The sequence below is a fragment of the Delphinapterus leucas genome, chromosome 19 (assembly GCF_059928025.1).
Source record: "Delphinapterus leucas isolate spDelLeu-1000000601 "Yukka" chromosome 19, BTC_Dleu_Yukka2, whole genome shotgun sequence".
NCBI lineage: Eukaryota > Metazoa > Chordata > Mammalia > Artiodactyla > Monodontidae > Delphinapterus > Delphinapterus leucas.
The window spans coordinates 52,507,558-52,784,483 of NC_143147.1; the positions used below are offsets into that span (position 1 = coordinate 52,507,558).

Genomic DNA, 276,926 nt, shown 5'->3' on the forward strand with positions numbered 1-276,926 from the left:
TGTGCTGGTGCCGTGCCCAGCGCTTCACATGCATCATCTCTCTGAGCTCTGCAAGCCCCTCTGAGGGAGGTGCTGTTTACTATTCTTTCCCTCTTACAGGTGAGAAAGCTGAGGGTGGAGAGGTAGGTGACTCCCCTCAGCTGGTGCCCTGTCTGAGGCCAAGCCCTGGGCTCCCTCCTGCCACCCTTGGCCTTCATGCCAGTCAGGAGCAGAGTGGCCGTGGCGAGGGGGGATGGGGATGCCTCCTCTGCTCCGCCTTGGTGTTCAGTCTCCCAGCTGGTGGCCTCTGTTCCAGGCCCTGGTCCAGACTGGACTGTTTTCTGCAGGTCGCGGCAGCGAGTACCAGATGCAGGCCCTGCCTTCCCACCACAGCCCGGAGGTCCCAGGCACCTTGCCCTCTGCCTGTCCCAGTTGCCGAGGGGCAGCTGAGTGCAGGAGACTGCAACACAGCACCTCTCCCAGGGCCCAGAAGGGACTGGCAGCCAGCTAGGTGAGAGGTGGGGAGAAGGCGGGATGACAAATGGGAACGTCTGGCTTAGAAGGAGAATGCACCCAGCTGTTCGGCTGTCCTGCGGGGACCAGCCCACCAGTCACCCAAGCAGCAGCAGAGTGGACTGGCCTCTGGTCCTTCTACTCACACCACGTGCTCTTGGTCACTCTTGTCACCTTGACTGGGCGTGGCTGTTTCCCCAAATCCACCTGACGTCGCACTTGGCTTGTTAATGATTCTCCAAGAAGAAGTGATGGCTCCTTTCACTCATTTGATTCCAATTTGGACTTGGGTCAGTTCAATTTATTTGAAGGCTCCAGTGCCTCGCACTGCGCTGGGCTCTGGGGAAATCAGACGAGAGAGGCCTGCCTCCCCCTAGCCATGCCCCTGGGCTGGATGGAGATGGTCAGAAAGCCTGGGCTTTGGGGGAACTGAGCAGGGCCCCAGGATGCCCTGAGAGGGTATCCTGATTGGTCCTCCAGGGCCACCCCCCCACCCCCTCATCCTCTTCACTTAGAGCCCCTCTTGACATCCAGATCCCGCCATTTCCTAGAGCACTAGGGAGGCACCTACCTGGTCCCCTCTCCAAGGTCCACGGATGCCCCTGTCCAAGTTCATGCTTGTAGAAGTTTGGGTGCCAAGTTCAAATGTCGGCAGGAACAAGGTGAGCCGAGGGTGGAGCCCCGAGCTGGGCCTGCGGAAGCCCACCCTGAACTGGGATTTGATTGCACCCCCATCTGATATTATTCCACACCACACGGCCCAGATCATGGGTTGGGACTGGTTGTCCCCGAGGGAGACCCTGTGGGCAGGGTGTGAAGTTCTTCTGAAGGGAGGAGACGTTCGTATTTTCAGTCAGGCTGGGACTCGGTCAGTCCTCGATGAGAAGTGAGGATTTGGCAGTAGACCTTGAAAGGGAAGAGGCTGCCTTCCTTCGCTTGGCCTGAGGGAGCTGAGGGGGGTGGGGTCATGGTGAGTTGCCCCTTGCAATGGGCTTGACAGTGAAGTGTTAGGTGGGCTGGTGACCACTGAAGGTAGACCCATCTGGTAATCTCACACCTACTCTTTGGTGCCCAGTGGGTGAGCCTCTGCTGCTCTCCCCAGACCCCTAGCAAAGCCTTGCTGGACAGTTCCCTTGTGGGAACGGAAGGGAGGGTCTGGGCCCAAGCTCAGGGCATAGTGTGCAGGGGCAGCTAAGGTGAGTGGAGGTCCAGATAGCACGGGATGACCCATCGAAGGGAGCCAGGAGGCTGGCAGACGGGACAGGGTCTGGCCAGGTCTGGAGAGACCCATGGGTATCCCTTGTGAAGATGTGGCTTCCTGTGCCCTCTTGGATTGGGGACTCAAACCACTGGGATTTTGCACTAAAGGCACGTGCGCCACAGCTGGGGCATTTAGGTTCAGTGTGAACTGCTGGGGCAGGTGGCTCTCCCCTTCGCTAGGTGATCTTGAGCTGGCCACATCCTCTCTCCGGTGTTGATTTTCCTCTCTGGGCCGATGTACGCACCAAATGGGATGACAGATGGAAAGGAGTTTGAGAATATAATCTGCTCTGGACGCAGGTAAGGGACTGAGTCGTGAATGGGGACATAGACCATGGAGACTGAAGGTCACCTGTGTCTCAGGTGACGAGGGCCACCCAGCATCCATCCTCAAGGAATTCATGTCCAATGGAGATAGCAGGTGTCAGCACATAATAACCAGAGTGTGATGACAGCAAGGGGTGTGAACAAAGAATGGGGAGACCGAGGGATGAGTAATTTGGGAAGTGAAGATGTCTCCAGGGAGTCCTCTGAGCCAAGTCTTAGAAAAGTCCATCAGGAGAAGTGGGAGCAAGGCCCCCCAGGTGGAGGCACCAGAGGTGTAAGGTACAGCATGGGCTGGGGACAGAGCAGAGTTGGGGTGAATGGAATTGGGGCAGTAATTCATCTACATTGTGAATGGACCAGTCATCCTTATGGCAGGGGGGAGGGGGGAGGGGTGGGAGAACAGGGAAGCAGGGCGAGGGATTGGAACTGGAAGGGCATTCAGGGATGAGCCCGTCCAGCCCTCCTCTCCTGGAATCCTGTACCCCTTGACTCGCATCCCCGCACCTTTGGCTGGTCCCAGGCGGCATCCCGAGAGCAAGGAGGCTTCTGCCTGTCTGGGGGCAGCAAGGTCAGATCTTGCAAAGATAAGTCACTCCGAGATACAAACCGGGAGTCGGCAGGATCCCCTGAGAACTGGGTGCTCACAGAAGAGGGGGAGAGGAGCATTCCAGGGTTTCTCCAGAAGGGGAGGAGGGAGGTCAAAAGGCAGCCTTGGAGAGCTGTGAGGTCAGCCTGGCTCTCCAGGGAGGGCAGGGAGGTGGGGTGCCCTGGTAGGTAGGATCTGCTCAAGGGGCCTCAAGGCAAGGCTGAGAGCTCTCCCAGAGGGTTGTTTTTTTTAATTAATTAATTAATTTATTTATTTATTTTTGGCTGCGTTGGGTCTTCGTTGCTGTGCGCTGTGCTCAGGCTTTCTCTAGTTGCGGGGAGCAGGGGCCACTTTTCGTTGTGGTGCACGGGCTTCTCATTGCGGTGGCTTCTCTTGTTGCAGAGCACAGGCTCTAGGCGTGCGGCCTCAGTAGTTGTGGCAGGTGGGCTCAGTAGTTGTGGCTCGCGGGCTCTAGAGCGCAGGCTCAGTAGTTGTGGCGCACAGGCTTTGTTGCTCCACGGCACATGGGACCTTCCCGGACCAGGGCTCGAACCCGTGTCCCCTGCATTGGCAGGCAGATTCCCAACCACTGTGCCACCAGGGGAGCCCTTTTTTTTTTTTAATATTTATTTGTTTGGCTGCGCAGGGTCTTAGCTGCTGCTCGTGGGATCTTTAGTTGCGGCTCTAGTTACCTGATCAGGGATAGAACCTGGGCCCCCTGCATTGGGAGCATGGAGTCCTTAACCACTGGACCACCAGGGAAGTCCCTCTCTCAGAGTTTTGACACTTGCTCTCCTCTGAAGGTTCTGTATTCTCTGGGCTTCTGGTTTGTTTGTTTGTTTTTTGGCTGCGCTGTCCTGCTTGCAGGATCTCAGCTCCCTGACCAGGGATTGAACCCGGGTCATGGCAGTGAAAGCCCGCAACCCTAACCACTAGGCCACCAGGGAACTCCCTGGGCTTCTGAGTTTTTAGACATGCTGTTCCCTTGTCCTGAGACACCCTTCCTTTCTATATCTGCTGAAATGAAGCTTCAGGGTTCAGCTCTTGCATCCCCAACTCTGTGAAGTCTCCCTTCCCTCATGCTCCCCCACCCCTGGAGGACTGAAACGGCTCAGCCCAAGCCCACCTGTGTCATCGCCCGTCTGTGCTGTACTGGGATGGTCCATGGCCCTTTCTCCTCCACAGACCACGAACCTCAAGGACAGGGACCATTGTTCAGTCCCTTAAACCTGGCCCAGAGCTCTGTCCATAGTTGATAGTTCATACGTGTTTGTTGACTGTGAATGCCGTCAATGCAAAAATCGGTTCCCTAGCCCACTGCTGAAAGCATGCATGAGGCAATTACTATTTGAGAAAGGCAATACGGGTGACACAGGTTAACAGTCTTGTTTAATTCTGACCTTTCCCCCTAAACACAAATAAGCAAAGGAACAAACTCTGGGCCTCCTCCAGTCTTCACCCATTGGTTCCTCATGCCCCCAGTCGAATTGCTGGCTTGATTCCTCTCTTCCCCTAGCTCCACATCCAGCCACGGCTCATTCTATTGTCTCCACCTCCACTTTTCCAACCTCTTCTCTCCCTCTCTACTGTTTCTCCCCAGGCCCACCGTCCTGCTCCTCCGTCACCCCAGGAGCCTCCCACCTGGCCTCCTGACTTCACAATACAGGGGCCACCCAGCACTCAGACTCACCTTTGAGAAACAGAAAACAGAAGACATTACTCCCCTGTGTAAAATCCTTCATGACTTCCCCACACCCATTCCCTACTCTGGGCTACTCCTGCCCTCTGCTCACCCCCCTTTTTCTGCTCTGCCAAGGCCCCAGCGCCATTCCTGCCTGTGTCTCCCCATCCTGCCTAGGTGCTCCTCCCCAATCTCCCCCTGGCTGGTTCTTTCTCACCGTTCAGGTTTCAGATCAAATGTTACCCCTGCATCTTTGATCACCCATTTACAGATAACCCCATCGACTCTACCATCACGTCCAGGAAAATCAGGGTGGGCTGTGTATGAGAGAAACCCCGAATCGTATTGGCTTAAGCAAGACAGAAGTTTATTTCTCTTTGATGTGAAAGTCTGGAGGTAGGAAGTCTCAGGCTGGTCCTCCATGGTGTCAGGGACCCCACCCACATACCTTCTTCTTTTTTTAAATTAATTAATTAATTAATTAATTTTTGGCTGAGTTGGGTCTCTGTTGCTGCGCACGGGCTTTCTCTAGTTGCGGCGAGTGGGGCTACTCTTCATCGTGGTGCGCGGGCTTCTCATTGCTGTGGCTTCCCTTGTTGCGGAGCACAACTTCTAGGCACGCAGGCTCAGTAGTTGTGGCGCACGGGCTTAGTTGCTCTGCAGCATGTGGGATCTTCCTGGACCAGGGCTTGAACACGTGTCCCCTGTGTTGGCAGGCGGATTCTTAACCACTGCGCCACCAGGGAAGCCCCCACATACCTTCTATCTGTGGCATCTTCAGCGGGTGCTTTCTCCTCTTGGTCAAATATGGCTGCTTGAGCTTCAGCCATCACCTCTGTATTCCAGCAGGTAGGAAAGAGGAAGGGGTAAAGAAAGATGTGCCCCTTTCTCTAAGGACATTTCCCAGAGGTGGCTTCTGCTTATATCCCTTTAGTCAGGACTTAGTCACATGGCTACGCTGAGCTTCAAGGGAGCCTGGGAAGCCATGTGTCCAGAGTTACACAAGAAGAAAAGGAGGGGAATTCCCAGGTGGTCCAGTGGTTAGGACTCCACACTTTCACTGCCAAGGGCTCAGGTTCAATCCCTGGTTGGGGAACTAAGATCTTACAGCCCCCCCGCAAAAAAAAAAAGAGAGAATGAAAATGAGAGGACACCCAGTAATCTCAGTCAGGATCACCTGCTTTTTCCTATCAGCTGATAATTTCCTGTTTTATTTATTGTTTATTGTTATCTCTCTCCACTAGACCATAAACTCCATGAAGACAAGTTCTTTTTATTTTTATATTAAAAAAAATTTTTTTATTGAGGTATAGTTGACTTACAATAAGATATAAGTTTCAGGTGTACAACATATTGATTCATAATTTTTAAAGATTATACTCCATTTATAGTTATCATAAAATATTGGCTATATCCTCTGTGCTGTACAATATATCCTTGTGGCCTATTTATTTTATACATAGTAGTTCGTTGAAGACCCGTTCTTTACTAGGCTTGTCCATCACTGTGCCTGGCACAGGGTAGGCTGTGAATTTTTACTGAATGAATGATTGAATGATTCTCCACAATAACTGTATGAGAGATGCATTCTCATTCCCATTTTACTGATGGTGAAAATGAGTCTCAGAGAGATTAAGTAACCCGCCTAAGGTCACACAGTAGGCAATAGGGCCAGAATTTGAACCTTGCTCTCAGCAGCTCCAGTGTTCTTTCAACTTTCACCTCACACGCTGGCTTCTCTGATCTCTCAGCTCCACCCTGGATTAGTTAGAAGTCAGGACACAATCACCTGGATTCTGTAAATGCCATTTCCCTGTGAAATTCTCAAGTTCTCACTTATATTGGGCTCTAATGGGATTAACATCAGAAATGGTTGGGACAAGTTTGTGTAACCTTTCTAGGTGAGGATGTTACTGGAATCCATGAGATAAATTCCTCCTGGAAGTAAGCACATTTCATCCTTCCCTCCCAGGGCTATTAGGAGGATTAAATGAGCTAATACATGGGAAAGCTCTTTTTTAAAAAAAATATTTATTTATTTGGTTGTGTTGGGTCTTATTTGCAGCAGCTGGGCTCCTTAGTTGCGGCTTACGGGCTCCTTAGTTGTGGTTTGCAAACTCTTAGTTGCAGCGTGCAACTGGTTCCCGTACCGGGAATCAAACGCGGGCCCCCTACATTGGGAGCGTGGAGTCTTAACCACTGCGCGCCACCAGGGAAGTCCTGGCAAAACTCTTTACAAAAGACTCGGTGATGGGGCTTCCCTGGTGGCGCAGTGGTTGAGAGTGTGCCTGCCGATGCAGGGGACGCGGGTTCGTGCCCCGGTCCGGGAAGATCCCACATGCCGCGGAGCGGCTGGGCCCGTGAGCCATGGCTGCTGGGCCTGTGCATCCGGAGCCTGTGCTCCGCAACGGGAGAGGCCACAACAGTGAGAGGCCCGCGTACCACAAAAAAAAAAAAAAAAAAAAAAAAAGACTCGGTGATGAATAAATGGTGGGCCCCTATCACATGCAGTAACAGGGAACACTTAGTTAGCCAAGGCTAAGCTGCAGCTTCTCAGGCCCCAGGAATTCTCCAGTAAGAGAATGAAGTGGTCAGAGAAGGCTTCAAGGAGGAGGCAGGAGGCATCTTTTTTGGGGGCTGTGCTGCGCAGCTTGTGGGCTCTCAGTTCCCCCACCAGGGATTGAACCTGGGCCCTCATCATTGAAAGTGTGGAGTCTTAACCACTGGACCACCAGGGAATTCCCAAGGAGGAGGCACCTTGAAAGCCGGAGGCGGGGCGGTGGGGTGGGGGCGGTGGGGAATCCTCTGGTGTAGAACATTTGACAGTATTATCTCTGTCCCCTGCTGTGTTGATCCCTGAGGTCCCTGCCATTTTCCAACCTGGTCTGCACTAGCCTGCATCTTCCCACCCTTTCCCGGTACTATCTCATCCATCACTAATCCCACCATCTAGCCTCTGTCCTCAGGGGGTGAAAACACAGCCCACAGGTGGAGACAGTAGCTCTAGGATGGCTCACAAGTCCCCAGAGACCACAGGGCTTCAAAATGAGGAATAGTCTTGGAACAAGCCTCAGCCCACAGTGGGATGCTGAAATCTAGGCCCCCTCCACCTCATCTCTTCCCCATTAAGTAGCAACCCCTGACCCTCTGCTTCCTCATCTAGACAAAAAGACTTGATCACATGGCACAAAGACCACCCTCCGTAAGGTAAGCTGTCTTTACTCACAGCCTGTTCTCGGTTAATCCTCACAATACTTGAAGGAAGTGGGGCACAGAGAGGTGATGTAGCTTCCCAGGGGTCACCCAGCTCATAGTCAGCCAGCTGGAGCAGGGTGTGCTCAGAGACAGCCAGGGTCTAAAGCTTGGGATGGGGTCAGGGAGGGAAAACCCTCAAGGAAATGGCTCTTCTGGGTCAGTGAGAGTTCAAGGTCACACCGACCAGGCCCAGGGAGCAGCGCTGGGGCGGGGCTGCAGCAGACCGGAAACCACTGCCCACTAGACTGACTCAGGCCTGGAGGGCGGGCTGGCCAGTGGGGGACAGTCACTCGATTCCTGTCCTGGATCCACTATGCGGGAGAGGCTCAAGACCCCTGCTCTGCCCACTTAGGGCCCAGGCGGCCTGGACGCAGGCCTGCTTGGGGAGCTCTACACCTGAAGGACCTGCAGGGAGCGGCAGAGAACCTGAGGGTGGGGGAGAACCTGCGGGGGGGGGGGGGGGAGGGGACTGTGTTCGAAGAGGACCCACCCCTGGGGGCCTCTGTGTGTGGGAGGGGGGATCCAGGCCTGGGGAGCCCCGAGCGGGCGGAGAAAACCCATGGAAAGCAGTTCCCTCTTCCTTCCCAAAGCGGGTAGGGCACGTAGGGAGTCTGCATGTGCTCCAGGGGCCCACTGATCCTGCCCACCTAACCCGCTCCTGCCCTTCTAACCACTCCTGCTGCCAGCTGCTCCTGGCTTCCCAGGATAAAGTCCAAATTCTTCCTTCTGACCCGATTTTTGCTCACCTGCCGGCCTGGCCTTCCTGTCTGTGAACTTGCTCTTGATCCCAGGTCCTGCCCTACTGGTCCTAGCTTCCGTGCTCTCCTCTGAACTGGTTAAGTGTTAAAATTGAGCTCTGTCCCTTCTCCAGTCCAGCCACACCCGCCTCTGTTGACTAGCTGCCCAGTACGCATGACCACTAGTCCTCCTGCCGGGACCTCCTCCCCTTCCTGAGGGGCCCCTTGCGAGTGTCACCCTCTGCTTTCAGGGCAGGCCTGCACCCAGGAGGGAGCTCAGAACTAGGTGTGGCAGGGGCTGACCGTGGAACCCACTGGGAAGCTGCCTCTGTCCTCCCTCCCTTCCTGACCCTTTGAAATACTCAGAGCTGTGGAGGGGCCGCTTTGCTGGGGGCGCGGTGGTATTTGTGCCTGCCATGTCAGTGTTCACTAGTGAGTTCTGTGTGGCAAGACAGCTGTTGGTGGACCCGAGGGGTGGGGGAAATCCCCTTCCACCCTCCCTCTGTCTTGTCCCTGGCTTGTCTCTCACTGCATCCCCTGGGATCTCTCTCCATGGCTGACCCACCCCTCCCGGGGTAGGTGGGTCTCTCTGTGAGTCTGGCCCTCCCCCGCCTCTCAGCCCAAGCGAGCCTCTTCTCTCTCCATCCCTGCTGGAGGAGGGGTCAGATGGCTCCTCCAAAAAAGAGCCCAGCCTGACTTGAGGGACTGCCCCTCCCTCGGGGAGCAGCTCCATCCCTTCTTGGTCCTCCCTATCTGCTGAGCCAGATGTGTGGGGCCTCTGCCTGACAGCTGGTGGCAGAGTCTGTCTCAGGGCCTGGGCCTATGGGTGTGTCCCCCGCTGTGTGTGGGGCGGGGGCGGGGGCGGGGGCGGGGGCGGGGGCGGGCCTATGGGTGTGTCCCCCGCTGTGTGTGTGGGGCGGGGGCGGGGGCGGGGGCGGGGGCGGGGGTGGGCCTATGGGTGTGTCCCCCGCTGTGTGTGGGGCGGGGACGGGGGCGGGGGCGGGGGCGGGGGCGGGGGCGGGGTTGGGGGGAGGAGTTGTGGTTAAACCAGTGGCTTTGGAGTCAAACCAACTGGGTCTGGCCTCTTACTAGCTGTGTGACCTTGAGTAAGTTTCCAGATGTCTTCAAAGTCTCAGATCCTTCACCCATAACATCCAGCCTCCCAGAGAGGTTGTGCAGGTAGAATGAGATACTGTCCAGGAAGCCCTTAGCACAGCTGCAGGCACGTAGTAAAGTTTGATAAATAGTAGGTTTTGCCATGGTTAGGAGAAAACCCCAGTCAGCCCGAGGGTCCCTCCACATGTTGGACCCTGAGGTCTGATGATCCTGGCAGGTGAGGGTACGTACCCAAAGACCTGGCTGATGGGGAAGGGGAAAAGCAAGGCCTCTGGGTCCCAAAGCCCCTGACCCTAGCTTCTCCTCCTTCGTGAACTGTCCCTATCAGGAGACATTGAGATGCCCACCCCGACTCCCAGCAGGAAGGTTGAGCTCTGGGAAGACCTCCTGAGGGAAACCTCAGAAACCTCTATTCCTCTCAGGAGCCTCTGTCTTCCTCGGGGGGAAGCCAACCAGGCTCCAGAAGACTCAGCTTAATAACTGTCTCTCCAGGAGCCTGGAGGAGGGCAGGGAGCCCCAAAGTCCAAATTGCTTCTTGTTTCTTTTTGTTTTCAAGTAGCACATTTTTATTTTATTTCAATTTAATTTATTTTTGACCACACCGCAGGGCATGTGGGATCTTAGCTCCCCCACCAGGGATGGAACCTGCGCCCCCTGCATTGGAGGCGAGGAGTCTTAACCACTGAACTGCCAGGGAAGTCCCTTTATTTTTTATTTTTATTTTATATTAGGGTATCGTTGATTTATGATGTTGTGTTGATTTCAGGTGTACAGCATAGTGATTCAGTTATACATATACATATATCCATTCTTTTTCAGATTCTTTTCCCATATAGGTTATTACAGAATATTGAGTAGAGTTCCCTGTGCTATACAGTAGGTCCTTATTAGTTACCTATTTTATATACAGTAGTGTGTATATGTTAATCCCAAACTCCTAGTTTATCCGCCCCTCCTTGTTCCTTTTTGAATAGACCCGGAGCAGCCAATCAGGACCCAGAGCATCAGCTCTACCCTTACACTGGTTAATTTCAAATGGGGCTTGACCAGTGGTGCTAAAGGGGCTTGGGTGGGACAGGGTGGGGAGTAGAGAGCGGTGTCTCAGCACCCAGGCCCCTATCTCAGGATCCAGCGCTGTCAGCTGGCAGATTTGGGAGGCGACTACATTAACCCATCTTGTCTGGGAGAAAAAAATACTGGGTCTCATATCCGAGGGGAGGGGAGGATGGGGGAAGGGTTTCCAGTCTGTCCCTCAGTTTACCTTCGGATAACTGGAGGAAATGGGGTTTTCTAAGCCTCAACTTTGAGAAGATGGGGAAGTTAGTTCATTTATTCACCCAAGAATAGGTCCACAACATTTATTTTGCATCTATTAATGTGTCAGGCACCCTGCTAGGTGCTTGGGGATGCAGAAACCCAGGCGGACGGGCCCGGGAGCCTCAGAGTCTGAGGGAAAGTAAACACTGCAGTCCTGGGACTGTGCAGAGAGAGGCAGCAGCCCAGAACCAATGGGAGCCTCCTGTACACCAAGTTACACATCAGTTTGGCCGGTAAACACCAGGAGGGAGCAGGGATTTCCTCTTGTGGTTTAGCAGAGAGGTAAACAGATGCGCTCAAAGCAGTGTAGCAAGTGTGTCCGTGAAGGAATGAGCCAACAGCTTGGTGGATCTGCCATCTCTTCTCCATCTCAGATGGGAAGCCTTGGAAGGCGGACGCTAAGATGGACTGCCAGGGCTTCCCTGGTGGCGCAGTGGTTAAGAATCCGCCTGCCAGTTCAGGGGACACGGGTTCAAGCCCTGGCCTGGGAAAATCCCACATGCCACGGAGCAACTAAGCCCATGCGCCACAACTACTGAGCCTGAGCTCTAGAGCCCGCGAGCCACAACTACTGAGCCCACGTGCCACAACTACTGAAGCCTGCACGCCTAGAGCCCGTGCTCCACAACAAGAGAAGCCACGGCAATGAGAAGGCTGCGCACTGCAACGAAGAGTAAGCCCACGCACAGCAACAAAGACCCAACGCAGCCAAAAATAAATAAATAAAATAATTAAATAAATTTATTAAAAAAAAAAAAAAGACGGACTGCCAGTATCTGCAATGTATAGACACCCTCATCCTTCTGCCTCATCTGCCCAGCAGATCCGAAACCTTGCCTGACCAGGGGGCGTCCTCTCACACCCCGGATTCTGCTGCTGGAGGACATTGCTCAAACCAAACATGGCCTGACTCCCGTATTTACCTCTCGAATCAGTTCTTCCACCAAAGGAAATACAATTCCCAGGATGATAGTGGCTTCCGTATCCTGGGGTAGCAAGAAAACTTTCAAGGATGTCAAGGGGCCGTGCTGAGGAGTCCTTCTGTCGGGCAGGGACAGTGCCAGCATCAGAAGGAGAAGGATAATCAGGCTAACCTGAAATAAGCCAGGTGTGAAACGCAGCAAGGCACTGCAGACAGGATGTCCCGATGGTCAAAACATGCTTCTGACAGTGGACAGGCCAGTGCAGGAGAAGTGGCCCTCCATGTGTTCAAGGGGGCAGAAAATGAAGGCAAAAAATTAGTAAGCACATAAGAGATGTCTCTGCCCGCTGGCTTTAAGTTCCCTCTCCTCATTTTGTACTTTAATACCAGAGTTTAAAGGACTTCCCTGGCGGTCCAGTGGTTAAGACTGCGCTCCCACTGCAGGGGACACGGGTTCCATCCCTGGTCGGGGAACTAAGATCCCAAAGCTGCACCGCGCGGTCAAAGAAAAACACAAAAGACAGAGTTTAGATCACTGGGAAATGACCATTGCAAAGAGAAACCTCAATTTGCCTGATAACCAGACATAATACTTTTGGAAATAATCATATTTGTGTATGTGTTGCCAATTGTTTAAGTGTTCAGAAAAATCAGCCATGTTTTCATTACAGTGTGTAATTGTAGTAGAGTCTCCATGGCCCAGGTGACTGAGTACAAATCCCAAGTGTAACACTTACCAGCTGTGTGACCTTGGGCAAGTTACTTCACATCTCTGGGCTTCAGTCGCCTCAGCTGCAAAATGGGAACCAGGTGATAAACATAGCACCTTCCTTGAAGGGTTGTTGTTAGTATTAATGAAGTAATACATGTAAGGCACTTCAAACAGTGCTTGGGGCATATAGTAAAGGCTAATATTAAGTGTTACCAATTATTATTGTCATTCATGTTTAAAATGTTAGGAGACATTTAATTTGTCAAATTCCTAAGTGTTAACTTGTGCTCGTGTGATTATCAGAGAGATGTTGATTGTTTATTATTATTTATTTTATTTTTATCTATTTATTTGGTCGTGCTGTTTGGCTTGCGGGACATTAGTTCCCTGACCAGGGATTTAACCCTGGGGCCACGGCAGTCAAGGTGCCAAGTCCTAACCACTGGACCGCCAGAGAATTTCCTTTTTTATTTTACTTATTTTATTTTATTTATTTAATTGTTTTGATTGTTTAAAGTAATGTCAATTATTCAGTAGATTCAGAAGGTTAATAAACTGGACATGAGGGGAGGGGGAAGGGTAAGCTGGGACGAAGTGAGAGAGAGGCATGGACATAGATACACTACCAAATATAAAATAGCTAGTGAGAAGCAGCCGCATAGCACAGGGAGATCAGCTCGGTGCTTTGTGACCACCTAGAGGGGTGGGATAGGGAGGGTGGGAGGGAGACGCAAGAGGGAGGAGATATGGGGATATATGTATATGTATAGCTGATTCACTTTATTATAAAGCAGAAACTAACACACCATTGTAAAGCAATTATACTCCAATAAAGATGTCAAAAATAAAAAAATAAATAAACTGGACATTAAACCAAGTTCAGGTAGTAGTGAGGATTTCTCTCCATCAGTAAAGACCCTTGAAGGCTGAAGGATTTAATAAATAACCTCTCCTCCCGCAACTCCGGTAAACTTGTCTGTAGTGATAGCATCCGTCCTCTAGGGGGCTCAGGTTGCTCCATGGGACACCCTACCTCTCTGGAGCACTCCACCCCCACCCTGAGGCACAGGCCACTCTGGACTTCCTCCCTCCATTCTCCCCACTCTCCCTCTCTCTCTCCACTCGCTCCTTCCCCACAGCCCTAAAGAGCTCAAGTCTATCCACTGAAATAACCAGACAAGCTTCTCTTGACGCTAGAGAGGTTGCCCTGTTGCTCTCCTCCCCTTCACAATGCCTAACACTCTCTCTCTCTCACCTCTCATTCCCTCCTCTGCCCGACAGCTCAGCTTCTCCTCTATCTCCCCTTTCCACTAATAACCTATAAGTTGCCAAGTCTAATGAACACTACCCAGCTCCCCAGGTGGATTTCTCCGTACCATTTGACATGTGCAGCCCCTCCCATCTTGGAGGTATCTGCTCTCAGTTCCCCTCCTATCTATTTGATGGTTTCTCCTCTATCTTCTTGGCTGGCTCATCTTCCTCCTATCACCTCACCCCCATGTTGATGCTCCCCCAAGTTCATCTTCCCTGAGCTATCTTACCTCCACGGTGCATACTCTTGTGACTCGGCCCTCATTCAAGGTGCCCTGTCTCAGCCAATGACACCCCAGTCTACCCAATGCTCAAGCCAGAAACCTGGAAGTGACTGCAAAACTTCCGCCTTATCTGGCCAATCACCAAGGAACCATCCATTGGCTTTCCTGTAACTGATGACCTTTCTAAAGCCCAAATTGGAGCCTGTCACTCCGTGGTAATGTTCAAATTCTAATGTTCAGAACTTATGGTTGGCGGGGGGGAGGGGGGGAGGGATAGTTAGGGAGTTTGGGATTGACATGTACACACTGCTGTATTTAAAATGGATAACCAGGGACTTCCCTGGTGGTCCAGTGGTAAAGGATCTGCCTTCCAATGCAGGGGACGTGGGTTCGATCCCTGGTTGGGGAACTAAGATCCCACATGCCGCGGGGCAACTAAAACCTGCGTGCCACAACTACTGAGACTGTGTGTCACAAACTACAGAGCCCACGTGCTCTGGACCCCACGTGCCACAACTAGAGAGAGAAAGCCCGCACGCCACAACTAGAGAGAAGCCCGTGCCGCAACGAAAGATCCCGCACGCTTCAGCGAAGACCCCGCGTGCCGCAACTAAGAACCAAGGCAGCCAGAAAATAAATAAATAAATAAATAAAAGGCAATAAATAAATAAAAAATTTTAAAGATAAAATGGATAACCAGCAAGGACTTACTGTATAGCACAGGGAACTCTGCTCAATATTATGTAACAACCTAAATGGGAGAATAATTTGAAAAAGAATAGATACATGTATATGTATAACTGAATCACTTTGCTGTACACCTGAAACTAACATGACACTGTTAATCAACTGTGCTCCAATATAAAATAAAAAGTTAAAAGAATGCTAATGTTCAAATCCTGTAGCTCTGTCTAACCTTGAGTTTCATTCTTCCTCTTCATTCTCTCCCCTTATATTACTAAAACTACATGCAGATCCTATATGATTAGCACAGGGCAAGGCACACAGTAGGTGCTCAATAAATGTTTGTTGAACATGCATGCTGAAAGGTAAAGGTAAGAAGATGGGAAATATATATAGCATGCAGTTTCCAGTGGCCAAAGCTAGAAGAATTTGAACAACAAAATAAAAAAGTATTGGATTACAACCCAAAGTATAAAACAAATATCCGTGAGTCCATAGTGATATGTTTAAGTAATTGAATAGATTAATAAATGGAGCAGAAGAGACACTAGCTCAGCCAACGAGCAGGATCAACATCTTCAATCACACATTATGTTGATAGTACATACATTTGAGATGATGGGATGAAGATGGGACTCTGTGATCTTCCTCCCCAAAACTCATTACCTGAGTCTAATCATGAGAGAAGCATCAGACAGACAGTGGTGTGATGGTTAGTTCCATGTGTCAACCTGGCTAGTCCACAGTACCCAGTTATTCAATCAAACACTAATCTAGGTGTCGCTGTGAAGGTATTTTGTACATGGGATTAATATCTACAATCTGTTGACTTTAAGTAAAGGATATTCTGGACAGTCCTCATCCAATCAGTTGAAAGGCCTTAAGAGCAAAACTAAGGGTTCCCTGAGGAAGAAGAAATTCTACCTGTGAACTGCAGTGTCAGCGCCTGCCCTACAGATTTCAGATTTGTCTAACCAAACCCTCACAATTGACTAAGCCAATTCTTTGGCAATAAAACAGTAAATCAATTTCTCTCTCTCTGTAAATATTTATCTATAAATATATCTAGAAATACACAAATATATTTATATCTGCATATAAATATCTATATTTATATATGTATGTCTATAAATATATAGAGAGATGTTTATATATCTGTACCTATATGTCTCTACATATTTGTCCTATTGGTTTTCATGGGTTTAAGAAGAAACCATAATGGAAGTTATAAAATGTTTTGAATTGAATGAAAAAAATATTTGTGGGATATGGCTAAAGCAATACTCATAGAAAAATTTACAGCCTTAAATGTGTATATTGGAAAAAAAGTTTATAATGAACAATCTAAGTTACCCATTTCTGTTTTTAAAAAATGATTTTAGATATTTATTTGGGATTATCCCTTTGGAGGAACCAGACGCCAGCGTACTCTTTCTTGTATCCTCAGGCTTCTTCTTGCTGTTTCTTTTTTCTTTTTTTCTTTTTTTTTTGTGGGATCTTAGTTCTCTGACCAGGGTTCGAACCTATGCCCCCGGCAATGCGGGGGTGGGGGGGTGCAGAGTCCTAACCACTGGACCACCAGGGAATTCCCTAAGTTACCCATTTCTGTAATTTAGTAGAAGAACAAAATGAGTCCCTTAAAAGAAGAAAGAAGAAAAATGACTAATAATAAAAATACATAAAATACAAAATAAAGCTTCAATAAAGGGAATCAATAAAGACAAAGGTAGTTCTTTAAGAAGATTAATAAAAGTTAAAAATCTCTAGTGAGATTTATCATTGGAAAAAAAAGATCGCATACTGCAAATATCAGAAATGAAAAGGTGAGTTTCACTACCAAATTTAAGGACATTTTTTAAAATGAGAGGATATTACAGATAACACTTATTTTATGCCAAAGAATTTAAAATTTTCAATAAAATAGGCCATGTCCTAGAAAATTATGACACCACAAAACCAAGTCAAGAAGAAATAAGAGAATTCTATCTCATCATGATGGAGTTATAGGGACTGGAATTGCTGTCTAGCTGTAAACAACAAGAAAACTAGAAAAATATATGAAACAACTGTTTTAATCATTGGCTAGGCAGTGCAGGTCTGTGATCTCCAGGAGAAAGGGAGCCAAGCCCTGTGATTATCCTAGCTTCTGCCTGGAGGCACTCCCTAGACCACAGTGCCAGGAAGGGGTCCCAACGCAGTGGATTTGCTGGGTTGGGATGAGAGATCAGAGTTTCGGGAGGCTGTAACACTTGGGATTTACAAAGTGGAATACTAAAGAGAAGGGAGCTGTGTAGAGAGAGAGCTCCAGCAATATGCATCAGAGTATACTCGAGAGAGTCTCTGAATACTAAGCCACTCATGTAAGGGTGAACCGCCACACACCTGAGAGATCAGATGTGCTGTGAGCTACAGAATTCCCAGAGCTTACAGAAGCCTAGGATATAGTCAAGTTCTGACCACCCAGAGTGGAGAACGCTTGTTAAAAAAACCAGGGCATTCAGTAGAGACCCCAGAAAGGTAACACTTTAGTAGTTAATGAGGGCTGTTTTAGCCGTAGGCAAATTTAGACCCTCCCTAATACCTTAAAAATAAACTTCAAATGAATTAAGTTAATCATGAATAAATTTGTGAATTGACTCTTAGAACAAAGTCCAGCATTTTGGAAAGCAACAAAATCCAGCACCTTGATCCTTAGAGAGAGTCACAGTCTGGGCAAAAATGTTTGCAATACATTTATCTGACAAAAGCCTTGTATCTAGAATATATAAAGAATTCCTGCAACTCAATTATGAAAACAAACAATTCAATTAAAATTTTGATGAAAGACTTGGACACTTTGCAAAAGGAAATACACAATGGACTAATAAGCTCATGAAAAAACTTAACATCGTTAGTCATCAGAGAAGTGCAAATTAAGTCCACAGTGAGATACCACTACATACCCACTCAATGGCTAAAATGCAAAAAGACTGGGGTTTCCCTGGAGGTGCAGTGGTTAGAGCTTTTATTGCTGTGGGCCCAGGTTCAATCCCTGGTCGGGGAACTAAGATACCGTAAGCCTCGTGGCATGGCCAAAAAAAAAACAAAAAGAGAGATTGAGAGCACCAAGTGTTGGAAAGGAGACGGAGCATTGGCAATCTTACATTTTTGTACATTGTACAAGGGGTAAAACCACTTTGGAAAAGAGTTTGGCAGTAAAAGTTATACACTTATCCTATGATTCATTCATGTGCTCCTAGAGATTTATCTAAGAGAAATGAAACACCTGTCGACTAAAACCTTCAATGAGAATGTTCATGAAAGTTTTCTTCAGAGTAGCCCAAACTGGAAACAGCTCAAACGTCTATCAACAGGTTAATGAATAGACATCTGTGGTCTATTTCTCATCAATAAAAATAAACAAATTACTTATACGTGGCTACAACATTAATGAATCTCAAAAACATTACACTGAAGGAAAAAAGCCAGTGCCGACGAATATTTATTGTATGATTCTATTTGTAGAAAGTTCTAGAATAGGGAAAACAGATCTATGGTTCAGATCAGTGGTTGTTTTGGTGGTGGTGGGGATTGACTGAGAAGAGGCAGAGGAGAACTTCCTGGGGGTGATGGAAATGTTCTGTGTCCTAATAGGTGTGTGGGATACCTGAGTGCATGTATCTATTAAATTATTGAATGGCAGTGCTTAAAATCAAAACATTTTGCTCTATGTATGTAAATTACACCTCAATAATGAAGAACCACACTGAGGTACTGGAATGACTACAATTAAAAAGAATAATAGAATGGATCAACAACAAGGTCCTACTGTATAGCACAGGGAACTATATTCGATATCCTGTGATAAACCATAATGGAAAAGAATATGAAGAAGAATATGTATATGTATAACTGAATCATTTTGTTGTACAGCAGAAATTAACATAACACTGTAAATCAACTATACTTCAATAAGCTAAATTTTAAAAAAGGAATAAAGATGCTGAATATTGGTGAGTATGTGAAGCAACTAGACCTCTCATACATTGATGATGGGGATGTAAAATGGTACAACCACTTTGCAAGTTTGGAGGTTTCTTACAACTGTAAACACATACATCTCATATGATCCAGGAATTCTACTTGTAGGTATTTACCCACCAGGAATGAAAACGCTTCATTACAAAAAAATTTATACAATACCATTTTTAGCAGCTTTAGTCATACTAGTGAAAAGAACTGAAATAATCCTAAATGCCATCAACAAATGAATGGACAAATAAATTGTGGTACATTTATACACTGGAATATTACACAGCACTGATAAGTAATGAATTAACAACACTTGCAACAACAGGAATGAGTTTCCAAAATGTTATGCTGAGTATGAGAAGCCAGACACAATGTAGTAAATCCTATATGATTCCATTTAGATGAAATTCTAAAAAAGACGAGTTCACAGTGACAGCAAGTAGATAAATGGTTGCCTGGGGTTGGGGCAGAGGATTGACTGGGAAGAGGCACGAAAGAACTTTTCCAGTGATGGAAATATCCCCTATCTTGATTGTGGGTGTGTATGTTTGTCAAAACTCATTGACTGGTACAATTAACATGGGTGCATTTCTTGTGTGTAAATTATACTTCAGTAATGTTGTTTTCTTTTTTAATGGAGAAATTAATTGACGAAATAAAAATAAAAACCTTCTAGGAATAAAAAAAAGAATATAATACCTACATAGTCTACAATCATAAAAGAAATTGAATTAGCAGTCAAAAATATTCCCACAAAGCAAGTTCCATGACCAGAGAGCTTCATCATCAAATTCAATCACATAATCAAGAAGGAAATACTTCCAAACAGTCACAAATTATTCCAGATTACAGAAAAGGAGGAGGCACTTGTTCACTCACTTAGTAGCATTATCTTAATACCAAAACCTGGCATGGATAGTACAAGGAAGAAAAATAACATGTCAATCTTGCTCATGAACATAGATTCAAAAGTCCTAAATAAACAAAACATTAGCAAACTGAAACCAGTAATAAAAGAAAAAGGTAACACATCATGACCAAACTGGGCTATCCCAGACATCGAGTTTAGTAACATTAGAAAAATCAATTAAATGTAATCCTCCACATGAACATGAAAAGAATGAAAACCATATATGCATCTCAGAGACGAAAAAAGCATTTGATAAAATTTGCCACTCATTAATGATTAACACTTTGAGCAAATTAAGAATAGGTGTGAACTTCTATAACCTGATAAGGGATATCTATAAAAAAAGCCTACAGAAAACATCACACCTAATATTGAAATCTTTCCTCCTGAGGTCAGAAACAGGACAAGGATGCTTGTTACTTGGTGAGGAAAAAAAACCCTGTTATTTGCAAATAATTTAATGGTGTAGCAAGTAAATTGCTACAGTAAATTATTTCAATTTATAGAAATGTTTAATAAATTAAAAGAATCAACTTAAAAATTAATCGCACAAAGACAAACAACCCAATTAAAAAATGGTCAAAGGACTTGAATAGACATTTCTCCAAAGAAGGTATACAAATGGCCAATAAACATATGAAAAAATACTCAACGTCATTAGGAATTAGGGAAAGGAAATCAGAACCACAATGAGATACCACCTCACAACTACTAGGAGACCTATTATGAAAAGGGAAAGACAGTAAGTACTGGTGAGGCTGTGGAGAAATTGGAACCCTCGTAGTTAAGGTGGGAACATAGAATGGTTCAGCCACCGTGGAAACAGTTTGGCTGCTCCTCAAAATGTTAAACATAGAATTACCACATGACACTGCTGTAAGGTAATGTAAGAAAAAACATCATAACCTCAAGATAGGGAAGATTTCTTAAGAGACAAAAAACACCTGTCATAAAGAAAAAATGATATATTTGGTTAAATTACAATTAAGAATTTTTGTTCATGAAAATATACCATAAAGAGGACTAAAGGACAAGGCACAGAATATGAGAAGATATTTGTAGTACATATAAGTGACCAAAGATTCATATTTAGAGGCGATAAAGAACTACTACAAAGCAGTGAAAAAATAATCCAAGAGAAATTGAGCAAAATACTTGGAACAGGAGCTTCAGAGTAGAGAAAACCCAGATGACCAATAAGCATGTGAAAAAATGCTTGAACTCATTAACAATCCTGGAAATAAATGCCAACTAAAATAAAATGTATAACAACGGTATTCAAAGTCAGGGAGAGAGGCAATGGAAGGATACTTTTATAAGGTTCTAATCCCTTTTCCTTCACCAAATTGGTAGCCACACACTAACTACCAGGGACTATGTTGATGTGCTCTAGGATAATCTGTCGGATCATCTGGCGCAGGAGCTAAACTGGGGCTACCACTTGCTTACGTTCTCATCACCTACAATTATTCACCTGGTTTTTGCAAGGGCAAGATTGATGTGTTAAATGGAGACGTAACAGGGACCACCACTCCTGCATCCTTTGTGGGTGACTATAATCGCTGTCATTTCACCTGGGATGAGGTATTGCTTCTGATTTAATATCTTGGCAGGGGTAGGGGGCAGTTCCCACTTGGTCTTTCCTACTCCGATGGCTCTTGTTTCAGGAAACCAATGTGAGAGTTCTGCTATCTGCTAAGTACATCTATTTCAATTATGTATTTAGAGACCAGGGAAATAACCACCAGGTGGGTCTGTGGACCTATTGGACCCACTGTGGGATGGACTTGGCCAGGTCTCCTCTTATCACTTGGCCTCTGTATGCCCCACTCTAACACATGTCCATGGTGGCATTTTGATCCCTTAATATCTGTCAGCTTAAATCCTGTACCCAAAAGCCTTGAAAGATCTGAGTATTCCCCTTTCCTTAGTTGCTCTGAGAAATGACTTTGGAGGAGTGAGGTAATTATTATGATGTAAGTTTACTGTGGCATTGCAAGATTCTTCCCGAAGGCCACTGGCCTCTGCTTTAATCAGTGGGTTCTGTAGCTGAAAAATGGTTGGGGTCTGGAAATTGGGTGATGAATCATGATTTTCCGTTGCAGTGGCCGACATCAGACTTCTACTCACACTCTTGCTTGTTTGTTTTTGGTTATATAAGTCAAGAAATACTCTCATTGGCTGTCCACCTACCTAGGAAGACCATGGTCTTCCACGTTGAAGACCATTGGCTATCACAATAGATCCCAGCTTGCCACTTTGGTCTTTCTGCCCATTGTGGTAATTACGTCCACTTTAACGCTGATGACTAAGTGGCATCACCTGGCCTCTGTTCTGGGTTCGTGTCATACCCACTGACTTTACAAAGCCCAGTCCCATAGATATGTCCACTACCATCAACTGCGGCCTGCAGAGGACAACCCCTACCGAACTGCAAATGATGTCGGTGCCTCTCCGACAACTAGCCCGCTTCTTATCACTATTTCAGTGAGTGTCTCTGGGTCCTCATGAGGAACACAGGAAGCTGGAGCGTTCTCTGGTCTTATACAATAATAATAGGTCTTTTTTTTTTAATTTTTAATTTAATTTTTGTCTGTGTTGGGTCTTAGTTTCTGCAAAATGTCTTTCTCTAGTTGTGGCTGAGCGGGGGCCACTCTTCATCGCGGTGCGCGGGCCTCTCACTGTCGCGGCCTCTCTTGTTGCGGAGCACAGGCTCCAGACGCGCAGGCTCAGTAGTTGTGGCTCACGGGCCTAGTTGCTCCGCGGCATGTGGGATCTTCCCAGACCAGGGCTCGAACCCGTGTCCCCTGCATTAGCAGGCAGATTCTCAACCACTGCGCCACCAGGGAAGCCCAATAATAGGTCTTATACAATGATAATTTCATTCTGGTGAGCTCATTTCCCTGAGCCTTTTGACCCTTCCCCAGCACTCAGCCAAGGAAATTCTAGCATCTCCACCTCATTTGCTGTAACATACGGTTTCCTCCAAACTTTGAAGCTCTATCTCAGTAGCATATTGCAACTGGTTTCAGATATCCTTGCTAAGGCTTTAAAATGTTAAATCCTTAGTCATGGTAGAGTATCCCAGATCAATATAGACTCTCCACTATCCAGCCTTATATTCTACTCCCTGACCGCAGTCCGGCACCCTCAAGATCTGTTCTCAAGCATGCTCTCCCAGTTTCTGCTGCTACATTAGCCAGATGCTGCAGCATTTTTGGTGAACAATCCCTTTCTTCCTATAGCTGGGATAGTACTTCCCCACTTGTTCCAGGATGAGACTCGTCCATAGTCTAGAATCATGGAGTGGGGTCAGGGTCAGATCTTGAAGAGAGCAAGTATCATCTTGTGAGACATCTGCCTCAGGTGAGGACTTTGCATGTTATCCAGGCAAGGAGAAACTGCGCTCTTCTATCAAGGGGGAGAGGCCACTTCTCCTTGCCCAGTGGGTTCAGGATAATATGGGGATTCCAGAACAGATGTTTTCATACCAGGTCTCAGTGTCCTACTCCTTCCTTATCGGGGCCCTGACTTGGTGGGGCTTTAAATAAATAATCTTGCTATTCTTACAGCATTATGGGATTGATTTTCAGCCCAGTCAGCCCTGCACAGGCTGCAGGTAAGAGTCTCCTTGAGTGCTGCCCTAAAGGACTTCTGGGCTTTACACTGTACCCTGAGTTGATAGCTGATGTGAGTTTGTCAGTTTTTCCTTTTAGCAATTTGAAGGCATTTACCAACAACTGACCAACTCCACAACCTTTATAATTCCCATTTCCCTCCCATATCACAAATACTAGAGATACGCACAGGCAGTGCATCCCTGGATTCACCAGGGTAAAAGTTTTAGTAATCTTGCTGGTGCTCTGGGTATCAGCACCCGCACTTACCCCAGCAATGGAATCCTTGTTGCCATTTGGATGGTGAGTCATCCAATTCCAGAATCCCATTTGGGGGATCTGCTTCCTAGGACCACTCCAGATACCAACTGGGTTTTTTGTGGGGAGGGGAGGTCCCCCTAGGAATAAAACCTCAGTTGAGGATTTGATATTTGAGGGGGTTTTTTGTTTGTTTTGCGGGGGGGTTTAGTTTGCTTGGCCACGCCACGCTGCTTGTGGGATCTTCGTTCCCCAACCAGGATGGAACCCATGCCCCCTGCAATGGAAGCTCGGAGTCCTAACCACTGGACTGCCAGGGAATTCCCGATATCTGAAAAATGATGCTAGGAACTACCTGCAAGTGAATGGGAAGGTGACACAGAGAAGGGACGGAGGCTAATAAAGGCTGTGCTATCAACCCCATTAAGAGTGTGGACAACTGGAACTTAGTCCTGCTGGGGACTCAGGGAGCCAGTGATAATGTGAGCCTCAGGACTATCCCACCTGATGGCTGAGAGAACTGGGGTATTTTCCCACCATTCCTCATCACTTATTGCCTGAGGTTTGCTGAGGATGGGAAGGCCCAGTGTTCGAGTAGTGCAGGCTCCAGTGGCCAGAGAGAGCCTTCAGGTAGAGTTGCAGTTTTTCTGGCGGTTGGAAGTTCGTTCAGTGTACCCAAGCGCTTAGGGAATGTGGGAGGGATACTGACAGCATGTGCTACCCCAAGGGAGGAATCCGTTCACTAGAGACAACAGTGGTTCCACTAAACGGGTAGCAATCCAATTCTGAGGATTTAGATTCTTCAAGAATGAAGTGGTCACCTGACGTGGTTTAAAAAACAACAACAGCCAACTGGGGTGCTGGCTAAGGGCAAAGTGAAAATGAAATGAGTGTTGGAAGAGGAGATTATAAATGTCAACTTTGACCAGTTACAAAAATAAGAATCATAGGGGCTTCCCTGGTGGCTCAGTGGTTAAGAATCCACCTGCCAATGCGGGGGACACGGGTTCGAGCCCTGGTCCGGGAAGATCCCACATGCCGCGGAGCAACTAAGCCCGTGCGCCATGACTACTGAGCCTGCGCTCTAGAGCCCACGAGCCACAACTACTGAGCCCACATGCCACAACTACTGAAGCCCGCGCGCCTAGAGCCTGTGCTCTGCAATAAGACAAGCCACCAAAATGAGAAGCCCGCGCATCACAATGAAGAGTAGCCCCTGCTCGCTGCAACTAGAGAAAGCCCACGAGCAGCAATGAAGACCCAACACAGCCAAAAATAAATAAATAAATTAAAAGTAAAATAAAATAAAAATAAGAATCGTAGATGCTATGGGTATTTGCTTGCTTGCTCGCTTGCTTTATATTATATACTCTGTATAGTATTATTTCCCCCTTCCTTCCTTTGCCTTATTATCTTATAGAAGGATTGTTGTTGGCAGTGAGCTTTATTATTTAGTCTTTAGGTTCCTCTAGAGGAAATGTGGCTGAACTCAGAAAGGTATTAACATCACCCAGAGATGGATACTGTTACAGCAGAGACTTTGCAACTCAACGTTGCAGGGGAGGGCGCTATAGCACCTTCACTTGTACCAAAGACAACTGCATCTTAATAGGCAAAGGCAGGAAGTTGTTATTGTTCAGATATGTACAGAAAAGATGTGTGTGGATGCTGAGCAGCAAAAGGTCCCCACTTTTCCTGTGCCAGTTACTTATTTCTTGCTTTTCTGCTCCAAATCCATTCTTCATGTCTCTCTGCTCTCCGATGCTGAGGGGTCGGGAGGACTCTACCAACTTGTTTCCCAGACTCCACTACTAACTGGCTTTCTGTTAGGTTCTACTAACAGAAAGCACTAGAGGGAGATGGAAGGCAGGGAAAGGAGAAGGGCCGATATTCTCTTTGGGGGTTTTGTTTAGGGTCACCCTGTCTTTGGCAGTTGGCTCCAGCCTTCAGCTCTTTTCTGCATTCTGAGAACCAGCTTTGTAGATGGCTCCTCTTTGTAGATGGCACCAGTGGCAGCCCACTGGTGGCTCTGGCTGAGTCTGAGCTCCACCCGTGGGCTCCCACCTCTTCCCTTGAGTTCCCTTAGCCCTTGCTACTTTCTTTAGTTACGAGTTTCACTACTTCCATGTTGTCTCCATGTTCTCTTTCTCTTTTTGCTCTTTTGGTCTTCCCACTCCTGTGTAACCAAATCCCCTCTATTTCAAATACATCGTGTGGTTTCTAACTAGGTCCTATCTGGTGCACAAAATACCCTCAATGGTAGAATAGATAAATTGTGATAGAGACATACATTGGAATAGTATACTGCGAAAATGAATCTCCCTAACATGATATTGAAAGAAGCAAATTGCAACTGAATTCATATAGTATGACTCCATTTCTACAAAGTTTAAACACCATTAAACTACATATATATTTTTTTGTTGTTGTTGTTTTTGTTTTTGCGGTACGTGGGCCTCTCACTGTTGTGGCCTCTCCCGCCTCGGAGCAGGGGCTCCGGACGTGCAGGCTCAGCGGCCACGACTCACGGGCCCGGCCGCTCCGCGGCATGTGGGATCTTCCCGGACCGGGGCACGAACCCGCGTCCCCTGCATCGGCAGGCGGACTCTCAACCACTGCGCCACCAGGGAAGCCCTAAACTATATTTTTTATTGATGGATGTGTAGGTGGTAAAACTATAAGGAAAAGCAAGAAAATGATTATCGCAAAAGTCTGGATAGTGGTTATCTCTTGCGGGGATGGATGAAGATGAGATCTGGGAGAAGCATACGGCAGGTCCTGGGGTGTTGATAATGTCCTATTTCTTGATCATTGAGGTTATGACATAGGTGTTTGCTTTGTAAATATTCTTCAAGCGGCACATATGTGTTTCAGGTGCTCTTTTGTGCATCCGATATATCTTGCAATTGAAAAACAAAAGAACGGGGCTTCCCTGGTGGCGCAGTTGTTGAGAGTCCGCCTGCCGATGCAGGGGGCGCGGGTTCGTGCCCCGGTCCGGGAAGATCCCACATGCCGCGGAGCGGCCGGGCCCGTGAGCCGTGGCCGCTGAGCCTGCGCGTCCGGAGCCTGTGCTCCGCAACGGGAAAGACCACAACGGTGAGAGGCCCGCGTACCGCAAAAAAAAAACCCCAAAACCCCCCCAAAAAACAAAAGAACGAACATCACAATCACCCCTGGCAATGGGTCTGGAGGCAGGAGGACAATAAGAGGGGCTTCTTAGAGGTGAAGCAAGAGGGAAAAGTCAGAGAAAAGGGACTGAAAAGACTAAGTCTGAGGTGCCAAAAGCCAAGAATTGAGGCTGACGCTGAGTGAGCAGGAGATCTGTGCTGGGAGTCAGGACCTTCTTCCCAGCCCCCAGGGAGGCAAACCAAGGTTGGAAATTTCTACAGGTCTTTCATCTCCTGCTCCTCTGTTTGTGCTAATGGAGGGTCCCTGCCTGCTGGTCATATTCAGATGTGGGTGCACATCTGAATCAATGTGGTGACATTGATCTGCCACTAGCGAGCAGAGTAAACCCAGTGAGTGGGCAGAGTTGGTGAATGGACATTCTTGAGGCCAGATGGAGAAAATGGGTGGACCCCTTGTAATTGACACAGAAAAGCTTTCTGTGGGAGCTGGGGATTTCAGTGGTTGAAAGAGAACAGGCTAAACAGAGGGATGGAGCAGGTGGGAGCAGTGCTGTGAGGGAGCAAAGGGTGGCAGGGAAGCCGGACTATGCCTCCATTTCCCCACCTTTCCCTAAGAGATGCGACCAGCACTGTAAATCGACTATACTTAAAAAAAAAAAAAAAAAAGATGCAACCAGCTTTTCTGGCCTTGCAGAGAGGGTTGATGGCACCCTTCAGCAATTCTGGCAGCCAACGGGTTAACCCCTCATGTCAGCTGCCTCTGGGGTGGTGTGAGGAGGTAGGACTCTGAGAAGAAGCAGTTACCTTGGCACCACTGTGGGCATCAGCTCTACTGCTGGAAACCTCCACAGAGCCCAGGCCCTTAGCTGCCAGTCTACTCTTCACTCATCGTCCCGAGTGGTCCCAGGCGCTGGGCTCCTACGGCTTATTCTGGTTTCCCCTCCCCCACCCTAGTATCTGTGGACTCCGCCGGCTGGTGCAGACAAGTCAAGCCAGGGCGCAGACAGACAGATATGCAGTCTCTGACTGCTCCTTGGTCTCCCGGCTCAGCAGCGTAGGGCCACCTGCGCTCTCTGGACGCAGACCTGGCCTGGCCTCGCTGGGAATGCCGAGACTGAATGGGGGGGGCGGGGCCTGGATGAGGGTACAGGGGGCGAGGAGAAATGAGAAATCTGAGATAGACACCACTGATCACAAGTCAGAAACAAGGGAGTAGAGGCGTCGGAGCTCAGAGACGCTAGGCGTGGGTCCCGGTCTCTGAGCATGGGGGTGGAGAACAAGCCAGAAGCCCCTTTTCTTCCTTCCAATCGCTGCCTCTCCCTGGGACCCTCTCCGCCCTCCCTGCGGCCCCGGCCCTTTCCCCTCCCCCCAAAATCCTGCGTCCTCTGCGGATTGGTCCCCGGCCTTCCGGGGGCGGGGCCCGAGGACCCTGACGTCACCTGCCAAGGGGGGCGGGCGGCTAGGGAAGGGGGGTGACGGGCCCCGGCTCAGCACCTCGGAGAGCTCCCTCCCCTGCCTTGTTTTGCTCCGGAATCGCCGCCGGGGGAGGGAGCCAGGGAGCCCGGCCAGAGGCGCAGCGGCTGGAGGATGGCCGTGGAGGGGTCGAGGGGCCCCGGCGGGCAGAGGGCCCAGCCGTGATCCGGCGGGGGGCCGGGGCTGCGGGCGGGTGGCGGGGGCAGCTAGAGGCGGCAGCAGTGGCTACACATCTGGATGGAAGCGAGCTTTGTCCAGACCACCATGGCTCTGGGGTTGTCCTCCAAGAAAGCGTCTTCCCGCAATGTGTCTGTGGAGCGTAGGAACTTGATCACCGTGTGCAGGTGGGCACCGCTGGCGGGCGGGGGTGGGGTGGTCAGGAAGAGGCGGCGGGGCGGGCTGCGGAGACCTGGACTGAGCGTGCCCGCGGGAGGATGCACAGCAGCCGCGGAGAAAAGGGAGGGAGCACAGGGTTAGGAGGGGCGCGTCCGCTATCCTCAGGCCCAGGCCTGGAGGGGGTTTGGAGGTCTGGTCCCTACCCTTCTAGGCCAAGCCAGGCCTATGCCCAGCCTGGGGCCTGGGGGTGAGGGGTGTTTAATTGGCACTGCAGCTTCCTGTGAGAACCAGGAAGTGACATTGTGTGTGAGGGGGAGGGGTGGGGATGGCTGGCTCCCTTGCTGGGGGCGGGAGCTGGGTGGGCAGAGGAGAACTGATGGGATAGGGGGATGAACGCCCTCCAAGCGTACCCTCATTCCCACTCCGGTCAGCCTGGCCTCTCTGGGGTGGGGCTTTTCTGGGAGATTTTCCAGTGCTCAAATCCTGGATCAGGGATGGTGCCCTCCTCCATCTCTGGGCAGTTGCAGCCTACGGCAGGGTCAACTGGGCATGTAGGCAAAGTCCCTGAATGCGTCCAGTGAAGGCACGGCACTGCCACTGCCTTGGGAAGGACTGAGGGCCTGACCGCAGAAGTCTGGGTCTCCTGGGTTCAAGGGGAGGAGATTGGGAGGGCAGAGCCATTGGTTCCTGAGGGTGGGGCTGTCGCAGTGTTGGGAAGACCTGCCCACTTTCCTGGGGCCAGGAAGTGAAGCTTCCCACTTCCCAGCCCTGCAGTGATTCACCCCCGCTGCCCTGCCGTGAAGCCAGGAATGGCCAGTCTCTCAGCCCCCACCTGCACTCATCTCCCCGCCTAGGATGCCCCTGCCAGCTTCCTTCTCCACCTCCCCTCTTCCCCACGCCGCCTCTGAGGGCAGGGTGCCCCCAGTGCAGGGCTCAGCTGTCTTCCCTTGCCAGTCCCACGTGCCTGCACACTGGCCTTGGTCCTGCCCCTTCCCCCAGGAATCAGTGCCCACCTGATGCCCTGGCTTCCGTATCCTACAGCTCCTTCCAGGTTCCTGGGCACACACCCAACCGTACTGCGTCTGTCTCACACCATTATATCCCTAGTGCCCAGCACGGTGCTGTGCACATCTGACCTCTGTAAAAATGCCTGGAATGTTATAGAAGGAATGAGTGCAGCAATGGCGCAGCCCAAACGCGGTCCCCTGCCTCCATGCTCACCCCCCACACCCTGCCAGCGTGTGGTGTAAAACACAGATGGCCCTAGATTCAAGCTCTTATTTTATCAGTTATGAGCTGTACAACCTTGAGGAAGTCTCCTAGCCACTCTGGGCCCTGGGTGCCTCATCATCCCCACTGTGGACGTGAGAGCCACACCCAGGAGTGTGCCGAGCCCTGTGCTTGGCACACGAAAATCGCCCCGTCCCGATGCCATCCTTCCAGCCCCTCTCCTCTCGCTTGATCTCCTAGGTTCCTCTTCCTTCTCTTGCCTGCCAGGACAGCTGGGCCTGTCGAGTGTGTGGGAAAGGGGGGAACTCCCCTTGGCCTAGGCTGCAGAAGCAGAGGTTCTGGTGGATTGGAAGTGCACTTAGAGCTGGGATGTGAGCGATAGAGTTTTGGGGAAGATTGGGAGCATGACAAAGGCTCAGGAACCCCTCGGGCCCCTGCCGCCTCTTCATTGTCACGTGGTTCGCCTCCAGCTCCCAGAACAGTTCCCTTTAGCAGGCCGAGGGCTCCCCTGGGCCCTGGCCGCCCTGTCTCCATGGTAACCTGCAGCAGCCTTGCACCTCTGAGCAGGGGACACACCATGGGGCTCCTGGGGGGGCAATGACCAGCTGCAGCACCCCTGAGGACAGATGGCAGATGGCTGCCATGCTGAAACCAGCCGCAGGCCCCCACTGAGGTCTGACCCAAATGACCAGAAGAAATCACGGGGGCAGGGCTGCATAATGAAGCCCAGATGAATGCCCTAAACACAGGCTATCCCATTAATGGCCCAGCTCCTCACCACCCCTACCCCATGGCCTGTGCTCACCTTCTCTCAGTCCTTCCTGGGATCTGAACCAAAATTTGATGAGACAGGTACCATTGTTCTTGTTTGCACCTGGGGAAAATGGGCCTTGGAGAGATTAAATGACTGTCCAAGGTCACCAGGTATTGCACGGACACAAGATTTGGGTCCATCCAGGCTGCCTCTCCCTAGTGCAACTCCAGCACTGACCTGGCTCTGATTTCAGGCCAGACCAACTAACTCTAAGCCCATAGGGAAGGGAGGAAGGTCCATGGGCTTGGTTGTGCTATTGCCCTGAGAGCCTCAGGGGCCAAGGCTTGAGGGCTGGAGCACAGAGGGCAGAGGAGGCAGGGGTTGGTCGGGGCCTCGGTGATCCTGACATCCACCAGGAGGCCACAGATATAGCAGAAAGAGCAAGGCCTTTGGAGTCAGACATACCTGTTGACTTCTCGCAAGCTGTGTGACTTTGAACAGATCAGTCAGTCTCTTGGACCCTCAGTTACCTTATCTGTCAAATGGAGCTGACAGTGGCAGCTGAGGACCCAGGGCTGTTGTAAGGACGGTGGGATAACACACGCAGAGTATAGTGATGGGCACATCACAGGGCTTGATGAGCTGAGGGTAAAAAGGACAGTTCCAAGCAGCCCCCATATCCCTGGATACCCCACCCCTGCTATGCCACCCATAGGGGGCCATGATGGGATGTTGGGAGCCATGTCTTCCTCCCTGTCCCAGCCCACTGCAGTGACGGCCGGTGGAGATTGCAGGCATAGGGACTGCAGAGGGAGCTGAGGCTCCGGGCAGGACTGGAGGGAGGGACGGGGGCTGCTGTGCTCCAGCCTCTCAGCCCCATTGGCTTCCCTTGGCTTCCTTCCTCTCTGAGAAGCCAGGTGTCCGGGCCCCCAAGCCCCCTTCCAGAGATCTGCTGCCAATGCCCCCTCCCACCCACTGAGTGTGTCAGACCCACACCCTGCACCTCCCCTGGCCCAGTTCTGCACCGCCTGGTTCTGGGCAGCTGGTGTGTGGGTGGCCAAGTTAGGAAGGAGAAGGGGGAAGGGGGGCATCCGTGTGCTGGAAGCCCACCTGGCCACCCACGCATGCCTACGCTCCATGTGCTTGGTGCCAACTCACATGCCCTGGTACAGGTGACCCGCACCCCACCCCAGAAGGGACTTGAGATCGTTCCAGCAATAGCAGAAGGCAGCTCGAAGACGGGGCACAAAACAGCTCCTAACTCCTACCCGACCCCTACCCTTCTCTGACAGAGAGAATGCAACTCCAAAGGGTGGGCAAGGAGGAAGGGGCTCTGGGCTAGCCCGCTGATTCTAGGTGCCTCATCTTTCTACCGATCGTTTCATCCCCTCTCATACCTTGTTCCTGAAGCTTTCTTTCTCTGCCTCTCACCTCTCCTGTCACCCACTTTGTCAATCAGTCTCCCACCTGCCACCCTACTCTCCCATGTCACAGCCCCTCTATGGGTCACTATAGTCTCACCTGTCTCCCGCCATCTTTCCCTCTGCTTCCCCACCACGTCCGTGCTCTTGGTGTCCTCTTCTCTGCCTTCCTTCTACCCCCATCACCTTGTCTTCTCACCTGACACCCTACTGCCCCTTCTCCCTCCCCCTCACCCAGGTTCTCTGTGAAAACGCTGCTGGAGAAGTACACGGCAGAGCCCATCGATGACTCATCTGAGGAGTTCGTGAATTTTGCAGCCATCTTAGAGCAGATCCTCAGCCACCGCTTCAAAGGTGGGCCCAGGTTCCTGTCCCCCCACTGCCCAGCCCTCCCAACTCCCAGCCTTTGGCTTCCAAGCTACCTATCCCCCTCTGATCTACTCTGTGGCTTTCTGAACTCCATCATTCGCCCTGGCCCCAATTCTAGACCATGCGCAGAAGCTCACGCACAGAGCTGGGAAGAGGGGAGGGGATCTTCTGGGCACAAGACAGTGGGTGTCCACAAGCCCCAGCCATGGGTGTGCAGTTATGTGCCCTGTACATACATGCATGTGTGTGCACGTGCGTTTGGGATAGGCACTACGCGCGTGCATGGCTGCTTACACTTATGCATGTGTGTGCCCCATTACATGGACCCTCTCCGAATTCCCTGGTCTTGCTGAGTTGAGCCCCCTCCCTGCCCTGGCTCAGCCTGTGCCCCAGCAGGTCCGGTGAGCTGGTTCAGCTCAGACGGGCAGCGGGGCTTCTGGGACTACATCCGCCTGGCCTGCAGCAAAGTGCCCAATAACTGCGTAAGCAGCATCGAGAACATGGAGAACATCAGCACTGCCCGAGCCAAGGTAGGTGGCCTGCAGCAAGCAGGGCCAGGGCAGCTGCTCCCTGCTCTGGATACAGGAGGGCTGCCTGTTCCTTGGTCCTGGCCCCTGCCCAGGGGCACTGGGGAGAAGGGCCACAGGAGATCCAGACCCAGTGGTGCACACCTGAGTCCCTTCGGGGCAGCAAGTAAAGGTGAGCGTGCTTTCCAGGGCCGGGCGTGGATCCGGGTGGCACTGATGGAGAAGCGCATGTCGGAATACATCACCACAGCCCTACGGGACACCCGGACCACCAGGTCAGACCTCCTCAGTCAGTGTGGACCACAAGTCCCAGTGTGTACATTCATTGCCTAAACACACTTGACCCTTAAGTTCCTGCTGTAACCTTCAGTACCTGGACTACAATTCCCAGTATGCACTGCTAGTTTCCATCTCCCAGACTGTCCACCAGTCAGCTGGGCCTGCAGTCCCAGAACACACCTTTAGCACCACCACCACCTCTTCCAAGTCAAATTCATTATCTCCCATGACCCCCAGCACTGATCTCATGCACAGCTCTGCTCTTAGACACAGCTCTGGACAAGCCTCAACTGTGTATCGTTTTACTTGTTGGCCTTCCCTGGCCTACAACGCAGAGCCCTACCTGCTCCCCAAACAACAGCAGCAGTCTGTACTTGCTACCCACGGCCTCCAGAGCCCCAGGGCTCAGAGCTTCAATCCCTGCACTGTGGGTTTTTAACTGCATTGTGTCTCTAGCCTGTCCTCACATTTCAGAGTTCACGTCAACGTATTTTTGAGCATCTACTGTATGCCAAGCACAGTTTTAGGACTTGTTTCCTGATTTTTAAGGATCTGGGTGATCCAGTACTTGGTGGGGAAGGGGGAGTTCTGAAGATGGAGGTCTAGTCTCAGGGCACACACGTTCTAATAGGTGGGAAACACAGGTGCTATCCCCAGTGGGCCCCAGTCTGAGGGGGTGAAAAGATCCACAGCTGAGGGGTGAGCAGGAAAAAGATACCTCCTTCCTCTAGGAAAGGTTGGTAATAAGCCAACAAGAGACGCTCTGAGGGGTGGGGCTCCCTGGGAGGATGCTAAACCGGCAGTCCCTCACCCCTCCCCGCAGACGTTTCTATGACTCGGGAGCCATCATGCTGCGGGAGGAAGCCACGGTCCTCACCGGGATGCTGATCGGACTGAGCGCCATAGACTTCAGGTGGGGCCTGGGTGGCCGTGGCCATGGTGGGGGGTTGAGGTTGTTTCTCTGCGAAGGTCCGCACTCCCATCCCCTCATACCTGCCCCCAACCCTGTGGCTGCTCTGCCCCCAGCTTCTGCCTAAAGGGCGAAGTGCTGGACGGGAAGACCCCCGTAGTCATCGATTACACGCCCTACCTAAAGTTCACCCAGAGGTGAGCAGCCCGATTGCGGCGGGGGTTGCTGGGTGCGGACAGACAACGGCCCTGAGGGGCGGGGATTGCGGGAGACGGGCAGGCTGGGCGGCATCCTGGTCCCCCTGCCCAAGGGGGTGCCCACTGCGCCCTCCTTCCAAGCTACGACTACCTGACCGACGAGGAGGAGCGGCACAGCGCCGAGAGCAGCACGAGCGAGGACAACTCGCCCGAGCACCCGTACCTTCCTCTCGTCACCGACGAGGACAGCTGGTACAGCAAGTGGCACAAGATGGAACAGAAGTTTCGCATTGTCTACGCGCAGAAGGTGCGCGGTGCGCGGCGGGGGCGGGGCGGGGGGGTGCTTAGAGCCCGGCAGAAGGCGGGCGGCCGCTGGGACCCCCTCCTCTCGCCGCCGGGGCTGAGCCGGCGCCCCCGCAGGGCTACCTGGAAGAGCTGGTGCGTCTGCGCGAGTCGCAGCTGAAGGACCTGGAGGCGGAGAACCGGCGGCTGCAGCTGCAGCTGGAGGAGGCGGCGGCGCAGAACCAGCGGGAGAAGCGGGAGCTGGAAGGCGTGATCCTGGAGCTGCAGGAGCAGCTGTGAGTGACGCCGCGGCCCTGACCCCGGTCCTCGGCCACCCCGACCACATCACCCCAGGGAACCCCCGCCATCGCCCCCACTGAGTCTAACGCCACCTTTCCTTATACCAAGCACCAGCATCAACCCCCCGAGTCCGTCACTGCCACCCGGAGATCCAGCCCCCTCCCCGCCACCGCGACCTAACATCATGCTCGACATAAGGCCCCCCACCAACCGGCTCCCCACTTCACCCTCAACTACCCGACATAAGCTAGAATGGCCATTGAACAGTACTCCTGGGACCCCAAGATTACAATTAAGGACCTCTAATTAATGTGACTCAACGACCTTCAACATGACTGCATTATTCCCTCTGTTCACCACTCCTCTGATCTGCAGCGTAGGTCCACTAACCATCGTCACCCACCGTGACCCCTGACCTCACCCCTACCCATCCCTCTAACCGTTCCCCTTGAAACGTTTTCATCACTGTGACCTCCCAGCATGATTGTGGCACCCCACCCTGACTGACCCCTGCAACATCTCATTATTCCCCTAACCCCCAGCACGAGTGCACTCATTCCTGTCACCGCCGTGGCCCCCCCAGTACCCTTCACTGACTCCCAGGATCTGCCCCACTGATCCTCAGCATTCATACCCATTTCTGCTACCCAGGTTTCAGTCCTAACCCCTCCCCTCACCTCTTGCTGAGCCCCTCTTCCCCACTTCTGCTCCCTCTTCCAGCCAGGCCTGACCCCCCCTCCCCATCCCAGGACAGGTCTGATCCCCGGTGACCATGCTCCCCTGGCCCAGGGTTCCAAGGACGTCACCACACGCCTGGTCAACCAATGGCCGTCACTGGGAACACTCAATGGGGCCGAGGGCGCCAACAACCCTAAGCTCTACCGGAGGTAAGCCCCAGGCAGGCTTGCCTTGGCCTTAGTGCCACTCCCTCCTCTACCAGGGAAGAGGGGCACTGGGGCCGTGGGCCTCTGCCCGCACACCAGCTCTCTGCTTTGCTACAGACACAGTTTCATGAGCACGGAGCCGCTGTCGGCTGAAGCCAGTCTGAGCTCGGACTCCCAGCGCCTGGGAGAGGGCAAGCGGGACGAGGAGCCCTGGGGCCCCATTGGTGAGCCCCCCAATCCAGCACCCATCCCGGAAGGGCTGAGGCCAGGCCTTGGGGCTTGTAGTCAGGCCCTGGCCACTTCCCTCATTCATTCAACTCTTCCCAAGAACCTAGCACAGCAACTGAGAGCTTGGTTTGGGGCGTCAGGCAAATCCCAGCTGCGCCTCCTCTGTGCGAGCTTGGTCACTGATTCCACCTTGCTGAGCCCTTCTCATCTGTAAAACAGGGATGTTGTTTAAAATGATCACCAGTGTTGGCATATGGTGAGGGCTCCATGGCTTTTGGCATCATGACGTCCTCAAGAGCCCCGCAAATCCTCAGGGAGTTCTTCGCCTAACTAATTTGCTCTTAACTCATGCACTCTGTGAACCAGTCGCCTGATCGTTGTTTCCCCCTTTTCTTTGGCTGCCAGGAAGCTCAGAGCCAAATTAGTGGCTCCCTTCAAGAGAATGTCCAGGACTTCAACGCATGCATTTTGTGTTGCCCTCCCCCCTCTGGCTTCACCTTGGTTTCCCACCCTAGTTTTCCCGGTGCCTGGACTACCTGTCTTTTCTTTCTAAAAACCACACTGTACTGGATGACCCTAGATCTTCTTTGACACAAGGCAGGCTATGGACGTGGAACCCCGCCACACTGTGTTTGTGATTGTCCGTGTGTCTGTCTCCCCACCAGACTGTGAGCTCCGTGAGGGCAGGGACTGTCTCGTCCGTTCTCTGTATCCCCCGTGCTTGGAACGGAACAAGTGCTCACCGTGTGTTTAATAAATGGACAAAGAGAGAGGATGAACCCTCGGGGGGAGACAGAGACATAAACTGACGATTACAATACAGTGTCCCAAGCTCTGTGCATGGAAACGGGCAGGTGCTTACCAGGGTTTAACTGAAAAAGGCAAGCGCTCCAGAAATGAGGAAGGTCTCCGGATGGGTGACCTGAGGGCTGTCCCTTCACCGCCTGCACCTGTGCACACCCAACTCACACACGCAACTCGCACACACAGACCAGTTGGCCCCGCCTCACCCGCCCTCTCTCCCCAGGGAAGGACCCCACGCCCTCCATGCTGGGCCTCTGCGGCTCCCTGGCTTCCATCCCCAGCTGCAAGTCCCTGGCGAGCTTCAAATCCAACGAGTGCCTGGTGAGCGACAGTCCCGAGGGCAGCCCGGCACTGAGCCCCAGCTGAGGAGCGGCATGGGTGGTGCCGGAACCCCCTGCCACCTTTCCTCACAGTCCCCCAATCCAGGCCACCCTCCAGAGAATGCTACCCACTCAGCCAGGCGTCTTGGGAGACACCCTTTGCTTCTAGCCCGGTTCAGCTTCTTGCCCGTGGAGGCAGGAGCTGCCAAGGGAGGCAGCTTGGGCCAAGAGGCAGGGGCACCGGGGCCACAGGGAGCCCTCAGGAAGCTTATTCTTCTGGCGACCCTGCTGCCTGGCTAGCTCCCTACCGGACTCTCCTTCGCTCATCTCCCCGCCCTTCTCAGGAGCTGGTGGCCCAGCCTGGCACTGCCGCCTCCCTTGCCTCTCCTGTCTGTCCCTGTGTATGCCCCCGAGTCATTCCTTCCTCAGCCCCCAGGTTGGGGGGGCGGGGCGGGGGGCAGCTATGAGGGTAGCAGGCAAATAAAAACCAGAGGACTGCGAGCAGCCTTGTCTGTGGGGGGACTGGGACAGGGCCCTGTTCTGAGGTTGGCAGGATGCAGCGGGGCTAGTGCTGGGCCCGTAACCAAGGTGATGCTAGACCAGATAAGATCAGGTGTGCCCCCTGGGAGCAGACTGGTCAGAATAATTCAAGAAGTGGGGGGCTTCTGTATCAAGTGTCCTAAATATTCGGTCAGCCCAGGGAAGGACAAAAACATGTAAGGACCCTTCAACTGATACTCTTTGGTAACTCATTTACCCCAGGCAGAGAAGATGCTGGACATCCTGGGTGGCAGGATGGAGAAGGCAAGGCCTGGCAGGACCCCGTTTCCCTTCCATCATCCTGAGCAATACAGCTTCGGCCTAGAGATCCAGACCCTTCCATTAGGCCAAAGCCTGGCAGTGAAGCCACCCTCCCTCCTGGGTTGTCGCTTAAGTGTACCCTTGGAGAGAGGTCTCACCACCCTCTCAACTCAGGGTCCTTATCCCCACCTGCTCTCACTACACTGGGGGAGGGGTCCTCTACATGGGTGCCACCTGGGCAGCCAAGGCCAACATCAAGGTCCCTTCCAGCCCTCTTCTGTGCAAATCGCTCACCAAATCCTGCTTCCCACCCGCCCCAGAGACCCCCACGATCAGAGGCAGTGGAAAGAAGTTTATCATCTTTAGACGCAAGGAATTAACAAGGGTGGGTGCAAACTATGCCGGGCGCAAGGTTTCGCGGCTCCTGGAGGCAGGCCCAGCTACAGCAAACCCACAGGGAAAAGAAGGGGGGGGGAGAAGTTAGCAAATTTGGTCTTGAACTTGAGGGGAGGGCGTGATGATTCCTGGGGCTGGGGAATGGGGAACAGCAGGAAGAAGGTGGTCTGAGAGAGGAGGGGTCGGCGTGGGCCCAGAGGGGCAGCCGCCTACCCCTGGGGCTCAGAGTGGGGAGGAAAGAGAAATGAGGCCCCTCCCCGCAGTGCTGAGGAAAAGGCACTTGGCTCAGTCTCCTCCTGCCCCACTCCCACCACGGAAGAGGTCGAGTCCTTGTCCCCTCGTTCCTTTCAAGGGCCCAGAAACTGTTCCTGGTTGAGCCTCTGGAAGAAGCTTTTACCGAACTCATAAGTGCTAATCATGATGGCACAGGACGGGGCGGCCTTGATGATCCTCGGGAGGAAGCCTGCGGTGGGAGGGGGAGGCTGGGGTCAGAGGTTGGGTCCCCGGGAGCCCCACCTCCACCAGGGAGTGGACACACACACAGCCGCTCACCTGCGAAGAGGCCCCTGGTGCCCGACTCGGCCCGGATTCTCCGCAGCAGCAGCCAAGTGGAGTCCGCGTGCGGGGGTGTCACTGCAAACCAAGGCGAGGCCCTGTAGGACCCCGCTGGGACCCGCCTGCCCTGCCCCGCACCAGCCAGGGCCCCTCACCTCTCACAGCCTCCACCGCTCCTAGCGCGACCTGGCGCTGAGTCTTCACCACATCAAAGGGTAGAGTCAGGATGGCCGCCACCTGGTGGGGTGGGGAGAGGGCTGGTCTCCGTTCCCAGGACCCCCATCCCCTGCATGCGGCCAGGGTCTGCCAGCCCCAGCTAGAGCTTCAGAAGGGCAGGGGAGCGCACTCCTTGACAGGCAAGCAAGGACTCTTTTCCGGAGCATCTGCAACGGCCCTCAGGTCACCCCAAGGACACCTCTACTGGCCACACTCCCAGCCTGGTCAACTCACCGTCCCTGAGATGCCACCAGCCACAAAGCTGATGCCCACGGAGGTCTGGTCCTTCGGCCTGAGCCCATGCAGCCAGCTCTTCACCAACTCATAGTTGAACCAATACAGAGCTTGGGGACACAGGGGTTCATGCGTTAGAGATGGGAAGGGCAGTGGGACAGGCCACGAACCTCCCACCTTTCACAGACCTATATCACAACCACTCCCTCCCAGCTACGAAGACTGCCTGCCACGTGCCAGTTCCCGTAACAGGCCCTCTGCAAGAAGTATCTTGTGAAAACCTTGCTGAATATCCCGCCCGCTGGGGCCACTTCACAGATGAGACGTTCTTGGCTCCGAGAATTTACGTGACTTCAAGGTCAGTAGTAGCAAAGCTGGGACTTGGCTGTAGACCTCTTGGGCTCCCTTACCCCAATCCCTGCACTCCTGGTGCCTACCTGAGAAGGGCACATCCCGAAGGGCAGTGGGACCCCAGCCCAGCCACAGTGAGCGCCAGCCACCTTGAGCCACAGCTGCTCGGACGCAGGTGCCCAGCTCCCGGTATGACAAATGCTGAGCCTGCAGCTTTGTCCGCACCAGCTCCAGGGGACTGATCACAGTCACAGTGCCCACTGCGGGGACCAGTGAGGAGGGGTCAGTTTACAGGTCCCAGGGGCAGCCTGCCCAGAGTCTGGGGGCCTTGAACGTCCCCCCACCCCCACCCCTAGGCTGGCAGAGGTTGGAGCTGGGAGTCCAGACTGGGCTCCGGCACAGGTGGGCTCAAAGGAAGGTGGAAAGCCCAGGGCTGTGCTCACAGCGGGCCAGTGCGCCAGCCACCATGGGTGCGTAGAGATCAGAGGTCAGGGCTCGACCACACAGGAAGGCCTTGAGTTGGTCGTAGGCGGTGAAGTAGATGGCAGTGGCTGGCACAGTCATCACCCTAGGGGTGTGAACAGGTTAGCCAAGACTCCCCAAAGTTCCCAAACCTCCCAAGCTTCTCCTGCCCCACCCAGCCAGCCAACAGGGGAGTAAGGGGTCAGTGGGGTATCAGGGGAAAGCAATACGCAGAACTGGGGTACTCACAGGGTGGCTGGGAGGCCGCTCCACAGGGTCCTCGTGCCCTCATGTCTCACAATCTTCACAAAGGCATCCTGGCCAAGCAGACACCAGCCCAGGAGGAGGGAGGATGAACGTGAACAAGGCTTGTGGTGGGGCTGGCCCAGGCTGGGCCCTAGCCTGATGCCCTCGCTCCTACCCAGTAGCCCCTCAGGCCTCTACACATGGAATTCCCTATTTGGCTCCAAACAGACTCCTATTCACCCTTCAAAATCTTGTGATGGCCCCACCTCCTCAGGAAAACCCTTCCCAAACTGAACTGGCCACCCCTATGTGCTTTGCACTACCCGTTCTTTCCTGGGTCTGCTGCCTGACCAATCTGAATCCCTCAGGAATGCCAACAGACCCAGCTAAGGGTACAGCTGCTCCTCACCACGGTGCCAGTGAAGCGACTGGGGTCCTGAAACCAGGTGGCACAGCGGGCACCATTTGGGCACAGGTACAGGGGCTCTAGGACACCATTGCAGTACAGGAGGCATTTCCCTGTGGATTGGAGAGAGGAGGGCACTGGGGAAGGGGAGGCGCGTTAGCATGACAGAGCCCTGGAACCTCACAGGGAGGTGGTGAGCTCCCATACCTGGAGGGCCAGCAGAGCCTGGGGTCCCTGGGTGGACGTTCTTGTGTAGGACAGAGAGCTAGCTAATATGATCTAGAAACGTGTACTAGTCCGTGGCTGTGAGGCCCCCGTGTGCCCTGGGGAGACTGGGACATCCCTCCCCAGGACACTTACAGGTTCCCCGTGGCGTGGGGCACTCACATTTGGCGTAGGAGAGGCTCCAGGGTCTGGAGGAAGACATCAGCTCTAAAACACAAGGCACTACCTCAAGTCACAAATGTTCCCCACCTGCCCCAGGGACCTCATCTCTGGGGACCCCTGACACCACTCTCTATTGGCTTCAGGGTCAGACACTCACCACTGGCCACCGAGGGGCGCTGAGACTGCAAGCGTACCTTCACCACGTCCAGGGGGGTCACTGGGGGAGGAGGGCAGGTCTGAAAGCTCCTTTTAGGACCCTGCCACGAACCCCTCTTCCAGAGCCAAGTCATTTCTAATCTCTGGTCTGCCCCAGTCCCAAGCTGCCCCCACCCCACCATCCCAGGTCTTACTGAAGAGAGAGGTGACCACGGCCCCAGTGCCGGATGCCACCATTTGCTGGAGGGGACTAATGCCCCCAGGGTCCTGGTCAGCCATCTTGTAGCTTCAGTTCTGAAAAACAAACGTCAGTCAATTGGAGCACAAAACCGGAGTCAGGGGGAGGGAGAGAAAGGAGGCAGAGGCTCTTGGGGACACTAGCTGGACCCTCACCCCACTCACTCACCATGAGTTTCGCATAACCACTTTTTATAGCAGTTACTGTCAACTCCACCTTGCCAAAGGGGAAAGAGGCTCAGAGATGAGGTGACCTGCCCAAGGTCACCGTGAGAGTAGTTAAGAAGGAATCTGGGAGAGTCATCCATCAGTTAACGAACGGTAATGACCCACCACCATTCCTCACCCTCGCCATACTGGCTTACTGTGCACCTCTTCAGTGCACGTGCCCGGGTTGGCCTGGGGGACCCAAAGATCAAAACGCCTGAGCCGCCCCCCTACGCCCCCCACTCCAGCACCCAGCCCCAAGGCGGGCGCATGCGAGCCTCGAGTCACCGGACGTGGAGAGGTAGAGCCCGGCAGGGAGGGAAAGGTAACAAACCTGAGGGCGGCGAAGGGTCCGTCCACTCTCTGGGACTGCAGGCGGGGGTGCCCGGCCCTCCCCCGCGCCCGTCCTCCCGAGGCCGGAGGGCCAAGCCCCAAGCCTGGATGGGAAGGATAATCGCTCTGCTCCCTCTCCCTCAAAATCTCTTTCTCGGGGGAGCCGGTCGAGAGTGCGGGAAGTAAGGATGGGGAGACAAGGTCGCTCTTCGCCCCTCGGCGACACTCTCTGTCCTGGCCCCGCGCGCAAGGGGCGCCCGGTGGGGCCGACTAGGTCGGCCCGCGACTCCCGGCCCCCATCCAGGCCCGGCTCAGGCTCCCGGGACCCCCAGAGACCCGACTCCCGCCTCCGCCCCCCGCCGGACCCTCAGCCCAGGTCCAGCCCCACCCACCTGGCTCTAGGCCGGTGCTTGCGCGGCGCGGCGCCCGGGGCCGAGCGGGCCCATAGCGGCTCCGCGGCCGGGACCAGCCCCGCGCCCGCTCGCTAAGCACCAAGGCCGACTCGGAAACTGGACGAGCCCGTCCCGCCCCTGGACGGCGCCGCGAGGCCCCGCCCCCCACGGGCCGACCGGCCGCCTGCCCGGAGGGAGGCCGGCCCGCCCACTCGCGGCCTCCTCTGGGTCCCGCGCTAACGCGGCCCCGCGCCGCGGGTGCCCCGCCGGGCCCGCGCGCCAAGGTCGCGAGTCTCCACGCCGCGCTTGACCTGGCGGCAGCACCGTACTTGACAGCGTATTTTCGCCAACACCACCCCACCAGCATGCCGGCCGAGCGCTGCTCCCGCAAACTTTCTAGACGAACGTGGGTAAAGCACTCTCCCCATTTCCCTCATTTGTTTGGTGGCGGGGGTTTGAATCAGTTCTTCCAAGGCCATGGGGGGCGATGAAATAGTGCTGGCAAACATTAACCCATCGGGCTCGTTGCTGAGGTTTTGCAACTTTACGGCGACCGTATCAAACAGGGTCGTCCCTATTTAACAATCCATCGAGACTGCAACTGCAAAACCACTTGACAAAACTGAGGGGTACCCTGCGGGTGTGGGTAGTGAAGTTGACGAATAAGTAACCCGGGCCAGGCAGGCTGGACAGAGAGGAAAGCCTGGCCCGGGAGCCGGGAGACGTGGGTTCAACCGGGTTTAACTTGGGCTTCGTCCCACCTCCCTGTGACCCTGGGCAAGTTACAACACCGCTCTGGGTCTCGGATTCTTCCTTCGCACAGGAATAGGACTGAGTAGGGGAGAAGGAGACCGACATTTCTGTGTTGGTTACTCTCACGAAACCTGTTTCTTCTACGTCTCAGAACTTATAGTAGATCATTATTATTATTTTTTTTTTTAGTAGATCATTATTAACCCCGTTTTACAGACGACGAAACGGAGGCTTAAAGTTAAGAACTGGACAAGTACCTCCCCCGCACCACATTGCCTCCCCGAGTGACAGGTGGGCGTTAATCCTGGACGTCTCTGATCCCGCTTCTCAGGAGCCGTATTTCTGTCCCGGGCCAGCCCCGCACCCGAGACCCCATCAGCTGCCTCGCTTTTAAAACTTTCGTGCGGCGAAGAGTGTCCTAAGAGAAAAAGGAACACCGGCTGCGAGCCTGCGCCTTTAAGAAGGGTAGGCTGTGATTTTGACGTCACCAGCTCTTCCGCCCCTCACCCCGAGAATGGTCGCGTCCGGGCCTGGAGTCGCCCGCCAGCCGGTGCACGCCGGGTTAGCACGTGGGTTCCAAGGGGCCAACCGTGTGCTTTCCCTGAGAAAAGACTTTGCGGCTCTCCACCGCTAGGAAGCCCGAAATGGGGGGCGGGGAGTGACCCGTGAAGTGCTGCTGATCAAAAGGGCCCTGAGAGAAGGCGCCCTTTACATGCCCTTCCCATACCAACTGAATTCTGAAATGACACAAAATAATTTTATAAACTGACAGGGTGAGAACCCAGCCCCTATTAGGTTTTATGTAAGTTATGACTTACACAGTTTCACAGCCATCAGCCAAGAGATAACTCCCCCCCATTTTACAGAGGAGGAAACTGAGGTCCTTGTGTGTGATGACTCCTGGTGTGGAGTAGAATCCAGACTTCTCCTACGCACTCTCCCATTTTTCACATGAGAAAATGGGGACCCCAGAGGTCAAGTTGCACCAAGATCACACAAATGAAAGAGCTAGAATTCAAACCCCCTCCTACCTGAGTCCAGAGGATCTCCCATCCCATCCCATTCTCAACCAGGGCTCTCTGCTCCCTGCAAATGTTTACTCAGGCCTCAGGCCCCAAAGAACTCTAAGATACAGCGTGGTGGGGCTGCACTACTTACCTGCCTCCAGATCAGAGCACTGGGAGGGCGGGACCTGGTTCCAATCTGGGCTGCCTGCTGCAGCAGCTGTGGGACCTCTAGCAAGTATCTAGAGTCCTTTAAGCCTTCGTTTCACCCATTTATAAATGAGCTGATGGGGATCAAAATACCCCTGCCTCATGGGAATTTGAGGATGTAATGAGTTAATAGCTCTAAAGTGCTTAGAGCCCTGTCTGGCACTTGGCAAGCAGCTGGTGACCACTACTATTATTACTGATTGCCCCCCAGCCCCACTCCAGGACCTGTGGCACAGAAAGTTCTGGAAAGGGTCTTTAGAGCAACCAGGATTCTGGTCCCACCTCTGCCTCTAAATGCAGGCACAGGTAATGATAACTCCTTACACACCTTCTTCCCCAGAGCAAAGTAGCACAGCCAGGAATCAAACATGGTGACCTCTGAGCCTCAGTTTCCTTCACAGTAGAATGAGGGGCTTGCACTCCATTTCTGGTTTTCTTCTTGCAGTAGGATGCCTTTGAGATTCGTCACTACACCTCAGTTTCCTCAACTGAAAATAAGGATGAGTTACCCATCCTGCTAATTTACAGACTCTTAGCTAAAGTCATGTCTGTGAAAAGCTGAGTCGACAAACAGTTCTGTAGTCCCACCCAGAGCTGAGTAGATCTCACTCCCTGCCATCCCCTACATGTAAATGCTTGGAGGCTGAGAAAACCTTGGTATAACCAAATGCCAGCATGCTGGCAACCATCTGGGCAGAAGGGAGAAGTTATCCACCACTGGAGCTGGTGGAGGTGTCGTCCAAGGACGATCATAGCGACTGCAGGGTGGATCCAGAGCCTTGAGATGCCCATGAACCTGTGGGGCTCCGGCTAGACTGGCCTGACCTGAGAAGCAAGCCTAGAGGCCTGATGAGGAGGCGGCCACTGTCCTGGCTGTCTCAGCCGCGATTCACGCTGACCACACACCCAGTGGTCCTACTAGAGGCAGCATGTGGCTCCATGTGGCCATCACCGGCCTCCTTGTCAGACGGAAAAACAGAAACTCCTTTCAACTGTAAAAGGGGAGAAAATAGTACCAGCCCCAGGGATTATCTCAGGGACTGATGGACAAGTCCTTGCCTGGCAAGTGAGGTGAACAGAAGATGGTTTATTGTAAGGCTGAATTCTTCCAGGGCAAGCCCCAGCTTGCACCCCCAGGGCCTAGGAAGACATTTATGGGGCTGAAGTAGGGCTCAGGTCCCTCCCGTGGACGCTACCAGCACCTCTGAGTTCAGGGCCTGAACCGTTCCCCCCTAGAGGTGCCTTCCTGTAGGCAAGGCCCCAGGCTGCAGGACCACTGAACAGGAGAAGAGAAATCCAAACTCTAGGCCTCACGTTAAATGCCAAGTCAGATCTTTGATTGGGCCCTGGGGGCAGGGAGGGGTGGGGAAGTTATAGAGGACTGTATTGTGACAACTGGAGAAAACTGAATAAAGCCTGTATCGTTGATATTACTTTATCAACGTTAAATTTCTTGAGTGTGGTAACCATACAGTGGTTTTGTAGGAGAATGTCCTTGTTCTTAGGAAATGCACACTGAGTGTTTAGTGGCACGTGTCTGCAACTGTCTCAAATGGTTCAGCAAAAATAAAAAGATAAAGCCAACGTAGCAAAACGTGAACAACTGTAGATCAAAGTGAAGGGTACATGGTGCTCATTGTACCATTCTTGCAATTTTTCTGAAGTTTTAAAAGGTTTAAAAATAAAAAGTTGGTGGGGAAGGGGATTTCTCCCTCTGAAATACATATATATTATGTATAGAATCAGAAAGCAACAAAGCTGGGGATTCCCTGGTGGTCCAGTGGTTAGGAATCGGGGCTTTCACTTCGGTGGCCTGGATTCAATCCTTGGTCGGGGAACTAAGATCCCGCAAACCATGAACGAGAAAACAAAACAAAAACAAAAAACACAACAACAAAGCTATCTTTTTTTTTTTTTAAGTATGTATTTATTTAGGCTGCACGTGGTCTTAGTTGCAGCAGGCACGCCTGCATGCGGGATCTAGTTCCCCGACCAAGGATCGAACCTGGGCTCCCTGCATTGGGAGCACGGAGTCTTACCCACTGGACCACCAGGGAGGTCCCTGTGTTTTTTTTTTTTTTTTGAAGGTTAAAAAAAGAAATAAATGTAATAGCTAGAATCAGCCCACCCAGGGAAAGGCCTCTCTTGTCTCCCCCCAGCCCCTCCCTGGATTAAGAAGATGAGCTGGGAAGTTTCTGGACACCCAAGTCTTCATTGGGAGCACCCTGGGTGTGGTCTGAGGAGGTGGCCTCCAGAGGTGAAGGGTCCTGGCTAAGACTGCAGAACTGCCTTCCCCCCAACCCCCCGCCTGATGCCTGGAACTCTCTACTCTGCTGGGGAGTGTGGATTAATCTACCCCCGAGGAAGGCAGTTTTGGGCCATAGCCATCAAAATTCCAAATGCCCAACCCTGTGACTCAGCCAGGCCACTTGTAAGCATTCCTCCCTGATTGGCTTGCTCATGTGCGAAATGACCCGCCCTTACCGTAGCCCTGTTTGTAACAGCAGAATGCCATGCAAAGGGACTGCCTGACAATATCCCCATATAACAAATACCACCTTGAAAGGGATGCTGACTTCCACTTCCGAGTGTAAAACAACCTCAAAGATAAGTGTTAAATTAAACAGCGGGGCGGGGAGTTGTTCTCGATCTGAGCTCTACCGCCCCCTAGGGGAAATTTGGGGAATTTATGAGGCCATTTGTGATTGTCACAAGATCAGAGCCCCTGGCATTTGACAGAGGTCAGGGCAGGGATGCTCAATGTCCTATAAAGTGTAGGACAGTCTGACATTAACAGGGATTTATCCCCGTACACCTCGCAGCTTTCCTCTGTCTTTCTGGACAACCACATACAGTCGTCCCTCGGTATTCATGGCAAATCGGTTCCAGGAGCCCCTGCAGATACCAAAATCCGGGGATGCTCAAGTCCCTTACATAAAATGGCCTAGTACGGGGAATACAGTCGGCCCCTCTGTATCCGCGGGTTCCACATCTGCAGATTCGAGAAATCTGTTCATAATTATCCGACCTCGAAGCCAGCTCTATTTCACCCATATCTTTTAAAATGATTTTATATTGATAATCTATAGAATTTCCCAGGAATAAAACTACCATGCAGTCTTCAGGAAGATGTGGCTTTGTCTCCGTTAGAACTTTACCAAGATTCATTCACCATTCAGAACATCTCATCCTGTTGGCCACCTGGCTGGTGTGAGCTGAGTTACTAACAAAATACTCCAGCGCTGAGCCTCCATTTCCGGTTCTCCATCGCCAGTGATTCATGGGCATCTGCAAGCTTCTGTTCTCTCGTGGAGTCAAGCCTGAGCTTTCACACGCAGAAATACATATTATTTCATTCTAAATTACTTTCTTTTATTTTTCCTCTCTATTACAGTTTGAATTTAATACAGATTTTTAAAAACGTGCATAGGAAATTACACTCTCTGTGAATTTCACTTCCGAAAATTTATTGAAGGAGAGTTACAAACTATATTACCAAAAGAAGACTTTGGATCTGATTCTGTTGAGAACCTCATGAGCTCACCAAGCACCAGGGGTCCCATGTAGTGTCACTGCCTTCTGGGGCTGCAGGTTCTGCTTCTCAGTGTGCCTGAGGCTGCCTGGAGCATGTCAGCCTCCAGAAAAGCGTGGCCGTGCCAGGGCTGAGCCCGTGTCTCAGTGACCCAAACTGAGGAGGAGCCATCCCAGCTGGGCCTGGACCAAAGGCCTGACCTGTGTTCATCTCCCTCTCTCTCTCTTTTTGATTTACTGTTTCCCTCTCTTTTTCTCTTTTTAAAAATGTTTGAGCGTTGTATGCCAAGTACCGTTGTAGGTGCTGGGATATAGCAGCGAACAAGCCACACTGGGTCCCTGCTCACACTTTTTAGTGCAGGAGACACACACAAACAAGTAAATAGACAAGACAATTGCAGACAGGAAGGACATCTGTGAAGGCACTAAAACAGGTCACGTGATGGAGAGGGCCTAAGACGGCCTAGAACAAGGGGGATGTGGTGGGGGGGGTCAGGAAACATTGATGGAGATTAACCCATAGTGAAGGCCAAAGGAGGACCGAGCAGGCTGGGATGAAGGAAAGTGCTCAGATGAGAGCTGGGCACTCACACTGAAAGAAAATCTGGCATTGAAAAGAACAACTATGATGGTTACGAACACAGGCTCTGGATCAGACCTGTATTCAACTTCTGGCTTCACACCTTTCCAACTACACAACCCCAGGAAAGTTGCTTAACCTCTGAGTCTTCCTTCTTTCATTGTAAGATGGGGATGATAACTGTACCTACCTCGCAAGCCTGTGTTAAAGATTAAAGGAGAGCTTAGTACAGAACCTGGCACAATTTGAGTCTCAATAAACATTAGCCAGACCTACTTTTTAAAACCATGGAAATCAAGTATACCAGCAACCATCCTAACGTAAGGAATTGAATTAAAGTCCCCTGATGTGCATTTGAGTACAGATTTCTCTGCTAACTTGTTGGGGGAATTTGTCTCTTTTCTGGGCCTTGCTCTCATCATTTTTGATGTCCGGGACTGTTGAGAGGTTTAAGATGACAGATGAGGCGTGTGAAGGAGGTTTGTGACCCGGAAAGCGTGCCCTGGGTTGAGGGGGGGAAGTTCCCTCCTCCTATCCCGCCCTACATGTAGCCGCTTCCTCTCTCTGTTTCTCCTTGGGCTCCTGGAGATGACTCTGACCTGACCTCTCTGAATTTTCTGGAGAAGACAGTTTCCTCACCTAAGCCCTGGCCCAGTGCTTCAGAGACAGATCATCAGATTAACAAGAGGAACCTCTTTGATGTCCTAAAAAGAATTCCTCCCATTTTATGTGCCACTTTACAAGATCTCTTTACATCCATCATCCCATTTGAACCTCTCATGACTGTGTAAGAGGGCATGTGGGGGTTATCGTGGACCCATTTTACAGATGAGGAAACAATCTCAGAGGAGTTAAGTGACCTGTCCAAGTGATTTGAAGTGGGTGTCTCCTGACCGCTAGGGGGCCTGCCTGGAGAGGGGACAGGAGAGCTCAGGTGGGCTGGAAGGGCTGGGAGGGAGGACAAGGTGAGCTGGCGTCAGCACCCAGTGGAGCCTGGCGATGTGGGCAAAAGCTCTGAGGTCTGACCAACTTGGAAGATACTAACACCACTGCTTAGTAGCCAGATGACCCTGGACAAGACCCTTAGTGTCTCATACATCTGCGAGGTGGAGCTAACACTCTGCAGTGTTGTTAGAAGGACTCAGTGACGCGGAACAGAGGAGGCCGGCAAAACATGGTCCTGATTCTTCTCCTTTCCACTCCACGCCCTGCCCCCAAGTTCACTAACATTCCAGCCCTAACAGTCAACGAGACAACAGTGCCCACAGCCCAAGCTGTCCTTCCATTTCCGTGACCCAACCTGTCCGCTTGCTGCCCTTGACAACGGCTAGGCTCCAACTCCTGGAGTCCACAGGCAATGCAGCAACCACTGAGGGGGCACAGCTGCCCCCAGGGCATTCTCAAGTTCAGAAAAAGGCACAGGATGGGGAAAGTTTCTCCCTGTACCCACAGGGAGGTATGACACTGGCCAGACCACCATCGGGGCCCAGCGCCTCCCACTCCTTCCAGGGGGCGGACAGGGTGTCCTTAGATGTGGTGCAGGGCCAGCACCCTGAAGGACCTTCAGAAGGGTTTGGAGGATCTGAGCCCCTGTCTTGGGTTTGGCTGGATGTTTTCTTTTCCATTTGAGTGGCGTCAGATTTTACATCATTGATTTTGTAAATTTTAATAGGAAAATGAATTTTAGTCCTGAATAAATGTAGTTTAGTTGTCAAAATTCTCTCGATCGTAGGAGTAGGGGAGAAGGAGGTGACAGCTTATGAGGATCGACTATGAGCCTGGTACTTCTTTTTTTCTTGGCCGTGTGTGGCGTGTGGAATCTTAGCTCCCCAACCAGGGATCGAACCCGCGCCCCCTGCATTGGAAGTGTGGAGTCTTAACTACTGGACCGCCAGGGAAGTCCCCTGAGCTTGGTACTTTACATACGTGTGCAAGCACATTCCATCCTCCTGAAACCCTGGCAGGTAATTATAATACAGTTACTCTATTTCACATATGAGGGCATTTAGGTCAAAAAAATAAGGCAAAGTCACCCAGCTGGGAAGAGGCCAAGCTGGAATTTGAGATCAACAGGCAAAGACGAGGTCCCACTGCCCAGATGCCAGCCCACTGCCCAGGTTTCCAGGAAAGAGCTGGCTCCTGTCCTCCAGCGCCTGCCACCTGCCTGTCCCAGAGGCCCATCGGGCTTTCTGGAGACTCGCTGGGGTCAGTCCTTGCCTCTACCAGGAAGTTCTTCTCTGGATCACCCCACTGCTCTTAGAACGTAAGAAACTGAAAGTTTGGTCTGGGAATGTGCCTTCCTCTCCCACAGAAGGCTGATGCTGACTCCACGTCTGGATGGGAGGAGAATTCAACCCAGCTCACCCTACCCTGTGTCTCCCTGCCCCGACCCCATCCCTGAGGGGTTGAGTCTTCCTCTGCCCCCTCTGCCCTGGTCTGGCTGAGGGGTCCTGATGTTTTTGGTCTGATGGGGTGCCCTTCTCAGGAGTCTGAAATGGACCAGGTGCAAATAGACCCTCCTGGACAGGGTTCTGGACCCTGGGCCAGAAGGATGCCATGGGGTGCAGCCACGTGGGGGGTCCAGGTGGACTTCTGGGAAGAGACATACATGGGCCACGGCTCGAGAGGAGAGGGTGAGGTGGGCTGAGGGGTGGGTGGGCAGTCTCCCAGGCTAAGGTATGTGTGAGGGGGAGCTGGGGAGGGCCCAAGGGGAGGAATCACCACAACCAACGGTGGCAGCTTCGTTAATTGAGCACATACTTGGCTTAGGCCCTGAGCTGAGGGCTCTGCGGGCATCATCTCATTCCCGAGGGAAGCGCCTTATTGTCGTGTCCTCAACGTAAAGACCAGGACGCTGAGGCAGAGAGGTGTCAAGTCACACCGCTTGTAAGAGGGAAGGGGACCGGAGAGGAGTTTCCTCGCTGAGCGCTAGGTTCCTTGTTGCATAGAAAGGGGGTTCAGCGAGATGAGGGGCTCTCAGACCTGCACATCAGGATCCCTGAAGCTCCCTCTATGACAGGGCAAAGCCAAGTAATCCACTTCCCCTACCTGCCTTCCCCCTTCTCCCCTCTCTTCCCTCCCGCTGAACCCCTACCCTGCATCCTGCACCCCACAGTTGGATTTAAAGATACCATCCAGCATCAGTCTACCTGCACCTGGGGCCAGGTGGAGTCGCCACAGCTCAGTGTAGACTCTGAATCTCCCAGCGGACAGACAGCAGGGCAGTGCTCACCCACTGCCCAGATGAACACACTGAGGCCAAAGGCGAATTAAGAATTCACATACAAGCACACAAGGGAAAGTCACAGAAGAAACGGTTAAAGGGTTTGGAAGTGGAAGCCTGGTGCAGGAAAAGAGAGAGGATGAGTGCTGCTTTGTGTTGGGACTTCCCTGGCGGTCCAGTGGTTAGGACTCCGAGCTTCCACTGCAGGGGGCACAGATTCCATCCCTGGTCAGGGAACTAAGATCCCGCATGCCATGCAGCACAGCCAAAAAAAAAAAAAAGAGTGCTGCTTTGTGTTATAACTTGACTAAAATTTATTTGCATGGTATACTTTGTTAAAAATAGTAATTGATTAAAAAACAACAAGGGAAGTGGCCTGCCCACTGGCACTGGGCAAGTTCACGGCCTATGCTAGGTCAGGAATCCAGGTCTGGTGCCTCTGTTGCCAAATATCCCACCACAGCCTCGGGCCTGGGTACTGGCCTGCTCCTGCCTCCCCTCCCCCACACCTACCCAGGCAGGCTGGAGGGCCAAGCAGAGCCCCACAGACACCAGTCAGGTGCCCGATGAGGAGGGCAGGCGCCTGAGCAACTGGGGCAACAATTACTCACCCTAAGGTGACTCAGGCAGGATGGGGAAGGAAGGAGTAGGCGTGTTTGAGGCAGGGGCTGTTTCTGTACCCTCACTGCAACCTTAGTGTTCAGGGCTGCCAGATTTAGGAAATAAAAATATAAGATGCCCTGTTAAATTTTGAGTTTCAGATACACAAGGAATAATTTTTTTTTTCTTTTTGGCCACACTGCACAGCTTGAGGAGATGATCTCAGTTCCCCAACCAGGGATTGAACCCGGGCCCTGGCAGTGAGAGTCCGGATCCTAACCACTAGGTCACCAGGGAACTCCCAGGGATTAATTTTTAATTGAAGGTATGTGTCAAATATTGCATGGGACATAATTATGCTTTAAAAATTTGTCTTTATTTGAAATTCAAATTTAACTGGGCATCTGATGTTTTATCGGGCAATTCAAGATCTTGGGGGGAAAGGCCCCTGGCCCTGGGGCAGCTGTGACTCTTCTATGAGAGCAGGACTGGAAGACTGAATGAAGAAAACCCTGAAGGGGTGATGGGAAGAACTGGGGAGAGGCTGAAAGAAGCAGAAAGAGGGAGAGAGAGGGAAGCTGTCCAACCCTGACCTTGAGGAACCTCTTAGCCAGTCACATCCGGGGTTCTCTTCATGTCAGGCCTCTCAGTGGAATCTCCTATCACTGTGGTGCCTCAATCCAGGGTAGTGCTGGCATCCGAGGTGGGACCACAGCAGGAATTGTCACAGACCAGGAAGAACATATTTCTAACTTCTTAAGCAAGTGTGGGCTGCGGGAAAGCAGAAGCCACAAAGGAAAAGATCGATTGCTAGATTTCAGATGACATAACAACACAACTTCTGACCACAAAAGATACCATTAACAAAGATAAAAGACAGATGACAGATTGGGAGGAAATATCTGCAACATATGTAATATCCAGACTATATAAAGAGCTCCCACAGTTCAACAAGAAAAAGAAACACGGGAGAAAAATGAACAAGGGATAATGTGATGGCTAGTTTTTTTTATTATTGAACTATAGTCGATGTACTATATCAACTATACAATATCATGTAAATTACAGGTGTACAATGTAGTTTTTATAAGTTACACTTCACTTATAGTTATTATAAAATATTGGCTATATTTCCTGTGTTGTACAATATATTCTTGTAGCTTACTTTATATATAATAGCCTGTACCTCTTAATCCCCTATATTGCCCCTCCCCCATTCCTCTCTCCACTCATAACCACTAGTTTGTTCTCTATATCTGTGAGTTTGTTGTGTGATGATTAGTTTTATGTGTCAACTTGGCAGGTGTTTTTGGATGAGATTAACATCTAAATCACTGAATTCTGGCTAAAGCAAATTGCCCTCCATAATGCAGGTGGGCCTCATCTAATCAGTTGAAGGCCTGAATTGAACAAAAAGACTGGCCTCTCCAGGCAAGAGGAAATTCTCTAGCAACTGTCTTTGGACTTTCATCTGCACCATCGGCTCTCCTAAATCTCCAGCCTGCTGGCTCACACTGCAGATTTTGGACTTACTAGCTTCCATAGTCATGTGAGCCAATCCTTTTTAATAAATCTTTTTCTATATACACATCAACTGGTTCTGTTTCTTTGGAGAACCCTGACTAATACGGATAAGAACAGGCATTTCACAGAAGAAATACATATGCAGAATAAACATACACAAAAATGCTCAGCTTCCCTTGAGATCAAGGAAATGCAGATAAAACAACCATGAAATATCTTCCGTCATTAGAATGGCAAATTTTTTTTGAACTGGCATATCCAACGTTAGTGAGTATATGGGAAATAAGTTCCCCCAAATATTGAGCCTGGGAGTGTAAAATGGAAAAATGTTAAGGCAATTTGGTATTAATATTTCAACATACCTTTTACCCAGCAATGTTACTTTCAGGAATTTAACCCCCATATGTGCACTCAGAGACATGTTCAGAAATATTCGTTGCCTAATTACTTGTAACTGCAAAAACTGGAAACACATAAAAGTCCATTAAATGAGACTGGTTAAGGGAATTCCCTGGTGGTCCAGTGGTTAGGACTCTGAGCTTCCATTGCAGGGGGCACGGGTTTGATCGCTGGTAGGGAAACTAAGATCCCACAAGCTGCACAGCGTGGCCAAAAAAAAAAAAAGAGAGACTGGTTAAGTAAACATGTAACACCTATAGTGTGGAATACTTGGCAACTGTCAAAAAGAAACTGATAAATAAATCAAGACAGCCCATATTCATGAATAGGAAGACAATATTGTTAAGAAGGTAATACATCCCAAATATTGATTCAGTGCATTCTCTATCAAACCCTCAGCTGTCTTTGCAGAAACTGATCCTAAAATTCACATAGAAATTCAGGGGACCTAGAATAGCCAAAACAATCCTGAAAAAGAAATTAGAGGACTCCCACTTCCCCTATTTCAAAATTTGCTAAAAAGCTATAGTAATTAAGACAGTGTGATACTGGCCTTAAGAATGGACACATATGTCAGTGGAATAGAATTGAGAGTCCAGAGTCCAGTCCTCACATTTACAGTCAGTTGATTCTATCAAAATCTTCTCTACTCAGACTCCCACCACCCTTGAGTTTGGCTATTTGTCCCCAACCCCAGCCTCACCCCCAGCTCGAGCTCTTTGCTTAACCTGCAGTGCTCCCCAGCCACTCGGCACAACCAAACGCGGCCCTTCCTCCAAGACCCGGCACCAGGCTTCCTCTGGGCCTCTCATCTCTCCTGGTGCATCTCCCATCAACCATCTCTGCCGGGGAAAGACCCCTTGGCACTGAGCAGTCTAGCTCCTGCTGCTGGTGAATCTGTTCCGTGTGGTATATTTTCTCTCCTCACCGGCATGTCAATTCCAGAAAGGTAGGGCCAACCGAAACTAGGAAGCCACTTGTGCTATGCACGCACAGCCAGCCCAGCCTGGTGCCACACACCCAGCAGCTCCTCAAGTCCACTCCATTGAACCTGGCACTCAATCCCTGCCCAAGGCTGCCTTTCCCATCTGGTTTCCTAATGTTCTTCCCATTACCCCCTATCTAGCCACTTCTCCAACCCCTCCCCACTTGACAGTTTAAATCCTCCCAGCCTCAGCTCAAAAAGTGCCCCCACGGGGCTTCCCTGGTGGCGCAGTGGTTGAGAGTCCGCCTGCCGATGCAAGGGACACGGGTTCGTGCCCCGGTCCGGGAGGATCCCACATGCCGCGGAGCGGCTGGGCCCGTGAGCCATGGCCGCTGAGCCTGCGCGTCCGGAGCCTGTGCTCCGCAACGGGAGAGGCCACAACAGTGAGAGGCCCGCGTACCACCAAAAAAAAAAAAAAAAAAAAGGGCCCCCAAGGTTGAATTAAACCTCTTTTTCCCTGCCTAGAGCCAACCTACTACGTCTTCCCTACACACACCTAGAGCACCTGGCCCCCGATTCTCCAACCCCACCCCACCCCCTGCTGTGAGCCCCTTGAGGAAGGGGCTTGAGGGCTGTTTATCCTTGCCCTCACTACTCCTTCACTCCCCTTTGGGGCCCGGCTGCCCAGCATTAAATCTGAGTTGGTTGACTAGAATAGAAACAGGATGCACAAATGTTCCAAATCCAAGAGACATCCTGTAAATGCTCTTGTACGCACCCTCCAAGGGACAGCTCTTGGTTCTCAATGTCCCCTGACAGGAGCTGGCCCATCTCGGGATGGGGCTGCGGGAGGCAGCGAGGCGGGCACCAGCAGGTAGGCTTAGCCGGCGACGGCATCACATGATTGCCTAATCACATGATCCCTAGAAATGGGGGGTTGGGGAGAGAGAGGAAGGGAGGGAGGAGAGTGAATTGAGCAGGAAAAGCAGCACAGCCTCCCAGGTTGGCCCCGCCTTTACGTCGACGAGGAGCCAATGGGAGTGCGACAGCCCGGACACCTGGCCAATGGAAACAGAGGTGGGTGGGCCAACGCGCCGAGGGGGCCAAGTTGGTGAGCTGCCCGGTCGCAGCTCCCCAGGGATCGCCGACCCCGACGCAGGTAAGGAGAGTGGCTGCGTAGACCTCTCGCTTGCTCCTTCCCAGGGGCCCAGCCGGGAGGAGGTGGGGGCTTCAGGCTCCTCTGTAGTTTCATCAGGGAGACAAGAAAAGACTCCCTTAGAGAAACTCCGATGCACTGGAAGGGGTTTTATGGGTGGTGGGAATAAGCAGTAACTGCAGTGATTCCCATTAGAAGCGACTTTCTCCCTCTGCAGCACCCCTGGGGCCTGCAGCCCCTTCCCCCAGAGCAGAGACTACTCCGTTCTGGAGCCGACTCCGCCCCCGTCGGCAGGTGCTGGTGGTGGTGCTGGTGGGTAGTCCCCGCGGCGGCCGGGAGCCGGCGAGGCGCCCGCCCATGGTCCCCGAGCTCGGAGGGCTGGGAACGGGGCTTGAGACGCTGGCCTCCTCAAAGACAGTAGGGAGTTGGGAGTGGTGACTGAACCCCTCGGTTGTGTCTGGCTCTCTCTCACTTCCTCTCGCGGGGGTGGGGGTGGGACGAGCTAACTTCCGCCTCCCCCTGCCACTTTTTCCTGCTCTCTCGCTGCTGGGTTGGCTCACCTTTTGGGAATCTCTCTCTCCTGACACTCGGAGTTGGGGGCTGCCCCCTAGTGGAAGATGACGGATCTGGGGGCTTGAAGAGGTTCCTGTCCCTCTCTGCGGTGGCAGTGTAGGGTGGGGAGGAGGAGAGAGGCCACCACTTGGAACCCTGCTGAGAGGACTTGGGTCCCCTCCTCCCCCATCCCTGGTCCTGAGTGTGTTTGGGCGCGTGCATGCACGTATATTCGGTAGAAGCATACACTCTACTCCTGAACCTCAGGATACACAGGGAGGAGAATATATGTAAATGAATCACTAGGGTGCTGAGTAGTCTGAGATGTGTGCAGACAGGCACTCCTACAGCGGCCAGCTGTAGATGCCTTGCAGGGTGGGGGGCTGTGGGCATCGGTGTAGAGGGTGAAAGGGGCCTCAGTCCAGGACCAGTCTTCTTCAGCCTTACCTGGCCAGGAGATGGCCTCCTGGGGATGGTCTTTGAGCTGGAGAGGGGGCACTGAGGAAAACCAGGTGAGGGAGAGAGGATGTGAGTGACTGGGTGTGTGCGATTCCCTGCCATACAAAGTGTGCAGTGTCCACACACAGACTAATGCGGAACTGAGGCCCAAAGACAGGGAGCAACTTTTGGGGCTCTCATAGTCAACGGTGGCAGTTGTAGGACTAGGACCCATGTGCAGTATCCAGGCAGCCCCATACTCTGTGTTTCTGTCCTGGCCTGGTCCACCTGTCCAGGAAGCGCTTCTGCCCCTCTTCTCAGCTTGGACCCCAGGCCTCTATCCTCCTGGGGTTTGGGGTCCCATTCCCAGGCACTACCCATGGTCCACTTGTGAAATGAACCCAGGTCCAGTGTAGTCTGGAGCCATCAAAGCCTGTGATCTCTATGTCTTGATATATGACAGGGGGGAGTTACTTCACATCTCTGAGCCTCAGTTTCCTCCTTTGAAAAGTAAAGGTAATAATTTCTACTTTGGACAGTTGTTGCAAAGAAGAAAGAAAATAATGTAGAGTGTTGTCACTGGCTCCTAAGAGGCTCAACAAACATGACTGTTTTGGCCCCTCTAGGCAGAGTAACATCTCCTGGGCCCACCCCATTGAGCTAGCAGGGCTGGCTGAGCTTGGGGAAGAGTTGTTTAAGAAGTGAAAGCCTGCTCCCTTCCAGAGACCGAGGCTTACTTCCCTCTAATGATGCAGATCGGCAGCCCAGTGGGCACACGTGGTCTCCCCACATGCAGCTGGGTTTCGGCTCCAGGGCAGGGAGAGGTGGGGGGAAGGGAAGGGGGTATGTTTGGGGATTTTGAAAGGGCCTGGTGGTACTGGGGGGCCCTTAGAACACAGGTGTCCCAAAGGTTGACTCAGCCTGTGTATCCCCTTCCTTGGGTGGGGAGGCGACAGTCAGTGGGCAGGTGGTGGCTGGCCTCTGGGGAAGGCAGCCCAGACTCCACCGGCACCCTACTTCCTTTTTCACAACTTTCTCAACCCCGTGGTTGCCAATGTCATCAAGTGTCCCCCCCTCCCCTCCCCTTCCCCCGCCAACAGGCCTTAGCAGGGTGCAGGTGTGAGCACAGCATCGGGCATCTAGAGGGGCTGGCTCGGGAAGTGGAACCCTGGCTTTTCTTCAAGGGGAGACTCCCTCCTTGCACCCCTTCCCTGTCCTCTCATGGCTACTGATGCCTTCACCACCCCTCGGAGGTGGTCCACGTCCCCACAGATCAGACCCACAAAACCCACAAATCTTCCTGACTCTCACATACCCACGTCTCTACACACTCAGCCACAGAGACTCAGGTGTTAGGCCACATGTGGGGACACAGATTCACACACGTGCTCATGCCAGCATTCATGCTCATGGGTGTACACGCGCCGGTGCACGTGTGACACCCACACAGGACACATGTAGGAAACTGAATCTCAGGCCCCGCATCCTTCTTCCTGTCTGGACAGGGTGTGGCTGGGGAGGCTCAGCTAGGCCTGGGCCTGGGGCGGGGGGAGTGACTGGGCCCAGAATCGAGGGTGGCCTGGGCTTCAGCTGGTTGCCAAATGCCTCTAGGGATTTTGCAGGTGGACCATGTGGACTCTGGTGAGCTGGGTGGCCTTAGTGACAGGGCTGGTGGCTGGAACACAGTGCCCAGACGGTCAGCTCTGCCCTGTGGCCTGCTGCCTGGACCTGAGAGGAGCTACCTACAGCTGCTGCAATCCCGTTCCGGTGAGTGCCCTTCGGCCCAGGCAAGAGCTAGCAGCCTGGGATTTCCCAAAGGTTCATCTTGGATTGGCCAGAGGAGGGGGCCGGGCTCGGGTCCTTCGGTTTATCCCTTCCTCTCGCTTCCCAGGACAAGTGGCCCACGGCGCTGAGCCGGCATCTGGGCACACCGTGCCAGACCGACGCCCATTGCTCGCCTGGCTACTCCTGCATCCTCACTGTCTCGGGGACCTCCAGCTGCTGCCCGTTCCCAGAGGTGAGGGTGCCATTAGGTCGATGGAGGACTTGGGTCTGCGTTTACACTTTTCCTGCACCCTCTTCCCACCCTCAGGGAAATGGGCCTAGCCAGCGAAGGCATCTCTGTGTCCCACAGGCCGTGTCATGCGGGGATGGCCACCACTGCTGCCCCCAGGGCTTCCACTGCAGTGCTGACGGGCGGTCCTGCTTCCAAAGATCAGGTGAGCCAGATGGGCCGCACATAGAGCCTGGAGCACCCAGGAGTGCAGCCAGCTGGGTGACCTTGATTCCTGCCCTCGTGTCCTCATTCACGTGATGTCTATGCTAAGCAGACCCCCTGCTCTGGAGAGAGGGGCAGCACGGGGGCGAGGAGGGCTCAGGAGAGAATGTAAGACTCCAGACCCGCGGCCAAGCATTGTGTGGGCGGGGAGAGGTCAAGCTGGCCTGGTTTAAGGCCTACCCAGTCAGTGGATGCCTCTGCCCTGTGCCATATTGCTGGGGCAAGGACTGGCTTGGGGGACAGTGGGTTAGGAAAGCCTGGGGGAGCCCTGAGCCCTAGTGCCAGCCCCCGAATCCTCCTGTAGCTGGGCCTGCAGGATCTGGTGCCAGCAGCTCCTTGAGTGGTGGGAGGAATGACCTTCACTGACTGGGTGGAATCCTGGGTCATCCCGTCCACAGATACCAAGCCCTTGGGTGCCGTCCAGTGCCCCGACAGACAGTTCGAATGCCCCAATTCCTCCACATGCTGCAGTATGCCTGATGGCTCATGGGGATGCTGCCCCATGCCCCAGGTACAAGTTTGGGAAGATGGGGGGAGGGAGGAGGGCAGTGGGGGCAGAGGAAGGGCTGGAGGGAGCAAAGACATAGTCAGGGCCATCTCTTCTCAGGCTTCTTGCTGTGAAGACAAGGTGCACTGCTGCCCTCATGGCACCTCCTGTGACCTGGCTCGTGGCCTCTGCCTCACGGCCACAGGCACCCACCCCCTGGCAAAGAAGATCCCTGCCCAAAAGACTAAAAGGCCAGGTAAGGAGGTGGGAGAGTGTCGGGGTGTGAGCTGGGAGCGAGGAGAGGCCTCATCTAACTCCTAGCTGGGGGGACATTCCCCTCCACCCTGGCTGCCCCTCACCTTTCTCTCTCCTTCCAGTGGTCTTGTGCCCGGACGCACAGTCCCAGTGCCCTGATGGTTCTACCTGCTGCAAGCTGCCCAGTGGAAAGTATGGCTGCTGCCCGATGCCCAGTGTGAGTGAGGGGCTGTAGCCAGTTGGGCTGTGTGTCCACAGCCATCTGGCCTGGACACCTACCTACCAGGCAGGGACTCCAAGGGGTGGGGCTAGCTGGCTGGTGGCTGGCTGGGAGCCTGGCTGCTCAGGACTCATGCCACCCCCTAGTGGGGGATTGGGGCAGTGCCAGCTGTCGGCCTGGCTGCTCCCTGAGCTCTAGGGAGACTGGAAATCCCAAAGACCACTTCGCCTTCACCCAGGCCATCTGCTGCTCCGACCACCTGCACTGCTGCCCCCAGGACACTGTGTGTGACCTGATCCAGAGTAAGTGCCTCTCCAAGGAGAATGCTACGGACCTCCTCATCAAGCTGCCCGCACACGCAGGTACCGGGGGAGGCGGCAGACGCCGCCATTCCACCTGCACCATGAGGAGTGAGCAGAAATGGGGCTGGGGACTGATGGCCGCGCGGAGGGGCCAGGGCAGGGACAGCCCTCTTTCGTCCACATTGGGCCTCGCCTTAGGAGCACTGCCGGGGTGGCCTGAGCGGTACCCTCCATCCTTCACATCCGGTTCTAGCTGTGGAACTGACAAAGGGAGGGCACCCCCGAGGGTTCCCAGCGCCACTGCTGACCCATCCTCCTTGCCTGCCTCACAGTCCAGGAGGTGAAGTGTGACATGGAGGTGAGCTGCCCCGATGACTACACCTGCTGCCGCCTGCTGTCCGGGGCCTGGGGCTGCTGCCCTTTTGCCCAGGTACCGAGGAGCGGTGAGTGGCCTGGGCTGAGCAGAGGGTGGCAGCCAGCTAGGCCCCCCAGGCCCACCGTCCCCTCTCCCTCCACCCTAGGCTGTGTGCTGTGAGGACCACGTGCACTGCTGCCCGGCCGGGTTTAGGTGTGACACAGAGAAGGGTACCTGTGAACAGGGGGCCCGCCGGGTGCCCTGGATGAGGAAGGCCCCAGCCCACGTCAGCCTGCCGGACCCCCGAGCCGTGGAGAATGATGTCCCCTGTGATAACGTCACCAGCTGTCCCTCCTCCAATACCTGTTGTCGACTCACGTCTGGGGAGTGGGGCTGCTGTCCTGTCCCAGAGGTGCATGGAAAGGGGGAGAGTATTGGGGGGAGGGACGGTGTCTTGGCCTGAGCACATGGCCAGGCTCCTGTTGCCTTGCTCTCCTGCCCTCTGCCTGGCCCACGGGTGGCACCAGCTCAGTCAGAGTCATTCCCAGCTGGAGGAGCTGTGAGCAGGAGAGGCAGAGTGGAGGCAGCGGGGGGTCAGCGCTCCGTCCCGTAGTAGCTTCCTAGATCACCCTTTTCTGCCGCCTCCCCAGGCTGTCTGCTGCTCAGACCGCCAGCACTGCTGCCCCCAGGGTTACACGTGTTTGGCTGGGGGGCCCTGTAAGAGGGGGAACAAGGTGGTGACCGGACTGGCCAAGTTGCCTGCCCGCCGGGCTTCCCTGTCCCACTCCAGAGACATGGGCTGTGACCAGCACACCAGCTGCCCGGTGGGGCAGACCTGCTGCCCGAGCCTGAGCGGGGGCTGGGCCTGCTGCCAGTTGCCACACGTGAGTGCCCACCTGCCTGCTTCCGGACAGGACAGGGGAGTCCAGTCCCAGGTGGGGGGACGTTAGGTGGTCGAGAGTGTAATGCCCCTTTGTCCCCCAGGCCGTGTGCTGTGAGGACCGCCAGCACTGCTGCCCGGCTGGGTACACCTGCAACGTGAAGGCCCGATCCTGCGAGAAGGAGGTGGACTCTTCCCGCCCTGCTGCCCACCTGGACCGCGGCCGGCACGTGGGTGTGGGGAACATGGACTGTGGGGAGGGGCACTTCTGCCACGATAACCAAACCTGCTGCCGAGACAGCCGAGGGGGCTGGGCCTGCTGTCCCTACCGCCAGGTCAGTGCCACCCCCCGCCCTGGGGCCGGGTGTGGGCCTGGGCCGGGTCCTGCCACGCGCAACTCTTGCCCCCCACTCCCACCATCCAGGGCACGTGTTGTGCGGACAGGCGTCACTGCTGTCCCTCTGGCTTCCGCTGCGGGGCCAAGGGCACCAGGTGTTTGCTCTGGGAAGCCCTCCGCTGGGACGCTCCTCAGAGGGACCCGGCCCCGAGGCAGCTGCCGTGAGGAGGGACTGAGGACTGAAGACACTCCGCGGCCTTTGGGACCCTGCTCAGAGGGTGCCCACTGCTCAGGCCTCCCCAGCACCTCTCCGCCGCCACAGTCTCCCAGACCCCCATTTCTGAGTACCCCTGTCACCCTGGGAGGCGGGGCCTCAGTCTAAGGCCCTCCCTATCCCAACGAGGGCTGTGGCAAAAGCCACGTTTCCAGCTGCCATCCCCTCCCCCCATTTCTGTGGACCCTGTGGCCAGGTGCTGTTCCCTATCCACAGGTGTGCGTGTGTGTGTGTGTGTGTGTGCACGCTGCAGTAAAGTTTGTACACTTTCTTAACAGTGTCTGATTTGGCCACCCTGCCTGCCCTCCCCAGGGGACCCTGGAGCCAAGGCCCCCATCCAGTGTCCGCATTTCCCCCACCTCACAGAAAGACACACAGAAGTTTATCTCACCAGTTTTATATTTGCTGTTGCCCACAGCGATCCCATCACATTATTCCCTAGTCCCCAGAGCCGCCCCAGCCTCCAGCCATGTGACATCGTAGCCCAGAGGTGGGCTAGTCCGCAAGCGGCACCCCTCCCCTCCCAGGGGTCCACTAGAACGCCCCTCCCTTACCAGCCCTCACACTAGCAGCTGAGGCCCAGGTGCCCCTCCTGCTTTCCCACGATAGAGCTTTCTATGTACAGCCACGTTTATACAGGCACTGCTTCCCCCCCCCCAGCCCTCCTCCCCAGCACCTCCCATCGGGGGTCTGGACCCCTCCCACCTCCCTCTCGGAGGCAGACACGGGTCCCTCCCAAGACATTACCCAGCACATACCACCGGACAGCTCCGCAGGCCCCCGGGCATCTTTCCAGGCCGGGGCTGGGGGCTAAGGGCGAGAGGCCCCGCGGCCCCCCGGAGCACGCACCCTAGGGGCGGGCCCGGGCGGAGGCGGCGGGGGCCGGCCCGGAGGCGGCGCCAGGCCGGGTGCTACTTGACGTTGAACACCATGAGCGGCCGCTCCTCCCGCCGCTGCCACGGGCTCTTCTTGTCGCCCGCCTCGTCGCTCACTTCCGCCCCCAGCTCGTCCTCCGGGCTGGTGAGCGAGTCGCGCCGCAACTCGCTGGCGCTGCTGCGGGAACTGTCCCCGCGGCTGCGGCCCCGCCCCCGGGGTACCGTGGCCGCCCGGCCCTCGGGCGCCGCCACCTCGTCCAGCAGCGGTGTCAGCGAGTTGTCCTCCGGGGAGCAGAGGCCCGTGCGGCTCTCGCTGCTGCTCGGCTCCGTGTCCTCGCTGAGCGCCAGGCGCGGGGGCGCGGGCGGCGGCGGCGGCGGCGGCGGCGGCGGCGGGGCGGCAGCAGGAGTGCGCTCCCGCTCCTCCCGCAGGGGCCGCCGGCGCGGCGGCCGCGCCTCGTGCACGTCGACGCCCGAGTCCAGGCTGGCATCGGTGCTGCGGCCGCCGCCGCCCGCCTGCAGGTCGATGTAGGAGTGGCGCACTTGCGAGTTGGAGCGCCCGTCGAGGGACACGAACCAGGCGCGCGGGTGAGGCTTCACGCCCAGTTCGAGCAGCTTCTTCTCGGTCAGCGCCTGCAGCTCCCCGTTGAGCTGCGCCATGGTCGACTCGTTGAACAGCACCGGGATGGTGACCGAGCCGCTGACCGGTGCCGAGCGCCCACTCCCCCAGCCCTCGCTGCCGCCACCCCCGCCGCCCTCGCACCCCGCGCCCGAGTGGCCCGGCATCAGCGGGCGCTGGGGGTCGGGCTGGGGAAAAGGGCGCGCCGGGCCGGGGGCCGCGCCCTCGGGCGGGGCCGGCTCGTCGCTCGCCCCCGTTGCGCCCGCCTCGCCGCCGAGGCGCACGTAGTGCGCGGGGATCACCAGGGTGGGCATGACGTTGCGGTAGACGCTGTCCTTAAGGTGGTCGATGGAGCCACAGAAGATGAGCTGCCCCGCCTGGCTGAGCGACGGCGGCCGCGCCAGCTGGTCCACCGACTGAGACAGCAGGAAGTCGGGGGTCTTGCTCTCGGCCGCCCCCTTGTGGCCCAGGTAGTGCTCGAAGGGCGGTGGCGGCGAGGGCGGCTCCTGCAGGAAGGCCGCGGTCCCCGGGGGGCCCCGCCGGTACTCCTCCAGGCCTGGCTCCAGCCCGCCGGGACCCTCGACGGAGCGGGCGCCCTTGAGCCCGGCGCCCTCGCCCCCGCGGGCACCCGCAGGCTCGGCGGCTGGGCGGCCGGCGGAGCGCGGCTTGGCACGGAAGAAGTCGTCCCGGGAGGCGGCCAAGTCATGGGAGCTGGAAAAGGCTGAGTGGAGGGGGCCTGGAGGCGGAGCCTCGGGATCCCCCGACGGGGCTGGCTCCAGGGGTCCCCCACAGATGAGATGCAGCTGGGACATAGAGGTGGCCTGGTCTCGTCTGTTACCGTCAGAGGGCCCGGAGAGCTGCAGCTTGCGGTGCTGTTGCCTCGGCTTCAGGCAGCGCCTCCTGGAGACAGGGGGCCGAGCGGGACCGTCAGGAAAGGGTGGAGGCCAGAGCAGCTCCCTAAACCCGCAGTTGGAAGATGGGGGATGGATACAGTTGGAGGGGTGGGGACAGTGCCTGGGACTCAAGAGAGAGGTTGGGGAGCACAGATGGGTCCTGGGAGAGGTGTGCGGAAAGAGCTTGAGCGTCTGTGGGGGGAGCAGCCAGCAGCTGTGCCCATTTGGGCCTCCCTCAGCATAAACTGCACTCCTTGGGACATAGCAGGTGCAGTGAGAGCCGGGGAGAAGCACCTAAGCCACCCAGGGGCATGTGTGGCCTGAGGACCCCTGAAAGTGAGGGCTGGGCGGTAGACGCAGCTGCAGAGTGTCCCTGGAGGGGCCTGGCCTGCAGCTCCTGCTTCCTCTCCCCCGTCTTTCGGTCTTTGCATGTGCATATGCAGTGCTTTCCTGTCGGTCCTTGAGGATCAAAGTTGTGTTTTATGCATCTTTGGGGCCTTGAGCACCCAGCACAAGACCAGGCATGGAGCTGGCCTCAGTCAGTGCCTGGGATGAGAGGAGGCTGGGGGATTGGGAAGCAGTCGGAGGGGATGCGGGGCACTCACCGGCAGTAGTAGATGAGCAGACACAGCAGAATGAGCACCAGCAGGGCCAGGGCTGCCAGGATGGTGAGCAGGAAGATGGTGTGGTAGGTGCCGATGTCCTGGATGCCCGACGTGATGGTGACCAGCCCTGTGCGGGGCAAGAGCTTAGCATTGCCAGGTGTGGATGTCCCTCCTGCCGTTCAGAAGGAGTCCACTCTCCCAGCCTCCCTTTCTACCACCCACCACCCCTGCTGTCCCCCCACTCTCACCAGCCGTGGGGGAGGCCATGGCAGCCGCCCAGTAGCCCAGCTGAGGGGAGATGAAGGTCCAGTAGAGCTGCCGGCCTTCCTTCCGGATCACACCAGTGCCATTGCGTACCCACAGCCCTGGGAGAGGCAAGGGTTTCATCAAACTCAGTGTCCCCCCAACTTAAGTCCTACTTTCTTTCCCCAAACTCTAGCACCTGCACCTCCTTGAGGCACTCACCACTCTTGGGGTCGAACCTCCAGGCTGGAATGCTGGTGCCCACGGTGAGGGCACGAGGCTCCGAGGGCACAGGCAGGGACAGGTGAATGGGGCCTGAGAGCGGCACCTCTGTCCCATTACCTGCCAGCAGGTGCACGCTCACAGCAGCCACGGGCATCAGCTCCAGCCAGGAGCCATTGCCTGCAGGAAGGGGACACAAGGGATGAGGGCTAAATCCTGGTGGGGGGAACATCCCTTCCATGGCTGGCACCCAGCATACCTGAGCTGGAGGCCTCCGTGCCCAGGAAGGCAGGGAAAGCCCACATTTCATGCTGGGTGCTGGCAGGCGTGAGCGAGGCCCAGAGCTGGCTGTAGGTAGAGCTGACAGGTAGGCGGGCAGCCCGGCGCTGGAACTGCACCCAGGGCTGGGAGCGGGCACCTGGATGGAAAGAGGGGCTGCAGTGGCCTGGCTAGGGACAAGGGTCCCCAGGGACCAGAGCAGAAAGCAATTATCTAAAGAGAAGGGAAGCCAATGGGTTAGGCCACTTGGGAAGGCCACGAAGGGTGGTGACTTGGGGAGAGAACTGGGCAGGCTTAGAATGATAACCTAGAAGGGACATGGACCTGTAATCTTCTGGTCCTGGCTGTGTGAGCCCCGAGCAAGTTACTTGCTCTCTCGGAAACACTCTTTCCATGTTAATTTATAAAATGACGAGGTTCAGGTCCTCAAACAATTATTATTGCCTACTGTGTGGCAGGCACTGTGTTAGGTGCTGAGGATACAAAGCGGAATAAGATGCAATTTACAATTCCCTGCCTTCAAGTTCACAGTCTAGTGCGTCACTGTTCATTACGGTACCCGTCAGAACTTCCTGCTACGGATGGAAATGTTCTGTGTCCTGCTGCCTGTAACAGTACCCACTAGACACACAGGGTTGTTAAGCACTTGACACGTAGCTAGTGCGACTGGGGAACTGCATTTATTTTTAATTCTAAAAAGTTTAATGAACTTTTAATTTATTCAAATGTAAATAGCCACATGTGGCTACTGCATTTGACAGCTTAGGGTGTGTGTGTGTGTGTGTGTGTGTGTGTGTGTCTGTCTGGCTGGCTGGCTGGCTGGCTTGGAGCAGAGGGGATGTATAAACAGTATTCCAATATAATATGGTGATAGCTAACATTTATTAAGCTTTAAGATATGCTGGCACTGTTCTAAGCAGGTTACTTATATTAACCCCTGAAATTAGCACAACAGTCCCTGAGGTAGGTGCCTTTATTATCAGCCCCATTTTATAGATGCAGAAATGGAGGCGGGAGAAGTTCAGTAACTTGCCCAAGGTCACTGGAGCCTGATTGAAGCCCAGGCAGTCTGGTGCCAGGGCCCCTCCTCTCACCCACCGTTCCATCCTGCCTCGGTGGTAAAATAGCGTGGTGCAAGGGGAGCTTGGCCTGCCCAGCTCGGGAATGCCCTGTGGAGCCCTGCAGTGTGAGTAAGAGTCAGCCAGGAAAGAAAGTGGAAAGGGACTTCCAGGAGGACTGACAGGAGAAAGGCCCAGGGGCACGAGGCGGCTCGCTGGTCGGGGCACTGCAGGTGACTGTGCCAGGCCCTGGAGGGCGCTGCCAGCTTTGTGAAGGAGTCTAGGCTTTCTGCCAAAAGCAGTGGGAGCCGTGGGAGGGTTTAAGCTCGGGTTCGTTTGGCATTTTAGAAACCTCCAAAGACATCTTAGAAGCCTCTGGTTCAGGATCAGAGAGAGGAAGAGGAGCAAACCAGAAAAGTAATTGGGGACAAGGGCTCAAGATAAGAATATTAATTGGGGAGGGGAGGCTCTCCCTCCAGAACCCACAGTGGCTCCCTAGTACTAGCCAGATGGAATTTACCCTCTGCCTGGCTTCGTCAACCAGTCTGCACCACGTCCCCATCCTGCATAGCCAGACCAGAGCATCCCCTGCACCCTCACGGTCCCCTTCTGCCCCTGCATCTTGATTCCTCTCCAGCAAAGGTGCCTTTGCTCCCCCTTCAACTCCCGAGCCGCCGCGTCCCACAGCTCCCTTCGCCAAATCCCCTCACCCTGCTATTCTCCCACGTGAGGGTCCTCTCAGCATTGAAAGCAGCTGCCCTCCGCTCCCCTGCCCTGCCTGATCTGTAATTATCTCAGCGTTTGCAATGCTCTGTCTGTCTTCCTAGTCGTCCGGGAACTCCACCAGGTGGGGGGGCCGCTCTGCTCTTCCTTACCATTATTCCCCAGCACCGGAGACAATGCCTGGCACAGCACAGGTGCTGCAGGAAGTATTGGTTGGGTGAGACGGAAAGCCTGGTGGGTGGGCAAGGGCCACTGTGGGATTGCTCCAGTCCTTGCACTTGATAGGTGTTCTATGCCAGTGGAATGACCCTGCCTTCTGACATAGCCAGGCACCCAGTAGGTGCACAAGAAATACGTGTGGATCCACTGAAGATGAGGTGGCAGGAAATGGGAATTCTAATGGTAGGAGTAGAGGGAGAATAGAAACCACGAGAAGCCCCAGTAACAATCAACATTTACTGACCACCTTCTATGAAGCTTTTCACATGCTTGATGATATTTAACCCTCACCTAAACTTGACGATGTAGACGCTATCAATTGTTCACATCTTACAGACGAACAAACTAAGGCTCAGAGAGGTTAAGTGATTTGCCCAAGGGTACCCAGCTAACATGTGGCAGGCGAAGTTCTCTATACCCAGTCAGGGAGAGGGAAGAGGAGCTGGTGTGGGCGGAGGGGTGGGGGAGTGGAGAGCGGGGAGTCTTACCAGGAGAGCCCAAGAGGATGTGCACCAGGTCCTCATAGAGGATGAGGGTGGCCGGCCGCTCGGGCAGCAGGTAGAGGCTGACTGACGCGTACACTGCAGGAGGGATGGTCTGTCAGCTCCAGAGAAAGCCCCCCCCCCCAGGCTGGCACTCCCGCCAGCCATCTGAATCCCAGTGGCTTCGTCCTCCCTGAGCCCCCTGTGCATGCCCCAGCCCAGACAGCAGCTGCTGGAAAGCCTGCCCTCTCCGCCCCCAAGGACTATTTTGGGAAGGGGCTGATGGGGTCAGCTGCTCCCCACCCCCTCCAGCTGCCCCTGCACTCACGGGGCAGCTTGTCAACACGCCAGGGCACAGAGTTGGTGAGGAAGCCAGGGCGGGCAGCAGTGACCAGCACCCAGGTGCCCAAGCGGTAGCTGAGGGGCACTGTGGCCACGCCCTCTGAATCCGTGGTGCTGGCGGCCAGCAGCATCCGGTTCCCAAATACATCCACTGAGGCCCGGGCCAAGGGCACAAGCTCCCCGCTCACGTACACCTGCACCTTGATCAGAATCTCTGTGGGCAAGATGGGGTGAGGGGAGTGAGGAGGAAGGAGGAGGCATGAGAGAACTGGGCGGAGCCTCGAGATCAGAGGAGGGGGCTGTGGGTTGGGCGCGGCTTTGGGGCCCAGGCTAGACAAGGTATTATAAGAGCCAGCATTTATAGAGCCCTCATTTAAACCTCACATCAGCCGGTGAGGTAGGTGGTACTATTAGCATATTTCATCAAGTCTGACACATCCACATTTTGACATTTTAACACTTCTGGATTCAGGCTACACCTATGATCGATATGTCATAATCATAATTGGCAGCATTTTTTTCCCTCTTTTACTGGCACATGAAATAAATAATGGTGTAGCTTACAGTCAGTGATGTATTAGACTCGATGTCTTAGCCCATACGGAAACTGAGGCTCAAAGAGTTTAGATACTTGTACTACAGTAAAGTGGGAGATCTGGGATCCAAACCAGGGAGTCTGTCTCTAGACCCGAATTCTTAACCACTGGACCCTATGGGGCTGGTGTCAGGGAGAGGAGAGGGAAGGAGGGCTGAGAAAGGATGAATAACCGGAGAACCAGGGATCTGCAAGTGGAGAGGAGAGCGGTCAAGTTTCAGCCATTTGGAAGGGAGGAAGGGGGGTTGGGTCAGAGTTTGGGTTCTCAAGAAAAAACTGAGAAGGGGACACCAGCAGGTTGGCCATTCCCATCATTCATCCTCTGCCCAGAATCCTTTGCACACACCTGTTTCCCTTCAGATTTAGGGACTCACACAACCCCTAAGGCCAAACAAGTACCTCCTGACCCCTCCCCCTCACATGGACTGCCAGCCCCCTCCCAGCTGGTCAGCTACAGTCAGTCACCATGGCAACGCCCTCATTCCTCCCAGGAGATGGGCAGAGAGCTGGGGCCCTGGCAAGGGGAAGGAGATCTGGGGGGGCCGACCCAGGCCCAAGGGTAACCAGTGTGGAGGAGGCTGGGAAGGGAAGTCCAAGTCTTTCTTTCCAGCCACCCCTACCCCTGGCCTCAAGATGGTCTGGCCAGGTTGGCCTGCAGGTGTCCCGAGCTCAGATGGGATGACAGGGTAGGGACCAGCCTTGAGTTGTTCTCATGGATTCTGCAGGCAGCCTCTCTGATCCACAGCACCATCTACCTCTTCCCACTCAGCACAGCCCCTCCTCAAGAATGTGACTCACCCCTACCTTGCTGCCAATAATGGGAGTGGGTGTCATGCCTGGAAAGGTACAGAGGCCTCAGTGTGGGGCCCAGGAGGGAGGTGGGGAGTGGGCTGGGTGCTAGACACAAACCTAGGAGAGGCCAGGTACAGGAGGAAGACCCCGGAGCCGAGGGCAGCAGGGCATGTGGAGGTCACGGGGCCTCACGGGTGGAGTCTGACATTCAACAGCGACAGGTGTCTTGTCTCAGGCTTTCAACCAACCCCAGGGCCAGCACCACGCCTGCCCTTGGCATCCCATCCAGCTGTTCGCCTGAGCCCACCTCCCTGTCGCTTCCCAGGCCAGAGCCCAACTCGGTGGGTGGCTGCACACACTCGAACCTTTCCTGCTTTCTGGTTCTCCGGGGAACTGGTAGCCTCCCCGCACCACCACCCCCTCTCCCGGCCACCCAGCAGGAATTTTGAGAAGCTAGAGGGGCCTGCGGACTCCCCACTCCTACCCCAGGCTAGGAGCAGCTGTATAGAGCAGCTGGGAAGACGGGACCCAGGAGTCTGGAATATGGTCATTTGAAGGAATGCCTTGGGTTCAAGGGCCAGAGCATTAGCAAAGGGGAGGGGGCTTAGGGAATAACACAGGGGTGGGCAGGTAAGGCCTGAGGAGGCATCAGTGCCAAGCTGGGGAGGGGGTGGGCAGGTGCCCTTCCCCCTTTCCCTCAACTTGGGCCCCCAGCTAGTGGCCTGGGAGAACCCTCTCTCCTGGCTCTATTCCAGCCAATTCCCTGGGCCACCTCCCCTAAGGTGCAGGTCTTGAGGGAGAGGTTTCCTGAAAAAACAGGGCCCCTTCCTACCCATCAAAGCCTCCCCTCCTGCAGGGAGCAGGGAAGACTGAAGCCGAGGAGATCCTTCCCCATTCCTCAAAGCCTGACATTCCATACAGGATCCGCCTGTCCAGGCTTCAGCCCTGCCTCATTCCAGGAGGAAATCCGACCCCCTCCCTTCATCCGGACCCCACTTCCCTCATCCAACGCCCCCCCCCGCCCTGCTTTTCCTGTCAGCTCCTTGGTGGAAAGGCGAAGAGTGGAGAGCAGGGATGGGGCTAAGAGGCAGGCGTGGGGAGAACAGTGGCTGGGGTGCGTGGCCAGGGGCTGGGAGGCGGGCGCGGGCTGGAGTGGGTGGAGGCCCCTGAGAACCCAGGCGTCGGCAGGGAGTCACGGTCCGGCTCTCCCACCTCTCCCGCTACAGGAGCCCGCCCTGCTCCCACCTCACACACCCACCTGGGCCCGTGAGGCGCTGGGAGGGTCTCCTCCACTGCGATGCAGAGGTGAGATGAGGAGGGGGTGACCTGGGGGGGTGCTGCGGACAGGAGTGGCTGGAGGCCTGCTGGACGGGGACCCAGGCACCTGCCCTCCCAGCCGGCACTGTCCACGGCCAGTTAGCCAGCTCAGCATGGCTCCGCCACCACAGCCCTGCCATGCGCCTTGAGCTGGGAATCACAACGTACCTCTTTTTCCAGACAGCCCCCCAACTGCAGCCCCTCCTCCATCATGGGCCCATCAGCGTTTCTTTGGTGCACCCCAAATTCTGAACCTGGGAGGCCGTCTGGGGGCTGTCAGACTCCGGGACGAAGAACCCCATTCGAGCAGCCGATCCGCCCACCGCCTCACCCACTCCCCCTCTCCCCTCCCCCCTTCAAACCCAGCTCTAGGCGCCCAGCCCCCGTCCGGGCCCAGGGTGGCAGCCGCTGCCTGGGCTCCCACCCAGCCGGGTCGGGAGCGAGGAACCCGCTGGGGGCTGCAGAGCGGGCGGCCGCCCCAGCCCGCCCCTGGGCGGGTGTCTTCGATAGACAATGGCTCAGGCAGCAGCGCCTCGCGGACCAGGAGGGAGAAAAACAAGGCGGGAGGGGGCGACGGCGCGGAGCCTAGGGACCCCCGCCCTCCCCATTGTGTCTCCCCGAGACCCCCGCCCGGCGGTCTCCCTCTCCCTCCCTCCTCTCCCCCGTAAGCGAGGACCCCAGGTCGCCTAGCTCCCCCCACCCAAATCCAGGGAATAGAACACCCCCCAATTCACGAGCGCCGCGAAGAGGGGGATGGCGGGCGGGGGCCCGATCGCGGGGGTGGGGGGCTCAGGCCCGCGATCACTGCCCCTCCCGGCCGACACTCACCCTGCGGGCTGGGGGACTCCGGCGGCGACTTGCCGGGAGCCCGGGAAGCGCCGCCGAGCAGCAGCCCCAGCAGCGGCAGCAGCCGCGCGAGGACGCTGGGGCCACTCGGCGGCGGCATCGCGGGGCTCGGCCCGGCCCTAACGGCCCATGGCTCCCGCCCGGCCCTGCTCGGCCGGCCCCGCTCAGCCCCAGTTCTGCGCCGCGCCGCGCGGCTCGGGCTCCCGCTCGCGTTCCAGCTCTTGCTGCGGCGGCCGCTCAGTGCGATTGTCTCCGCCAGGAGCCGCCGCCAGCGCCGCCTGCAGGCGGCGCCCCACCACGCGGGACTCCGGGCACCGCCCCCTCGCTGTCCACAGCCCACCCCGAAGCCCCCGCCGCGTGCCCAGAACCCCAGCTGCTAGGGAGTGTAGCGAATAGGGTCCAATCACAGGGGTTCTCAGAGTTCCTGAGTCCCGGAAATCTGTTGCAGAATTTTGAGAGGGAGAATGACTGTTGCTTACAACACAAAGGGTTGGTCATAAGTGTCTCCTTAAACTGTAAGAACTACCCAGTTCTCTCCGCACAAACACCTGCTCAATGTTGGGGAGGTAGGGCGCAGCCCCCTTGGGAATCACCCAGTCTGGGTTCTCGTCTAGCTTCTGCCTCTTCTTGAGCCGTAAGCTAGTTACTTAATCTTCTGCTCCACAGCCTTCCTTTAAAATGAGAGTTGTAATAATCTCTACCTCGTGGGGTTATTGTACCAATTAAAAGAGATAATGACGTAAAGGGTCTAGCATGTGCTTGACTGGAGCAGGGGCACAATAAATGGTGCTACTGTTGGCCCAGCGTGAGGTGGGGGCTCACCACCGCCCAGGTAGTAGCAGATCCATCGCTGGGCAAACATAATGCTTGGAACCCCACGTTTGAATCCCACACTGGAAGCTTGCCCGGGCCCCAGCCAAGCGCTCTTTCTTCCCAGTTTCTGGTTGTCCTCATCATTCAACTTCTGGGTGGTCAAACCCTCATCTAATCTGGTCATCCCTCTCCTGGTTCTCTCTGGCTTGTCACCTCTTTCTCACAATATGGTGCCCTGTATAGGACTGGATGCTTAGGGCAAGGAACTCCGTCCCCCAGAGGTCAGGCTTTTCTCCTGGTTAGGTCCTGGTTGGGTCTCCTGACATAAGGACACATTGTTGTGAGCTTGTGAACAAAACCACCTTTCTTTCTTTCATTCTCTTTCTCTTTCTTTCTTTCTTTCTTTTTCTTTCTTTCTTTCTTTCTTTTCCTTCCTCCCTCCCTCCCTCCCTCCTTCTTCCCTTCCTTCCTTCCTTCCTCTCTCTCATTCTCTCTCCCTCCTTTTCTCTTTCTTTTATTCTTTTTCATAAATTTCCATCTATTCAGATTTCCCAGTCTTATGTAACCATTTTTTTCACAACCTCAACGCAGGATTTAGCACTCATTCCTGGTGAATTTCATCTTGTTGGTTTCAACCCAACTTTACAATCTGTCAAGGCTGCCTTGAATCTGCTTCATCACCCATTGTATTGGAGCTGCCTCTCAGCCCGGAGCCATCTGCAGGGTGAAGAGCAGCTTCGCTGCCTCCATTCAAGGGACTCATGACAATCACAGGCAGCGGAAGGATGGAGCTTTGGGACACCCCCATAGAGATCTCCTTCAGCTTTATCAAAATTGTCCGGTTTTAAATCTGAGTCTCTATCATTCAGCTCACATTTCTGTCTTGTTTATAAGTACAAATGCCAAATGCTTTGCTGGATCAAGATAAATTGTCTGGGGCCATCCAATTACAATGGTGGAGGGGAGAGGGAGTTTGGCTGGTGTTCAAGGACCACAGCTTACTCTTTTCCTAAATGGTCACAGTCACACAACTAGAAACCTGTTCTGGAACTTGCCATGCATGGATGTCAAATTGTTCTCTTCTTTTCAGAATTTACCTTTTACCCCTTTGGGTAAAATCAAATACCAGCAGCTCTTGTGAGGTAAGTCTGTATATCAGTGGCTTCCCCCAACACTTAGCATCAAGTCCAAAGTCTTCCCCATGGCCACAGCCACAAGGTGCTGCCTCCCTGCCCCCACCCCTGACCTCATCTGGACCCCTCTCCTGCCTCCAGCCCAGGGGCCTCCTTTCTTTTACTTGAATACATCAAGCCTGCTCCCACTTCAGGCCTCTTCATTGGCTGCTCTTTCTGTCTAGAACACTTTATTCCCTCCAGCTGCCTGCTTCATTCATTCATCCCTCTGCTCACCTCATTAGAGAGACCTTCCCTGACTACTCTCCCTAAAATGTCAGCCCTCTCCCAACACCCACTGAATTCGATCACTATCTCCTTATCTTTGTTTCAACTCCCAGCATTGACTGCCACTGACCATACATTAATTTGTTTATTCTTTACTCCTGGTTGAATGTAAATTCCATGAGCTCAGGGACCTTGTTTTGTCCACTGCTCCACCTCAGCACTGGAACAGTACCAGGTCCATGGTGCTCAATAAATATTGAACTCATGAACCAACAACCTCTCAGGACTCCAAGAGGACCCCCCACCTCTATCCGCTGACTCCAGTCTCTGCGGTGGGACAGCTGTCTTCCAGCCCTCCTGTGAGCTCCCCACCTGTGCCCTTGTTCCTAACTGAAGACCCTTCCCCTTGGCGGGGAAGAAGGAACAGCAAACAGCAGGTGGCCGGAGAGCAATGCCTGCTCTCTGTCCCTGCCGTGACTCTGCCTTCCTCAGACTGAGGCTACTCAGTCTCCTTCTGCCCCTCCTCCCTCTGAGCACAGCTTTAGGAACCTTCTTTTATGAGTGGGGACAGTGTGTTATTTCTCCAAATCTCAGATCATCTTGAGGTTTGATTCCCTCAAAATCATGGAAAAAATATTGTTTAAAGCCACCCACCAGGGACGCAGCCTGCCTTCTCGATGCTCCCAACCCCCATCCCACCCAGTCACCCTCAGACACCCCATCCCCCCCCAGTCTCACTTGGAGGCTCTGTCACCCTTTCTCCCTTGTTCCACCCCCACTCTCTACTCCCTGACACTCCCCAAAGACAGTAAATCGCACCCTTTGCCCTGGCAGAGACCCTCTCTGCTCACACTTCTGCCAGCCCTAGATTCCCCATCCCAACGTCACCTCAGGCCCCCTCTCCTCCTCTGACCCCAAGAGGAGGCATCATGCTGGGGGTTGGGACTCAACCTCTTTATTAGGCAGCAGGAAAGGGGGTGACCTGGCTCTGATGGGTGGGGAAGGACATCAGGAGCCCGCCATGAAACAGCTCCAACCCATGGGTGACCAGAGCTGGGGGCACTTGCTGGAGAAGAAGGGACAGAGCAGGCATCAGCCCCAGCCTTCCTGCTAGGACAGAGATGCATGGGCTCATCACTCCTCTTCGTCATCTTCTTGTAAGGGTGGCCGATTCCGCTTGAAGAAGCCAACCTGGGGGTGCACAGGGGCCGGAGACAGGGTGTAAAGGTGATCTTTAGGCCCCAGAGCAGCAGTGGAGGATGTATGCTGGAAACCAGCCCGTCACGAGGTCCTCGTCCTGGACCAGCCCAGAACACAAACCCCGCTATGCGATCGAATGGAGGCCTTTCCCCATTTACAGATAATGCACGCAACGAAATTTTTTCTCACGTTTTGTTTCTTCTTGCCTGAACTTTCCTTAAGTGCTGATGATCATGTCTCTATGTGACTCAAGCGTGTGACGGTATATATTTGATTATTATAAGTCTAATGTGTGGCTTTCCCTAAAAGCACTATGGCCTTCCAGGGTTTGGACACGTGAGTTTGAGAACGGCTCACATGTTGTCCGGGCGCAGAGGAGGGAGTGACCCAGCAGGGCCTCACAAGGAGCAGGAAGCGGGGTCTGGATCAGACCTGGGTCTCCCACCTCAGTCGGGGGGGGCGTGGGGGGAGGACAGAGCAGGGAGGAGGTGAACCCTGTCTTTCTCGGTGGCCAATGGATTCCTGAAGGCAGGGCTCATTCCCTGGGACTCCTGCCCTCAGAGGGAACGGGTCTAAAGGCCTTAGAGTTTTTTCAGGTGCCACCTCTCCCGGGGATCTGTGCCCTGGAAGAGGTCCTCTAGAGAGTGACATTCTAATAGTGGAGATGGAGATCAGATGGACGCTGGGTCACCTACTTGGGCCACCATCTCCCTCTGCCTCCCTGCGGGGTTCCCCCCCACACCCCGAAACCCACCCTCCCTTCCTGCCTCACCTTCCACATGGCCAGGACCAGGAACGTGAGCAACAGCAGGCCACCCAGCACGCCTAGCAGCACCCACCAGATTGGAATGTCTCTCTCCTCCAAGACCCGAAGCAGCTGTGTCTGCACCTGAGGGGAGACCCGTGGGTCTCCTCAATCACCGGGATGCTGACCTTCCCAAAGACTCAAACTTGCAGGGCTGGTGACCCCCAGCTAAGCCACCTACTTGTCCCACCCCGCAGACCCAGGGAGGCCCCGCCCCCATCCTGCTGGGCAGGGACACAGGGGAAGGCCAATGGGAGGCCCGCGGGACCCCTTTCTGCCACCATCCTTCCACACTCACCAGAGCTTCCCCGCTGGGCAGGCTGAGGGCGGGCACGGCATAGGGAAGGGAGGAGACGTTGAACCAAGCGTGCGACTGCAGTACAAACTGATCCAGGGGCCTCTGGATGGGGTGGCGGTGAATGCCATTTACACGAGGCCTATTGGTTGCGGGAGTACCGGCCCCAGACTCCCCTCTGGGGAGATCTGCCCCCAGCCTAACCCCATCCCCTCCAAAGTAAACTCTGCCCTCACTCTCTCCCGCCCCCGAAGCCCCGCCCTCCCCAACACACTCAGTGCCCGCCTTCAGAGGGCCCCGCCCGCCCGCATCCCGGCCCACCTGGCGGAGGCTGGGCAACGACAGGAAGGCCAGCACCGTGACCATGACCCGCTGCCCGCGCGCCATCTCCTGCAGCTCACACTGCACCACAGTACAGGGCGCCGAATCGCAGCTCTGAGGGGATGTGTCATTGGTCCCCAGCCCCTCCTGACCCATCACCCTCTCACCGTAGGACCCAAGACAGAGGGGGCTGGGGGGTCAGGGAGCTCAGGCCGGGCCTCCTCCTCGGGAAGGGACTCAGATTCAATCTTGGGACGTTATCTCTGAATGAGATTGCTCCCACAGTCCCGGAGATGCAGGGAGAGGGAGGAAAGAAGTGGGTCAATCACACAGCGTTCAATACCCAGCCTTTTTGTAAACCTGCTTTGGCGTTTATTCATTTTCTTCAATGTACTGGAAACCTTAAAATATGCAAGTGCCCCTCAACCTGCCCCAGACACAAGACCAGCACAATCCTTCCTATTCACTTGGAGGACTCTGTGGGACCACGGTGGCCCACACGAGGCCTACATCACACCCCCCGCCCCTCTCCGTCCCTGCCTCCCATCCCCTCTGCCCCTAGGCGCCAGGGAGGCCGCAGCTGGAGACCACAGGGCCTGCTCACCACAAAAACTGGACCTTGAAGCCTCGAGGGCTGCTCCTGCTCCGGCAGGAGCGCCTGTCTGCGGTCCCGCTTGTGATAGGCCTGGGAAGGGCTGGAGGTGGGCAGCCCCCAGTCGAGCTGAGGAAGCAAAGGAGGCCATCAGGTCCGACACTCTGCCCATCTCCCAGCCCTCCTAGAGTAGAAGGGCCCTGTTTGTTGGGCTGGGGAACTCACCCAGGCTCTCACCTTGAGGGGGTTGGGAGATGGTTGTGGGGAGCACTGAAGGCCTCCCCGGGGCTGTATATCCAGGATGTAGAGAAGGTCGGAGGGCTGGGACTGGCCGGGGAGGCGGAGGTTGAGGCGGAGGCCTTTTACAGCACCAGGGCCATTGTTGTGGAGCTGGCGGGTGGTGGCGGCAGGATGTTAGGAGGCTCGGCACCTAGCCCAGCCCCTGGGGCCCGCCCACTCCAGCCTGGGGCGCGGAGGCTCCTCCCTACCTCGTAGGTGTGCTCCACTTTGGGGCCCCAGCTGTCCGAGCTGTTCTCTCTCTTGCTTTCTTCTGCTGCCACCACCAGGGAGGCTGGAAAGGAGTTCCTGCAGGGGCCCGACACTCCCAGAGTGAGCTTGATCCCCTGACTTGGCGGGGGGCTTTGCCCAGGACCCCGGAACCTTAGGGCTGTGCCTACCAACTCCCTTTTCCATCCCTGGCCTCTCACCCTCTCAGCTCCACATGGGCCTCTGCCCGAACTGGCACATCCAGCATCACCATCTCACTGTTTGGATTCTGGCTGTTCTTGCTGTAAGGGAGGGGGATGAGGAGAGACAGATCAGGGACACCAGGCCAGTGAACATGAGGACTCTCTGGGGCTGGGCCAGAATTTCAGAGGTCTCAGGAAGAGCTAACTCCACAAACAGCATGCCACACTAAAGTTAGACCTAGACAAGAACTTCCTCTAGGGCTCCAAAACTCAGAAACAAGTCTCTGAGGAAGAAAGGGAAGAGGGAAGTCTAAAGAGCAGGCATCCCAGAAGACCCTTATGTATGGAGGGTGTCTGAGGATCTCTGTGTGGAGATCAGATAGGGAAACGGAGTGCTTCCCAGTCTAGTACCTCCTGATCTGCAGCCGGAAGGACACGTGCTCCCCAGCCTCTTCCAGGTTCCCCACACTCACCAACATCGTGATTCCTATCTGAGACATGGGGAGAGCCAAAGTCACTGCCCAAATGCCCACTCTGAATGTGGCCTGTGGACCTCATCCTCCAAGGTCACCATTATTACCTCCATTTTGTTCAGAAGCCCACTCAGAAAGGGTATTACTCACCCAAGAACACACAGGGAGTGGGAGGACCAGGATTCTAGCCTGGAGCCATCTGACTCTAAACCCAGCCCCTAAAACCCAGCTGTCTATGAACCCCTGGTGGAGGAGACCCAGCACCCAGGACTGGGCGGCCTCACCTGGGCGTTCCTCTTCATGGGGTTGCCCAGCTCACACAGCACCACCTTGGTCTCATTCTCCCTCTTCTGGTTACAGATGATCCTCTCAAAGCCCTTCAGAGAGGCAGTCCCGAGCAAGAAGATGGTTACAGAGCATCCCATATATAGTTAAGCTCCCTTGGAAAGTCAGGGAGAGGAGGATGCCAGGGTGGGAGTTCAAGGACTGTCACATTCCACTCTATGTGTTACTGCAGCACCTTATTCTTTTTAATGATTTTTTTTTTTTTTTGGAAATAAAACCCACAGAACATTACATGGAGTATAACCCCATTATTATAAACTACGTCAATAAAATAAATAAATAAAGTGTTGATGCTGGGAAAAAAGACTGGAAGGAAATTCACCAAATGTTAACAGAGGTTCCTGTTAACATTTATTTCCTGAGCCGTTTTTGGTTTGCGTTTTATAATTGAGTTCTTGAATTTTTTGCCATTAGCAAATGTTCTCTTCCAAATTAAAAAGAAAAAAGAGATCACAGCTTTTAAAGGAAGGCATAAGAGAAGTGGGAGCTCTCAGGTGGGAGATGAGAATCAAGGCTCCTGCACCTTCCAGGTCCCCGACTATGCCCCGGGGTGGGGCCTCACCTCGGTGTTGCTGAGGGCCCGCATGTAGTGTGCGCCTGGAGGCAGGTGCACAGCCAGCTCGGCCTCGTAGGCTCCCTCCCCGTCGTTGGCCGCTTCCATCTGCAGCTGCAGCATGTTATCGGCTCCAATGAGGAGCGGGGAGCCTGTCCTGTGGGGAGAAAGGAGTAAAGCCGAGGAGGCTGGGTCCAGGCCCAGGGTCTGGGAGGAGGAGAGGGGCTGAGGACAGAGTATCAGGAGCCAGGTGGGGAGGGGGTGTCATAGGGGTAGACAGGGCCAGGGTTGGGTAGAGCGGGCGGTCTCCTCACACGCTGGCAGTGAGCTGGAGCTGTGGCACACACAGGTCGTCTTCCCCACAGTCCAGAATGATGCGGGTCTAGAGGGGGCACATCAGGTGTGTGGGTAAGTTTGGGGGCACATCAGGGCTTAGGGAATTAGAAGGTCTGAGAAGGAAAAGGAGGTTGGAGATGATGTCAGAGCTTTGGGGTTTGCATCAGGGTTTGGGATGATGTCAGGGCTTTGATAATGACGTCAGGGTTTATGGGTTTATATCAGAGTTTAGAGGTGACATCGACATTTGGGGTTTACATGAGGGTATAGGGGATATTGAGATTTGGGGGTTTTCAGCAGGGTTGAGAGTAACATCAGAGATTAGAGGTGACATCTAGGTTTGGGGGTTCACAATACGATTTGGACACTAACCCTAACCCTGGCTTTCTGGGTGGAGGGGTCCTCCACCTCCCTTGCCTGCACCTGCCCACCCCTACCTGTTCCTGGATGTGGGTGTCTCCATGCAACATGAGAGCAGGGGCTAGTCCATCCTTCTCAGGCTGCAGGGACACATTGAGGCTGAGCACGATGGGGCTCAGCTTGTCCCGGAAGTCGGCCTCATCCTAATGAGGGGGCAAGAGTCAGGCCATCTTGCAACCATGTATCCTAATACGTGTGTCCCCCTGACCACCCCGTGCAGCACCCAGCCCAATGCCCCAGGGCTGGATGAACAGGCTCTGCACACCCAGCCCTGCCCATTCCCAGCCAGGCATACTCGGAGGAAGGCCTTGGTGGTGTGGCAGGTGGGGCCGTGCCTTCCGCTCAGATCCAGGCCCAGGATGGTGCTCGCCTGTTGAGAGGCCAGCAGTAGCACCCGCCGGCCCTGGCGGGGCTTCTGCCGGTCCAGCTGCAGCTCAGCATTTAGGTCTGGCCGGGCAAGCGGGGAGTGTCAGGGTCTCCCCGGCCAGCCTCCAGGGGAGCCCAGGCCCACCTCCCTCCTGTCCCCATGGTGCCACTCACGCAGCTTCTTGGGAACGTTGTGTCCAGTGGCTCCCACACACATCTGGATGTTAAAGCTGCAAAGATGTGAATGGGGCTCAGGGGCTACAGGGTCCCCACACTGAGGTCCCAGATCCTGCCTGGCCCACGCCCTCTGTCTCCTCACCAGCTCACTGGTGTCTCGGTCAGGGGCAGGACACAATTCTTCACAGCAGGATTCAGCGAATCTTGCACCAGCAGCTGGACAGTGGCCATCACCACCGGCTGAGCCCTGGCGGGATGCAGGAAGCTTGCCTTGTGGCCCCGCCTGGCCTAGTCTCCTCTGATGGTGTGGGTCCTCCCTCTCCCCGCCCCTGGAGTCAGTGCTCACCTGTACACAACAACCTTGTTGGCCCCGTAAGCTCCCACCAGCAGGTCTATAGACATTGTGGGAAGGAAAGGAGGTGTCAGAATTGTTAGTTAGAGGGGGTATGGCGTCCTCACCTCATCTTCCCAGCACTTCCCCACACTACCACCCCCATAGAAGGTTTGTTCTGGCCCCCCAGCCCCACAGACAGGTCAGAGCTCTCAGTCGGGCACCAGGTCAGGTTCAAGCCCCCGGCTGTGTCTCAGCATCTCCAGCTAATGCCCAAGAGCCCTTCCTGTCTAGCTGGAGGCAGTCCAGGGGCACCTGGGTATCCATTGTCATCGATGTCTGTGGCACCTCGAAGGGAGAAGCCAAAGCCAGAGCCTGTGGGGAAGGGGCTGTCCAGGACCTGGGAAGGGTGTGAGTTAAGTCCCTCACTCTGACCCAGGAACACCAACACTTGGCCTCGACCGCTGGGACCCCCATAGGGGGCGGCCACAGCAACATCTGGAAGGAGCAACAGAAAGGGGGTGGCTGTTTGTTATCCAGTCTCTCCAGATGTAAAACTTTCCTGAGCTCCTTCTCTAGGCAGACTCCAGGGGACCAGGAGAGGAATGCAGAGGTCTGGGTCAAGGGGAGAGCTGCCCCGCCCTCCAGGAGTTTACAATTGGGTAGGAGGGAGACCCATCAAGTCCGATTATTGTAAAAACAATAACAGCCCTCACTATCTATTGAGGAAAATATAATGACATGATTTCACTTAATCCTGAAAATTAGGCATTATTATTCCCATTTTAGATGAGAAAATAGAGTCCCAGAAGATTAAGTAACCAAGACCTATTAAATATTTGCCCCTTCTTCACCTGGGGGTCTTCACCCCATTCCACTCCCACCATGCAAATCCAGAGTCATACCATGGGCTCGTCATCACTAATAACTTTTAAGATCACTCTTGAAAATTTAATAATCATCACAATCTTATTAATCTGGAAGAATTCTTTGCATGTGATAGCAATTTAAATCTTTGATATATATGTTGTAATTGTCTTTCCTTTGTCTTCTGACTTTATGCTATGTTTCCTGTGCAGTTGTTTTCTTTTAAAAACCTTTATTGATTTTCCTGATCGAGGTACACAGAATTCATCCAAATAGACCATCAGACCAGTCTCGTCCTCAGGCCCTGGGCCTCCACTGTCTCCTGACCTTTGGCTTCCTCATCTCTTCATTGATTTTCTGATCATTCAGTCACCCTCACTGCATCCTCAGCCATCCTGCCCCATTGCCAGTCCTGGGCAAGCCTGGCCAGACCCCACCATATGGAGCACCATGAATTCCTGACCTCCAGCCTTCACTAGGGACCTTGGTGCTGCCCAGCAGTCCCTTGGCGTTTTCTGCTCAGCACCCATTTCAAACCTTCTCCACTCAGTCAAGCTCCTAGCCCCCCACTTCATTCACAAAGAGAAGCAGCCCGACTGTTGTGTTATAACTCCACACCCACTTTTTCCTCCTCTCCCCATTTGACCCTGGAATAGGTGTCCCTCCTACACCTGCCACTGGGCTGAGCCTCCCACCCCTGCATCCCTCAGGCATTGCAGGGACCCTCCTCCAGCTCACTGTATGCCCCCATTTCCCCATAAGATCATTTTCCTCCACATTCAACTTACTCCATATTCTTTGAAATGAAAATAACCTTCCCTCGACCCTCATCTCCTTTCAGTAATCCACCTTTCTCTTTTTCCGTTCACAAACTGGTTGAAAGAGTGGTCTACCCTGGCTGCCATCAGTTCTTCCCCTCCATTCATACCTTGTCTCCTGGCATTCTGGCTTTGGTCCCTACCCAGCCCTGAATTGGTTCTTGTCACTGTCACCAATGACCTCCTTCTTGTTAAAGCCCATGAATACTTACTTCTCCAGCCCCATCTAATTGTACCTCTCAGCAGCATCTGGAGCCACTGACCCAACTTCCTCCGGCTTAAAGCACTCTTCCTTTGAGTTCTGGGCTATCAGATCTCCTGGTATCCCTTCTACCTCTCTGAACATTCCTCTGTCTCCTTTCCAGGCTCACTTCCTCTGGGAGTCCCCTAAATGCTCTTGCTCCCCAGGGCTCTGTCCTGGGCCTCTTCACACTTCGCAAGCTCCCAGGACCTCACTGACTCTCCCCAATCCCCTATCTCCCGCTCAGACCTCTCTGCTGGAAGTGGGGGAAGCCACACCCAGATGTTCTCTGGATACGTCTGCCTAATGCTCCCATGCCCTTCAAGATCAAACAAGTACAGAGAATTCCCTGGCAGTCCAGTGGTTAGGACCCAATGCTCTCACTGCCAGAGGCCCGGGTTCAATCCCTGGTCAGGGAACTAAGATCCCGCAAGCCACACGGCACAGCCAAAAAAAAAAAAAAAAATCAAACAAGTCCAGAGCTGAATTGCTGATCTCACCCCAGACTTGTTGCATGGCTTGAGTTCCAGGCAGTGAAGAGAACCATCACCCACCCAACTTCTCTCTCTTAGCCCCACATCCATTCACCCATCAAGTCCTAATAATCTAAGTAGTAAATATCTTGAAATCACCTTCATCTCTAACTCTGCTGCCAAAGCCCATATCTGGGCGGTCACCACATTTTGCCTGGACTAATGCAAACAAACCCCAATGAGTCTCCTTTAACTCTCTCCTGCTCAAAGCCCTTCCTGGCTCCTGCTGCCCTCGGGTCAAATCCATGATCACTGTGGCTGTAAACCCCTGTGTAGCAAGTGGGGCTCCTCTCATCCCTTACCGTTGTAGCCATCCCGGTTGAGGTCGCCCAGAGGCGCAATGGCTGAGCCAAATCGCCCATAAAGCTGCGTGCCGGTCAGCAGGAGGCTGGGGGCGCCCAGCGCGTGAGGGCCTCGAGTCTGCAGGAACAAGTACACGCGCCCCACCTCGGCCAGCTTGCGGTCAGCACGGCTCTCCATGTACAGTGGCGCGCCCACCAAGAGGTCATGCCTCCTGCAGGCCCGACGGGTGGTTATGTGGGGAGGGGGGCTAGGGGGACGCTGCGGGCCAGAGCCCAATCTCGCCCACCCTCGCCTTCCCGCTGCCCTCGGTGGTCACGTGGGAGTGAGGGCTAGGAAAGGAGGAGACCGAGGGCTGTCAACGCCTCTGGTAATTTGGGACCCAACTGGGTAGGGGTGGGGGCGCCCAGCTTCTCACCCGTCCCTGTTGACGTCAGTGACGGCCACTGAGTGCCCGAAATACGAAGCCATCTGCAGGAAGCCCGGCCGCACCTTACTTTCTGTCCCCGGACTCGGTACCCTCTCTTGGACTTTGCCCCCACCATGTCCCGCGGAATATTCTAGGGTTTCAATCCCCCAGCCTTGGCCACCCCCCAAGGGGACCCGACCCCCACCTGCTCTCCATGCAGCCGGTGCAGCGTCTGGTGGTTCGAGCTCAAAATTTCCACCTGCGCGGACAACGCACAGGAGCGCGTCATTGTCGCCCCCGCCGCAGAAGGGCAGGAGGTGTAGGTTGGGGGTATCAGGCTGAAGAGTAAAGTCAGTGCCTTCGAGACACTGAGCGGTGGGCAGAGGGCACTCACCGCTCCCAGGGTCCAGCTCCAGGTAGGGGCACCGAAGACAAACTCTGGGGAGAGCCAGGCCCAGCCAGTGAGGTCCTTGGAATCTCTACCCGCCTCCCACCCGCCATTCCTCATCCCAGGGAGATTTCGGCGCGGGTCTTGGAGGTGCTCCTTCCCGGGCTTCCCCAACCCCCGCCCCTAAGCGAATTCCTTGCCTGTAGTGTTTGGATTCCCGTCGAAGTCGCCTACAGCCACCGAGTACCCTGAAGACACAGCGCGAATTAGCCTTTCCCGGAGGGTGAAGCAGGGAGGGGGCCGGGAGGGAGGAGACTCTCTAAATCCTGCATTGTGTAGACGGGAAAATCGAGGCCACCGAGACCTGCCCTAGGCCGTGAAGCGAATCCAGGGCGGGAGGTCGAGGTGGGGTGTATGGGAGCTGGGCGGTCTGCAGAGGGTGGGGAAGGGGAGCTGCGGGAGCAGAGGATGGGGACGCCTTAGCGCTGGAGCTGGCCAGCCAGGGTTGGCAAGGGGTAGTTCCCACAGGGGCAGGACGTGACCGGCGGTGACACTTAGAGTGCTGGGAAGCCTCGAAGGGAGGTGCCAGGGTTACCCCGGTAGCCGTCGAAGTACTCTGGGTGGCTGTAGTCGAAGGTGAGCTGCTGGGTGGGCACGTGCCACAAGAGGGTGCCCGGGCGGTAACTCGAGATGATATCGGCAATTGGAGCCCGCGCCAGGAGACCTAGGGAGCGAGGGACAGCTGGTGTGGGGCCCCAGACGCCTGGGGTCTACCCAGGCCGAGAGAAGGGAGGGAGGTGTACGGATGGGCACGTACCTAGGAAATAGTAGCCGCCAGGGGCCCCAAGCACCAGCTCCCCAGCCTGAAAAGGAAGCCCTGGAGGTGAGAGGGGTTCCTGTTTGGGAGCCTCCCCCACGCCGTTTATGATCCTTACTCGCCTGAGTGACCACGGAGCTGAAGCCGGCTTCACAGTAGCGCTTGTCTCCGCCTAGAGGAGGCAAGAAGGAAGGGTCTGTGAAGAAGCAGGCCCTGGGGCCTGGGCGGGGCCGGGAGGTGGAGTCATATGGGGGCGGGGCCCCGGGGTAATACGGTGGCGTGGCCTTTAAGCGGCTCCCGGGCCGGGGGCGTGCGGGGTGGAGCCAGGAGCTGGGTCACTGGGCGATGCCAGAATGAAAGCAGGGTTTGGGGGAGCTGGTGGGAGGGAAGGATCAGATTGAGGGCGGGGCTAAACCACCGCGAGTGGGCGGAGCCAAAACGGAGAGCGGAGCTCACCGAAGTAATTTTTCTGGTAAACCCGGCTCATGATGTTGGCCCGGCAGGGTGAGTACTCTGCGCGGCCGCTGTTCTGCAGCTGAGCCACGAAGCATCCACCTACGGGCGTCTTCTCAGCCTCCTCGGCCTTTTCCAGGACGTTCCAGTGCTGCCAGGGGGCGCAGGCCTGAAGCAGGGCCACAGGAGAGTGGGGAAGGGGCGGGACTCGGGTTCCCCCCCTCCACGTGTCCCCGCCCTCTGTCTGCTCCCTGAGCCCAGTCCCGTAGCGCCCACCACAACGATGTCGCTCCAACTAACGACCGACGCCCCTAGTCCTTGACGGGCCTTGAAGGTTTGGAAAGTTTGGGTGCCTGCGCTTCGCGTCTCATCATCTGGAGGGCACAAGAAGGGGTGGGGTGCTGAAGCCCAGCTGTCCGCTCTCCCTGTAGCCCCTCCCTTTCCCTCCTTGTGCGAGACTCACTGAGGTCGAAGGGCAGCGAGGTACACTGGTCGCCCTCGGCCTTCCAGGGGCACAGGAAAACGCCGCCTGTCTCCTCCTGGCTGCGGCCCAGGGTCCGTGGGGCGCCCACCACGATGGACACGCTGCATAAGAAAGCTAGGTGAGCGCTGCGCGGATTCCGGCGTACCGCATTCCCCAGTGCCCGCGCTGGGAGCACTACCCGGGAGGGCAGTGTGCCTTGGGGGGGCGGGGTCCCTGGGTCATCTTTTCCTCAGTGAAACCTCACAGACCATAGAGGCCAGTCTTTTCACTTTATGGTCAGTGAAACTGACTTCCAGCGAGGGAAATCATATGCCCGCAGCAACCCGTGGAATTAAGGGTAAAGCTGAGACTATAACCATCTGGTTCGATTTGAACACCAGGGGTTTGATATCCTTGCCTTTAGAGACCTCCTAAACTCTTTACACATCTACATTCCCCAACACCTGCCGCCAAAAGTCATGGGTTTATATGCACCCTAATATGTCTGTCTGAACTGTTATCAGATCCCTTCCTGAGGGTGAGTTTTAACGGCGAAGAATTAAGCTAGTGGTCACCTCTAAAGTGGGTGGTGGGGTGCTGACACCTCTGAGGACTCTAGTAGATCTAGGTTCAAATCACAGCTGTACCATATATAAAAGGTGGACAATACCAACCAATAAATGCTGTCAGAAGTAAATGAAATAAATGTAAGAGGAACATTCAGCACAGTGCCACCCAAATAATACATAACGAGTGCTCCAAAAAATGCTATAATTTTTTTTTTTTAGTCTGCAGAATGTTTAAGTAATGCCCATGAGACCAATATCTGTGGAAAGGAGGGGAAAGAAGCACGAGTGGGCAGAGGAGGGAGCGGAGCTGAGATTCAGGCCCAATAACAGCCATGGGCTAATGCCCTGGGAACTCTGGAGCTAGAAGGACCCTTCTGAACTGTCTGGAGTTGAGGTGAGAGAGCCGGACCCTTAACTTTTCCCCTCTCTCCACACTCCTCATCGATCAGTCATTGTTCCTAGGCCACATTTGGAAGTGGGGGAGCTTTGGAGGAGGTGGCTCTCTTCAGCAGAGGAAATTTCCCAAGGGGCTGATACTTGAAGGCCATCTGCCATTGCCACTCCCTGAAGCTGGACATTAGTGTCCACTTCAATAAGTAACTAGCTCAGGGTAGTTCCTATCAAGAGGAAGAGCCAGGACTCTAATCTTAGCTGTCTGATTTTGCAGCCTGATCCATCCCAACCATGAATGCCCTATTGCTTCTTTTCAAATATCTATAATTTTTATGGGGATGAGGGGGTTGGAATAGAAAAGCAAGGTGGGGGGGTGGATAGACAATTTCATAGTTCTGCAAGTCAATTTAAGACATGTGCTCCTCTCTGTATTTCAAAAGGATGAGGGTGGAGTGGGTCATAACACTGACCCTTGGGGAAAAAATAAAGCATCAACTTTTGTCTTCCCTTTGTCCTTGCTCTGCCCAGCTCCCCAGTGCTGCCTCTCGTTGTCACCTTCACCTGAGCTAGTCCCTCCCCAGTATTCCTAACAAGAACTCAGCCCGAATAGACCCTAGAAATCGCTTTGCTCAACTTCTATCACAAATGGGGAACTCAAGACCCAGAGATGCAGTGATGGTGGGGGAGTCCCCCAGGGCTCACCTCCCACGGCTGTCCTTGTAGAAGTCCAATGAAAACCCAAAGTAGCTACCATTGGGGCCTGTGTAGAAGGTGAGTCGCACCGGGTCCAGGTTCAAGGCCCAGGTTGGAGGTGCAGCACCGGGTCCCAAGAGCAGCTGCACCCACTCCAGAAGCCAGAGGGCATGAAGTGGACACAAAGCTCTGGCCATCTTCCTTCTCCCACAACCTCCTAGGCAGGAATGGGTTAGCTCCTTCCTCTTCCTTTCAGTTCCACCACAGGAAGTCTTTTCTTATCAAACTGAAACCCACTTGCTGAATAGTAGACAGAGTAAAGGGCTCTAGGTCCTGGACCCATACGGTTTCTAGGATTGCCAGGAAGGGGGTGAGGCCACTCTGGGGGGTGGATGCTTATGGCTGAAAGTCGACTCCTCCCTTTTTCTGAGAGTATTTTATCATCAGGTCCTGTTGGTTCTGCCTTTCAACTATGTCTCTTGAATCTTCACCCCATCTCCACTACCACCACGCTAGTCTAAGCCACCATTGCTTCCTGCTTGGGATACCAGCTGGTCTGTACACCTCCACTCTAGCCCCCAGTTCTATAGTTCCTCCTCCCCCCACACAGCTGCCTGCACTGCCAAGGCACACTGTGACTTGGTCAGAGGTGGGGGAAGGAGTGAGGAAGCTCCTGCCCCCTGATAAGACCCGAGGCTGCTGTAGCCTTTTGGATAAGGCACTTATCCACTTCCTCCTTCTAGGGCCTTCGGCAGCTTCACTCAGCCATATTGGTACAACAGCTTCCTCACTCATCGTCCATCTGGGGCCAAGTCTTAATGTGGCCACAGCAATGCAGCCAGTGCTGGGGGAGGGGTGGCAAATGGATCTTGGCTGAAGGGGAAAGGAGATGGGGATAAAGTGGAGTCATTCCAGGGTGTTCTGGCTCACACGCTCTGAGATTTGCACCAGTTGTTCAACTGAAGGCAGGCCTCACTCTTTCTTGGGTGACAAGAGCTTTTGTCCAATCATTAAGGCTTGATTCTAGTGGGGTCATTGCCTAGGGGATGCCTCCCCCAACTCCTCAGGCTGGTACTCTGCGGTTAACACACATGGGCACAGCACCGATCACACCGTTTAGTCATGGTCTGTTCACTGGATTTTGTCCATGAATCCCTTGAGAGTGAGGTTCCTTTCTGCAGCCCCTAGCCAAGAGCCCAACATATTGTAGGCGTTACTGACAGACAGACTGAATAGAAGCAGGCACTGAGGATGGAAGAAGCAAACGCAGGCTCACATAGTGGAAAGAAAAGAAATAATTTTGAGCAGAAAGATCATTTTCTATGGATGCTCAGAGGAGGAGGAGTGCCAAGTCTTATTGGCATCTCATGTCTTCCCCAAAAAGCATGTTGTCAGGAAGGAAATTCAAGAGATCTGCTAGGGGTAAAGAACACAGTCACATTTCCTTTTGCTCTATATTTTCTGATCAAACTTAACCATCATCTTACCCTGCCCAACTACCCGGGCCATTCTGGAACCCCTTCAGCACCTCCCTTGCCCTCATAATTCACCACCTTAGCACACAGCACAAAATCTTATCCCTTTCTAGGTTAGAAGCTCCTTGAACTTTAGTCTGGGCCTTCTTCACTGCTGAATTCCCAGTGCCAAGCTCATGGCAGGCACATAATACTCAACTCAGTCATATACTTAACCTTCCACCCTCCTACTGTCCTCATCTGAGTGGTATTGTATTACTGGTGTATAGCCCCAAATTAACTCACATTTCACTAACATTTTTAATAAATTCTCATTCTGTTCAAGGCATTGAGTGGTAAGAGATACAAAGATAACTGTCAAGGATCCTTAAAAAACTTAGTCCAGAGGGAGTTAAGACAAGAACACATATAACTGCAGCGGAGGGATAGTAAAGGATGCCTTGAAAAAGGTAGAGATGATGCCTAGCTGAAGTCATTTATTTGCTCCATCATAACAACCCTATGAAATAAGTACTATTATGCCCATTTTATAAATGCAAAAACTGTGGCACAGAGTTTTAGGTAAATAGCCCAAGTTTACACAGCCAATGGGTGGCAAAACTAGGAGTCAGACATTCGTGTCTGAATTCATGTTCTTAACCATTGCACTACATTGCCTTTTGTCAGAGAATGAAGAGGGGGACTTCCCTGGTGGTCCAGTGGTTAAGAATCCGTCTTGCAATGCAGGGGACGCCGGCTCGATCCCTGGTTGGGGAACTAAGATCCTACATGCTGCGGGGCAACTAAGCCCGAGTGCCACAACTACTGAGCCCATGTGGGCCACAACTAGAGTCCACACGCTCTGGAGCCCACAAGCCACAGCTAGAGAGAAGCCCGAGTGCCGCAAGGAAAGATCCAGAGTGCCGCAACTAAGACCCGACTCAGCCAATAAAGAAATAAGAGAATGAAGGGGTTTTTAGACATAGGAAATAACATAAGCAAAGAGAGCAGCAGGAGGACATAGAGGTCAGTTATAGAGAAAGGCAAGTAGTCAACATAGGGTGTCTAAAGGGGAGGACTGGGGCATGAGAGTGGAATGGAAGGCTGGGGTCTAATCACTGGAGGTCCTTGAATATCTTAAGGAATTTGAACTTTAATACATAGGAGATGGAGAATCATAAAGATTTTTTAAGTCAGGGAATAAGATACATGATCAATTGTGCACCAGTCTGGATTACACTAGCTGCCTATGGATAGAAGGAACTGGAAAAGGCAGGACTTAGTGGGAAGATCAGATGGGTGGCATCTACCATCCTCTCAGTTAAAGGTGATGAGGCCTGAACCAGGGTACTGGTGGCAGGAACAAAGGAGAGAGCAGAGATAACACATCCAGTTACATCAGTAACTGGATGTGTAATCTCTGCTCTCTCCTTTGTGTAGTAGGGAGGTGTCAAAAGTAATTCAAAGCTTTGGTGGCTGGCTGGTAGGACTGTAGTATCATTAACTGAAATTGGAAACAGGTAGGATCAGATTTGGGAAGGGAGAGTTTGGTATTTAATAAAGATTCTATTCCTTGTTGGGTGTTCCTTTGGGGTCAGAGCTGGGTTGATAGTAGGCAGAGGAGTGCTGACACATTGCTGTCACTTTCCCGTTCCATCAGCCTGAGTCCTAGAATTTCTCAATGAATGCTACGGCTTCATAAAGTCAAAAATTATTGAACTTCTACTATGTGCCTGGCACTGAGCTTGGCAGTGTGGAGGATATACAGAAAAATCTTCATCTTTGATGTTTCCTTGCTAAATCCTGATGCATAATCCTGTTACTAGTGGTATTTTACTTTGCTTTTCTTTCTTGAACACATAATCAAAATGTTTACTATGTGTTCAACTCTATATAAAACACTCTAAGGGATTAAGAGAAAAAAGGAAGTATAAGAGTCAGTCCCTCCCTCTCAGAGCTTACAATTTTACTGGGAAACAATGAGTACAAAATGAACTGCACTCTGATTCTGAAAAGCCAGTAAGCTTACATGGGACAGGGACTTAGATCCTAGAGTCAGGGAGGCCAGCCAGGAAAATGCTGCAATAATTCAGACACGAGGTAAGGGGGAGGTGAAGGTATCCCTGGCAAACAAGAATGGAAAGGGTTCACAAGGCCTGAATTAGTCACTGAGGGTGTTGAAGAGGGAGTACTTCCATGTTGCAAGCCCAGGCAGCTGAGACAGATAGAACCCCTACTGGAATCAGGCAGCTGCACATACCTCCACACAGCATACTCTCTACACGTGTCTGCATCTTTCGCTGACACCTTGCCTGCTCAAAAAATCACTTTTCATTTTCTTTATTTTGGCCGTGCCACGTGGCCTGCGGGATTTTAGTTCCCTGACCAGGGACTGAACCTGGGCCACCACAGTGAAAGCGTCGAGTCCTAAACACTGGACCTCCCGGGAATTCCCACTTTTCATTTTCATCTTTTTAGGGCAGGGATTTTTCTATTTTAGAGAAATAGATCTGAGCATCCAACCCAAGGTTCAAGTTGAATAGCTACTCTTTTGTCAAGGGGAGAACACAGCTGTATGAGAGTAGGAAAGAAATAGACCATGTACTGTTCCTTCCTGAAAGGTTGAGGAAGAGAGGAAACTAATTTATCACTACAGATCTATGGTTAGCTTTTAATGCTGAACTTTCCCTGCCTTTTGAGACTTTTCCATACAGAAAAGTAGATAGAGGCTTTTATCTGCTCAGTAACAATTAGGACATACTTCCTTTTACCAGGTAGCTCTCAAGCACTGTAGTGGTATTAAAGGGTTGAGGAGAATAATTCAGGACTGGTTCTGGTATACAAAACTCCATCTGGAGGGCAAAGGCCAGGCAGGTGACTCATCTCAATTGCCCTGAAGTCCATCCAAAATCCCAAAAATCAAAGCTAGAAATTCCAAACACATTTAGTGAGCACCTATTTGCCATACATTCTACTACACACAGATTGTACATCTAAAATGAGCAAAAGGATAGAAATAGAAGAGAATCTGGGGGACTTCCCTGGTGGTCCAGTGGTTATGACTCCTCGCTTCCACTGCAGGGGGCACGGGTTCAATCCCTGGTCTGGGAAATAAGACTCCGCATGCAGCTCAGCAAGGCAAAAAAAAAAAAAAAAAAAAAAGAATCTGGGGAAGGGTGGAAAGGAGGTGCACATTCCAAGACACCTCCATAAGACTGAGAAACTTAACCCTTACTTCCTCCCACAGCATAAGCTTTCCCCTCTACTTGGGCAGGCTGAGCTTTGAGAAGCACAGTCTAAACATCATATGGTTCATAAGAATCTATGATCACTTCAAACAAGATGTTATTTGTAAACCATAACTCCCTCCATCCCTTCCCCACTTGAGTGGATGGGGCAACAATCACGACAGACTCTAAGTTTCCACAAATCATTGGTTTATTAGAAAGTTCCTTTCCCTAATTTTACAGCATATATATCTCTATCATATGTGATAAAGTTAAATACAATCTGTTATGCTTGTAAGTAAGGATAGGTTATTTTTATTTATTTTTTTTTAGTTTTAAAATCACTATTCTGGAAATTAAAGGAAACTGCCTCCAGGAAGGCAGAGAGGCAGCCAGAGTATGGCTCAATCTACAAGCTAATGGGAAGCAGCACAAAAATGTTAATACTGTATTATTTAAATATTTACATGGGCTGAAAGCAAAGAAAAATGAGTCCCTTCACTTCAAACAGATGATTTCATTTTCCAGTGCTAGTTATCAAAAAAGCGATGCTTCTGAATCAGATGAGGAAGCACTGAACAGGCAGAAGGCTCAGTCAAGAGTCTTGTTTGCCCAGCACTTGCTTGTCATCAACTCAAAGCCTTTCTCTTTTGGAAATTGAAGAAGAAAGGCAGAACAGAGCCCTGGCCCACGTAAGAAGGGCTTGTTTTTCCTGTCAGGTGACCACCCAACCAATTCTAGCCACAGGAATAGGCAGGGATATGCCAAACAGGGAAGTACTAACTACACCAAAGAAGATGAGACCTACAATATAAACACCTTTGGGTCAGTGTATTAATTAGGTCTGAGAGCCGGGTGAAACGCAAGAAGAGGAGGAAGAGGAATTGAGGTGGTACTTCCCCTGATAAGTGTCATGGGAGAAAAGAAAAAAGGTATCTTTACTGCTTAAACTAAGCTGGGTAGAAGGCATGGAAACAATGAAGCAAAACAATCTGCAGAATCTATAAATGTGCTCACCTCCCAGTAAGTGGAGGAGGAAAAACTGTCCCAACTCTATCACCCTCCAGTCTACTTCTACTTCAGTTTCTAGCCAACCCAAAAGGCACATTAAAAAATTTTGTCAGAGGGGGCTAAGTACTAGGAAGGCAAATGGACTGCCTGGGACAGGCACCCCTGAAACCCAGGAATCCCCCAGGACAATCATACTGAATCTCACTGCTTCCAGAGAATAAAGCTCTTGAATCTCTCTCTCCTCCTCTGTGGGGTGCACCTGTTTCTCTGTATAAAACAGCGAAGCACGTGAGGGAGACTCTGTCGTAACTGAGTATCCCTCTGGCACCCCCAGCTGACTGCTGCCCATTAGTTCAAAAATTCTAGTGCTGGGGGCACCACTTACTACAAATTTTGTCTCTGCAAAGAATGTTAAACAACGTTCCTTTTTCTGTTTTAACGTTTTTATAGTTCATAACTTCAAAAAATACATGAGCTTGATAAAATATACATGCTTAGTCATTTTTGCATCTAGCAGAAAACAAATACTTTATTTTTTTGTTTTCATTTTATAACCTTTAAAGTTTCTTAATTCAACTAGGGCAAACATATTTACACAAAGCCACCAGAACAAGGATCACTTAAAGAGCTGGATGTAAAAAATATTATTGCAGTATACTACAAATATGGAACCTTTTTTATATGAGCTACAAAAAGCAGCATTTACGTTTATAGAGTTCAGTGCAATTTTTTACATTAAAAAATCCTATAAATTAAGAAGGAAACATCAACATGACAGAAGAAAATACACCCTTCAGACACATGAGCTCCTCTCTGGGGAAGCACATGGGTGACTATGTTCCGCATAGCTTCTATTCACGATAGGATCTTCTTTTCTGGGATATGCAGATGTCTCTTCTGGGATGAGGAACACGAGGACAACAGTGCCAAATGTGTGGCTGTTTGTGTGGGAAGTGGATCGAATGACAGCCTGAGTGGCACCTGGTTCCAGGTCAGACTCCCTTTCCACTTCACCCGGGATAAATAAGGTCACCAAGGTCAAAGACACTGATAAGGCAGGACCAGATGGAAAACCCGCCAGCCAGAGAGGAGGAAAATGTTTTAAAATTTATAGACAAGTGCAGAGGATAGAAAGTAGAGAGGAGGGGAGTATCTAAACTCAACAGTTTGGAGATGTTGCCAAAGAGGGGTGGGTAGCACTTACTGGTGTTCCCAAGCTTAGAAACACAGGAGAGGGAGGGACAAACAGAAAGGGGAAAAGGGAAAAAAATCCCTGATAGTAAACCCAAAGCAAACCTCAAATCTAAAACCACCCCTGCAAGCCAAAACTCAATTCTTTGGCTGTCAGACACTGCCCATTCCAGCTTCTACTTGCTGGTATTAATGGCTCAACACCCCAAGGGAAGATTTATGGGTCACCTTCCCTGGCCCTACCTGGGCTCGTATCCCCCAACTCATGTTCCATGGCTGGGGGGGTGCTGCAGGTCCTGACCTGAGAAGATGGGGTGAAGTAGTGGGTGAAGGTGGAGGGCAGTGGCAGCTGCTGCAGCAGGCCGGGGGGCAAGTAGGGTAGGGTAGAGGGCAGCATGTGGAACAGGGTGGAAGGTGAAGGGCCCAGGATGGATGGCTGAGGCGGGAATGATATGGATGGGATGGCTAGCTAGAAAGGTGGCAGGATGGCCAGGGATGATCGAGTGAGTGAGGTGGGACAAGGAAATGGGGGTCAGGTGGGGCTGGGGGATATGATGTACTTGGGCAAGCGGCTGGGGATGAGGGTGGGGGTGAATGCCAATGGCGGCAGCAGCAGCTGCGGCATGATGCTGCAGGATGGCATGCTGAACAGTTGTGATGGAGGTGGCAGAGGCTGTGGCCGGCTGCTGAATGTGGATGGGCTGCAAGGCTGGAGTGGCTGGGGCCAGGGCAGCCGAGGCGGGAAAGGCCTTTACTTGCTTGGCCAGAAGCTGCTGCTGGATGTGTTGCTGTGCGGCCTGCTGGAGCTTGCTGTACTTCTCCATCTCCTCGGGAGTGAAGGTGATGGGCTGGCTTTCCAGTGGGGCTAGGGAAGCATCCTCAACCCCATCAGCTGACTCAATACTAGGCTCCCCACTGGGAGGTGCATAACTGGGGAAGTGCTCAAGGTCTGACGCTATAGGCAGCAAGCTGGATTCCACAGGGCCTGGTTGACTGCCACTATCCAGGGACTCGAGGGTGTCCCCATCACTGGGGTCAGGGAGGTAGTTATGGGAGATGGATGGGTCCCCAGGATAGCAGTCAGAGTGCACTGGGGTGCCTAACGGAGCCACGGGGTGATCAGCAGTAGCTTCTTCAGACTTTGGCTCTTCTGGGGGTGGGTCTGATAAGGGGCCAGCTGTTTCCTCTGAGGAGAACTGATGTCCAAATGGGGCATCACTATTCCCTGGAGGCCCTTCTTCTGTCTCTGACTGCTCTTGCTCTTCCCCCCTTTCTAAGCCAGACTCTTCACATTTCTTGGTGTTGGGCTTTCGGGTAGCTGGGAGCTTCCCTATCAGTGGAAGGACAGGCTTATTGCCAAGAGAAGGGGGGAGCTTGGGCCCAAAATAACCTTGTGGAGGATCCTTGAGCTTGAGCCCAGCTTTATTAGGGGTGGCCAGCACCTCCTCACTCACACTGGGTTTCCTCTCCACTTTCCTTGACTGGATCTTCTCCAGTAGCAGTTTGGCAGTGACAGAGTTCTTGTCTTCAGGGCTGCAGTCACCTTCTGACCCTCTTCCTGGGCCAGTGTTGCTGTTCTGGGAGGGTGGGCCTATCCCTTTACCATCATCTCCTCTGCCATCTTCTTTCTTCTTCTCCCCGGAGCCTTCTCCCCGGCCTGATCGGAAATAGTGGGGAGACTGGGAGCGGTAGATTTTAGAGCGAATGAAGTCTCGACGACCAGAACGCCTCTCCTCAGGGCTCTCGTGACCCCACGATCCCTTCCTGGAGCCTGATCTCTGCGAAGGGCTCCGGGTGCTGCAGCTGCGGTCCCGGCTATAGCTCCGACTCCGCTGCCAGCTGTGGGCTGTGGTGCTGCGGCTTCTCCGTTTGCTCCGGCTGCGACTACAACTGCTGCTGCGGCTGCGGCCCCTGGATCTTGAGCGCTCCCTAGTATGACTCCGAGATCGGCTTCGGGACTGGCTGCAACTGAGGCTATAGTCGTCATCAGAAGATGAATATTTGTGCCGCTTGGACCGGTGCTTGGAACTGGTATAGTCTGAGTCATCAGAGTCGTGGGAGCGCTTGGAGTGCCTTCGTGATCGGTCACTATAATCACTATAGCTGTCATCAGAGTAACTGTGTTGTCTACTATAGCAGCTCTGGTCTGAAGAAGCATCTGAGCTACTTGAGTAAGAACGCCGGGAGGAACGGCGAGAGGAATGGTGCCGGCCAGACCGTGAGCGGCTACGGGAATGCTCACTGCCCGACTCTTCTTCCTCCTCTTCCTCCTCCTCCTCCTCACTGTACTGGGATGGAGACTTCTGGTGCAGCCGGCGTGATGAAGCATCATCACTATCCTCATCTCCACTACTGGGTCGACTTCGATGGCTAGATCGGCTGCTCCGTTTGCTGCTAGCTCTCTGCTGGCAGGATGAAGTTGGAGGTTCACCTTTGTGTTTCCTCCCACCATGATCTTGGGAGCTGCCACCGCCTCCACCTTCATCCTTCTTGCCACTGCTCCCTTCTTCAGCTGGAATGGATCTCCGCTGGGAATCATCTTGGGCTCGCCGCCGTCTTCTTGGTGGTGCAGGGCTACCACTACCAGGGGGTTCTGGTTTGGGCCCCCGTTCAGAATCTGCTGGGGCTGATGACTTATTCTTCTTTCGTTTTCGCTTCTTGCGCTTCTTAGACTTCTCCCCAGACTCTGCCTTAGAGCTTTTCTCTTCTGGGTCAGGCTTGTGTTTCCGTTTGTGTTTGCTGGATTTTTTGTGTTTCTTCTTCTTTTTGTGTCGGTGGGACTTCCCAGATCGTTCTTTCTTGCTAGGAAGGCTTCTCCCTGTGTCTTCTGTCTCTGACCCATGGCTACCCCCAGGCTCCTGCTTATTCAGGCCGCTACAGGCAGATCCTGGAGCAGGTGCATCTATTCTGCCTCCTGAAGAATGTTCTACATTCTCTCCCTCCTCTTTGCTTTTATTTGGCTCACTAGGATCAAGGCTTTGGAGATGGTCCTTTGAGGAGCCTCCTATATCCTTTGGTTTTTCTGTCCCTTTAGCTCTGGCATCTTTGTTCCTTGAAAGCTTGAAGTCAAAGTACAAAGGATTACAACTGTAAGAAATGGAGGGTTCTGCCTTCGTGAAAATTAATAGTTCTGATGGCCACTGGAGGGCAGTGCTTTCATCTTTGCTTAAAACTGGAAAGAAGGGACCAGTAGGATGTCTGGGTCCCTCTTGGCTTTCTTTCCCTGCTGGAGTGGCCTGAGAGATTTCTTTAGGAGGATTAGACTCACACATTTGGATCTCTGAATCCTTCTGACTCTGACTCTCTAAACTATGCTCACTTACATCCCCTCCTGAGGCCTTCTTTGTCTCAGCTTTGCTTTCAGGCTCTGAGGGCTCAGCCACACTGGTTTCCATCTGCTGTTCAGAGACTTCACCAACTGTCTTTTCTGCTCCTTGGCTTGCTGCCACCTTGATGCAGCCTTTAGGCTTGGGAGAACTACTTCTTTTGCTGTCTAGGGCATTCTTTGGGTGTGTACTATTATCACCTTCCATTTGTTCACTGGCTCTCATAAAGAGTAGGAAAGGAAAATTAGGTTTTACTTTGCAGTGTGCTGGGGGGATGTAGTGGTAATACTCTGGCTCTGTAGCCCCAGCTCCTTCTTCTCGCTTCATTCTTTTTAACTTAGATAATGTTGAGGCAAGGGACCCTCCATCCTGAGGGTCTTCATCCTCTTTTTTACCATCGAGATTACTGCTACCATCGGAATCTCCCACCTTCTGCAGTCCTTGGTCTGTACCCTTCTCATCAGCTTTTGTTCCATCTTCAGAGGTCCCTTCCTCTGCATGGTCCTTGAAAACTGATGCTATTGATTCGAGTTTGACAGGAGCCTTCTTGGCAAAGGAAAATGACACTCCCAGTTTTTGCAATGGGGTCCCCAGATTATTCTTAATGCCAAAGCTGACGCCTTGAGAGGCTAGCCCAGGAGACTGTGCCAGTCCAGTGGTATTAGTGATTTGTACTGCAGTGAAAGGGCCTCCTTTATCTGTGGAGAATTCAGATCCCAGGCCACAAGTGGCAGTGGCACTTGTGCCACTGTTTGTCGCTGATTCTTCTTTATCATCATCTCCACCTTCTTCATCTACAGCCACTGTGGTTGGTCTGAACATGGGACCACTTCCAGGTGCACTACACAATGGTTTAGAAAAATGAAAAACAAAAAAAAACAGGTTTAGGGAACATTTCATACTTCTTTTTTTATTTTTGGCCTCCCCACGCAGCATGTAGGATCTTAGTTCCCTGACCAGGGATCAAATCCGCACCCCCTGCAGAGGAAGCATGGAGTCTTAACCACTGGACCACCAGGGAAGTCCCTCATACTTCTTATATGATACTAATCCCTTATGCTTGACCATTCATCACAGGCAGATCTTAAAAGACACTGAGTGGTGGTCATTCCCCAGCCCTGTGCTAACAAAAGGAACTTCCTCAGTGAGGTTAGGCAAAGTCTCACACTACTAATCTACCAAGCTACATTCGCAAGGATAGCCAGTTACTGCTGTTTCTTCCTTAGCTGTCTAAAATATAAAAACTGAGGTTTACCTCTCAATTCAAATACACTATCATTACCGTCTGGTACAGCCCACCTGTCCTGTATCCACTCTCAATTCTTATTGTATCATCCTACTATCAAACATATGGCCGAACATCTATTCACAAAGGTTGCACAGTTCACCCTTGAATACAGGTTTGCAGGTTTGAACTGCGAGGGCCCACTTATGCACAGATTGTTTTTTCAATACATATCACACAATCTGCGGTTGGTTGAATCCGTGGATGTGGAAATACGGAGGGTTGACTACAAAGTTGTACACAGATCTCTGACTGTGTGGATGTGTGAGTGTGTGTGGGGGCTGGGGGTCACTGGCACCCCTAACCTCGTTGTTCAAGGATCAACTGTATTTCATACAGCTAAAAAACAAAACAAAAAAACCCTCAATTTCTTCTGTGCTTTCAAATTTCAGTTTTTAAATACGTGCCTAGGGATTCCCTGGTGGCGCAGTGGTTGAGAGTCTGCCTGCCGATGCAGGGGACACGGGTTCGTGCCCCGGTCCGGGAGGATCCCACATGCCGCGGAGCAGCTGGGCCCGTGAGCCATGGCCGCTGAGCCTGTGCGTCCGGAGCCTGTGCTCCGCAACAGGAGAGGCCACAACAGTGAGAGGCCCGCGTACCGCAAACAAACAAACAACAACAAAAAAAGTGCCTATTCCCTGAGTTGAACACAGTCAGAAACCTCCACTGTGCTATACTATGATGGTTTGTGGTTAGGTTAGTATGTCTGTTATAGAAACTAAGAGCCTGTGCCTATCTCCTGGCACCATGCCCAAGCATTAGCTTTGGTTTTGTGATACTTTCTGGGCATTCCATACAATGATCATAATTCTACCAAGGACCTTCTCAGCTTTGAAAACAGGAGCACCAAGGAACCTGAAAGCCAGTGTTTTAAACTCCTGTCACGTCTGAAATTTTTACAGTGTGTGGATTACACAGGTATCTCTCATGCCACCCTCAAGAACTGAAGACAATTATTTGGATAAAGTCTTTTTAATCTAAACCCTAGCTACTAGCTGCCCTAAACTCAGGGACCAAATATATTTGGATAATATGGTACCCCTTTGCTATATGAACTCTTGTTATTGCAGGATGGAACCCACAAGATTTGGGTAGCAAGAGATACTCTCACTGTGTCACAAAACCTATCCCACGGGCTTAGTTGCTCCGCGGCATGTGGGATCTTCCTGGACCAGGGCTCGAACCCGTGTCCCCTGCATTGGCAGGCGGATTCTTAACCACTGTGCCACCAGGGAAGTCCGAGGTAGTATATATATTTTTAAGGAGGTACCCTTGCTACAAGTCCAAGAGGAATGTGTTTATTACATAAAGAGCTGCCAAAGAAGGAATCAGAACCAGTTTAATAGGCATTTTAACTCAACATTAGAGCTCATGGGTTAATTCTGTTTTAAAACTTACACTATACGTGTTCTTTCCCTTCTTCCTTCCTCCAAAACAAAAGAAAAGTAAATAAGTAAAAGGATCCAGAGACAAAAATCCAGAGAGTCTATGACCTTGGAAACTCTGGCCCCAACTTGGCTGTAAAGTTTTAAAAGCCACAATCACAGTTTCTCCTTCCACTGTAACCAGTTCCTCCTTTGTTACTGGCCAGCCATTAAAAACAAACATAGGGACGTAAGTCCTTCGGATTGAGGCACATACCTCACAAATTCTCAGATGCTCAAAGACTGGGTCCCCAAAGTCTAGTCGCTTGGAAATTCAGCCCTAGGTGGGATAAATTCCACCTAAGGCTAAACACCAGCCCCAAATTTATCATCAAGAACCATGAAGGAACATTAAAAACAACACTCAAGAAGGCAGGAATCTGCAGAGAAATAAATGGATAGAATTTCCTAGGTTTTAATGTTTAGTACTAACTCTACTCTATAGTACTTAAAAGGCAGTTACAACACTTGAATCTGTGCCCCAGTAGAATACTGTGATGTATATGCTTTTCTACATAAGAATAATACTGGAGGGGAATTCCCTGGTCTAGTGGTTAAGATTTGGCGCTTTCACTGCTATGGCCCAGGGTTCAATCCCTGGTCAGGGAACTGACATCCCACAAGCCGTGCAGGGCAGTCAAAAAAAAATAAGCTGGAGAATGGGAATAATAATTGTTGCATAATTTACTGATTTACTGAGCATCTTCTATGTGCTAGGAACTCTTTTATAAGCACTTTGATATAACAACTTAATGACTTCTCACAACAACTATAAGAAATAAATTGTTATCATTTCATCTTACAGATAAGGAAACTGAGGCAAGGAGCTTGGATAACTAAGGTCACAAAGATCATAGGATACGGCCTCAGGAGTGCATATTCTTAATATGTTATACTCCAAGTATAGATACGCTTTTAGTTTGAAAGAAGGATCTATTAAAAACTGAAGGATTATATGTCAATTATACCTCAATTTTAAAAAAAAGGATTATAATTCTTAAATCTTAAGGGTTATAATTATTTGTAGAATCCTCGGAGAGAAAATGTCCTCACCATTCAGCTTGTTTTCTTTGCTCTGCCAACTCGTGGAGCCGCCGTAGGGCTTTCTCTTGCTTCTTCTCATCTTTGCGGGATCTTGAAGAGACGTTTCGAGCAAACTCTCTCTGCTTGAGATCTTTCAATCTCTGGGTAACAAAAGGAAGGAACAGGGAGTGGGTGATTTAGAATAACCTGGGGATCCTGAAAGCAAGGCTTTCAGAATATTTACCCATAATCAATGGTTATAGCGCTAGTGTAGAATACATTGTTATACTCTCATGGTAATTGAAAACACAATGGCCGATTACTTTGGGTAAAGCACTTGGAGTATCTGCATTCATAATTAGGACAGCATACCATTTGCTTTATTGGGTAAAATTAAATAATTTCAGAAGCAACAAGCAACATTAGGAGAAAAGAACACTAGGAGAAAAGAAAAGGGACTATTTAATCACCTGCTCTTCCAGGATGCAAAACTAGACAAATAGAACATGAGTTAAATTGTAGTAACACAAGCCAAAGAGAACAGAAAGGGGTTAAGCTAGTATAGAAAATTACCCAGGTGTAAGATCTTAAAAAGCAATGTACAGCTTACATGGGGAGGTTATCTGAATCATTCAGACTAATAGAAAGCATACTTTTATTTCACCATAAAAAGGTGCTATTCTTTTCATCATGAACCGTTTTCTTGCTAACTAATCAAACAAACCATCTTCCAATGCTTGCATGTTCAGAGCTCACCAGTCTGACCACTTTCATCTGGTCAGTCTGCTGAAATTAGAGTAATACGTGTGGCTTTTCATTCCTTCACGGCCCTGAGAGGAACATCCAGGGAATGAGATGGGAGAGTAGAGACAAGTCAAAGTATTACTTAAAATCCTGATAAAAGAATGGGTCTTTTATTCTCAGAGGCTACTATATATAATTTTCCTTAAAACAAAACAAAAACAACAACGTTATGACACACTGATGACAGACTCCAGACATATCTATCTGCAATGAAGATGTAACTAAAATTATTTTCAACATACTAGATAATATAAAAGCAAACAAACCAAAACACATATATTAACCTATGCTTTTACAATAGCATTGGGAAAAGGAATCTGACCCAACATAAAGTGGACATTGCTTTGTTTGAAAGGCATGATGTGCAACAGACAGAGGAATTTTCTTATCTAATATTTATGAAATGTGTTTTGAATCTTTTTGAATTGGGAGGGGAAAAGGGTAGAAAGACACACACAAAAAAAGATACACAGCTAAAGACACTAGTAGAAAAACTCACTCTTGTGATCTGGGCTCCCAAATTAGAAGGATTTGCTTTCAATACATCAGCTGAAAATGTCACATCACAAAGGAAAAAAAAAAGTAAAAAATAAAACAAGAATGGAAGAGAAAAAAAAATAAAGCAAGCATTACTACACAAGCTCTCTTAGTGAATGTGCACACTATTATACTGAACAATCAGGGATAAAGCCATCAACTCTAAAAGGGTTGGGGAGAAGGGAAGCACCTATACAAAACATGTATGTGTACGTACACACAGACTGACACAGTAATAATCCCTTCTAGATAAATGGAACCATCTCCATTCCTTTAGGAAAAATGGTTACAGAACTTTAGGAAAGACCACTGTGGTCTAAAAGCAGTTAGTCTTATTTTCATTTACCTTTATTTGGGGGTCGTTCAAGTAACCAAGAGATGGCAAAATTGTTTTACTGAGGCTGGCTGCTCAGAATTAAGATTTTTATAAAAATCACTTCAAGATGGAGGAGCAACTATTTTAAATAAATATGAACTCTAATTTCCTCCTTCCAAGGAGAATGGGGCAGAGAGAAAGAGCCTATCAGGACTATTGTATGATTATTTTAGGCCACAAACCTAGTTTTTTCCTGCCCCAAACACTTAACAGGCTCTCTAGCCAAGATTTAAACAGAATGATATGTTTTTCTCTAGCCACCTCATAAGCCTGGAAAATCTCCCCATGCCCAGTCATTCCCTTCCCTCTTATACTTTTAGGAGTTATTCCCCAAACTACAGGACACTGTCTAAAAGTATGAGCATTTTATCAAAGTCTGGAGTCTCCAAGCTAAGTCAATGATTTCCAATCATTCAGCAGCCACCTGGTACAAATTTGAAGTTGAAGGGATAGAACTATTTCACATCAGCCTGAAGACACCCTATCTCAAATTCCCACCACAATATAATTAAAGGTAGGGAGGGAAGAAAATGGGATGATGTCAATAAAACAAGTTCAAATCGTGGTCCTATATAGGGTGTAGCAAACACTCCTGTATCACCTTTACAAACTTTATAGTTAAGACTGGGGTCTTAAAAACAGAATTGGGGGCTTCCCTGGTGGCGCAGTGGTTGATAGTCCACCTGCCGATGCAGGGGACATGGGTTCGCGCCCCGGTCTGGGAGGATCCCACATGCCGCGCAGCGGCTGGGCCCGCGAGCCATGGCCGCTGAGCCTGCACGTCCGGAGCCTGTGCTCCGCAACGGGAGAGGCCACAACAGTGAGAGACCCGCATACCGCAAAAAAAAAAAAAAAAAAAAAGAATTGGGAACCCTAGAATTCTAACCCAAACCTTAAAGACAGGGCTTGGCAACTCTCTCAAACCCAAAATGTATATTTGGGGTCTCTCTCAGATAAGGGTGTTCTGATGATAAAAATGGATTCCTAACTCCAAGTCTCTCCTTTCTTCTCAGGGTCAAACTAAATTCCCCTCACAAAGTCTCTACTGATCCCTCACAAAAGATAGGATTTTTCTTCTTTGTGAACTGTCTTATTAACACTTTGTTATAGCAGTGATCTAGCAATCATCATATTTAGCCTGACTATACTTATTCCTGTCTTTCAGAAGGGCAGTTTGTGTAAAATTTCAGAGTGAGAAAGACTTGGGTTCAAATCCATTAATTACTGGCCAAGTGGTTTCACCTCTCTGAGCTGCAATTCCCCCATTAGAAAAACAGGGCTATCTAGCAATAGATTTACGAGATTAAGTGTCAAAATAAATACGAGTAAAGCATATAGTATGTCCAAATTGTTCAATACTGCCCCTTCCCCTTTATTTGGGGCAGGGACTACAGCTTATCTTTATAATCAACCCTGCAGCGTAAGGAGCAGCGCCAAGGCTACAGAACTCATCTGGTAAATGGCTGGTGAATAATTTGGCTTAAACACTGGATCCTTGACAAATCCTCGTTACCACCTGTAGGAAAGTTTGATATGAAATAGTTTCATGTATCAATATTTACTAGGGACATATTCAAGCTAAATAATGTTTTTCCTAGTTATTACTCTCATACAGTAAGGAAGTCTCTCTCTCTCTTTTTTTTTTTTTTTTGGCCATGCTGTATGGCATGCAGGATCTCAGTTCCCCAACCAGGGGCTGAACACAGGCACCGGCAGTGAAAACAACTCCTAGCCACTGGATCATGAGGGAATTCCCGGAAGTCTCATTCCTTAGAGAACCAAAAAGCCTAAAAATTTAAACCCCTTACTCCTGAACAGAATTGGGCCAATGGCAAAAAAGATACTGACCAGAAACTTCTCAATTTCCCATCTAAAAAGTAATTTTCATAAAGGTACAAGGCCCTCAATTCAGAATCAGATTTTCCAGTTGCCTATTTTATTCCAAAAGGCTACCAAGCTTGGCTCATATGCCACTGAATACCCGTATGAAATTCTCTGTGTGTGTGACCTGTACTTTTTACTTTCCACTTAAATTCTGAAGAGGAACTCAACTTCAGATAGCTTTTTCAAGGCAAGAATAGAGGAGCAACATAACTGTCAGAGAAGAGACAGAGTTCAAGTAAGGAAACCAAAAAGTACAGATGTGTCATCAATCCAGAAACTACTTTCAAAGGCTGAGCAAATTCCATACTGTACACACAAATTCAAGTTACACTCCAAACTAGCACACAGTCTAATCTGAATGGATCTAATTAATCATTTAAGGTGACTCCAAAGCTACTATGTCCTTATGTCTGAAAATTATAAAGTATGCTTTCTGAAGAGTTACTAATAAATTTGCTTATTTATTAATACTTAGTAATATAAATTTGAGCCACATAACACATTTTTAGCTGAAAAATATTTGATTCAAGGGAAAGGAGACCAAACCCCATTCATAATGAAAGGGTTTGAAGATCTTGTTTTCCTGAAAAATGAATAGTGTATTTCCAAAAAAGTATACATTTGTGACAGAGAACATAATTTCTCACTGATTTTCACTCACATGGTAGCTGGGGTTTCTATTAAATTTCCCAAAAAATCAGTAGAGGGAAGAACTTAACAAATAACCCAGCACTTGAAATACCCATCCACAGTTGGGCTAAAGACCACTTCAAATGTAAATGACATTCTAGTTCTTAAAACCAGCTAAACAGCACTGTGTTGGCAGAAAAATATCTACTCCAGACCCAAAATCCTGCTCCACTATCCATCTGCAAACAAATTAAACCAGAGAAATGAGAATCTGGTAAATCTTACCAGGTTTTCAGTGTAGGTGATATATTTGTCCACATTATCAATAATGTGGAGTGTCAATAGCAAGAAGTGGCACTGTGTTTGAGCTGGGAATGAATGAGACAGTTTTCCCTATCAACAAAAGATAACAAGGATCTCAGTCTAATAAAATACTTTTTATATCTTTTGATGCTACTCTTGAATCACAACAAAATTTTATGTTAGAAGCTTATATTTGATTGAGTATACTTTACTAGGAATAAATCTATTATCTTTCTCAAGTATTTTAAATCTATTATTGCAATTTAAAGGATAAAAACATTGTTTCCATGTGAAGGGAATTTCAGGCACCAGAAAACAGGCAGAGAGTATTTTCTATTGCCACTAAAAATCCTATGTTCTAATATTTACTCAATTCTAAAGAGAAACCTAATTCTGTCTCTTCAGGGTCAGATTATCTGTGATTTCTTTTTCTCACCAGATAGCAATCTCACTCTCCCAGAGATTGTTCTTAGTTTTCCTTTATAACTAACCCTGCAATGCACACACCATTGTCTATGGCACAAAAGAGATGTTCAATAAACATTTATCAAACTTGTTTCAGTTTTAAAATCAGTTATTGGGAAAGGGAACACATACATACTTTTACGTATTATTTGTTGGTTACAAACAGAGATGGAAAATGGTGATCAAAGAAGCAGTGGTTGCTTGCAACTCAATCTGTTTTTCTGCCTAAACATGATCCAGCCCTTTCTGAACTCAACTACTCCCTTTCCATTATGTCAACAACCCCACATACCCCAAATCCACGGCCTCTTCTTCCCACTGTTTCCTGTCTCTCTCCAATGACATAACATTAATGAGGAACTCCTTTCCCCTCCAAAACTGGAGTAGTCATGCTGTAGTTGCTTGGCCAGGTTACCCACTTCAAGTCTCAGTGTTTGATGCCTCTGGATGAGACCAGCCAGAACATCGCCATGTGATGAGGGAGGGAAAAGACCAGTAGAGAACACAGAAAGCCTCAGCGTTAAACTACTCACAGAAAAAAGATTATAGTTGAAAGGTTAAGGAAATCCAAGTTACTGGGCATTGAGGTGTAAATTCTTCTTTTAGCACATGCATATCAGTAAGTGATGAAAATGAGTTTTATTCAGTAACAGAGAAAACCAAACACTAATGATGATTACAGATACTGAGAAAACTCAGAGGGGAAAAAGCGAAGTATACATTCTTTTGGCTAGGTAACGGTAGTTCTAATAGTCATTTATGGCAATACCATTTGTGCCCCATTACTCTGAAACACAATGACTTAGTATCATTTGGTTAATATCAAATTAATTTGTCATAAAATCACTGTTATATTTGCTTTATATTCAGAAATACAGCAAAAAGCCTTAAAAGTATGTTATATTCTTTAATAGCACCAGGTGTATACTGCTTTAAGGTATTTTCACACACACACACACACACACACACACACGTATTCAATATATGAAGTCACCATCATCACTACCAAAATTTAAGTTTGATAATGAAGTTGTTAAAAATAATTTTATTGATATGTAATTCATGTATCATAAAATTCACCCATTTAAAGTGTACAATTTAGTGGGTTTAGCATATTCTCAGAGTTGTGCAACCATCAGCACTATCTAATTTTAGAATATTTCCATTATCCCCCAAGGAAAACCCATCCATTAGCATTCATTCCTCACTGCCCCTTTCTACCCAGTCCCTGGAAACCTGAACTATATTATCCATAGATTTGCTTATTCTAAACTTTTCATATAAATAAAATCATACAACATAAGGGTCTTTTGTGATTGGCTTCTTCCACTTAGCATAATATTTTCAAGATTCGTGCATGTTGTATTTATCAGTAAGTCATTCTATTTTATTGCTGAATAGCATTCCATTGTATAGTTGTACCACATTTTGTATATCTATCCATCAGTTGATGGATATTTCGGTTGCTTCCACTTTTTGGCTATGATGAATAGTGCTGCTGTGAACAATCTTGTACAAGTTTTTGTGTGGACATATTTTCATTTCTCTTAAGTATGTGTTGGTCATGTGGTAGCTCTATATTTAACATTTTGAGGAACTGTCAAACTGTTTTCCAGAGGGGCTGCGCCACTTTACAACCCCACTAGCAGTGTAGGAGAGTTCCAATTTCTCCATATCTTCTCCGGCACTTACTGTGTCTTTTTCATTTTAGCCATCTGAGTAGGTGTGAAATAGTATATACCACTGTGGTTTTGTGGATAACAAGTTTTAAGTATATCTACATAATCCTCTAGAGATCATATCTGGAGGCAAAGATTTGCCCTCTAGGTAAAATCTGAAGGAGCATAATTCGTTAAGAGTTGCTTAGGTCCAAAGCAAATGGAACAGCAGCATCCTAGTTCAGAGTTCTCTTTTCAGTACTGTCGCTCACAAACTTATCATTATTCCTTAAGTTGCTTTAACTTTTCAGACTACAATAGAACATACAGGCTCATCCCAGAATCTCTGCCACAGTGCATCACTGTGATGAATGCATGTGTATAGAAGCAGAAAACCAGTTGAAAGCTACAAAACATAAATTAGGTAGAATCATTTTTATTCACTTTGGAATTGTGTGTCAAGATAAAGAACAGAGTTAGAAATACACAGTATGAGAATACAGGGTTTACCAGCAACCTTAGCTCCCAAAGGGTCTGTTTAGAGTTACCTCGACTCACAAAAGCAGACAGCTTCCCTAAACAGATGCAGAGTTTTCCAAGGTTAACTAGGTTGTGACAGCAGGGTGTAAGGAATCTATTCTCAACAAAAGCAGAGGTGGTGGGTATATAAGATTTAACAGGTGAAAAGGCTCGAATCATGCTCAGTTGTTGGAACACTGGCCAAATGATGTCAATTCTCTTATTAGACAAAACAGTCCCAAAGAAAATGGTATCCACAGTGTACAAAATATCACTGAACCTAAAATTTTCACCTCTCTGATACAGGTTATTAAAATACAACTACAATATGCTTTAGTTCTGAGATACATTCCTCTCTCCACACTTGCTTTTGCTTCTCAAAGAATAATCTCTTCAGAAGTGAACTGTGCTATTTAAGTCAACATTTATGAAGCTTTGGGATTCACAAATACTTTATGATTTTCCTAACCTGTTTCACATCTTTACAATAATCAATTTATGGTTTTCTAAGTATAAACATTCTATAAACATCCAAAATATACAGCACCTATGAAATATCTTCATTGGTATCTGATCTTAGGGATTTCACTTCTTAGAAAGGTCCTTTTCTTTTAGCCCTAGAATTATCTTTTCTCACCTTGCCTTTTTAATTTTGTTTTTACTTCTGCACTGCCCCCCCCAACACCTGCACTGAATATCAAAGTTGCACTGAAAAAGGAATACAGTTACATTTCATCAGATCTGCAGTGGCTTCCCAGAGGTTCAATTGGCTTTGGTGTGCTTACTGTCCTGATGTTACATGTGCCAAGCATACAGAGGATCAAATGCATCGAGAGGCAAAAAAATCTGACCAGTCAATAGCGAACCTTCAAGTGGAAAGTAGTCCAAACTTGAATGAAGTTTATGTGAAGTCCAAAAATGATCATTCCTTCTATCACCAAAGAATTTCTCAGAAAATACTTCAATTCAGAAGTATTAGACAAAGTTTAGACAAAGTTAACTAAACCATGTAGTAGTTATAGATTCTATTCTGTACAATTCAGAATAGAGAAATCACTAATGGCTGCTACAGGCTTGATTTGTTTTAGTTCAGTCATTTATAAAGCTCAGGAAACCACTGCTTTTACAGATAAAACAGACCTTCGTATTTCTTTTTTTTTAAAATGTACTTAAGTACAGGGGTTTTCATACTGAAGCTACCTTAGCAAAAAGAAGAGGCAGGCTGAAAGCATTCTTTCCTCTGATGGAGATACTGATTCTTTGTACAAGTTAAAGGAATTTCTCAAAGCTGCTTTACAGTACCAGATTTTGATATTGGATTGGACTACCACAGATGGTTTTGAAATTGCAAGGAAGTTGTACCCAACACTAAGGAGGAGTAAGAAGGCATCTTTTCAATGCGCTACTTCCCTAGTGTCAATGAGAACCTGTGGAAGCCTGTGTGGAAAAGAAGGAAAGGTACAGGCCTGGGTCACAAATTCAAATGTTTAGAGGGATTTGGTAGGTAATGTAATGAGTCTCACAGGCTTATGTAAGAGAAGAGATGAAGTGGAAACCATATCTAATTGGAGAATGAGAACATGCCTTTCTAAAGAGAAGGCAACTAATCAGCTTTACCCAACTGTTATGTTGATATGCAGGCCCAATGTTCTCAGATGTTTCAATTTTTCAAGATAAGCCAAAGCCTGAATGATATAATATCTCATTTTAAAAAGTTGGGAACCAACTGAAATTAAAGGAGAAAAAAACTGACACCACAAAGACCAGGCAAAATACAGCTGACCCTTGAATAACACGAGTGTGAATTGTGCAGATCCACTGATATGTGGATTTTTTTCAACAGTAAATACTATAGTACTATATGATCTGGGGTTGCTTGAATCCACAGATATGGAACCACAGATAGGGAGGAACCTCAGATATGGAGGGCCAACTATAAATCATACACAGATTTTCGACTGCCTGGAAGGGTTGGCACCACTAACCCCCGTGTGGTTCAAGGGTCAATTGTACATCTGTGGGACAATTTGTGATCTCTAGTTTATGTACTGGAGGCTAGTGAGGAGAGCCCCTTAGTGGCACAAATAAAAGAGGGTAAGACTGGAAGAATCCTGAGTGGGTAATAAGGCACCAAGAAAGCAAAAGCAAAACCAAAACACACCAGTATTAAAATAAGGCACCGACTACTGTGCTGCTACAGATTTACCTCTGGGAAAGAGAATATTCTTTGGAGTTTGAAATTTAAACCTTGCAAGACTAAAGAAATGGTTTCCATTGTTATATTCATTAGCAGATATGTTCTTTAAAAAGATATGCAAAATAAAGAGGCACGAAGGTAGAGACGGAAAAATGTTTAGTTTCAAAGTCAACTTTAACTTATAACTAAGCCAACAAAGGTAGAAGATAAATACTAATGTTTATTGAGCACTCAGGCATATCAGAACTAACGTATATAAAAATGAATCATACATTGGGTCATCCCTTGAAGAATGGAAGGCTTACCCTTGAAGATTTCAAAATGTATGAAATTATCACTTTTAAAGGGATTAAACTGCTAAAAAGAGCCAAAATGTCTAATTAGGTTTTTCATCTCTGAAAATCAAGCTGGGTCTTAATATCTGTGTATTAATGACTCTCTTCACAAAATATCTTAGAAAAGTTGAGAAAAATGAGTGAATAGTGAGATGTACACAGCACCAAAGGGCAGGGGGATAAAAAATCACCACAAATAAGGGTGACCACATAGCTCCTTTTTGAGAAATTACTTGTGCTTAATAAAGATAAGGGCATGTTCAGGATCCTGCCTACACTAGTAAGTTTACCACTAACATATTATTTCTCTGGAAAATTTTAATGGTGAAAATTTGATGAAAGATGCAAACTAGGGATTACTAATATAGGGTTGAATGTACTTACCTATTATCTCAGATTCATAATAATCCTGTGTGCCTTCCTGGAAGACAAGACAGGGTGTCTTTATGATTTTAGAGCATAAATTTGGAAAATGGTAGGTCCATTTGTATGGTAAGTTCATGTCCGTCAAAGAGGAATGAAAAATAGGACCTACCTCCTCCTCTTAGGGATTACTTAGCTGTGTTGTACCAAGGTCAGTTAAAGTCTCCTTAGAAATTCTAAGGGCAGGGAAAAGTAACTATAAAAAATTCAGTACTGTGCATTTTTTTGTTTATATATTTATAGCATTCTGTTTCAAGATCCTACCACTTGCATTGAGAACAGTATAAAGAAAGATGAAAAGCCTACATTTTAACCAAATAGAGAACACTACCAAAAAACAAACAAAATAACAAACTTACACCACATCTGTTCTTTGTTTAAGAACAGCCCACCTAAGATGGGCTTTTGATCAAGGTGAACAAATAAGCTTACATGCATTCATTAATCACACCAGCTAAAGACTTTTTTCCCAGACCAGGGATCACAGATATATTCTATATTAATGGATAAGGTAGTTCAATATAAGAAATCCTTAATTTTGTATTTTCATTTTGATGATAATCTAAAAAAGAGTAATAATAATAAATATTTGAGATCATTTAGATGAGAACATAGAAATGTTTACAACATAACTGGGGACTTAAAATGAAATTGACTGGTTTGTACCAAACAAAGGCCAAACAATACCACAATATCATATGTATTTGAAAGTTTTTCAGTAGTCTTAAGAGAACAGAGTTTCTCAACCTCAGCACTACTGATCAACATTTTGGGCCAGGTAATTCTTTGTTGCAAGGAGCTTTTCTGTGAATTGTAGGATGTTTAGCGGCACACTTAGTCTCTACCCACTAGGTGCCAGTAGCACCATCTCCCTAGTTGTGATAATCAAAAATGTCTCCAGACATTGCCAAGTGTCCCCTGGGGGACAAAATCTCCCCAGATGGAGAATCACTGCAAAAGAGAAAAGTGATGAGAGAACAGAGGCAACACAAGGTGCACGGGAGAATAAACATGTCAAATTTAAATGAATCAGTTGTAATAATTTCTACTACTCTCAAACTGAGAGCAACATCACTAAAACATTACCATCCATCACATTAATGTTGTCAATGTGAATTTTATTAGTTCCGTATTTTTGCTCATATTTAATTTGTAAATCTGTTTTGCTCTGATAGAATTTTTTCCCCTTAAAAAGTAAGTCTATACATGATTCAAGTTTGAATCACACTTTTCCTGGTTCATTTTTTTCTAATTGAAAGGGAAGTCAAGAAACTTCTTTCAACTAAAAATGTAACCTTTCTAATTGTTCTTTTTTGGTGCCTAAAGTTTCCTCTGGAATCTTTTCATTTTTTAAAAAAATTTTATTTTATATTGGAGTATAGTTGATTTATAATGTGTTAGTTTCAGGTGTACAGCAAAGTGATTTAGCTATACATATATCAATTCTTTTAATTTATCATACACAGTTCTTAACCGAAGAAATTCTCAAGAGCCCAAAATGGTAGATATGTATTTAGATGCTAAATATCTTTGTTAATTCCTCCAAACAAACAAAACAAAAACAAAACCCCGAATCTGAACTACACACACACCAAAAAGCTGGAAAAGTTACTGGATAAGCAATATTCACTGTTGCATTTGTCTTTCTTGACAGATGATTCTTTGAAGTAGTAAGGTAATTGCTAATATATCTTGTCCATATATATGCTCTCTAGATTTCTCTTCCTCAAATCAAGTAGAGCTGACAATATATTAAAACATTGTCCAAAGTTGTATAAAAAGTTGAAAAGCTGTCTTCAATATAACTCTATCAGTGGAAGAATCTTAAACGGCTTAGGTGTGGTTAAATGTGGAAAAAGTATAAGACCACAACCAGCTTACAAACTATTCCTGTACCAGTAAAAGAAAACTTAGTCAAAGCTCGCCTTTTATGTGCACTAAAATCTTATGGTTGGTTGGAAGATGAAAAAAAGGTTAAAAAAAAAAAAAAGTTGGTTTGACAGGTCCAGCTTACGAGAGCATTCCAGTAATGCTCATAAATCTTACAAATTTAACAACTACAACCATTGTATCCCCAAAGACTTAGCAAGTTCTGCTAAAGTCACCTAAGATCAAATGGCTCAAAATTCTTTAATAAGTTAGAATTGTTCTATAGATGTAAAGATTCATTTCCTCCTTCTAAAATCCCCCAAGGGAATTATTGCCGCCTTCTTTATGCCAGTACTAGTTAGGAATACGTTTCTTTTCTAAATCAGTGAAAGAAAGAAAAAAAAGAAAGAAAGAAAAGAATAGAATAGAAAAGAAAAAGACCATAAAGAAGGTGTAATTCATTTTTCAGAAAGCTCTTCAACATGCAGCATCAGAATTTTCTGTTGAAGTTAAAATAGCATCTAACTTGATTTTCCTCCTCTAAATTTATCTATCCTCCAAGGTATACCAAGTAACAAAATGACTTACTGATAGGAAATAACCAATACAGCATGAATTCTTAGATACAGAAGAGGAAATGACCACAGTCTGAGATAACTATTCAAAGTTTAACAAGTTCAGAAAGGGGGAGAAAGGGAAACAAAGCTCCCAGTGATCCTTAGTTGAAAAATACAAATTTAGAAACCACTCAAAGCCAAAAATTTTATGCACGATTTATGAAGCTCACAATTCTTCACTCTACATACAATCTTGGAAGGATGAGGTCAATGTCGGGACTCTGTCACTGGAGAAAAGTCAAGTCAGTCAGATGACCTCAGATAAAGACAGGCAGATACAAGAAACCATAGTCAACAAGTTTTTTGGGGTACACTCATAAAATGCAATAGTTATAACAAATAAAGTATCTTTTTCTTTGTTAGAAATTAACTGTTCCTCACCTGCTTGTGTGCATGATCATAGGAGTTGATATGGTTGTCAAATTCCTGATGTTTCTGATATTGCTTATCACAGAGTTCACAGTAAAAGTTGGCTCTGAGGTCTTCCAACGCTTTGGCAATTGCCTTCTCTTTATCAACATAATCCTGTAAGAACCACAAAATAAAACAAAAAATGACTTGGTAGAGTTTTAAGTGAATGTTATAAAAAAGTAGTCTTCCCTGAAGAGGGAAAAAGGGCTTTTCATAACATTTAATTGTACCAGTTAAAGTCAGATAGAGCAGAAGTAGCAATATGGTGGGGTAATTAGCGTGTGGTTATACTAACGGTTGTCTTCAAACAAAGTTCAGAGTTTAATTTTACTTTCTCTTTTGGCAGTGTGGTGGACTAGATACTGTGGCATTCCCTACTCCTATCCCTGGCTAAAAACCCCTCAACTAACCAGATATATAAAACACAATTTTCAGTGCACTGCAGGAACCACAGAGAGAAAAGTAAATCCCCAAGAAGGGCAATCAGAGAAGAAAAAACAAAACAAAATTTAAAAATCAGCTATGACCTGAAACTGAAATCAGAGCTGTGATGGGCAAGGGCTCTCCTTAGGACATGTGGGTGACACTCGTGCTTGAGGTTTGAGCAAGGTGGGGGAACTAAACTTGAGAAGCCTCACTAGTAAGGAAAAGAACCTGGAAGTAGGCTGGAAATCCCAGGATCTCTGAGTTTTGGCAGTGGGAATAAAATATATTCTCAGAAAGCATCCTCAATTTTGGTCCCAAATTTTTTCCTAGATTAGGATCAATAAAATATGAGTTACAATCAAAGATTACTATACACACAAAAGGAAATAAATCTATCACAAGCAAGAGTCACAAAAAATAAGCAATAGATTTAGTTCCCAAGAACTCAGATTTTGGAATAGTCTGTTACAGAATATAAAGTAACTATAAAATGTTTAAAATATAAAATGGAATTACAAAAATTAGCAAACATAAAACACTAAAAAATCAAAACCAAAAGAATAGGCAGATTGCAGAAAGAACCAAATGAGATTTTTACAACTGAAAAACCTAACTGTAAAAAATAAACAAAAAAATTCACCAACTATCTAGAGGATGGGTTAAAAGACAGTCAAGATACAGCTCAAAAAAATGTAGCAGGGTGGTGAAAACGTTCTGGAATTAGATTGTAACAATGGTTGCATGACCTTGTGGAATATACTAAAAACCACTGAACTGTACACTTTAAAAGGGTGAGTTTTATAGTAAGTGAATTATATTTCTATTGATATAATGGCTGAGAATTTTTCAGAACTGATGAAAGACATGACTCCAGAGGTACAGGAAGCACAGGTATACCACACAGGCTAAATAAAAATAAGCACCTAGAAACACTCATTGAGTCCCATAACTATGGGAGCAAAGACAATGAAATCATACTACTACCCAGAAAAAAATTAAGGATCACCCACAATCAGATTGACAGAAGATTCAAAAGCAACATCAAAAGATGGAAGATAGTATGCTTTGGTGTGTGAGAGAAAACATTTTCATTTGTATACCAAATGAAAATATTTTTCAGAAATGATGAAATAAAGGTACTTCCAGATAAAAAGAGAATTTACCACCTACAGATTCATTAAAAAGGAACTTCCTAAAGCAGTATTTCTGAAATCATAGATTATGACCCACTAGTGGGTCATGACATTGATTTCGTAGATTGTAACAGGCAGAAAAAAAAAAAAAAGAGTAGAAAAATACAGAGGATATTTCACACAATAAAGGTAAATACTGTCTTCTAAAACTTTTGTTTCAGTTGTGTTTGTGTGGTTGTAATATTAAAAATATTCTTACTGAGGACTTGAAAGTCACTGTTTTAAGGAAGGAAAATGGTGCCAGACAAAAAGTCTGAAATACTAAAAGTGGTAAGAAATGAAATTAATATACAGATTAATAATCACAACAGTAACAACACCACCTAGCTTGCAGGATGGAAAAGAGTTAAAAAAAAATGCTAGCAGACACAGCCATATATAATAGGAAAGGGTGTTTGAAATTAAAGCGTTCTAGAGTCCTTCTACTGATTGAGATGGAGTTAACTTTAGACTTTGTTAAATTAAGCATAATTTGTATTAGAATTCCAAGGGTTGTTATCAGAAAAATAGCAGTAGCAAAGGGGGAAAGATTAAGATAACTTCAATTTTATAAAGGTAAGACAGACAACAAAAAACAGGAAAATAGAAAGTAAAAAGATGTAAGAAACAGATTTATAAGTAATCACTAGAAATGTAAAGTATTAAAATAAAAAACTGTCAGAAAAACAAATCCAACTACATGCTGATTATAAGAGATATCCCTAAAACATGAGGACTTAGAAAGTTGAAAGTTAAAGGACAGAAAACGATATGCCAGGCAAGTTACTAACCAAAAGAAGCTGGAGTAACTATTAACGTTCAACTTTTTAGACTTTATAGCAAAAAGCATTACTTGAGACTGTGGCCAGCTATGGGGTTAAACATTACAAGATTATTCTTCAAATAAGATGCACTGCTAATTTTGAAAAGCCAACACAGATCTGTTGGTCATCCGTTAGTCTTAATGAGGTTTTGGCTCAAAACTGTGGGACTGATCCAAAGAAGTGGTCCAATTTGCCTCAGCAGTTCCACTTAAAAACTAGACATCTCAAAGCAAGTTGAGAATATTCATTTGCTATAAAGCAGCACAGAAGAATGAGAAGGGGAAAGGAATGATAAATGATTCCTTGCTAGCCTTCTACAGCAGGGTAGATAAGTAGCTCCTTCTAGTTAACAGACCTAAAGATAAATCTCATTTCAAAGGCTCTACAATCAGCCTTTCTTTTATTCAGTTTAGTATCTTTTGGATACACTTTCAAAGCATCTCTATCATCTAACATCTCTCCACTATTTCTCACATGAGCTATTTAATCAGTATGCAAGAGAAGGCTGATGTATTTTGTGGAATGCCAGTATTGAACTCATTTGGATAAATTAGTTAAAATTGAAAAGTGAATATATAACACATTATGATTTTTTTCCCTATTCGATCCTTCTCAATAGTTTTCTCTCAGCATCCTGGGCAATTTCATGTTGTCTGGCTATTAAGCTCCGCAATGGGAGAGGCCACAACAGTGAGAGGCCCACGTACCGCAAAAACAGAAAACAAAAAAACCACATACAATCCAATTAAATATTGATTATAAGAGATTCTTTATTGCATCTCAAGTCTTTCAAAGGGAATCACATTCCTTCTTTCTTAAATACTTTCTTTGAAATTTCTTTTAGAAGAGTCTTCTGGTGGCAAACTGATTTTTTTATCCAAAAATTTATCTATTTTTAATCTCTGCTCTTTTTTTTTTTTTTTTTTTTTTTTTTTTTTGCGGTACGCAGGCCTCTCACTGTTGTGGCCTCTCCTGTTGCGGAGCACAGGCTCCGGACACGCAGGCTGAGCGGCCATGGCTCACGGGCCCAGCCGCTCTGTGGCATGTGGGATCTTCCCGGACCAGGGCACGAACCCATGTCCCCTGCATCGGCAGGTGGACTCTCAACCACTGCGCCACCAGGGAAGCCCTAATCTCTACTCTTAAAAGATACTTTTGCTGGGTGTGCAATTCTAGGTTGATGGTTGTTTGCTCTGAGCACATTCAACATTCCATTAGATTATAACAGAATTGACACTGTATTCTGACTTCCATGTTACTACAACAGTTCTTCTAAGATTGTGTATTTTTCTATGGTATTGTACAGTTTTACTAGGATGTGTCTACATGTAGACTTCTTTTTTATCTTGCTCGAGATTCATTAGGCTTCCTGAATTTGTGAGTTGTGTCTTTCATCAAATTCTGGGATCTCCTCTTTGAACACTGCCTCTGCCCTATTCTTTTTTTTTCTTTCGTTCTGGAACTCTGTCTAGACACATTAGAGCTTCTCATTCTTTATCATCTAACTCTTAATCTCTTCACGTATTTTCCATTTCTCTCTCTTTCTTTCTTGCCCTCCCTCTCTCCATTTTTTCCTACATCCTGATACTTCTTCAGATGTGTTACAATTTAATATTCAACTTTGTGCAAAACGCTATTAAATCCTCTCATTGAGTTTTTATATGGTCTCTTGCCCTTTACTCATGATCTCAATCCCTTTTTATTCTTAAACATATTAAATATTCTTGTTTTACACACTGTAATCTGAGCTGACAACTCCAATATCTTAAGTCTTAAGGGGTCTGACTCTACTCTTCTTTTTTCTCCATTAACTCTAGCCCATAGTGTCTAGTTTCTCAGTTGGATTTGTGATATGACTATGATCTTCTGTTTTGGGGAGCTTTATCTAGGATTTCTTTTTTTTTTTTGGCTGCATGGCTTAGTTCCCCAACCAGGGTGTGAACCCAGGCCACGGCAGTGAAAGCACTGAGTCCTAACCACTGGACCACCAGGGAAATCCCTAGCTAGGAGTTTTTTGAAGCCTAACTTGTTCTAAAGAAGTTTGAATTTTCTTCTTCCCAAGGGCCTGAGACCACTTTACCATATATTTCATTTACTCTTAAAATGTCATAATTTTATGTCCCACTAAAAAAAGAAAAGAAAAAACTTCTCAGCCATCATCTCTTGGAATCTATCCCATTTCTCTCTCCTGTTGGGACTTTAGTAATATTGTATTAAACTGTCTGGATATTACCCCATTGATCTTGGATAGTCTGTTCTGTTTTTTTACTTTTTCTTTCAACTTCAGTTTGGATAATTTATATTGACTTGTCTTCAAATTTACTGATTCTATCTTCTGCTGTGTCTAGTCTGCTGATAAGCTCATGGAGAGAATTCTTCATCTCTGATACTGTGTTTTTCCTTTCTCCCTGGGTGATTTAATCCATTTCCGTGACTTCATCAATATGCTAGACATCTCCCAGTCCAATATTTCTTGCTGAGACCAACAAAAGAATGCAGAAATAAAGAGGAAAAGAAGTGGGAAAAAGGGAGGTGGAAAAAATAGAAAGGACAAAATGAGATGGCAGATTTAAATCCAAATATACTGGAAATGACATTACCTATATTTAGATTAAATACTCCAATTAAGAGAGACTGGGGTGGGGGGAAAGATATTGGAAGACTAGATAAAACACCTACAAATAATCCAACTAAATGTTGATTATAAAAGCTAAAAGAAAAATGGTGGAAAAAGACATCAGAAAATACACTGACCAAAACAAAGCTATCAAAATTGATATCAGACAAAAGAAACTTTAAGGCAAAAATATCACTTTATAATAACAGGCTCAATCTATTAACAATTATAAAGTTGTATGCAGCTTCAAAATATATAAGCAAAAATGCCAAAGCTATAAGAAGAAATGGAAAAATCCACCATCAGTGGGAGATTAACATTCCTCTCTCAGTAACTGATAGTTCAAGCAAGCAAAAAAATTTAGTAAGAGTATAGCTGATTCAAGGAATACAATTAACAGTCTCAAAACAAATAGGATATGTGTAAAACTGCAGCCAACAACTAGAGGATACATATTCTTTTCAAGTAAACACAGAGCATTTAAGAAAACTGACCACTTTAACACATTTCAAACAACTGGTATTATTCTCTGTATTACAATTAAATTAGAAGTCAGTAATACAATAATCAGGGGAAAAAACAGTCACATATTTGAAAATTAAGAAATACTTTTAAATAACTTAGTAAAGAAGAAATCATAATCAAGTAGAAAATATTTCAAACTGAGAGATAAAAATGACACACCTCAACTCCTAAGATGTAGCTGAAATGGTAACACTGAAGTGAAATGGGAGGGGAGGGGGAAAGGGAGGTAGAGGGTGGAAGCAAGGAAAAGGAAGGAAGGGAAGGAGGGAGGCAAGGACGGTGTAAAAACTGGAAAAGATGATGCTGAAATGTCACTATCTGCAGACAGTACGTACAAAATCCAACAAACTCTTCAGATAATAAACTCTTACCAAACACTAGTAATGGAAGCTTGCTGGATACATAAAAAACAAACAAACTAACAGAAAACAACAATACCAGGATTTCTGGTATGAATGTGGCAACACAGGAAAACAACTTTCTTTTTCTCTTGAATACCACACAAAAGCAAAATAGTGATATGATCTGGAGAATGAAAAAATGCATAAGAGAAAAAGGCATAAGAGAAGTATGTGAGGAGAAATGAAGCAGAAGCCATTCAAGGCCAAGTGAGCAGTGAAAAAAGGCCAGCAGTAGCAGATTTTCAGAAAATGACAGCAAAAACATACTTCAAGTATGATAAACGGCTCACTTGAAGTGATACACCTACATCTCTTGCACTCATCAAGAATTTCTGAGATCTAGAAAAAGCAGAGGGAAGAACTTGGATTGGAGCAATGGGAGACATCCCTTCAAACATACAAATATCCAAATCCCTTCGAATATACAGGCCAAAAACCCCAAACCAAAACAAAAAACCCCCACCACATGCCTTGATCTACATGTTGAAGGGGCACATTTTGTGCCAATGAAAACAGTCCCAAAACAGTGGTCATAATCAACACTGCAGTAAAGTTATTGAATCTTAAAGGTAAAGAAAGACTCCTCTGAGCAGCTAGGTAAAACCATCAAAGGGAGAAATTAGCCCAGCCTTCAATTTCTTCAGGATTATATTCAATTCCAGAAGCCAGTGGTACAACACTACAAGATATCTAAGGAAAGAAAGTATTAACCAAGGATTTTATAATGTACATATATTTATATATGTGATTGAATTATTTTTATAGGTTCATATAACATATGAGATTATATAACCTCATATTATAAATATATAATATAAAATATAATCTCATATATATATTATATATATTATATATATATAAATAATTCAGGAAATATTGTTTGTACAACCCCCTTTAAAGAAGTTACTAGGAAATAAACAGCAGAAGTGATGAGGAAAAACTCAACAGAAGGACTGGAAGGCTGCTTTGAATACATTTACATGTAGAATTGAGGTTAAAAGAAGTGGGGCTACTAGGGTGTCAGATTACGATGTACATGTTATATGCCCTCACAAGAAAGAAATAGTATAACTAATATAAGATGGGGAGGGTGGTAGAGATAAGTAAATGGGAATTAGAATTTGCCTTTCGTTACAACTATAATAGACGTAAAAAAGAACTCCATTTAAAACTGAAAATTATGTAAGTATTATACAACCATATTTAATTGTATGCTACATACACACTAAGTTTACTGATATTAGGTGGTAGACGAAATGAAAGGGAGGAAAAAGAGGAAACAAGGAAACTTTCCCCTGCTTACAGTATGAAAATGATGGATACTCTCTAAAAGAAATAAAGAACGAAAGGTAATTTTTTAAGTTATAAAGGTAATTACAACAAAAATATAATCCAACCTATATCCACCTATCTACATCTATCCATCTATCCATAGCTTTATCTACCTTACACTCAGAGAAGAAAACCAGAGCACAGAGTCAGCGATTTAAAAAGATAAATATGAACTAAACATATCTGTCACATAAAATATAAAAAATTAACTCAAAAAAAATTTTTCATACTGTAACACAAAGCAAAACCCAACTCTATGATGATCATAAGAGGCACATTCAAAACAGGGTGATTCAGAAAGATTCAAAAGGATGGAGACATACTAAGCAATACATATACAAAAAATGAAAGCAGGAGTCAGGGTTTTTCAATCAAGGTAGAATTTACATTAAAAGCTTTAAACAAGATAAAGGTACTTATAATGTCAATGAGGTCAACTCATGGTATCTAAAAATCTTAATATCTAACTCTCATAATCTAGCAGCAACATCCATAAAACAGAAATTAGAGGAGATTCAAGGGAAACACATGAATATACTAAAGTAAGGAGACTCAAATCATCTCATTACATGACAGGTCAAAGAGATAAAAAATAAACAAGGATACAGAACACCTTAAGGATATTTTAACACAGTTATGTGCCTGAAAATAGGGCATACATCTTTTATAAAAGTACTCATAGAACACTCACCCCAAAAGACCCTACTAGGCTACAGAGGAAACCATAATAAATCCCCCAAAGAAGAAATAATATGAGCAACATATGTGAACACAGTACAAGGAAACTGGGAATTAACATTTTTAAAAAGGCCTTTCTACAAATCTGAAACTAGAATATCTAGGGAAAAAATGATAACGACAACATTATATATCAATATACACAGGCTACAGGTGAAGCAGTGTTTAGGAAAAACACACAGGTTTAACTACTTTAAAGCAATCAAATAATAACAAATAAAAGCCATACCCTGGATATGTACGTGTATACCAGGAAATGGTATACGTGTATACCAGGAAATATACGAATCCATTTATATAAAAGTCAAAAACAGTTAAATTAAACAATACACATTTAGGGATATGAAACACATGGTAAAACCATCTTAAAAAGGAAGAGAAAATAAAAGAGTTGATAACACTTTCTAATTCATTCCATGAGACCAGTATTACCCTGATACAAAGACATCACAAGAAAACTACAGACTAACATCTCTTACAAATATAGATGCAAAAATCCTGAACAAATTGCTAGCAAACCAAATCCAGCAGCATACTAAAAGGATTATACACCATGACCATGACGAAGTAGGATCTATCCCAGGAATGCAAAGATGGTTCAACATATAAAAATGAAATCTATATAATATACCACATTAACGGGGGTGGGGGGAACCTCATGTTATTTTCATAGATGCAAAAACAGCATTTGACAAAATGTATCACCCTTTCATGAGAAAAACACTCAACAAACTACAAATAGAAGGGAACTTCCTCAAGCTGATAAGGGCATCTATGAAAACCCCCCAGCTAACATCATACTTAAAAGTTAAAGACCCCCCTTTTCACAAAGATGGCGCCGAAAGCGAAGAAGGAAGTCCCTGCCCCTCCCAAAGCCGAAGCCAAAGCAAAGGCTTTGAAGGCCAAGAAAACAGTGTTGAAAGGCGTACACAGCCACAAAAAAAAGAAGATCCGGACGTCACCCACCTTCCGACGGCCCAAAACACTGCGGCTCAGGAGGCAGCCCAAATATCCTCGGAAGAGCGCCCCTAGGAGAAACAAGCTTGACCACTATGCCATCATCAAGTTCCCCCTCACCACCGAGTCAGCCATGAAGAAAACAGAAGACAACAACACACTAGTGTTCATTGTGGATGTCAAGGCTAACAAGCACCAAATTAAACAGGCTGTGAAGAAGCTCTATGACATTGACGTGGCTAAGGTCAACACCCTGATCAGGCCTGATGGAGAGAAGAAGGCATATGTTCGACTGGCTCCTGACTATGACACTTTGGATGTTGCCAACAAAATTGGGATCATCTAAACTGAGTCCCGCTGACTAATTCAAAATATAAAAGTTTTCACTTAAAAAAAAAAAAAAGTTAAAGACTGAAAGCTTGCCCATTAAAATCAGAACAAAGATGTCTCTTCCCCTCTACGACAGAGCTATCTGCTCTTGTCATTTCTACTCAACATTATATTGGAAGTTCTAAGCAGGGCGATTAGACATGTTAAAAAAAAAAAAAGGCATCCAGATGGGAAAGCAGACGGGAGAAAGAAGAAGTAAAGCTATCTTTTTTCACAGATGATATGGTATTATATGTAATAAACCCTAAAGAATTCACAAAAAAAACCTACTAGAGCTGCTAAATGAGTTTAGCAAAGTTGTAGGATACAAGATCAATATAAAAATATCACAGTAGCATAAAAAATGAGAATTCTTAGGATTAAATTTAACAAAAGAAATAGAGCTTAAAAAAACATTATTGAAAGAAATAAAGAAGATGTAAATAAATGAAAAAACATCCTATGTTCATGGACTGGAAGACTTAACGTTGTTAAGATGGCAATACTCCCCAAACTGATCTACTGATTCAACATAATCTTTATCAGAATCCCAGCTGACTTCTTTGTAGAAATTGACAAGCTGATTCTAAAATTCACATAGGATTACAAGGGACCAAGAACAGCCAAAACAATCCTGAAAATGAATAAAGTAGAAGGGCTCACACTTCTCAATGGCAAAACTTGTTACAAAGCAACAGTAATCAAGAGAGTGTGTTACTGCAAAGACATAAAGATCAATGGAATATACCAATAATTGAGAGGAAAAACCCCATATATCTATGGTCAGCTGATTTTCGAATGGCCAAGACCATTCAATGGGGATAAAATAGTCTTTTCAACAAATAGTGCTGGGACAACTGGGTAGGCACATGCAAAAGACTGAATTTGGACCCCCTACCAAACATGACATATAAAATTTTAAAAAATAAATTTATTTATTTATGGCTATGTTGGGTCTTCATTGCTGTGTGTGGGCTTTCTCTAGTTGCGGTGAGCGGGGGCTACTCTTCGTTGTGGTGCGCGGGCTTCTCATTGTCGTGGCTTCTCTTGTTGCAGAGCACAGGCTCTAGGCGCGCAGGCTTCAGTAGTTGTGGCATGTGGGCTCAGCAGTTGTGGCACACGGGCTTAGTTGCTCCGCCACATGTGGGATCTTCCCGGACCAGGGCTCGAACCCGTGTCCCTTGCATTGGCAGGCAGATTCTTAACCACTCCGCCAACAGGGAAGCCCACATGACATATAAAAATTAATTCAAAATATATCAAAGACCTAAATGTTAAGAGCTAAAACTATAAAACTCTTAGAAGGAAGCATAGGTGTAACTTTTCATGGCCCTGGATTAGGCAATGGGTTCTTAAATATGACATCAAAAACACCAGCAACAAAAGAAACAAAGATAAAATGGACTTCATCAAATTTTAAAACTCTGAGCACCAAAGGGCATTATCAAGTGAAATGACAACAAAAAGTGGAAGAAAATATTTGCAAGTCATACACCTGACAAGGGACTCGTTCCAGAATTCATATAGAATTCTTATAACTCAACAATAAAAGGACAGCCCAATTTAAAAAATGGGCAAAAGATCTGAAGACATTTCTCCAAAGAACATAGTTAAAAAGGCCAATAAGGGGCTTCCCTGGTGGCTCAGTGGTTGAGAGTCCGCCTGCCGATGCAGGGGACATGGGTTCGTGCCCTGGTCCGGGAGGATCCCACATGCTGCGGAGCGGCTAGGCCCGTGAGCCATGGCTGATGAGCCTGCGCGTCTGGAGCCTGTGCTCTGCAACGGGAGAGGCCACAACAGTGAAAGGCCCGTGTACCGCAAAAAAAAAAAAAAAAAAAAAAAAAGGCCAATAAGCACATGAAAAGATGCTCAACCAAAACCACAAGAAGGTACTACTACTTCACACCTACTAGGATGGCTATAATAGAAAAGACAGAAAAGAATAAGTGTTGATGAGAATGTAGAGAAACTGTAACTCTCATATAGTACGAGTGAGAAAACAAAATGGTGCAACCATTTGTGGAAAAGAGTCTGGCGGTTCCTTAAAAGTTAAACACTGAGTTACCATATAACTAGCAATGCCATTCCTAGGTATATACAAAAGAGAATTGAAAAATATATTCACACAAAAACTTGTACAAGATATTCAAAGCAGCATTATTCATAACAGCCAAAAAGTGGAAACAACTCATATGTCCATTAACTGATGAATAATTAAACAAACTAGTATATTCATACAATGCAATATTATTCAGCCCTAAAAAGGAGTAAAGTTCTGATATATGCTATTTATATGGATGAACTTTGAAAACATTATGCTAAGTAAAAGAAGTCAGATACAAAAGGCCACATATTGAATGATTTAATTTATATGAAATGTCCAGAATAGGCAAATGTATAGAGACAGAAAGTGGTTGCTGGGGGAGGGAGAAGAGGGGGAACGAGGAATGACTGCTAAAGGGTACAAGGTTTCTTCTTGGGGTGATGTAAATGTTCTGGAATTAGTGGTGACAGTTGTACAACATTGTGAATATGCTAAGTCACTAAACTCTATATTATATAATGGTTAAAATGGTGAATTTTACCTCAACAACAGCAAAAACCTACCTGAAAAATTGTAAGTGAATGATAAACACAAAATCCAGGACAGTGCTTACCTCTGAAGGAGGAAGAAATGGGACGGGATCATAAAGTTATGGATAATGTTCTTCTTAAACTGAGCAGAAGACACACAAGTGTCTGTAGTTACTCTTCATATCTTACACATATTTTTAAAATATCTTATCAATATTTAACAAGATACTAAGGGTATCAAAACGGGACTGCAATTTTTGTTTTTGTTTTCAGTTAAAAGCATGGGTAAAGCTATTTGCTTTAAAACTATGTACAACTTTCATAAAAATGAAAATTAAAAAAAGAAAGAATAGAAGGCAGTGAGTGTAGAGACTATTCTTTCAGAATTTTGGTTCTAAAGACAAGTAAAAAGAAAAGGTGGCAGTTACAGAGAGTAAGAGTCAACAGAGTAAGGTTTTTTTTTGTAATTTTAGTGGTTCTTTTCCCCCAAGAATGTGTGAGCATGTTTATTGGTGATAGGAAATGAATGAGTGCAAAGTGAGTTTGCCAAGATAGGAAAAAAGATGTAAGGTCCTTGATAATACAGAGAGGATTAGGATCCAGAATTCAGATGTAGTTAGGAATTTTCATTTGACAGATTATGAAACAAGGGAGAAATATTTAAGGATGGGAAGAGATAGACCCAAGTTTGATGGCAGATATTACAGGTACAGATAATACAGATATTACCATTTGATAGTCCAAATTTTCTTTAAGTTTTCTACTAGGAGTAAGGGAAGATGGAGGAAGGACAAGGGTAGCTGAGGGAAGATGAGGGCTTAAAGATCAATGTTTGAGAATGACAGCTGAAGAGACTAAGAGGGAGTTGATGCGTAAAAGGATTCCTTGGCAGTTCTGGGAGTCCAGTGAGTTGGCACCAGTCCCACACTGCACTACAGTAAAGACGTAGAAATGAAGAATGCAAATATTTCTGAGTGGGGCTTGGTTCTTGGTGAGTAGGTATGACAAAAAAAGGATTAGGAAGAAAAGAAGTTGGAATCAAAGTGTTGAGAGAAGTAAAAAATCAATTTGTGGCGCTCAAGAAGTATAAATTAAGGAGGGGCTAAGTTACTAAAGTCAAGGTTCCGAGGTCATGTGAAGGTGAAGAACAAATATGAAATAAAGGAGTGACATCAAGAAGGGGAGAGGGTTTCGCAAGCTGTATAATTCAAAGTTGACAAGATTTCTCAGTAAATAGTCTGATCAATAAAATGGGAGTAAGTAATTCTTGTTGTACCTACCACAAAGAGTTCAAAAGTGAAATAATTTCTTGGTCGGAGGAGAAAGGGCCTCAAAATATAATGTGTAATCTAATGAGGTTGTGAATTACTCAGCTACTTCATGTATTTATTATTTACTTGATAGTGTAACTTTTACTTGAAAAACAATAAAAATGTATTCTCTAAAATGTTTATATTTCTGATAGTATACCAAATAGACCTGGTTTTCCCCATCATTTCCAAGAATTTATTTGTTCGACTCGTATTTACTGAGTACTTATGTGCCAGGCACTATATTGGATGCAGTATACATATTGCCAGACAAATAGACAGTTTCTCTCCTCAAGGCCCTTTCTTTCCAGTACCACAGTCAGCCTATAAATAAGGTTACAAGCAAAAATTTATAATTATAAATTATATATGAGAGTGTTGCAAGAGAATAAAGTAGAGGATTTATTTAAATTGGGTGGTTAGGGAAGATTTCTTGTGAAGTAATATTTAAGCTAAGACCTAAAGGATAAAAGCCAACCACGTGAAAAATTTCTAAACAGTGGCATGATGATTCTATGCTTAAGGACAGTGGTTAGACAGAAAAAGACGGCCCAGGTCCTAACCTGAAGAACTCCAACATCTAAAGTTTAGGCAGCTCTTTTTTGTGGCGCCTCGGAGGCAATCAGCCACTTCAGGATAAAGCGGAACATCTCTTTCCCAGCTACTGGCTGCCAGAAACTCATTGAAGTGAATGATGAACGAAAACTTCATACCTTTTATGAGAAGCGTATGGCCACAGAAGTTGCTGCTGACGCTCTGGGTGAAGAATGGAAGGGTTATGTGGTCCGAATCAGTGGTGGGAACGACAAACAAGGTTTCCCCATGAAGCAGGGTGTCTTGACCCATGGCCGAGTCCGCCTGCTACTGAGTAAGGGGCATTCCTGCTACAGACCAAGGAGGACTGGAGAAAGAAAGCATAAATCTGTACGGGGTTGCATTGTGAATGCAAGTCTGAGTGTTCTCAATTTGGTCATCGTAAAAAAAGGGGAGAAGGATATTCCTGACTCACTGACACTACTGTGCCTTGTCGCCAAAAGAGCTAGCAGAATCCGCAAACTTCTCAATCTCTCTAAAGATGATGTCCGACAGAGTGAAATAAGTCAGAAAGAGAAAAACAAATACTGTATGCTAATACATATATATGGAATCTAAAAAACAAACAAACAAATGGTCATGAAGAACCTAAGGGCAAGACGGGAATAAAGACGCAGACTTACTAGAGAATGGACTTGAGGATATGGGGATGGGGAAGGGTAAGTTGGGACAAAGTGAGAGAGTGGCATGGACATATATACACTACCAAATGTAAAACAGATAGCTGCTGGGAAGCAGCCGCATAGCACAGGGTGATCAGCTCGGTGCTTTGTGACCACCTAGAGGGGTGGGATAGGGAGGGTGGGAGGGAGGGAGACGCAAGAGGGAAGCGATATGGGGATATATGTATATGTATAACTGATTCACTTTGTTATAAAGCAGAAACTAACACACCATTGTAAAGCAATTATACTCCGATAAAGATGTTAAAAAAAATAAAGATGATGTCCGCCAGTATGTTGTGAGAAAGCCCCTAAACAAAGGTAAGAAACCTAGGACCAAAGCACCCAAGATTCACCATCTTGTTACCCCATGTGTTCTGCAACACAAATGTCAGCGTATTGCTCTGAAGAAACAGCGTACTAAGAAAAATAAGGAAGAGGCTGCAGAATATGCTAAACTTCTGGCAACAGAATAAAGAAGGCCAAAGAAAAACGCCAGGAACAGATTGCCAATAGACAGAGGCTGTCTTCTCTGAGAGCTTCTACTTCTAAGTCTGAGTCCAATAAAAAATGAGATGTTCTAAGCATAACAAATAAATAAGAAGAGACAAAAAAAAGTTCAGGCAGAAGAGAAGGAGTCAACAAAGGAATCTATACAGAAGCAGCAAGAGAGATAAGGAGGAGGAATCTATAAAATCTTCAAAAGCAAGAGAAAATAAACTGTTTTAAAGAGAAAAGAGTGGTCAATTGTATTGAATGATGCAAAGAAGCAGGACGTGGAAGAAAATAAGAACTTTAAAAGGTCTACTGGATTTAGCAAATAAAGGTATTTTGCAGCCTTGAATAAACTGGTTCAGTGAAAAGTGCTAAAGCCAGTCTAAATGGGTTGAAGAGTGCATAAAGAAAGGGGTAGGGAAAAGAGAACAGGGAAAGAAAAAAAGGAAGAGAAGGAAGAGAGAGATTTCACCATATGATAACTCTGGATAAAATAAAACACACAGGGCTTCCCTGGTGGCGCAGTGGTTGAGAGTCCGCCTGCCGATGCAGTGGACACGGGTTCATGCCCCGGTCCAGGAAGATCCCACATGCCGCAGAGTGGCTAGGCCCGTGAGCCTTGGCCGTTGAGCCTGTGCGTCTGGAGCCTGTGCTCCGCAACGGGAGAGGCCACAACAGTGAGAGGCCCGCATACCGGAAAAAAAAAAAAAAAAATCTACAAACAATACACGCCAGAGAGGGTGTGGAGAAAAGGGAACCCTCTTGCACCGTTGGTGGGAATGTACACTAATACAGCCACTATGAAGAACAGTATGGAGGTTCCTCAGAAAACTAAAAATGGAACTACTATACAACCCAGCAATCCCACTACTGGGCATATACCCTGAGAAAACCATAATTCAAAAAGAGCCATGTACCACAATGTTCACTGCAGCTCTATTTACAATAGCCAGGACATGGAAGCAACCTAAGTGTCCATAGACAGATGAATGGATAAAGAAGATGTGGCACATATACGATGGAATATTATTACTCAGCCATAAAAAGAAATGAAATTGAGTTATTTGTAGGGAGGTGGATGGACCTAGAGTCTGTCATACAGAGTGAAGTAAGTCAGAAAGAGAAAAACAAATACCGTGTGCTAACACATATATATGGAATCTAAAAAAAAAAAAAAAAGTTCTGAAGAACCCAGGGGCAGGACAGGAATAAAGACGCAGATGTAGAGAATGGACTTGAGGACATGGGGAGGGGGAAGGGTAAGCTGGGACAAAGTGAGAGAGTGACATGGACATATATACACTACCAAATGTAAAATAGATAGCTAGTGAGAAGCAGCTGCATAGCACAGGGAAATCAGCTTTGTGTGCACCTAGAGGCGTGGGATAGGGAGGGTGGGATAGGGAGGGTGGGATAGGGAGGGTGGGAGGGAGGGTGGGAGGGAGACGAAAGAGGGAGGAGATAAGGGGATGTATGTATATGTATAGCTGACTCACTTTGTTATACAGCAGAAACTAACACAGCATTGTAAAGCAATTATACTACAATAAAGATGTTAAAAAAAAGGACATGTATTTGCTATCATATATCATATTGCTTTAGCTTATCTTACAAGTTTTGATGTGTAGCATTTTTATCTTTCAGTCCAAAATATTTTCCAATTACCATTGTGATTTCTTCTTTTACTGACAGGTTACATGTAAAAATGTGCTTCTTAATTTTGAAACAGAGATTTTTAAAAATCTTTTAAAAAAATTGTTTTATGGCTTGGTAACTTGATTTCAGTTCTTTGAAATCTGTTGATACTTTGTTTATGACACAGAACATGGTAAAAATTTGTTTAAATAAATGTTTCATATATATTTGAAATTTGTCACTTTCAAAGTGATTGGGTGTATAGTTCTATATAATCATTAGGTGAAATTTGTTAAATGAGATGTTCCAGTCTTCCAAACATCCTTGTTGATTGTTTTCCTCTACTTTTATCAATTACTGAGAGGTATATTAAAATCTCCAACAACTGTGGTAGGTGTAACATTGCTCCTTGTAGTTCTGTCAGTTTTTGCATTATATATTTTTTTACGGTAGAACAGATTTTTAAAAATGAATCCCTTTTCTCTCTTCTCACCTTAAGTATCATGACCAAAATCAGCTTCTATATGATAATCTTCACTAATTCTCTTTCTTATCTTCAAATTTACCTATTTTATGGTAGAGAGTGGGCTTACTAAAACATCTTGAAAGGCATGCACCCTTGTCAGTCTTTTTGAAAGCTAACTTATAACATGTTTTAAGCTGCAGTTTTCTATAACTACCTGCTTAAAAAGGAAGATACTGAAGTTCTCAATTGTTTGTCATTCGTCAGACACCTCATCCATTAAAAAAGAAAAGGCTTATCAACAGGTATCAAGCTCTCAAAGGACTCACCAATTTTTACTGCTATTACTACCTAATGTATACCTGGCACTGCATTTTCAAACACTAATGCACTCTCCCCAACAGATAATAATACAAAGTGGTTATTATTATCTCTATAGTTTTTACAGAAGCAATAAATAAGAAAGTAACAGAAACCCGAGGTCTGAGACTAATCACCAGCAAAGGTCAAACAAATGTTGCTGTCAACAGATTCTTTTCACCAAAATGAATTCTTCTCAGTGTGAACACCCCACATGCAAGAATGGCTTCATTTAAGTACCTTGTACTTCTGTCTCAGTTCTTCCGTGTCTTCTTTTTCTACTTCTAGGACACGGCGCCGTTCGGTAGCATCTTCGGCATAATCAAGCTTAACAAAAACAGATATAATTAGTCTTAATTCCTAAAGTACCCCCAATTAGCCATAAAAAAGTCATTTACACAACTACAGTATTGTATGAAAATAAGAAACTTCTAACTTTTTGCTCAGCTACCTCTTGCTTTATTGTCACCCCACAGAGAAAATAGCATGCAAAATAGTTCATTAATCTTTTCATGCTGGTGGTTCCCAACAGGCACATGTGTTGATGATAACAGACTTTACTTCAATGTTCAATGCCAAAGAATTAGGAGTAAATGGAGAAAAATATTTCAGGCAATGAAAAGAAGATATCACAGATGACAGCTGTACACAGCTCTACAGGGGCAAAGCTTCTACCACAGCAATTACTTTAAGAGTTGAGCAACACTGCCTATGGAAATGAGCACCGGGGTCTGGGTTTAAATCTGACCTTGCCTTGTGGCATCACCCTCGGGAAACCACTCAACTTCTTTATAACAGGGGCATTATTTGCCACCTACCTGCCTCAAAGGCAGCACTAAATGAGAATGTAAAATACATTTTAAAATTTCCCCTCAAAAACATTAAAACTACATCTGAATTTGGAATTAGTATCAATTTTAAATATCCCAAAAACAAGTGAACCAATGAGATCAACTTACCTCCATTTCCATGCGACCCATGCCCATGACATCATACTTGACAACGATTGGAATGGGATCTGTTCTCCCTGTAACAGGAACATATAATTAAGGTTAGATGCAAAGCTAAGTCAACAGTTCGCTTTACACATTGGGTTTGGGTGGTTAGAGATCTTGCCTTGGAGTGCAGAGACCAGAAAGCTACAGTGAACCAAACACAAGCCATTCTCACAGCTTACAACCAAACCTACCTCTCCCAGTTCAAGCCCAACTAACCACCTTGGTTGACCTTCCAGTTGGGGATGATTCCAGATTACTATGGCAAAATTAAATAAGTAATGCAAAAGCACTTCTAAGCAATGGCACCAGGAAGTTTAAAATCAAAAACATTAGAAATTCCTTTTTAAAAATACCTCCAAATAACTTTCCACCAAAAATCACTTCACTCTTACTGTCCACTGACATCTTCCCACACACACTTTTAAAACTGGTAATAAATATCTCAACTGACATGTTTAAATCGGAAGAGCACAGTTTCAAACATGATACAGGAAAATTCAATAACAGCAACTCAGCATGTTTAATATATTTTTTGTATTCAAAAGATGCTTTACAATTAAATGAGGTGGTGAAAAAAATTAAATAGAAAGCAACAGTTAGTTGCCCTTAGGAACAAAAAATAGTTTCACTTTTAAACTGGTGCTCTGAGGTCCCATTTTCCAGAGTGGATTTAACACTGGCTGTGGCAATCAGTAAGCTGTGAAAAGGACTAGTTGCGAAGAAAATTGACTTTAAACTAATTGATCTATGCTGGAGATTTTTAAAAATGTATATTTAATCCACTCATAACCAGCCAAACAAAGCAAAATGGGGCAGACAAGCACTTTACTACCACAGCTGTTTTACATCACAACTTGCGCTGTTTATTGTGATGTAAGCCCACTGAAAAGAGGACTTACCTTATCCGTTGTATACCTTTAGTGAAAAAACACAATGTTTACTTCCCTCATCACTTCACTCAGGCTGGTGTAAACAACTGTTTTTTTATTTTTGTTTTTTTGTTATACACACATATATATTATACCTTTGGGCTAAAAGCTGAGTTTTGTCAGTCTAAATCTGAGATATTACCAAAAACAAATTTGGAAAAAAAAAAAAAGCAATAAAAGCCATGATCATGACTAGGATTAGTCCAGGAGGAAAAAAAAAAAACTGTTTCCAAAGTGACCAGCAACCACTTGTATCCAGTTGCTCTGTATTTGTGGGATTAATTTGTTTCAAAAAGTAATGAAAAACAAATTCAGAAGTTCAATTACTTATCACCAATATCCCATTATTGCTTGTAAACAATAAGAAGGTAATTAGGAACAGTGAAAAAAATGTTTAATAAAGAACATCTCATGCCAGAAAAGAGAACAAAGTTCTAAAATACAGCCTTCTTTTAGATACTATCAAATACTGTCAGTTAAACAAAATAAAAATGCATTATTACCTGATGCCCAATGGTATAATAAATAAGCAGTGACTGCAATCTTTAGCAAAAGGACCAAATTAAAGACAGGTTATAAAAATGACTTCCTAGGTGCAATATCACTTTCATAACGTCTCAATCAGGGATTTACTGGTAAAAAGAAATGGTCCAATGAAAGAATTGAAAACAAATGTCAAAGTAATTTTACTTTTTTTTTGATTTGATATCTTTCTATTTGTCAGAATTTGCTTTGTAAGAATCAAGAAAATTTTGGTATAAATTCATTACCTCTGTAAACCCCTGTTATAAACTCTGCATTAGTACTTTTGCCTTCTAAGGCAGTCAAAGTTTGTTTTAATTTATTTATAGATTGCAGTAGCAAGTGCTAGTGCCCATTATATTGTGGGGAAATCAAGTTTTTACAGTATTAGAATTTAATGTTTTAACTGATTTTTTTTTTTTGGCAGTTCTAACACAAACAGATATATCCCTTCTTAACATTACCCTTTAATGAACAAGGATCAGACAAGTTGCATAAGGAAAGGAAAGGAAAATGAAAAAGACCAAGCAGAAGGATGAAGGCTACAACAGAGAAATTAAGCCTAACATATTGGTGCACTGATGACAAAAGGAGTAATTCAGTCTGAAAATAAAAAATTACCACTGCTAAGTTTACCATCACCACAACAAGTCCAGGATCATAATGCTGTAAAAAAGAAACACCATTTGTTAGGCAGAAACCATTAGGGTAGGAAACAGGCCTTCTAGCAGGCAGACAGGATGGGGTAAAGTAACAATTGGGCTTTGTCCCTCCCCCAATTTCAGCTGGGGACACGGGAAGGACACTTTGTGCTACAGCGGTTGTTTTCATACTGGTTGGGTCAGGGTGTGAGATTTTTGTACGGCTACTTGAGAACATGAACAACCTCCTCTAAAATAATGCAGGGGGAGGGGAGAAGGTGAGAGAAAGTGAAAAAACTAGCTCTACCTTCCGATATCTCATTTAACTACTCATTCCGGTAAATCAGTACTCAGGGCCCAAGGTGGGACTTTTTCCTTAAAGAAATAACAGCAAAGACAGATCAACTGGACAGTGATCATCAAGTCATCTGCTACACTAAAAGAACTCTAAGAGGATTTGGGGGGTGGAGGGGTTCATCAAGACCTTATTGAAAATATATAATAAGTAAAAGGTCTGGAAAATAACCTTAGATCTTCAGTGCTTGGAAAACTTATGTGCATTTGAGTTCTGTTATGAACGAATAAAACTCTTGAAGGAGCTTTCCTTAGAACTTTTGTTTCCTTTTAATGAAGTTTTCCCAAGTCCGCCAACATCTCTCTTTCTGCACACAACAAAGCCAAGCTTTGAAGAACACCAGTAACTCCAGAGAAAGTGGCATCAAAAGGGCTGTCACATTTACAATTAGTCCACTCAGAGGTAACTCACAGAAAACAAACAGTCTGGCTTTAAAAACAATCTGAAGGCAACATTACTGCCTGGGCCAAATAGTAATTTCTTTCATTAGAGGCTCCTGACCAAGGAAAAATCTCACTGGGAAAAGACACTGAACAATACATACAGGAAGAGGTTGCAGCATTTAAAAAAAGAAAAAAATCCCCTTAATTTATTCATTTGTGATCAATGATAAATCCTATCATAGAGCACATCACTGTGGAACATCTGAATAACAACCTATAGTTATGACTTTTCAAAGGGTAGGTAGCAACAGAATGTTTGCTATTATAATATTCTCTAGAAAACTCAACTTCTTTTTAAAACACATTGAATGAAATCCAGGTTCCCTATTTCTTGGTTTCTCTTAACAGGGACAAATATTTCTTAAAATCCATTAAAATAAGAACATTTTGTTGTTTATTTCATTTCAAAGGAGGCAACTTCAACCATAACACTTACTTTCCTTAAAAGAAACTGTCCTCTTCAGCCAAAGATCTATATATAGATACTATGACTGTGATCTAGCCAACTGGACAAGGGGGGAAAAAGGAAAGAAAACATACCACATCTAGAATGTTTCAATACCAATGTATTCATGTGATCGGGGAAAAAAATTGATACTCATATTTTCTAAATCAAAACTGTAAATCTATATACAAATATCGAATCATTATGTTGTACACCTGAAACTAAAATAATATTGTATGTCATTTGTACCTCAATTAAAAAACTTTTTTAAGGGCTTCCCTGGTGGCATAGTGGTTAATACGCCTGCCAACGCAGGGGAGACGGGTTCGAGCCCTGGTCCGGGAAGATCCCACATGCCGCAGAGCAACCAAGCCCGTGCACCACAGCTACTGAGCCTGCGCGCTCTAGAGCCTGCGAGCCACAACTAAACTACTGAAGCCCACGTGCCTAGAGCCTGTGCTCTGCAATAAGAGAAGCCACCGCAATGAGAAGCCCGTGCACTGCAACGAAGAGTAGCCCCCGCTCTCAACAACTAGGGAAAGCCTGCGCACAGCAATGAAGACCCAACGCAGCCCCCCAAAATCAATTAATTAATTTAAAAAAATTTTTTAAAGAGATGGGAAAAACTTTAAATGATGTTTCATTAACCAAACAGTATTGTACATTCTATATTTTAGAAGGTAGGGTTACTTCTACAATGACAAACATGCTAAAATGTTCACATATTCATCTCTTGCTAAAATGTGATGGTATTATGACTTATCATAACTGAAGAGAGAATAAAGCTAAATACCAAAATCCACTGATTGCTTATAGCCACACAGTTTCTGAGAATAATCCCTCACATTAATCAGTTTTGATTTTGAAACACTTACGGACATACCAATCTACAAAACTGGCCCAAAGAACTGGACTGTGAAGAAATAATTTTTTTTTCTACAAACACTATTTTTTTATTTTATTTTTAAAATTTATTTATTTATTTTTGGCTGTGTTGGGTCTTCGTTTCTGTGTGAGGGCTTTCTCTAGTTGCGCCAAGCAGGGGCCACTCTTCATCGCGGTGCGCGGGCCTTTCACCGTCGCGGCCTCTCCTGTTGCGGGGCACAGGCTCCAGATGTGCAGGCTCAGTAGTTGTGGCTCATGGGCCCTGCTGCTCCGCGGCATGTGGGATCTTCCCAGACCAGGGCTCAAACCCGTGTCCCCTGCATTGGCAGGCAGACTCTCAACCACTGCCACCAGGGAAGCCCTAGTTTTAAATTTTTTTTAAGATTTTTTTTTGATGTGGACCATTTTTAAAGTCTTTATTGAATTTGTTACAATACTGCTTCTGTTTTATGTTTTTTGGCCGTGAGGCATGTGGGATCTTAGCTCCCCCACCAGGGATTGAACCCGCACCCTGTGCAGTGGAAGGTGAAGTCTTAACCACTGGACCACCAGGGAAGGCCCACAAACACTATTTTTAAACAAACTAACTCCAGGAATAGAACAACTGGGAAGAAAATATTAAAGGACAACCATAATCTGGTAATCAGCACACTTCAGAAACAAGACACGCGACTTCTCCACAGAAATAAATTAGAAATGAAGAAGCTTCTGAAGTGATTAAAACACTAGTTGGATATCAACAGAGGTAAGAACACCCAATTTACCTCAGCTGCCTTTTCCTTTACTGAGATTCACTCAACAGCACTTACTGAGTTGCTACTATATACCAAGTACCCTTGGAAGGCTTTGGGCATATGGCAGTGATTGAAACAAAGTCCCACACCCCATGAATTACCTATAATTAGGCAAAATAATCTTACCAATATAAACTTCTGGCATGGGGGGGGCGGCGGGATGAACACTTGTGGAGCCAATGCACATATGGCTCAAAAAGTTTTTAAATGTCTAATGTTGTCTTTTAAAGATGTCTAAAACTGTTTTTAAAGACTGACCCCAATAAAGCAGAAGTAAATATAAATGCCATCAAAAATAACACAACATTGTAAAGCAACTATACTTCAATAAAAATTAAAAAAAAAAAGCCATCAGAAAGTCACAAAATCTACTTCCAAAAGGCCACTAAACTAATAAAAGCCAAGAACCTCACCTGACATCTTTAAATCTATTTCATACTTTAAGCAACTCAAATACATATGTGAAAATCAAGAATAATACAAAATTAGGAGGGTGACTATTCTCTGATTTGCAAAACTATTCAAAATAAGACTCTATAGTAAGCTATGTTAGTGTGTTTAAATATAATTTCATTTACTAAAACAGTGATTAGATACTACTTTCAGAAATACTTCCTGGGTAAAAAGTAGTACATTCATTTCCAAACCAAAGCTTCACTTTTGCATATTTCTCCTGAAAATAATAGTCTTCAGTAGCATAAGAACAATGATTACTTTCAGCATCATTTAGATATTTTTTCCTTAGGAAACATCAAGCATATTAATTATTCCCTATAGAGTTTCTAAGGTTGTTTTTTTTTAAAGGCTTCCTACTCAAAAGAGAATCCAAATTTTCTAGCACTACAAAAAATAACTATATTCTTGTCACAGCCTGTTTAATGATCTATACAACAACCAGGTTATTTTGATTTTCAAACACAGGTGTTTTTCTAAAAGCACAGAAGTTTAACTGTGACAAAAGATCCTTCCATCTTCCCAAAGTATCAGAGCTGACTTCTAGGGTAAAATAGTTCAATTTTAATCATATAATCTAATATATTAATAAACAGGGACAGAAAAGGGGCAAAATAAATTATAAATTAAAATAAAGTGTTAGAATCAGAATGTTAAGCCTGGAAAAGATATCTCATTCAGGGGTGACATGAGATACTCAAGCCCTCAGGAGAGGTAATAAAGGGAATGCCTGAGGTACCATAAATTTAAAAAAAAAAAAAAAAAGTCACCTAAAGGAAATCATACTTTCACTCCAAATTTAGCTTAAATCACATCAACTCACTGAACACTGCCTGCTTCATGCTAACCATTTGGTAAGATAAAAATAAATTTATTTTTTAAAGGAGAAAACCAATTTAGTAAATAAATCTCAGGGTAAAATAATCTAAAATATGAGGCATAGGGGGAGAAGGCAAAACAATTTTAGGTCCTTAGTTTTTAAAAAATGGGGAACACTTTTGTGCCCTGAGTTTTACTTATGTTTATATCCTGAATAACTGATACAGTATCTGGGACATAATTTGATATAACAAATTAAAAAGCATTTGTTGACTCAAGAGAATGAACATGTTCATAGTGGGTCTCACCTTGTTCAGGTATAAATAAATATTTAGTCATCACAGTGCTTTCTGCTTGATGCCACAAGATACTGATGATTTAACTGTCTTGTAATCAAGGAGTTATTTTATCAAACAGAAGATATATGCTATATTATACAGGTCTCCATATCTCAAAAAATATATACGCTAATATAAAGAAATAGTTGAGTTTTGCATTACTATTCATTACAACCTTGTTCAATTTCTTTTATCTATCATCACTCATTAGCAGACAAGAAGAAGCAGGCACCAAATGTTTAAGGAGTTAGACAGACTTAATGGTCTCTAAGGTTCACTTCAATTCTTAAGTTTGAAGAGTAGAAAATATTTGGGGGAGTTATGCAGATAGTAGCCAGTCCTATGGTATTGTAATAATCCAACAATCCAATGCCTTCTTAGAGCTGTATCCTCTTACTATTGGTTAAGTACTTCCATTAACTACACTGAGAATTTCTTAATATTCCAGAATCACTCTATAACCCCAAAAGACCTTCCAGCTTCATTTAGATTGTTCTTCCTTTACTCTACACATCAACCCCCTCCTCAACTCATCTTTAATTATTTTCTTTCTGTATTTTTCTAGGTAGTCCCTAAAAATGCTGGCTACAAAAACTCAGTTCTCCAATAAGAGAATTTCTAAACACTTGTGTGACTTTTGACAATCAGCACATGAGTCTCAGCAGCCTCTCCTGCAAAATGGAGATATTATCCTCACTTTCAGGACTGGCATGTAGATCAAAAGAAACAACAAACAGAAGATGCTTTGTAAACCCTAACGTTTCACTATAAATCACTATATAGGATGCTGTTGAACTCTTAACACTGTCATCTTCTTAAGGCCTCAGAAAATTTAAAAATCAGTTTGTTCTTTCATTTCCAAAACTGGCAATAAGTACCTTAAAATTAAAGACACTCTAAGAAACTGTGATAAATTTTAATGTTCTACCTACAATTTGGTGATAATGAAACAACCCTATTTACAGATGGAGAAAATTATTACCAAAGTATTACCCTCAAATCCTTCCCATGTTATCATTCCATTAACAAAAGAGTGACTACTGAGTTTGAAAAGCAAGGTTATACAAATGTTAAATCCAAGCCAAAAGAATGAAGCATACTTTAGCAAGACCTTCTCCAAATTAAACATATAGTACAAATTGTCTAAGAAAATTAATTAAGCCTAAGCAAAACAGAATTAATTAAGCCTAAGCAAAACAGAATAAATTAAAATGCTTACTATTTTACTATTACTGTCATCTGGAGGAAGACAACAGCACCTATGTAAGTGTACTGAACAGCAACTTATTAATCCATAGTATGTCAAATTTGTAACAGATGAAGTCCACGTGGAATGTAGGAGTAAATTCAGAAAGTCAAGTAGATTGAAATTACTCAAAAATCCTCCTTATTTCCTCTGAAGTCTCTGCTAAAAAGCCCAGAGATCCTAGGTCATCCACAGAAATTTTCTTTTCCAGTTCTGAAGTCTATGATTCCATACAACTTTGAGGGCATTTTTGTCTCCTCTTAGTTCCTACTTATCAAATATTGGTTTAACTAGTGAAAGTTTATATTTTCAACTATTTCCACCTGATTGGACTACTCTAATTACAATGAAATCACTGTCACTCTATACTCTGTATTTCTAATTTTAAGTTTCTTGGACACTCCACTTTCTTGCCAAAGTAAGAAACCAGTTTCCACACAAACCAATTTCATTTTGATCATGCAAATTAAACCTAGGGCAAGAAGTCCATAAGTAATAATGTAGGAAACAGTGCAAATCAGGCTAAGATAAGGCTATAAGAAAAATAAATAGCATTATACTAATTCGGACTAAAAATTAATATATTTTGTATGAGCAAAAGAACCAACTGTCTACCCTACTTACTACAGTCAAGGTAACATTCTTAGAAGCTTATTTTATTCATATGGTCCAAAGCAAATTATTTAGGGAGCTTGTTTAAAATGTTACTTCCTGAACCCCATCCCAGACCTGCTGAGTTGTGCTGGTTGGGAATCCACATTTACAAAATATATATATATACATATTTTTTTTTGGGGGGGGTGCTGCGTTGGGTCTTCGTTGCTGCACGCAGGCTTTCTCTAGTTGCAGCAAGCGGGTGCTATTCCTCATTGCAGTGCGCGGGCTTCTCATTTGCGATGGCTTCTCTTGTTGCGGAGCATGGGCTCTAGGCGCACAGGCTTCAGTAGTTGCAGCACATGGGCTCAGTAGCTGCAGCACATGGGCTCAGTAGCTGGGGAATGCAGACTCTAGGGCACGCAGGCTCAGTAGTTGTGGCTTGCGGGCTCCAGAGCGCAGGTTCAGTAGTTACGGCGCACGGGCTTCGCTGCTCCACAGCATGTGGGATCTTCCAGGACCAGGGATCGAACCCATGTCCCCTGCAGTGGCAGGCGGATTCTTAACCACTGCGCCACCAGGGAAGTCCTAGGAATCTACATTTTTAACAAGCACCCAAGGTGATTCTGCTACACACTAAAGCTTGAGAATCATAAGTCTAATGGAAAAAGTACTGGTGTAGAGGTCAGAAGACTTACAAACATAGCTACTATCCTCAGCAGTTTGACCATGGATAAACACTTATGTTTCTCAATCTATTAAGTGGCATTATCTCCGCTCCATGTATTAGAGAGGAAAATGAGATAGGATACAGGTATAAAACTTATATACCATCATGTTTAATTTCCCCAAACAACTCCCAAATCTTTTAAAAATTTGGGTATATTGAGGTTATAACAAGGTCACACCACTTACTAGTTGCAGAGCTTGAATTTAAACCCAGGTCAAATTTCAAATGAGGTCATAAAGTGGCAACCTGTGGATCAAATATGGGCCTTGAACATGTTTTGTTTATCTCAGATTATTTTAAACTTTGAGCCAACGTTTATCAACTAGTAAATGTCACCAAAATATCTGGATTTCTGGTTTCTTTTTTAAAAAATTCACGTCTGGCAATACCTGAGACTATATTCTTACATGGTAACAATGAGCATGAGCTAGCTGAGTGGCAGTTATTCCTCTCTAGACATGGCACAACTCACACTACTTCCTACTGTCTCACACTCAGTGGGCTTCAATTGCGTATGTTACCACCTGGCCCCAACAGGCACCACAGTTTGCAATTCCTACTCCTGAGACTGTCCTTTGTTCTTTCTGAGCGCCCGCTAGATTTTCTCTGTAACTCTCAATTGGTAGCTATCTACTTCACAGGTTTGGAAAGACTCAGAGAGATAGAAAAGGCTGAATTTAAAACTAATAAACCACATTTATAAATGAAAGATAATATTATTTTGTTCCCTTTTCTAAATGTACAATCCCATTACTTCAAACTTTGGTAGCCATTTTTAATGAACAATTTTTAGCTTTTTTCTTTATTAAAATATATTTCTCACAAAACATACTTTTAACTTTGTGTTCTTATGTTTACATTTGGTCCTACTTTTAAATACCAGTGTTTCTTATGGAAGAATGTGGAGATTCCATGTATCAACAAGTATAGTTGGGCAAATATTGATATAGTTGTTTGCTTCCTTATTCGCACAATATGAGATTTTTCACTTGTTAAATCATTCAAGAAATAAGTTGAAATTCTAAGTTAGGTTGTTCAATTCTCTATTAAGCCCCCACTGTACCTTTAACTTCACAATTATGATATTATACTGCATTGTATTACATTTATTTGTTACATTCGTGTCTATATTAGACATGAGCCTCTGGAGGGCAGAGGCTCTATCTTATTCATTCTTCAACTCTTTAAGACTTACTACAGATCTGCACATTCTAAGGATTCAATAACTGTGTGCAGAATAAAAACATGAAAAGCAACAGAGAACACATAAATGCCTATCAATTATTATCATTTAGGAGTTTATAGTCCAATGAGAGTTAAGAGACACATAAACACAAATTATACAAGGTAGAATATATAAAATATCACAGGAGAGAAATATAAAGTATAAGAAAGAATAAATGAGGAAATTATAGTATGAGACAGAAATTACAGTATTTTCTTTTCCCCTGGAGATCAATTACCAACCATCCTTAAAAATGTGGCCAAGGTTCTTACCATTCAACCTAGTCTCAAGTTTCTAGCGAATTTATACAAATTTATATTTATCATAAACATATATGACCACTTCAAGTGCCCTAAGAAAAAATATGACATTCAAAGCTATCTCCAATTTTTGCAGCCAGAATAACTATTGTATATTTTAATTCTGCAGTACTTTATTTCTCACCACCATCACATTTCTCCAGGAGACAGAAGTAACCCACCACACAGCACTGAAGTACATTATAGATAGCATACTGATTAAAAGCATAGGTTTTGGCAACATGATTCTACCACTTATGCTGTAAGATCCTGGGCAAAGTATTCCTTAGAATGTCCATTTCCTCATCTGTAAAGCAGGAATACCTGCCGCAGAGAGGATTTAAATTAGATTATACATGTGCAAGCACTCTGTAAACACTTAATAAATGCTAGCTATTATAAAGGATTAATACTAAACCCAGTGAACAAAGGCTTGCTAGTAAGACACATGCATGAATTGACTGTACTTTATGCTTCGTAGTTGATTTGTCTTATCATCCTTCATAACTCTACTTTCCTTTCCAGTTCCATTGCTATCACTCTATTCTATGCCCTTATCAACTCATACCTAGACAGCTTTCTAAATGGTTTTACATCTTCATCTTCAGACATACTTTGGCTACACCAGTATTTAACTTCTACCACCAATGTCCTCATTGCTATAATGGAAAGAACAACAGATCACAAATCAGAGAATTGGGGACTGGGTTTCAGCACTTTGGAACCCTAAACCTAAATTTCTTCATCTGTAAAATGAATTTCAGATTAAATTAGCTTTAATATTTCTTCTTGCTATAAAACTCTATACCTCTCTTCTAATCAAAAACTGCCTTTGGCTTACAAAATAAAGTTCCAAATTGGAGCAGCATTAAAGCCTTCCACATTCAGTGTAGTAGTTAGGAGCATGGGTTTTGGAGTCAGAAAGACCAAGGTTTGTATTTTGATACTGTCATTTACTGGTAGCTTATTCTTGAGCAATTTGCTCAACTTCTCTAAGCCTCAGTTTCTTCCTCTGCAAAATGGGATTAACAATAATTATCTCATAGGCTTGCTTTAAGAATTAAATGAGATATCTGTTAAGTGCCTAGGACATAGTCAGTAATATTACATTTGTGCCTATTTGAACCAATTTCCCATTACTGCCTTCTATTTATGGTTTTCAGACTGCTCCTGGAGACCTAGACCCCTGCTTCAAACAAACAATTGTGGATTTTTTTCCACCCTCTCTTTTATACATTAAGGTTCGACATTTAAAAAATATGTAATTTGAGAGGTTCTTCTGCTTTTAAAATGTATGAAATGCACTGCCCTATGGGCATTCTCTGCTCCAGCCAGCTAGGCCTACTCTTTGCCAACTGTAATCACTTTGTACACATCAGTTATCTCCTTTCTTCCGTAATACCTATTCCTCCCTCCTCAAGACTTCATTGCGAAGTCTTCCCTAGTCATTCATCCTTACAGAATTTATTCTTCAGCTTTCTTCCACTTATCTCCTAAAATAAATGGCAAACTCTATGAGAGTAAGGGCGGTATCTTATAATGTCATGTATATTCTTTATTATGGTCTCTTGAATATAGTATTTAATAAAAGTGCAACTAATTCCATGTAATTCTTCACCAGCGATTGCCTCTTTTAAAGTAATCTACCTTGATAATGTGCAAACTGCTTCTATAACTAGTTCACCCTTTTCTTAGAAAAAAAGTACTAGAACGATAAAATAGCCTTTTATACTTATCTGTTCTAAATCTTCATTAGTAAAATTTGCTACTTCCTTTCTGGTTATTTTGCTGTGAACTTAACATATATTTAATGTCTTCTGATTAAATAACGTCTTAACATATAGTTAATGTCTGTCTTTTTCTTTCTTTGCAGTATGTGGGCCTCTCCCGTTGCAGAGCACAAGCTCCGGACGCGCAGGCTCAGCGGCCATGGCTCAAGGGACCAGCCGCTCCGCGGCATGTGGGGTCTTCCCGGACCGGGGCACGAACCCCTGTCCACTGCATCGGCAGGCGGACTCTCAACCACTGCGCCACCAGGGAAGCCCGTTAATGTCTGTCTTTAAATGTGACGATCCCTATACTGAGAAACAAGTAGTCTATATGGCATCTGAATTCACCATTTCCCCTTCTCCATTCCCCCAATCCCTTTTCCTTTCTAGTCTAGCCCTAAAACCTAGACTTCTTACTACAGACTGACAATTCTGACGAATTTTGTTTACTAACTGGGTTCATCTCTTTTGTTTATATTAACTAAATTCCATTAAGATAGTCAGAGGTTGTATAGAATCTGTATCTTACTAAATTTGATACATGAATTATTAAAATTATGCTTACCTTTGGCAATGTATAAAGACTGCATAGCTCATTTAATTAGCAGGGAACAGAGGCCATTATAGCTACAGGTTCCTTCAGCTAGACCAGCAACAAGTATAACTAAGCCTTTCTGACAATCCATACTCTTTTGATTTGGGGGAACTACATGTCTGCTGTCCCCCTCAAACCTACTCTTATTTTCAGCTATCAGCTTTTTCTGAAAAGGGAAAAGATATAAATGTATTGGGTTGGCCAAAAAGTTCCTTGGCTTTTAAAGTAAAAATAAACGACAAATTTTTCATTTTCACCAAGAACTATATTGAACAACGTATTCACCCTTTTGTTCCACTACCTTCTGCCATTTCCCAGGCAACTTCATAATTCCATCTTCCCAAAACTTTTTTTTTAATTAATTAATTTTTTATTTATCTTTGGCTGCATTGGGTCTCCACCGCTGCACACAGGCTCTCTCTAGCTGTGGCGAGCGGGGGGCCACTCCTTGTTGCGGTGCACGGGCTCTAGGCTTGCAGGCTTCAGCAGTTGTGGCACGCGGCTCAGTAGCTGTGGCTCACGGGCTCCAGAGCGCAGGCTCAGTAGCTGCGGCGCACGGGCCCAAGCCGCTCCGCAGCACGTGGGATCTCCCCAGACCAGGGCCCGAACCCATGTCCCCTGCACAGGCAGGCGGATTCCCAACCACTGCACCACCAGGGAAGCCCTTCCCAAAACGTTTTATCTTTTTGAGCAAAGAACTGTTCCAGGTGTCTTTTACAGTTTTCCAGGGAAATCAAATTTTTTCCATTAAGAGAATTTTGTAAAGACCAAAATAAATGGAAATCCGAAGGTGCAATGTCTGGTGAATAAGGCAGATGAATCAGAACTTCCCAGCCAAGCTGTAACAGTTTTTGCCTGGTCATGAAAGAAACACGTGGTCTTGTGTTATCCTGATGGAAGATTATGAGTTTTCTGTTGACCAACGCTGGACACTTTTCGTTGAGTGCTGCTTTCAGTTGGTTTAACTGGGAGCAGTAGTTGCTGGAATTAATTGTGTGGTTTTGCAGAAAGAGCTCATAATAGAGGACTCCCTTCCAATCCCACCATATACACAACATCACCTTCTCTGGATGAAGACCGGCCTTTGGTGTGGTTCGTGGTGGTTCATCTCCCTTGCCCCACGATCTCTTCCATTCTACATTATTGTACAGTATCCACTTTTCATCGCCCGTCACAGTTTGTTTTAAAAACGGTACATTTTCGTTACGTTTCAGTGGAGAATCGTATGTGGAAATATGGTCAATAACGTTTTTCTTGCTTAACTTATGTGGAACCCAAACATCAAAGCTATTAACATAACCAAGCTGCTGCAAATGATTTTCAATGCTTGATGTGGATATTTTGAGTATGTTGGCTATCTCCAGCATGGTATAATGTTGATTGTTCTCAATTAATGTCTCGATTTGATTGATATCAACTTCAACTGGTCTACCCAACCATGGAGCATCGTCCAGCGAGAAATCTCCAGCATGAAACTTCGCAAACCACTTCTGACACATTTGATCAGTCACAGCACCTTCTCCATACACTGCACAGATCTTTTTTTGTGTTTCAGTTGCATTTCTACTTTTCTTGAAATAATAAAGCATAATATGCCAAAAATGTTGCTTTTTTCCCATCTTCAATATTAAAATGGCTACACAAACATTCACCAATTTTGATAAGTTTTTTTTTAAACGCACGCTGATATGACAGCTGTCACAATACGATCTAACAAAACTGTTTCAAATGAGGTTAAAGACAACTAAGCACTACTAGAGCCATCTTACAGAAAGAAATGAACGAACCTTTTGGCAAACCCAACAGAAACAGTGATTTCAAAGTTAGGCTTATATTCGAATGGCAGAGACTCAGTAGTTGTATGACCTTTCCAAAACTTCAGTTATAAAATGAGCATAGTAATATGTATTTCATTAAGTAGGACATGCAGAACGTTTAGATTCTAGATTTGGCACATAATACTACTGAGTTAGGTGCTATTTCCTTTTCCCAAAGAAAAACAAATTTCAAAGGGAAACTAAGGTAGAAGGACAACTCAGCTTTTACAAAGATCCTATCCAGAAAATTTATCTATGTCATCAAAATATTAAAGGAAAGCTATTTTCTCCTCAGCCAAAGAATGACTTTTCTTAGGAAGTTAGGTTTTAAAGATCAACATTCTAATTTAACAATAAAGTCTAAATTGTAACCACATATTTCTATTGTATTGAATTCAAATCTAGTTTTTCTTCAGTCAAAAAATGTAGTAGAAGCATTGTTGGGGCTTAGCTAATGCAGGGTTTACCCAACTACATTAACCATTTGTTCGCTAACTGAAACTAGAGTGGGAGGAGGGACACGTACATAAAACCAAAGAAACCAACTCTACTCTGCTTTGATTCTGCCTATTCTAAGTCTTTTTCAAAATGATTATTTTCTATATTTTTAATAGTAATACAAGTATATCATATCAAATTTTAAAATACAGTAAAAAGCAACCCACTTTCCCTTCACAGTCTGCCTTAACAAAGATTTTTTTCTGCATAGTCAAGCAAATAAAAAATAAATATATAGGCATACCCCACAGAATGTACCCTTTTAATATCTCACAGTGAAATGCTTCAGTTCGTCTTTCTTGACACATTTTCCAGCCAATGGTTTCATACTGTAAAATTTTTATCTTTCAATCTCAAAAATCTAATTCAACATTTTAAGGAAAAGACAAGTGAGAAATCTGGAGTAAATCCACATACAACTTGTAGGACTTCGGGAAAGCTGCTTAAGTATCAACAAAAGGTATGGACATGTTACTACATAGAAAGCAACTGTTAACAACCATAGTAATTATCTGGTAATCAGGAAGAAATGTTTAAGTATTTTATACCTTAATTTTTAAAAAAATTCATAAACAGCCAGCTATGTTTTAGAAATTGGTTAGGGGTTGGGTTGATGTATAAGCCATTTAAAATAATGGTAAATAGGTTCCCAAGTAGGGTTTTCATACAGAAGGTCTGATTTTCAGGAACAAAATAGTGATTTTTAAGCAGGAGGTATACATCTATCTATCTGCCCACGTATACATGTATATGATATATATCATTTAACACAAGTGGTAGTTTACTATAATACACACTATTCTGCACCTTGCTTCTTTACTTAATGTATCTTGGAAATTGTTCTATATATATTGAGTACATACGAAACTAACTCAATCCTTTTAAAGCTGCATGGTTTCCCTTTACCCATCTTAGTATCCTATTTCTTCAAATTTAAAATGCCATTAGGGCTCCCCTGGTGGCGCAGTGGTTAAGAATCCACCTACCAGTGCAGGGGACATGGGTTCGAGCCCTAGTCTGGGAAGATCCCACATGCCGCTAAGCAACTGGGCCCGTGTGCCACAACTACTGAACCTGTGCTCTAGAGCCCACGAACCACAACTACTGAGCCCACGCACCACAACTACTGAAGCCCATGTGCCTAGAGCCCATGCTCCGCAACAAGAGAAGCCACCGCGGTGAGAAGCCCGTGCACTGCAACAAAGAATAGCACCCACTCGCCACAACTAGAGAAAGCCTGTGCACAGCAGTGAAGACCCAATGCAGCCAAAAATAATTTTCAAAATTTAAATGCCATTAACTGTAAAACAGTTTTATGTGCCACTAAGAAAGAAATTTTAAAAGCTGCCAATTGTAACTATAATGCCATTAATAAGGTGTATCTGGGGCTTCCCTGGTGGCACAGTGGTTGAGAGTCCGCCTGCTGATGCAGGGTACACGGGTTCGTACCCTGGTCTGGGAAGATCCCACATGCCGCGGAGCGGCTAGGCCCGTAAGCCATGGCCGCTGAGCCTGCGCGTCCAGAGCCTGTGCTCCGCAACGGGAGAGGCCACAACAGTGAGAGGCCCACGTACAGCAAAAAAAAAAAAATTAATAAGGTGTATCTGATTTTATCTTTATTAAAATATGAAAAACTGTCTTAGAATCAAGGAAATATGGTAGACTATTTCTAATAGTCACAGTGATATAATGAATAACTTCAATCATACATTATTTTGTGCATTTCATGAATAAGTTAAAGATAGATAGATAGAAACAGAATTACTGGATCTAAGGATACATGTATTTTAATCTTTAAGTAATTCAAATTGTTTTCCACAGTGGTTTTATCAGTTTATAGTCTCACTGGCTATAATGTAAGAACCTTTTCTCCAAAATCTGACCAGGCTACTCTTTTTTTTAAGCCTTATCCAAGCCAACAAGTGAAAAATGATATCTCATAGTTTAATATGCATTATCTCTAATATGAAAAGGACTGAGAATATTTTCAAACACCTAAAGGTCATTTGCATTACTTTTCTGTAAACAGTGCTCATATCGTTTCTCCCTTTCTATTTAGGTTATAAGTCTTTTACAAACTGATGATAAATACATAAGGAAATCTGTCCTTTGTCTGTAATGAAATATTACAGATACTTCCCCCAGTTTGTTTTTTTCTTGTTGTTCTGGTTTTTTACCTTATTTATGATGAAATACAGTCAAATTTATCCTTTTTTTAAATGTCTTCTGGGTTTGGATTTAAAGTTAGAAAAGTTTTCCTCATTCTAAGATTTTTTTTTTTTTTTTTTTGCGGTATGCAGGCCTCTCACTGTTGTGGCCTCTCCCGTTGCAGAGCACAGGCTCTGGATACGCAGGCTCAGTGGCCATGGTTCACGGGCCTAGCCGCTCTGCGGCATGTGGGATCTTCCCGCACCGGGGCACGAACCCGTGTCCCCTGCATCGGCAGGCGGACTCTCAACCACTGCGCCACCAGGGAAGCCCTAAGATTATTTTTAAAATAATAATTATCCCATTGTTCATCTATTCATGATTTCATCTTTTACATTTAAATATTTTATTCATCTGGAATATATTTTGGGGTAAGGTATGACAGTGGGGATCCAACTTCTTTTTTCTGGGTTGCTATACAGTTGTCACAACACCATTGCTCAGTGACTGAGGCTCTTTTACATGTTCTAACTAAGAGCTCAGAATTACTGAAACAAACACCAAAATTAGGGGCTCAGGACCCTACAACATATACAGCATTAAAAGCACAGATCTGGGAGTCAGATATCTAGCTTATCATATTAAACTACTACTGTTACAAATGCTGGGAAATAGAGAGTAGCAAGACAGAGGCTTCTCTATTTATGATTTTTATTATATTTAGGTTTTTGATGAAGACCTAAAGACAGATTATCTCAAATTCAGTTAAAATATCTAAATATACACTATACATCAGAGGTGTTAATAACAAGTAGCATTTATATAGTGTTTTACAGTTTGTATAAAGTGACTTCACTTACGTTAATTTACTTTATCCTCATAATCACTCTGTGAGAACAGAGGCAGAGATTTTAATCCCCATTTATTGCTGAGAAAAATAATTCAGTTATGGCAACTTGTCCCTTAAAGTAAGTGGCAAAGCCAAACTCTAACCGAAATCTTACGTTTCCAAATGCTGCTCACACTGCCTCATACCCTACACCAAGTACTTTTAAACAAAAATAAAAGAGAATCCCTACTCTCAAGGAACTTGAAGCAATTTGTCAATTAAATATTCAATTGATCACATACTAAAAAATATAAAACGTGGCCCCTGGCCTTAAAAAATCTTCAAAGGTATACAGTAAGTTTAAAAAGCAAGACTTGGGGGACTGGAAAATAAGCCTGAAGAGCAAGAACGATGTCTTATCTACTTTGCCCATGGCTTATGCTATTTACAACTGGTATAACTAGAATACATTATTAGCTCAGTAAATGTTGGTTGTCTGTTACTGACTGAACCCGCTAGACAGCGTGAAATATGAAATAATACCACACCTCATTCATTTTTCTCAGGTGCTGAACTTTTCTTTGTGACCAAAAAATCAGCCAAATCAGCAAACGGCTTAGACAATATAACAAAGGAAGTTCAGGCACCACTTCTGGGCTACACCTACTTACCTATTGCATGGCAAAATAAAGATTCTGAGCTACATTCCATTCCATTTCAAAGCTGCCGGAAGGTTACAAAACAATTTCAAGAACCAAATCCAGCTCAACAGCCACAAAATACAACTATCATTTGCTGTTGCTTTATTCCAAATTAAACACATCCTCTGCCTCTACAATAAAAAACTGTCCATAACATTTCTCATCAACAGGCCTTTTTTTTTTTTTTTTTTTTGCGGTATGCGGGCCTCTCACTCTTGTGGCCTCTCCTGTTGCGGAGCACAGGCTCCAGACACACAGGCTCAGCGGCCATGGCTCACGGGCCCAGCCGCTCCGCGGCATGTGGGATCTTCCCGGACCGGGGCACGAACCTGTGTCCCCTGCATCGGCAGGCAGACTCTCAACCACTGCGCCACCAGGGAAGCCCAGGCCTTTCTTTATGTTGTTTCCTTCAGACATCTTGTCAACATATCTTTTCTACAGGTCTTTTATTTTTTTAACACTAATAATCACTTACCTGACACACACACAAGTTCCTATTTTTTCTTAACTTTTGAAATATTTTAATAAATACTAGGGGAGAACAAAAGGTGAATAATAAGGGAAATTCAAGTACAAAATTAAACCCACTTTACAAAGTTTAATTTTCTATCGTACCACAGATAATTTTGCTTCAGAGTTAGCATGCCCTATTCTCCAACCTATCCAGTGACAAGTTATATACACTGTAGCCCCAGGGACTGGCACCCTTTGTGAAAATCTTGCATGGGTTGAAATAATTTTTAAACGTTAACAAAAAATCCTAAAAAGATCAGGTTTAAATTTAGTGGATGGTTGCATGTTAAAAATGTTAGAGCCTTAAAATCAAATAAAAGGAACTAAAGGTTGACAATAAACGAGTAAATGCAAAGAACTTACAAAGCCATGAGCCTAGAAATTATTTGCAGTGACTGGTCTATACAATAGTAAGGAGGCATGATTTTCAGTGGAGCAACAGGGCTTTCTTCAGTGGTTATTTATAGAAAAGGTTTGGTACAATGAAAAAAATCGTCATCAATTACCTCAATATACCATAAAGGTGGCTGTATTCTAGGTCAAATCATGTGGGTATTACAGAAAGAGCTATGTAAGAGAAACCAGCACAATGCCTGCACAACGTTGAATGTGACACTAAAAAATAAAAGAGCCATTTACAAGACAATTAAAGTCACCCCTTAATATTGGCAATAAATAAGGTTCCATTCTTTTTGAAGGGTAAAGACTGTACTAGCCGTTCAAGGCAGATGGGCTTTTGCACAACAATGTGAATTTAGTAAACACTACTGAACTGTACACTTAAAAATGGTTAAGATGGCAATTTTATGTTATGTGGGTTTTGCCACAATTAAAAAGAAAAAAAAAAGATGGGCTTCAAATTTCCGTGTTATTTTAAATAAATAATGGATTTATGAGTTACTGAGTGCTTATTACATTCCTATCACCATAGAGATGAAGGTGAAATATGGATAAAACCTAATTTCTCTTTTCAAGGAGTTCAAAGTTTAAAGAGAACCAAATTCAGAAGTGTTCTTAAAATGAAGCAATAATAATTTTCCATCACCCAAAAATAGGTGAGTATCCATTTACCTCACCTTTCTTAAACTCACCGTCTGTATGTCCCTCACTCCCTTTCCCTCTGCAGGTTCTAGTTGTACTTTAAAGTCTCTGATGCTTACAACGAAAAATTCTAGGATTCAAACAGATTTGCTAGCCCCTATGAAATGCCCCCCAGTTCTACTCCCTTGTGTCCCTGAACAAAGAGAGTAACAATCAGCAATGCTCCTGGGAATCTCTGAATAGGAAGAGAGGTTTCAAATAGTAGGGAAAGATCAAATCCAACCTTCAGACCTTATTCTGAACTATCGCCTCCATTCAATTCAACCCAACACAACACTTAACTATGCAAACCACTGGGACTAATCCTATCAAGAAGTCATTTCTACTTTAGTCCTGATTACCTGTCTCTCTTCTGGACTCTTACAAAATCTATGGTCTATGCCATACTAATTGCTCTCAACTGTATTCTTTATATCGTGTGCAATAAGTTCTTACACCACTGGAAAACAAGTTTAATGGTGATCAAATCTTTCTATCTGCCCAAAAGAATAGATGAATGCTTAGTAATAAATATTAATTTGAAATATATTTTTTGAGCATTTCCTTTGTGTTACCACTGAATAGAATTTGTGGATGTAAAATATAAAAAGCAAAGGTTTTAAAGACTGAAACATCCTGCTTCATGCCCTGTCCTCTTGTGCCCCTTAATATACACATTTGAACTGATCAGACTTCCCATTCAAATTGTGGAAATTCATCTCCCAAATTCAAAGAATTAGTCAACAGTAGCGCCCCTCTCCCCAAAGATCCCTTTATACAACAAGACCCTCCATGACCAGAAGCAGAAGTGCAATGATTTCCATCATTTCTGAGGTAGTGTTCACATCTGCAAAGAACAAACAGTACCCCTTGAATATGAGGGAGCTAAAAAGTGAACGGAGTTGGTTGGTTGGTTTCCAACTAGCAAGAATTCAGAAGCAGAAATGTTAGTGTTTTGTTATCCAAATGGTTAGTATAGTTAAAAGAAAAAATAAATGCAATGGAAACTTTAAGCCATACCTTTCCCAGAGACTGATCTGAACTTGAGAAATGGCCTCTCAGAGAACCCTAAGAAGCCTCTGCTTCCATCTTATGTTTCATATAGGTTAATTTTTCTCTCTACTACTACATGGATTCTGATTACAGAAAAAGAACCAGGGCATCACCAGCTTCAGGGAGAATTTGGGAGGGCAAAAATTAAACTCTGCTGTTGAATGGTTTTCTTTATAATACTGAAGCCACAATACAACATCACTAAATAATACAAAGAAAGCACACTCCAATACTATGTACTTCATTTACTTCACCCACCCATCACCTCCACCCACCCATCACCTCCACCAAAAGAAACTTAAAACAGGTTGAGCCACACACAGTATGTCTGATCTGAAAGTATCTGTGACACAGCAGCTTACTCTTGCAAATTATTAGCTTAATAGTGATTTAAAATATAGTCACAGGAAAAATAGACTATTCTGGGGAGTAAAAGGCAAGTGGGAAAACCCAAACACTTTTTAAAGAAAGACAACAAATATACTCAGGCATAAGATCTGCCATCAGAAACATTTTCTTTTTCTTTCTTTTTTTTTTTTTTGGTATATTTAAAAAACTTACCCTGAAGAGATTTTCCCAATCCCTGGCCCAGCTTCCACCCATGTTTCTGGAGTAAGCGATGTCCAATATTATCCTGACAGACAGAACAGAGAGACAAACCAAAAATATTCCAATAATATATTCTTCCCTTCCTAGTGATATTTAAACAGGTGATGAACAAGAGATAATTCTACATATATGCATGCAAAAAGGTGCTAATAATAGGGTAAATGTGCCCAATAAAGGGGGCATTAATGTAAAAAGAAATACTTGCTAGTATTTTATATGGGAAGAACATACAGGGTAAGGGTCCTTTCTGATGGTGTGCTGGGCAACTTTTGTACATAACACTTTTAAAAGGAGAAAAAAGGGAAGGGGAAAAGGGGAAGAATACACTTATGAAGTTTAAAACTAACATTAAAAAGCAAAAAATCAAGGTACTTATACAATCATATCCACCACCTAGACAGCACCACTTTATAAGTTTTTTAAAGAAAATCTACATTGTGTTTAGTTATTCTGCTTATGTGTCAGGCTTTCATGATACAAAGTAAGTTGTAAGTGTAAGACTGCCCCACCACTAGAAATGAAAACACAATCAGAGCAAAATCCAGGCTAGACTTGATTGGTTTTTTAATATATATATATAAATATAAATATTTAACTAGCATGCAGCCAATATTAAACTGAAAAAAGTGAGGTTAGTAAAATAAGAAATTAAATTGATTAAACAGAAAAATAAAATGAGCTCAAGCACAGACTGAGTGATGCATTTCAACATGTAATCTAACAAAAATACTAAAATGTTAGAATGAAACAGGCCTAGCAGTAAGTTAACAGTAAAGAACCATTAGTGCATGTAGGGGAAAAAAACCAATATACATAATGTCTCATCTTCCTAGGAGCACAGTGGAAAAGATCTTTCAATGTAAACCACATGAAAAGACACCAGAAACAACAATTAAATGTCAGCTTTTGTGTAAGGGTTCAAGATCTTAGAAAACTCTGCAGACCTTTGTCCAATTCTTCGCTTTTTACAAATACTGCGAAGTACAGAGACAAAGCTAAAATAACCATTAACACTGTATGAGATAAAATGATGTTACTCATCCAAAAGAAAAATTTAAAAATTTTAAACACAAAGTGTTCTGTATGCATTAAAATGTAATTTATAATATTAATTGGGTATCACCATTTGAAAATAATCTCATATTTCCTGAAATCAAATTATGAAGTCAACTAAACCAATTAGTCTCTGAATTAGAATCAAATCTCATATTAAATTGCTTTTATCTTCCAGCTCCATATTCAACGGTAAAATGCTCCTCGGAGTTACAAAGGAAAGAAAAAAATTATTTCACTATTATATTCTCTGATAGTAAGTTACAAAAGGAAAATTAAGCCTCCCCAATGCTCTGTTTAAAAATTTAAAAAAAGGTCAACTTCCTTCTATGAGTTTATGACAGGATGCCAACTGGAAAACTGGGCTGAATTTCATTGATCAGAGGAACAAAGATCGGGATACTTTAAAAGAAAACAAAAATGTGGCAAATGATAATGAGAAGTCTGTTTCTAAAACAAAACATGCATTTGTTTTAAACCTATATATACAAAATCATTACTGTGCACAAAAGGTCACTAGAGATTATTTTTTGCTAGCAACTGACAGAATGAGAAAATGCTATGGCTATGTGTAATCCCAGTATAGAATGCCTAACTATTTATAAATAACTTTATCGTTAAAAAAATTTTTGTAAGTCTTAATACAAGTAATGTTAGCAGAAAAGGAAGATAAAGAGGGCTTTATAATACTACTGTGGAAATAAACTTACCTGTACATAAAATCATTGTTTTACATCATCATAACTCCTACAACTGAATTAACTATGGGAAGGACAAGGATAGCAGAATGACTCTAAGATTATGTAGCTGACGGAAGTATTGTTTAATTTTTTAACGGACTAATTTTGTAACTATACTTGGCACAGATTTACGGTATTAAACCATGCTGACAAAAATTGTTGTCCCTTTTTTTAATTTAAGAAAACTCACTCTTTTGGCTAAGTGGAGATGAGACATTATGCTGTGTTATATTATGAATGCACTAAAATAAACAGACAGATGAAGCAGTATGCTATTTCCAAAAGCAGTGCAAGTGGAGTGAAAGCATTTCCATACGAACCTGGCTTTAAAAACTGGGCTGTCAAAAGAACAGTTAAATGTAACACAAAGTAAGAAACTGTCCAATCACTAACGGTCTTTTTTTTTTTTTGTCTTGTTTTCAATTCACTGCTTGCAATTAATGTATTTATTAAAGAAGAGTGAAAGCATAAGTAAATTCACGAGTCAAGACCAGCTGAGAGATTCAAGAGCAGCGTGTTGTGACTGACAACAGTGAAAGGAGAAGCAAATGTTAAAGGGAGAAGGAGGAAAAAGAAAAATTTAGGGTTATACACATTAGCACCACTTTTACAAAACCACTCAAGATGGCTGTCACCTTCTCAAAAAAACTATTGATACAAAATGGCAGTGGCATTTCTCTTCTAAAACTTTAGGTGAAAACTGTTCTTTAATTAAATCTACTTCCCCAAGTATGCACAGGGGATGAACTGTCAGGGGTTATATTAAAATTATTAACATGCCACTCTGTGTCCTTGCAGTTATAACAAACGCAACAAAAATAATAGGCGTATCTCCCAGAAAGTCTTCCCCTCACCAACCTCCTAGATTAAGTGAATGACTAATACAGAAAATCTAAACCTTTCCTACCATTTCAGCCTATCTGCTTTTGGAGGAAAAAAGGCAGTTCTGTGACTCTGGAGAAATGACTAGTATTCATTATGGTCCTTTTTCTTACCAAAAAAAGAAAAAAGTTTTATAAACACTAGTCAAAACTCCAACAGGCTTAAGGATGATGGGTAACAAGAAAGGCACACCAAAATACCTTATAACAAAGTAGAACAAAGCAGACTTGTCTAATCTGAAGTGATCAAAATGTTCATTGAACTTTCACTGTGAAAGAGCAAGGGGTTCAATGGCCAGCCTATGAAAATCATTAATCTACTCTCTCTCGTTAGGTTGCCAATTATTCCCGTGAATGTTATAACAGTAAACTGCAGTAAATAATTTGTAGTCCTAACAGGTAATCTAGACCTAACATGGGCAATGAGTACTATTTAACTTCTGAAATAGTAACAATTTACTATTTTGGTCACTGTAATAGTGACTAAAAAACTTTCAGTTTTTTATTTTTAAATAAAATATATAATTTGCGATTTAGTTATAATCTCATAGAAGCAAAAATAAATAATAGATTTTATTTTTTCTTTTTTAACACAGCCTGGTTTGTGACTAACAAAGGGGCATGTACAGTGACAGGCTGTTTATAATTTAAATGCACATGGAAGAAATGCAGGGAAATACACTATTAATAAAGCAACTGAACTTTGCCCAAGGGAAGTAGGCAAAAAGCTGGTTTTCCACATGATTCACAGAGCTCCCACAACCTATTTGTTTTTTTTGTTTCAGGCCGTGTGGCACGGCCTGTGGGATCTTAGTTCCCCGACCAGGGATTGAACCCGGGCCCTCGGCAGTGCAAGTGCAGAGTCCTCATCACTGGACCGCCAGAGAATTCCTCCCACAACCTATTTGTTAGTCTCTGTGCTTGAGACTCCAAAAATGGTGGCAGTGCAGCATTTTCTTTGGCTAGGCATGAAGTTTTTCTTAATTTTGGTTAAACTATGAAGCTGACCTAAAAACTCAAACTTTTTTCACCTAGATTATCTAAATTGGCCTTTACATTTTTTTATATTTCTAAACTTGAATGTAAATTAAAGTGCCATATTTTAACCCTTTGTTCCTCTGTATTATATGTGTGAGAAAGAATATAATTTTTAAATGGGAACATCATTTATAGCAAGAAATGTATATTATAAACAACTACGAATATGCTGAAAACACAATACCAGCCAAAAAACAAAAACAAAAAACCAACTCATTATTGTTTCATCCATTCCTCAACATTTTTATTAATTAAATACCAAGTAGAAAACTTTCCCAGGAACTTTGCTCCATGAAGCTGTACACCACCAGAGTTACAATGATCATTTTGGCAAGAGCACCACCAATCTGTATAATGGGAGCCTGCCAAAATACAGATTAAAATTTACTTCACCGTGTGGGGCTGATTCCACATTTTCAATAGGAAATAGAATATCATGTCTCAAGAGAAAACTATACTACAATTATGTCAGTGACTAGATGAATACTAATTCCACACTGAATTTTCTTTTAGTTGACAGCCACATTCAATTTATACCATTTAGCTCATTTTCAACAGTGACAAAAATGGCAAGTCTCTTGAGTGGATTGTAAGCTTTGCTGATTGTGTATTAAAGACTCTAAGCAAAAACCAAGTGCTACTAGGTGAACCCATGCAAACAACAAGTTGTAAAAATTCCCAAAACAAAAAAATCTATAGCTCACTACAGATGACACAATGAAGACTAGAGAGAAAAGCCATATAGTAATGCTACACCATTCAGCTCCAAGAAGCACATTATTTATAGTGCAGTCCACATATGGTCACTGCTAAATGTCAAATCAGCAGTCTTACGGAGTTACAGTTTGGAACTAGTGGAGTCCACAGATCTAAACAGATATGCAACATGACAAAACCCACTTATACATATACTTCTAAATCCCTAGATATGCAAAGGAAACATCAGCAACTGGAATTTGAAAACTTAACATTAATTTTTAAAACCTGCTCGGTCAACCTGACAACTATACAGACAGAATTTTAATCAGTCAGGTAGAGCAAAGACCAAGTAATGGCTGATGGGTAGTTTTACTTCCAGCTGCAACAATGACAACATATTTTAAGTCTATGGTGCAGGCATTTTAACTTTTGGATAGCTTATAATCACTCTCCCATCTGACTTCTCATCTTCTTTCTATGATAAAGATCATAAAGGACCATATATCCTAAATCACATCAACCACTTCTTGGATCTATGGTGGAATCCTAGACTGGCCTATGGTTTTAGATTAAGTTTTATTTGTTTTCTAAATATTTTATCTTTAAGTATATAGAGGTCATAATTATAGCTGGGACCTAAAAATCTCATAAAGCAATAACTTAAAATATAGTTCTAAAAGTTTTTTGTAATGAGGGTAAAATATTAATACTTCCTACTTTCCTTTAATTCAGATAATCAAGTTGTCTGGCAATTCTTTAAAAATTTTCTTAGAACAGTGTTTTATTCTTGACCAGAAATTTCACTGAAAGATATCTGGTTGGCTGAAGTAAAGAAGGGAAAATAAAACTTTATAACAAAGATTATGAAATACTTTACAAATGCTGGATTTTGATGTGTTTTAAACATTTCCTGATTGAAACTGAAACACCTGTAATCATCTCAGGAACAAAGCTAAGCTTCAGAAGTTTACCAAAAGCATAATGCATTATCACATCTTTGTATCTCATTTCCCATCTTGCCGGTTCGCAACAAATTTACCCTATTACAAAACAAAAGGACCTTAATCCTATACTCACAATAACCCTTCACAAGGGCATATTCTTGGCACAAACCTGTGCAGAGACTTCCTCGGTTACCAGCTGCTGCAGATTACCTTTGTTAGAAAAAAAAATGACTAGACCTTTAGCTCCTGCAATGATCTGTAGACTCCCAAAGCTGCATATTTCCAGCCACTTTTGAGTTGCATGCTGTAGCAAAACAGTCAGCACCTCTCAATAGATATTGCTGCAGAGAAAGATTTTAATTCAGCAGAGACTCTTTCTGTGTGTTAGAAACAACGCCATTTCCCCCTAAAAACAAGATAGCTCAACAAGATAGCCAGCCAGCCAGACATATAACTAATATACACTTATTTGGTGAGCATTCCTACGGTGATAGGGCACTTGGGGGTTACTACATGCCTATTTTGATGCCAATCATTTTAGGACTTTCTTTTAAAACTTTAAATTTATCCCCAAATGATTTGGTAACAGAAATAAAATCCCTCTCTTTTTGTCCCACTTCTATCTAACACCATGTCGGCTATGAAGCTCCTCTCCCCTACTACCTAAACTACCACATCACAAATAAAGCATATTTTAATGTGTTTCCGGAGTAAATTTTCATTGTAAGTATAATTTATTAATATACATCTCTGAACATGTAACTACTCATAAAAAAATAAATATCTAGTCTGAGTACTATATACCATTTGCTATTTTTAGTGGAGAAGATAATAACCATTTAATAAATAAGGCATATATCAATTCCACTCCTACTTGTTGAGACTACTCAGTCCGACTGAATTCTGATAGTGTTCTCCCTATGACATGTGCTGGAAAAATTCCTGGACAGTGTGAGAGGAAAAAGAGCACTAGTCCCACATGCCAAAGGAATGACTTTTCCAAAAATCTTTAAATGTAGCCCTAAAAGGCTTTAAAAATGTTAAATATCATTTAATTTACTGCTTTTAAAAAAACTTTCTTGAGTATAATAATAATGACTACTAGGCTGCAAACTTAGTCTAGCTAAATTTCCTGCTACTGTTGAGTCAGAGTACCCACAGAATTATAGCTTGTATAATATTAACCAACCATGTACCTTGTAGAATATGGTACTTGGGCCTTTCTTCTGACAGCCATCTGTTCTTAAACTTTGACCCAAAGAAACATTTAAATAAAATGGAAAAATTAAATTATTTTTCAAGTACAAGGTATTGACCTAGCTAGCCTACAGATTTTATTGTAAAACTCTACCTTATGATAATTCCCAAGATGATATAGAACAAGGCAACAACTTCAGTGATTTTTAACTTAGCAAAGTGGGCTTGGCATTTTATCCTTAAATCAAAACAAGACTGGGCTTTCAGCACATCAGGTGTGAATTCTCCCTCTGCAGCATTATCACATGCGTCATCAATTACTGCCATGCCTAAGTCTAGCATCATGCCAGCACATTAAGACAGAGGTACTATATGCAGTGTTCACTGGACCAGAAGAACAGAAATAAGAAGGGGAGGTGGGGGAGAAAGAAACCCTAAAGAAGAAATTAAAAAAAGGCAGACCGTGCAATACAAACCAGATCATGGCTGCTTAGCTAATATGGGCCAACTGCTGTGGAAGAAAAATGTCGAACACCCCAAGTTGTGTAAATTTCTGTAAACATCTAAACACACACACAAACACACACAACACCAACCTAATTAGGAACATAAATATATGTTGATCCTTTACTATGGTACAGTTATGAAAATAAAAGCTAAAGTTAAAATATCTGCTCTCTAAATTGCCTTATTTTCCTGAGGGAGGAGGAGAAGCTAGTGTTTCTTAAAGGGAGAAGGGGGATGTCTTGACTGCTATAGAGATTCTCTCTTTGATGATTTTTCATTCAAGTTAACCAATAACTTCCTGAAACCCTTATTAAATACGTACACTTAAGCACAAATATTAAATACTGACAATACTGACAAGTTTAGACATTTTAACAATGGGCTGTGTAATCTGAAAATAAAGGGCTTTTCAAAATAAAAATAATGTTCAAAAGTTAAGAGTCAGGAAAATAAATCTCCTTGTTCTATTGCTTTGCATCAATATTTAAAATTAAGTTGTGTGAAAAGATACAATCAACTTTTGACAAACACCAGACATCTCAAGCCACAGAAACCGAAATTACCATGTTTCACAAGAGTCTGGTAAATAAAACATATTAGTCCTTAACTGTTCCTAATGGAACATTTCACACATGATTGTGTTGCCCAGGAAAGGTGAAGCTTTTTAAAGGATCAAAATACATTTTACTCCTTTATTCAATTTACAAAAACACTAAACTTCAACTTGCTATCTTTAACAGGATATCAGTATGGGCCAAAAATGATATTTTTCCATCGAAATTCTAAATTGTCTCTAGATTTTTCACTGATTTCCCAACATATTAAATATTAGATTACAACCCAAATTCTATTTGATTACTGTAGGGCATGCAAGACCTCTAAACTGTACTATAAGTTATTAATAAGTTTAACTTCATTCACATCAAGTGTCACACGAACACTACCTATCTGTGACCCAAAATTAAGCACTGATCTTACCGATTCTATAGGCTTGTCAAGTGATGCTTGTTCAATTTCCAAATGTCCTTCTTCATACTGATCAAAGTGATTACCCTGAAAAAACAAGACAACAGTTATTTTTTCTGAAAGCAATAAATGCCAAAATTATTAGTAAAACTAATCAAACTAGGGGTTATTTTAACTTTTCTTTCTTTTTCCGTAAACAATCAAACTATGCCACAAATTCAGACTTTCTTAAATTTATAAAAACAATCAGAAGTCTAGATCTAATAATGTGAACTCGTCTTCCTATGACGAACATTGAAACTGCTAACTAAAGCATTATCAACCATTTGGGCTATCAACTCTTTCACAGACTGTATTAGGAAGACTGCAGAATCTTAAAAACAGAGGGTTGTATTGTGTTTCACTTTTCCTAAACAATCTTGTGCTACAGAAAATAAACCCTAACGGCAGAATGCAAATAAAATCTGTATTACAATACTGTTCAATGTTGACAACATTGCTTTTAACTAAAACTGCTAAAACATTCAACTTTAAATCATCAAGTTCTAACTCCAAAGTTTCAAGGAATTCAGAAACAATCTCTTGACACAGTATCCCAAATACAGCTATTCCTCTAATGATCTGCCAAAAGAGATAAGCATGCCTGTATAATGCCATATTTGACCACAATCAAGCAAGCTGTCACTGCAATTAGAATAAGTCAAAACAGCTCAATTGAGGATAGGTGCAGACAACTAGGAAATTCTCTCTAATCCTGGTTTTCTCTGCTCCATGAGAAAGGAAGAGCCCATAATTTGGCTTTAAATCAGAGTATCAATTTTCCGGTTTCCTTCATGTTACAAAGTAGAGGGCATGAGGATTTGTGAGTCCTGAACTGACCTAAGTCAAAAGACTAAAGACTTCAGTCTAGCCTAAATTTAATTCAGGTGTGGAGTGGTATGACAACTTGAATGTTAACCTAACCAAAAATTACTTTGCTTTTTCAAAGTAAAATTTCAGTTGAAAGAATAAAGCTTAATGATAGCAAGCTCCAACATATAGTTTGCCACACTGTATCACAAACATTAGGTTACTTGTTTCCCTCACCAGAATGTGAAGTCCCTAAGGAGAAGAATGGTGGTCTTGTAGTGAAGAAAAAGTTCTGCAACTAGACAGTGGTGATAATGGTCGTACAACACTGTTAATGTATTTAATGCCACTGAACTGTGCACTTTAATATAATTAAAATGAAAATTTTTATGTTATGTGTATTTTACCACATTAAAAATAATAAAACTGTGTGGTAGAGTCTATCCAAAAAAAGAAAGGAGTAATAGGACAGGAGTGGGGTTTCCAAAGACAAAAAGCTAATCTTAAAAGTGGAATAGGATTTAAGAGCAGGTATCCCTTCCAAGAATGAGAAAAAGCAATCATCAACAAACACTAAAATGTGAAAAAATAGCTATGAATCTTGAAAGTCTGTTTTAATCTTCAATATTTTGTCCAACGATCTCTAAAATAACACCTGCCTCTTGGCATTTTAACTTCTAATCCAACATTTAAAAGTTTAACAGTTACTTAAAAGGTGTTAATTGCAAAGTACAGCTAAATTCCTAAATAATAAATATCCAGATAATTAGATTAACTCAAACCTCACATTATTATAGAACACCAATGTCCAGCCAAATCTCATAATTCTCTTTCATTCTATAGATTGATATGATCTAATTTTAAAAGAATAATCTCGGGCTTCCCTGGTGGCGCACTGGTTGAGAGTCAGCCTGCCGACGCAGGGGACGCGGGTTTGTGCCCCGGTCTGGGAGGATCCCACGTGCTGCGGAGCGGCTGGGCCCGTGGGCCATGGCCGCTGAGCCTGCGCGTCCGGAGCCTGTGCTCCGCGGCGGGAGAGGCCACAGCAGTGAGAGGCCCGCGTACCGCAAAAAAAAAAAAAAAAAAAGAATAATCTCAAACTACCAACAATAATTGGGTACTATTTTTAAAATAATTAAATCTTTAGAGTAGTTAACTTAGGACAACCGTGTTTCAAATCAAAAAAGAACTGCTCCCAAATTTATCACTATCAAAAATGATATAATAAAAGCACAAACAAACAGATATTATTAGTGAACTACCAAGTAATTCTACAAAAAAGAAAATGCCATCTGGGAAAACCCATTCCAGTTCATCCTTAGTACACGAGAAATAACTCGAGTTTTTCCAAATAGATCATGAATCATTAGCAAAATCTTTTTTTCGGTGGCCGAACCACACGGGATGTGGGATCTTAGATCCCCGACCAGGGATTGAACCCGGGGCGGCAGTGAAACTGCAAAGTCTTAAGCACTGGACCACCAGAGAATTCCCTACAAATTACTGTTCATAAATACCAGATTCTAAACACAGCTAAGTTTTCAAATCATTCTGCATCTATCTAACACAATACAAAAGAGCATTAATAATACAGTTTGAGTCCAGGAAAAGATCCACACATTTATGTTTTTTTGAAGTACAGTTGATTTACAATATTTATGATTAATTGATCGACAAAGGTTCAAAAACAGAGAAATACGTATTTTCAACATATGGTGCTAGAACTAGGTATTCATATGCAAAAAAATGAGCCTCAATCCATACCTCACACCATAATAAAAATATAACTCAAAATGTATCACAGACCTAAAAGTAGAACCTAAAATTATAAAATTTCTAGAAGAAATATATAGGAGAAAATCTTGGTGACCTCAGGCGAGACAAAGATTTCTTAAGATACAACCCCAAAAGCACAATCTGTAAAAGAAAAAATTGAAAACCTGGACTGGGAGAAAATATTCACAAATCTCAAAAGACCTGTATCCAAAATACATAAAGAACTCTCAAAACACAATAATAAGAAAACTCAGTTTTAAAGTAGGCAAAGACTTAAACAGGCATTTCACCAAAGAATATATATAGATGGCAAGCACTCAACATCATTAATCATTAGGGGAATACAAACTAAAATCACAAGGTGATACCACTATGCACCTATTAAAATAGCTTAAAAAAAAAAAACAACCAGTATCAAGTGCTGATGAAATTGCACAGAAACTCTCATAGATTGCTGGTGGGAATGTAAAATGGTACAGCCACATTAGAAAACAGTTTGGCAGTTTCTTATAAACTTAAACATACACTTAGCAAATAACCCATCAATACTGTCCCTAGGTATTTACACAAGTAAAAGGAAAAACCTACGTTCACACAAAACCTGCCTGTGAATGTCTGGAAACTACTTAAATGTCCCTCAACTGGGAAATGGATTTAAAAACTATGGTTCACCCGTACAATGGACTATTTTTCAGTAATATAAAGGAAAAAACTACTCATATAAGCAAAAACATGTATGAATTTCAAACACATTATGCTAAGTGAAAGAAACCATACTGAAGTTGTGTCATTTTGTTTATATAGCATGTGGAAAAAGCAAAATTAGAGAAAATAAAACTGACTGGTGGTTGACAGGAGCTGTAGACTGTGGTGGTGGCTACACTATGATACAGTTTTTTAAAATATTTATTTATTTATTTATCTATCTATTTACCTATTTATTTATTTATTTTGGCTGTGCCGGGTCTTAGTTGCTGTACGGGACTTCTTAGATGCAGCATATGAACTCTTAGTTGCGGCATGCATGTGGGATCCAGTTCCCCAACCAGGGATTGAACCTGGGCCCCCTGCATTGGAAGGTGAAGTCTTACCCACTGGACCACCAGGGAAGTCCCCTATGACACATTTTGTTAAAACACAAACTATACACATTTAAAATGGGTAAATTTCACCTATAATGGAAAATAATCTGAAAAAGAATATTTATATGTATAACTGAATCACTTTGCTGTACACCTGAAACTAACAACACTGTAAATTAACTATTCTTCAATTTTTTTTTTTTTTTTTGCGGTACGCAGGCCTCTCACTGTTGTGGCCTCTCCCGTTGCGGAGCACAGGCTCCGGACACACAGGCTCAGCGGCCATGGCTCACGGGCCCAGCCGCTCCGCGGCACGTGGGATCCTCCCGGACCCGGGCACGAACCCGCGTCCCCTGCATCGGCAGGCTGACTCTCAACCACTGCGCCACCGGGGAAGCCCCAACTATTCTTCAATTTTTAATAAATAAATAAATAAAATGGGTGAATTTCACTATATCTTAATTATACTTTAATTTTTTTAAAAAACTGAAAAAGGGTGGGGAAAGCCAGTATTTCTACATTTCCACCCTTAAAAAAATATTTTTTAAGCATTAAAAAAGCTTAAATCCTATTCTGTAAACACACTATAGTGGTAGTTACTTGCATCTATACATGTGTTAAAATAAAAATCAATATTACTGATAGTTTTTTAAATATAATAAAACAAAGTAAAAAACATGCATAGACAGCTCTAGAATACATAGGAGGCTGATTCTAGAGGTTAACTCAGAAACCTAAGTGTCTAAGAGACGAGATGAGATGGAGGCCCCGTTTTTAACTGCATGTTTTTTTTTCTTTTGAATTTTATACTTAAATACTCTAATACTCATACCCTAATAGAAATCATAATCATTTTATGTTTACCTCTCAATATTTAAAATGAAAGCTATATGTATTTTTGAATCAATACCACTTTAAAATAGATTTTAAAATATTTCCCCAGAAATGTATTTAAAATAGTGTTGATTCAAAAATACATATAGTTATAACACAGACGTAGAGAACAAACTTATGGATGCTAAGGGGGAAGGGGCTGGTGGGAGGAATTGGGAGATTGGGACTGACGTATATACACTACTGATACTATGTATAAAGTAGACAACTGATGAGAGCCTCCTGTGTAGAGCAGGGAACTCTACTCAGTGCTCGTGGTGACCTACATGGGAGGGAAATCTGAGAAAGAGGGGATATATGTGTACGTATAGGTGATTCATTTTGCTGTACAGCAGAAACTAACACAACATTGTAAAGCAACTATACTCCAATAAAAAATAATTTTTAAAAATGTTTTAAAAATAAATAAATAAATATAGTTATGCTGCGTTACTTTGTGACTTTTTTCCCAGAAGGAAAAGGTAAGAGGGGGAACACTGGGAGAAGAATATCACATTTTCCACAGCTATTACAAATTTAAATTGCAGATGATATTCACCGTAACACTTCTTTTATATTTTAAAAAGTAGAAACTAATGTCCAACAGGGGAAGAGCCTAATACTATTTTATTAATGCAACAATTAGGGAGTCATCACAAAAGTTTTAAAACTATATAGAAATATGTTAATTTGAAATTAAATGGAAGGGGAAAAAATCAAAAAGACTGTGTAAGACTATGTGGACAAGAATTAAGCAGTGTTAATTGTGACAGGAGCTGGTAAGCATACCTGAAGAAAAACATCTGACAAACATCTAAAGTTTAGTTTTTTGTTTTTGTTTTTTTTTTGCGGTACGCGGGCCTCTCACTGTTGTGGCCTCTCCCGTTGTGGAGCACAGGCTCCGGACGCGCAGGCTCAGTGGCCATGGCTCACGGGCCTAGCCGCTCCGCAGCATGTGGGATCTTCCCGGACCGGGGCACGAACCCGTGTCCCCTGCATCGGCAGGCGGACTCTCAACCACTGCGCCACCAGGGAAGCCCTAAGTCCTATTTTTATTACTAATTTGCTGTTTGATCTCATACAAATCATGTTATAGTTCTCATCCATTCTGTACTCATTTATAAAATGAAGAATTTGAACTAGACACTCTTTTATGTTGTTTCTTGGTCTAAAATTCCACGAATTTGCAGATTTAAACTGAATTAAATGTACCCTATAGGAAAAAAAAGGCTGACATTTAAAATTTGTTACTACAAAAACATAATTACCATCAATTTCCACAAAAGCAAAATGTTAACCACAAAGCCAATAATCCTTGGTGGTGAAACATAAAACATCTTTCATCTACCACCAAAATAAACGTGATGACATGAAAATCAAGTAAAAGCTAGCAATAATCTAGGTGACCCTGGGTTTGGTATTGACTTTCTACATACTACACCAAAGGCATGATACATGAAAGAAATAATTGATAAGTTTGGACTTTATTAAAATGTGTAACTTCTGCTCTGTGAAAGACACTGTCAAGAGAATAAGAAGACAAGGCACAAATCAGGACAAAATATTTGCAAAAAAACCACATCTGATAAAGGGCTATTATCCAAAATATACAAAGAACTCAAACAATAAGAAAACAACTCAATTAAAAACTGAGCAAAATATCTAAACTGATACCTCACCAAAGAAAATATACATAGAGCAAATAGTATATGAAAAGATGCTCAACATCTTATTTCGTTAGGGAATTGCAAGTTAAAATGAAATACCACTACATATTAGAATGGCTAACATCCAAGACACTGAAAACACCAAATGCTAGAAAGGATGTGGGAGCAACAGGAATTCTCATTCACTGCTGGTGGGAAAGCAAAATAATACTCTGGAAGATAGTTTGGCAGTTTCTTACAAAACTAAACATAGCCGCCTTACCACACGATCCAGCAATTGCATTCCTTGGTATCCAAATGCGTTTAAAACTTATATCAAACAAAATCCTGCACATGACAGTTATAGTAGTTTTATTCATAATTGCTATAACTTGGAAACAACCAAGATGTCAAATAGATGAACAGATTAACTGTGGTACATCCATGCAATAGAATATTATTCAGCGCTAAAAAGAAATGAACCATCAAGCCACAAAAAGATACAGAGGTATCTTGAATACATATTATTAATACTAAGTGAGAGACACCAACCTGAAAGGTTATAATACTGTTATGACTCCAAATATGTAACATTCTGGAAAAAGCAATACTATGGAAACAGTTAAAAAAAACAAACAAAAAAACAAAACAAAACAGTGGTTGCCAGGGGCTTAAAGGGGAAGAAGGGATAAATAGATGGAGCACAGGAAATTTTTAGGACAGTGAAACTGTTCTGTATGATACTATAATGGTGGATACATGTCATTATACTACATTTGTCAAAACCACTGAACTACACCAAGAGTGAACCCTAATGTAAACTACAACCTTGGTTGATAATCATTTGTCAATGTTGGTTTACCTCTTGTAACAAATGTACCACTCTGGTGGGAATTGCTGATGACAGTTGATGTGAAGGGGGGAATGGATATATGGGAACTCTGATCTTTGAGCTCAACTTTGCTGTGAATCTAAAACTGCTCTAAAAAATAAAGTCTATATTTTTTTTATAAGTAGCAACAAAAAAAGTTAATAACTTGAGTAAACCCGTAGTCAAACTTTCTAAAGCATTTCTTCAAAACAGTATGTCCATTTTAAAACCTGACTACAGGGCTTCCCTGGTGGTGCAGTGGTTGGGAGCCCGCCTGCCAATGCAGGGGACACAGGTTCGAGCCCTGGTCCAGGAGGATCCCACATGCCACGGAGCAGCTAAGCCTATGCGCCACAGCTGCTGAGCCTGCGCTCTAGAGCCTGTGAGCCACAACTACTGAAGCGCACACGCCTACAGCCCGAGCTCCGCAGCAAGAGAGGCCACTGCAGTGAGAAGCCTGCGCACCACAATGAAGAGTGGCCCCCGCTCACCGCAACTAGAGAAAGCTGCACGCAGCAACGGGGACCCAACGCAGCCAAAAATAAATAATAAATAAATAAATTTATTTTTAAAAAAACTGACTAAAAAATTGTAAAACTGATAACAATGATTACCTCTAAGAAATGAAATGGAGAATGCAGCACTTTCTTTCACTTTTCACTTTGTTACAATGTAGCCTGAACTTTTAAACAGTATCCACTTTTATATTTGTGCTACTTGTTCTGTTTTCGTTTGGGGGGTTTGTTTTTTTTTTGCTTTTTTAGAAGCTTTTTAATTGCTTTATTAACTTTACATTTTTCCAGGCGAATGGGTGAAACTGTACTGTTGACAGAAAAACTTAGATTGGGTGCCAAGGCAATCTCTAATTAGAAGCTGGTAACACCTGACACATGGAAATTACATAAGGTTCACAGCAAACGGATCAGTAAAGGCATATCAGGAAAATGAAAGGAAAAAGAAAACAACATTGGGAATCACAGTATTAATCTCAAGGGAAATGGCAGGAGTCAAGGCATAAGGCAAAATTCACATGATGGTCATGGTGATTAGAGAGCTCCCCTACAAGTATACAAAGACAATTCCTCAACTGCAGCTCCCTAAGTTTTCTCCTGATTTCTCTCATCCCGTCCATTCACATTTCCATCTCCACCCATCCCATCACTGACCTGTCTACTGGGTATGGCCCACTGGAAATTACAGGCAACTCGGAGAGCCTTTCCCTGTGTATTATTTCCTGCTGGCTGGTGGCGTTCGCCCCCTCCCAAAGGGGGGGTCTTCCTCTCCATTCTGCATGGGCTGCTCCATTTCTTCATTTTCCTAGGCCTATCCTTGCTGTCTCTTGCTTCTCCGATTTTCGCCACCAGTGCACTGCCGCAACACTTATACCCACAGACCTGCTCCACTTTCCCTGGAGGGATGAAGGCTGCTTTGCTCTGCAGCTCCCAGTCATGTGAGGGCACCACGTCACCGCCAAGCTCACCCCCCAACTCCTGTAGCCAGTGCAGCAGGAGTGCACCCCTCCTGCCTCAAGCACACACACACAGAAAACTCCCTGTATTACTGTTTTTAATAATACATTTTAATAAAGGGGGCACAATGTTCTAAAAAATTAAAGACGTTATTAGCACAAAGCTTCCTTACCTGTGACAAGAGGCTATTGGACTACATGCTATATCTAGGTATAAGATTAAAGTTCTACCTACAAGTTGAGTCTAACAGAATGTCTGGGAAAAAGTATTTTACAAAAAACACCCCATTAAGGGCATAATTTGAACAGTGCAAATCACCTTTTTTTTTTTTTTTTCCGGCCACACCACGCAGCTTGTGGGATCTTAGTTCCCTGACCAGGGACTGAACGCAGGCCACCACAATGAAAGCACTGAGTCCTAACCACTGGACAACCAGGGAATCCCACAAATCACCTTCAAAAGACTGAAAAAATTAAGGGACAAGGGCAAGGATGTGGAAATACTGAGTCCTTACAACAGTTAAAAAATCATCTTGTATAAACAAGCCTCTTCTCTCTTTATTTACATAAAAGGACATGTTATTCTAACCCAACACGTAATATTCACTAATTTTTTGTCATCTACTAGGAAGTGTTCTGGCACAGGACACATAGATAAAGAAAGAGTGCCTGGACTTAAGGAATATGCCTTATGGAGAAGGAAACAGCTAAACAGTGAATTACAATATGGTTAAGTGCCATAACAGAGATGTAAATGAAGAGCTGGGGGAGCACAGACTAGGAGTATCAAGCAAGACTTCAAAGCGGAAGAGGGCTGGATCATAGCCAGGTGCAGGTGGAGTGTGGAGACTCTTCTACTGAAAAGTATAAGGCTGGCTTTGTAGAGCACAGGATTTATTCTCTGATCTATGATTTACACTATATGCAGCTAGTAGAGGTCTTTAAGAAAGAGAGTAGTATAGTAAGATATGCTTTTTAAAACTGTTTATTAAGTTTTTTTTAAGGAGGTGGGGAGGAGGACCAAATATACAGAAAACAAAGGGGGAGCTGGAAAAGATCAAAGACAATGGAGATTTGGAGGGAATTGCCTTGAAGACTAGATAGCTCCTTCCTCAAAGAAGAGTTAAGAAGGACTATATTTTTGTTGGGCATGAAGGTGGTCAAAGAAGATATATGAAACTCTTCCTTTTTCTTTAGCAAAGGAAGCAAGCAGTCCCTTGTTTCCCCCGAAACAGATCATTTAAAGCAAATCTTTCTTACCTATAGGAACAACGTTAAATTTTGGATCCATGCTCCTAATGAAGGCTTTTATATCAAGTAAGTCATAAATTTATCTAACAATGCCCCAAACACAAACGTACAAGTCAAAGGGTTTGCTTTAGAAGATTAAACAAATATACAATAAACATAAGCATAGGGCCCCACTGAGCTAGAGAATATATATAGGTACTTATGATAAACTGAAATACTTATTAAGTATTAATTACTCAAAATTAATGACAATTATAACATTAACTAAATTTTTGCTCAATGTCAAGAAGAGTCTAAGGAGCCATGACAACTAAATGTAATGTGATATCCTGTATGGGATCCTGGAATAGAAAAAGGACATTAGGGGAATACTAAGGATATCTGAATAAAGTTAATAATAATGTATTAAGGGACTTCCCTGGCAGTCCAGTGGTTAAGACTCCACGCTTCCAATGCAGGGGGCGCGGGTTCATTCCCTGGTTGGGGAACTAAGATCCCACATGCCTCTTGGTGCGGCCAAATGCTACTACTACTACTACTGCTAATATATCAATATTGGCTCTTTAGTACAAATATGCCATACTAATGTAAAATGTTAACAGCAGGCGAAAATGGGCTCAAAGTATATGAGGTGTTATGTGTATATATATGAACTCTGTACTACCTTAGCAATCTTTCTGTAAATCTAAAACTGTACTAAAATAAAAGGTTTATTTTTAAAAAAAAGTTTTGGGAAGGGTCAATACCACTCCATACACACAGACATGTACAGCTTCTTTTAGCTTTATAAAATACCTTTAGAAACCTTATCCTAAGGTTATTAGGATAAGCTCATGAGATACTCAATACGGGATCTGGGAATCAGCTGAATTTAGGGGATTTTTTTTTATCATCACTATTTTACAAACAAGAGAACTGATACATAAACGGATACAGAGATTGTCACAAATTCACAAAGGCTTCTGATTCTTAGTCTCATATTCCTTCCACTACATTCCCATACAAAGCCCAAAGATTTAAAAAAATAAGCTTGCCTCCATAATTCTGAAATAATATTCCCTATGTTAGTCAAAACGTAGTTATCAATATATAAAAGAGATAGCTAATAAGAACCTGCTGTATAGCACAGGGAACTCTACTCAATACTCTGTAAGGGCCTATATAGGAAAAGAATCTTTAAAAAAAAAAAGTGGATATATGTATATGTATAGCTGTACACCTGAAACTAACACAACACTGTAAATCAACTATACTCCAAATAAAAATTAAAAAAAAAAAACAACAAAAAACCTAGTTATCACAAAAGACACGGAAAGACTGAGGATGTATTATACATTAGAGGAGACAAAGAATAGCTAAATGTAATCAATGTGGAATCCTGGATGGGATTCTGGAACAGAGAAAGGGCATCAGTAGAAAAAGTAGTAAAATTCAAATAAGCTCTATGGTTTAGTTAATATTATTTTACCAATGTTAATTTCCTAGTTTTGATAATTATATTATGGTTATTGTACAAATACTGTAGCAGGAGAAGTTGGATGAGTGATATACCAAAACCCTCTATACTATTTTTGGGACCATTCCATATGTCTAAAATAAGTTTAAAATAAATTAGTTTAAAATAAAAACAAAAATCTTTTAGTTATTATTATTGAAAGCATATTATTATGAGAAAACAATTAGAGTGCTGAAAAATGTGCTTGCATGCTACCGTTGGAAAGGTAGAATGGAGAATGCTTGTATATATTAAGTAACTCTGAAAGAACCCACATATAATTGGAAATAGTGGTTGTCTTTGAGGTTAAGTGGTTTAACTTTTCACTCTGAATCCTTCTGTCCCTTCTGAATGTCGTACTAGAAAAGCAAAATGAAGAACAAAGGAAGGGATATAAAAAGTGATTTCAAACTCCCACGGCACAAACTATGATAGTAGTAGCGATGATGATGATGATAATATTTTATTTCTTGCCTCTCTCCCCCACAAAAATTTTTTTCAAGTCATTCAGATGAACTTACTAAGATCCTTCTTTCCAAAAATAGTCAGTATAGCATCCGATTATCTGAAGACCTCAACAGGGATTTGAAGAGAAGTAATTCTTTCTGCTTTACCCTGCTTTCAAAACCACATTTAGATCTCTCAAATCCCGTTGGAGGTAAAATGATCGTATCATACAAACCAGGGCACTCTGAGAGTAAAAGGGAGTGCCAATCGTTATTGATTAGCCAGGACAAGAAGCATAAACCAAACACTGGGTCACCCTAGTGAAAATTCACAGATCCTATGTTAGAGCATTCTTAAAATTTGGTTTCAATGATGACTGCTTTGAACACTTATTCCATTGTCTAAATCAACTCTTCCTTTCTAAATATTACCTGCTTTCAGAATTCAAATATAGTTTTTCATTTATGCTGATCAGAAATGTAAGTTCAAAAAGATCAGACACGCACACACCAAAAAATGTGTCAAAGATTTTTAAATGCACACACATGTATACATACACCCAGCTGACTTTCTTTCAACTGCTTCTTCTCTCAAAAAAGTATCAACTTGTGGTAGGTCTAACTACAAATGAATAGAAACTGACTGACCTGCGTGTCATTAAAGTACATGGTAGCTCTAGTTCCTTACAGGTCAAGGATTCTGCTTCCAAGCACAGGACAAATGTGGAAACTTCTCATTACAAATTTAGCTGTAGTGATCATTTAAATATAAATAGAGACAGGGGTTGCCCTAAATTTATCCATATAAATAATCTTGTTTTTTGCTAACCAGTGCTAATTTCGGAATCCACATAATCCCACAGCTGTACCTTTTCCAGTGATTAACTATATGGTAATTAATAGGGAAAACTAGAGCTAAAGAAAAGTGTGGGACAATTCTTTAAGGATCACAACAAACAGCCCATAATTTCAAATAGCAAAACACAATATTTAAGACCCTAAAGAGGTGAGTCTCTTCCATATTCCTATGACTATTAAAATTTAATACCATTTCTTAAAAAAAAGAAAAGAAAAATATTACTCACAGTCAAAGTCGGCAGATCCAAAGTTCTGATCTGAATAGTCAAATCAATTATTAACACAAGGATTATACAGACTGAGATTTTAAATCCTGTCTGGCTTTTCCTATCTAGACTAGGTATGAGCCAAGTTTAAAAGTTTTATCTTTGGCAGTTTATTGTACCACTCATGCCAACCCTATCTTAGCACCTGGCTCTGCCTATTTAGCTGCACACTGTAGATGTTCCTGTCTCTCTGCTCCAAATCTCCCCAACCAAAATTTATCTTTTGTACTGTATTTACCATTAGCCCCTTAGAGACTGTCTAATGTCTCCAAGTGTATATATTAACCACAGTCATACATCACAACTCAAATAACATACTTGTTTATAATCTGGACTTTCTAAATACAAAACGTATAATGATGCTGATTCCACCTGCCATGGACCAAAAATAGTTTTGTTTAGCAGACAGGGCCATACAGAACAGCTTCATATTTCATCTATGAATAAAAACAGTCCTCCTCTGTCAACAAATAAATATGAGAATTCATCTGTCTCCCTCTGCCCTACTCATTCCAAATAAACTAATTCTAGTATTATCTTAATTCAGAAAGAAAATGTCTCAGGATGAAAAACCTATCCAAAAAGAAATGGACATTCTGGGACTTCTCTGGCAGTCCAGCGGTTAGGACTCCACGCTTTCGCTGCTAAGGGCCCGGGTTCTATCACTGGTTGGGGAGCTAAGATCCCACAAGCCTCTTGGCCAGAAAAAAAAAAAAAAAAAGGACATTCTGGGGGATTATTGATGTTTTTTTATTAGTATATTTAAAATTTATTTCAATTTAGAAAGTAGACAGAAACACCATTGTGGTCAATTCCTCAAAAACCCCAGTTCTTCACTACTGTTTTCTTAATGATATAGTCTGATTTCCAGTGCCTTCCAGTATATTATTGTAAAGCCAAAGATCTCTGAAGTCAGAGACACCAGAAATCAAATCATTACTGTCTGCTAGCTGTATAACCTTGGGCAGATTACCAAACCACTCTCCGGGTTTAGGCCTGTTTCCCCAGCTGTAAATTCCAGATGATCACACTACAGTATTACTACATAGGTTTTGAGATTTAAAGAGTTACAAAATAATGAATTATTATTTTAAGGCACTGTTGAGGCCAGTAAGTAACCCAGAAGAATAAATTCACTTATAAAACTTAACTCTATGTAAGCTGGTAGGAAAGATAACTGGCTAAGCCATCTCAGTAAATATCTAAGAACTTGAAAATACATTACACTGAGTCAAGGGTATAAGCATATCACACACTCATCTAAAAATACACGTACATCTGTTTGACATATCAAATTTTCTGGATAATTTGACTAGAACAAGAAAGGACTGGTTTCCAAAAACTCATTACACTGAAAAATTAGGAACTTTTTAAAACCCCATAGAAGTCGACCTTTTTCAGAAATGCAGGCAAAGTCAGTAAACAATTTTTGAGGCATTCAAAAAGATATGGAGACAATAGTTAAGAAGTCCTCTGAGGGGCTTCCCTGGTGGCGCAGTGGTTAAGAATCCACCTGCCAATGCAGGGGACACGGGTTCGAGCCCTGGTCCGGGAAAATCCCACGTGCCTTGGAGCAACTAAGCCCATGCGCCACAACTACTGAGCCTGCGTGGCACAACTACTGAAGCCCGCGCGCAGCAACGAAGACCCAACGCAGCTAAAGATAGACATAAATAGATAGAAAAAATAAATTAATTAATTTAAAAAAAAGAAGTCCTCTGAGACCCATAGCAATGCTTATTATTTTTCACCACTGGCTGGTATGATAAATGTCTATCTATTTAGACGTTTGACAAAAATTCTGCACTAGTCCAAGGAAAAACAATGTGTATGTACAATGTGTCACACAAAAGGAAACTCACAACTAAAAGATTGCTGAAATTATATACAATATAAAATAAAGTGAGATTATAACTCTCCGTAAGACAACCTCCACACTTGAAATATCCTTCAACTGGCTTTAGGATGTTACAGAACTAATAGGTCAACCTAGATAATCCACAGCACAGCAGGTAGCTGAGCCACCAAGTCTGGACATTCTTCTTAGACTCTACGAAGTCTTTCCTTCCTACATACATGCCTCTACTTAACCATTAATTCAAATACCTGAGCAACCTGTAGGTGCCAGACCCTGACTCAATACTAGAAAAATGAATAAAACAAGAAAGACTGCATTCAAGGAGTTCCACGTCCAGGGAGATGAGATAAATTATAAGTATTATAATAAGTATTACAAAGTATACCGTAGGAGAAATAAAACAACACAGTGGTTAAAGGCTGAAACTGGTCCAAACTACTTGAAACCTACTTCTTCGACTCACTAGCTGTGTGAAGTGGTTAAGTTTTCCTTTTGTAAAATGGGGATAAAAATAAAACCCACCTTACCAGGGGATTACATGATATAATAATGTATACCACAGTACCTAACAGAGAGCACTCTGTACTGTTAGCTACTACTATTACTAATAAAAGTGTTGTTACTGAAATATGACCAAAGTGCTGTGGGAGCACGGAAAATGAAGCAACTAACTCTGCCTAGGGAAGACGACAGAGACAACAGCAAACTGAGTCTTGAAGAATGAGTAGTAAGGGGACTTCCCTGGTGGCGTGGTGGATAAGGCTCCCTGCTCCCAATGCAGGGGGGCCTGGGTTCAATCCCTGGTCAGGGAACTAAATCCCACACGCATGCCGCAACTAAGGAGCCTGCCTGCCGAAACTAAGACCTGGTGCAACCAAATAAATAAATAAATAAATATTTGTTTTAAAAAAAGAATGAGTAGTAGGAATTCCAGACAGGTAAGAGCATATGCAAAAACAAAAAACAATGAAGGAGCCTAGCATGTCCAGATAATAACATAAACTACAAAATGGCACAACAGGACAATGAGGGGGAAGAAAAGAAATACACCTGTTACAATGGCACCAGATGCTTAAGAGTCTTAGAAACCAAGTTAGTGCATTTGTATCTTATACTTGAAACAATCAGGAAAGACAGGAAAAGTCATATTTTAGGAGAAAACAAGGTTCAAAACTGAGTTTACTGTGTGGCCTCAATTTCTCAGTTTTCTCTTACGTAAAATGAAGGATACCACCACCTGGTTTGGATGGTTACTTAGATTAGATAAATATCTCCAAAATGCCATGGCACGTGGCCTGGCATGTAAAACTACTCAAAAAATAGTAGCTGACAGTAGCATCATTAGATTCCACAGCAGTCAACTTTTGATGCTATAATGGTCATGGATAAGTTTTTGGTATCCTAATTTGACAGTACCCAGTAGAAGTACCACTCTTCTCTGCCATCTACTCTTTTACTGGAACAAATTAACAAAATGGAATAATTTTTTTAAAATCTTATTTTCTTATCTTTTTATGATGCTGTGCTAACAAACAGGCACTCAATAAATGTTTGGGAAATGGAATGGAATTTCTGGTAGGCCTATAAACAGCAAAAAGGCAAGCAAGAAGTCATGAAGAACCAATTAAGCTGAGGTGGTTCTGGGAAAAAAAAAATTTAATGACAAGCATACCAACTATTTCCTACCAGTTAGTTAATTGGTAGAAAATGCTGCTATGTATTAAAGAGAAACAATGCTTTGCATAATGTAGACAATACCAACACTCATCTCCTCAAAAAGAGGCCAAACTATGTACCACAGCAGAAAGAATGCTACAAAAGAAATCAGAAGATTAAAGTTCAAAACTCAGCTCTGTACTAGGCAAATACTTAATTTATCTTCAGTTTCTTCATCTATGAAAGACTTACTACCTATACTACTTATCTTGCTGAGTTACTGGGAGAATTAGACAAGAATGTATACAAGGGCACTTATTAAACCATGACAGTATGCAACTACACAGTATTACCATTCTAATATCCAGGTTAGATGGTTTTACAACACCCTGGTGCCTCAGTTCCCTAACTTCCTTTCCTATAATGATCTTGACCTCCATTCTATCTTAGCCATTTCACTCTCATGGTCATTACTAATAATTTCAACCCTTCCATAATCTCTACTTCAAACACTGTGCTCTCCAACCACAACCTTCTGTCCTTCCAGCTCATTCCCTCTAGTACCTCCACTCCAACAATTCTTAAACCCCATCAGAACCTACAATCCATTGATCCAACTTTTTTCTCTACCCTCCACCCCAAAAGTCCTCACTTATCTCTCTGCCACGCTTAAAATCACATAGCCCTTGTATACGCCCTCTACTCCCTTGCCCCCACTCACATTAATTTTGGTTAATGGAGACTGGTTATCACAGCTTTAACTGTATGTATAGCGTATCTAACACAACTGTATCTAAATCAATCTTCCTATGTCTATTCCCCTGCTTAAACAACACCTTAAATAGCCAGTACATGCCTGCCTACAGCATTAAAATAAAACTTACTTTTGTATCCCCAGCTTTCACTTTTCCCCTATTCCCAATGTTTTATTCACTGTCCTACAAAAACCAATTCTGCTAGTTCCACTTCTATACTTTTACCCTATTTTCTCCAACTGAATGCCTCCCATTCTTTTCCTTTGCAAGGATGCAAACCCATCTTTCAAGACCCAGTTTAAATGCTAATTTCTTCATAAAGGCACACCTAATTATTCCATTTTAAGGGCTCTCTCTTTTCCTTAGGGTTTTGCATTTATTGACTATAATACTATTCATGTGATAATCATGCTAGTCTTGTGTGTAATAAACTTAATATTATTACTTTTGTTATCTCTCCAGCTAAAACAATAGCTCCTTGAAAAACACTTCTTAACCAACTCCGCCACATAATCATACATACTATTCTTAGTACAACCCCTATTCAAATATTGTTTTAACAATTTTTAAAATTAGCTTATATTCTAAAAAATATTCTTGAAGTAAATAAACTCCTTTGCATCTCTCGTGCAGATGATACCCTAAAGTAGTATTAAACCAATTAAATTTTCAACCACTTTTGCCCCTTCTTTAAAAATACTCCATAATTTTACTCATAGCAACAAGAGAAATTATTGACACTACAGCATATAATCCACAAGCATCAGCTTTAGTTTCTTCTATAGTCAAGACCTAAAGTATCAAATTAATTTCTTGATTTTTTATCAGTACTGCCTATAAAGAGGGTGAAAAATTAAGCTGTTCTTCTCTCATCAACTCTGGAAAAATACTATTACATGAACCATGAGATACGAACACTGACTTTTCCAACAATCATTATTTAAAATGTCAGATACAAAACATGACTAGACTGCCCTGGCAGCGCAGTGGTTAAGAATCCACCTGCCAATGCAGGGGACATGGGTTCAAGCCCTAGTCTGGGAAGATCCCACATGCCACGGAGCAACTAAGCCCGTGCACCACAACTGCTGAAGCCCACGTGCCTAGAGCCCCTGCTCCACAACAAGAGAAGCCACCACAATGAGAAGCCCGCGCACTGCATCGAAGAGTAGCCCCAGCTTGCCACAACTAGAGAAAGCCCCCGCGCAGCAACAAAAACCCAACACAGCCAAAAATATATAAATAAATTTATTTTTAAAAAAAAAAAAAACACCATGATCGATGACTTTTCTCTATTACAGCTTTAAACCTGGAGAGCTATTTTGTATTTCAGTTCTATAAAACACAGCAATGAATTGAAATTCCCTCTCGAAATCAATGTAATTGCTAAAGAGTGGCAAGGATGGCAAAAAATAATTGGAACCTCATGAGATGAGAGTAAATGTAATATTACAAAGATAACTTTCTGGTTGCTTGACTGACACAAAACACAAGATTTATCTTACCCTAAGATTGTCAGTAAAAAGAAGAATTAAGGCAAGAAACAGGAAACTCGTGGTTTTGGGTCCTAACTTTAATTTCTTACTCTCTATAGCACTTACTAAAACATTGTGTGCTATTAACCTATGTACAATGCCAAACCAACTTTAGCTATACTTTTTCCCCATACATTCCTAAATTAGTATAAAATACTAAGTGTATGTTAAATCCCAAAGATATCATTTTGTGTAAGAATGACAACACGGTATATTCAGCCTGAGCATATTTAATTTTTTGCACTGATTAATACAATATGAATTAAGCACATTTGGTTAGACTTCCAAGTTAAATGGACAATTCATTTTTTATAACTGGAAAATCATTACAACATCTTCTGGTATTCACTGCAATATCAAATCAATGCCTTCTTTCAGGATTTGTGGTGGTCATTTGTAATTCCTTTGGTAATTGCCATGAGTCAGCTTTCACTTAATACTAAATGGCAATGCTAATATGAAAAGAGAATGCCAGGCATACAAGCAAAAGTACCAAGTTGTTTCAGGAAGGAATTTGAATAGAATTCAAGAACTGGATGTCTACCTCAAGCTGGAATCCATTTTCATTAATAAAATATTAGAAACTTATTAAATCACAAGAACAAAAATGAAACCTCTACATGGGTTTCAAATCCATAATTCAAGATTTCATGAACTTCTACAACTTTTCCAAAAATGGTAATCTTGACCACATCAAGAAAACAGACTGTTCTTTATTCATTTTATCATGTACCCAAATAGACTGAATTTATATGGAAATTATCTCAGCAATGAAGCAGCACAATCAGGATAGCTAATTATATACGTTAAAAAAAAAATTTAAGTCACAAACTTTAGTTCTGGTTATATAACTTAAAGACCTGAGAAAACGTGATAAAAGAATCCTTCGCAGTCCTTTAATGAGAATTCTGTGACACATACAGACTAAAAGGAAGGAATACAACAGGGACACCTATTTTTCTATAATTTTGACGGCACTCAGCCTAACGATATATTTGTCTAGATCTTATTTGTTTCTTCTTGGTCTTCCATGCCTACTTTGAAAACAAATAAATAAGGGTACCATCACATGAAGCCCTATGATCACACTTCTCGCCAACCCCATCCTCCCTTCAACGCAAATTATAAGTGTCTCTATGATGTTATTCCTTAATATGCCCCACGTTTTTAAGTGCCTTTTGCCTTAAATATATACCCTCTACCCTTCAAATCACCACCAGGGAGCTTTCATTTATGCTGACCTTTCTTTGGCCACTCTTGATCCCTTGAGAATATACTAACCAATAATTTTGCATTTGCTAATAATAATCATGCCAATTCATCATCAGTATTTTGAAATTTGTACAGCCTTGGTTCCAATCCTTTCCACCTATCATAATGTATATGGGAAACGAAACAGTAATGATTTTGCGTAAGTTTCAGTCTCCCAAGCAAAGCTGACAATGATTTTCATAGCTAGTGGCATCTTTCAGATGATAGGAAACACAGGAAACAGAGATTAGAACACTTGCCCATGTGTGATCTCTGGCATGCCTGCATTAGAATGCCAACTCTATTACACAGACCCACACAGAAAATATATTAATATATTTCTATGACCTAAATACTTTAAAACTGTAAACCTCCTGACTTAATGGTCTCAATTAAGAATTATCTGAAGGTCACATCCTGGTATCATGTATGAAACACAAAAAGGAATCCTACAAACATACTACATAAAAGTAATACATGACTTGCTTATTGCTGTGTACCATTATGATTACTATATAGGTTATAGGAAGTTCTTGGGTAATTTTTACATTTTTATTATCACCTTTAAGATAGTTGTTTCTCTCATTATCACTCACTGATCTATTATTGTAGCTCCTTTTCATTAGAAATCTAATGCAGAATACATTCAGAACAAGAAGAAATGAGAGGCTACTCTAAATCACCAGTCCTCTGCAGGTACGCAAGCTGAAGAACATTTCCTCACTAACATTCAGCTGCATCATCATCAATGCCGCGCAACCACTAAACGCTAAGCAGTGTGTACACCTCATAGCTGTACATCACTGTACAAATAATACTTTCTTTAGTGAACTTGTAGTTCAAAGTGCTGAACACATCTATATTGTAAATTATACTATGTTATTTTCCATTAGTTTGTGTAACATTTCAATCTGTGAACAAGTATGCCTTAATCTGGTAAACGTAGGCAGAAGTCATGTCTCATTCAGAAATTGAGGTCAGATTCTTAAAGGAGTAGTTAAAACTCTTAAAACATTAAAAAAATAAATACATCAGCCTAAATCACAAAGACTTCCAAAGATAAAATACCACTTAAAAGGAGTACACAAAAGAATGTCTGAACTAAAACAAGTTAACAATATATCCTGTACAACAAGGTGTAACTTATTACTGTCAGGAGCCTCCCTAGAAGCCTTGGGAGACCAACGAGGAACAGATCTGCACAAAACGGAACGGAGTAAAAACTGTAATTGTATCACCTGTCTAAAAGCTCATTTATTCTTTGTGACCTATAAGTTTATCCTACACATTTGATGACTCGATTACAGTTATATAAAATACATAATTGCCAGTAGAGATAATGGTCATGGGCACAGGTTCAAAAGTCAAAAAGCCAAAGTCTGAATCCAGGTTCTGCCATTTACCAGCTGCGTATACTTGGCCAAGTTATTTAATTATCTGTGCCTGAGCTGCCTCATTTGAAAATGAGAGTAATAGTGCCTACCTCCTACAGTTATTGTGAAGATTATGAGATAACACACATAAAGCTCATAGAATAGTACCTGTTTATTAAAATGAAGTTATCAAATGTTTTCAAACATATGTCCCTGATAATAATTACTCTTTATATTCATAAGTGCTTCAAGTGGCATACCAGTTAAGCTCCTCACTATATTATACAAGACACCTTTGAAACTTTAAGTGTTCACAAAATCTAATAGTGAAGCCACCTCTGACTCCATACTAAATTCAAGAGACAGTATTCAAACTCCCCAAAATTTGCACTTGATGGTAAACTGGCAAAGAGTGAAATTCTAAATTATCTTGCCAAATTAAAGGCAAAGAAAATGATAATCATCTAGAACTTACCAGAGAAGGTGCACAGAAAAATTTCCAGTACTAGAAAAAGATCTGTTTAAAGCAACAGGATCTGTGCACTGTGTCTGGAAACCTACTTTGGATCTGTTTTCAAGTGTACTTACTAGCTTCACCTCATTTATCACTTAAAGCCTTAAAAGAAGGCCACAGTTAATTTTGAATAACCTGACCTTGAACAACGTTTCAGATATACTATATGCAGGAGCATCCTATTATGTCTTCTCTCCAATAACTAAATCAAATGACATCATTAATGAAAATCAATCTATATTTTCCCTTTTATTAAAACATCCAGAAAACAGTACTTTTAAGTATTTTTAAATGAATGATTTTTTTAATGTTAGCACAATAATTTACAGAAGTTTTATTATCCTGTAATTGTCTAAAAGTTTTTCATTACCAATGCCCTATTTATCCATAATGCTGGGACATCCGAATTTTAAATACCAATATTTACCTGGCTGACCCAATACAGCAGGAATTGGGTATTCCAATATAAAAGCAGTGCATAAAATATATGTAGTATCTTCAAAGGACTACCAAGCAACCAAAAGCAGATCTTATATAAACGCAACTACAGCATCAAAAGAGAAAGTCATCTTACTTGAAAAAGTAGAGGCTTTCTCAGTTTTTTCAGGTGACGGCATTCATACTCTGCTCCCCAGTTTTCAAAATCTTTCAAGGCCCTGCAAATCCTGTTTGTTTGACTGCTGAAATCCTGTGGTTGACAAACATTTCCCCTCAAAACTTAGTTGTCCATATTATTTATTTTCAATTTTATTAAGTGATCCTCAAATTCTCTCCTCTGAAAAGCACTTGAGGATTTTAGTTACCAACATGTCTCCTTAAAAAACTACCAATAAATCCCACACATCTTGCAGCCTACTCATGTTTTATGGTGCTCCCTAAAACAAACAAACAAAAAACCACCTATCCCAGGGTTCAAGTGGCTAATATGAACTGATGGCTTCCAACTTCCCAGGACCTGCATTATAGCCTTAAACACCTTGAGATCCCGTGTTGTGCTGCAGCTATCAGCAGCCGCGTGATCACAAGGCTTTTCAACAGCCCCAGATCCTTCACTGCTGCAAAACTTCTCATAAGCGTTCTAGGCACCAGATTGTTAACAGCGTTGGCTTAACTGTTTTACCTGTTTATTTACCAACCCAAACATCTCGGAGAATTCAAAGCCTTCAAACTGCCTTCCGAAACCTATCCCGTGTATTCCCGTGTTACTCTGAGAAAGATCTGCAGCGGGATAATAATTTGAGTTCGGCATCCCCTGACCCAAACTGCTGTTGCCAGGATATGCGGTAGTAATGCAGTGGTTTCTTTGAGATTGAGGATGTATTTTAAGCCCATCTCTACTAAATCCCTTTTAGTACCCGAAACTGCTGCGGTAACAATGCTTAACTGGAAGGTATTCGAAACAGCCGAAAGACGTGTTGTTCTAATTTGGCCTTAATTTTTTCCTCAATAATGCTTGCCATGGCAAGGACATTTTTCCATACAACGTCTGCAACTGAAGAAAGAAAAATCAAGCTTTTGGTACTAGTCATCACCTGCTTGTAGTCCATTATCAGGACGCTTCTTACAAATCTCTCGAGGTAGGATTTAGGGCTAAGCTTACATCGACCATCATCCTGAAACTTACTGTTTTCCAAGCCCATTTAATGGTCTAACGACAACAGCAACATTCACGCCCGGAGAAATCTCAATGTCTGACTAACCAAGGAGGCGTCTGATAACTAAAGCCCTCTTTCTCCGGGTGAGAATATGGAAGAATAGACAATGAAAGGGATTCATCTGTTACAATGAGGAAAGAGGGGGAAGGACCCCAAGAAGAGCCGTGCGAGCAAAATCCAGGGGTTCGGGAGCCCCGGTCTCAGCAACACTCGCCCCAAGCCCGCCCTCCCACCCCAACCCAACCGCCGTGTCCCCTGGGAGGCAGCCCAGCGCCCGCAACACGCTGGGCACACCCGAGGGCAGCACAGCCCTCCTCCCACCCCCAGCAGCCAGGCTGGGGCTCCCAAACCCGCAGCCCGAACAGGCCGAGGCCGTAAACCCGGCGGCCTGAGGTAAAGAGGTAAGAGGATACGGGGTGAGAGGAGATGCGGCCTCGCCTCAAACCGGGAGGCCCCTTGAGGAATCAGAGGAGGGAGAAAAGGGAGCCGTTTCGGAAGCCGGAGCAGACCCCGGAGAGAAAGCGAGCTGGGAGCGGGGGATGAGGAGGTTCCGGCTCGGCCAGCGCCTTCCCCGGACCTCGGCGACGCCCGTGTTTACCTGAAAGTCTCGGTCCTCGTTGAAGCGGGAGAAGCGGTCCGCCATTTTGCCGCCTTCACTCCTCTCAGGACGACGCTCTCCGGTTCGCTCCTTCCCTCCCGCGACACCCGCCCCCTCGCTCCCCTCCAGTGTTCCCCGCCTCCTCCCACGCCCACCCGCGTACAGGTCAGGGAGGGAGGAAGCGAGATATGCGCGTCCCGACCGGAGCACCGCCGGCGCAGGCGCCTTTCTACCCTGGAGGCGGAACCTTCCCTCACGTCCCCGCTTCGCGCGCGACCCAGAGAGAGAGAGAGAGAGACCCCGGCGGCCGCGCGTGCGCACTCGCGCCAGAGGGCTGCAAACGCTTCCGGAGAGAAAGGTCACGAGAGGGCGCTGCGCTCCTAGAGCCGGATGTTTTCAACCTGCTCCCTTCTCCCAGTAGGGTATCTCTTTTTGCGCTCTTGCTTGCCTGAAAACGCAGAAGCCCATCCTCTGCTTTCTTCACCAAATAGCAGCATAATGTAGTGGCTGAAAGCGCGGATTTTGGAGTCAGACTTAGTTTCGAATCCCAGGTTCACCCTGAGGATTAAACGGCGCACGAGACAGGAAAGATCCCTTCTCTCATAGGGCTTACATTCCAGTGAGGATAATCAGGTAATATAATAACATAATTTTAAAAATTAACCAGTGCTACAAAAAACAAAACTGAGGGGCGGTGGTGAAAGGAACGACCTCTGAAGCGACCTTTGACCCAAGGAACAGCAAGGGGCCTGCAGCCTTGGGACAGAGAGAACCTTAGACCCAAAGGGCCAAAGACTGCTAATAATGTGGCATTTTCAAGCGATCATTTGAGAGAAGTATTTCCCAAGAGACCAAAGTTGATCCAAATCGACTACAGCTCTCTGGGCTTCAGTTTCCTTTTTAAAAATAAGGAAATTGGTAATTTATACTGCCCCTGACCCTCACTTTTTTTTTTTTTAACATCTTTATTGGAGTATAATTGCTTTACAATGGTGTTTTAGTTTCTGCTTTTCAACAAAGTGAATCAATTATACATATACATATGTTCCCATATCTCTTCCCTCTTGCGTCTCCCTCCCTCCCTCCCTCCCTCCCCTCACTGTCTGTGTGTGGGTTATGAATCAGATTTTTCCACCCTTTGACCTTCCTGAGCACCCCACCTAGCCCTACAGCTCCCTTAGCCAAAATACATAAAACACATAGGAGAGGTAGCAGGACTTCCCTGCTTTTGAAAAGAGTAGTTGACAGAAGTCGCATGATGGAAAAAGGGCTCTTACCCTGCCCTGAGAGAGTCAAATGGAATGTAATTTTTTGGAGAAAGTGTGTGTATCTTCTATTCCTTTGTTACCTTCTGCTGCACCTAACCCCCAGTCCAAGCGGAATACAGTTCTGAGCAGTGAATAGAGCTCCCTATTTAAGTAGAGGCAGAACACACAGAATTGAAACACTGTGAGGAGACTTGAGGGTAAAGGTGGCAGGTTGAATCCCATGAATGCACATGACACATTTACCTCTTCTCCCTCTCCCAACCCCACTGAAATTACAGTAAAAGGATGAGAAGGGCATAAATTCACATGGACAAAAAGACCTGAAGAAAGGACGATAGCAGACAAGAGATGTCAACATCATTCGGAAGCTGGAGAGCATACATAAATGGAAATGGCTTTAGTAGAATGGAGAAAGCAAAGTCCTGGAGTAGGGAAGCCAGGAAACAAGTTGATTGATGCTAAGGTATAATAGAAAGGCTCAAGAATTGGAATCACCAGGTACCACTGAAGATGAAGGTGTAAATGGCGCTAAAAACAAGAGGACTGGTTACAAGGCAGTTAAGGGAGCAGTTAGACTCTAAATCCCTTTCCCACCCAGGTAATGAACTGGAGGGTTCTCCTCTGAAAAGGCTGAACCAGAGAGACTTCATATCTGTGACGACTGAAGAGGGAGATATCATGCTGAAAATGGGAAGATTTCGTAAAAGGCAACATTCTGGTCAGAGAGTCAGGCTTCTCCCAGTGATAGACTATAGGATCTATTGACTGAAAAGAAATGCACAACCTAAAAGTTGAGAGTTACGTTTTGTTCGGCAGACATTCTGAGGACTTCAAGCCCGGGAGATAGGACTCTCAGATCACTCTGAGGGACTGCTCTGAAGAGGCAAGGGGGGAGCCAGGATCTATAGGAATTTTTGCCACAAAGACCAGGTAGTCAGAACATCAAATATTACTATTAATTAAAGGAAAACAGATATCTCAACTTAAGGAATTTAGCACTTATCTGTGTATGGGAAGATGCAAGAGTCTGGGCTCGCTGAAATCACTCCTTTGATATGCACCTCAGCTATCTGGGGCCAGTATCCTGTGTTTTCTCATCCTGAGATTCATCAGGGTGCACTATTGGGGTGGCTGCAGCGTGGGCATTCTGTTTCCAACCAGAGTTCCCTCAGGGCTCACCGTTAGGGAGGCTGTAATGTTATGGCTTGATGGCTGCAACATCCTTTGTTTACTGACATGGCAGGTGATATTTTTCATTCACAGATCCTGCTCTGGGAAATTGACTGGCTTAGTGGAAAAAACCCCGACACTTACCAAAACTGGGAGTGAGGGGTGGGTTCTCCTCAACATAAAGGTCTTCTTCCTGCCCAAATAGCCCACAGAGAAGTCCATCATTCAGGTAGCCCCATTACACAGAACTTCCACTCAACTCTTATGTATGAATGGATAGCCAAGGATTACCAGACATTGAAGGAAACCTGTAACAGGAGAGACAGAGACAACCCCATCCAAAATCAAAACAAGACAAAACAACAGAAAAAGGGGATTCAGAGGAGTCAGAGATAATGGAGGTAGCAAAAGAAACCTGAAAAGAATTATAATCATTATCTACGGAGACATAAGATCACATTAGGGAACAAGGGTCCACATCAGGGAGCATAAGATGCCAAAAAAGAAAAAAGAATGTTCAGAAATTAAGAAATAAGTTGGAAGTTAAAATTTCTTAAGCAGAAATTAAAAATCCAATAGAAGAGTTAGAAAATAAACTTGTGGGAATTTCCCAGAAAACAGAATGAAAAGACACCCAGGTCCAAGCCACCTTCACTTTCTCCTTAATTATTGCAATAGCTACTAAACGTTCTGCTTCCACCCTGACCCCCTACACCAGCAGCCCCCAACCTTTTTGGCACCAGGGACTAGTTTCGTGGAAGACAATTTTTCCGTGGCCGCGAGGTGGGGGTGGGGGTGGGGGGTGGCGGATATGGTCCAGGCGGTAATGCGAGCGATGGGAAGCGATGGGAGCAGCAGATGAAGTTTTGCTGGCTCACCCGCCACTCACATCTTGCTGTGTGGCCCTGTTCCTAACAGGCCCCGGACCGATACCGGTCTGCAGCCCCGGGGTTGGGGACCCCTGCCGTACACTGTTCAAGCTACGGTGATCCTGCTAAAAAAGTCAGTCAGTTACATCAGTCCCCTGGTCCAACCCTCCAGTGGCTTTCCCTGTCATTCACAGTAAAATCCACCGACCACCACTTCACCTCTCAGACCTCATTTTCCTCTCTGCCCTCTGCTTCCCTTCTCTCTGAAAAAACTGGCCTCTTGGCTAAGCCTTGATCCCATGGGCTTGCTCCTGCCTCAGCCTGCCCCATTTAGGGGCTAATGTATATACTATTCTTTCTGCCTATTATTTTTTCCCAGATATCCACTGACATGGCTTGCCCCCTCATCTTTATTCAAATGTTAGTTTCTCAGTAAGATCCCTGATCACCCTATTTACAGAGCCCTGTATTCTGAACTTCCTAGCCTCCTTCCCTAATTTTACTTTTCTCTATTGTGCTTATCACTTTCTAATATGTAATGTAAACTCCATGTGAGCAGGAATTTTTCTCAGTTTTGTTCCCTTCTATATCCCCAGCATCTAGAATAATGAATGGTACATAGTAGGCATTAAATAAAGATTTGTTGAATGGATAAGATGGAAAACAGGAAAGAACAGATGTGAAAGTGTGAGGATCAATCCAACATCTGAATAGGAGGATTTCTAGGAAGAACAAGGAAAAACATGGACGGAAGAGCATATTAAAGAAATAACATGTAAACACTTTCTGCTATTAACGGCCTGAGTTTCCAAATTGAGAGGGCTTAGCACAATGGATGAAAACTAACTTGCTGCCATGTACAGCACTGTGAAATTTCAGGACACATGAGACAAAGAGAAGCTCCTTAAGGTTTCCAAAGAAGAAAAATAGGTTGTAAATGAAAGACCAAGAATTGGAATGATCTTGGTCTTCTGCAGAACACCAGAGGGGAGGAGACTGAGGAACAATGACCTGAAGATTCTAAGAGAGGATGGTTTCCAACCCAGAAATCTATATCCAGTCAAATCATTAATCAACTATGAGGGAGAAAAATGACATTTTTGACGTGCAAGCTACCAAAAAAAATTATTTCCCATGTACTCTTTCTCTGGAAGCCACTAAAGATGTTCTACAGCAAAAAAAAAAAAAAAAAAAAAAAAGGAGTAAAACAAGAAAAGGGAGACTTGAAATCCAGAAAGCAGAGCTCTAACCTGAGAAAGAAGCAAAGAGAGTTCCCAGCGTGACTGTGTAGAGACATTCCAGGATGACAACTGTGCAGCAGACGTAAAAACACCCAATACAGAGGAGAACAGTAGGACACAGGAGGACAGAGGCCCCCAGGAATGTTGTTGGCAAAAAGAAATCTGATGGAGTATACAATTGGTTTGAAAGAGAGATTTACACTTCTTTAAAGTGTTTGATGGGAAACATCAGGATAGGAATATAGAAAACTAAGCAAATGGAAAAAAAAAAGGAATTAACTTTAGGGGAAAATTGTAGGGAAAAATATAATCATAATAATCCTACTACACAACATGGTTTACCTGTGAAAAATATTTACAATCACACTAATACAAAAACTGAATATTGATCTAACAAAAATGTCATAAAAGTATATTGTATACTCCAATAAAGATGTTAAATAAATAAATAAAGTCAAAAGTAAAAAAAAAAAAAAGTATACTGTGAAGATGTGGGAAAGGAGAAGGAAGATAGCCTGAGAGATTTAAATCTTCCTGTTATCGAAAAACAGTCAGTTTTTTGTTTTTCTTTCTGTTTTTTCGCTAGCAAAATGAGTTTATTTGGAGCAGCAAAGAATTTTAGTACAAGCAACTACAGCAAACCCCGTGCAAGTCCCATAAAGCAAAGGAGAGTAAATCCTTTTATAGAGGAGAAGAGGAAGTTGCGAGGGACTGTTATAAACAAAAAGTCCACTGGAGGAAAATAGGAGTTCAAAATATAATGGCTTTTCACTGGTTGAGTTGTGACAGTCTCTCATTGGCTGTGCTGTTGCCAGGCAAGGAGAAAATCTTCCTTCTTCCTGCTGGTGGTAGCAAAGTAGTGTCACTTCCTGCCAGAGAAGAATGGTACATTTCTCCCTGTTGAGATCTGTTTTCATATCATGAATGAAAAATATTCCCTGCCATATCAGTAAACAAAGGATGTTGCAGCCATCAAGCCACTACAGCCACCCACTATGATGAGCCCTGAGGGAACTCAGGATGGGAAAAAACAGGATACTGGCCCTAGATAGCTAAGGTGCACATCAAAGGAACAATTTCAGTGAGCCCAGACTCTTGCATCTTCCATACATAGAAAAGCACTAAATTAATTAACTTGAGATGTCTGGGTTTTCTTTAATTAACAGTAATCTTCTGCTGTTCTGACTACCTGGTCTTTGTTGCAAAACTCCTATATATCCTGGCTCCTCCCTTCCCTCTTCAAAGCAGTCCCTCAGAGCTATCTGAGAGGCTGCCTCTCAGGCTTGAAGTCCTCAGAAAGTCCACCAGATAAAACATAATTCTCAACTTTAGGTTGTGCATTTTTTTTCAGTCGACAATATGGAGTGATATGTGAGTGAGAGCTCCCCCTTCTGTCCTCCCGACTCCATTTTAGTGAGGTTTCCCTTTATTAATTTTCACCCATTTAATTTCAAAATCATCTCAATAGCTGATAACATGATTATCCTCATGGGGTAGATGAAGAGGCAGGCCTCCGAAAGGTCAAATCATTTATCCTTGGTCACACAGCTAATCAGATTCAAACATGGTCTGTTCATCCTTTCTCACTCAGAGGAAAGACAGGAACTTAAGTGTGAGACTTGGGATAGAACTAAGGCAGTGGGAGAAAAGGAGCCTATGGTATTCACAATGCCCAAAGAAAAAAAAGAAAACGCTGCTGGCCATTGGATTCCCCTGTGGTAGGTGGCCAATGCTAGACCAGCTTCCTTCAGTGTTTAGGCATACTCGTTCCTTTATTCATCAAATATTTATCCTGTACCTAGTCTGAAGCAACCCTGCTCTAGTTGCTGGAGATACCAAGCTGAGCACAGCAGGAAAGGTCCTTCATGGAGTTTATATTCTGGCCGTGGGGAGAAGGTGGGGAGAGACAGACAACACACAAGTAAAAAATGAGATCGTTTCAGATATGGCCAGGTGCTGGGAAGAAAATAATACCCAGTGATGTGATAGAGAGGAATTGGGTGAGGCTACTTTAAATTCAGTGATAATCAGGTGACATCTCTGGTGAAGTGACATTCGAGCTGAGAGATGGCTGTTATAAACTGGGGCAGACAGTTCCAGACAGAGGCAGGGCCAGTCACACAAGGATCTGTAATCAGAAGGGCTCTATGCTTGGTTTAATGCTCTGCTGTCACATCTTGAAATTCTTAATAATTTTTTAACAAGGGCCCCACGTTTTCATTTTTCACTGGGCCCTGCATGTTATATAGCCAGTCCTGGTTAGAGGTACTGCAAGAAGTGAAAATGTTGCAGGAAGGGAGACCCAGGGCCCGAGAGTGGGCTCTTGTCCAATGCTCAGAAATGAATTGTCACATATATACACTAACATGTATAAAATAGATAACTAATGAGAACTTGCTGTACAGCACAGGGAACTCCACTAACACAACGTTGTAAAACTATACGCCAATAAAAAATATATATATATATAGAAATGAATTATCATTTCATTTATCATTTCACTATCATTTCTTTGTGTATATATATGGACAAAGAAATGAATTATCTGAGGAGACACACATGCTGACAAAGCAAAAGACTTTACAGGGAAGGCATGCCTGGGCAGAAAGCAATAGGGTAAGGGAACCCGGGAGAACTGCTCTGCCATGTGGCTCACAGCCTCAGGTTTTATGGTAATGGGGTTAGTTTCCAGGTTGTCTCTGGCCATTCATCTTGCTTGGCCCATATTTGGTCTGACTCAGGGTCCTTCCCGGTGGCATGCGCATCTCCCAGCCAAGATGGATTCCAGCGCGAAGGAGTCTGGGAGGTTGGTAGGACAGTATTATGGACTGGCGGCTCCTCCCTCCTTTTGGCCCCTCCCAAATTCTCCTGGTTAGTTTTCGGTGGAAGCACCATGTTCCTTGTTGAAACCTCCTGTTGTGAGGCAACTCATGCAAGTGGTTATCATCATGCCTGGCCAAGGCTGGTGGTTTCGGTCAATGGTTCCCTAACAGAAAGGGAGGCGGGGACCGTCTTACCTAGGAGGACCTTGAAGTCATGGCAAGGAGCTGGAGCTTATTCCGCACAGGAGGGGGGTCTTTGACAGATTTGGAGAAGAGGAGCAATGTGACCCTACTTACATTTTCAAGAGATCCATCATTGACTGTATGGAGTATGGATTTTAAGGGGGCGAGAATGGAAGTGGGGAGAACAGATATGCTGCTACTGCAGTAAATTCCATGAGAGGTGATAGACGGTGATGGCCTGGACTAAGATGGTGGCAGTAGAGATGGAGAGAAGGCAGTTTAAGGTACATTTTGAAGAAGGATTGGCAAGATAATGGATTAGATGTTGGGGATAAGAAAAGGATGGAATCAACAATGGCTTCCAGGTTCCTGGTGTGAGTAACCAAGTGGAATGGGGAGTTATTTGCTGAGATTAGGAGGGTTGGGTGGGCGGCGGACAAATTTAGAGGGTATCAAGAGTTGCATTTTGGATGTACTAAGCCTGAGACATCTCTGAGAGTTTAAATGGAGATGAAAAGAAGTTGTCTATGTGGATCTTGAGTCTGGAGGAGATTGTCAAAATGTGGTCAGAATAACATGGGAGTGCTGTTTAAAATGCAGATTATGGGACTTCCCTGGTGGCGCAATGGTTAAGACTCTGCGCTCCCAACTCAGGGGGCCCGGGTACGATCCCTGGTCGGGGAACTAGATCCCACGTGCATGCCGCAACTAAGAGTTCACATGCCACAACTAAGGAGCCTGCCTGCCACAACTAAGACCCAGCGCAACCAAATAAATAAATACTTTTTTAAATTAATAAAATGTAGATTACGGTGCTCCCCCTGCCCAGTTCTGCTGAATCTTAATACCATCCCCATCCCCCAAAACATGATTCTGATGACCATGAAAATGTGAGGCCAACTGCTCTAAGAGTGTGGGCTCTTAGAGAATCTCTCTAAGAGATTCTACAGGGCCAGGGGCCATACCTTCCACCTCCCTTCTGCAGATTCTTCAGGCTGAGTGACCTTTATATATTGCAACATGATTACTACAGTAGTGTTAGCTAACATGTTTGTTTATCATTTTTATGATATCATGTTTATCATTTCTTCTCTGTGTTAACAGTTAAGATTTAGTCTCTCAGCAATTTTGTAGCTTGTAATACAGTGTTATTGACTATAATCACTATGCTGTGCCTTAGATCTCCAGAATTTATCTACCCACTAGTTGTAAGATAAATTTATTTTTTACATTTAAAGTTTTAATCCATCTACAGTTCTTTTTTGGTGTATGGTGTTAGATAAAGCTCTAGTTTTATTTTCTTTCATTTGGAGAGCCTGCTATTGCAAAATCATTTTTATTTTTTCCCAATTAACTGAAAAACCCCCCTATGTGATATCTTAGAAATTCATATGTAGTGGGACTTATTTCTGGATTCTCTATTCTGTTCTGATCAATTTTTCTATTCCCATAGCAATGTTAAGGGACTTAATTCTGGAGGCTTCAAAGTCTGTTCTTCTTCTTTTTTTTTAATATTTATTTATTTATTTGGTTGTGCCGGGTTTTAGTTGTGGCAGGCAGGCTCCTTAGTTGCGGCATGTGAACTCTTAGTTGCGGCATGCATGTGGGATCCATTTCCCCCATCAGGGATGGAACCCCGGCCCCCTGCATTGGGAGCGCAGAGTCTTATCCACTGTTGCCACCAGGGAAGTCCCCATTGTCTGTTCTCATACCCGGTAAGGCAAGACCCCTGTCTATTTTACTTATACTTTTCTTGGCACTCATTATCATCTGTAAAGTTTAAGATCATTGTAACCAATTCACAAAACAAACAAAATTTTTTTGAACTGAGAATAGTTAGGAGAGTGGATTGAAAGAGCATTTCAGAAGGTGGTCAGCAAGGGCAAAGTTTAAGTAGGCAAGAAACAGTACTGGACAGGAAACTCGAATTTGGTGGGGATCGCAGTAGCACGGGGCCTAAGGGGAGAGGAGACAGGGAGAGGGCTGGAGGAGAAGTTGTTGACCGTATTCTGTTTGGGGCACTGTGGACTAAAAGGAGGTCCGACTCGGGGCAGCCGCATTCCGTCATGCCCTGTTCGGTCCCAGCCCCACCCGGAAGTCCGCGAGCAGCTGCCAGGGCCGCAATGAGAATGTATGTGCTGCCACCTACCGTCGACTAGACGCAGTGCATCTGCCTTCGAGCCTCCTCGCCCAACTCGGGGAGATCTCAGATTAGACCAGGGGGGGTCCAGACCCGAAGCAACCTCTCCCAGAAGCCTCCAGCTCTGGGGAGGAGGTTCGCTGGGGCCAGTAGGGATTTAATGCAGCTGGGGGGGGGGTAAGTTCTTAACCTGCACTCCCAGATGCCTGGTCAGACCTAGAAACTGCTTCAAACCTACTGAACCCGACTCTCCCCCATCCCCACCACACCTCCTGATGGTCAGGATTTGGAGCCACTGGTCGTGGCTATTCCTGCCTTCCCTAAGCTGATCACCTAGTGGGGGAGGTAATAAATCAATCCGTAAAATGATTTGATAAATAGATCATGCAAGAGAAGTCCCAAGGTGCTGCCACTGAATGGGGACAGTCAGTTCTAGTTCTGGGGTAGGAAAGCTCAAAGGGGGCAGGAAGAGGAAGGGCTGGTGGAAGAGGTGGAAGTAGAGGCAGGCCTTGGGGAATGACTCCAATTTGAGGCAGCACGGAAGGGAGAATATATACCAACAGCGGGAATGAGGATCTTGAGAGCAGCCTTCTCAACACAATAATGAAATCCAGAAGCCAGTGGGATGATACCTTGAACATGCTAAAAGAAAATAACTTCTGCCCTAGAGTTCAAGAGTGAATTTTCAAACAAAACTAGTAAAATTAAGAAAGCTTGCTACCAGCAGAACCTCACTGAAGGAAATTGTAAAGGATGCAACTCAAGCAGAAGGAGAGTGATGCCAGATGGAAAGTCTAAGATGCAAGAAGGAATGAAGACTTGTACACAAATGTTCACTGCAGCATTATTCATAATAGCCTGAAAGTGGAAACAACCCAAACAGATGAATGGATAAACAGAAGTGGTACATCTATCAATGGAATATTACTCACTCATTAAAAGGAATGAAGTGCGGACACGTGTTATGATATGGATGAATCTTTAAAACATTATGTTAAATGAAAGGAGCCAAACACAAAAGGCCCCATACTGTGTGATTCTGTTTATATGAAATGTCTAGAATAGGTAAATCCATAGAGACAGAAGGTAGATCAGTGGTTGCCAGGGGGTAGAGGGAAAAAGGAATGGGGGGTGACTGCTAATGAGCACAGGATTTCTTTTTGGGGTGATGAAAATATTATAAAATTATATAGTGGTGATGGTTGTACAACCTTGTGAATATATTAAAAGCCACTGAATTGTACACTTAAAATGATGAAGTATATCTCAATTAAAAATATTTTAAAGAAGTGAAGAGTAAAGATACGTACATAAATCTAAATAAGCATTGACTTCATAAACAATAATAATAATGTCCTGTAAAGTTAAAGAAGGGAATTAAAATGTACAACATAAATGATAAATGAAGTTAAAGTGTTCTTTGGTCCAGGAGGAAAGTAAGTAAAGGAATAAGTTAACTTTAGACTTTGATGCATACTGTAGTTTTTAGGGTACAGGCCAAAACAATATGCCCTGTACATAATTATAGGATATACTTTATACGATAATCACTAAAAGAATAGAAACAAAGGCACGGAAATGGCAATCAGGCCTGGTGTGGCCCATTGGGGATCCATCTATCCACAATAGCACCTGGCTGCCTGAGCCTAGTGTTACTGGATGGAGCAGACAGAGATTAGGGGAATCACAAGCAGGACCTGAAGTGTTGCCTGATTCAGCCCACTCTTTTCACATGACCACTTCTGTCACTTATCAGGTATGTGGTGACTCATCCTAGGTTCCAGGCATGGTGCTAGGTGCTGGGGCCGCAGTGGTGCCTGGGCTCATCTTTTGTGGAACTGTAGGTCCAGGAGAGGAAGCTGGAGTTGCGAACCAGAGCTCAGCCACACAGAGACTGGTAGGTCAGACCAAGGAGCTCACCATTGATGCCAAGGGCAGTAGAAAGTCACCGAGAAGTTTTCAGGAGTGGATGATATGATCATTCCAGCTGGGGTGCAGAATGGCTTGGGATGCAGCGTGGTGGGCGGATGTGCGAGAGTAAAGGGAGAGGACCGGATGGGGGCAGGGTGGTGAGAAGAGGAGTCCAGGAAACTGAGAGGCAGAAGTCCAGGGACTTGCCAGGCTCCTCAGAGAGCTGGTGGCTGATCCAAGGCTGAGACTGAACCAGGGTCTCTTCACCACACTGCATTAGAGACATGCTGACACCCACGTGGAAATACAGGCCCATGAGAACCAGACAATCTGGAGCCAGGAAGCCGGGGTTTGGCATCCTCAGCCTGTGTGTGATGGTTGAACCTACAAGAGGCCAAGCTCTCCAGGGAAAGACGATAAGGGAAAGATGGGAAGCTTGGCGCACAGCTAGGCTAGCCCATGGACGTGGAACCAGCAGGGGGCTTCCAGCAGAGCTGTTAGCAGACCCCCAGCTTTACCACTGTGTGCTCTCGGGCCTCTCCCTAACCTCTCTGAGCCTTAGCTTCTGTGGTGGACAGACTCTAAGATGTCCCCACCTCCTGGTGTTTATGTTCTTGTGTGATCCCCCTCCCTTGCTTGTGGAAGGAACCCTCGAGTTGCTTCTGACTTTGTAGAATCTGGCAAAGGGGATGGGATGTCCCATGATTCTATATGGATTATATGGCTCCTTCTTGCTAGCCAGCTCACTCTAGAGATGCTCTTTGCTGGCGTGGGGAAGCAAGTGGCCCCGTGAGGCATGATGGCAAGTGTTATGTGTCAGCTTGGCCAGGTTCTAGTACCCAGTTGTTCAATCACACACTTATCTAGGTGCTGCTGTGGAGGGAATTTGTAGATGTGGTTAATATCTACAATCAGTAGACTCTAAGTATAGGAGATGATTCCTGGTAATGTGGGTGGGCCTCATCCAATCAGTCAAAAGGCCTTAAGAACAAAACTGGGGACTTCCCTGGCAGTCCAGTGGTTAAGACTCAGAGCTTCCACTGCAGGGGGCGCAGGTTCCGTCCCTGGTCAGGGAACCGGCAAGCTGCGCAGCGTGGCCAAAAAAAAGAACAAAACTGAAGTTTCCCTGAGGAATAAAGAAATTCTGCCTTAAGCCTGCCGCATAACCTCCTACCTGACTGTTACCAGCCTGCTGATCTGCCCTATGGATTTCATGCTTGCCAGCCCCCACGAGGATGTAAGCCAATTCCTTGGAATAAATATTTTTATGCACGCACACACACACACACACACACCCTATTGGAGCTCTTTCTCTGGAGGACACTGACTGATACACTGGGAAAGCCCTTGTGGAAAGGAACTGTCTTCAACCAGCAGCCAGCAGGAAGCTGGGACGGTCAGTAAACCCTAGAGGAAATGAATTTTGCCAACAACCTGATGGAATTTGGAAACAGAGTCTTCTCCTGTCAAACCTCCAGATGAGAACACTGTCCAGCTGATACCTTGATTGCAGCCTTGTGAGACCTTGAGCAGAGGGTCCGCCTGCTAAGCCATGCCTGGACCTCTAATGCGTATTGTTTTAAGCCACGAGGTTTGTGGCAATTTGTTAGGTAGCAATGGAAAACTAATACACGGGGAACTCCCTGGTGGTGCAGTGGTTAAGAATCCACCTGCGGGGCTTCCCTGGTGGCACAGTGGTTGAGAGTCCGCCTGCCAATGCAGGGGACACGGGTTCGTGCCCCAGCCCTCTGGAGCCTGTGCTCCGCAACGGGAGGGGCCACAACAGTGAGAGGCCCGTGTACCGCAAAAAAAAAACAAAACAAAAGAATCCACCTGCCAATGCAGGGGACACAGGTTCGAGCCCTGGTCTGGGAAGTTCCCACATGCCGCGGAGCAACTAAGCACGTGTGCCACCACCACTGAGCCTGCGCTGTAGAGCAAGGCACAACTACTGAGCCTGTGTGCCACAACTACTGAAGCCCACGTGCCTAGGGCCTGTGCTCTGCAACAAGAGAAGCCACTGCAATGAGAAGCCTGCGCACCGCAACGAAGAGTAGCCCCCACTCGCCACAACTAGAGAAAGCCTGCGCGCAGCAACAAAGACCCAACACAGCCAAAAATAAATAAATATATTTTTTTAAGTAAAGAAAAAGAAAACTAATACACTTCCCCATGTGTAAAAGGGGGGAGATGATAGTAGTCATTGGGCCATTATGGGGCTTCAATGAGATAATCCAACAGTGTGCTTGGCATGGGGCCGGGCATCTATTCAGTGCACAACAAATCAATAAATGCTAGCCCTGATTTTTTTCAAAATCAATTTGCAGTGGTCAGAGACTCAGACAGAACTAGAAAGGTCCAGATTCATGAAGCACCTGGACTTATCATACCTCACATAAGGGGGAAAGTGGTTCTGATCATGTCAGAGAAGCAGTAGGTAGCGAGATGGTTTAGCGCACACACTCTGGAGCCAGACTGCCCAGGTCAGCCTGGTCCTGAAATCTGTCAGCTGTGTCACATTAGGCAGGTGACAAAACTTTCTGTGCCTTGTCTGTAAAATAATAAAAGAATAGCACCTGGCACAAATTAGGGCTATATAAGCTTTAGTGGCTATTATTACTATTATTTGCCTCTAACACATAGCCCTCCAACTCCAAAGGATTATGAGGTGAAATTAGTATAGTTCCCGTGAATCTACACCAATTGCGCAAATAAAGATGATCCAATAGACAATTACACTTTAGGGGTTGCTCATTTTACTTAAGCTTCCTATATTCTTGTCAAAGGATTCCGATTGTGCCATCTCCTCAGGAGTGTCTGGGGGATCAGGAAGGACTGTATTTGGCACAGAACTTTCCCCGCACAGAATTTTGTCACCCCCTCCCCTAATCTCCAGCACCTCGCACGCACGCTGCTGCCCCAGGTTCCCAGGTCCAGCAGAGGGCGCTACGGCCTCAAAATGCAGCCGGCATACGCTTCCGTCTCCCAGGAAGCCTGCAGCTAGGAAGGGAGGGTACCTGCAAGGGGGTGGGCCTGACCCCAGTCAGACCCTTTGTCCTAACTAGTCCCTTTCACCGCGAACTCGGCAAACTCCCTGTCACCCACCGCCAGCTGGTTTTCCAAACTTCACTTTGCTCCTTGAAGCGTTTTCTCAAGGCTCCAGCGCTGCAGACCGCTATTCTCTGAACCCCAGAAGCTTCATTTCAGCAGTGAATCATCCCAGCCCGGTTACTGTTTCCAAATTCCATGGCAGCACAGCTGTAAACCTTGGTCTGGCCCTCAAAGGAGCCTTCTGCCAGCCACCCACAGCCTTCTCCTCTTCCATCCTATTCCAACTCCTCCAGAAAAAACTCACTCACCCCACCCAGCTTACTTCTGCCTCAGTCTGCTACAGGGCAAAGACTTTTTTTTTTTAATTCCTTTAATATCCTGAGTCTTTCAGCTTACAATTGTTTGGGGCCAAGGTTAGCCTCTTTCGGAGATGAAGACTCCAATCTTTATAGAACACCTACTACTGTGTGCCAGATGTTGTTCTACACACTTCACATAATCCTCACAAAGATCCTATGAGGCTTATTAGACCCATTTTACAGATGAGACAGTTAAGGCATGGACATGTCTAAGATCATACAGCTAATAGCTGAGCTAGTATACAAAGCTAGACAATCTGTTCCAACAACTGGGCTTCTTAAACAAGATGCTATCTGAACTTTTAGCATAGACCTGGGGCTCCAGCCCTGATTTCTAGAACTGCGCTATCCACTATGGTAACCACAAGCCATGTGACTACTGAGCACAAAGCTAATCCAAATTGAGAGGTGCTGTGAGTGTAAAATACATACTGAATTCCAAACACTTAGTTTGAAATACATATGTATATAATATACAGCATTAATAATTTTAATATTGATTACATGTGGAACTGATCATAATTTGGATCTATTGAGTTAAATAAAATCTATTATCAAAATCAATTTCACCTGTTTCTTTTTACTTTTTTTCAATGTGGCTGCTAGAACTTTGAAAATGGCATAGGTGGCTCACCTTTTATTTTTGTGGGAAACAAAAGAGTTCTAGGAGCTCTCACCCTGGTGGAAAGACAGACAGGCTCTCAGTTCTAAAACAAGGGAAAATGTGGTTTGTGTTCTGACAAGTGAGAACAAGGTGGTGTGAAAGGAACCAGGGACGCTTTCAGCATGGAGGCAGCTTCGAATCAGACTTCCAAAGGTCCTGGAGAGAAGAGCGGTGGGGACAGATAAGGCCAAGGCAGCAAAGCGGAGGGAACAGCAAGTCAGGCAGGCAGGTTGAGGCATCTAGGGCTCCCGGGATAAACAGTGGGTGCCAAGGCCAGAAGATCTCAGACTGCGGGGGGCTTTGACTGTGAGGCCAAAGGCTCTTGACAGGACAGAGCTCCAGACACTGAAATCTGGGGAAGGCGTGGAGGGGCTGGGGGACTTGTCAGCGCAAGGCTCCAGCAGGGGTGGGAGAAAGGGAGAGAGGGTGGGGCAGTGAGTGGCAGGCCCCGCCTCCTCCTTCCTCCGGCCCACCTTTCTCTCCCCTGCCCAGATCCTCCCACCTCCTGCTCCTGGAGGGGAGTGCGGTGAACAAACTCCTTGGAGGAGCTTCGCTGTGGGAGGATGGCTCTTGAGGAGCATTTCCTGCGTTGGGCTCACAACTGCTTCCTGCCCAGAGCTCCAAACACTTGACCCCCATTAAATCCCTTCCTCCCAGGGGAGGTGGGTGGCCATGAGGGCTTCATGGGTTTCAGCAGGTCCAGAGACCCCAGCACTTCAGCAGCTGAAGGAGGCCGGATCCCAAGTGTCCAGAGGCCCAACCTCCCCAGGCCCTTCCGAGGACCTGGAATCCAGGCCTCGCACTGAAACTCCCCGAGGACAGCTTTTGGAGGAGCCGACCCTGCCTCTCTCCCCTGGGCTGAAGATCTCACTTTGCTTCCTTTTGGCCCCCTTTGGGCCCCTCAGCTCTGGATGGGAACTCACATCCCTTCTTCATTTATGGGGCACTTTTTCTTCCCAAACAGAGGATCAGGGTTTGTAAAGGGAAAGGAAGGGTATGTGCAAATTCCACAGGAAGTAATGCTAAGTGATTCCTTCCCTAGAACTACCTGGGGCCTCGATTTGCAGTTTCCTCCCTGGTTCTGATGTGAGGCTCCAAGGATGCAAGTTTTGAGAGCCCACTGAAGGTTGATAAAGAGGCCAGAGCTTTCCTTCTTACTTCCCAAGCCTAAGCCATGCCCTGCCCCGACATTGGCATGGGTAGTATAATGTCAATACTTAACAAACAGGGAGAGGAAACCTAAAACAGCCGAGCTCATCTCAGCTCAACCATGAACCCCCTGCTCTGCTTCCAAGTCACCCTTGTCCTATTCCCTTCGTAAATCCTGACGACCTCAAGGGGATGCCCCCCAATACCAACCCGCAATCCCCAACTCTTCCAAAAAAGCTGTGAGGTGGGCGGGCTGAGATGACCCCAGGGGAGCCTTAGTCCCTTTATCTTGTCACGTCCCTCGATGGCCAGCCGAACCATGGTGCTGGACATCTCGTTCCACTGCCCACATGCCCTTTAAAGCCAGGGCCGAATTCACTTAGAGGATGGGATCTTCTCTTTCAGGGATGTTCAGTCTCGGTGCATGCGGAAGGGAAGGCCGGGTGGGTGCTGGGAGGGACTAGCCGTAGAGTGCAGACTCCGTGCCAGCTCCGGAGCCCCCACTCTACCGAGGACGCTTCCTGGTGGCGACAGAAAAAAACCTACCAGAGACTTGGACGCAAGGGAGGAGAGGACGGTGGAGGAAACTACTAAAGGAGTAAAGGGGGGACTTCCCTGGCGGTCCAGGAGTTAAGACTCCACGCTCCCACTGCAGGAAGCGCAGGTTCGATCCCTGGTCGGGGAAGTAAGATCCCGCATGCTGCACAGCGCGGCCAAAAAACTAAAAAAGTTAAATAAAGGAGCAAAGGACTTGGAGTACTCTCCCACTCCCCTTCCCTCACTCGTACCACCAATCCACTCTCCGTGGGGACCAGACGCCAAGGAGTGGGTTTGCGTGAGCCTAAAAGCGGCTCTGGGATTCTATCTCGTCTTTTTCATTTTCCAAGTGTCAGCACCCTACCACTGCCTGAATTAGGGCTCTTGGCCCCCAGCCCGACACTGAGGCCCGCTGAATGAAGGGGGAGCCCAATTGCAGCATCTAGGGGGCAGGCCAGCCAGGCGAGAAGAAGCGAGCGTCCGATTTCTCTGAGACAGAACCTCCCCTCCCTCATCACCTGGTGCCACCCTCCCGCTCACCCTCTTTCCCTTCCTCTGATCTCTTTCTAAAAACTTCCTTCCATCTCTCCCGTCCTACTGATCCAAAAGCTAAGCCTGATTTGGAGACGGGGTGACAAGTGGGAAGAGAGGAGGGAAGGGGCGGTGCAGCAGCGTGGGTAGAGGAGGGGGTCCCCTCCATCCCCACCTGGGCAGCCCCAGATTCACATCCCCACCCCACCCCCACCCAAGCCGCCCCTGGTTTGGCACCTCTGGGTGCTTCCTTCTTTGGAGAACTCCAAGGAAGTCAACCGATTAACCGGGAGAGCTGGGGGTTGGGCAGGGAGGAGGGGAGGGGTGGGGAGGGAGGAGAGAGGAGGGGGAAGGGGAACCCTGGCTGGGAGGCTGGGTTTGGGAGGTAAGGGGGCTCGTCCCTCTCAGCCCCGTGGGTTGCAAAGAATTGCTAATTGCAACTAAACGAGGCCTCGGTTTGGGGGAAGGGGCAATGTCCCGGCTGTCAGGGGCTACCGCCTCTTTGAGTGCCCGAGTAAGGACAGGCCAGCCTGCTCTTCTCATGTAAAGCAGCTTTTTGTCCAGGGGAGCCAGGGCTGGGGCCAGGGGCTGGGGAAGGGGCCCAAGCCGTTAGCAAGCCTCTTGTTCCCCAGAAAGGGAGAAGGGTGCCGAGGCTTCCTTAGAATGCGGACACCCCCCTCCTCCTCCACTCTCAAGACTTTTACGGTGGGGCTTAATGGGGTGCTGCCTAGCGGCAGGGGGTGGGCCTGGGATTCCAGCACCCCCCTTACAGGGCTGTGGGAAAAAACTGAGCACAAAGAAGGGGGCTGGCCCAGCTGAGTCCAGAGAGAGGGCAGCTCTGATCCAGGGATGCCCTGAGCTTGAAGTACCCATCGCTGGAGCCCCTTCTCCCCAGAGAATGGCCCCAGTGGCCACGTGTACCTCATCTGACTTCGTCATTCACTTTGCCAACCCTCCAACCCTTTTGCACTATGGGGAGTGGGTCTTGAGGATCCAAGCCTGCTTCCTGCCTGAGCCCAACTGGGAAGGAGAAGGAATCAAACCTCTAGAGAAATCCTCTAAACATAGGAACATAGGCATAATGCTTCCAGACCCTGGGGCCATATAACCTCTAAAGACCCAAGAGTCTTGCCTTCTAATTCCGATGCCCCATTTTATGAGTTTCTATAAGCTTGGACAAGAAATTACATAATTTAATTGAGCCTCAGTTTTCTCATCTATAAAATGGGGGCAATAATACCATGCTCTTAAAGTCCTCGGGAAGATATAAAGAGATGCAAAGCACCCATGTGGCAGTCCCCGGTTCTTGATGTGTTCCCTTCCCTTCCTGGGAACATCCATCCTTTTACACACACACACACACACGCGTGCACGCATACACACTCCAGGGATAATGATGTCTTGGTACCTCATATTTGAATTTTCCAGAATGCATGTGTCAGCTCTTGAAATACACTAAGTGGAACAGATTTTTTTCTCCTTATTTGATTGGTGATGAAACCAAATTCAGAGGGACAGTCAGATCTCCTGACTCCTCCGCCACTGCTCATCCCACTCCACAGTGTGGCCTCAGAGATGTCATCTCACAGATTAGAAAACAGAGCTGAGGGCCAGTGTGAAACCAGCACTGATGGCACAGTCCAGGCACCAGCCAGGTTTCTCAGGTATACGGACTTTTCTTGGTGGTCACCTGGGCTCTTCCCCTAAATCGGTGCTTGTGTGGAAACTTTAGGACCATGTGGGTCCCCTTCATTCTGTTCCATATTAGGGTCCCTGAGAAGCAGAGGGCTATGGGTAGGAAGGGTTGTCTGCTCCCCTCCCACCCTGGGAGCCTCTGAGAGGACACCTGCCCTCTTGGAGGTAGAGGGGAGACACAGGGGGAAATAAGGGGGTCATTCAGCTCTTCCATTTCTCCCTTTACCTGTGAGAAGTTGGCTAGTTCACCCAGGAGTGTCTCCTTCCTTCCTTGCCCCCTCTATTTTAGGGACCCCATGGTATCTCCTCAACCCTGGCTGGGCCTGCATCCTCCCAGCCTCTTGTCCAGGTGGAGCGTGCTAACCCCCACCTGCCAGACACCCAGGGGCTCCAGATCCCAGAGGGCCTTCGGCCAAGGGGCTCTGGCTTTGGGCCAGGGCCTTTCTCACTGCCTGGCTCCCTCCCCACAGGGCCCTAATCCATCTCACCCAGCAGGAAGCCCTTAAGCTGCCTTTTCAGCGGCCTTCCCCAGCCCGCTGTGGGCTCTGTGCCTTTCTATACCACCCTTGGCAGGAGCTGTGTTCTACAAGCTGGAGAGAGCGGCCCCTGCAAAGAGGTCATCGTGCCTAAGGCAGCTTCCAGCTCCAGCAGCCTGTCCTCTCTGGTCATCTCCCCAGGGTTTCCCCCTCTAATGCCCTGCCTGGGCATCCGTGGACACTGACAGCCCTGGCTAACTCACATCAAAGCCCCAGGCTGGATCCAGGTGGGGGAAGGCGGGAGGGATTCCAAGGGGACAGCGGGCAGGAGGCCAGGGGCTGGGGAAGTGTGGCAGGCAGGAGGGGGCCTCTCTGGCACTGTGCCTTTGGTCCTTTTGGCTGTTCTCTCCATTTTTCCTCTGATTCCAGCCCCTGCCCCCAACTCCTCAGAGCTCATTTACAGCCTTCTCAGACTCCGTTGTACAGCCCAGACTGAGATCCAGGAGCGCCTGGCTCCTGGAGAGGTTACAAAACAAGATGCTCCCTGGCCCCCCACCACTGGGTGTTCAGATACATAGAGAGAGAGGGGCCAAGGGGAGGGGGAGAGAAGGCTGGGGGTGGTGGGGGAGGGGGATAGACTGGATTTTTTTCTCTCCTCCTGGATTATATTTGGGTGACTGCTTGTACTCCTGGGGTGGAAACCTTACAGCTGAGGACAGGCTTGATTTCAAATCCCCAATCTCATGGTCCCTGCGAGTATACTCTTACCAGTTCTGATTTGGGGTCTGGAAAATATGGTTCTTGTATGGCCTAGTCCCTACGCTGCCCTCAATCCTTTCCTCCCCTCCCTCTCCAGGGAAAAAGTCCCCCCCACTGAGGCCCCTTCTCCGGAGCTGTAGCCCAAACCCCATCCTTGCCTCTCAGCCAGTCTCCAGCTCCAGGAAGCCAGCCTTTAGCGGGCTTGGAGCGGTTAGAGGAGAGTTGGGGGTGCCTCTGGGAGGTCTGTTTGTAGTTCAGATTCTTTTCATTCCAGGCTCAGCAGGCTCTCTCTAAGGGAAGCGCCTGGGATGGGGGGGGGGATCCTTGGGGCACCAGCTGCAGGGAAGGAAGGCTTCCCGGAGAGAGGAGGGAAGTGTGTTTTCTCCTCCCAGTGACCACCATCCTCTAGGTAGGACCTGCCTCTCCCAGTCCTATCCTTGGTGCCCACCTCCCCAGTAGCCACCTCAACATTAAGGCCCTTCCCAGAAAATGGAGATATGCAGAGGCTCAGCTGAAGTCCCGATCTCTTTCTTTGCTTCCTAATGAGTCAGCTTCTCTCCTTTTGGGATGCTTAGAATGTTGGGAGGAGTGGAGGAGGGTGTCAAGACGCCTGGAGAGTGACTGGGTCAGCCCCAGCTTCAAAGAAGCCTTGTCACCCTGTCCCCCAAACTGAAGTCTCTTGTAGATTTTTTATTGATTGATTGATTGATTGATGGCTGTGTTGGGTCTTCGTTGCTGCACGTGGGCTTCTCACTGCCGTGGCTTCTTTGTTGTGGAGCACCGGCTCTAGGCACGAGGGCTTCAGCAGTTGTGGCGCATGGGCTTTATTGCTCAGTGACATGTGGGATCTTCCCCGACCAGGGATCTAACCTGTGTGCCCTGCACTGGCAGGCGGATTCTTAACCACTGCCCCACCAGGGAAGTCCTCCCTTGTAGATTTTGACTAAAGTCAAAATCTACAACATTAACGTATTTGTCGGTCTATGCTGCCAGCTCTCAGGCCATAGAATTCCTCAGGGGTTAATCGGAGTGATGCAGCCATGGAGCAAAGCCTCCTGAACTCCTCAGGTCTTAGAAGTCTGACACCTGCCCCAGTTTCCCCGGGAAACCTCCTCTCCAGCTGCCTCTACCTGATCTAGGGGGAGGAGGAAATATAAATCCTAACGACTTGTACCGAGTGTCTACTAAGTGAAGTTGCTGCTCACTTACCCCTTCATCTGAGCCTCCCAACCCTCAGAGAGAGAAGGTTAACATCTCATCTTATAGATGAAGAGACTGAGCTTCAGAGAGCATGAGTGACCTGTCCTGGGGAATGTAGCAAGGAAGTAGAGCAGAGATTCAAACTTCCTCCGCTGTGCAGGTCAGTGCTCCGCCCCAGTGTCCCTTCCCAAAGCAATTGTCCCTACAAATCCATTTTCTTTTTTCTTTTTTTTTTGTCTGCATCCTGTGGTTTGCAGGATCTTAGTTCCCCAACAAGGGATCAAACCCATTTCCCCTGCAATGGAAGCACAGAGTCCCAACCACTGGACCTCCAGGGAATTCCCCAAATCCATTTTCTCATTCAATCCTCAGTTCAAAGGGAATAAGACAGATTTTATTGTACCCATTCTGCAGATAGAGAAACTGATACTCAGAAGCAAAGTGATTCACGGAAAGTCAGAGAGCTAGTAAGTAGGTCAGCAGTGGCCTGTCAAGGCCATGACCTGAGCACTTAGATCTCCTGGGTCCACTTCATGGGTTCTCATTATTACGTCAAATTTGTTGTTTCCTTTACTTCTTCTAAGATGAGACACCAGAACATATTTGCAATTAAATATGGCTTCAAGGAACTGGATAATCTTGTCAAAACTGGAGGCTGAAATGGCCTCCAGACCCAGAAATGGCTTGCTCATTTCTCTTCCTCAGAGCTTAGCTTCTCCCTTCCTGAAGTGTGGGTTCCAGAATGGGGCAAAGTGGTCAGGGTAAGGGAGTTGGGCTGGGCGTCCAAGGCAAGATGCTTGAATCTCTAGATTACTAAACCCAGGGAGTTCTTCAGGCTCTGTCCTACTTATAGTGGGCATTGATTCACTTAACAAATGTTTACTGAGCACCTACAATATACCACCCATTATAAGCACTAGGGCATGTACAAAAACTAAGACACGGCCTCTGCCCTCAAGAGACGATCTTGTTGAGAGTGGAGGGTAGTTAACACATACGTAAACAACACATACCAAATGCTAAATGCCATAAGATATGCACAAACCCAGAGAAAGGAGTGTGGGAATAGTATTAGGAAAGCATCAGAGAAGGGGCCTTAAAAGATTTACAGTGGTGGAAGGACATTTTAGAAAAGGCCCATTGGAGCAAGGACGCATATCGTGAAAGTACCAAGTGTTCTGCCCTGTCTAGTTCATGGGTAAAGTGAGGATTCGGTGCAAGAAACGCACCATTCTAGATGCTTTATGCAGAAGGGTATTTAATACAGGCGATATAGACTGAATTGTGTCCCCGTGAAATTCACGTCTAAGCCCTAATCTCCAATGTGAATATATTTGGACAGAGGGCTTTTAGGAGGCAATTAAGGTTAAATGAGATCATAAAGGTGGAGTCCTAATCCAATAGGATTGGTGGCTTTATAAGAAGAGGGAAAGAGAGATTTTTCTCTCTTCTGCAAGTACACACCAAGGAAAGGCCATGTGAGCACACAGCAAGAAGACAGTCATCTGCAAGCCAGGAAGAGAGTCCTCACCAAAACCCAACCATGCTGGCACCCTGATCTTGGACTTCCAGCCTTCAGAATCGAGACAATAAATTCCTGTTGTTTAAGCCACTTGCTCTATGGTATTTTCTTATGGTAGCCAAAGCAGACTAAGGCAACAAGGAATTAGAGCTTGCAAAATTGTTAGATGGACTGGAGGAGCAGACTTTCTAACGTAGCCATAGAAATGAGCCTCCGATGGGAGCTGTCACTTCTGCCAAAATCAGGTAGGGAGAACCACGAGGCTGCCACTGGAACTTAGGTCGCAGATGCAACCCCATAGCCTCGTGGCCCCATAGACATCAGTGCCAGGCTGCTACTGTTGTCACAGAGACTGAACTGGGTGCTGCTGCCAGACAAGCCCCATCTCCAGGACCTTTCCTGCAAGCAGAAATAGCTAGAGCAGCAAGAACATGGCCTCATCTCCCTTCCACCTTCCAAGTCTCAAATGAATGCATTTTGCATCCAGAACTCTAGCCGCAAGGGAGGCTGAGAGATGAGGTTTTTGGCTTTTCAACCTCTGCAGTGCAGGAAGTACCTAGAAGGAGGTGAGGATGGATGCTGAGGGCCAGTCCATCTTGTCCACCACAATAGGGCAAGTGTGGTAGAAATTAATACTGGAAAGACACATCAGGGTTAGATTTGGAAAGGCGGTTGAATGGGTTTGGAGTGGGGGACAGAGCAAGAGTGGGCGGCTGCCAAGGTTAACCAGGGCTCTGAAAGCTAATTGAGTGGTCTGGAAAGCAGAGAGCTGGAGCATGTGCTTAAGAATCACTTGGGGGGAGTTCCCCGGCGGTCCAGTGGTCAGAACTCAGCACTCTCACTGCCGAGGGCCCAGGTTCAATCCCCGGTCGGGGAACTAAAATCCCACCATCACTTGGGGTTTATAAATTCCCGTCATTTGGAGGGCCCAGGAATCTGTATTTCTAATAGGCAGATCCTGCCGTGGTGCCCCTTCTCCCATGATTCTGAGGCATGTGGACTCTAGGCTTTCAGAAACATTGTCCTGGGGCAGGAGCTCTGATGGGTCCGTCCCACATAGTGCTGTGAGCTCTGAACAGGTTTGATGTGTGGGAGGCACATGCTGAATTAGCCTCTTCTTCTCCTTCCTGACAGTTAGTCCTAAAGGTTGGATGCTTAAACCCTGAAAAATACCAGTGATGTGAGGGTGCAGGGGAAGGGGGCTCTGCCGAAAACCCAGGAGTCCAGGGATCTAACCCCCACCCCTTGGGGATTCCCTGGCGGTCCAGTGGTTAGGACTCCGCGCTTCCACTGCCGGGGCCTGGGTTTGACCCCTGGTCGGGGAGCTAAGATCCCACAAGCCATGTGGCACAGCCAAAAAATTAAAAAAAAAAAAAAAAACCCACACTCCCCCACCCCACCGAGGAGAACTAGGTGGTCAGTCAAAGAGCTTCACAAGCATCTCCTGGGATTGTTAGTCACTTTGTTCTCTATTCCCACCTTGGCCCTGGGGTCCAGGACTCTTGGGACCCTATTTCCGTTGCAGAGGCTCCGTTAGAGAGCACCTTACACCTCGAGGAGTTTAAGGATCTGACAGAGGAGAGGCAAGGTGAAACAGAAACAGGATGGGAGAGGAAGGGAGCAGGCAGGTGGCACTGCCCTCTAGAATGGCCTTGAGTCTCCACTGGAGCCCAGCGGTGTCGACGGCCCACACTGAATTTCAACACAAAACAATCCGCTCAAATAGATTTTCCTTTTCTTTCTCAGTCATTTCTTTTTCTGGTTCTTACTCTCCACCCGCAGTCCCCAACCTCCCAGTTCTGAGGGAGAGGCCACAGACAGATGAAGCAGCCCTGGCCTCCTCCTGTCGGCACCCCCAGCCCAGCCCCACATCTCTGGGGAGGGGGTCCAGTCAAGCCAGAGAGGACCGGGTCTAGAGGTCCAGGCTGCCTGGACGGAGGGGCTTTCCTCCTTCCCAGGGTTCCCCTCCCATACCCAGCTCCCTTAGAAGCATCTGTAGCCTCCCTTAGCCAGGGTCCCCGGGGCCTTGCTCCTCTGGGCTGGTTCTGCCAGGACAAGAACAGGCTTTCAGGCTCGGGGAGGGAGTCAGGCCCCCTCACCCCCCAGTTATCACCACAAAGCAAAGTCCAGGGAAGGAGGGGGGAGTGGGCAGGGCTGGGTTGGGGGGTGCAGGTTGGAGAGCCAGGTCCTTGCTAGTAAATCAAAGCTGGTTTCCCAGATGGAGCTGCAGCCGCTTTGATTTCTCAAGTTGCCCCCCTCCCCCTCTACCTCCTCTCACCCCCGGCTCCAGGGTTTCAATTCCTCCCTGAAAAGCAGTGGGGCCTCCTTTCAAACCAGCCCAGCTCCTCCAACTCCCAACAACAGCTTAAGTTACAGGAAAGAGAAAGGGGAGGGGGTGAGGTGGCCCAGCCTGGAGGAAAAGGAGAGAAGTTCTGGGAGGAGGGAAGGGGACAAGGGAGAGTGGAAAGAAAAAAGGAAGAAAGAAAGGGGGGGAAGGGCAAGTTAGGAGATGGGGTGCAGCCCCAGGAAAGGAGGTGTGTGTTCTGCTGGAGCAGGTTGGGAGCCCCAACCCGGACACAAACTTGTCTCGGTTCCTTCCCCAGTGAGCACCCCCATCCCCATCCCCCCCAGGACCCCTCCACATCTACAAGTCTACGGTTCAGGCTCCCCCATTCCTCTCCTCTTGGCATTAGGTTCTACAAGTTTCCAAGAGACAAACCATCTGACTCATTCATTCCCAGGGATGCTGACTTCCTGGGCCAAGAAGGCAATCACCCCCAAGAACCTCGCTAACCAAACTCAGCACTGATTCTTTCAGCTTTATTTTCCCCAGTCTGCTCTGAGAAGCCCACACCTTGCTTTTGCTTGGCCTAGGCCTGGGCTAACTAAAATGCTTAACTAATAGATCATCTGTTATATCTGTTTAATCCTTTTGTGGCCCATTTTGCCATCCAGAGACCTTGGGAAAGGGTGCTGGAGGGATCAAGGGGATAACGGCTGTACTCTGCCAATTGCCCACTCTGTCCCCAGAGCTTGTCCCCGGAACTTGGGGTGGAGGAGGGTGAAGTGCAGTGAATGGGACTTACACGCTGGGGCTCCAGGAGTCCTAGACTTCCTGATTATTCTGTGCCTGAAGGGCTGGTTTCCTGAGAACTAAATGGAGGATGGAGTTCAGGGAGAGGGAATTTGGTATCTCACCTGAAGGTGGATTCCAGGCTCAGGAAGAGAGGAGGAAAAGGAAGCTTCTCGAACAGCAGAGGGATACCTTGTGGGTTGGGAATGGGGGTAACCAACCAGAGTCTCTGAAGACTCAAATCTGTTTTCCACCTAGCGTCCAGAGCCTACCCCATTGATAGTAGAGTATGTTTGCCCAATCAAACCTTTGAGGATTCAAAGTATCTGAAATCACATTCTCATCGTCAGTCCTCCCCTTCCTGAATGGATACACACACGCCTGCCCTTTAGGGTGGAGGGACCTCAGTGCTTCTGGAGGGAAAGAACACTGACCCGGGATTGAGGAAACAAAGAGGGGACCTGTAACTGCTAGGGAGGATAATTTCTCTGGAAGGAGGGGGTTTTAATGGGAAAGAAGCAAGGAGACAGGGACACGTGCAATTACCAGGACTCTTCTTTGCAAAATGAAACGTCAGAGGGAATTCCCTGGCAGGCCAGTGGTTAGGATGCTGAGGGCCCTGGTTCAATCCCTGGTTGGGGAACTAAGATCCCACAAGCCGTGCGGTACCGTAAGAGTGGGGAGTGCCGGGTAGAGACCCCCAGGTTTCCTTAGCTGGGAGAAGTTCCCTGCGCTCTCAGAGCATACCTGTGGTGTGTTGGCTGTTGTTGACTGGCTATAACACACAAGCCTTTCACCTTGTCCAGGTGGCACCCAGCAAGGACTGTTGCGATGATCCCAATGTATTATATTCACAGCCCCCTACATCTGGCTCAAAGGTAAAATCTATAGACTTTTAAAAAATTAATTAATTTGGATGCATTGGGTCTTAGTTGCGGCACGTGGGATCCTCGTTGCGGCTCTTGGGCTTCTCTTAGTTGCAGCGCCTGGGCTTTCTAGTTCTCGCGCACATTTGGTTGCCCTGGGCATGTGGGATCTTAGTTCCCCTACCGGGGATCGAACCCACGGCCCCTGCATTGGAAATGGATTCTTAACCACTGGACCACCAGGGAAGTCCCAATAGATGTTTTTATGATCCCCTCACGCAGATGAGGCAGCTGAAGCTAAGGGAGGAAAATGACTTGCCTGAGGCCACTCAATAGGCGTAGGTGGAGCGAAGCCTGCAGCCCCAAGGCATTCTGAGCCCCAGACCAGGTTTCCTTCATCTCCACCAGCTATTTGCTCTGCTCTCGGGTAGGGTTGAGACTTCTGCTCCAACAGGCCATCCCACGGAATGGAGTGGGTGGCATTATTTTTTTTAATATTTATTTATTTATTTGGTTACACCGGATCTTAGTTGCCACACGTGGGATCTTTGTTGTCACATGCGGGGTCTTTGTTGTGGCATGTGGGGTCTTCGTTGTGGCATGCGGGTTCTTTAGTTGTGGCATGCGGGATCTAGTTCCCTGACCAGGGATCCATCCGCCTGCATTGGGAGTGTGGATTCTTAGCCACTGGACCACCAGGGAAGTCCCTGGGTGGCATCTTTACAGTGGGCACTCAACTCTTATCCCAGATATCAGATTTGTAAGCCAAGAGATAATTGACAGTAGTGTCCCAGGATTTGGGGCAGAAGTGGCAGTGCACTGGGCACTGGGAACACCTGGGTTCCCAGTCAATAGCAGAAGCCCCAGACCAACCGGAAATATTCCTCAGGAAGGAACAGTAGCCAGGTTCTCCGCAGACCATCACCCGCTAGACTGTAAGCTCCCTGAAGCTGCAGCCTAGGTCTCTGCAGACTTTGTCTGCTTTGCATATAGTAGATGTGCAATAATTTGTTGGATGAAAACAATAGCTATTATTTACCAAGCTTTTAGCCTAGCAACAGGTCAAGCTAGTGCCATAATCTATCTCATTTAATTCTCACAACTGAGACAAGGTGAATAAAGATTCTGACTTGAGACTCTCAAGATCCAGGAAAAACAAATCTGGGACATTCTCCTGCTGGCTAGGATCTTTCCTGGCCCTACGGCTCCTTCTCAGTGTCCCTCCTCCACAGCTCATGGTTCTGAAATATTGACATCCCTGAAACTTTAGTCTTCTCACCCAATCCCCTTTCCCTAGGTGATCTTAGCCAATCTCATGGCTTCAGCCACAGGCTAAAGGTACCAGATCTAAATCTACCCAGAGCTCCTTCCTGGTCCTGTGTTAGAATAGCTAACTGTTTTCCGGACATCTTCTCTTGGACATACTACAGGCTTGACCTGGCTTGACTGTGCTCGTTATCCGCCTGTCCCTGCACTTCCCAGCCTGGTTAATGACATCAGGGCATCTAGATCAGAAAACTTGGTTGGCCTCCTCCCTTACTCTCTCTTCTCTACGCTGCCTTGGCTCAGTTCACGCCCTCAGCATCTCTTGCCTTGTCTCTTGCAATCTATTCCTAACTGGTATCTCTGACTCAGCTGACTCAAGTCCTGCTCCTTCTAACTGTCCAAATGCACCATCTAAAACTTAAGTGTGGAGACTTCCCTGGCGGTCCAGTGGTTAAGACTCTGCGTTTCCAATGCAGGGGGCACGGGTTCGATCTCTGGTCGGGGAGCTAAGATCCCACATGACATCCCACATGGCTCACGGCGCGACCAAAAATTTAAAAATGAAAAATAAAAAAATATAAAAGTTAAGTGTGACCATTTCACTTCCCTAAACACTCCAGTGCTCTCCACCTCCAGGAGTCCAGATTATGTGCACAGTATCTCAGGTCCCTACTTATTTAAAACCTCCTCTGCCGGGACTTCCCTGGTGGTTCAGTGGTTAAGAATCCGCCTTCCAATGCGGGGGACGAGGGTTCGATCCCTGGTCGGGGAACTAAGATCCCACATACTGTGGGGCAACTAATCCCAAGCACCACAACCACTGAGCCCACACGCTCTGCAGCCCGCGCGCCACAGCTATAGAGAAGCCTGTGCACCGCAGCGAAGAGCCCTCACGCTGCAACAAAGATCCCGAATGTCGCAACTAAGACCCGACGCAGCCAAATAAATAAATAATCAATTAATTAATTATAATAATAATAAAAATAAAACCTCCTCTGCCATCACTCTCCTAGATGTTCACGGGGCTCTAACAGGACCAAAGTGCTTGTATACTTGTGCCCCCTGCCCGTTCCATCCATTTCACTGCACTACACCCTTGCACATGGGGTTCCCTCTGTCTGGAAAACCTATCCCTGCCTTGAGATTATAAGTTCATATATTTTTAAAATTTTATTTATTTATTTTTAGCTGCACTGGGTCTTCATTGTGGTGCACGGTCTTCCTCTAGTTGCGGCAAGTGGGGGCTACTCTTCGTTGCGGTGTGCAGGCTTCTCATTGTGGTGGCTTCTCTTGTTGAGGAGCGGCGCGCGGGCTTCAGTAGTTGTGGCACATGGGCTTAGTTGTTCCGTGGAATGTGGGATCTTCGTGGACCAGGGCTCGAACCTGTGTCCCCTGCATTGGCAGGCAGATTCTTAACTACTGCACCACCAGGGAAAGCCCCTGAGTTCACATTTGTATACCTAGCACCTTACACATGGTCTGCAAGGCCCTGCAGGTGTCACACCTGCTGGCCTCTCTTTACCTCATCCTATTTTACTCCTCAGTCCAACCTCAGAGGCCTCCTCTGCCCTCTCCAACTCAGTCAAATTCCCTCCCCAATTATGCTTTCATAGCACCATGGACTTTCCCTTCGTAGCACTCAATCCTGTCGCAATTTCACATCCATTAAAGTGACTATGTGGGCTTCCCTGGTGGCGCAGTGGTTGAGAGTCCGCCTGCCGACGCAGGGGACACGGGTTCGTGCCCCGGTCCGGGAGGATCCCACATGCCGCGGAGCGGCTGGGCCCGTGAGCCATGGCCGCTGAGCCTGCGCGTCCGGAGCCTGTGCTCCGCAAAGGGAGAGGCCACAGCAGTGAGAGGCCCGCGTACCGCAAAAAAAAAAAAGTGACTATGTGATGACTGTGAATCTCTCCCACTAGAATATAAGCTCCACAGGAATAGGGGTTGGGTCTGATGGTCAATATATATTTGTTAAGCCTGTAAAAGCACACAATTTTTATAGACATTAGGGGCTGTGTGGTGTAGGAGACAGAACACAGCTTTAAGATTCAAGCAGGCCTGGGTTTAAATCTCAGCTCTGCCATTTACTACGTGACCTTGAGAAAGTTGCCAAATCTCATCAAGGTCAGATTCTTCATCCATAAACACAATGCAATACCTACTTTGTAGGCATACACGTAATGTATGCGCAGCGCTTAGTAAGTGCTCGATAAACCTTAGTAATTACAATTACTAGGTATCCATTTCAGGTAAAAATGCCAGATAAATGTAAGATCTTCATAGAATCACTTTTCTTCTGGGATACCGTCAACTCGTAAAGGGCAGGGATGCTGCTGCTTTTCTCTGTCTTGCCCACAGCACCTACCACAGTGGTCTAAAATCAGAAGGCTCAATAAAAATGTGTTGCAGAATGAAAGGTTGACGGAGTGAAGGAAAGGATGTCTTTTATTTCTTTTTTCCAGCTTCAGCTCCCCCTTTGCCTTGGGGGTGGCTGGGGAAGGGATAGCTGTCACTTGTCACTCAAGCCTGGCCCAAGGGTAGGAAAACAGGTTTGTCATGGAAGGAAATTGAAGATGCTGCATTTCTATTGGAGATTTACTCTCAATTTCCTATCGGACTGTGAGAGCTTCCTGAATAGAGTGGAGGAACTAGTCTTACTCATTTTTTGTTTTCACCGCTCAGCTCAGAGGCTTGGTACCAGCTCTAGAGATGTCCTGGAGGTAGAGTAGGAGGGGAGATTTGAAGGAGCAGCACCCTGGGCTTAGTTTGGGTCCCACAGAGCAGGACAGCACAATTTTCCCATGCCTAGACTGCTCTGGGGTGAAGGTGGACTTGTGGGTGGAATGGAAATAAAATGGAGAGCTAAGGCATAGCCCCCTGATTTTGAAGGGAATCTTTCTGCCTAAAGTAGTGAAAAGTCGACCTGTCCAGGAAGTGATAAGGAGAATTTTCATGTTGTAAAGAACCTGAAAATCTGTATTTCATTCAATCAAGAAAAAAAAAAAAACTGAATCCTATCAAACCTGGATCCATTTTTTTATCTATGACTTAGAATTTTCTTTCCTTCTGCCTATTCTCTTCTTCTTTTTTTCTCTTAGGTTTCTCTTTTTGTTGTTGTTTGTTTTTTGGTTTTGTTTTTAAAGCAGTCCTTTTCTAGATTGGATCAGGAAACAGCTCGCCAGGCTGGGAGGATTTGGCCCATACAGAGAAGGAAAGGGGTTTTCTAAACTCAATTTTCTTTCTTCTTTTTACGTGTCCCCCCTTCCCTCTGAGAGACAATAAAAATATTTGATCCACCATCCAATACCAGGCTCAGGAGATTTACATGCAAATTCTCCCTCTCCTCCCCAGAACCCCCTCTCAAACTTAAAATCCAAGAAGGGAGAAAACAGAAGAAAACCTTTCTAAGCTAGCCGGAATCCTGCTGGCCACCGCCATCCACCCCCAGCCAGGTAAGTGTGGATGTGTGTGTGTGTTAAACCACACAACCCCCCCCACCCGCCTCCTCCCTCGCCACACACACCACCCGTTTCTGGTGTGGAATCACTTAAGATTTGGGTAAAACTCCCCTCTCTCCTAGGAGACCAAATCTGGAAGCTTTTAGGGGGCGGGGGCAGAGGTGGAGAGAGAGGAGGAAAATTCCCCCAAACGTCCTAAAAGAGTCATCTCTTCAGCTCAAAACTGCTCGTCATCCCCCACTCCCCACCATTAACCTCCGATTAAGACCTCCTCGTTATGGCAACTAAACTTTACTTTGCATAATTAAGATTTGCCTCGGAAGAAAGGGGAGGGAGAAGCCGCAGCTCTAGCCCATTCTCCTTCACCTCACCCCCTCCCACCCCCGCCCCAACCCTCCAGCTCAGGGCCTCTGAGTTCCCGAGTTTTCTCACTTTGAGGTGCCACCGAACACAAAGAACCATAATGGGCTCCTTTGTGCTCGCTACGGGGCAATTACGCCCCGGAGTCCAGGCCCCTTTAAGAGCCTCTTAAAGAGACAGGCTCTCGTTTTTCAGAGGGTTATTTAAGGGTGTATGCAGGGGGAGGAGCGAGGCAAACTCCTAGGGGTCTACATATAGGGCGACAGGAAATTTTGTCTAGATTCCATGGGAAGGGGCTGAGAGAAAAGTCTTTGTAAACTGATAGTTTTTAAAAAATCTCTCCCTTAAACCATTTTTTCTCAAACTTAATATTTTTTTTACTTGATCTGAAAAATTGGACTGGAATAGGTGGGGTTCGAGGAGCAGGGGCGGAGGCAAGGATTTAAAGAGGCCCTACCCCGGAGAGCGCCGTGGCCCCCCGGAAGAAGAGTGATCCAGGGTTGAGTGACTCGGGTCCGCCGCAGTTCGGGGAACGTGTGTCTCCGGATCTCGCCGCCGCGACTCCAGAGAAATCCCGTGCTGGGCAAAGGGCCCTTAATATAATAATAGCTTGTCTCTTTAAAAAGCAAAAGGCGGGGGGGAAAGTTTTGTTGGCATCTGGTTTCTGATCTCATTATGTTGTGGTTGACCAATCCAGCCCTCGGGGCTGATCCTCGGGTTTAAATCTCATTGGCCGAGAGAACATTTTGGGATGGTGCTTAGAGCTCGACGGGGCGGTTTCAAGGATCCCTTTTTTGGGGGGCTGAGGAGAGGGCGGGGCCGCCGGCGGGGGCCCCCTTGAAACCGACTAATTGGGATCGGAGAGGCCGAGGTGAGGGCTGGAGGAAGGCACAAAGGAGTCGCTGGGCGGAGAAGGGAGGGGAGAGGCGAGAGGAGGAGGACGAGGAGGAGAGAGGGCCAGCAGCGCGCGGTGTCTCCGGCGGCTCAGTCCGACCTCGGCGAGGCAGCGGGCGGGTGCGACGCCCCCCTCCCCCGCCAGGCCTCCCCAAGTCGGCAGCCGCGAGCAAAGTTTGCAAAGAGACGCGGGAGGCGGCGGCCGCGGCGAGGCGGCGGCGGGGAAGGCGCGCGGTCTCGGGGCTGGGGGCGGGGGCGGGGGGGCGTCCGGGAGCCGGGTGGGGGGCGGCGGCCAGCATGCGGCCCCGCAGCGCCCTGCCCCGCCTGCTGCTTCCGCTGCTGCTGCTGCCCGCTGCGGGGCCAGCCCAGTTCCACGGGGAGAAGGGCATCTCCATCCCGGACCACGGCTTCTGCCAGCCCATCTCCATCCCGTTGTGCACGGACATCGCCTACAACCAGACCATCATGCCCAACCTTCTGGGCCATACGAACCAGGAGGACGCAGGACTGGAGGTGCACCAGTTCTACCCATTGGTGAAGGTGCAGTGCTCGCCCGAACTGCGCTTCTTCCTGTGCTCCATGTATGCACCCGTGTGCACTGTGCTGGAGCAGGCCATCCCGCCGTGCCGCTCGATCTGCGAGCGCGCGCGCCAGGGCTGCGAGGCGCTCATGAACAAGTTCGGCTTCCAGTGGCCGGAGCGCCTTCGCTGCGAGCACTTCCCCCGCCACGGCGCGGAGCAGATCTGCGTGGGCCAGAACCACTCGGAGGACGGCGCGCCCGCGTTGCTCACCACCGCGCCGCCGCCGGGCCTGCAGCCGGGTGCGGGGGGCACCCCGGGCGGCCCGGGTGGCGGCGGCTCGCCCCCGCGCTATGCCACGCTGGAGCACCCGTTCCACTGTCCGCGCGTCCTCAAGGTGCCGTCCTATCTCAGCTACAAGTTTCTGGGCGAACGCGACTGCGCGGCTCCGTGCGAGCCGGCGCGGCCCGACGGCTCCATGTTCTTCTCCCAGGAAGAGACGCGCTTTGCGCGACTCTGGATCCTCACCTGGTCCGTGTTGTGCTGCGCCTCCACCTTTTTCACCGTCACCACGTACCTGGTGGACATGCAGCGCTTCCGCTACCCGGAGCGGCCCATCATCTTTCTGTCAGGCTGCTACACTATGGTGTCGGTGGCCTACATCGCGGGCTTCGTGCTCCAGGAGCGCGTGGTGTGTAACGAGCGCTTCTCCGAGGACGGCTACCGTACGGTGGTGCAGGGCACAAAGAAGGAGGGCTGCACCATCCTCTTCATGATGCTCTACTTCTTCAGCATGGCCAGTTCCATCTGGTGGGTCATCCTGTCGCTCACCTGGTTCCTGGCGGCGGGCATGAAGTGGGGCCACGAGGCCATCGAGGCCAACTCGCAGTACTTCCACCTGGCCGCGTGGGCCGTGCCCGCCGTCAAGACCATCACAATCCTGGCCATGGGCCAGATTGACGGCGACCTGCTGAGCGGCGTGTGCTTCGTGGGCCTCAACAGCCTGGACCCGTTGCGGGGCTTCGTGCTGGCGCCGCTCTTCGTGTACCTGTTCATAGGCACGTCCTTCCTCCTGGCCGGTTTCGTGTCACTCTTCCGCATCCGTACCATCATGAAGCATGACGGCACCAAGACGGAGAAGCTGGAGCGGCTCATGGTGCGCATCGGCGTGTTCTCGGTGCTGTACACGGTGCCCGCCACCATCGTCATCGCCTGCTATTTCTACGAGCAGGCCTTCCGAGAGCACTGGGAGCGCTCGTGGGTGAGCCAGCACTGCAAGAGCCTGGCCATCCCGTGCCCGGCGCACTACACGCCGCGCATGTCACCCGACTTCACCGTCTACATGATCAAATACCTCATGACGCTCATCGTGGGCATCACGTCGGGCTTCTGGATCTGGTCCGGCAAGACGCTGCACTCGTGGAGGAAGTTCTACACGCGTCTCACCAACAGCCGGCACGGCGAGACCACCGTGTGAGCCGGAGCTCCGGCGCCGCGTCCCCAGCCGGGCCGGCACCTCGCGCTCCGCCCCCAGGGAGGGGGGGGGCGCTCCTACAGACTCCTTATTTTATTTTTTTAAATAAAGAACAATCGAAACCATTCTTTTTTAGGTCGCTTTTTAAAGAGAACTCTGCCCAACACCCCCACCAGGTTTGTAATTAAAACTGTAAATAGTTTTTGTAAATTTAATTATATATTTTCTATTTAAAAGAAAAAAGGAAAAAAAAGGGGGGGGAGCAGTGAGGGGCGCCAGGCCTGAGGAATGGGGAAGAGGGGAAGTTGGGGGGGTTCTCCTTTCTTCAGTCCCCTTTCAAACACCACCCCCTACTTCGGTTTGAGTATTTGGTGATTTGACAGGGCTGGGCCTGCTGGAGGAGGCTATAAGTAGTTGGGAGTTACATTCAGGTTCTAAAGCCAAATTTGTGAGCCTTCTCACTGACGCTGGGTCTGTGGAAGCAGTTGGATACTTTTGATCAAGACTTGGATTCGTTTTGATTTCCCTTTCGCCCTTTCTCACTTGTCCTGTCTCCTTCACTCGATCTTTGGAAACTTCCCAAAGGAGATGAAGACGTGGAAAAAAAAAAAAAAAAAACCCGAACCAAAGGGTGGGGAGAGGGCGGAGATCGTGTGAGGAATGGCCTCCACCCCTACCCTCCGGGCCCACCCCCCTGCTGGCAGGAAGATCTTTCTTCTCTGACTCTTCTTCTTTTCAACTCGCTGCCCCGAGCACTTGGAGGGGGCAGAAAGCGTTTTGCGTTGTGTGTTTTGAAACAACCCAACCTCCCCACCCCACTACGTTGAGCACCGATCCTGACCGCCCCCATTTTTAGGGGGAGCGTCATCAGCTCGCAGATGCTGGGATTTGGAGGTCACCTCGCATCTCTCTCCTTTCCCCTGCTGTCTGCTCCTCACCTGCTCTCCCCCCCACCCCCAACTGACTATCTCCTCTGGCCTTCAGGTTAGCAGTTTGTGGGGTGGTTTGTGCGCTGTGTGGGGGGTTTTGTTGTTGTTGGGGTTTTTTGTTTTTGTTTTTCAAAAGGCAATAAAATGGGTTTGGTTGGAGGGAGGGAACGGATGGATGGGCTGGTGGGATTTTTAGTTTTCCTTTGACAAAAGACTGGTTTCTTTTCAAACTTGTCCAGAAGGGGGAAGGGGGGAAGAAACGTGGGTATCTTTGCTTTGGAAGAAGGCTCTGGGCAGGCTCTTTGTGACTGTGGGGGTGGGGTTGAGTGTTCACATGACATTCTATATCACAAGATTGATAGAATGTTTATAACATGTTTCTTATCTTCCCCCTAACTCCCACAAATAAAAGTCAAGACTTCTCTTAAAGTATCTTTCACGCTGGTATGAGAATTGCAGTTTCCAATACACATCATTTCCCTCAACTATTTGGAGTATTTTAGAATTTTAATTACCATGGATCGATTTGAAGACCAAGGGATGGGGGTGAAACAAGTTTGCCCCATAACTCAACTTTTCAGCATCTCCTGTTTCTTGATAATAGTGCAAATTAAAGCTAATAATCATAATAATAAAGTGCATTTAATTATCTTCTAGAGAGCTAGCCCTTTAATTGTATTTAACAGGGTTGTAACATTTTATTAGTTTAACCAAACCAAACACCTCCTCCTTCCATCTCCCCCTGACCTAGTTGGTTGGGGGTGGGGTGGAGAAGAGGTTCCCTGCCCCGATCTTGCTTTTTTAGCCAAACCGTGGTAGGGAAAATGGTGCCTTAACACCCTTTGTTAGCAGGCTTTGGGATAAGGGAGAAAGTAAGTTAGAACCCCTACTTCGAAGTGTTTGCGTGTGTTAGTTTATGTTGGGGGAGGGGATCTGGAAATGTTTGGTGGTAATTGAACACGTATGTGGGGCTTTGTTGGGAATTGAGTGAGGCCTGGGGATTTCAGCAGAGTCCCCTTCCCCAAGTGTATAACCCTCCCCCAGATGATTTGTACCAGTGGCCAACATTATAAGTTAAAACTAGCCTTTTCTCAAATGATGGTGTGTGTGAAGTCCCAACAGGAGATTCCCTCAACTATCAAAGAAGCAGGCCAGGGAGGTGGCACCGCCCTGTAGCTCCATTTGTTGCAAGATTCTAAAGGAACCCCACAAGGGCTGCAGGAAAGAGTTAAATTACAAACAAATTGTGAGCGTCTTTCCTGGAAAGAATGGCCAAAGCTTGCGAAACGGGGGTTGGGGAGGTGGGGGGAGGTTTCCAGTGGCTGGGATGGAGCCCAGTGGGAAGAGGAGTGCTTGTCTCTGCTGAAGATTTGGGAAGAGCCTCCCCTGCCTCTCAGCCCCCAGATCCCAGTTCTGTGTGCTTTGGGTACATTTTGTCAGTGGACCGTCATGCTGATGGCAGGAGGAGATGGTAGAGACTAGCAACAATACCTTTTTCTTCCCAGAGTGGGGTGGGAGGGAGGGAATTTTGGTAAAGATCCTTCTCAACCCTCCTCCCTCAAAGTCGCCAATGGAGGGGAAAAGGGCCTGAGAACACTGAAAAAATAGGTTCTGTGGCTGGAGAGAGGACAGACAATAAGATAATTGCCTCTCTAGGAAAGGATACATCTTCTAGATGCCCTTCCCTTCTCTAAAGGGCTGAATTACCTTACAGAAAGTATGGGGAACTTTCTCTCTGGCTGCTCTCATTGCTCTAATGATGCAACTCTTAGACGGAGGGTGTGGAGGATTTAGGGGACAAAGTGCCCTGGAGCGGAGACCCATAAGTGAAACACTTGAGCTCACTGCCACCCCTGGAGAGGGGTCTGTCTCTGCTCCCTTGTTGGGAAAACCCAGTTAAACACAGGGGCTTGGAGGTGTACTTTCACAGATTTCTAGGTCGCCCTTTAGATAGGACACGGTTTACCCCTTGTAAGTGGGTTGGTCCCTCCGTCTTCGGAGGCTTTGTCTGGTGAAGGGTCAAGGGCCCAGTAAGAAAGCCCTTCTGCTGAGGCCTCCAGGCCTGGGGCAGGTGTTAGGCCACAGCTGCTTTCTACCTGCCCTCCCAATCATACCCCCTCCCACAAAGGAGCAGCAGTGCTTGGTCTCTAGGAGCAGGGCATCTCTCCTCCAGACTCCCCTGCCTCATGGATCAGACATTTGCTTTTCCTCCCCCACCCCAGATGCCCCTCCCGAAGATGCTTCCACTGTCAGATGCTGACAAACTGTCTGTCCTTTGAAGTGCCCCAGAAAAGAACACTAAGGTTTTCTAAGACAAAATTCTTCTGGACATCCCCAAAGAGTGAGGATCAGTGGGACCTGGACTTCCAGATCTTTCCAGAAAGCTCTCCAAGAGGGTGTTGGGATTCCTGATCTGGGCTAGATTCTGGAAGTGGGGAGATGCTGTCCCAGGGTGCCGTGGGGCACATGTCTGGGGGAGCAGAGCCCAAGCTTCTGCCATTTCTGAGGCATCATCCCTTTGATAATCCCACTGCTCACTGTAGTAGAGTCCCTTCCTTCTTCAGACATAGTCTCCTCACCTCAAAATGCATCTTAAACTTCTGGGGCCACTGACTCCTCTGAGAACCTGAAATATCTTTGGACACCCTCCTGGGAAAAATTGGCCAGACCCCAGAACACAATTTTGTATGTAACTTTAGGGGGGTTATGCACTGTCTAGCTGCACACCCCTCCCCCACACCATCCCCGAGCTGGTTTTTCAGTCCCTGGTTTAGACATTATCTAGTCTTCATCACTGGGTAGCTCTACTTCTCCATGGGGCAACCTTTACCTTCTCAGACTCCAGTATCCCCCAGCCTGTAATTCCCTCTGCTGTGGAAAGGAGGGTCAGGAGGGAAAACCATCGGATCTACAAAACCAGGAACACCCTCAGACTAGGTTATTCACTAGATCCTGTCTCTCTTGCAGGTATCAAGATGCAGCAGAGTGGAATGAATGTTAATACTTTCATAGTCGAGGGAAAAAAGAAGAAAGAGACAGACCGTGTGTGGGGAGTTACAGGCATTGGCATGACAGTGCAGCTGTGAGTCTTTGGGGACATCTAACCTCTGAGCCTCAGTCCTCACCTGTAAAAGGTGATAGTACCTGTCTGCAAGGTTGTTGTGAAGATTAGATCAGATGATGCATGTACAGAACCAACACACAGTAGAAGCTCAATAAATTGTAGCACTCTTCCAATTACTCAGGATAAATTCCTAAAAATAGAATCACTGGATCAAAGAATGTACATTTCTTGAGGACTTTTGGACTTACCGTTACCGGTAGTTTTAACAAAGCAGAATGATTTCCTGTGCTCCTACTTTTTCTCCCTGACTCGGGGTACCAGCTCACAATCTAGAGGATCCCCGGGGTGGTGGTGGGCAGTGTTTTTCTCCCTTTCTCTCCTCTGATTAGGACAGAAATGTCTTACCCGCCTGAGTGAGCAGGGCACACAGGCAGGCGGGCTCTCTCGCTGGCCGGCTTTGAAGCTGGCTAATTAGGGCTAGGGCTGTCACAGCTGGCTTCCCCTGTGCCTCTCCCTGCCCCTGCGCCTCTCCCTCCCCCTGCTCTGCCCCATCCCCAGTCTCATAGCCTGAGAGCGCCTCCCCAGCTACCTTTCCTTCCACTGCAGGCTTGCGGCTCTTCCCAGCCAGCTGGGAAGGCCCTGGGATTTGAGGCCTGGAAGGGCCAAGGTGAAAGCAGCCGAGAAAGGACAAGATAGGACCTGGGACATGGAACAAGCTCATAGACCATTGGTTGGGTTTACAGAGGACTGCCTGTAGCCCCGGACCCCTCCTTATTCCTCATGCAGTCTGGAGAGGAGCCGGCCTGGGCTGGGGGCTGAGCCCTGGGCCCTTTGTTTGAAAGCCAAGCTTTCTGAAGGTTCCAGCCTCCCAACCTGGCCCTTATAATTAGCCCCAATCAGAGTGTTTATGTCGGGGCCTCGTGCAGAACTCAGAGCCCCATGATTTCATTCCAAACTTGGAGTGGGGGGAAGAGCGGAGAGGGAAAGGGATTTGTGTGGGGATGAGCAAAAAAAGGGAGGCTGAGGGTAGGAGGTGATGAGAGGGACACCTGGGGTGAAGGGTAGAGGAGAAGGTCCTGGGGAGGGGAGGACCACCACCCTCCATTTGGCCCTTGCAGGGGTCGGGACCCCTCCCAGTGTAGCTGGCACCCTAGCATCCTGACCCTGGGCCAGGCCTGCACGCCTGGGCCAGCCTGCACGCCTCTGGGCAGGCTCTGTGGGTGGGTGGGCTTGTGCCAGTCGGAAATGGTTTGGATGTAATTAACCCGGCTAATCACCAGCCTCAGCCCGGTGGGAGGGGAGGGTACAGCCCAGAGCCTTGGCTCCCCCAGGAAGCTCTGGTCTCCCTATTCTCCTTCCTCTGACTGGGGCCTGGGGTGTGCCAGTCTCTTCGGCTCCTGGGGATGGTGGAGTCAGAGGGTGGGCAGGGAAGGAATGTAGGAAGGAAGGTGCTTAATTCTGATCTCTGGCCTCACCCAGCATGTGACTGACAGGAGGGAGTGTGCCTGAGGTGGCCACAGTGGTGGTGGTTGGAGACTGGGGGGTGACAGCAGGAATCCTGGACACGAGGGAGAGAGGATGCCCAGCCACTGCTCCAGGTGGCACTGGGTGTGTCCCAGAATCAATCAGCATCTCCTTCCAGGTCTAGGCCTCCCAGGGAACTCTGGCATGGGATATGGCTTGTAGGGAATTAAGCGTACTGGGTTTAGTGTCCTGTGGGTGGGGAGAAGGCAGAGTATGGAGTCTGAGCTTCTAACTCCCCTGCTTAAAATACTGTGAAGCCAGCAAGGAATGTCCCAACTCCCGCCCTCACTCAGCACATATAGCTTTCCATGACGTGGATCTGGCTCCTATATCCCCAGTCCCACTTCCCATCATTCTTCCCTACACTCTCACGTGCCAGCCTCCAGAACCCTTATGTTCTCAGACCAACCATGCTCTGTGACTTTGCACATACTGTTCCTGTGGTGCAAATGCCCTTCCCTTCCCCTCACCTGGATATGAACTCCTAGCATCTCAGAACTTACCTGAGGTCAGGTGGCCCTTCTTCAGAGAGCCATATCCCAGGCCAATCCTGTCCCCACACTGTGTTCTCACCTGTCACAGCATATCACATTACTGTTACTCATTTCCTTTCTTGACTGTGACCTCCTTGAGGGAGAGTCTGTGTTTGGTCTTTTATCTCCTTATCCCTGAGCCTAGTAATATGCCTGCCACATAGTGGGTGCCCAAGATCACAGGTTCTGGAGCCAGACTACCTGGGCCTGAATCCTGCCTCAGCTCCTTGCTAGCTGTTGATCCTGGGCAAGTTAATCAACCTCTCTGTGTATTATCTGTAAATGGGGATAGTGATTATACTTACCTTGCAAGACTGGTTTGAGAATTAAACAAACTAATTCAAGTAGAATGTTTAAAAGGCGCCTGGCACCTAGTAAGTGCTTAATAAATGCTAATTAAACTTATTCATTCACGTGTTGGCTCCATAGATGTGTATTTAGTGCTTACCATGAGTCAGGCACTTGCTGAGTTCTAGAGATGCACAAATTCAGTCCCTGCCCATACGTAGCCTGCCATCTAGTTTCTTGAATCAGTGAATGGATAAGTATTAGGTGTAGTACTTGTGAGTTTGGTTGTTATATGTTTTGTTAAGCAAGTTCACAATTTGACTGTTTGAGAATGTGTCCAGGCTCAAATATGGGATCATGGTCTACTTGGATTGTGTAAAACAAGCAATGCAATTGGGGACAATCCCTGATAAAGTTGACATATGTAATCTTGGTGTTTGGCGAACATGGGACAGAGGGTCCTGGAAGCCTCCTGCTCAATCTTCACTGCTAATGAGAATGTTTTAAAAAATATTTTTTCTATAAGGCAGAATAATTACTCTCATAGAAATATACAATGAACACATCAAAATTTTCATTTAACTCATTAGTTAGTGAAGGTAAGACATTCAAAGTAGAATCCAAAGAACAGAACATATCTAGGCCACCAAGAAATAAATTTGCTTAATGCAAAACTGGGCAGTTTCCACCGGACAACAATCAATTTCATCTCCACCAGACACAATTTACATGGACAAAAATCATTTCCATTATTATCAGTTGTCTGAGTTGTAAAATAACTGAAGATAATAAAACTCAGAGATGATCTTCAAGGACATACAGTAATATTTTTGACCATTTCAAAGTCTTTTAGTTTTCTTCGATAAGAAGTTCTGAACTCACATACCTGAAGATGACAAGTGCCACTCACCCCTTCCAATCAAAGAGCTTTAGTGCCAGTAGGGAGCCCAGTTCCATCCAGAGAGAGCTGGAAATCTTCCAGCCATCCCCAGCCTGGCACAGCTTTTGTCCATCTTTTCTTCCCCACCTTTATCTCTCTGGCTTTTCTCTCTCCTTAACCCTAACCCTATCCCCACCACTCACAACCCCTCTAATTGTGCAGCCAATCCATTCATCCCTCTATGTGGTAACCATCATTTATTGAACACTTTCTATATGCTAGACACTGCTAAGCTCAATACATTCATAACAGCATTTAATGTTCAAAAGAACTATGAAATGAGCGTTATCTTTACCTCAAATTACAGCATATTAAAGTACCTGAGGGAATCGCCCAGTGGTCCAGTGGTTAGGACTCGACGCTTTCACTGCCATGGGCCTGGGTTCAATCCCTGGTCGGAGAGCTAAGATCCTGTAAGCCGTGCGGTGTGGCCAGAAAAAAAAAAGAAAGAAAAAAAAAGCACCTGAGATTCATGGAAACAGCTATTCCGAGGGCACCTAGCTAGTCAGAGCGGAGCAAATGCAGTCAGACTCTTTTTTAAAAAAATTAATTTATTTATTTTATTTATTTTATTTTTGGCTGCGTTGGGTCTTCATTTTGGTGTGTGGGCTTCTCATCTCGGTGGCTTCTCTTGTTGCAGAGCACGGGCTCTAGGCACACGGGCTTCAGTAGTTGTGGCATGTGGGTTCAGTAGTTGTGGCTCGTGGGCTCTAGAGCACAGGCTCAGTAGTTGTGGCACACGAGCTTAGTTGCTCTCCACCATGTGGGATCTTCCCAGACCAGGGCTTGAACACATGTCCCCTGCATTGGCAGGCGGATTCTTAACCCCTGCGTCACCAGGGAAGCCCAGCAGTCAGACTCTTAACCACAGTACCAGAAATAGTAAATGGGGTCACTTCTCATGCCAACTGTTATTAACTGGTAGTGACTACCTGGAGGATTGTGTTGAGAAGGATTCTGAGGCATCCTCTTGGTTCAGTGGGTGATAGTGCTGGGATCTACTAGTGATGTCTGCTATGGTCACCAAATCAGAGAATGTAAAGGTTGGCAAGCATGCCAGATGCTTGTCAGGCTGGCTTTATACTATACTGTCTCGTGCCTCATCTCCTGAACATTCTTTTTTTTTACATTGCTGATGGCAGCTTCTTACTTTAAGGCCTGAGCTCTGAGCCCTCCCTCAGTGTCTGGATCTTAATGCCACTTTTCTAGGTCTTTGCTACTTGAAGTGTGATCCCATCAGCTTTCTGCCCTGCCCTCCCCAGCCTCCCCCCACACCCAGCAGTGCCAGCACCTGGGAGCTTGTTAGAAAAACAGAATCTTGGGCCTGACCTCATACCTACTGTATCAGAAGCTGCATTTTAACAAGATTTCCAGGGGATTTGTTTGCACATTCAAGTGTGAGGAGCACTGGTCCAAGGGACCGCTTTACTCAACTGCAACTGCCCCCACCTCAGTAGCCAGAATCATCTTCTAGAAAGGTGCTGGCTCAGGCCCAGGTCTACATATTCCCAACGGACCCTAATACTTAGCCCAGCAGAACCAGATGCATTTACAAACTACTTCAATTGAGGTATAAAGACTTTAAGACATCTTCCCCCACCCTGGAAAAACCTTGCAGGATTCTCTGGCTTTTCCCATTAGGACTGTGAGTGCCTCTGGGTCTGCTGACCACACCTCTACAGCTCAGCACCACATCCTTTCCTGTTTTCTGAGACTCTGCACAGTCTCCCTGAGGCCTCAAGAATCCAGCCCGAACTTTCCACCCTAGCCTTTGAGACCTTTGCCCCTTCTCATAGCGGTCGGAGGAGTTAGATTGGAGTTGGATGGGCAGCACAGAGACGTGGAGGAGAAACAGTTGCTGAATCTGAGAGCAATAGCTGCTCATCCAATCATTGGTTCAACCCGTGGTGCTGAGAAATGTTCTGTACCAGGCCCTGAGGATGCAGCAGTGAATAGAGCGTTGGGCTCTGCTCTTGAGGAAAGTGGACATGTAAGCAGGTAATTGCAATGGAATGTGACACAAAAGGCAGACACTAGGGTTGCCAGGAAGAAGACAAGGGGACTCTATGCAGAGGGAACAACATGAGCAAAGCCATGGGAGAACATGGCCTGATCAGGGAACAGCGAGGACAGTGGGCCTGGGGCATAGGCTGAGTGTGGAGGAGAATGGCAGGGCCCATCTAAGTGAGGATTTGGGCTGATCCCCAGCAAAATTTAAATCTCATGGTGGCTTGGGCCTGTAGCACATGTCTGAGCCACCCCTGCTTGCTCTTAACACCAGATCTCATTTCTTTGCTGACGTAAGCCAATCAAAATCAGGAAACATTCTCTCTCTCTCTCTCTCTCTCTCTCTCTCTCTCTCTCACACACACACACACACACACACACACACACACACACGACATGTTTAACAAGACATGTTAAAGTGAAATGTTAGTGGGTTTGGGATCTATGGCCTCTCTCCAATCAAAGACTTGTTCCATCCCTGCCAATACCCCCTTTTCACACAAGTAGGAGCAAGAATGATCAGTGAATTAAGGAAAGAACTCTAGGGCAGGACTTTGGGTCTCATCTAGAGATGGGGGCAGGCGTGGCTACATGTATGTACCAGATCTGACAGTGTGACTGTGCCTGTATGTGTGTGTGTGTGTGTGTGTGTGTGTGCATGTATATGTGTGAGTGTACACATGCCACACCTCTGGGGAGGGGTAGGAATTCATTCCCTTGAAATCTCAGGAGATATCATTCCAGTTCCTTGTCAGAGAAAGGGTGATAGACTGTTCCATTGATGCCCCTCTAAGATTTATATGGGAAATTTACTTGGGGCTTGAAAAGTGAGGTGACTTTAATACATAACTTCAAATTCTTTGACACTCCTCTTGAGAGGTAGAGTCTATGTTTCCTCATCTTGAATCTGGGCTCCTTTGAGCAGTTGAGTGTGATGGAAGTGATGTTCTGTAACATGCAAGTCTGGGTCACAAAAGAACCCTTGCCTCTTGAGTGGCCTGAGCTGCCATGCAAGAAGTCAGACTAACCTGAGGCCACCATGATAGAGAGGCCAGATGTAGGTGCTCTGGTTAATAGTTCTAGCTGAGCCCAACTTTGCAGCCATCCCTGACACACCAGACATGTGGGTACAACCACCTTGAATCCTCCAGGCCAGCCTGTCCTCCAGCTGAATATCATCGTGTCCTCAGCGATGCCATGTGGAACAGAAGAATTACCCAGCCAAGCCCTGCCCACATTCCTAACCCATAAAATGGGTGAGATATACTAAAATGGTTGTGGTTGTAAGCTACTAAGTTTTGGGGTACTTTGTTATGCAATGGATAACTGAAACAAGTGGAAATAATAATAATTAAGTTTATTAAGTACTTACTATGTGTCTGGCACTAAGTATTTGACATGTATTAACTCTTTCATTCCTAAGAAGAGGATTCCTAACTCAAGGGAACAGCTTGTAAGTGGGATCACTTAGAATTGAATCCAGGCAGTCTGAAACCAGAGCCCATGCTCTGAACCCTTACCTTAGACTGTAGAATAGTAGAGATTAAAAGGATCTGAGGACTTCCCTGGTGGCGCAGTGGTTGAGAGTCCGCCTGCCGATGCAGGGGACACAGGTTCGTGCCCCGGTCCGGGAAGATCCCACATGCCGCGGAGCGGCTGGGCCCGTGAGCCATGGCCGCTGAGCCTGCGCGTCCGGAGCCTGTGCTCCGCAATGGGAGAGGCCACAACAGTGAGAGGCCTGCGTACCACAAAAACAAAAACAAAAACAAACAAACAAAAAAAAGATCTGAAAGATCACATGACTGAACCCCTTTATTTTACAGGTAAAGAATGGAATACCATTAAATTCACCCTTGTAATGTATATAATTCAATGATTTTAGTATCTTCATAGAGCTATACAACAATCAGCACTATCTAGTTTTAGAACATGTTCATCACTCCCCAGAAAGAAACCCTGTATCTATTAGCAGTCACTCCCCAATTCCACTCTCTCCTCCTCGAGCCCACTGACATACTTTCTGCCTCTAGAGCGAGCCTCTTCTGGACATTTCATATGAATGAAATCATACAACATGAGGCCTTTTGTGTCTGGCTTCTTTCACATAGTATCTTTCAAGATTCATCCATGTTGTTTCATGTATCGGTACTTCATTTATTTTTATTGCCCAATAATATTCCATTGCACGGACATGTCACAGTTTATATACTTAAGAGATGGAGAACCAGGAGAATTAAAAGAAGAACCCTAGGATCCCACAGTCTCTTTGTGCCAGGTCAGGACCAGACCCCAAGTTTGATGACTCGGTCTATGGAAAAAAACAGAATGGAACATTCTTCTATCTCAAAACCCGCTTTCTTCTGGACCACAGCAATTGCCTCCTATCCCAGGGTCACCTTACCAAAAATCTTGGTTTCAATCTCTGCCATTCACTGTAGATGTGCAAAAATGACTAGCTCCTTCTCAGGACTTCTGGGTGCGCACGTGCACGCACACACACACACACATTTTCATCAGAGCTAGGTAAAATTTCCGTTGATACCATCTCAGTGATCAGGATTTTTGCTTTCAAAGGTATTAACCTGGCTCAAGGTCCTGCACTAGGAATTTCTCTTGTCCTTCTCTTCTTTCCCATTCTTTCCTCGTGTCATTTAAAGTGGAAAAACTCTGTGACTACATGTGGTTGTCAGCTTCTAAGTTGGCCCCCACTGATCCCTGCTTCCTGGGGTTCATGTCCTTGTGTAGTCTCTTTCCTGAGAGGGACTGAGGCATGTGAATGAGCTTGGAAGCAGATTCCCTTCCCCCAGCCCTGCCCTAATCAAGACTTTGAATGAGGCCACAACCCCAGCCAGCAGCTGGACTGCAACCTCATGAGATATGCTGGGCCAAAGACACCCACCTAAGCTGTGCCCAACTTCGTGACCCACAGAAGCTGCAAGATAATAAATGTGTGCTGTTTAAAGCTACTAAGTTTGGGGAATTCCCTGGCGGTACAGTGGTTAGGACTCGGTGATTTCACTGTGGGGGCCAGGGTTCAATCCCTGGTTAGGGAACTAAAATCCCACCAGCTGCATGGTGAGGCCAGTAAAAGGAAAAAAACAACTACGTTTGGGGATAATTATTTACATAGCAATAGACAACTATTACACTGTATATTGAAGAAACTTGGGGGTACAAGTGATGTATATGCTAAGTAAGAAATAGATATAAGAGAATTCTTTCCTCAGTCCATCTATCCATTCCTTCACTCATTCTTTCAACATGCTTTACTTGCTTTACCTCTAGGGACACAAAGATGAATGATACCATTTCTGTCCCTGAGGAACTTCCAGTCTAGTGGGGGAGGCAAACTTTAAATGAATTATTAAAATTTTAGTAAAAAAATGCTAATAGAGGAAGGTTCAAGTTACCAGGGCAATACAAAAGAGGAAGAAAATAATTCTGCTTGGAGATATGAATAAAGCTTTGTAGGAACATTTGGTTGGTGTTTTGAAGAATGCGTAGGAGTTTGCCAGACAGGCAATGGGAGGAAGAGCATTCCAGAAAGCAAGAGCTATAAGCACATATACTGAGAGACCAAGAAAGCCCAGTATGTCTGGGGACTCACAGGTCATCCCATGTGGCTGGATATTAGACCACTAGGTGACAGGGAAGTCTGGCAAGGGAGGTTGACCAGGCAGTCAAGGTCCTTGGTACCAGCCTCAGGTTTTTGGCTTTTATCCTGAAAAAAAAAAAGAAGAACAGGTGGAAGTCTTTAAACCAAGGCATGTTGTGGTCAGATTTGTGTCTTAGAAAGAGAACTCTGAAGGGTATGGAGGGTGGCTGGAGAGAGGAGGCTGAAGTCAGAGAGGTCAGGTAAGATGCTGATTCTAATCCAAGGGAAGGGTGATGAGGCGTAGATGAAGCATTGTCTGTGAAATCAAGAGGAAGGTGAAGGAGAAAGGAGGAAGGAGCTTAAGGTGGTTTCTAGCTGGGATGACTGGGTGGATGATAAACCACTTACCAAGAGAAGGAATAAAGATAACAATGGGGCAGTGGAGAATCTCTTAGCCAGGATCATGTAGATTATGCCGCAGTAACAAATAACCTCAAAATCTCACTGGCTTAACAAAACAAAGGTCTCTTGTTTCCTGCCTCATATTACAGATCCCATGTGGTCAACAGGGGTCTCTACTCCATGTGATCATTCAGAGATCGAAGCTGACAGGGGCTCCCCCATCTTGTAGCTACGTCACCTGGAACACGTGGCTTCTTCAGACACCTCTTCATTTACACGGCAAGAGGAGAGAGAGATACTAGAGAACTGTGTATGGGTTTTTTACTACTCCAGCCCAACAGTGATGCACATCCACTTCCACTCACATTTCATTGGCCAGAACAAGTCTTGTGGCCTCTCCTAACCACAGAGGGTTGGGAAGTATAGGAGAGCACGTGGGATACTTGGTGAGCATGATTATCTCTGCCACATGGAGGTGAGGAACTCAGTTTTGAACACATTGTTGTGTTCTCACTGTTGTGGCCTCTCCCGTTGCGGAGCACAGGCTCCGGACGCGAAGGCTCAGCGGCCATGGCTCACGGGCCCAGCCGCTCCGCGGCATGTGGGATCTTCCCGGACCGGGGCACGAACCCGTGTCCCCTGCATCGGCAGGCAGACTCTCAACCACTGCGCCACCAGGGAAACCCTTTCATTCTTTTCTTTCTACCTTCCTCCCTTTCTTTCTTCCACCGGTGTGTGGTTAGTATATACCTTGGCACAGGCGTTCAGGAAACAGCGGTGAGCAAGGCAGGCTTGGTTCTTGCCCTGTTGGAAGTGTGTGCCCTACTGGGAGGGACAAGGTGAAGCACCAGGTCATTACAATACAGCGGGATGAGCACAGTGCTTGTCAAGTCCAGGGTGCTATGGGAAATTCATAGAAGAGGCATCAAACCCCAACTTTATGGACCACAGAAGGCTTCCCGGAGGAAACATCTGAGCTGAGCCTTGAAGGATGACTAGAGTATTGTGAGCAGTCACCTGTGTAAAAGCTACAAGGCAAGAGAAAGAATAGTGCTTTCAAGGGACTACAGGAAGGTCAAAGTACTAGTTCTGCTTGGCTGGAGCACAGAGTGCGAAGTGGCTGCAGGCCAGGCGGGGCAGATCACGAAGGGCTTTGTAAGCTCTGTTAAGGAGTCCAAACTTTATCTGGGAGCACTGGGCCATCACTGAGGCGCTTTCATTAGAAGAGCAAATGAAGGCTTGGTTTATTTTATCTATTATTAAATTTGATTTTGATTGTGAATCATTTTTTAAAAGGCATTTTAGTTTTGGGGTAGGTACACACATGGTACAAAAGGGCACATAATGTATAGAAATGCATACCTTATTATATTAATTTAGGTTTTTTTTTTTTTGCGGTATGCGGGCCTCTCACTGCCATGGCCTCTCCCGTTGCAGAGCACAGGCTCCGGACGCGCAGGCTCAGCGGCCATGGCTCACGGGCCCAGCCGCTCCGCGGGATGTGGGATCTTCCGGGACCGGGGCACGGACCCGTGTCCCCTGCATCTGCAGGCGGACTCCCAACCACTGCGCCACCAGGGAAGCCCTAGTTTTTGTTTTTGTTTTGGGGCGGGGCATGCCACGCAGCTCGCAGGATCTCAGTTACCCAACCAGGGATTGAAGCCAAGCCACGCCACTGAAAGCCTGGAATCCTAACGAGTAGGCCACCAAGGAACTCCCCTGTATATTAATTTTGTATCCTGCCACTTTACCCAATTCATTGATGAGCTCTAGTAGTTTTTTGGTGGCATCTTCAGGATTTTCTATGTATAGTACCATGCCATCTGCAATATCTGCAGTTATACTTCTTCCTTTCCAGTTTGGATTCCTTATTTCTTTTTCCTGTCAGATTGTTGTGGCGAGGACTTCCAATACTATGTTGAATAAAAGTGGCAAAAGTACGCCCTTGTCTCGTTCCTGATCTTAGAGGAAATGCCAAAAGGGCATGAAATGAAGCACAGTTCTCCCTGGCTCTCCTGTTCCTGACTCCCCATAGGTGTGGCTTTTAGAATGATTGCTTTGGCTGCAGTGTGCAAAGCAATACAGTAACGAAACAAGAGAATTTTTAGGAAGGTATTGAGCATTCCAGGTAAGAGAGGATGGTAGCAACCACGGGAATGATTAGAGAGATGCTGAGGAAGCAGAAACAATGGAACGTAAGCATTGATTAGACATGGCGTATGAGAGAGGAAGGGATTAAGGATGACACACCACGAAGGAGGAAAGTTCCCTTCAGTGAACCAAGGGGGAACGAGAGGGGGAACAGTTAGGGGAAATGTGGTGAATGGTCTGCAAAAATGGCCACCAGCAATGCCTTCCCCGTGCTTTCATCTATTTTTCTCTCTCCTTGAATCCAAGTGGCCTTGGGACTTTCTTTGACCAACAGGATGCAGTAAAATTGATGCCCTGACAGTTCAGGTCTAAGTCTTAAAATGCTTGGCACAGCTTCCTCTTTTGCCCAGTCACCATGTCAAGAAGTCCAAATACCCTGCAGGAGAAAGAGAGGCTACATAGAAAGAGAGGGAGAGAGATACCCTCTGGAGGATGAGAGACGATGAAGAGAAAGAGAGAGGTCCAGCCAGCCCCCATCTCTTCCAGACACACCAGCCCAGGCTTCAGCCATGGAGCTGTGGTGAGCTGTACATACCAAATCCCGCCTGAACTGCAGCATTGTGGGCAAATAAAAGATTGCTCTTGTTTTAAGTCACTCAGTTTGGGGTGGGTTGTTATTCAGTAGACAGCTGAAAGAGGTAGGAAGGGGTGGGAGAGAGAATATGAGTTCAGTGTCTTGCCCGTCTCTACCTTAGAGTTCCATAACCATGGTCAGCTGTTTTCTTCTTTTCATTTTTAAAATCCCCACTATCTCTGCTGAACACCTGCAGCTTTTTTTTTGCTATACGCCGGCCTCTAACTGTTGTGGCCTCTCCCGCTGCGGAGCACAGGCCCCGGACGCGCGCGGCATGTGGGACCTTCCCAGACCGGGGCATGAACCCGTGTCCCCTGCATCGGCAGGCAGACTCTCAACCACTGCGCCACCAGGGAAGCCCCCACCTGCAGCTTTATAGTCTGGAGCCTTGGTCTAGGAGGTTCAGGTGTCCTGGTCTGTTGTTTCTCCAGTGCTCACCTCAACAACTCTGACATCCATCGCAGGTTTATTACTGTTTCCTTAAGTCAGCCTAGGGTTGGTTCCAACTCCACCTTTGGTTTGGGGGAAGGAATGTTTTTTTCTGACATCATACCCCTGGAGGAAATGTTATTTCTTTGTATTCCTCATTTTCGAATGCAGGACTGAATACAAAGTGGCTGTTTGCTAAATGCTAGATGAATGACTAATGAGGTTCCCTTGGAGACCGTCCTAAACGTGGTCCAATTCCTGAGTTTCTGTCCCCAACCCAAACTCTACAGTTTCTCTGTTTATACGAGGAGAAGGTCTCACCTCTCCCTCTCGCTCCAACTCAGGAGCTGGTCCCATAGCTGGGGGTGGAGAGTGGGGTAGGAGATGCGTAGTAAGGATGAGTTAAAGGGCTCAGACACAATCAGAGAGCTGTCCCCTCTGTGCCCCCAAGGAGAAATAGCAGGGGCCACGAGGAAGCAGGTGATGTGACGCGGGCAGGTGATTGATGGGGACAAAGACCTGAGAGGTCTGTCTGCATTCCTCAGCAGGGGCCCGAGGAGGAGAGCATGTGTGTTTGCTGTGTGTACATGACTGACCCCAGGCTCTCTGTCTCAGGACCCTCTTCTCCCCTAACACAGGACTGCCACCAAGAACTCAGCCAGCTGGGAGACAGTCTGCCATTATCTGCCTCCCTGTCTAGTGGTTCCCCGGGGCAGGGACCACCCCACTTTCTCCGAATTGCCCCTCCAGGGGACCTTCCAGGCAGTCCCTGTTGACTGCTCTTTGTGGCCTGCCCAGATCCCATTTCTCCACAGCTCTGAAGGGACGGAGCATCTTCTTTGTGTCCTCAAATCCAGCTCTAGTCACAGTGGAATCTAAGCAGGGACTCAGGTGAGACGAGTGCAACCTTCTCATATTCAAGATAAGGAAACCAAGGCCCAGGTCAGGGGAGTCACCTGTCCGAAGTCCCCAGCTGGCTCATGGCAGAGCTGAGGCCAGGACCCAGTTGGTTCCCTTGGCGGCCTCCAGCCTCTAGTGGGGCTCTGCTCTCTCTGAGTTCCCTTGTCTCTTTACCACTCTTTCTTCTCTGCTTCTCTCTGTCCCATGGCCCAGGAGAGGGGCACTTCCCATGGGGGAGGGAAGGCCAGCAGGCAGCCTTTCCTAATCAGTGTGGAACTTACACACCCCACTTCTGCACACTAAGAGGTGGATGTGTGCATGTGCGCACACACTCGTCCACCCGCAAACACCATCAAATAGTGCCATTTAACACAGCTGCTCGAGCTTGGGCACAGAGACACATGCACGCCCAGAGAATCACACACATGCCTCTACTGGAGTCACCTGTGCTCTCCACAGTCCCCCCCCCCCCAACCCATGCCCATGGACCCTGGCACAAACACAAGTCACAGGACTCCTCGCCTGGCCTCAGCCCCTGATGTCCCTCCAACTGGCCCAACTGGTGGCCCCTGAACAAGGACAGCTGAACGATGGGTCCTGGCCCCGGATCCAGAGGTGGGAATGAGAAGACAGGTGCAGAGCGGTCATCAATACAGGCACAGCTTTGTCCACCCAGGACTCCTGCCACTGGGTCCCTGAATGTCCCTCCCTGAGTGGATAATGAGAGGGTGAGGACTCACTTTCCTTCTTCTTCCTGCTCCCTTTGCCACCCCCTCCCCCTTCTTGATAAGAGTCTGTTTGAATGAAGCTCCTGCCAGGACACAGCCGGATCTCTTAAAACACAAGGGGAGATGTTTATCTTTCCTCTCAGCCTTGCCCTGTCACCTCCCCCTGGGCACTGCCAGCCAAGGGCACTGCCTGGTGAGACAAATTAGGTAGGACAGAGCTGGGCCCCTGGAACCTAGGGCTCAGAGTGGGAGCCGTGTTGGCGGGGGAGGGTGGGGGAGGGTGGGCAGCAGAGCGGGAGAGGGAGGACAGGTAGGGCAGGAACTCCTGAGGTGTCCCTTCAGAGTTTGTTCACCTCTTCCCATCTCCTCTCCTCCCCAGCCCAACCCAGCCCCGGCCCCAGCCGTTCCAATGCCCCCCACCTCTGGAAAAGCCGAGTTGGGATTCGATCCCCAGCCAGTTGCTGGAGTTCCGGAGCAGCTGTCCCAGGCTTGTGGGGGAGGGGGCCAGGAATGCTGGGGCTGAGGCCTGGGCCACCCCAGACAGAGCCGGCTCTGAATTCTGGGAATGTTTGTGCAGCTGGAGCCCATTAGGGGAGGGAGCCCGGCCGCTTATTAATCCCAGCCTTGTTCCCCGGGAGGGGCCAGGGCCCTGCACACGAGTGGAGGGGGTCGGGACTCTGCTCCAGGCAGGGTTGGGGGGAGGAGGCCAGCCCCCAGTCCCCTGCTTGGTTGAGTCTCAGACAGGAGCTTGGAGACCTGGGGCCCTGCACCTCCTTGCGTGTGTGGATGGGGTGTGGACACATGTAGGGGCCTTGGGGGCCACGGTGAGGTTTGACAGAAGTGCTCCTGCCTGGGGAGCTGAGAAGCACACAGTGGTCCTGGGAGGGGGTGCTGTGCACTCCTCAGGGGTCCTCACCGGCGGGGACAGGAGCTCCTGCTGGCTGGCACCCTGGCTAGTGAGAGAGGAAGAGAGGAGGGGATGAATCCCTGATGCCCCAAGTTCTTGAATGTGTGCACAGAGGGCGCTGAGGCGTGAGCGTGGAGGCAGCCACGTGAGTCACATCCTGCCACAACTCCAGGGGGTGCCATTTACCAAGGAGCACCTCTGGAATCGTGCAGTGTGTGACCTGCTCAACCACGCACGGCGATCCTGTGTGTAGGGAGTCTGGGGGCCGGGTTTTGGTTCCAAGCTAGCACTGCTATAGGATATGGTACCCAAAAAGGCCTGGCGTGGTGTTCCATCTCCACTGACTAGCTGTGGGGCCTTGGATACAGTTTCTACGTCTCTTTATCCACAAGCTGGGATAGGGTCTGTCTTATGCACCTTGTAGGGTTATATATAGATTGTATTCCTTTGCCTGTCTGTGTATCCATCCATCCATCTATCCATCCATCCCACAGACCTGATGGCTACTATATGTTGTACACTCTGCTGGTTACCAAGGTCACGAAAGTGAATAAGGACCCTGACCATTAAGAACTCATCCTTAATAGCATGGGCTGGGGTGGGGTTAGTCATACACACACACATGCACACGCGCACGCACATATGCATGCGCGCCCACATGCACAGTGTGAATGTGGGCAGTGCTTTAACTCTGCCATAGACGGTGGAGGAGGAAGCACTACTAGCCAGCCTGTCACCTATTCGTTCTTAGGATGACGTCAGTGAAGGTGCCCCGTGTGCTGCTGTAAGGCCCAGCACAGTGTGGGAAGAGGCTCTGGCAGGACCCTCTGGGACGGAACTGAGCTCCCCCGTATTGACTGCTCTCACTGAGACCGCGCCACATCGCTGGCCTGAGGCTGGGGCTGTTAGATGCGCAGGGTGATAATTCCAGAAAGGTTCCAGAATGAAAGCCGCTAGAGCTTCGGTAGGTTGGGAGCTGTAACAAAAATCCCAGCACCCTCTTTAGGGAGCAGGGAGGAAGGCTCTATGACCGATTCCTTAGAGAGGGTTAGCTTGGATGTCTTTGCTGAACTATAGTTGCAACTCACCAGTCATGGGAGATGGTGGGGAGGGTCTGGGGCAAACGAGAGAGGGAAGGTCACTGAGGGGCAGGGGCCTGGGGAGATATGGGGATGGGTCATCTGCCTCAGCCATCCCGAGGCCTTGGCCAAGGGGAGAAAGGAAGACCTCTCCTCTCCCCCTCATTCCCCACCGGACTCCCTCAGTGTACAGGGTCTGCAGCTTAGGTAGGGTGAGCTCCCTTCGAAATGTAGAGGATTTCCCGGGAGGGCCGGTGGGACAGGAGCCACAGAACACCCGAGCTGGGAATTAGTGAGACAAAAATTTGGAATCTGGGGATGGGCAAGGAGTGGGAGCAGCTGTCTGAGAATTCCCGGGTCCCGAAGCGGTGGCCCCAATGGCTCCAGGTGCCACCAGCCATTTCAGGCAGGGATGGTCTGTGAACCGAGTGCTTCTTATCCAAGGGCCTCTCTGCTCTTCGGTCCCAGACCACATGGCTAAGGGACTAACACCAGGCTGTGTGTGTTAAAGAGAATCATGGAGGTGAGAAGGAGGCCCACAGAATTCTGGAGGCTCAGTGTCTGCTTTGAGGAAACCCCATTCTAATAGGGGAGACGGCCCCTGCCCTCAGGGCCCCTTCCTGATGGAAGGGAAGCATTGTTTGTCCTCTAGGAATGCCTAGACTGATGGCAGAGACGTAGGCTCTGTCCTTGGGAAACCCTCAGTCTGATGGTGGAGGCAGTATACACACACACACACACACACACACACACACTCCTAAGCTACAAAAAGTTATAAACATGGAGTGAATACAAGACGACCTAACGAACTTAATATCAGTCGTGGGCAGGCAGGAGTAGTAGAATGAGTGATAGGGGAGAAGAAATACGCAGTTCACTCAGGGAAGACCCTGTATGATGAAGCGGACTAGGGTCGGTTGGGGGACGGCGCTTTCCGACGTACAGGTACCCTGACTCCCTCCCCCTTCTGGGGGAGGGGTGTAAAATGTCCACACTGAACTGGTTGATCCCTGAGATCCCTTCCAGCTCTAACAGCCTAGACTTCCTGACCTCAGCCCTCTCACCGCTGTTTCCTTTCCCTCAGAGCAACCCCACCCCTGCCCTTCCTCTCCGCCTTCCATTTGGTCTCTCCTGAGGCAGGTGGTCCAGCCAGCTGCTTGGCCTGTGTGGAGATGAGATCCCACCCACAGTGTGGGGTGGCGTTCAGTGGGGGTGGGCTGTGGCCTGAGGAGCTGACAGCTGGGGCTGGGGCTCAGACTGGGGGCACAGGGGTGAGGACATGGCTTGTGACAGTTTTTCCCAGTCCCCTCAAGAGGGGAGGTTTGCGGGGAAGGAGAGGAGGGTTTGGGAGATGTCATGGGTCCAGGCTGTGGTAGGTCTGGGAGGGTCATCAGGGAAGAACAGGTTGAACTCCACTTCCCCGGAGCTGGGGGACGTTGGGGTTAGAGCTGGGCCAGGCTGGGCGCTTCCTGCAGCTGCTGGGTGAGCTGGGGATGGGGGGGCGGGTGAGGTGTGGATTGGAAAGGACAGCTGGATCTGCCAGGAAGCCTCGCCTGCCACCCCTCCTGAGACACTTCCCCTCCCCCACCCCACACACATGGGCTAGGATGGGGGGTCCCAGAACAAGAGGCCAGACAGAGGCAGGGGAGAGGCTACGGTGGGGGGGGGGGGCGCGCTGGGCCTGAGGGAGCCACGTTATTTCCATGTCTGTGCCTTTCCCTCAGAAAGGCTTCCACGAACAGAGTATCCAGCAAGACGGGATGGCTGGATGGCTGACCCGATGGACGAATGAGGATTCAACTCCTATTTTCACAGATTCAGCCTAGAGCACTTCGCACCCCTCTATACTGCTGGTTCTTAGACTTCAGCAGTGCCTAAGCGTCACCTGCTGGGGTTGTTAAAACAATGCCACAGAGGCCACCTCGCTTCAAGGTTTTGATTCAGTAGGTCAAGGGTGGGGCCGAGAATTTGAATTCCCAGCAGCTTCCAAGCGAAGCTGATGCTCCTGGTCCGCAGGCCCTGCTTTGAGCAGCGCTCTACTCCTTCTTTCTCCCTCCCTGCTCAGCTGTCTCATCCTTCTCCCAGCCCCGCCCCCAGCACAAGCCACTCCAGCTGTTAGGGGCTAAGCACATGGCTGGGGTGGCGGAGGGCCAGGGTCAGACGCTGCGGGAGGAGAGTGTGTGGAGCTCAGCTCAGCTTGGCTTTTTCTGTCTGACCCAGACACTGGCAACACACTGAGGTGATTCTCTACCCCTTCCTTTCCTCTCTTCCCCAGCACAGTGACCTTCAACCTGTGGGTGCCCTGGGAATTCATAAGCAGACCCAACAGAATCTGTAGATTGCAGATTTCCCACTGTCTCCCAGATCTGTGTACTATTTTTTTTAAATAAATTTATTTATTTATGGCTGCATTGGGTCTTCGTTGCTGCATGCGGGCTTCTCATTGCGGTGGCTTCTCTTGCTGCGGAGCACAGGCTCTAGGCGTGCGGGCTTCAGTAGCTGTGGCACTCCGGCTCAGTAGTTGTGGCTCGCAGGCTCTAGAGCGCAGGCTTGGTAGTTGTGGCGCACGGGCGTAGTTGCTCCGTGGCATGTGGGATCTTCCCGGGCCAGGGACCGAACCCGTGTCCCCTGCGTTGGCAGGCAGATTCTTAACCACTGCACCACCAGGGAAGCCCCCAGATCTGTGTACTATTGTTCTTCAAATATGTGTGGATGTTGTTGTGGTGAAAAAACATAAAATCATTTAAAAGTCTTAATGAATGTGTGCTTTCTTAAACGATTATAAAATATATCATACTTACAAAGCATATTGGCATTTTGTCTAGACAAATGGTCCTTAACACAGCCCAGGAGAGCATGCACAGCTTGCTGCAGCCCCGTCTAAGTTCCCTCTCTCTCCTCACCACACAAGCCTTTCTTCAGTTACACAAATGGACCTCACTCCCTCTGGCCTCAGGGCCTTTTCACATGCTGTTCCCTCTGCCTACAACAATCCAATAATCTGTCTCACTCCACACCCACTCCCTCCACTCCTTGGCCTGCTTAACTCTTACTTTTCCCTCCAACCTAGGCTAATCACTTCCTTAGTGAATCTTTCTCATCCCCTGACCATGTTAATTCCCCCATTAGAGGCTCTCACAATACTTATATGTACTATGTATTCCTCTCTCGGAAGCCCTCAACGTTTCTTTTGTTTGTCTTTTTCGGCTGCGCCACACAGCTTATGGAATCCTAGTTCCCCTACCAAGGGTTGAACCCCGGGCCCTTGGCAGTGAAAGCGCAATGTCCTAACCACTGGCCCGCCAGGGAACTCCCTCAACATTGTTTTAATTTTATATTGTGTACGTGGCTTTGATTAATTTCTGACTCCCCTATCAGTCTGAAATTTCCATGAGGAAGAGCTCATTTGTTGTAGTTCTAGAGCCAACCATAGTGCCTGGCACAAACCAGGTGTTTAATGAACATCTGATAAGTGATGGAGTCAATTATCAACAGAGAAAAGTCCCCTGCATTGCTGGAGGCACCAGTCAGGGGCTTCTTAATAACAACTGGTACACCTGTACTGCTGCTTATCGGGATTTTCTGACCACCTGTTCTCATAGGTGGACCATGGCTTTGGCTTCTGCAGTGGAGGTGAGAGAGAAGCAGAGGTGATTGGCAGGCAGCCAGAGTAGCAGGAGTGGGGAGGAAGAGAGGAAGTTGGAGGGAGAAGGGCAGAGAAGGGAGAGAAGAGTGATGGAAAGGAGAAGAAAGATCTGAAGAGAAGCAAGAGGACAAAGCCCTCTTAGGACAAAGTGAAAGGAAGAGAATTTCCAGAGATCAGGATGGGGTCATCGGGTGGGGTCAAAGGGGTGTCATTTGACTACCTTGCTCTGTGACCTCCTCCACCATGCTCAGTCACCTTCTCTCTTTCCCCATGCCCCGCTCCCTCCCCCTTTGCCCCAGGAGCTGGGCTGGTTTATTTTCCTTGGGAAGGCTTCCTGAAAGGGGAGCCTGGTTTTCCTGACACATGAAAAGTGTCTCAGACTGCCGTCTGACCCTTCCTGCAGAGCCCCAGCTCCAGGGAGTTTGTCTGACATGCAGTCACACACGTGGACACATGCACATGTCCTGGCACATGGCACCCGCACACCCAGGGACCCCAGTGTAAGTCTGGAAGTCGTGTGACCACAGACGTGTATGCACACAGGCACCCCCTCGCGTATAAGATGTAATGCACATACACCCAAATCGTATCCCCCGCATGCATGCCTGGGACCTGTGTTTGTATGCTCAGCACATCATCTCGCTTGTTCACACCTAAGACGTTACTCCAGACACCCTGAGGGTGCCCATTTCCACTCTTTGCCATACTACTGGGGCAGGAAGCGTCAGAGCGATGAAGACCTGGCGTGGCTGGTGGTGTGAGGGGCTGGTGTGGCCCTGGGCCAGCTGCAGCTTCTCCCTGAATCAGAGGAGGAGCTGGTCCAGGAGACCACCCATGGCGTTGCAGTGGGTCCTCCCCCTGCCTGTGGGTGGGAAGTGGGATGTCTGTGTCCTCAGGTCTCCCTGACTTCAGGCTCTTTTAGAGTCCTCGCGCCATCTGTACTTCCACAGAGGGTCCCTGGGAATTGGAAGGGAGTTCTCTCCGACACACGCACACGTGCACGTGCGCACACACACACACACACACACACACACACACACTGGCTTGCTGACTCCGCCTAGCCTCATTGCCCCCCCTAGCCCACTCCACTGGGCCAAGGGCTCCGGCCCTCTTGAGAAGACCCTTGTCGGGGAGTGGAAAGCTCGGGGATTGCTCTGCCCCCTACCAGTTATGGGACTGTCCAAAAATAATAATCTCAGCATCTACTACATACCTCTTCCCACGTATTTCATGAACCATATCTTACTTAATACTTCCAACAAGCCTGTGAAGAGCCTTATACCCTTCCTTTAGGGATGGGGAAACTGAAGCTTTGGGGGATAAAAATCTTGCCCCAGTCAGAGAGCTCATGAAGCCGAGAGCTGGGATTTGGTCCCAGGTCTGTCTGCTGCCTAAGTCCATGGTCTTGAACCCTGTGCCATACTACGTCCAACTTTGCTTGCCTCACCTTGTCTTTGGCTGTAAAAATACCTATTTCAAAAGCTTTCCAGGAAGGAATTGAGATGACTTTTGTAAAATGGCCTAGCACAATGCCTGGCACGTAGGGTGCGTTTGAAAACTCAGTTTTCTTTCTCCTTTGGGTTCCTGTATGGAGAAAACACTCCCCGGACCTGTGGGAGGGGGCTTTGGCAGCAAGGAGTGAGGTGGGCAGGGTAAGCAAAGAGGCAAATTAGAAGCAAAGCCCTCCCACCCACCCTCTGACCTCCAGAACCGGGCCCTGGTGGGAAGCCGGAGAAACCAATGGTCATCATTCCGTGCCCGCCCACCCGCCATGGAAGGGACATGGCTGGAGAGGACAGGGAACCTCCCAACCCACAGTTTGTCCACCTTCTCTCTGACACCTCCAGGGAAAAGGAGGCATTCCCAGACTCCCAGACAGAAGGATGAAGGGGAGGGACTGCGGGGGAGGGGAGGAGGGGCCACCACACACTGAAGCCTTTGTGGGATTCCCAAGCATAGAGGTGGAAACACTTCATATATCAAGTGTGTTTGTCCCTCCCTGGGGAAGGTGGAGGCAAGAGGGAGGGAGGAGGGGGTGGAGGCCAGGCGATCGGGCTAGGGCTTAGGGCCTGAAATAGGAAACACCAGTGTGTAACCCGAGTCAGGGGAGAGGGGTCCGCCCAGAACATTTCTTGAGGAAAGGACCTGTTCTTGGCTCCTGGGATCCCCATTCGAGGCTTTCACTCCCTTTCTCCAGGCCTCTAATCACTGTGCAGAAACACACACACCCGTCACTCCTTCCAGATCCTGTGCTCTTCCTGCCAGGCTCCGTAGCTCCCTCCCCTGCATCTTACTTTGGCTAACTCCCTGGCCTGCCCCTTGGTCCTCCCAGAACTAGCTCTTTTCTCCCCTCCCCATCCGCCACCCTAAGCCTGGGTCCCCTCCCTCTTCCTCTGTCTTCCAAACCCAGCTCTGGTTGAGCCTCTGAGACCCCTGGCCTCCATCTCACCTGGATCTCCTCCTGGACCTCACACTCTTTTCAACCACAGCCTTGCCTCCTTCTGCCCCCAACCGGTCCAGGATCCTTGCTCAGTCCCCTCTCTAAGTCTTGACACATTCCCTGCCTCTGTCCTCTGACTCATGGCCTTGACCCAGGCGACAACAACGTGATGATAACAGGGGTGCTGGGGCTGCACTGGGAGTCACTGTCCCAGGAACCTTGTAATGGATATGACTGTGATTGATTTTGGAAGTTAGTGCTATCCATTTGCTTATTCAAGAAGTATTTATTGGGCTTCCCTGATGGTGCAGTGGTTGAGAGTCCGCCTGCCGATGCAGGGGACACAGGTTTGTGCCCCGGTCCGGGAGGATCCCACGTGCCGCAGAGCGGCTGGGCCCGTGAGCCATGGCCGCTGAGCCTGCGCGTCTGGAGCCTGTGCTCCTCAACGGGAGAGGCCACAACAGTGAGAGGCCCGCGTACCGCAAAAAAAAAAAAAAAGAAGTATTTATTGAGCGCCTACTACATGCCAGGTCCTCTGCTAGATGCTGGATGCCTCGTGGAGCTCACAGTTAGTATACATCACCCTTAGGCTCTAAAAAAGAAGGTCCTCTGTTCTGGGAGCCTCCCGTTGCTCTCTACCCCACAGAACAAAGAGTCCATGGGATGCGCCTACCCAGAGCCTACAGGGGCCCCTCTACGCTCCCTTCTAGATCATGCTCTGGGTTCCTGGCCAAGCCCTGTGTGGAACTATATTGAAGTCTGAAACAAAAAAAACAAACAAAAAAAGTCAGTAATACCGATCCCATCTTTATTTAAAATTTTGATATTTTGTTTATTATGGGTCTTTTACATTAATTTTGATATTTAAAATATCGCATTAAAGTATTATTTATCATTATTACTGAGTTTCTTGGCATCCTTAAATTTTGTCCCTGAGCTGAGGGCCTCACTGATCCCCAGAATTTCCTATCTAAGTGACCCCAGACTGTTTCCAAGGCCTGCAGAGCTCCTTCCCCATCCATCCTTCCCACGAAGGGCAGGCCAAATACAAGTGTGGATACCCTCAGGGTTGATGGTGGTCAAGGGCGGGCTGGCTATGGGGGTGGGTGGGGCTTGCACATGTGGGCTGGGGAGGTGTCCTCACCTGAGCAGAGCAGAAAGGAACTGCTGGTGGGAAGAGAAAGTAGGTAGGCGGGGCAGCGCCGCCACATTCCAGCACTAAACTCCAAAGTGATTTTGAAAGTAGGTTTGTCAAGGTAAGAGATAGGTCTTATTTAACATTTGATTTATAACTTGTATTTTTTTAATTTTTATTTTATATTGGATTATAGTTGATTAACAATGTTGTATTAGTTTCAGGTGTACAGCAAAATGATTCAGTTGTACATATACATGTATCTATTCTTTTTCAAATTCTTTTCCCATTTAGGTTATTACAGAACATTGAGCAGAGTTCCCTGTGCTATGCAGTAGGTCCTTGTTATAACTTTTATTTTGTTTTCTTTTTATTTATTTGTTTAGTTTTTGGCTGCGCTGGGTCTTCGTTGCTGCGCACGGGCTTTCTCTCTAGTTGCGGCAAGCGGGGGCTACTCTTCGTTGTGGTGTGCGGGCTTCTCATTGCAGTGGCTTCTCTTGTTGCGGAGCACGGGCTCTAGGTGCGCAACTACTGAGCCCGCGTGCTGCTCAATAGCTGCAGCACGCGGGCTCAGTAGTTGTGGCACACGGGCTTAGTTGCTCCGCGGCATGTGGGATCTTCCCAGACCAGGGATCGAACCCGGGTCCCCTGCATTGGCAGGAGGATTCTTAACCACTGCGCCACCAGGGAAGTCCCATAACTTTTAAATATTTAGAAATTTTGTTTGCAGCTTTTTATTGGTCCTCTTGCCCCAAGATCCACAGATGTTAAGGGCAGGCCTGCTTACAGGGATGGTGAGTGGGCGGACAGAAGTTATCAGGATGCAGTAGACCAGTCTGATCTCCTCACTGCCACTGAATTCCCACCTGTGTACCTTTGCTCCCGTCCTTCCCACCACAATTCTTACCCACCCGTTAAATCCCTTTCCTCCCTCTGCAAAGTCTTCAGCCATTCCTGCTGTCCTTGGTGGCTTCTCCCTCCTCCAAACTGTGACATTTACTGCCAGTACCACACCCTGAGCCCTCCTTGCATGTAGTACCTGGCATCAGCAGCCCTCCAAAAGCTATTTTGTGCTGTCACCTAACTTTTAGTGTGTGTGTGTGTGTGTGTGTGTGTGTGTGTGGTGTCCGGGGTTATCAGTGTTTTAATGGTGCTGACGCTATATTATTTTATTCTTTAAGTTCCCTACAGTGTCAGACTGGAAAGAATGGGTTTGAAATTAACCAGAGACCTAGGGTTGATGCTGGCCCTACCCCTTATTAGCTCTATGACCTTGAGCAAGTTAACCTCCCTGAGTCTCAGATTTCTCCATATAAAACAGGATAATAAGGCTTGCTTGGCAGGGTGTTAGGAACACAGGAGTTAATCTATATAAAGGGCCTGACAAAGTAGGCAGTCAATAAAATGTTAACCGTAATGATTATATTATTACACGTAATATATTACTATATAGTTTATATTTATTATGTGCCTGCTATTATGCTGTTCATAGGACAATTATAATTGTGTATTATTAAAGGCATTACATAAACTAGATGATTGAATGGGACGATCGGCAGGCCCAAGAAACCTAAGGGAACGGAAACAGAGCCCTTTTGACTTGAGGCTTTCCTGACTGAGAGAGACTGAGGACATCTCCGGAACTGGGCTGCTTTGGTAAGGGGATCCTTGGAACTCATGGTTCCTCTCTGGGCATCAGGCAGAGGAGTGAGCAATACGGGGCTCAGAATTAATCCTTCCACGTGGCTAAAGCCTCTTGACCCCGGGGCACTTCATTCAGCTACACCAGCCGCACCCTTGGCACAATCCTGTCCCTGCCCTGTTAGCAGAGGCAGCTGTGTACCAGGCACCACCTCCATCTGCTGCGGAGTTGGCCAGTCTTACCAAGTGAGTCCCCTGCCCCAATACACCCCAGAGTGCCTGCCTAGGAGAAACCATGGGAACGGAGCGCTGGGAGAGCAGGAGACATTGGATCCTAGCTCCCAGGACCACCCACCCTGACCTCCTCCCCTATGATTATTAAAAACATATTTCCAAAGGATTAGCAACTATGCCAGGGATGTTGATCGCTAACCCTCAGTCCAACCAACAGTTTTAATCACTAGCTGTAGCCACATTAACATCACTAACTAATGAGAGTCTGCAAGGCGGGGTGGGCGTAGAGGGGGGTGGGGAGGGAGGCACCTGCTATACCATGGAGCCAAGGGGCCACCCTGGGAGAGAGTGGCTCAAAACTGCATTCCCCCCAATCAGAAGACCAGCTCCTTAGAGCATTGAAGACACTGGTTTAGGGATGGGGAGCCTGTGTCTAGGCTCTCTGAATTACCACATCTTGGGGGAACCACCAGTTAGGCTTCCTGTGGGAGAGTCCACAAAGCAAGGAGGTCACCTGTGCTCAGCCAAGTTCTTAGACTGGAGCCCCTGTAAAGACCTAGCTCTTGGCTCACAAGCATGTGCAAAATGCAGGAGATTCAGACTCAGAGACTTTGCCATTGTCCCATGGCAGGGATGATGGCTGAGTCCACTCCTAGTCTACCTCCACCTGTCCCGGCTGGGATCCCATTTTTAGCATGTGATCGTGACGGTAAATTGTCCAGTGGGGGTGGGGGCACTAAAGATGGCCACTGGTGCACTCAAGTTAGTTCCCTTTGAGGGAGCAGATGGGAAGTTAAGAGGGCAGGAAGGGCATAGCCCGGGATGATGATAGGAGAAAGAAACAGAGGTAAATGAGGTGGTGGAGGGAGAGTAGATAGGTTAAGGAGGGTCTGGAGACCCCTCTAGCTCTTAGGAACACCGTAGGAAGAAGGTTGACCCAGAGGGGACTTTGTCCTTGTAGCTCATGGTTGGAATTTTTTTTTTAATAGTGATAGTTTCTTTTAATTACATTTTTGGCTATGAAAACATCTTACTTCTCTCTCTCTCTTTTTTATTTTCCACACTGCACAGCTTGTGGGATGTGGGATAGTAGTTCCCCGACCAGGGATTGAATCCAGGCCCTCAGCAGTGAGAGCACTGAGCCCAAACCACTGGGCTGCCAGGGAATTCCCCTGGTTGGAAAGTTTTCTGTTCAACAACTGGTTACCAAAGACCTGGCCCTGTTACTGTCCTCTTCTCTCTCTCTCCCTCTCCCTCTCTCTCTCTCACCTTTTGTTCATGCTCGGGCGAATGGCAAGGCCTGGAGTTGGCTTCCTCTTCACTCAGTGCAGATTTGTTCCCGGGGCCAGTCCTAGGCGCTTACCTCCACCCAGGCCCCCAGCCCTGCATCCTTTGCTATCAGCTTCCCTGAAAGCAGCACCCCCAGGCTTCCCTGGTGGTGCAGTGGTTAAGAATCCACCTGTCAGTGCAGGGGACATGGGTTCGAGCCCTGGTCGGGGAAGATCCCACATGCCGCGGAGCAACTATGCCTGTGCACCACAACTACTGAGCCTGTGCTCTACAGCACACAAGCCACAACTGCTGAGCCCGCATGCCACAACTACTGAAGCCCGCACGCCTAGAGCCTGTGCTGTGCTGCAAGAGAAGGCACTGCCATGAGAAACCTGCGCACCGCAACTAGAGAAAGCCCACGCACAGCAAGGAACACACAACACAGCCAAAAATAAAAATAAACTAATAAAAAAAAAAGAAGAAGCAGCGCCTCCATCCGCTGTCTGGACAGAGCATCCCTCTTCTCCGTGTGCACACACCCTGCCAGGTGCTGGAGAATGGGCCATAGGAGGGAGGGGTTCTGCTCTAACCTGCAGGAACTCAGAAGTAAGAAAGGTGCGGATTCCAGAGCCTAACGGAGCCAAGCATTTGTCAAATAGCTGAGTACACTTTCAGCCAATCAGATTAAAAGAAAAGCCGTAAAGACTTAAAGAAGGGGAGGAGGTGTTGAAGGAGCGGGGCTCCAGGCCCGGGTGCGGAGGGGCTGAGATGGTGAGGTGTAGAGTGGAGCGCTGTTTGCTTGGAGTGAGCCCGTGGATTCTGAGGTGAGGGTTGGTATCGGGGTTGTGCGGAGGCGGTGTAGACTTGACCCCTGGAAGCCCAGACTGAAATGTCTGGCATAAATTTGAACGGAATGGAGGCTTCTCTGCGGGGCCCTGGGCAGGTGAGAAGGCAGCTACCCCTTGTGCTCTCCCCAGGCAGAGGCAGGCATGGGAGACACAGTGTCCCGGGGACAGTTGCCCTAGACACTCTCTGGTAGCCCTCCACCCAGGCCAACCCGATGTCTCTGAAATCAAGGGCCCCAGCAGCCCCTCCTGTCCCACCCCGCGCAGCCAGTGACAGCAGAACCATCTCTGAAATAAACACCATATAAGAACAACAACCCCCAGAAACTCCAAAGGGGCTTTGATGTTGGGGCCAAGGGTTTTGACTAAACAAACTGGAAGCGATTTAGGCCAGAGAATGCTGGCGGCGGCTCTGAAGCCGCTGCACTAGAGAATTGAGTCAGGTCACCAGGAGCTAATAGGGGCCTCTAGCCTCCCCACCCCCAATCAGCCACCCTGGGACCTCAGAGACAAGTCCAGAGAGGCGAGGGTGTGTGCATTTCCCCTGCTTCCCTCCTTCCTCCTTCCAGAGGGGCTGGACCATCTAAGGACAACATATCCACCCAGCAAATGCTGGGCTGTGAAGCGGACCAGTTGGAAGTCTCGCCCTCCTCCGCCTCCAGCCCCAGCGCACACAGTCACTGCCCTCCACTTCCCCCCACGTCTTCTCTTCCCCAGCCAGTCCTTATCTCAAATGTCCTTATAAGGAACAACTAATTCTAGGAGCAAATCTTGCCCCAGTCCAAAAAATCCCTGACTCTCTAACAGCCACGTTGCTCCGGCGCTGAGTGGGATCAGTCCCAAATAGAGTGACGAGTTCAATCCTCAGAGCGTCACTGACTCCCTCCCTAGCGGGTGGCCTCCAGGAGGGCAGAAACTACATCTGGCTCGTCTGTGTCCCCCCCATGATACCTAGCATCCTGCCTAAGGAAGACAGGTGTTCAGTACCTGTCTGTTGAATGAACAAATGGATTATCACTTGGGGGGAATCATGGAAGGTTAAAGAAGAAAAGAGTCCTGGTTCTATCATAAGGCTCAGTTTCTTCTGCCAAGAGGTATGATCCAGCTCATAAGTGGTTTTATGAAATCATACATGCATACACACACACACATATACATACATACATATATATACATAGTGTTGATACAAAAAGTATGTCCAGTGTGCAACCCAGGGTCCAACATGCAGCAGGTACACAATGACTGGGTGTAAGTGTTATGATTTAGGCTACTTCCCAACTGGCCTGTATCTCATCTGTAGCCCAAAGAACTTACATTGGTGAATGTGCACAGAAGGGCTTAGAAGAAAGTGGCTGATAATCCTTCCAGGGTGGCGATTTGGGCAGGAAGGCACTAGCAGCTCCCTCCCCTGCCCAACCGTGGAAGTGTGGAGAAAGCTGAACCTCTCTGGAAGTGCACGGTGCCTTTCTCTATTAGAGAGGTTGGGGGGAGGGGCTGGGGTTTTATCTGTACCCCTTAAAAGAGAACCTCTGCTCTCCCTTCTGACTCTACTCTGGTTATTTCTATCCCTCATACCCTTTCCCTGAAGGCCATCTGCCTTCCTGCCTTTTATTTTCTTATCTTAATTATTGTTTTACATTTAATCACCAAGTCTTGAGTAATAGGATCCTAAAGAGCTAGTGAGATCTCCCCAGGCTGAACTGACTCTCACAAAGGAACAAAACAAAACAAGGGAGCCACTCACAGAGAGCCAGACGCGTGCTTACACACTTTCTTACACACACACGCACAGAGTCCTATACACGAACAAAGAAGTACAAGGAACATGGGCGTGCCGCACAAACACTCAGACACATGCACTTAGAGGCATACACATGCTGTCTCAAACACAGATGTCTACACACACACATACATTCACTACTAACAAAGAAACTCCAACAAAGCAGCGCACGCGCACGCACACACGGACTTACAGGAGACCGGATGACTGTACTTCAAGCTTCACCTCCCCAACCCAAGCCCAAAAATCTGTCTCCAATTATCTGGCCCGTGTTGGGAGCAGCAGGAAATCCAGAGCTGCCTCTGTCTTCTGGGGCAGATGCCGGGATTTCAGCCATTTCTCCATCTTTGGAAAACAAAAGCCTTCTGGTCTTGCCTCCTTCTCCCTGCTTCCAAGGCAGCTGGGGCTAGGAGGGTGTGGGGTGGAGGGAAGTGTAAAACTCGAGCCTAAGAACCTCTTGGGAAGAACAGCCTGGGAGAGCGGCCAGGGGTCTCTGAGCCCTGAGTATGAGCCGTTCCAGCTTCCTCCCAAACACTGAACAGGGCAGCTGTTTGGGTCAAGGATAGGGGCCTATGGTGGGGACCTCGGAATCAGCAATGACCCTAGGCACCAGCCTCGTGGGGTGGCAAGGCACAATAGTGCCACAACCACTAGGCTTCCAATCAGAAGGCCTGGGCTCGTGTCCCAAATCTGCCGTGAGGCCGCTGCCAGCTACTTCACTTCTCAGAGCCTCACTGGGAAAATGGGGGTAAGAACACGCCTTACGGGGTGGCTGTGAGCAGGCAGCAAGCTGGTCCAAGTGCCTGTGTAGCTCTTGCTATGAGATGGTGTCCCAACACGTGTTAAGCGGCCGACCTCCTCCCCAGGTAGGAAGCTCCTCTTTGTCTCCCCCAGATACACTTGGCTATTCCCATAGAAGAGAAAATACTGTTTCAAGAAACCTGAATCGGCTTCTTCCCCCCTCTCCCCTTATTAGGTAGAGCAAGTCTTCCCATCTTGTAGCTTTCCTAGTTGACCGCACAGCCCGTCTCCCACCACGTCCACTCCCAGGCTTCCTCACATGATCTGAAGGCAACGGAAGTGGCTTGGGGCAGGGGAAAGACCGCTGGATTCGGGGATCTTGTTCTTTATACATTTATTTATTGATTTATTTTTGGCTGCGTTGGGTCTTCGTTGCTGTGTGCGGGCTTTCTCTAGTTGCAGCGAGCGGGGGCTGCTCTTCGTTGCGGTGCACGGGCTTCTCACTGCGGTGACTTCTCTTGTTGTGGAGCATGGGCTCTAGGCGCGCAGGCTCAGTAGTTGTGGCTCGCGGTTTCTAGAGCACAGGCTCAATAGTTGTAGCGCACAGGCTTAGTTGCTCCGTGGCATGTGGGATCTTCCTGGAGCAGGGCTCGAACCCGTGTCCTCTGCGTTGGCAGGCAGATTCTTAACCACTGTGCCACCAGGGAAGTCCCCAGGGATCTTGTTCTTAAAGACACCTAACCCAGGGACAGCTTCCCCAGTGCAGCCCAGAGTTAATTTCCCTGGATAATGGACACTCTACCTGGCTTTGCTTAGGGAGGGTTAGAAATTGTGACCGCATACATGTGATGGTTCCCACGAGGGCTTTAAGGAAGCCTTTTGAAGGACTCTTGCCACCATCTCAACCACTTTCTGGAGTTTCAGTGTTTTGTAGGCTTTGCAGCTGGGAACATACTGCTCTGGGAAATAGTATTTCACTATTTTCATCTAAGTTCCTCCACCAGACAGGGACTTCTGGGTCACCCTTTCAACACCCCAGTCCGCTCCTAGCCCAAGCACGCAGGGAGAGTGGACTTGTGATGTGCTAGAATTGCAGAGGGAAATGATTCAGCAGCCCGTCCCCAGGCCCCTGAGGTGGGACCATCTTTTTGGAGATCCAGATGTCAATGGATGCTCAAAACAGAGGGAATCCTAAACCAATTGAGTAAGATAGACGTGGAAGGCATTCCCCCCCTCCTTATTATTATTTTTTTGTCCACTAAATGCAACTGCAAACACATTCAAATTATGATTTATTGTTTTCCACTTTTTTTATTGGGGTATAGTTGTTTTCCCCCTCTCTTAAATCTTTATTTATTTATTCCTGGCTGTGTTGGGTCCTCGCCTCCACGCGAGGGCCCTCCCCAGCTGCGGCGAGTGGGGCAGGCTCAGCGGCCATGGCTCACGGGCCCAGCCCGCTCAGCGGCATGTGGGATCTTCCCATACCGGGGCACGAACCCATGTCCCCTGCACCGGCAGGCAGACTCTCAACCACTGCGCCACCAGGGAAGCCCCACCTCCTCTCTTCTTTATATTGTGAAAGATCTGATGGGCTGATGTAGTGGATGGGAAACAGTAGGATGATGGGGAGGAGGAGAGAGGAGAAGAAAGGCATGTGAGTGCCACAGGTCAAGAAATAATCTTGAACATGGGGAAGAAAATAATGAGAGAGTGCCTTGTGAGGGCACGGGAAGTGGTCTGCTTGATTCTCACTAACTCCAGAGCTGGAGTTTGTGTCCCCACAGCCAATCAGCAGTGCCCAAATCTTTTTTTTTTTTTTTTCTGTGCGCTGGCCTCTCACTGCTGTGGCCTGTCCTGCTGCGGAGCACAGGCTCCGGACGCGCAGGCTCAGCGGCCATGGCTCACGGGCCCAGCCGCTCCGCGGCATGTGGGATCCTCCCGGACCGGGGCACAAACCCGTGTCCCCTGCATTGGCAGGCGGACTCTCAACCACTGCGCCACCAGGGAAGCCCCAGAGCCCAAATCTTTTGGGGAGGAAGGTCAGGAGCTCAGATAGGTCCCCCTCCTCTGTTGAAAAGCACAAAGAGGACACCTTTCCTTGCGCCTTTCAGGCTCCCAACACATGACCTTTGAACATGTGGGGTCAAGGGGCGTGAAACAGTCCAGCTCGGGAATAAAGAGATCCCAACTCTGCCAGCCCAGCCTGGCCCTCAAAGGCTGACTCAGGGGGTCCACCCACAGTCCGAATGGCCCTCCTTTGAAGGCCAGGCTGAGAGGTTCAGCTTTCCAGACTGCGGTGCAGCGTCAGCAGCGGCGGTGGGAGTGAGTCACGGTCTAACAATGTGATCTGTCAAGTGCTGCAGCTCTCTGGGCCACTCGTACCCAGAGCCTCGCACCGCCTGGATCCTCACTGGGCGTTTCTCAGTCTCACAAAACTCCGAGATCATGCCCTGGCTTTTCTGTGCCCTGTGCACCATCCCCAGGTCCAGTTATTACTTTCGGGAGAGGCCACCTAACATGGACACCAGCCAAAGAGATGGGTCAGAGATGGAAAATCCTGGAAATACAGGGCAACTTTTCCGAATTTGAGTGCAGACCCTTATGACTGGTTCCTTCAGAAGTATTAGGGTGGAGGGAGAGCAAAGGAAAAGGAAGCAAGTTGGTCCGGGTGGCAAAGAAGTTCCGGTTAGTCTGCTGCTCATTACCAGAGGCTTAGAGGGTCTGTATACTAAAGCCCACTGAATGGTACACTTGAAAAGGGTGAACTTACGGTATGTATATTACATATGTCAATAGAGCTGGTTTGTTGTTGTTGTTTTGCGGTATGCGGGCCTCTCACTGCTGTGGCCCCTCCCGCTGCAGAGCACAGGTTCCGGATGCGCAGGGTCAGCGGCCATGGCTCACAGGCCCAGCCGCTACGCGGCATGTGGGATCCTCCCGGACCGGGGCACGAACCCGTGTCCCCTGCATCGGCAGGCGGACTCTCAACCACTGCGCCACCAGGGAAGCCCTGTTGTTGTTGTTTTAAATGAGTGTCTAAGTGGGAGGCAGGCGGGTCTGTCCCCAGAGGGGATAATGCTAGTTGCGCAGGGTGGTGGGGGTGGACAGATGGTTAGAAGGACCTGGCTGCCTCCAGATTCAGGTGGATCTGGGCTGGACTAACGCAGTAACATCTATGCAGAGGGTGAAGTTGGGACCAGTCCCTGTCCATGGAGATCTGGGGCCCATCCAGAATGTGTAAGCCCTGCTGTGAGGGTTCAGTCTCCATGCTGGACACCCTGAAACACCACCACCCAAGCAACCCCTTTCACAGATTCAGATAACACTTCCACAAGATTCAGCAACCTTGAGATCCACCTGTAGCAAACAAGGGATGCATTTAACCTCATTTTGGGCTCATTATGTTCTCACTCTTTTGTACCTCTGCTAATCACACTTTTAATTTATGCTAGTTTATGTCTTCTGTATCTTTCAAGCCTCTTGGAAATCCATTGCCCAAAATAAGGCAGGGCATAAATAACATTTTAAAAACTACAACTTGCAAAACACTCTTGGGTACATTTTCTCTTTCGGTGCTGAGAATAGCCTATGTGGAAGGTAGAGAAGGTGAAGCTCTTTCTATTTTTAGGCTAAGAGAGATGAAGGCACTTGGTCAAGGTTATCTGGCTATTGGATGTGGAGTAAGAATTAAAACTGGGCTCTTGGAACTCCAAGGTACCACTCTTTCCTCTGTGGAAGGCACCAGAAGCAAACCCTGGGGAAGGCCCAGGTTGTCTTCCTCCAGCCTGGCCAGGGCACACACCACCTCCCAAGGACGCAGATGGGACTTTTTTAACAGACAAGTGCCCCAGCCCATCTGCTTAGTGGGGGAGACCAGGGCCGCAGGGCAAGGGGAGATGACTTCCCATTTCTTTTTCCTGGCCTCGTCCCTTCCACGGACTGGAAGCGAAAAAACGCTCCTCCTTCCAGTCGGTTAGACATGTAACCATGATAACTTCCCTCAGGAAAAGGGCAGACAGGACAGTTTTCTCCCAAGTCCCAGGCACGGGTGCCCACTGTTCTCTGTAGGGCTTGTGTCAGGAGATAATGGGGTGACATTATCTCCTGACACTAGTGGGACAGCTCTCAGCCAAGAGGAAACCCCTCTTAGAGGAGGGTCTGAAGGGATGGTTGCAAAGGTCATGGTGACAGGTCCCAAACTCTTCCCATTTCTCATACTCAAAGTGGGAAAGAAGGAATTCCCTGGCAGTCCAGTGGTTAGGACTCTGTGATTCCACTGTGGGCTGTGCGTGCGGGGGTTCGATCCCTGGTCAGGGAATTAAGATCCCACATGCCACACAGCTCTGCCAAAAAAAGAAAAAATGTACACAGATTGGGCAAGATAGAGCTTCATGAGAGATGTATAGACAGCAGTCTGACTGGGGAGCTAAGGCGTGGGGGTAGATGATATCCTGCTGGTGGATCGATCTGAACAGGAGTCTTTGGGGGCACTTACATTTTGAGAACGACCTGGAGAACTCCCTGGAGGTCCAGTGGTTTGGACTCCATGAGTCCACTGCAGGGGACAGGGGTTCGATCCCTGGTTGGGGAAATAAGATCCTGCATGTCACACAGGGTGACCCCCCAAAAAAAGAAAAAAGAAAAAAGAGGACCTGGATGGTTATGTAAAATTTATTTTCTTTCATCTTTTTAAAAGCCAATGACGCTTACTTTTTGTTTGTTTGTTCATTTAAGTTTTAAAATATTCTTCCTTTTTTCTTTTATTGAGGTAAAATTGATATATAACATTACATAAATTTCATATGTACCACATTATCATTTGACATCTGTACACACTAGAAAGCAATCAACACTAAAGGTCTAGTTACCCTCTACTGACACACAGTTGATCCCCTTCACCCATTTCTCCCACCCCCAACTCCTTTTCCCTCTGGAAATCACCAATCTATTTTCTGTATCTACAAGCTTGTTTTTTTTTTTTGTTTTTTGTTCACTTGTGGGGTTTCTTTCATTTTTGTTTTTTTTGTTTTGGTCACACCAAAGCATGTGGGATCTTAGTTCCCAGACCAGTGGGATCTTAGTTCCCTGAACCTGTGCCCCCTGCAGTGGAATCTCAGAGTCCTAACCACTGGACCACCAGAGAACTCCCTGTTCATTTGTTTTGTTTTGTTTTTTCAGATTCCACATAGGAGTGAAATCATACAGTGTTTGTCTTTCTTGGTCTGACTTACATCACTTAACATAATACCCTCAAGGTCCATCCATGTTGTCACAAGTGGCAAGATTTCATTCTTTTCTATGGCTGAGTGGTACTCCATTGTGTGTGTGTCACAACTTCTTTATCTATTCATCCATCCATGGACACTTAGGTTGTTTCCATATCTTGGCTGTTGTAAATAGTGCTGTAATGAACATAGGGGTGCACGTGTCTTTTCAAATTGGTATTTTTGTGCTCTTTGGATAAATACCCAGAAGTGGAATACTGGATCATTCAGCAGTTCTCTTCTTTTTTTTTTTTTCATTTATTTATTTTGGCTGCGTTGGGTCTTTGTTGCTGCGCACAGGCTTTCTCTAGTTGCAGTGAGCAGGGGCTACTCTTAGTTGTGGTACACAGGCTTCTCATTGCAGTGGCTTCTCTTGCTGTGGAGCATGGGCTCTAGGCGCACGGGGTTCAGTAGTTGTGGCTAATGGGCTCTAGAGCTCAGGCTCAGTAGTTGTGGCGCACGGGCTTAGTTGCTCCACGGCGTGTGGGATCTTCCCTGACCAGGGCTCGAACCTGTGTCCCCTGCATTGGCAGGTGGATTCTTAATCACTGTGCCGCCAGGGAAGTCCCCACCTATGTTTTCTTCTAACAGTTTTGTGGTTTCAGGTCTTACATTCAAGTCTTTAATCCATTTTGAGTTGATTTTTGTGTATGGTATAAGACAGTGGTCTAGTTTCATTCTTTTGCATACGTCTGTCCAGTTTTCCCAGCATCATTTATTGAAGAGGCTGTCATTTCTCCATTGTATGTTCTTGGCTTCTTTGTTATAAATTCATTGATCACATATGCATGGGTTTCTTTTGGGGCTCTCTATTCTTTTCCATTGATCTGTGTGTCTGTTTTTAATGCCAGCACCATACCATTTTGATGACTGTAGCTTTGTAGTATAGTTTGAAATAAGGGAGTGTGATACCTCTAGTTTTGTTCTTCTTTCTCAAGACTGCTTTGGCTATTTTGGATCCTTCATGGTTCCATACACATTTGAGAATTATTTGTCCTACTTCTGTGAAAAATGCCATTGGAATTTTGATAGTGATTACTCTTACTTTTTAAACAAAGGGTGGGGTGGGGAGAGAGACAGAAGAGGGCATCAGTGATGGAAGGCAAACAAAGAGGAAAGCGTTCCAGGCCAAGGAGGGCTGGCAAGGGCACAGGCAGGGGGGTGGAATGTGGGCACACTTAAGAAGCATTGAGTAATTCCTCTTGATTGGTGCATGAGGTAGTGGAAAAAAGGACTGGAAAGGTAGACTGGAGCCATATCACCACAGAGGCCCTTAAATTCCAGGCTAAGGAATATGTGTTTCATTTAGTAGGCCACAGGGCACCCCCACAAGTGACTGGCTTAGTGTGTGCTTTGGGAAGAAAACTCTTTGGCAGCCAAACACGGATGAACTGGGGGTCCCTGTAGTTAAGCTATTAGAGAATGGTGCAGGTCTTCGCGAGGATGCTATCCTTCAGAACTGGAAGGCAGGAAGATATTCATTCAGAATTCCCACGTGTTGATTCTGCCTTTATTCTGAGGAGAGATACAAAGATGAACAAAGACACAGACTAGTTGATTTCTAGCCTTGCGGAGAAGGCCGGCAAAGGAACAGTTACCCTACGATGAGGTCAAGTGTGCTGGGACCCCAACAAAAGGAGCATTTGAGAAACAGTTCAGAGGTTTCTCTCTAAGAAGAGAACAATGATCCTAACATCTTGTCTTCCTCGCTTTAATCTAAATAGTCCTGCTCTTAACCATATTTTGCATTTAGGAGGCGCCTAATCTGAGGAATTTCAACCAGCCAGTCATGAAGCAAATAATATCCACTGAATACAGACAAGTGTCCAGGTACCTGCTCTTTGTTTTCCTTTCTAACACCCCAGAGTGTTAGGCATTGACTGACCCATTGGACTGGGTGGGTCTGAGAAGCCCAAGGACTCAGGGCTAACTCTGACCTCAAGACACATGTCCCCCACCTCTCAGCTTTGCTTAATTGGGTTACAGGAATTAGTCTCAAGAAACAGAGAAACTACATTCTCCTCACTCCTAAGCCTCTAAAGAAGAGGTCAAGCGAGGTCGCCCCTGCTTGACCTGGTGAGGATAGCCAAGCAAGGAAAATAGCTTCTTGGAGGATATGATAGGGCAGGCCAGTGCAGGGTAGACAGGAAAAGACAACAGAAGTCGGATCTGGGACAGCTGGAGGAGGAGGCCCCCAAACGGTGCCTGGCACATAGGAGACACCTGCTAATTATTTACGGATTGCATGAATGAATCTCAGAGGTTGGGGGCGGGGACTCATTTTCAGAGAAATGCAATTAAAACTGCAGTGAGAAACCATCTTTCACCTACGGGATAGGCAAAGACCAGAAAGCTTGAGAAGATTTTGTGTTAGTGAGGGTGTAGGAAATAGACCTTTGCATGCCCTGCTGAGGCAGCAATAAATGGGTAGCTTCTGTGCAAGGCGATCTAGCAATATCGATCAACATTATAAATGTGTGTAATTTGCAGGCAAGCAATTTCACTTCTGAGGATTTATCCTGCAGGTACACATGTGTGCAAAGTGGCCTGTGTACAGTTGCTTATAATTGTAGAAGATAAAAAATAACAAGGCTCTGGCAAAATTGATGATGGTTTATCCATCCAATTAAGTATCATGAATTATAGTATGGACGGATCTGCAAGATAAATTACTTCAAAAAACTAGAGGAAGAATAGCTGGTGTAGTATGGTACCATTTGTGTGAACAATAAAAAACAGTGTGTGCATGTTTGTAGGCTATCATTTGTGTGGGAAGAAAAATACATATTTGCTTACATAACATTGAATATCTGGAGAAGGAAACAGGAGAAAACCTCCTCGGTTTGCCTCCAGGAGCGCGATCTGGGTAGTTGTGGAGCAGGTACATTGTATACATGCTCATTTGTACCTTTAAAATTTTACACTATGTACAAGTAGTACTTAGTAAAACATTTTTTTTTTTTTTTTTTGCGGTACGCGGGCCTCTCACTGTTGTGGCCTCTCCCGTTGCGGAGCACAGGCTCCAGACGCGCAGGCTCAGCGGCCATGGCTCACGGGCCCAGCCGCTCCGCGGCATGTGGGATCTTCCCGCACCGGGGCACGAACCCGTGTCCCCTTCATCGGCAAGCGGACTCTCAACAACTGCGCCACCAGGGAAGACCACGAAAACATTTTTAATATAAACAAATTAAAAATAAGAGAGAGAGACTTATGGCTGTTTCCTCCAACAGGGTTCCCGGGGCAGCACGGTCCCTCCGAGCTGGTCTATAGCGCCCCCTGCTGCTGTTTGTAAGTACTGAAAAGTGGGTGTAGGGGGGTGACCCGCAGTGGATTCGAGGGAACGTGAGGCCTCTTGGGGGAAAAACAAAGAAGAAAGAATAGTGTACGCTGTTGGAGCTGCGGGAGGTGAGAAAGGAAGGGCAGGGTGTGCCCCTTGGCATCTGAGGTATAGCAGGAGGGGCACGGGAAATGAGCAGTCCTGGGTTCAAGTCCTGATTCTGCCCTTGCTGGCTGTGTGCCCTCGGACACACGACCCTCTTAATAAGTCTCAGCTCTTGCCCCGTAAATAAGGCTAATAATTTCTACCCCTAGGGTTGTTGTGAAGATCAAATAGGGTACAGAATGTGAACAGTGGTTTAGAACTGGAAAAGTGCTATAAAAATGCTAAGGGATTATTTTAAATTAGCCCCCCTCATTCTATGAGAAAATAAGAGGTAGTATAGGACAGTGGTTAAGACAAGGACTCTGGAGCCAGAACTGCCTGAGTTGTAAGCCCAGCTCCACCGCCCACTGGCTGGAACCATCTAGGGTAAATTACTTGCTTTGAAGACCTCCGTTTTTCCATCTGTGAAATCGGGTTAACAGCATTTCCAAAGGATTGTTGTGAGGATTGAGTGAATACGAACATGTAAAGCATTTGGTATCGTGTCTGGCACACATTAAGTTCTAGGTAAGCATCTGCTATTACTGATTTCTTATAATGTATGCAGTGCTTATGTGCTTCATGCAGGTGCTTGATAAATGTTAGCTAGTCTTACCATTTTATATGTGAAGAAGTTGAGGCTTGGAGAGGGGATGTGACTTGCCCAAGCCACCCAACTAATGAATATAATAATCCCAGAACCTTCTGGACATGAGTGCTCTAGTTTAGAGGGCATTTCCAGGTGGGGCTGTGCTTAATCCTGGCAACCTGAATTAGAGCTGGATGGATCCCTTAACCACTGCGCCACCAAGGAAGTCCCCGTGTTCAGTTATTCTTTTACTGAATCACTGGACTATAAGAATCTGAGGGCAGAATCAATGTCCCTCTAGAATAGCAGTTTTTAGACTTTAAAAAATAATAACCCAGGGCTTCCCTGGTGGCGCAGTGGTTGAGAGTCCGCCTGCCGATGCAGGGGACGCGGGTTCGTGCCCCGGTCCGGGAAGATCCCACATGCCGCGGAGCGGCTGGGTCCGTGAGCCATGGCCGCTGAGTCTGCGCGTCCGGAGCCTGTGCTCCGCAGCAGGAGAGGCCACAACAGTAAGAGGCCCGCGTACCACCAAAAAAAAAAAAAAAAAAATCAACCCATAGCAAGAAATACATTTTACATATGTCCCAGATCACATATACTTATAAAAATATATAAGTGAAACAAAAGTTTCTCAAGACAATACTTACGGGCTTCCCTGGTGGTGCAGCGGTTAAGAATCCGCCTGCCAATGCAGGGGACACGGGTTCGACCCCTGGTCCAGGAAGATCCCACATGTTGTGGAACAACTAAGCCCATGCACCACAGCTACTGAGCCTGTGCCCTAGAGCCAGCGAGCCACAACTACTGAAACCTGCACGCCTACGGCCCGTGCTCCACAACAAGAGAAGCCACCGCAATGAGAAGCCCGCGCACTGCAACGAAGAGTAGCCCCCGCTGGCCACAACTAGAGAAAGCCCACACGTAGCAACGAAGACCCAATGCAGCCAAAAGTAAATTTAAAAAAAAAAAAAAGAAGACAATACTTACTCTTCCTACCAGCCATGCACTCTGATCTTTCCTATTTGATTCTCTATTTTCTTTCTAAATGCCGGTTACATCTCACTAATTGATTTTACAACTCACTAATGTATTGTAACTTGCACTTTGAGAAACTGTTAACAAAAGTGTGAAAAGGTATAAGAACAAAAAGCTGGGTTTGAGCCCCACTTCAGCCATTAGCTGTGTGGCCTCAGGCAAATTACTTTGTCTCTCTGGGCTTCATTTTTCTTATCTGGAAAATGAGGAAATTAGACTTAATGATTCCTTAACTTCCTTCCAGCATTAAGGTCTTTTAGCTCATCAACACCCCCAGTGCTCCACACACGCCCTCACCCTCCAAATATACTCAAACATAGCGCCCAAGATTGGGCTCCTGTTATCATTGATGGAATGAATATGTCACCTAGGAGGCCAGTCCGATAAAGTGTCATCTAATAAAAATAGTTATTGAAGTTAGTGCTCATCTAACATCCACTTGGAGGAAAAGTCTTATAGCCATTTTACAAACCGTCAGTGCATTTGACCAAATTTGGTCATTATCATTACTTATTACCTCTCCGAAGTCTTTATCATGCAGTTAAATGATGATAATGGCTTGATAATTTACAGCAAACTGTAACCATGATGTTACAAAAAACTTATAAGCAGGTAAGAAAGATGCTATCATTATAACCCCTCTCCTTTTTTTAACAGATGAGGAAATGTACTAGGACCAAGTGTCTTGTCTGGTCACAAAAGTCACACGAGCTGCTAAGTGGCGTTGCTGCATTATGAACCCATGCCTTCTGCTTCCACATCTGGGGCCTCTGTCCCTGAGAACACAGATCCAGGACCACACCATCTCAGAAGTGGCCTGTCTTTCTGCACCTGTGAGGGAGAGGCGAGGCTGTGTGATTAGGGTTTGCTGATGTACCCCAACCCTGTCATGCCATACTCTGAAGCCCATCTGATCTGTGTTCCATTTATTTTCCTTTCCACTTTAAAATGTGAGTCTCTTCTGAGGGAAAGCCAATCCACGTGTTTCTGAATTGTTTACACTTAATTTCTTCAAATAGCATTCTCTGACATCCCTGAGCTTCACAGTTTCTAGAAGACAGGACATTGGGAGATGCTGCATGAGCAGATTGAGAAGAGATGGCACTCCCAAACACCCCCTTAGGAGAATTATGTCTCCCTTTCTTACAGTTGAGACTGCACCTGTCTTCAACTCCAGATACCAGCTCCAGCTCTAGCCAAGGAGACAGTTAAAACAGCTGGGCCAGCCAGCATGGGACTCCATCCAGAATATAGATTATAATGGAGCAAGGAATGACATTGGTCCTTGATAGCTTGGTCAGGGCATGAAATAAGGTCCTGTGTGAGAGAACAGGTGATTCTTTGGTGCTTGTTGGCTATCCTAACCATGTACTTCAGCAGGAGGGCTTAGATGTTTCCTCTAAGCAAACCTGACTATAACAATAGAAGTGAACTGGGATAACATGACGGGTAGCCCTTGATGGAGGGAATATATGGAGACAGCACAGCACTCTAGAAAGTGCTGTGTAGTCAGGCAAACTTGACTTCAAAGCTTGGATCTGACATTAAGCCCAGGCACTTTAGGTAAGTTGCTTTACGTCTGTGAATATATAGCATCAGTAAACCACCACTCCAGACTGTTGTAAGAATTAAATGGCATGACAAGACAGTTAATAGACACTTAATAAATGACAGCTAATGGTTTCATATTATCTGAAATTAAAAGACTGTGTGTTGAATTCCCTCTTAATTTTCATTTAAATTGTGCTACAGGCAGTCTCTATTGGACCCTGCTGAGCCCAATACGGAAATTTTGATAACCATCAATCAACAATAATTTAATGAGAACGTGACAGTGTAAATCCAGAGCCAGATGCTCTGAGGGTGGACTGGAGAAGAGAAAAAAAAGTAGCAGGACTACAAGGCTGTTGAGGAGACATAACACAAGTCGCAGATGCTTGAGCAAAATCACAAAGCAATTTAACAGATTAACAGAATCCAAGTTGAGTTTGGGCTACTGGGGATACGGAAGCAAGCTTGGAGGATTCAGACGCAAGCTTGGGGGATGCAGAGGCATGCTGGAGTAAGGTCTTAATCAGGAAAGTCTTCTCTATGATTCTGAACTTGGGCTTGAATTTTAAGCTTCCTTAATACACGGTAGACATGAAGCCTGAGGTTTTATAATAAAAGCTCAATTTTTTGTGTTAAAAATTTATGGTTGGGGGAAGGAGGAAAAACTGTTTAGTGGGATAGGGTTTCCTTTTAGGGTGATGAAAATGTTTGGGAACCAGATAGAAGTGGTGGTTACTCAACAACGTGAATGTACTAAGTGCCATTGAGTTTTCACTTTAAATTGGTTAACTTTAAGTTACACGAATTTCACTTCAATTTAAAAACTTGTGGAGTAATAACCTAAATGAGAAAAGAATTTGAAATAGAACAGACATATGTATATGTATAACTGAATCACTCTGCTGTACACCTGAAACTAACACAAAACTGTTAATCAACTCTACTCCAATATAAAATATAAAATTTTTAAAAAACTTGTGGAAATAAAAACTAATATTTTTAAAGGAGTAGCCCTACCAGATATTAGAATTTTGTTTATTTATTTATTGGCCACACCACGTGGCTTGCAGGATCTTAGTTCTCCTACCAAGGATGCAACCTAGGCCCCGGGCAGTGGAAGTGCAGAGTCCTAATCACTGGACCACCAGAGAATTCCCTAGAAAATATTTTTAAGCTACAGAAATTAAAACAATGTGTTATTGACACAGGAATAGACAATAGATAGATCAAGGGAACAGGGTAGAGTCCAAAAGTAGACTCAAATGTACTTGGGAAATTAGTATTCACTAAATTAGACAGTTAAAATTACTGCAGACGGACTGTTCAACTGTTCAATAAATGCTGTTGGAACAAGTGCTAACTATTTGGGAAAAAATTAAAGCTAGGCCCATACCTCACAGTTTATACCAAAATGAATTCCAGATGGATTAAAGGATTAAATGCAGGAGAATGGAAGCATGAGAGTTCTAGAAGGAAAATATGGTAGCACTTTATATAATCCTGGGGTGAGTTTTTTTGTTTTTTTTTTTAATAGGCTTGACATGAAGCCCTGGAACAAAAAGAAAAAAAAAAATTGATCAATTTGACTACACACACAAAACACAGAAATGAAAGCACATTCTGTATAGCAAAAATTAATATAAATAAGTTGGAAAGACAAATGACAAATTGGGAGAACATTTGCAACTCTTATGATAGATAACTAATTTCTCCAATATACAAAGACTTTTACGAGTTAATAAGAGAAAGCCAATCATTTCTATTGAAATAAGCAAAAGAATGGATAATTTTTAAAAGAAAACCTGAAAGGTCACTAGATATTGAGAATATGTTTCACCTTATTAGTAATCAAAGAATTATAAATGAAATCAAAAAGGAAAGTGTATTTATTCCTTACCAAATTGATGAAGAAAAAAAATTTATTCCCAGACAATAGATCCTTTCTGCACATTTTTTTTTTTTTTTTTTGCGGTACACGGGCCTCTCACTGTTGTGGCCTCTCCTGTTGTGGAGCACAGGCTCCGGACGCACAGGCTCAGCAGCCATGGCTCACGGGCCCAGCCGCTCCGCAGCATGTGGGATCTTCCCGGACCGGGGCACGAACCCGTGTCCCCTGCATCGGCAGGCAGACCCTCAACCACTGTGCCACCAGGGAAGCCCCCAATTGTTTTATATTCTAATTTTGTGAGAAAGAAAAATTACTAACAAAGCTTTCAAGAAACAATTTTAGGTATATATTATTAACTCACCCCAATCTTATCTATAGCTCCAGTGCTGTACAATGGTTATAAGAGTTCAGACTCTATTCTGAAGGCATTATAAGAGGATAAACCAAAAATTTTATGTAATGGTTATCATAATTCTGTTGTTGGTATTTCTGTTCTAATTGCATAAATATTTGCTAACGCATATACGGTATATAACAGCTTTCATTTAACCACCATACGGAATAAACTGTAATACTCCATTACCTGCTCTTTCTGATTAAGAGGGAGTTCAGTGAATCTCTCTGTCTTCTGGGGAGCTCAACAAGTTTTTATTTCTTCCAGTTCATTAACATTACTCAATCTTTGGATGGCAAGGATAGAGACTATTGTCTCTAGGTTAGAGATGGGGATGTGGAATCAGAAAAACTTAGAGCTATAAGGAACTTTAAAGCTTGACTAATTGGACCCTTTATTTTACAAATGAGAAAAGTGAAACCAAGAGAAGGTAAAAGACAGAAATTTGGAGATCGTCTGGACAAGAGCTGGAATAAAACACTAGGCCACTTGATCCCCCAGCTTATTTCCCAACAGTAACCCCTGATAGATTTCCCTCTTGGTGCCCAATATTTAAGATGAGCTAGATAAGAAAAGCCAGGTTTGTTTAGGGTTTACCCATGTAAAAGGATTCCTGCCTCTTCCCATCCCCCATCTAGGGTCTAAATTAAACTCAACTATAGAATCTAAGACACTTGTCCAAAGCGAGAGTTCTTTTTTTTTTAATTAATATTTTTGGAGTATAGTTGCTTTACAATGTTGTGTTAGTTTCTGCTGTACGGCAAAGTAAATCAGCTATACGTGTGTGTATATATATGTATACATATATGTGTGTGTGTATATATGTATACATATATGTGTATATATGTATACATATATGTGTGTATATATGTGTATATATATGTATACATGTGTGTGTGTGTGTGTATATGTATATATATATATATCTCCCCTCTTTTTTGGATTTCCTTCCCATTTAGGTCACCACACAACACTGTGTATATGTCAACCCCGATCTCCCAACTCACCCCCCTTCCCCCCTTGGTATCCATATGTTTGGTAGATGTAGAGTGAGAGTTCTTAAATGAACAGAGATGCAAGACCTCTTCTTAACTTTGACAATGAAGTGTGGTTGAAATGAGGGGCAACATCTCTCAGTGAGGCCCCTTTAGTCATTGATACTCACTTCGTAACACTGTTCAGGGAGTTTGCTTACAAACTATCTCATATTAGAAAGTTAAACAGCCCTAGGTGTAATCCATAGAGCAAGGAAAAAAGGAATGAAGGTGCGTGTGTGTGTGTGTGGGTGTGTGTGTGTGAGAGAGAGAGAGAGAGAGAGAGAGGAGAGAGAAACTCCTGACTGGTGCCAATCTACTAAGGAATGATGTTATTATTATGGGTGGAAGGAGCAGGTTAAGGAAGGAAAGTCAGAAAGAACATGGTTGCCAAGGACTGTTATCAATTAACATTCTGGAAACCACAGCCATAGTTTTCTTTGAGGAGACTATAAAATGAGACCATAAAGATTCATTGAGCCAACAAGGCTTTGCTTGCATATTGGTGTGGGCAGTAGGGAATAAGGATCAAGAGGCACACAAAGGGATCCAGACATCTGCTTTATTGGAGTGGAAAAGCCATCATAGCAATTTCCACAATATATCTGGCAGGACAACGTGTCATGGAAGCCAAGTAAACTGGCTGAGAGTAGCCATAAACTTCATAAAGAGAGAGAGAGTTTTAATTCAAGAGGTGCTGCTGAGTTGTGAAAGAAGCGGGCCAGCCCTATATCATAGGCTCACATCTCAGTCTGATGGAAATGTCAATCCTGGGTTCTCTTGTTTTCTGAGAAAGAAGGACCCACCTTTGGAGAAACAAGCTATTGAACATCTCCCTGTTCCTTTTTGCTGGTTCCATGAATTCTTTGTGCCGCTCTAGAAGGCAATAACATTTTTGGCCTGCCTCTTTGTGGCCTAAATAATGCAGAGGTCAAATCTTGTAACCCCAAAATACTACTGAGATTTGGGCATAATGGTCAAGGAGTTGGGCCTAAAAGCTTAGCAAATGTTGGGAACAAAGAACAGGGTCAAGTTAAAAGCAGGGCCCTCTCCCAGGGAGTAAGTGGAAGCTGACAGTCTAGACTAGGAGCCAGCAAATTTTTTCTGTAAAGGATCAGGTAGTAAATATTTTAGACTTGCAGGCCATAGAGTCCTAGTCACAGCTACTCTTCTGCCACTGTAGAGCAAAGGCAACCGTAGACAATACGTAAATAAATGAGTGTGCCCATGTTCCAATAAAACTTTATTTATGGGCAGCGAAACTTGAATTTCATATAATTTTCATACCATTTTTTTGTAAAATTTATTTCCAACCATTTAAAAATTTAAAACCATTCTTAGCTCATGTGCCATACAAAAATAGACAACAGATTTGGCCCACAGGCTATAGTTGCAGACTCATCTAATGTGGTCCGATAGATGTATGAGAGCCATGTATGTAACCTAAAATTTCCTAGTAACCCCATGTCAAAACTAGACAGAAACAGGTGAAATTAATTTTAATAATATATTTTATTTAACCCAATATATCCAAAATGTTGTCATTTCAATGTTATCAGTATAAACATTACCAATGAGATATTTTACTTCCCCTTTTTTCATACTAAGTTTCTAAAATCTGGGGTGTATTCTACACCTATAGCACGTCTCTATTCATTCTAGCCATATTCTAAGAGCTCAATAGCTACATATGGCTGGAGGATACCATGTTGGACAGTGCATGCCTTGAACAGTGTTTTCAAACTTTAGCTTGCATCAGAATCACCTGGAGATCTGTTAAAATACAGATTTCTGGGCCCCATCCCCAGAGCTTCTCATTTAGTAGATTTGGGGAAGGCCCCAAAACTTGAATTTCTAACAAGTTGCTGGGTGGTGTTGATGTTGTTGGTCTGGGGACCACACTTCGAGAACAAATTGTCTAGAAGCTGAGCAACAGGAGATAGTAGAGAAGCATTAGGAGCCAGGTGTATGTAAAAGCAAGAGGTAAAAAATGAACATTAAACAACAATGAGGTACCACTACACACTAAAATGGACAGAATTCAAAACACTGACATCACCAAATGCTGGCAAGGATGTGGAGCAACAGGAACTTACATTCATTGCTGGTGGGAATGAAAAATGGTGCAGCCATTTTGGAAGACAGTTCGACAGTTTCTTACAAAACTAAACATACTTTTACTATGCAATCCAGCAGTCATGCTCCTTAGTATTTAATTTTGTAGGTGTCCTCGGAAAGGGAAAGCTGGAGAACTCTGCCTAATTAGGAGTCAGCTCAGAATCTGAGCAGGTTTTTAAAGCTTTTGCAATGGCACAACTATTTCTAGGCTCTAATATAGAAATTCGGCTGCTGAAAGATTGCAAAACGGAGGTGGGCTGTATGTTTTCAGGAAGATTCTATAAATCCAGAATCTACTTCCCACCTTAAGGATACAAAATCATTCAATTTGAAAACCACATCTTTTGAGGAATGTCCTTTAATTTTTTACCTTTTAGAAGGAAGCTTGCTTGCAGCAGTATATCACAACACAAAGCTTTAATGGAACTTTAAAAAAGGACCTCTAGTAAGTTCTCAAACTCTGTGGTCTAAATTAAAACTCTGGATATTAATCAAAAAAAAAAGAAGAAGTTGTTTTCCAGTCCCTTGGTGTCAAAAGACCTTTCATTCGATAGCCAGGGGATCCCTCAAATTCAAGAGAATATTAAAGGCCTAAAGGAAATTTATAAAGACATCTTTTTAAAAATGTCTTTTTCTGATGGCACTCGTTTATGAATCTTTTCTAACCTCCGGTTCCAATCAAACACTGAGAAATAGCAACTCAGTTTTGGAGAGCCATGTAACAGAGGTATTCAGAACATTTCAATTTACAATGAAAACCCTAGTTCCATGCCTAATTCATAGCTTAAATATCAAATATACCCCCATTAGAATCCATCCAAGAAATAAATGTGATACTTAGAAAAAGATCAGAATATTAAAAGATGAAAGAGAACATTAATTCTGACCTTTGAAGGGATAAGAGAAGTATTTGCCATATGAAATGCACATTAATGTTATCTTTGATAAATATCAACTCAAGTACCTCCCCCCACTCCTAGTAGAAACATTTGCTCAGCAAAGGTAAATGCATGAATTTTTCAGGGTCTCATCTCAAACTAAGTAGAAACCTACAAGTTTCCTGGAGCACAGATTAAGAGAGAATGACCTAGAACCCCATCTAACCAGAAGGGGAAAAGCAGAAACAAGCTTACTACCTACCAAGGAAGAAGCTCTAAAACTAATGCTAGAGATCCAGAAAAACACTAATTTGAGTATACGAAGAAGGAAACGTAGTTTTTTTTTTTGCGGTACGCAGGCCTCTCACCGCTGCAGCCTCTCCCGCTGCGGAGCACAGGCTCCGGACGCGTAGGCTCAGCGGCCATGGCTCACGGGCCCAGCCGCTCCGCGACATAGGGAGTTCCTCCCGGACCGGGGTACGAACCGACGTACCCTGCATCGACAGGCGGACGCCCAACCACTGCGCCACCAGGGAAGCCCGGAAATACAGTTTTAAATAGCTCTAATAAACAGCATTTTGTAAGCCTCCAAACAAGCTATTAGAGGTTGAGAAATAGCATCTGGCAGCCCAGTTAATTTCAAAAGGTATAATTTAAGGAGTTTAGTCCCTCAAATCAGAGAAGCCTGTGAGGAATTGCATGGTTGAAATCACAGCAGGTTTGCAGCCCATTTGAATCGTTGGACCAAGAGTCCATTGAGAAGCTGGAAAATTCATTTAATACAGATGTGAGCATATATAACAATTCTGCACGATTTAATTATATACTGACTTGAAATTATATGACGGCTTTCTATGGAGGATTAATTCAGAGTTCTCTCTTTGGCATTGAGGTTGTGCCACTAATATTACACCTTGAATTTTCAAAAATAAGCACTTGGGGGCTTCCCGGGCTTCCCTGGTGGCGCAGTG

The 276,926-nt window shown here is 46.7% G+C and overlaps 7 protein-coding genes and 3 pseudogenes across 29 annotated transcripts; 5 read left to right on the forward strand and 5 right to left on the reverse strand.

The window, feature by feature from the left end:
• The first annotated feature begins 28,024 nt into the window (after positions 1 to 28,024).
• Positions 28,025 to 38,016, forward strand: RUNDC3A (RUN domain containing 3A). Of its 6 annotated transcripts, none has more exons than XM_022565156.2 (11): positions 28,027 to 28,365; positions 32,001 to 32,116; positions 32,528 to 32,661; positions 32,848 to 32,933; positions 33,761 to 33,850; positions 33,964 to 34,044; positions 34,186 to 34,351; positions 34,465 to 34,622; positions 35,376 to 35,513; positions 35,628 to 35,734; positions 36,144 to 36,757. In XM_022565156.2, exons 1-11 carry the CDS (start codon positions 28,259 to 28,261, stop codon positions 36,161 to 36,163), a joined length of 1,203 nt encoding a protein of 400 aa, XP_022420864.1. In that variant the 5' UTR covers positions 28,027 to 28,258; the 3' UTR covers positions 36,164 to 36,757. The 6 variants fall into 6 exon arrangements, with proteins under 6 accessions (XP_089757440.1, XP_089757441.1, XP_022420864.1 ...); XM_022565155.2 differs by having other exon boundaries at positions 28,028 to 28,365; positions 32,513 to 32,661; XM_022565153.2 differs by lacking the exon at positions 36,144 to 36,757 and adding an exon at positions 36,766 to 38,016 and having other exon boundaries at positions 28,029 to 28,365.
• SLC25A39 (solute carrier family 25 member 39) lies at positions 38,001 to 43,364 on the reverse strand. Of its 9 annotated transcripts, none has more exons than XM_022565166.2 (13): positions 42,242 to 42,372; positions 41,851 to 41,953; positions 41,267 to 41,366; positions 41,074 to 41,133; positions 40,917 to 40,976; positions 40,533 to 40,642; positions 40,127 to 40,194; positions 39,859 to 39,983; positions 39,502 to 39,675; positions 39,065 to 39,174; positions 38,770 to 38,851; positions 38,612 to 38,692; positions 38,001 to 38,522 (listed from the first exon to the last, which is right to left on the reverse strand). In XM_022565166.2, the coding sequence occupies exons 3-13, from the start codon at positions 41,349 to 41,351 to the stop codon at positions 38,407 to 38,409; spliced, it is 1,071 nt and encodes a 356-aa protein (XP_022420874.1). In that variant the 5' UTR covers positions 41,352 to 41,366; positions 41,851 to 41,953; positions 42,242 to 42,372; the 3' UTR covers positions 38,001 to 38,406. The 9 variants fall into 9 exon arrangements, with proteins under 9 accessions (XP_022420874.1, XP_022420865.1, XP_022420875.1 ...); XM_022565157.3 differs by having other exon boundaries at positions 40,533 to 40,666; XM_022565167.3 differs by having other exon boundaries at positions 40,917 to 40,961; positions 42,242 to 42,371.
• Positions 43,365 to 56,049: 12,685 nt separating this feature from the next.
• Positions 56,050 to 62,795, forward strand: GRN (granulin precursor). Of its 4 annotated transcripts, none has more exons than XM_089901311.1 (13): positions 56,051 to 56,149; positions 58,759 to 58,903; positions 59,028 to 59,153; positions 59,229 to 59,355; positions 59,813 to 59,925; positions 60,022 to 60,157; positions 60,279 to 60,373; positions 60,615 to 60,738; positions 61,011 to 61,108; positions 61,200 to 61,445; positions 61,684 to 61,917; positions 62,018 to 62,248; positions 62,338 to 62,795. In XM_089901311.1, exons 2-13 carry the CDS (start codon positions 58,766 to 58,768, stop codon positions 62,473 to 62,475), a joined length of 1,806 nt encoding a protein of 601 aa, XP_089757437.1. In that variant the 5' UTR covers positions 56,051 to 56,149; positions 58,759 to 58,765; the 3' UTR covers positions 62,476 to 62,795. The 4 variants fall into 4 exon arrangements, with proteins under 4 accessions (XP_089757439.1, XP_089757437.1, XP_022420884.1 ...); XM_022565176.3 differs by having other exon boundaries at positions 56,052 to 56,149; positions 59,271 to 59,355; XM_089901312.1 differs by having other exon boundaries at positions 56,096 to 56,149; positions 58,748 to 58,903.
• On the reverse strand, positions 62,762 to 72,825 carry FAM171A2 (family with sequence similarity 171 member A2). 2 transcript variants are annotated; one of them, XM_022565174.3, is made up of 8 exons: positions 72,614 to 72,825; positions 69,068 to 69,295; positions 68,746 to 68,838; positions 66,238 to 66,396; positions 65,979 to 66,158; positions 65,762 to 65,878; positions 65,514 to 65,640; positions 62,762 to 64,915 (listed from the first exon to the last, which is right to left on the reverse strand). In XM_022565174.3, the coding sequence occupies exons 1-8, from the start codon at positions 72,729 to 72,731 to the stop codon at positions 63,436 to 63,438; spliced, it is 2,502 nt and encodes an 833-aa protein (XP_022420882.1). In that variant the 5' UTR covers positions 72,732 to 72,825; the 3' UTR covers positions 62,762 to 63,435. The 2 variants fall into 2 exon arrangements, with proteins under 2 accessions (XP_022420882.1, XP_089757447.1); XM_089901321.1 differs by lacking the exon at positions 72,614 to 72,825 and adding an exon at positions 71,727 to 72,143.
• A 2,927-nt stretch (positions 72,826 to 75,752) lies between these two features.
• On the reverse strand, positions 75,753 to 94,030 carry ITGA2B (integrin subunit alpha 2b). The gene is made up of 30 exons (XM_022565207.3): positions 88,701 to 94,030; positions 87,037 to 87,158; positions 86,850 to 86,947; positions 86,577 to 86,742; positions 86,243 to 86,292; positions 86,121 to 86,166; positions 85,899 to 86,027; positions 85,504 to 85,551; positions 85,310 to 85,353; positions 85,121 to 85,174; positions 84,925 to 84,977; positions 84,509 to 84,720; positions 82,063 to 82,245; positions 81,763 to 81,808; positions 81,559 to 81,663; positions 81,414 to 81,469; positions 81,169 to 81,320; positions 80,891 to 81,016; positions 80,432 to 80,499; positions 80,127 to 80,274; positions 79,504 to 79,596; positions 79,158 to 79,237; positions 78,765 to 78,845; positions 78,546 to 78,642; positions 78,295 to 78,447; positions 78,070 to 78,186; positions 77,466 to 77,579; positions 77,148 to 77,249; positions 76,817 to 76,933; positions 75,753 to 76,035 (listed from the first exon to the last, which is right to left on the reverse strand). The coding sequence occupies exons 1-30, from the start codon at positions 88,886 to 88,888 to the stop codon at positions 75,979 to 75,981; spliced, it is 3,105 nt and encodes a 1,034-aa protein (XP_022420915.1). The 5' UTR covers positions 88,889 to 94,030; the 3' UTR covers positions 75,753 to 75,978.
• A 122-nt stretch (positions 94,031 to 94,152) lies between these two features.
• On the reverse strand, positions 94,153 to 188,662 carry GPATCH8 (G-patch domain containing 8). Of its 6 annotated transcripts, XM_089901310.1 has the most exons (11): positions 188,544 to 188,661; positions 186,865 to 186,978; positions 164,480 to 164,554; positions 156,395 to 156,467; positions 134,074 to 134,141; positions 133,355 to 133,441; positions 115,631 to 115,774; positions 112,725 to 112,761; positions 103,936 to 103,985; positions 102,663 to 102,793; positions 94,153 to 99,741 (listed from the first exon to the last, which is right to left on the reverse strand). In XM_089901310.1, exons 1-11 carry the CDS (start codon positions 188,586 to 188,588, stop codon positions 95,838 to 95,840), a joined length of 4,728 nt encoding a protein of 1,575 aa, XP_089757436.1. In that variant the 5' UTR covers positions 188,589 to 188,661; the 3' UTR covers positions 94,153 to 95,837. The 6 variants fall into 6 exon arrangements, with proteins under 6 accessions (XP_089757436.1, XP_089757430.1, XP_089757433.1 ...); XM_089901304.1 differs by lacking the exons at positions 103,936 to 103,985; positions 112,725 to 112,761 and adding an exon at positions 121,893 to 121,964; XM_089901307.1 differs by lacking the exons at positions 103,936 to 103,985; positions 112,725 to 112,761; positions 186,865 to 186,978 and adding an exon at positions 121,893 to 121,964 and having other exon boundaries at positions 188,544 to 188,662.
• LOC111170248 (large ribosomal subunit protein uL23 pseudogene) lies at positions 124,520 to 125,034 on the forward strand (annotated as a pseudogene).
• LOC115803047 (small ribosomal subunit protein eS6 pseudogene) lies at positions 128,118 to 130,472 on the forward strand (annotated as a pseudogene).
• Positions 172,572 to 186,858, reverse strand: LOC149746773 (protein BEX3-like; annotated as a pseudogene).
• A 32,666-nt stretch (positions 188,663 to 221,328) lies between the features above and the next one.
• FZD2 (frizzled class receptor 2) lies at positions 221,329 to 224,163 on the forward strand. The gene has a single exon (XM_022565169.2). The coding sequence runs from the start codon at positions 222,305 to 222,307 to the stop codon at positions 224,000 to 224,002; it is 1,698 nt and encodes a 565-aa protein (XP_022420877.1). The 5' UTR covers positions 221,329 to 222,304; the 3' UTR covers positions 224,003 to 224,163.
• Positions 224,164 to 276,926: the final 52,763 nt, after the last annotated feature.

Excerpts from the sequence above, each read along its gene's own strand:
- GRN (XM_089901311.1), top strand. The coding sequence starts at position 58,766 with ATGTGGACTCTGGTGAGCTGGGTGGCCTTAGTGACAGGGCTGGTGGCT. Across the intron at positions 58,904-59,027 it reads GCTGCTGCAATCCCGTTCCG|GACAAGTGGCCCACGGCGCT; the intron begins GTGAGTGCCCTT and ends CTCGCTTCCCAG. Across the intron at positions 59,926-60,021 it reads GATGCTGCCCCATGCCCCAG|GCTTCTTGCTGTGAAGACAA; the intron begins GTACAAGTTTGG and ends ATCTCTTCTCAG.
- GPATCH8 (XM_089901310.1), bottom strand. The coding sequence starts at position 188,588 with ATGGCGGACCGCTTCTCCCGCTTCAACGAGGACCGAGACTTTCAG. Across the intron at positions 115,775-133,354 it reads AACTGAGACAGAAGTACAAG|GATTATGTTGATAAAGAGAA; the intron begins GTACTTAAATGA and ends TGGTTCTTACAG. Across the intron at positions 112,762-115,630 it reads ATGATCATGCACACAAGCAG|GAAGGCACACAGGATTATTA; the intron begins GTGAGGAACAGT and ends CTTGTCTTCCAG.
- FAM171A2 (XM_089901321.1), bottom strand. The coding sequence starts at position 71,925 with ATGGCAGGGCTGTGGTGGCGGAGCCATGCTGAGCTGGCTAACTGGCCG. Across the intron at positions 69,296-71,726 it reads CCAGCGCCTCACGGGCCCAG|AGATTCTGATCAAGGTGCAG; the intron begins GTGGGTGTGTGA and ends TCTTGCCCACAG. Across the intron at positions 65,641-65,761 it reads CATGGCCTCCCCCACGGCTG|GGCTGGTCACCATCACGTCG; the intron begins GTGAGAGTGGGG and ends TGCCCCGCACAG.
- RUNDC3A (XM_089901314.1), top strand. The coding sequence starts at position 28,259 with ATGGAAGCGAGCTTTGTCCAGACCACCATGGCTCTGGGGTTGTCCTCC. Across the intron at positions 33,851-33,963 it reads CTGAGCGCCATAGACTTCAG|CTTCTGCCTAAAGGGCGAAG; the intron begins GTGGGGCCTGGG and ends CTCTGCCCCCAG. Across the intron at positions 34,352-34,464 it reads GCATTGTCTACGCGCAGAAG|GGCTACCTGGAAGAGCTGGT; the intron begins GTGCGCGGTGCG and ends GCGCCCCCGCAG.
- ITGA2B (XM_022565207.3), bottom strand. The coding sequence starts at position 88,888 with ATGGCCAGAGCTTTGTGTCCACTTCATGCCCTCTGGCTTCTGGAGTGG. Across the intron at positions 82,246-84,508 it reads CAACCGGGATGGCTACAACG|ATGTTGCTGTGGCCGCCCCC; the intron begins GTAAGGGATGAG and ends TGCTCCTTCCAG. Across the intron at positions 81,470-81,558 it reads ACCGAGACACCAGTGAGCTG|CTTTAACATCCAGATGTGTG; the intron begins GTGAGGAGACAG and ends ACATCTTTGCAG.
- FZD2 (XM_022565169.2), top strand. The coding sequence starts at position 222,305 with ATGCGGCCCCGCAGCGCCCTGCCCCGCCTGCTGCTTCCGCTGCTGCTG.
- SLC25A39 (XM_089901318.1), bottom strand. The coding sequence starts at position 41,351 with ATGGCTGACCAGGACCCTGGGGGCATTAGTCCCCTCCAGCAAATGGTG. Across the intron at positions 41,134-41,266 it reads CGTGGTCACCTCTCTCTTCA|TGACCCCCCTGGACGTGGTG; the intron begins GTAAGACCTGGG and ends CTCCTCCCCCAG. Across the intron at positions 39,676-39,858 it reads GGCTGGCGCACTGGCCCGCT|TGGGCACTGTGACTGTGATC; the intron begins GTGAGCACAGCC and ends TGGTCCCCGCAG.